The following is a 262,269-nucleotide window of genomic DNA, read 5'->3' as shown; positions in this document are numbered from 1 at the left end:
GCATAGGAGGCAATACTACTCTCAAAGTAAAGATGATTTACAACGTATACTGCACCAATTTAATATAACCGCCAGAAAATTTAATATGTAAATCGGAGCTGGAAGGTCGGATAATTTCAAATTAACAAATTTTCATAGATTTCCAGAAAGCATATGATTCCATAAAAAGAAGCAAATTGTGGATAGCAATGTTAGAAATGGGATACCAAGAAAATTAGTTGAATTAACGCAAATGTGCGTGACAGACATGTTAAAACAGAAAAACATGTTAAATTTTGCTTTGGAATATGCAATAAGTAAAATATCTGAGCTGACAGGAGGATTTGCTGATCAAGGATCAAAACTGTTGCTGGCCTTTGCTGACGATATAGATGTAGTCACATTATTTTACAAGAAACGTGAGAGAGGTGTTTTCACAGCTCGAGGAGGAAACAGGTAGTCTGGGTCTCCGAATAAATGAAAAGACGAAATACATGCTAGTAACAAAAAATCCAAAACCAAGAGTTAGGCAGAACATCAGTATTATTGATCACAACTTCGAAGTAGTAAAGGAGTTTAAATAAATACCTGGGGGCGATAATCACAGCGGATAACCACATAGAAAAAGAGGTCTCAGCAAGGATAGCTGTGGGAAATAGAGCATTATACTCCCTTTCAACATTATTAAGGTCGAAGCTGCTAAAAAGAAAATCTAAATTAACACTGTACAAGTCGATTATTCGCCCAATTATTACATATGGCAGTAAAACATGGACTCTCAACCAGCGGGAAATCAATAAGCTTCTAGTTTTTGAAAGAAAGATTCTCAGAATAATATTTGGCCCTCAAAGAGATGAATTCACAGGGGATTGGAGAAGACGCCGTAATGCTGAATTGCTGACTCTGTATGGAACTGAAAACATAGTTAGCAAAACAAACCGAATAAGATGGGAGGTCACGTGGTACGATCAGAGGATGACAGAGTGTTAAAGACAGTGTTTTTTGAAAGACTAGATGGTAGAAAATCAGTAGGCCGACCGAGAAAAAGATGGAAGGATGATATTGAAGCCGATTTATCTAGAATTGGTGTACAACTATGTACACCCCGAGTTGTAAAGCCAGTGAAGAAGAAGGTCGGATAATAGAACAAGTGATTAGTCGGCACTAATCCACCAATAAATTAATGTGTAATAACGCTAAAAATATGAATTAAATAAAACTATAAGACACTATACTATTTCTAATTTGTAGCACCCTTTGCAACACTTGCGGCGATTGCTGAAAGCTGAATTAGATGTTGAAAAGTTGGCACACAATCGATGCATTGCATTTCCACTAATTCAGCCCTCCATAGTAGGAACTGCTTGCATAATTAATACAATATTTTCCAGAACAGCATGCGGTAATTGTTATTAAAACATCTTTAGAACAAAATGCAGGAGTAATGCACAGGTTCTCAAAATATTATAGGGAATTACTGAAAGCATTTAATATATACTACTTCAATATCAGTAATTTTGACTTGGTTTAGTCATACACGTATCGATGACATAATAGAAATATTCATTACATGAAGTAAGCATTAGCTAAAATGAAAACTTTATTAAATGAAATAGTATTTACTCCCTAAAATATTTACACCTGTTGTTATGCAACCGATAATGACAGACAGTAATTAATGACAGTTGTTCAAATTTCTTAAATTCAAATTCTCCTAAACTGCTTAAACTGTCAAAAATGATCTCACCAAAATTTTAACTGTCATTTTTGTAAAATGTATAATAGTGCAATATTTATACCATATTCACCATAAGTAAATTTAGTAATTAACTAAGCTATACTTGCCAAATTTTGACTCCGGCTAGAATATACTATACAACTAAAGCATACTTTAATTTCAGTTTATCAACAAAATAAATCTACGTCAATTAAAACAATAAAAAATTATTTTAATGTTTGTTTTTGAGATATTATAGTCGTTTATAGATTACTATTTACGAATAGAAAAATTTTTCTGAATGAAAATTAATAAATCTACATTTCCATTGTTTTCTACTTAAGCTTATTTGAGCTAATATTAACGAATTATAGGAATTTAGGTAAAACAGCCTAAGGTATGTTCTATCAGAAGAGTTCTTGGTGCTAGTGGTTAGGAATTAGGCTAGAGAACAACCTTTGTTAAGGTCATTATTGTATTTAGTTTTTATTGTTTAATATTACATTTTATTTTATTTCGCACGCCTATGGTGCGTTATAGCGCAGATTGAAAGTACCTGGCCCACCACGCGGAATCAAAAAGGAGCGTGAAAAAAAATGTCGGAAGGTACGCAACAGGTCAGATTCGTACTTCCAATTTGTCAATAAATGCTATTAATAATAAATATTTCAAGATCAAGAAGTGTTATTTTTTAGTAGTAATAAGTACAGCTAAAAGTCTTTACAGTCCACTTTTTTCAAGTGCATGCAATACACACATAACCAACCTTTTCCTGTAAAAAGTTATATATTACGGAACCTCAGGAACTATTAAATGGACAAAACTTACGACGATTCTGCAAACGAGAAATGGAATTGAGATTAGGAACATGGAATACTCGAACTGTACTGACATAGCACATCTTTACTAGACATAGCGAACATGTACAAAGTAGTTTTTTTGGTGCTGCAGGAAATGCCATGGAACTCTAGCACTCTTGACAACAGAACCCATTCCATACATTATATCTGCAATGAAGGTCGGCACATAGATGCCACTAATGAGTCAGAAATGACACTAAGATAGTGCTAGGTGACATGAATGAAGAATAGGGTAAAAGCGAGTTTTGATCCCCACTATAAGAAGCCATAGCCTACACCACGTCAGTAGTGATAATGGTTACGGCTGATACACTTAACAGCAGCACAAAACAAGCAAATCGCTAACATCCATTTTGAATACAAGAATATACACAAATAAATCTGTACCAACCCTGATGGAAGAACAACCAGTAAGATTGGTCACATTTTAATGGACTTAAGACATGGAACAGACGTAATGGATTGCAGAAGTTATGGAGGTTCAAACATAGACCCAGATCATTGCTTATTGATCTCAAGACTGAGGGCTAGAATTTCAAACGCTATACTAAATATAAAATGGCTAGATAAAAAAGGAATTCAGGTATCAAATATCCAAAAATCTTTTCAAGCCAAAATAATGAAATTCCTGTCGAGCAACGACAGTGAAATTTGTACTTGATAAAGATGTGTTGAATGTTGTGTAAATATACTCCTCAAATGGGTCTGGGTGAGAATGAAAGAAGTGATCAATTAGGAGATATACTGAGTGTATATGTCACCAGTATACTGAAATATTTCACCAAAGAAGAGAGTCACAATAGAAGGTTATTTTAAATGCACTTGTGGCTTGTGACAATCCAAGAAAAGATATGAAACAATATATGGAGGATTGGGCTTTGGAGCTAGTAATTCCTTCTTCTTCTCATATTTTTTTGCTCTCTCAGGCGTCGGATTTGGTTTCCGGTTTTTCTTTTAAACATTTTTTCCATGAATTTTTATTTTTGGCCATCCTCTTCAATAGTTTTCCCTTTATTTCTTCGATCTGATCGATTCGTTTCCTTCTGGGTCTTCCTCTTATGTTTTACCTTCTACTTGCCAATTCTAATATTTGCCCTGTAATTCTTTTTGGTTTCATTCTATTAATATGTCAGAACCAAACTATTCGCTTCTGCTTAAACTCATCACAAGAGTGCCAGAATATTGATGCATTTGAGGTGCGATTTTGGAGAAGACTGTACCGAATACCCTGGACTACTCATCGCATAAACGCTTTTATTTTAAACAAGACTATCTATAACCTGTCTGCAGCAAATTCTTCTGTGCTTTGGGTATGTAGACCGCAGGGACGAAAAAAAAAATCACAGTCGCCGACTCGGTGAACTGACCAAATCCGGCATTCCACAGGTCTTTCATTCTGCGAAATACCTTGGGCCACCTGAAGACAGATACTAATAGAAGCGTATAGTTGACTATATTATAAGAAATCACGATTTTCAGTAATGGGGTAACGACAATAAAGCGAGTGATACAGCTGACGAGAATATAATCTACTTGATTTCTAACGATTTTGTCGTTCCTCTCAGCTGGTTATCTCCATGTCTACAGTATACGTTTAGGAAAACTAAAAAATGTATTTGCCATCAAAGGTTCCCCATTGGTACAGATTTCAACAATCCTATCGCCGTGTTTATCGCTCTCACCCACTCCGTACATATATCAACTTCTTCTTAGTTAGCTTTAGCGTTAAAACCATTCAATATATTTATCTCGTGTCTAGTTAGTTTTAAAACATTACCAACTAGTTCATGGAAGGCATCTTTCGTGTTAGTAAGGTTTATATAGAAATCAAGTGAATATACACATTAAATTTGCCATTATGCCTTTTTAAGAAATAAATAAATAAATTAATTACTATTTAACTAGGAATAAGCCACAATTAAAGGTTAAAATACGTTTATTGACGTTTCAATTTCCACTTCGGAAATCGTTCTCAAAATACAAACATTAGTAAATTAAACAAATTTTGTTTTTGTTACTTAGTGAAAAATTCTTCTAATAATTTAATTTTATCTGACTCATCTATATTGACAATTCAGACATACAGTATACATTTTAAAGTAGACGACTTTAAAATGATATTGCCAATATTGTTGAGTTGCGTTCCTGGGACGACTTTACTTATAAGATAGTTCATTCGATTACATGAAATCAACTTTAACTTGAGAATATCCGTCAGAAAAGATCATAACATGTAATTCGTCTTTAAAAAGACAAATACATGCCATGATGACAGTAAAATTCTCCTGTTAGTGATTCCATAGTAAATTATGAGGGAAAAACCAGGAAAAAAACCTCATAATACTATCCCGACATGGTAAGTATTTGATCTTGCATTTAGTTTACCTTCAATAAATACCAAATTCCGATTTTATATGTTTGTTATTTAAAAAATATATAAATGATGTATTCTCTATATGTTATTGACTTACCAATACTGGTATTTTCTTTTTAATAACTTCCTCTTTCAATATGGGTAACCAGATCCTACTACATTCTGCCGAGGAATTCGCGACACAATTGGTCTCATTTAGCATAATTAGAGCCGCTTCTTTGATTTTTCTCTTTTTACCATCCGTTTCTTTTAGGACTATATTTGAATCATTCCATTGAACCCTATGTTCATTATCCCATGCATGTTTACATATTTGAGATCTATCAAATTCTCTATTTTTAATATAGGATTGATGTTCACTTATTCTAACATTTAATGGCCTTGATGTTTCACCTAAATAAAACTGATCGCATTCACAAGGTATTTTATAAATGCAATTCTTTGTCCTTTCTTGTTCATTGTTAGGTTTGGTTTTGGACAAAATAGATCTCAACGTGTTTGTTGTTTTGAATGTTGTTGAAATGTTGAATTTATTTCCTATCCTTTTAAGCTTTTCCGATAATCCTTTTATATATGGTATTGTTATTTTCCTCGTATTATCCCTTGTATATGCTGTAGGATCTCGTTCTAAGTTGTTTTGTTCTATTCGATCTATTGTTGAAAATTCCTTATTTATAAACGATAAAGGATAATCATTTTTTAATAAAACAGATGTTAACAAATGTTTCTCCTTCAAGAACGAATTTTCGTTAGAACAAGTAATTTTGGCTCTATCGTATAAGGATTTAATGATTCCCTTTTTAATATTAATATTGTGATTTGATTTGAAATTTAAATATCTGTTGGTGTGTGTTGGTTTTCTATACACCTGAGTTTCGTATCCAGTATCGTTCTTAGAGATTAAAACATCCAGAAAAGGTAATGTGTTATTATATTCCTTTTCCATGGTAAATGTTATTGTCTCTTCTTTATCGTTTATATCATTTAGAAATGTGTCCAACAACTCTGATCCATGAGGCCATATTGAGAACACATCATCTACATATCTCCACCATACTGAGGGTTTTAAATTTTGTTTAGAAATAATATTTGTTTCAAAATCTTCCATAAATATATCGGCTAATAATGGAGATAAACTAGAGCCCATTGCTAGTCCAAAACTTTGTTTGTAGAATTCATTATTTAGTTGAAAATATGTATTATCAGTACATACTGTTATTAACTCCATTATAGCTGATATATTTAGTCTTGTTCTAGTTGCCAATGTATCATCACTCTCTAATTTTGTCTTGACTATATTTAAAGTCTTATCTAATGGCACATTCGTAAATAAACTATTTATGTCAAAACTTACTAAAGTATTATTTGAATTAAATTCAATATTTGATAATTTATTTAAAAAATGTTGTGTATTTTTTATAAATGAGTCATTTTTATTTGCAATTGGTTTTAAAATATTTAATAAAAATTTTGATAGTTCACTACAAGGAGAATTCATGGTACTACAAATGGGTCTAAGTGGTATATTCGTTTTATGAACTTTCGGTACTCCATAAAAATGAGGGGTCTTACTGTAATGAGGTGTAATTAATCTTCTCTGATAACTGGGTAAACAATCTTTAAACTTGAATAAAGTTCTATATATTTTGTTTTCCAAAGGTTTTGTTGGATCCTTTGTTAATTTTGTGTAAGGTCCGTTTATTATTAGATCTTTAATTTTGTTTTCATATTGAATTCTATCCATTACCACAGTTGCATTCCCCTTGTCTGCTGGTAGGATGATTATGAATATTATATATTATCCTACCAGCAGACAAGGGGAATGCAACTGTGGTAATGGATAGAATTCAATATGAAAACAAAATTAAAGATCTAATAATAAACGGACCTTACACAAAATTAACAAAGGATCCAACAAAACCTTTGGAAAACAAAATATATAGAACTTTATTCAAGTTTAAAGATTGTTTACCCAGTTATCAGAGAAGATTAATTACACCTCATTACAGTAAGACCCCTCATTTTTATGGAGTACCGAAAGTTCAAAAAACGAATATACCACTTAGACCCATTTGTAGTACCATGAATTCTCCTTGTAGTGAACTATCAAAATTTTTATTAAATATTTTAAAACCAATTGCAAATAAAAATGACTCATTTATAAAAAATACACAACATTTTTTAAATAAATTATCAAATATTGAATTTAATTCAAATAATACTTTAGTAAGTTTTGACATAAATAGTTTATTTACGAATGTGCCATTAGATAAGACTTTAAATATAGTCAAGACAAAATTAGAGAGTGATGATACATTGGCAACTAGAACAAGACTAAATATATCAGCTATAATGGAGTTAATAACAGTATGTACTGATAATACATATTTTCAACTAAATAATGAATTCTACAAACAAAGTTTTGGACTAGCAATGGGCTCTAGTTTATCTCCATTATTAGCCGATATATTTATGGAAGATTTTGAAACAAATATTATTTCTAAACAAAATTTAAAACCCTCAGTATGGTGGAGATATGTAGATGATGTGTTCTCAATATGGCCTCATGGATCAGAGTTGTTGGACACATTCCTAAATGATATAAACGATAAAGAAGAGACAATAACATTTACCATGGAAAAGGAATATAATAACACATTACCTTTTCTGGATGTTTTAATCTCTAAGAACGATACTGGATACGAAACTCAGGTGTATAGAAAACCAACACACACCAACAGATATTTAAATTTCAAATCAAATCACAATATTAATATTAAAAAGGGAATCATTAAATCCTTATACGATAGAGCCAAAATTACTTGTTCTAACGAAAATTCGTTCTTGAAGGAGAAACATTTGTTAACATCTGTTTTATTAAAAAATGATTATCCTTTATCGTTTATAAATAAGGAATTTTCAACAATAGATCGAATAGAACAAAACAACTTAGTACGAGATCCTACAGCATATACAAGGGATAATACGAGGAAAATAACAATACCATATATAAAAGGATTATCGGAAAAGCTTAAAAGGATAGGAAATAAATTCAACATTTCAACAACATTCAAAACAACAAACACGTTGAGATCTATTTTGTCCAAAACCAAACCTAACAATGAACAAGAAAGGACAAAGAATTGCATTTATAAAATACCTTGTGAATGCGATCAGTTTTATTTAGGTGAAACATCAAGGCCATTAAATGTTAGAATAAGTGAACATCAATCCTATATTAAAAATAGAGAATTTGATAGATCTCAAATATGTAAACATGCATGGGATAATGAACATAGGGTTCAATGGAATGATTCAAATATAGTCCTAAAAGAAACGGATGGTAAAAAGAGAAAAATCAAAGAAGCGGCTCTAATTATGCTAAATGAGACCAATTGTGTCGCGAATTCCTCGGCAGAATGTAGTAGGATCTGGTTACCCATATTGAAAGAGGAAGTTATTAAAAAGAAAATACCAGTATTGGTAAGTCAATAACATATAGAGAATACATCATTTATATATTTTTTAAATAACAAACATATAAAATCGGAATTTGGTATTTATTGAAGGTAAACTAAATGCAAGATCAAATACTTACCATGTCGGGATAGTATTATGAGGTTTTTTTCCTGGTTTTTCCCTCATAATTTACTATGGAATCACTAACAGGAGAATTTTACTGTCATCATGGCATGTATTTGTCTTTTTAAAGACGAATTACATGTTATGATCTTTTCTGACGGATATTCTCAAGTTAAAGTTGATTTCATGTAATCGAATGAACTATCTTATAAGTAAAGTCGTCCCAGGAACGCAACTCAACAATATTGGCAATATCATTTTAAAGTCGTCTACTTTAAAATGTATACTGTATGTCTGAATTGTCAATATAGATGAGTCAGATAAAATTAAATTATTAGAAGAATTTTTCACTAAGTAACAAAAACAAAATTTGTTTAATTTACTAATGTTTGTATTTTGAGAACGATTTCCGAAGTGGAAATTGAAACGTCAATAAACGTATTTTAACCTTTAATTGTGGCTTATTCCCAGTTAAATAGTAATTAATTTAAAATGCCACAAGAAAATAGCTTCAGAACAAAAATAAATAAATAAATAAATAAAACACAGCTTGATAACAATATTTTTATTAAAAGACAACATAAGTATGTATAGAAAATCTTATCACAATTAATCACAGATTTTCAATAGAATGTAAAATGATTTGTGCACATAATATAAAATTTGTTATCTACTAACTCTTTCGCCGTGAAAAGCACACATGGAGAGCAGATTTAGACGAGTTACTTGCGTTGTTTCTGAAGGTACATAGAGAGCAATGTGTACATTAAGAGTACACAAGAGAGCATAAAAATGTATCCAAAGAAATAGTAAGTGTTCTAACTAAAACCAAAATATGATCTGATTATATAATATAAAGATAATCTAACAATAACTGGAATGCCGTTTGGCGAAGTTATTTTTTATCGTACAGAAAATATTCAACAGATAGTACCATTAATAAACACTTACGTAAATTTTTGAAGCCACAGTTAAGTTTTAAATTGAAATTTTCATTTTCCTTGTGAAGATGCGCAAGCTGCGCTGTCCACATATTACAATAAAATATTTCATGATATGCAGATAGCACGCAAGGGCGTCTTAAACAAAATCTTAAAATATGGCCAAATTAGCGAAAAGAGTATAATGCTGTTCTTATTTAAATAAAAAAATGCAATTTTGACCCAGTGTCCTATTTATAGGACGGTTCTAAATTCAAAAATGCAAAGACATAAAACATTTCTTCTTAATCCCATATAAACATATTAAATTTAATGAATATTTCCATATTTAGAACAATATTACTAATAATTATGTGTAAGTTAAATTTTAAAATTTGAAAAAGGTGTTGCACTCGGGTGAGTGCCGATAAAAGTGAAAACTTCTTAAATTGTGTTGAAATTATAAGTATGATGATAATTTAATTAAAATTATGAGTAAAATAAATAATAAATTAAGTTCATTTAAGTGCTAACCCTAAAGAAGTTTTCCCTTCAAATAATAATATATGACACACTCAACGCCTACAGACAGATTTTTGCGATCGTCACAGCTACGGTGAAAATATTATGTATGTGTACATTCAAAAACGCACATTTTCAATGTAAAAAGACATGTTTATAAATTGGGTTAGAAATATTCAATTTGTAACATAGACATATAATACAAGATAGACTGATCGTTGCAATACCAGCCCGTTCTCCCAGTGTGACAGAGAGAACTGACGCAACTGCATCTCTTTCTAATTTGCCAGGTAATTGTGCTCTTTCTAATCCACCACGGGATCTAAATGACCAATAAGAACGTCACGTGGTCGATAAACCCAATGAGATGCAGGGACTGCTTTGCGTCAGTTATCTCAGTCGCACTGGGGGAACGCGACTGTATTGCAGCAGTCAGTCTATCTTGTATTATATGTCTATATATTGGAAAACTATTTCCGGTTAATTGGTTAATTTTCTACGGCGAAAGAATTAAATAATATTAAGTGGAAAAATAGACAGTTTACATAACACTGCAAAATTTTTATATATACCTACTTAAAAATTTGATTAGATTTTTGACAATGTTTTGAATTTTAAAATTGGCAAGTGAAGAATTAAACTCTTACTTACTTACTTGTATGTAGGTTTAATTCTTCATTAATTATGAGAAATAAGGGTGAACCAAAACCAGATCGACTAGCACAGTGAAAAACTGCTAGATACAAACTTCTTAAGTGCAGTATAAGCAGCACAGAGTATAGAAAGATGGAGAACCATCGTCAACAGTAAAAAGAACCCTTGAAACATTAACTTTCGTGTTCACTATATATTTATGATATACAATAGACGAAGATGAATCAAATAAATAAATTCAATGCATATTTTGAATAATTTGTACTGTATTTATTTATATATGGTCATGTATTATGTCTGGGTTGTATCCTCCATATGGAATCTCCCAACATTCCTATGTTTTCTTTACCTCTCTTAGCATCACTGTTGTGTCGATGTGAACGTTCCAGTATAGTTCATTTGTCTTGTTCTTGTTATCACTCTTAAAATGCTAATCACTGAACATGTTTTTTGGTCAAACATGTGTTTAAAGCTGACAATAAATACACAAACGTCATACGTCAACATAATCCAGAAGTCCGAATAAGTCAATCGGAAACTTGCGCAACATACACTGATGTTAATGGGAGAACAGTCACATTCCTGTGAGGAAAAAACCTAAACCTTTCTCATACAAAGTGATAGTCCAGCAAGAATTAAAAAATACTGATCAAGTCAGAGAGTGTAACATTGAGAATGATTCAATAATTTTATTCAATAAAATAGAATCAATGATTTTAATGAAACATGTTTCACCAGTGAGGGTTACATTTATCCAGATAAGCGTACTCGCAAAGATCTCTTATGTAGATCCATTATGTGTTCATGAGGAATCTCTTCATTCTGTGAAAAATGGAGTTTGCATTGAAATTTATAAACTTCGGATGATGATTTATATATCACAGAAAGAAAATCCTAAGGTTAATTTACAAGGCGAATCTCTAGCGAGGGCAGCATTCAGAAGGCATTTTATTATGTAATATGCCATTTGGCTGTTTGTATATCTTCTATTTATTTATGATACGCATTCCAGAATTCTGAAACTCTATACTAGCTTATAAAGATCTTATTCTTCTTCCTCTTTATGAGCAATTCTGCTTGTTCATTGACGGATTAATACCTTTATGGAAGGTTGTCACTTTATCTTTTGCGCGTTCATCCGATACTTCTTCTTCTATAAAAATATAATGGTTAATTAAAATAGTGTGGAATCACTTCTTCTTCTTCTTTTTTAGAGTGCCGTCTTAAAGAAGAAGCAGACCAGAACGAGATTCCTTGATAACATCGATGTGATGGAAAGGGACGACTGTAGAGAAATTCTTGAGGAGGATAGGACCCACACCCAGAATGATGATGGTAATATGAATGACAACTATGGAAGACGAGTAATGGAGGGATTCTCTACTATGACCTGTCTAACGTGCCAACATACATTCGCGATCAATAGTTTTCTCTGAGAGATCACAGGCTGCTGATCGTTGGGAATCATTATTGCTAACGAGCCACCTTCATTTGGAAACGGAATCCTGGGGATATTTGTTCTGCATAGAATGGGATAGTCATCGTGTCAGTATCTGCCCTTTCCATAACAGTCGATTGTGACATAGCCTAGTGCTAGTACTTCCCACAATTTTACTATGTGAGGGGATCATGTAAACAATCCATTTCATGTTTACACGGTTTCTAGAGTCAAACTCCGACTGTTAGAAGCATGTTGCAGTTTTGCTTACAGAGCAGAAGAACGCATGCTGTTCTATATATCTATTTAATCAGCCAAAGACATTTATCTTTGGACATAGACTTCAGTTTTGCAGAGTTCTCTGTCTTTCCCCGTTTGCATCTCGGTACAGCATGTTGTTTTATGTCATCTGGAGTTCTGGTCTTCTTCTTTGGCGTTTACCATTCCAAGATCTCGAACATATAATTATTTTGTTCCATGGTTATTCTTCTGTCTTAGGGTATGTCCAGAAAATTTCCATTTAAGTCTTTTACTTTGATTCTACTAGAAATACACTTGTTTGTTTTCCTGACAGATTAATGTTTAGTATATGCCTTTCCATAGATCCATGTCTCTTTCCTTGGATAGTGTTTGAAATTCTCACAAAATTAGTCATTAAATATTTATGTATTCAAAAGATTATTTTTATCCTTGTACTTTCCTAAACGGGATCGGGTATAATAAACGGGAAAAGTCTAACATCTGCTGAGGTCAGGCAGGCCTTTTCTCAAAACACATACAAAATACAAAAAATTGCAAGCTATACAAAGATTACACTCCCAAGCACACAATTTGTTGAGCCATGAGCCAAGGACCACATCGTGTTTAAAGTTCAAAGATGCGTTTTAGTAGGTTTTTAGAAGTTACACACATATACAGCCGATCATGTGATATTTATGAACAATTTTTGAAAAACTTGATCCTTTTTAATCTGTAAAACTGTGAATTGTGTTAGAATTAAGAATGTTTTTCTTAATTTTTCTAAAAATAAAACAAAATAAGGGTTTTATTAAACTATTAGATATTATTAGAAATATCTTTAGTATGTTAAGGACCCATTTTGTTTCTAAATTTTGCAAGGCATATGTAAACTCTTATATCGAGAAGATATGAGTGAAATCAGGTAGCTGCAAAGTCATTTTTACAGAAAAATAACGTTGAAGCTTATTGTAAACCGTTAATATCGTCACTATGAACCTCTAAAAGTTATTTAAAACCGAGAGATGATTAACACATGAGAAATATATTGAACATTTATTAATTACGTGATTTCACTTATATGGGTATATAATTTTTGCAATCATTTTAACAGCTTTTGCAGTGTGATACAAACATACATACCGCTTAGGAATACTCCAATAGACCTTAAAAACAAACAAAACCAGCACTAAGTACTTTTCTACAGCCTTTAAAAAATTTCTATATAAAAAAACTAACGGTAATAACTAAAAAGGCAGTAAAATATACCCACCACCGCCACTTTGGCAATATTTCTATTAGTTTTTAACCTAGATATTTGCAAACACGATAACTTTTTTGCTTTAATAATTTTTTACAAAAAAATAATAAAATGAACAATGAGAAAAATAATAAAACAATATCCGATGACTTCCTAGATAAAGGCACCTATGATGGATCATTTACGAAAATAATTACATACAAAGTAGTCTGTAAAAACGGTGTGATGTATGATGTCGTGTGTTATACGTAAAATGATGTTGACATTTCTTTTAGTATGCAGCCACAGGTCAAAATTACATAAAATGTAATTTACAGTTCTGTCCCATAATGTAGATCTGTTATAATTTACGCTCTGTTGGTTTTATTTTGCCAGTCAGAAACATTTTATTGGTTTTTAAAAAGTCAAACATCCAGTTCAATTGTTTTCTTGTCGTTTTTTTTTCTAATGTAAGCCGTATCAACAAAATATAGCAAAACATTGAGAAAACCAACGAAAAGACAAGTGGTTGAAAATAACATAACCTAGCTAAGAACTAAAACCGGCATGTAATTTTTGATAGGTTAAAAATTAAGTTTAATTTACATAAACGTGTTTTTTTTTTTATTTAATTAATGGTTTGGATAACTTTATCCATTCAGCTATGATAATCATAAATGTATTAAAATTGTAGTTTACACCATGTAATTATTTTATATAGACAATACATCATAGGGGTCAATGTTTTTAGTAGGTACATAGAGGAAGGGGGATAAAGGGGTAGAATGCGAATACATGGGGTTGCTTCCAGTTTACTCCACTTAGCCTCTTCTACTCAAATCCGACTCTTACCTTCACGCTGGGGCCACCTGTTAAACCGAGCAACCCAACTGGAGATCCGGTATCCAACCCGGGTGGAAAGTTGGGTCGGAAACTGACGAGAGCGGGTGAATTGGTCCTCCAGGTTGGAGGTTGGGCGTAGGGTTAACACCCCGACACCGTAAAAAACAACAGGTTACGAGAAATCAAGGTAAAGTTTCCGGACTGAAATCTAGACGACGACTTGGCGAGAAAAAGGACCAAGAATTACAATTAAGTACGTGGAATGTGAGATCCTTATACAGAACTGGAGCAATGCGGGAACTCCTTGACATCCTGGATAAATATAACATAGATATTTTAGCGCTTCAAGTTAGGTGGTTGGGAAAAAATATACGAGAAAAAGAAATATACAATGTACTATAGCTGCCACCCAACAGAGCATAAACTTGGAACAGGATTCATAGTCAGTAGCAGAGTGAAGCACCTAGTAATAGACTAAGCCATAAGCGACAGAATATGCAAAATAAGAATTAGGGGAACATTTTTCAAATATTCAGTAGTTAATGCCCATGCACCCACAGAAGATAAGCTAGACGAAGAAATGGATGAATTTTACGAAAAACTGGAAGAAATAATACATAACTGCTCTAGAAATGATATAAAAATAGTACATGGAGATCTAAACGCCAAAATAGGAAAAGAAAACGATTATCTACCCACCATTGGAAAATATAGCCTCCATAACGAGTCGAACAACAATGGAACACGCTTAATACACCTTGCGGCCTTAATGAATATGGTGATAGCCAGCACATGCTTTGAGCGTAAAAATATACACAAAGGCTCTTGGGTTAGCCCAGACGGTAACACAATCACTCAAATTGACCATGTTGTTGTGGACGCAAGACATTACAGCGATGTTATGAATGTACGTACCAGACGTGGAGCAACCATTGACTCCGATCACTACCTGGTCCAGGCTAAACTAAGGGCACGAATCTCTAACGCAAAAAAGGTAAAGGAAGCAAAGAAGATAAATTTGAGGTGGACAGACTACGAAACCCTGAGATAGTTAGAAAATTTGAACACAAACTTACAGAAAAACTATAAGACCAAATGAGTAGTACTGTTGAAAACAAAGATAATTACTGGAATGAGTGTGAAAATATTCTGAAAGAAGTAGCAACAACAGTTTAAGGAAAGAAGAAACAAGAAAGGTAGGGGACAGAATGGTATGATGCGGAATGCGCACAGGCAACTCAAAAAAAGAATTAGGCTTATGGGAAACTCCAAAACAGAAGGACAAGACAAAATCAAGAGGAGTACAAACAGATGAGACAAGCAGAGAAAAAGATACTAAAACAAAAGAAAAAAACGACATTTAGAAAACCAGCTACAGGAACTAGAAAGACTCAATTCACAAAGCGAAGCGCGAAAATTTTATAAAAATGTGAACCACAACGGAAAAGAATTTAAACCTAGAATAACCATAATAAAAAGTAAGGAATCGAAATTATCAATGAGCCGGATCAAATAGTGGAGAGATGGGCGGAGAATTTTGCTGAGAAATTAAATATAGACAACCGAGAAGTGACTGACATAAATGACCACAGTGGAGACGTAGACGATGAGAGAGAGGAAAATAATATACCAACAAAATAAGAACTTGCCAAGGCAATAAAAAGGTTAAAAAACAACAAATCACCTGGGGAAGATGGTATACCCCTGAGCTGTTCAAGTATGGAGCAAACGCGCAAAAAAATACATAATAAAACTTGTTTCGTCCATTTGGAGAGAAGGAAAACTCCCAGACAGTTAGAATATAGGTATTATAATACCTATTCACAAGAAAGGGGATCCACTAATATGTGACAACTATCGAGACATTACCCTCTTAAATACGGTTATAAGGTACGGTTAAAAGTACTGGCTTATATACTTTAGGATCGTTTACTAGTATATACTGAGGAAAAAATAGGCAAATACCAATGTGGATTCCGAAAAGAAAGGTCAACAATTGATCAGATTTTCCTTCTCAGACAAACCTTAGAAAAGACATGAATATGGAATCGATACCCACCACCTCTTCATAGATTTTAAAAGCACTTATGACAGTGTAGACAGAAGCGTACTTTATAATGCCATGGCAGAACTAGATATTCCGTCGCATCTAATAACATTGGTAAAGGCAACTCTTTCGAAAGTTGAGTGCAAAGTCAAGGTACAAAACAGTGTCACGGTCTTTTCAAACACATACTGGATTACGCCAGAGAGACAGTATATCGTGCCTATTGTTTAACATCGCGCTAGAAAGAGCCATAGAGAAATCGGGCATAACAACCAGAGGTACGATCATCAATAGAAGTGTACAGATATTGGCCTACGCAGATGACATTGACATAGTAACACGGACAAAAAGAGACCTGATACAGGCTTTTGAAACATTAGAAAAAGCCGCGAAGACAATGGGACTGCAGGTCAACGTATCCAAAACAAAATACATGAAGGTTACGAACAGTACACAAATAGCGGCACCACAAGATCTGGTGACAGAAGCACACACATTCGAAGGGGTCTCAGAGCTTATATATCTTGGTACACAACTAAATAACAGCAGTCTAGTAAGCGTAGAAATTAAGAGAAGACTATACCTGGCGAACAGAGCTTACTTTGGACTAAAGCAGCTCTTAGAAGAACTATTAGGACGCTTTGAAAGAAGAATACTTAGGCACATATACGGACGAGTACAAGAAAGCGGAATATGGCGCAGGCGCTACAATTTTGAATTGTATCAACGATATGAAAAATGCAACATCGTCCGATCTATTAAAATTAATAGACTAAGGTGGCTAGGACACCTTGAAAGAATGGACACTGGAGACCCCCAAAGACAGATATTATATCAAGAGCCAGTAGAAACCAGGAAGATAGGCAGGCCAAGATCTAGATTTAAAACTTAAGTCGAAAATGACTTGAGGAATCTAGGGGTCAGAAATTGGAAAGCCAGGCCAATTGAAATTGAACAGGCCAAGACCCACACAGGGTTGTAGAGCCAAAGATGATGATGATGACATAAAGGAAACACTGCATTAAGAAGGGCAGACAAAATGTTAAGTTAACGAAACTCCTTTGGTGGGATTCAGAGCTGTTTGCAGCAAAAAAAAAACTATCGGTGGTAGTTTATCGGTAACTAAAGACTATCGGTGGTAAAATTCTAATTGAGCATGTAACAATGAAAATATGAGAAGCCAAATGAGGTCAACGGAAACTATTTTAATTATTGAATATAGAGATCAGATGACTAAAGTTGTTTGGCTATATATTAATAATGTCAAAAATGGAAACAAACAAATATTAGGTAAACTTAAGTAACCTTCCAAAGTTAAGCTTCTGGGTATCATATAAATAAAAAGTATTTTAAGTATATTAGTAAATAAGTAGTCTATATTGTAAAACAACTAGTAGTTTTGTACTAAAAATAAGTAATAAAGCCTTACTAAGCATTCTCTGATAACAATTACTATAAACCTAATGCATAACAAACTCCGATAAACATTAAAAACAACTTGTAATAATAAAACTAACCAAAATCATAATCAAACATACTCGTTTTAGAAAAGAGCACTCATTTTGGAGTTTCAGTTTGGTGTTTTTGTTAATGTTAATTTATAAATATATATATATACATATATATATATATATATATATATATATATATATATATATATATATATATATATACATAAAGTAACGAGAAGTCGGGAGACCTCGACTATGGCGAGGGCAATATAGCGTTATGGAGTTTGGAACCATACTATATTTAATACAAAATCTTGGGTTTAGGTTCAATATATATATATATATATATATATATATATATATATATATATATATATATATATATATATATATATATATATATATATATATATATATATATATATATATATATATATATATATATATATATATATATATCTTTAGTCTTTGGGAAATGTTTGTCTTATAAAAGTGATTCAATACTCATCGACCAGATTAAAGGAGAACTAGTTTTAATGTTTATTGGACATGTACCGTCATAAGTATTTGAAGAACTAACTAAAGCTCCAAATTCTAAAGTATCCTCATCTGTAACAAAAGATTATATCAGTATATTTATTCGGCATATACAGAAAAAATAAACAACTTTTTTAAACCAATAAAGAGAATATTAACCCATTTAGTGCCAAATACGAATTACCTCGTAATTAACAATTTTGATAACTTGTAGAAAAGCTGATACGTTACATTTTGTTCTAAATTTAGTTTGTTTTATTAAATTTTGTAAAACACCCAGTAGAGCAGTGTAATTCTTACCTAAATATTCTCTGCTTTATCATAATTAATATTTAAATGAGAATAAGCCACAATTAACGGTTAAAGTACGTTTATTGACGTTTCAATTTCCACTTCGGAAATCGTTCTCAAAATACAAACATTAGGCTTATTCCCATTTAAATATTAATTACTTTAAAATGCCACAAGAAAATTTTCTTTATCAGTTTATCCCTGACCATCTCAATAATCTCTTTTGCATAAGCCGCTATTTATTTATTTTTAAATATTCTAAATAATCTCTTTTAAAGAATGGCGTTAAGGGTCATACGAGTATTCTAAATATTACGGAAACAGTATGTGAACTCGATTCTACGTGTGTAAGAGACCCCTTTGCTCAAGATGAATGTATTCATCTAATATCCATACGGTACCTACCAGTTCCTTATTTTCAAAATTCATTGTTGACTGTTGTAAAATAATTAAAATTCGAGAAAATATCAAAACAATTTTACTTAAAACTGAATTGTCAATTTGTGACACATACCTTCATAGCAATGAAAATATCAATTCTTTATTTAGTTTTATAATTTTTTTGTGTGGCCACGATACCATAATGGCATTACAGCAAATTATAAAAGAAATATGGACACAGAGATCCCTCAATGATTGGAATATTGGAATACTTTGCACCATACATAAAAAAGGAGATATCTTTGAATGCTCTAACCACAGAGGAATTACGCTTCTAAATGCAGCGTATAAAATATCTTCCACAGTACTATGTCACCGTATGGCGCCATATGCAGAACTGATAGTAGGAAAATACCTGGCTGGTTTCAGAGATGGTAAATCGACAATTCATCAGATTGCAACCTTGAGACAAATTTTAGAAGAAACACTGGAATATGGCATAAATACTCATCACATATTTATAGACAAAGCAGCCTACGACACTGTGAATAAAAAGAAAAAGTTCAAAGCAATGAAAGAGCTAGGAATACCAAATAAGTTGGTAAATTTAACAAAACTCTTGAAAAAGTTGAATGTAGAGTACGAATTCAGGGGGAACTGTCTGAACCTTTTAAAACAAATAACGGGCTGCGCCAGGGAGACCCTCTCTCCTGTATACTGTTTAATCTGGTTCTGGAAAAAGTAATACGTATGTCACAAATCACAACCATTGGTTCAATCTATAATAAATCAGTGCAAATCCTTGCCTATGCTGATGATATCAATATTGTTGGGAGAACGCAAAACGCTGGATTTAATAATAAACACCAACAAAAAGAAGTATATGAAAATAAGCACGCAACCACAAATCCTGCGACACTTGTTATAGAAAACGACGTCATCGAAGCAGTGAACGAATTTGTATACCTAGGAGCGCTTCTTAACACTGAAAATAATACTACCGCAGAGATAAACCGCAGAATTTGCACGTCCAACAGATGCTATATTGGGCTATTGTGGATTTCACAATTATATCGAGAAATACAAAAATAAAACTGTACAAAACAATAATACGCCCAGTCCTAACATCTGGGTCAGAGACCTGGACTATAACAAAAAGTAATGGAAACATGTTAGGATGTTTCGAAAGAAAAGTACTAAGGCGAATCTATGGAGCAGTAAATAACAATGGAGTGTGGAGAAGACGATACAACTTCGAACTTTATAGAATATACCCCGAACCAGATATCGAAAAATATATTAAGATAGGACGTCTGAGGTGAATAGGGCATGTAATGCGGATGGAACAAAATGAACCAGCTAGATAAATGCTCATTGATAGACCCATTGGTCAGAGAAGAAGAGAATGACCCAGAACAAAGTTCCTTGATAACATCGATGAAGACATGAGAAATATGGGAATACTGTACACGGATTCTACTGTTGCCGATCGCTAAGCCCCTCCTTTGACGGCGTAGTAAACAGACCTACCACGTGTCGCTCGAAATAGATTTTAGACTCAGGACTCAGTGCTTGTTTCCTCTTTAACTAAGAAACATAATAACGAGTGCCGGATTAAATGCTATTAAAGATGGATTTTAAAATCACTTTAAAAATGAATAAGTTTAATAGGCAAACTCGGGAAGTCATTTCGAATGTGTTTGAATTTATGAAGGAAGAAAAATCCTTAGGAGCGCCGCAAATTCCGTTCGACCGGCTGTATGAACGCGTTGTTGCTGCTACAGGTGTATCGGAACGAAGTATTAGAAATATCGTAAAAGAAAAAAGTAAAATAAATGCTGGTGAAAGTTCGTCATTCCAGTCTCCGAAAAAACGTAGAAACAAAAAAAAACCTAAAACTGACCTCGACGATGCCGATAAAGCTTTATTAAGAAGAATTATAATAAATACATATACCACAGATAAAATTGTGCCCACGATGCCAAATATTTGGAGTAAATTTAAAGAAACCGGTTACTCAGGAGGTATGGATTCTTTACGACAAGTCGTCAAATCTATTGGTTTTCGATGGAGAAAAACAAAAACAAACAGAAAGCTTTTGATGAAAAAACAAGATATTCGTCACTTAAGACCGTCATATTTACGTGCCATTAAAAGCTGTAGAAAGGAAAATAGGCCGATAGTGTATATGGACGAAACATACATCCACGCTTCCCACAGAGTTGATACTGGCTGGAATGATGACTCAAATGAAGGACTTAAGAGGCCAATATCAAAAGGACAACGTTTAATAATAGTACATGCCGGTGGAGAAAATGAATTCATAAAAAATGCACAACTAATTTTTAAATCAAATTCATTAACGGGAGATTAACATCATCATCATCAGTTGGCACTACAGCCCTTCGTGAGCCTTGGCCTGCTTCAAAACATTCTTCCATCCTTCCCTATCGAGTGTCTGTCTTCTCCAGCCCCTCGCTCCAATCTCCCTCAGATCTTCCTGTACATCGTCCAGATATCTGAGTTTAGGTCGCCCCCTTCTTCTTCTTCCGACCGGCCTGTTTAGCATAGTTATTTTAGTGGGATCACTCTCATCCATCCGCATAACGTGGCCCACCCACCTTAGGCGGTTTATTTTGATGGTCTTCACAATATCTGCATCACCAAAAAGTCTATAGAGTTCAAAGTTATATCGCCTTCTTCACAGACCCTGTTCGTTTACTCCGCCATTAGATTAACATCACGATTTGAAAATTACAAAAAATGGTTAGTGGAAAAACTAATTCTCAATTTACCCACGAATTCTGTGCTTGTAATTGATAACGCCTCTTACCACAATGTGCAAAAAGACAAACCACCCAATTCGAATACCAGAAAGAGTGAAATAGATGATCTTTTAAGTCAGCATAGTCATAGTATTCTACGTTTGCCTCCGTATCACCCTGATCTAAACCCCATCGAATTGGTATGGTCTTCTCTGAAACAACATCTTGCATAAAAGAACCTATCATTTAATATAAAAGCTGTGCAACAATTTTGTGAAGACTTTTTTTCTGAATTTTCAGTCGAAGAATGGAGGAAACGATGCGATCATGCAAAAAAATGCGAAGAAGAGTTTTTAAAAGTAGAACCTCAATTTGAAGAAGTTGTCGATAATTTAATTATAAATGTAGGTGAGATTTCGGACTCTGAAACTGAAAATGGAGAAGAGGAAGAGGAAAGTGATTTGGAGTAAAAGTTTAGTTTGTGTGTGTGTGTGTGTGTGTGTGCGTGCGTGTACTGTAATCATAAAACCACAGGTTAGGCTAAGCAAGAAAAAACAAGTAGAAAGAACGTTTCTTCTTCTTCTTTAGGTACCGTCTTCTCTAAGGAGGTTGGTAATCATCACAGCTATTTTCACTTTTGAGATTGCAGCTCTGAACAAGTCGACGTAACTGCAATTATACCACTTTCTCAGATTGTTGAGCCAGGAGATGCGTCTTCTTCCAATACTTTCGTTATCAATAGATCCGTTTTCCCTGTATTTTTCCCTGCATTATGGTTTGTAGCAACACATATTTATCCCCTCTCATAACGTGGCCGAGATACTGTAACGTTCTTATCTTAATCGTATTCATGATTTCCATTTCCTTTGTCATCTTTCGGAGGACCTCAACATTTGTTATTCGGTCTACCCCACTTATTTTTAATATTCTTCGGTAGGTCCACATCTCGAATGCTTCAAGTCGATCGCTTACCTCTTTTTTTAAGGTCCAGGCCTCTATCCCATACAGCAGCACCGAAAACACATATGAACGTAATATTCTTATTTTGAGTTGCAAACTAAGGTTTCTACTGCATAATACTTTTTTCATCTTATTAAATGTTGCTCTAGCTTGTCCAATTCTCATTTTTATTTCTTCTGTATACTCGTTATTTTCATTAATAATTGTACCAATATATCTGTATTTTTTTACTTTTTCTATTGGAACCCCTCTTATGTTTAAAATGTTTTGTTGTCGTATTTTGGAAATTGTCATAAATTTTGTTTTATTAGCATTAAGCGTTAGTCCGCTTTCCTCACTAGCATTTACTACATTATCTAAAAGTGTCTGTAGATCTTGTATATTCTCTGCAATTAGTATAGTATCATCGGCATAACTGATATTGTTAATGGGTCTGCCGTTGACTTTTATTCCAATTGTTACATTTTCTAGTGATTTTTTAATTATTTCTTCCGAATATAGATTGAACAATAAGGGGGAGAGTATGCAACCTTGCCTTACGCCTCTTTTTATCTCTACTTCCTCCGAAAGTTCTTTGCCTACTCTGAGTTTTGCTGTTTGGTTAAAGTAGAGATGAGTTATTATTCTTAAGTCTTTTTTGTCAATGTGTTTATCTTTAAGTAACTGTATAAGACGGTTGTGTCGGACCTTATCGAACGCCTTATTGTAATCAATAAAACAAACATAGAGTGGTTGGTTTAGATCCATACATCTTTGTATGAGGACGTTAAATCCACATAATGCCTCTCGTGTACCCATGGCATTCCTAAATCCAAATTGGGTTTCAGTGATGTCTTCTTCCACTTTTCTGAAAATTCTTAAATGGATAATTTTTAAGAATATTTTTAGTGTGTGACTCATTAGACTAATTATACGGTGGTCATTACATTCCCTTGCATTATGATTTTTTGGTAATGTAATAAATGTTAATTTGAGCCAATCTCTCGGAATAATAGCCGTATTATATATAGTATTATATAAGTCTACTAATACATTGATCTGATCTTCTGATATTAATTTAATTATTTCAGTTGGAATTGTGTCAGGTCCCGTAGTTTTATTAGATTTTACCAGATTTATTGCATGTATTATTTCATCCTTAGTTATATTTGGACCTATATCATGTTCCTCGCAATCGTTCATGATATCTTGTTGTGTCCTGTCGTCCTCAAACAATTCTTGGACGTATTCTATCCATCTGTTTAGTTTGCCTTTCATATAAGATATTATTTTACCATTTGTATCAACCAGGGTGTTACTATCGTTGGACCGTCTTATACCTGCTAATTCTTTAATTTTTTTGTGCAATTCAAAACTGTCATGATTTCTCTAGAGTTCTTCTATCTCTAAACATTTGTCGTTGTACCACTTCTCTTTAGCTGCCCGTATTTTTATCCTGATCTCCTTGTGTGTGGCTTTGTATTCGTTTACGTTTTTGTTTTTGTATGATCTTCTTTTGTCCATTAGTTGCCGGATCTCATCTGTCATCCATGGAGTCTTAGCTTCATCGATGTTGTGACTACTCAGTGTATCTTTAATTGGCATCATTAATGTGTTCTTAAATGTTTCCCATTTTTCGTTTCTGATAATTTTTTCTTTGCTATCCTTAGGTGATTTCCATGTATATAATCTACGTGGAGGTAACTGAAAGAATGTATTTGTCGCTATCATTTCAAACTCCTGACAAAATTCTGTCAGTCTTTCCCCTCTTTCGTTCCTTATTCCTAGTTCGAATTCACCAATAATTTCTTGGAATTTACCTTTTCCTAATTTGGCATTAAAATCCCCCATTGTTATTGTTATATCTCTACTATTGGTGCTGTCTAGTGCTTTTTTAATGTAATTGTAGAACTCTTCTGTTTCATTTTTATCTTTATCTGCAGTGGGGGAGTACACCTGTAAGATATTAAGAGTTCTATGCGCTGTTTGGCCTGTGATCATTTACTGAAAGAATGAAGGCTGAAAGAACGTTTACGATCCTATAAAATTTGTGCTGGTCAAGTGTGTTTGTATCAGTATCTCAAGAACAGTTCAACTGATTATCAGATATGTCTACTAATAGCCTATTTTTTATTAAAGAAAATATTTTTTTTGACTAATTATAAATTATAACACAAAAAAGTATTTAGAAATTTTTTTTATTTAAAAATAAATTGCCAGCTTTTTTGGATTTTTAAAATAACTGTAACCTATCCTTTCGTCACATGTTAATTTAAAGCATTTTTAATTTTTTTCTTGTTGTTTACATTACATAGAGTTTAATATTGATTTCGATAAAAGGAAATAATTAATCATTTTATACAATACAACAAATTATGCCTTAATGGGCTTAATCCGTCCTTCATTTCAAAGCGAAGTTCGCGCGTACAATCTTTTATCTCTTTATTTCGAATACTTTCGCTGTCGCACTACGATCTTTTACCTGTACGTGCTTGGCGGAGGAAGGCGATGGATAGAAACGACTGGACAGAAATTCTTAAGAAGACTAGGACCCACGAAGGGTTGTAAAGCCAGAATGATGATGATGATTTTTTGTGTTTTGCTTTAAGATATTTGTAAATAAAAATAATAAGTTGAATTCATGAAATACACGATAGCCTTTTCCCTCCTAATCATCTCTTTCCCTCGATCTTTCCTTTCAACATTAGTTGAGCATATTGGTACTTATTATTTGTCAGTATGTGGCCTAGATATGATGTTTTTCTAACTTTCACTGTTAGGCTTTGAACTTGTTACGATTTTCATTGAAATTTGGTTATAACTTTTTAAATACCCTGTTAATAATGCTGTTAAAGCTATATAAAACAAAACAACTTTTTATACAGGAATATCCTGTGTATTAAAAGTAAATATTTTAAAATGTAAAAATTACAGCTACCTCCTATTTTTGTAAACAATTAGTTTGGTACCTCCTATAATAATAATTTACCACAAAAGTATATGTCAAGAGTTATATTGGCATGCGAAAAAAACACAAAAATGGAACCAGCACGTTACATGAACAATACAAGAAGTCAAATGTCCAATATAGTCCAAGTAAATGCCTAATGAAAAAATATTAACTGCTTAATACCAAAGATAATACTGATGAGATAATTGCATTAACAAAAAATAACAATTTTTAATAAATATTACCTACAATAATACTTACTTAAATTCCATTTGAGTCCCGATGTGGTTACAATGCTGGGGGCACCTACAGGCAAAAGCGCACACCAACTTCCACTTTTTATCAAATTCTGTGGTAGGATTATTTCGTGTGAACCTTTATCTAACAACCAACTAACCGAAGAGGAAGCTACTAAAAATATATCAATATCGCTCATAATGTTTGTCACTTTATATAGGGTGTTAATGTTTGCCATCACTTGGTCTAACCGGCCGGATGTATCAGCAAGAACATAAATGGTGTCCAACTAAAAATAACACGTAAATTATGTAATGTATATAAGATTTATTTAATATATGGTAATAATGCTGTGAAAGCATGTCCCGGAGCAGACGTGGCGTCAGATCGCAACCCACTTATTACCAGGATTACACTCAAACTTAAAAACATTAGAACATTTTAAAACAAGCCCTCATCCAAAACGGTTACCGCGGAAATCACATCAATAGGAGCATCCACAGACATCAATCTCCCACTCAATCTGTCACTGCCAAAATTCTTAAATCAAGAGGAATAAAAACAATATTTACCACCAACAAAAACTTTTATCTCTCGTCCGATCAATCAAAGACAACATTCCAAATGAACAATATGGAGTTTATGATGACAGTCCATGAATTCGAAGATGGTATCATACATACTTTTTAATGACTGGAAACCGAATTGGATGGAAGAAAGTAAATTGTGTTTTTGTAAGAAAGTCATCATTCGGATTTTTACCAATTTTTCTGCAACCTTTGAAAGCGACGGTAACAAAGAGATATGACGATAATTAGCAGGTAAATCATGGTCACCATATTTATACAGAGGAATAACGTTAACAAATTTTAAACAACCTCTAAGGTGACGTGTTGAAAAGACGTGTTAATTGCCTCCGCTAAAACTCTCAGAACATTATCAGGAAGATGGGATAACACTTTAGATGGGATATAATCCCAGTCTGCAGCCATAGGATTTTTAATGCTTTGTATAATATTTTTTATTTCAGCCGAGTTAGTAGGAAGAAAGTAAAACTAATTAATTTTTCCAGCGAATTCTGGACCTACCGAGCAGTAATTATTTATTTAGCTCACTAATGTCTAAGACTATATCAGTAGTTTGGGGAACTTTAGCTCTAAGAATATTAACTATACGCCAAGAGTCCTTTTGTTTGCTATTGGCATTTTCCATCCTAGATTTAAAAGATATACATTTAGCTAATTTAGTAACCTTCCTATAGATGGGCCTATATTTAGAGAAACACATCAAAAATTCATTACTGCATATTAAGTATACCGTAGAATGGGGTGACTTTGATTCTATAAGGTGACTTTGATAAAACATGAATATTTTGTTTCAAGAGAGTATACAACCCAAATGTTTCGTCCGTTATGGTGGTTGTCTGAACTTGATTTCAGTGCACATGTTGATTCACTATAGCAGAAGGTGTTTGTGGCCAATATCAAAAGTATACGGTTGTAAATTCACCATTGAAGTTTTTGTTTGAATTTGAAGATTTTATATTGTGTTACTAAATTTAAACATACAGCTCTTACAATAGAATTGCAGGTAATTTTGTGTATGTTGCCTTAATGTAGGTCTAGTTATCACTATTTTAAAATATTTAACCTAACTTATTTCCGTAACTACTCCATGAAATTGAATGATTTCTTATCCGGGGTCACTTTGATACATTTTTCGGGGTGACTTTGATACTTTATTTCTTTTTATAGTTTGCTTAATAAAACTTCAAACCGTTAATTATTTTCAGGATTTCGTCATTATCTGCATGAAAAGAAAAAATGCCGCGAGTTTATAAACGAAAGTTGGGATCAAGAAGCTACAAGAACTTCTCTGACGAAACTCTTGAACATGCTCTGCTTCAAATAGTAAACGGAAACTTGTCTGTTAAAGCCGCTTCAGAAAGATTTAAAATTCCGTATGGTACTTTATATAATAAATACACAGGGAAGCATGTGAAGAAGCCAGGGGGCCAAACTGCGTTGACGGAGCTGGAGGAAAAATCAATCGTGTCCTGCATTGTCAAATGTGCAGATTGGGGATTTCCATTATCGACGCTAGATGTACAACTTTTCACTAAGAGTTATTTAGAAAGAACTGGAAGAATTATCTCTAAATTTAAAAACGGGGTAAGTCCTGGTAACGACTGGGTAAAACTTTTTTTAGAGAGACATAGTCAGCAAATCTCTGAACGACTTGCGTCTAACATTACTAGAGCTCGGGCAGGTGTCACCAAAGAAACGATAGAATCATATTTCAATAATTTAAGAACAACTCTCTCAAATTGCCCTCCATCACACGTTTTCAATTACGATGAAACCAACGTTAGTGATGATCCGGGGAAAAGAAGATTGCTTTATAGAAGAGGGACCAAATATCCAGAACAAATCACCAATCATAGTAAAGCCGCATCAATAATGATGAGCGGTGCTGCTGATGGTACACTACTCCCTCCTTATATAATATATCGCAGCGAAGATATGTGGGATGCATGGACATTAGGAGGTCCACAGGGCTCTCCTTGTTGTAGTAGTGGATGTTGCGCAAGAGGAGCTAGATATAACCGAACAAAAAATGGGTGGATGGAGGTAACTTGTTTTACAGACTGGTTTGAGACCATATTATTACCCAACGCAAGACGGCTGGAAGGTAAAAAAGTTATGATCGGCGACAACTTGGCGTCTCACTTTTCAGATCATGTTTTAGAATTGTGTGAATTGCACAATATTGAATTTGCGTGCCTTCCCAGTAATTCAACACACATATGCCAGCCTTTGGATGTGTCTTTTTTTAAACCCATGAAAGTCTCTTGGCGAAAAGTTTTGACGGAATTTAAATTGCGACACCCAAAAATTACTGGTGTACCTAAAGATCAATTTCCGTCGTTATTAAAAAAATGCTTGGAATTAATGGATCAGACAATTGCAAAAACTGAGTACAAATGTGGAGATTGTGAAAAAAGTGCAATTAAGAGAGTTTTGAAGAATGGGTTCGAGGCTTGTGGCATGGTCCCTTTCGATCCAAATAAAGTCTTGAGTAAGATTACACCAATCAACCATGATGTTGATTATGTAGAACCTCTGATTAACGACAGCCTCACAGACTATCTGATGAATAAGAAGTCCGAGATAGAAGTTACTAAACGGCAAAGTAAAAAGAAACTTCATATCCAACCTGGTAAAAGTGTAAGTCGACATATAACGGCAGATGACAGCTCCTCCGATAGCGAGTTAAACAGCTATAATAGTGAAAGCGAAAATGAAATTGAAAATGAAGATTCTGTGGAGGACCAATCATATGAAGATGAGATGAATACAAAACCCTCCCTTGCTGAATTGAATGTTGGAACTTACGCTTGTAAAAATTATGTCAGGTAAACAAAAATGTAAAAATTACGTATATGCCGGAAGGATACAAGAGAAATTACCTTTTGACGAATACGAACTCATTGGACTTAAATCACTGGATGAGACCCATAAACATTTTAAAGTTGTGGAGACCGACGTTTTTAACGCTCCTTTCGATGATATCTTAGCAATTCTGAAGACCCCATCGGTTGAAACAAATGAAACAGCAACTACATGTACATTTCCTGGCAGAGTTGATGTTAAAGAAAAATAACTTTGATTTTGTTTCCGTTCAAAATACATTCTTTTGGCTTTTTTTACTATTTTATACTGTTTTACTAATTTGCTAAAATGTTTTTTACCTGAATAAAGTATTAGCTACCTGTAAAATTATTTATTATATACTAATTATTGTGCCTATAGCAGCTGTCAAAGTCACCCCAAAAATTAAAATTGAAATATCTAAAAATTGGCTTGATCGATTTAAAAATGGGTTGACATTGACACCATTACAGCTTTTATGCATCGTCCAAGCTATTTTAAAATAGGGTATCAAAGTGACCCCACATCAATGGGTGATTTTGATATACCATTACTTATTTTTTTTGAGAAAATCCTCAATTTAAAGATATATATATATACTAACAGTATAAATTACATAAACATAAGATGTATCCCAATGGACATTTTTCCACATTTTTGGGATCACCCATTCAAAAGTTACGTAAGAAAATATAAAAAAAATTAACAAAGTCACCCCGTTCTACGGTATGTTTTTTTTAATGTAGTGTAACGATTGTAAGTTTTTGTCGGAAATTCTAGTTCCTTTAAGCAGTAACTCAATTTTTTTTATTTTTCGATTTAAAAATTCTTTTTTGAAATGACAAATTGAAAATCCTCATGAGAGAGTGATGAAATCGATGGACCAAATTAGGAGAGTAAAAAATATTATGCCAATTTTCCTGAGTACATAATTTGATAAACCTGTCAAAATTACATTTGCTGAAAATCCTACCCCATCTGGCTGTGTAAGGTGGATTCTTAGGGGGAAATTCACATAGAACGGGATGACGATCCGATGAAAAATAAGGAATCCTTCTGCACACCGCCAGATCCGGATGAAGATTAGTACAAATATAATCCAATATGCTGTTATCTCTGGTTGGTTCAGTAACCAGCATTCTCATATTAAAACTATTAAGTAAATTTATAATGGTAATAACATGGCTGTGTGATGAATCCAGATAATCATTATTAAAGTCACCTGTCAAGATAATAAAAGCATTTTGTGGAATTTTTTTAAGCGAGGATTCTAATCTGTGAATGAATAACTGAATAATAGACTTAGTCGGTCTGTACACAACAATGAGAAAAGTATTAAGCTTCTTATTGAAAGTAATAAAAGAATTTAAATTCAGATTCAAATCAGAAGTGGTTAAACTTTATTGTAGTCAACAAAATTGATTTTATACTGAAACGTCGTAATAATTAGATTAAATGTTCCTCCATGGATGCTTTCAGATCTGCAAAATTTAGATATTAAGGAGTAATTGTTAATATGAAGTGATTCTAGAGGATATAACCAATGCTCAGTTAAAAGCACAAGATCTGACCAATCATATTTTGTATAAAATAATAGAAAATTTATTACTGATATTAGATTTAGATATACTGGTATCCACTTTATCACCTACCACACTGACGACAATATTATTTATGTTATTTTTGTGCCCTATATTGTGAAAGATTATATTTGATATTGGTTGAGAGATACTAATTCCTTTCTTATCTGGGAAGGCCTTCCAAAATCCTTATTGTTATGTTGATAGTAGTGGAATTTTTTGAAGTCGAAACGTTTGAAACCAATTCCATTCGGCCAAGTAGATTGTTGGTAGATTTGATCTTTATATTTTTCGCTAATCTCAAACATAAAAAACTTATTACGGTTTTCCTCTTACAATAACATTAGCGTCAGAGAATTGTTCTTGATTTTTTACGAAATCGTGGATATTTCCAAATGATACATGCCGCTTAATTCTATAAAGGTATAACCAAACTTTACGGTCGGCACCAAAATCACCAGACTGTTTTTCCTCTGTTCTTATAATGCACTGTTGTAAAATCACTCAAATCCTGCACTTGTTGGGCACCAGGAAATTTAGAGTCCTGTCCCATAGGAGATAATTATTTCGTCCATTTTATTGTTTCGATACTCATGTTGCAGCTTAGGTGTCTTTGTTGATAAATTATTTGTTTTATATAAAAAATTATCTACATCTGATTGAATTGGATGTTTATATTTATTTTCGATGATTTTATTTTCTGGGTCATTAAGTTTAATTGGTATTTAATTTTTATCTTTAATATAATAAATAGTTTTTTAACTCAGCCTTCAATAAATCGACTTTTCTTGCAGCAAATAGTTATTAAGTAATTTTTAAAGGTCATTGTTATTAAACAGTAATTTGTACTTATCTTCTTTTTCCTCCAAAAAGTGTCTAAGCATTTTATTTTCTAACTGCATAAGGTTCATGGGTTCAGTTACATTAGATTGCTTATCGTAGCAGACTATGCATGTGTCATATATCTTAGTACATTTTAACTTGCTTTTAATGGCACAGGAAATATGATAACTTGTTTCGTACACTACACATACTTTAGTTTAATTTGGCTTAGTATTGCAACATTTAAATGTTTTATCATCAAATGTCAAATCATCAAATATCATCGTATCATATCATCAAAAACATAACTTTTTCCACACACCACACATACTATCGTTTTATTTGGCTTAGCATTACATTTAAATATCATTGTATCATATCATCAGGAAATTAAAATCAAGATAGAAAAGGCTAGGGCAAAATTCAACAAAGTGAGAAGAGTGCTTTGCACAAGATGCCAATGAAATGACTGCAAATAACTCACTTACCTTTATATTATTTGAGCTACAATGATTTTGCAGTTCAATTAAGGATTTAAAAAAATCAGTCTCGTTTTGATCAGGGGTGCTAATTATAGTTGTTGCTGATATTCCTTTATAGTGGTCCAAAATATCTTGCCGGATAGAATCCATGTCTCCCGTGATTAAATCAGGATGTGGTATGTTCTTAAATTCTGATTCATTCGTTTTTAACCATGTTAGCCATCGTTCTGTACCCCCATCTACCGTTACTCTAACCTTAGCTATAATTATATATGTAGAAATTAGTTTAATATTTACATATTATTATATAAGTTTGGGGTCAGAATACAATTTTAAAAATTAGAATATAATATCAAGATAAGCCAATGCTTATGTCTAAGTCGACCATCATTTATACAAACAATAAAGTTATAATAATGGACGATTGGTACTTAATGCAAATATTAAAAAATTTACATAAATCTGGCTCCAACAATGTTTAATCTGGCACTTAAGTATGTCATAAAACAGCTGAATGTTGGAAGAGCCAATCTACTAACAAAGAAATCAGTACAATTTGTTGCTTAAAGAGAAGAGCGAAGATCTATATAACACCTGTACCTAGGCTATAATTGGTAACCTCTCACTGTTCATTTGTTTCATGTTTCCCTAATAAGAAAGTTGTTTTTTCTCTATGGTAGTTATTTATGTTTTATGGATTCTCTCGGTTGTTACATCATTATGTAGTGTGAGCCTGCAGTATATTCGCTAAAAATTGTTTTCTACTGCATTAATTTTGATTAACATGCTCTTACTTATTGTCTAGCTATTACCAAAGTCCAAAGATCAATTTGGCGGTAACACAAAAAAAAAGAAAATTTTAAAATATTTGATATTTTTTAAACTTAATTTAATATCTGCCACAAGAGGTTGAATAACTGATCCAATATCAGCTTCTAGAAAAATAAAGACTCCACTGAACATTCATTTACAGGTATGTAATCTACTTTTAAAGAAACGGTAAGAAAGAAAAAAAAATGCCAACACAGTTTAAGAAAGAAAGTTAACAATGTCATTTAAATATAATAAATAAAATATATATTTTTTAAAACTGTAACTGAGAAGTAGAAAATCTAAATTTAATGTTACAGATAATGTATAAAAGGTATCACCTACCATACAAAGGTATGGTAGATATAATTTTGAGCTACAGAAGAAATAGCTGAAGACAAAGATAAAATTATTGCAATAAAAATCAGACACCTGCAAAATACAGAATTCTTAAGAAGCATAATGCGAAAGAGTGCTCAGAATACTGGACAATTGCACTGATTAGCCATGTGCAAGTGAAGTCATTACCATGTTCTTTAAGTGTCTCTTAAACCTATTAAACTATGGTCCACCTCATCCAACATACTTAGTTTATCTTTCTATTACCAAATTTATCTTTCAGTTCATTAGAACTTTTCTGTCATACAACACAAAACCTTTCCATTCCACTAATCCTGATGTACCTTTAACAAATCTTCTTATATTTCCTAATTATTATCTAACATTTGTTCCTCAAAAACAATGAAAGCCAGATGTGTATTTTAGTTCTTACCATCTCATAAAAATTGGTTTTATTTATAGCAACTTCTTTTAGTCTGGAATAATCAAACTCTGCTACATTCTATAATGGTTATAAAAGGTTATTTTTTTTTGCAAATCTTGTGTTTTCTGTGGTCTATACCTTATATAATTAAGTATGACAGTAAAAGAGATACATTTTTTTTTATTCTTTTTGTTTTTGGAAACAGCAATTGTTTTGTTCTTCCTCATTTTATAGTTATGATCACCTATTCTCAGAATATTGAAATAAGTGAACATCAATGTACTAATTTTTTGTGTTAAATTTCAAACAATTTATTACATGTTATTTCAATATTTATGTAAAAAATTAACCTAAACAATAAAAATAATAAGTAAAACATATTATTACCTTGCTTCCACAGTCCTACAATTAAAGCAGGATTAAACCTAGAATCAATTGGCGTATTTAGGATAACTATGGCATATTTATTTTCCTTAACTTTTGATAAAAGGTTCTTACAAGGATTCCAAACTCTGGCTGCCTTATGTAAACTCATGACTGAAACCTTTGCTGAAACTGTATCGATTAATTTTAAATGAAATTAATTCAATTTATATATGATATAAGTAAAGAAACTAACCAATGAACTTTTTAAACTTTAGCCCGATAACAAGTGTTTAAGTATCAGTTAACCTCTATTCAATCAATTTATCTGGAATGTCATGTTTGAATTTTTTCAATTTTTATACTTAAGCTTAACCTAATTAAAAATTATTGTTATTTTGAATTAAAACAATGAGAAGATTAAATGAAGAAAACAGAAAAAAACATAACAAAAAATATAAATTTACTGTCAACGGTCAAAATTTAAATATATGAGATAAGAAACGTTGACGTTTAATAAAGCCAGTGGCGTAAGCAGAAGAATCCATGAAGAATCTACTATGGGGACATTAGAACAAAATATAAATATAAGTTTTTTTATAAATTGATGTTTTAACGTCTATTATAGCAATCCTTCTTAAGATTGTCGGTTTCGAGAACAACCTTTTCACTTGGTTTCTGTTAATTTGGGATATATCATCCACTGCCAAAAAAAAAACAAAACAAAACTGCTTATCTTTTTTCTGTTTGGGCGAAGGAATTTTTTGGTGCGCAATGAGCATCTCTTCTATCTCATGAACTAATCCAACAAATTATTTGTTGCCCTTTTTAGTGGAATATTCCACTTTAAAAATTCATGGGTTTATTAGGCTGGCTTTCATCAGAAGATGAAGAATTTGACTCCTCATATCCATCTAGCTCTTCTAGCATCTAGCATCTAGCAATTCTTATGAGCCACTTAACAATTGGATGAATCAGGTGATGTCAAATCTTCTATGGAAACACTTTGTCCAGATGCAACAGGCACTTTTTTCTTTTTTTGTCACGGTTGGCTTGCAAGCATTTATTCCTGAATTCAACAAATCCACAACAGATGGTGCCTAGTTTAGGGACACATTTTCGCCATCATTTGGTTTTGGAAGTCGTTTCAATACTTGATTCCTATCCGGTGGAATAGTACCAGTTCCAGAAAAACCTTTTTTAATATTTTCTTGTAAGGTTTTCATCTCATTAAGCGCTTTTTTCAGTAAGGCTGCAAAATACTATTTTAAGATAGGTCCTTTGTATTTGTTCTTACAGTCTTGAAGCACCTTTCCTAAGTTTTTTTAAGTTGACCAAAAACTGCCACATCTAGTGGCTGAGTCAAGTGAGTGGATGAGGGGGGCAGGAATACAATTTTTTTGAAATATTTCTCACACAGTTCGATTACTTTGTAAGAGAGACAAGTTTGACTGCACAAGTTGTCACCTATCAGAACTTTTGGTGCTTGATGTTTGATTAAATAAGGAAAAGCAACACTTTGAAACCAGTTCTCAAAAATAGGCTGGCCAAACCAACCACTCGAGTTTCTGCCATACTGTGGAGAGGAGAGCCAAATGCTTCTCCTCATTTTGTGTGAAAAGGGTTTATCCCCCTTGTTTCTTCATTGATCTATGTCTCTGTAAAGTTGACTTAGGAATTTTATATATTTCCTTAGCCTCTCAAAGACTTATTGGTCCCCACTTCATTTTCCGATCATAATTTTGGTATACTTTGGTCGCTGGCTTTCTTTGATAATTCCGAACTATTGTCCCGATTCGCTCTAGAAAAGCATTTTTTTTAATTTAAAAAAAATGTGTAAAAAAAACCTGACAACTTTTTTCCTATTTTTGTTAACTTATCATGTATAGAACACTTTAGCCAATAATATATAATAAAAACAATCGACTAACTAAATTTTCCATACGGTTTACAGTTGAAGTTTTTCTGCCTTTCAAAATCTCATGAAAATTCTATAGCCGTGTTCACGGAGCACATCCTGGACTAAACCAGAGGTAGAACGTCTACGCATTACAAATTTGCGCATTCGAGGAGATCAAAATTTTCCCTCGGATCAAACACCCTTCGGATGTAAAGTTCTGTGTTCGCGCTGTACAGATAAAAGATCCTGAACATGTTTGGGATTCCCTCACGTTCGAGGATTTTAGCTGTATTCGCTGAGCATACAAGGCGCAGGCGTCAACGTAAACTTGTCCCGGACATGTTTAGGATTTTATGCACCGCGTACAGTCTTCGGATTCAGAATGTAATGCCGGGTTGTCTAAAACAAGGTTATACATGGAAGCCTTTTCTTATTTTGAAATTGAAATTATTGTCGGCGAAGGATGTAATATACTCGTTGTACATTGAAATCGTTAATGTCAACAAATGCAACAAAGTATGTCAACAATAGAAAGAACCAAGAGAATAGCAGGCAGGGATCAGCTTTTCTTAGAAAGTTAAAAATTTAATTAGCGTCTTTTATTTGGACAATGTAATTTGTTATTTCCACGCCAAAATTCTTTTTTACTGCTCAAAATTTAGTACTACACATCATAATTGGTCTCACGGTAGTCTTATAGAACTGTTCTATTAATAACTTTCTATCACACAGCATTCTGCTCGTCTCTTTATTTCATCCATCCTTATCTAATTTTACTACTTGCATTTTGTATAATTTTGTAAGAATTTTTTAAATAATAATTATTGATCTTGAGGAGGCATATTATGACAGAGTTTCCAGGGACCTACTGTGGTAAACATTAAGTAAGACTAGTGGTTGAATATGTGAAAGCAGTTCAATTACCGGTACAATGTGTACAATTACCCTATTCCGACACTGTTACTCACAAATTTTAAGGACTCAAAATGGAGGTAGCATCACAAAAAAAAATTCGGTGCCCAACCAAAAACCCACCTCCCCAGAGGAAAATTCTAGGTGCGCTACTGTACCGGTAGTACATAATTATTGGTTGTAAATTTTGTCTTTAAGCAAATAGGTAGCGTTCCTTTAAGAGTATAATATAATTTTGTAATATTTCAAAAAATGTGTTAGCTTACTATCTTTTCTACCAGTCTTTATTGTCCGGTAAAATTTTTTATCATCTCTTTTTTCTGGTTTTTGTCTATTTATTTTTAATAAAAAAATGTGGGAGAAATATGAGAGTTTTCATAAATAAAAAGTTTTCTTTAGATCACAATAAACAGATCATCACTTTTGTCATAACTATCAGTATTACTTATGTATCACTGGATACATAAGAAGGCATAGCCATAAACTTTGTTATAAGCTCGTCTTGTGCAAACCAGAAAGTTATATGATATAGGGATACATTTTGTAGTGATAATGATTACAATACTGCTATAATGGGCAATTATCAAAAATGGAATGAAAGTAATTATAAGATAATAATACTTACCTACTAGAATACTTAGAAATAAACTTATCTAAATGGAAGACATTCACTAAAACAATTAAAAAAAGTTTTTGAGATAAAAAATATAAAAAAAAGTCAATAAATAAAGTACCTCATTCCAATACTAAAATAGATAATTATCAAAAGAAAATTTGTTATATAATAATATTGTTACTATTCATTATAATATTGGTGTCATTTACTGCTGTCCTCAAAACTTTCATTAATGTTCTAATGATTTGATAATGATAAAACATATAATGAAACAATGACAGTCTGGATTAAAACCCTTTTAGACACATTTGATTAAATTCAGACATGATAAGATGCAAGGAAACAGGGTTAACATTATACTGAAGATGAATGAAGATGAATATTGATGGATAAAACTCTGTTATTGGTGTTTCCTCAAATTCACATACAGGAAATACTTCAATATACATTTATAAACAATATAAATATAAAGAAATTATTAAAACAGAAAACAACAAAACAGAAAAAGTAACTATAACTATAAAGTGTGACAAGTTAATCGGCCCATAAACATGGTAACTCTAACTTCATATGAAAAACTTTTAGTCGATTTGAAGCAGGAGTTAGGGAGAAAAGTCTTGTGGAACTGCACTACAGACAATTCTGTTTAACAATCGGTGTTGTTTTCTTGGACTACAAAAAAGCCCGTTGGACTGTTGTTATTTAAATTTAAAAAATACATCCTATTGTTGACGCCGAGATGTAAAAAATTTTGATCATTGGCATATTTTTGTATTTCACAATTATTTAAAAAAAACTGGCTTTAAGGTTATGGACGCTAGAAGTTAAAAGCCTCTGGTAAGAGGCTTTGAATTTGCAATTCACCTAATTTGCTATCAGAGAGTGGTCTCTGGACTTCTTGTTACTTCGTAGATGTCGCTGCTAGCGTACCTGGCTGTTATTTTGGTTATAATGACCAAATATTAGACTGCATTTCATTTCAGTTGAACTTCCACAAGTGTTCCTGATGATGAGTTAAATAACTCGAAACACGTGTAGAGCAATGGTGGAGTTCCGATTGAAATGAAATGCAATCTTTTACTTTCATTTAAACGTCTTTTTCTACGTAAAGAGCGAAAAAGATAGTATTTTTCAAAGGTAAATCGTAGATGCATATCGAAGTAAAAGGATACTTCTAGCGTTGTTAAAAGCCTCAAGTAAGAGGCTTTGAATTTGCGGTTCACCTAATTTGCTATCGGAGAGAGGTCTCTGGACTTCTTGTTACTTCGTAGATAACTCGAAACACGTGTAGAGCAATGGTGGAGTTCCGATTGAAAGCAATCTTTTACTTTCATATATATATATATATATATATATATATATATATATATATATATATATATATATATATATATATATATATATATATATATATATATATATATATATATATATATATATATATTGTTATGATGTGTTTTTTGTTTGAATGATGAGCAATGAGTATTTTTAATAATATATATATAGGGTTTTTATCGCGGTTCTCAAAGAATTAGCTTGTAAGTACTTTTTTAAATTATCTTTATTATAACTATTATGAAACACACATATATATCTAACCTAGTCAATGTAAATTTAAAATAAACTATCTTTAAACTGATATCCTTATAAAACTAATTAAATTCTATAGACAATCTAAAATTTAAACAAACTATCTTCAAAATTGTAATTGTTATGACACTAACTAAATTATATTAACAAAATTTTGTACCTTTCTTTCACTGAATGCCTAAATGAACTGTTTTCCACTAAGTATATAGATTCTAATCACCACTGAATGTCTTCGTACTTCAGTTATCCTTGTTTTTGTGAAATTACTTTTTTTCAATTATCAGCTTCTACCAATTTAAGATATATTTTTCTTCACCAGCATCTATACACCACCAACCAAACCAGCAAACAGCATTTATATTTATTCTTCTTTTCAATATACCAATATCCAATTATTATAAGTTGATTTATACTAATCTCCAACCATAATATAATTTAATTTCTTCCAATATACCTTTTTTTTATCTTCAATAATTGTTTGTGTATAATTATAAATGTGCATTAAATTATATGCATAATTTTTAATCTTCATTTAACTCACTATATTAAACATTTTGACTATTTGTACTTGATTCACTGACTCCAACTAACTTTCATAATAAACTGCTTGACTTCTGACTAAAAACTTCCAAAAACTTCTGAACAATTGACTTCACTAAGTAAATGTATCTATCTTCTAACTAACTTTCATGATAAAACTGCTAAAAACTGCCAAAAACTGCCTAAAAACTGCCATCTTGAATCCAAATCACGGGTATTTATATGTTTTTGGATTTTCTAGAACTATCTCGTAAGATATCATGTTCCAATTTGTTCTATTAACTACTTGTCTGAATTTTCTGGAACAAACCATTTCGCAAACATGGCCATCTCCGGAGATCCAGAGAATTCCATTCTTTTCTATTAATAATTTTGTTTACATTTAGGCTTTTCAGATCAGAATATATAATTAAATTAGTAACTTAACATTCTAATTTAATAAAATACACATTTCAAACAATATATTATTATAATAACCCCACTTATATTCGTATTATGATTCTTAATTTGACACTTGGAGTATGTATAGTTGGTTGCCTAGGCACATGGCTCACTTAAATCTATTATTTTACAACCTATCATATTTTTCTATTATATCTTTACAACTATTATATGCTAATTTCTTAAAATGCCCTCACATAAATATATTTTTATAAAATTCTCTAGTATATAACTTATTTAAAATAATCAAATACTTTTTAATATCTAATATTATGTAGTATATAACTTATAAATTATTTTCTATAAACCCTAATCGTCACAATACCCCAAAAATAATATTTAAAATAAATAATTTACTTATTATTTTTTTAAATATTAATTTTCTCATACCTTATTAAATTTAATAAATTAATAATTCAATTTTTTTTTATTATTTAAAGTGTGTTAAATACATCCCTGTTCGCTGTCTATGTCAAAACAGAGAACAACGGAGCACAGTTCGGCTATTCCATGGTCAAACTGTCATGTCAAATGGAACAATGGATGCGATATCAGAGAATAAAATATAACCTTAATTAAAAATATAATCTATATTGTGTTCTGTTTATTTATAGACAAAATCTAGGAATTATTTCCATTCAAAATAACTTTCATCAATATAAATTGGTAAGTTTTACACTTTTTATAAAGACATTTACACAATCAATTCTGTATCTAACCCCAAATTATGATTTTTAGGGTACCAAACAATTTACATATGTACAAAATTCAACAAGTATGATGTCAAATTTATTCACAACAAAGAAATCTACCATCTATCTATGAAATGGATCTATCAGTAAGTTTTTTTTTTTTTTTTTTTTGAAATTCTTTTCTTTGTTTAGTTGACATATTGGGCATTGGGTAGTAATTTCTTTTGCTATACTTATGTCATTCTTTGCAAAATAATTGTCCCTAAATAGCATCCATAGCTTTCTTGAACCAATATGCATATAATTGTTATGTAAATTTTTCAATATTTTCTTTGCTAAAGTTCTAGTTATTACATATACTTCTATGCCATTTATTATTTTATAATATACCCCATCTTTCCTAAGGACTTTTGTTTTTCACTCAAATTGATCTGATCTCTTATAATTTCTTCTTTAGAATATAATCCAGTATTTTCTACTAATTGATTTTAATCCAATTTTTATTGTTCGCTGCCCTTTTTGTGGTGTATTTTCTAACCTTGATAAAGCATCTGCCACTATATTGGATTTTCCAGAAATGTATTTGATTTCAAAGCAGTATTCACTAAGTATTAGACTCCACCGATGTATTCTACTGTTTCCATATTTGTTATTTAATATAGACGTTAAAGCTTGGTGATCTGTTTCTATAGTAAATTCATTACCCAATAAATAAAATCTTAATTTTGTGACACAGTGTATTATACTTGCTAGTTCTAATTCTGAAACTGAGTAACCCTTTTCATGTGGCTTTGTTATTCTTGAAATGAATTGTATTGGGTATTCGACCCCATCATGTATTTGTAATAATACCCCTGATAATCTCTCTATTGATGCATCTGTTCTTAATATGAATGGCTGTGTATAGTCAGGATAGTATATTTTCAAATTTGACAGAAAAATGTTTTTAATTTCTTGGAATGCTAGTTCTCTTCTCTGATCCCATCTCCATTTTACACCTTTTCTCAGTAGTTCAAGTAATGGAATTTCTTTTATACTTAGATCTGGTATCATCCTTTTATAATAATTAATTATTCCAATAAATCCTCTTAAAGTTCTTAAATTGTGTGGTGTTTTATATTCCTGAATGACTTGTGTCCGTTCTGGATCCATTTCGATTCCCTTAGTGTTAAGTTTATAACCTAGATATATGACTTCTTTTTGAAAAAATGTACATTTTTCTTGATTTATTTTTAGTCCAACTTTGTCTAATCTATTTATTATAATTTTTAGGTGTTTCTCATGATCTTCAGCCGTTTTAGAAAAAATTAATATATCATCAATGTAGTGAATTACAAAATGTTCATATTGATCCAAAATATCATGAAGACATCTACATAGAGCACTGCAAGATGATTGAAGTCCAAATGGTACTACTTTGAATTGATATACTACTCCATCTATCTGAAATCCTGTATACTGTCTACTTTTTCTTTCTAGAGGTATTAACCAGAAACTATGCTGTAAATCGATTTTAGTGAAAAATGACATTCCTGTAATTCTTCCTAATATTCCATCTATACTCATTGGTGCTTCAAATTGCTTTTCAGTAATCTTGTTAATATTCCTTGCATCCAAACATAACCTGATTTCCCCTGATCTTTTTCGTACTACTACTATGGGGTTAATAAAACGTGTGTCTGCCTTCTCAATGATCCCATCTTCTAACATATTATTAATTGTTTTGTTTACTTCTTCTCTGTATTTATATGGTATTGGGTATGATTTTGTTTTAAAATCTTTTTGCTCCTTAACTCTTATACTATGGATATAATTCTGTGCAATTCTATTTTCTTTATTGACAAGTCCCTTGTGTTGCTGCAATATGGAAATGACTATTGATTTATATTCTTCAGGGCAATTTAAAACTTTCATCATATCTTCTTCTTTACAAATAACATTATTCTTCATTATGTACTCATTATTCCTTGCTTCCAATTTTACGCACTCCGCCTCGTAGGCATCCATCTGCTTAAAATTTCCATTCCTTAAATATTCACTACAATAATTATTCTTTACATTCTTTTGGGACATTTCCCTATCATCAAAATACATTTCTTCTTCATAAACATCATTATTTTCTTTTAATAATATCCTATCAACTCTTATTCCTTCTTCTACCTCATCTTTCTGCATAAATTTAATTATTTGCCCTTCCAAAGTTACCATTCTTTCTTCAAAATCTATCTTTACTTTCTTCTTTTCCAATTCATCATTTCCCATTAATATATCAACACATAAATCCTTGACAATAAATCCTTGCATATTAATTTCTTTATTAAGAATATTAATTTTAAAATTGGCTAGTTTATCAATTTCACCCAACTTCTTATTATTTGCACCAATAATTTTAATTTTTGGAATCTTTATTATATCTGATAGTTTTAATGTATTAAAAATAAAATTCTCCGAGACTAATGTACTTTCTGAACCAGTATCTATCATAATTTTAATCATTTTATTTTTGGCCAAAGCATTTATATAAATTAAATTAATAGAGTCAATAATTTTATCCTCATCTAAAGAAATAAATTCAGAAGGTTTTTCATAATAGCAATGGCCTAACTTGTAATTCAGAAAGTTTACTGCACAAAATTTTGATTATTAGAATTGTCAGATTGTATCTGACCACTTGGATCTGATGTCCTATGTCTTTCCCTACTATGACTTCTACTCACATTTTCCTGCCTTGTACTACTTCGTTCCCTGTCTTCGCAGCTTCTATTCCTTCCAACACAATTTACCTGTCTGTTATAGTTAGGTCGCTCTGTATTTCTTCTATTGTTAAAATCTTGTCTATTATTATTAGTACTGTTATTAAAATGTTGTCTATTATAACTAGTATTGTTATTACAATTTTGTCTAATTTGATTACTGTTATTATTATTAAAATTTTGTAAATTATTACCATACCTAGTATTATTGTTATATGATTGTCTATATTGTTGATTATCATTTTTTTTATATTGAAAGTTATTATTGTTTTTTCTGTTGTTAGTATTACTTGTCATATTGCCTCTTTGTATTCTTTGAATAAAATTAATGAAACTATCTATTGTTTGAATATTTTGTACAGTTACGGTTTGCACAACATCAGCATCAAAATGTCTAGATACATTTAAGACTGTTTCATCCTCTCTAAGTGGTGGTTCTAAATATTTTGCAACTGTTATCAGTTTTAATGCATAATCTACCATATTTGATTTTAAATTGTGATTATACTTTCCAAAATATAGAATTTCTCTAAACTTTGCTTGCTCTAATTCACCCCAATAATAATTTAAAAATTTATTTTCAAATGTTTGAAAGTTATCTAAATCATTTTCAATACTAGCAAACCAAGTTGCTGCATTGTCATTTAATGTCACTCTAATATAATCTTTAATATCATTAATATTATTCACAAATCTTAATTTATGTTTTAAACTATTTATGTATACTCTAGGATGCAAATTTTTTATATTACCAGAGAATTTAATCCCAGTCTCATTTGTTAAATTTAAGTAAGGTCTCCCTATGTCTCTCATTTGTGAAATATCATCTATTCTCTGTTCCACATTTCTTATTTGATTACAATTTATTTGGATATTTTGTTGTATATCGTCTAATTTTTCTTCTGTGTTTCTCCTGTCTTCGTTAATTTTTACTTCTAAGTTACATTTCTGTAACTCTATTTTCTGTTCTATATCTATCTTATTATCTTGAATAATCCTCTTTACTTCTGTCCTCTCATTGTCTATCCTTTTCTTGTAGTCATTCCGTATACTTTTTATTTCATTTGCTACTTTTTTCTCTGCAGCTTCAAGTTTTTTATCCATTTGTTTTACAATTTTATTATTATTATCTTCTATTTTCTTTTCTAATTTTCTATAATTCTCTTCCAATTTCTGTTCCATTTTTTTCATGTCTTCTTTGACTTCTTTTGAATTCTCTTCCAATTTTTTTATGTCTTCTTTGATTTCTTTTGAATTCTCTTCCATTTTCTGTTCCATTTTTTTCATGTCTTCTTTGACTTCTTGTGAATTCTGTTCCATTTTGTGTTCTATTTTTTTCGTATTCTCTTCCATTGTCTTGTTCATCTGCATCAATAATGACATCAAAGCTGCCATATTGACATTTTCCTCTCTTTCTGGATTCATTTCTGCAGTATCTTGTGGAGCTTGAACTAAACTCTCCTCTTGTATAGGTTGTGTTTCTACTTCCACATCTTCTTCATTCTTTTTGCTTCTTGTACCTTTCTTTCCTTGAGACATTTTGAGACTTTACTTGTTCAAATATAATTAAAAATAAAATCTATAATTTTTTCTTTCTACTGATAATTAATTTAATTATATGAGAGCACTTATCTTCCCAAACTAATTCTTTTAAATAGAGAGCCACTGCGTTGGGTGCCAAAATTGTTATGATGTGTTTTTTGTTTGAATGATGAGCAATGAGTATTTTTAATAATATATATATAGGGTTTTTATCGCGGTTCTCAAAGAATTAGCTTGTAAGTACTTTTTTAAATTATCTTTATTATAACTATTATGAAACACACATATATATCTAACCTAGTCAATGTAAATTTAAAATAAACTATCTTTAAACTGATATCCTTATAAAACTAATTAAATTCTATAGACAATCTAAAATTTAAACAAACTATCTTCAAAATTGTAATTGTTATGACACTAACTAAATTATATTAACAAAATTTTGTACCTTTCTTTCACTGAATGCCTAAATGAACTGTTTTCCACTAAGTATATAGATTCTAATCACCACTGAATGTCTTCGTACTTCAGTTATCCTTGTTTTTGTGAAATTACTTTTTTTCAATTATCAGCTTCTACCAATTTAAGATATATTTTTCTTCACCAGCATCTATACACCACCAACCAAACCAGCAAACAGCATTTATATTTATTCTTCTTTTCAATATACCAATATCCAATTATTATAAGTTGATTTATACTAATCTCCAACCATAATATAATTTAATTTCTTCCAATATACCTTTTTTTTATCTTCAATAATTGTTTGTGTATAATTATAAATGTGCATTAAATTATATGCATAATTTTTAATCTTCATTTAACTCACTATATTAAACATTTTGACTATTTGTACTTGATTCACTGACTCCAACTAACTTTCATAATAAACTGCTTGACTTCTGACTAAAAACTTCCAAAAACTTCTGAACAATTGACTTCACTAAGTAAATGTATCTATCTTCTAACTAACTTTCATGATAAAACTGCTAAAAACTGCCAAAAACTGCCTAAAAACTGCCATCTTGAATCCAAATCACGGGTATTTATATGTTTTTGGATTTTCTAGAACTATCTCGTAAGATATCATGTTCCAATTTGTTCTATTAACTACTTGTCTGAATTTTCTGGAACAAACCATTTCGCAAACATGGCCATCTCCGGAGATCCAGAGAATTCCATTCTTTTCTATTAATAATTTTGTTTACATTTAGGCTTTTCAGATCAGAATATATAATTAAATTAGTAACTTAACATTCTAATTTAATAAAATACACATTTCAAACAATATATTATTATAATAACCCCACTTATATTCGTATTATGATTCTTAATTTGACACTTGGAGTATGTATAGTTGGTTGCCTAGGCACATGGCTCACTTAAATCTATTATTTTACAACCTATCATATTTTTCTATTATATCTTTACAACTATTATATGCTAATTTCTTAAAATGCCCTCACATAAATATATTTTTATAAAATTCTCTAGTATATAACTTATTTAAAATAATCAAATACTTTTTAATATCTAATATTATGTAGTATATAACTTATAAATTATTTTCTATAAACCCTAATCGTCACAATATATATATATATATATATATTACATATTAGCCTCGAATATCGGCTATCAATGCGGCTCTTGTTCAGTGCTTCTATAACACTATCGAGTTCTACTGAGTCGAATGCTTTGTGGAAGTCTACGAATGTTACAGCTAAGGGCTTGTTATATTCTATAGATTTTTCGATGAGTTGTTTTATTGTTTGGAGGTGATCGTTGGTTCCAAAGTTTGCTCTGAATCCAACTTGTTCTCTACTTTGATATAGGTCTAATTTCTTGTCTAATCTTGTGGTGATTACTCTCGTGAAAAGTTTATAAAGATGGTCTAACAGACTGATTGGTCAGTAATTTTCCTGATCAGTTTTTTTCTCCTTTTTTGTGTAGAAGAATTGTTTTGGCTCTATTTCATTCAGATGGTATGGATTTCTTTGTCAAACATAGATTAAAGAGATCTTTTATTTTCCTCATTAGAGGTTCACCGCCATTCTTAACAGCCTCGATCACAATTCCATCGTCTCCTGGTGATTTATTGGATTTAATTTTATTCATCGCTTGTCAAATTTCACTGAGAGTTATTTCTGGCATGAGCTCAAAGCCTTGATTTAATATTGTTTTGCTTATTGCATCTTTTAGCTGTGTTTCGTTCATCCGTCTGCTTTTATAAAGTTCTCCATAGAAGTCTTCTACTATTGTTAAAAGCTCCTCTCTATTTGTTGTTATTTCGTCAGTTTTGTTTTTTATTTTAACGATCTGACTTTTTCCATTATTTAGTTTTCTTCGTAGACTTTTTAGGCCTTTATTATTTTCTATGGTTTGTTCGATCTTTAGTGTATTGTACTTTCTTAAGTCTTTTCTTATTGCTTTCTTGACTTCTCTGTTTATCTTTCTCTTTTGCTCTCCATTTGGATCATTTCTTTCTGTAATAAGATTTCTTTGCTTCATCAAATTCCTGGTGTCAGTACTAAGTTTTTCTTCATTCTTATTTCTGGGACAGTGTTTTCTCATGCTTTCTCCAATGGCTTGCGTAATATGTTGGTTTAGTGCATCTATGTTGTCGTTGGTTTCGACGGTTTCGTTATATATATTGTCATACTTCTTCTTTCCCAACCAAAGAAAAAAATAAATAAAAAGATCCATCGGAATAAAATTTTAAGATATCATTATAAACAAAATGTATATAGTAATTTAAGATAAGATTTAGTGTAGATAAGAATAGAAATTTGTTTGGCAAACGACCTTTTTCCGTTTCCAACAAAATTATCAAAAAACCCCTTTGTGTAGCATTAGAAGTCATTTTACCTGTAAGTTAATCTTGTCATTGTTTATGTATTAAATGACCATATTCTAATCTTTGGAAACAGGTATAGATTGTGTATTAACAGACTGAGGATAGAAAAATCAATTTTTATTTATTCTTTCTATGAAACAGTAATTTGGTTTTCCCAAAGATACACAGAATTTTTAGAACAAACATTAACAGAAGTAAACAAGATTTGAGCTTTTGATTGGATAGTCGTTTTTGAATGGTAATGGGGTTAGCCTGATTAGGAGACGGGGAGAGGCAGTTGTAATTTGGTCATCGAAGGAAACAGTCGTTTTGTGAGAAGATAGGATTTGGTTCGTGAGTTTGGATACTGGCATTGTGAAAAGAAGTGAATAATTTTGCAGAAGGAGATAACAAGTAGATTAAAAGAGGTCCTTGTATCTACCGTGGGCATTTTGTGAAGGCAGTATATGTGAAAGTAGTTTTACGGCATCAAGTTGACAAAAGGAGGTCCTTGTGGCATAAATAAGTAGCTGAGTTTTTGGAGAAGTGAATCAGGTGTTTTTGTGTAGTCTGCAGGAGGTTTGCAGAGACGTTAGGAAGGAGCCGAGGTGCCAAAGAGGAGAGATCATATCGTTGAGGAGACTGGATTTTTCTGGGTATGTGCCAACATACAATGCAATAAAAAAAACTGTAAGTGTTTTGTACAATTAAAATTGGTATCTGTAAAGGATCTGTGTTGACATCATTGTCATTATCATTAAAATTTAAAGAATTGAGTTTTGTTTGACTAATCAAAAGTTAAAGTTTTGCTGTTTTTTGTTTCAAGTAAAGGAAAGTTTAAGAAAAATTAGTTTTCACTTATTATAAATTTTATGTAGATTTAAAATTTTATTATTATAAAAATATCATTTATTTTCTTGTATGCTGATTGATAAGATAACGGCAGAAGTTGAAAATTGTTTTATTCCTTTTTTATATAAAATAAAGAATACTTAATTTTTGTAATATACTATTTTCTTTTATTATTATCTTTTTTCTCTATCTCGATAAAGGACAACTAGAAAATCTTTGAATCCATCGAACACAGGCAATATAAGGAGTCTTATTTTATATTTGATAACAATTAAATTATAATTTTTTTATTGGCTCAATAAATTAAAATCAAAGTCAAAATAAACAATCATAACAATATATATATATATATATATATATATATATATATATATATATATATATATATATATATATATATATATATTGTTATGATATGTAAAATCGAGAAAAATATTGGTTTGTTTAAAATATTTCAAAATTCAATAACATTAAAATAATTCAGATAAGTAGGATAATATCCAACAAACATTTCGAAGAAGGAGAGTTATTAATTTCTTGAATTACCTGTACTAAACAAAATGTAAGCTTTGCATAAATTATTTCTTTGTTATACTTGAGTGACCCGCATAATTTTAAGTGAAAACAAAAAGACAATTGAACGGGGTTTTCCAAAATACATTAATGCAGTGATTAGAGACAAATAGAAGAGATTTTAGAAAGAGGTTTTTGTTAGTTTTTAAGAATTATAGAAAATATTATTTGTAAATAAGTTTTAGGAAATTTTATAATTATAGGTAAAAATTTGTTTGTTATCGAAATGAAAAAATGGGGGAATTGTGACGAGTTTTGATTGGCGGAGATTGAAAAAGGTGGGATAAGTATGTAGGAAAAAGTTTAGCGAGATTGAGGAGAGAGAAAAGATCAGTTGGTTTCCAAGTCTGGGAGAGGAACGGTGATTGTTCTCTGGCGGTTCCTGAAATGTAGCAAGCAGTAGTGAAATGTTAGTGAGTTTTTGTGGAGTTAGTGTATCTGACAGAAGCTGAAGCAGCAAAATATTGTAAGTCATATTTCTCTACTTATATTCCAAGAGTCACTGTTCAGGCCAACGAGAGATTCAGTTTATCGTAAAGAGAAGATATTCCAAGAGTCATTTTTCACTCGGGCCAACGAGAGATTCAGTTTATCGAGAGGAGAAAGGCTATCATAATTTGAATGATTTGTGCTTTTGAAGGAGATCATTAAGGACGATATACTTGCAACAATCTGTGTAAGATTGCTGTTTACATAGGGAGCGGTTGAGAGGAGATAATATAGTCTACAAGGAACAAGGATTTGGACCACTCATCATCAGAGAGAGATATTTTTGTTTCTGCAGTTTTTTTCTTTTATTGATAACAAAATTTTACACGTAATTGAGAAAGGATATAAATATTTTGATTAGGAGAGTTAGAATAGTTTGGGATTTTGAGTTTTCAATTAATATTGTTTGTACCATAAATTTTGATTGTTCACGTACGGAGAACAAAATTTTGAGAATCCTTATATGAGATTTGTTTATTGGAAACTTTTGAGTGTGAATTATTTCATTATTTTTATTTCAATATATAGTGTTAGATCATATGTGTTTTTTATTATTCCGGTATTCTCTGGACCTTACCTTTCACATGTAATAGCATAGATATTGAAGCACGAATTTAACCCTGAGATAAAAGAATTAAAAATTGTGATAGAGTCATAATCATATCATTTAAATAATTTTAATTAATCAAAAAAATTAATTAGCTAATTATTGCTTGGCGCACCAAGACTTTAAATATCACAATAACTGGCTTCCAAAACGTGGGGCTTGAAAATATCGCAGCTTTACATTTGAAGGAAGGGAAAGAGATCTGGAATAAGTACAGGTGATCCAGAGATAAAAACATATAACATTGAGGGAATTTGAATTTGAAAGTATTTTGACAATTTTTCCAGGGAATATAAATTGGATTTATTGATTGATCGTAGTTAGTGGATATTTACTGCTATTGAATTATTTGATTTTATTTTCTTTACCAATCGTACATTTGATATTTATTTTGAATTATTTGAATTTTATTGATTGCATATTTGATATTTGTCGTGAAAATTTAATACATTTGGGGAGAAATATTGTCGTGTTCTGAAACATATAGAGTGTTGTAAAATTTCACATTTGGCGGGGACAAAAACATTAACGAAAAGAAACAACATGTCGACCACAAGGAGTCAAAGCAAAATGCAAGAAAGGAAGGAGGATAACAGAGAAGAGGAAACAATTGTTGAAGAAGGATCGGATAATGAAGGAAATGTTACAATAGTTGAGGAGAAAAAAGAATTATCAGGAATAGAGAAAATATTACAACTAATGCAAATACAGACACAAACAATAGAGAAAAACCAAAATGAAACATCAAAGAAAATGGATAAAATGGATAGAAATCAACAAGAAACATCACTAAAAATGGAAGAAAACCAACGGGAAACAAAACAAACAATGAGCAATATAGAGCAGCGTCTGGAAAACTATGAACAGGAAATTAGAGGATGTGTTGAGGGGATAAAGAAAGAACTGATACAACAAATAGAAGAGATTAATGAAATTAAAAATGATATGAAAGAACAAGAAATGAGAATTAAAGATAATTTGGAGGAATTAGAAAGCAAACTTGAAAATGTAATGAAAGAAGACAAGAAAGAAATAGAAAAACAAATTGAGGATATCAGAAAACAACGAGAGACGAGAGACAGGAAAGAAGTTATCATCCATGGAACAAGCGAGGCGAAAATACAATTTGGCGGGGATATTCGGAAAACACACCCAGTACCGTTTGTCAAAAATTTGAAAACCAAATTACAACATATTAGATATTTTGACGATTGCAAAGAAACAATTAGAAACCATTTGAAAGAAGGAGCAGCGTTATGGTATGAAAGCAAGGAAGATGAGTTTGAAAATTGGACAGATTTTGAAAATAAATTTCTCAACTATTTCTGGGGGAAAAATAAACAGAGAGAAATCAACCAAGAGCTACAGAATGGAAAATATCACGAAAAAATGGGAATATCTGAAGAAAGATATGCTTTGCAGATATATAACAATTCAAAATATCTAGAATACAAATATTCTACCGAACAGCTGGTAGAAATGATCAGCAGACATTTTGAGGAAACGTTGGAAGATCACGTGATTTTGAGAAACTATCAAGATATTGATAGTTTGTGCCAATTCCTTCAATTAAAAGAAGCGAAAAGAAAAGAAATGAGAAATAGAAGACAACATGACCAATATAATGGAGCGGAAAGAAGGTATTCATCAAATTATGACCAGAGAAACCGACATCCCAGATCAACAAACGAATATATAGAACGAATATATAGAATATATAAACGAATATAATAGGCCGAGAAATTACAATAATTACAATAGACAACAAAATTACGATAACAGGAATGACACACAACAGAGAACATATGAAAATCACAACAGGAATAGAGATGCACAAAATCCTCCGAATAGGAATACTAACGAACAAAGGGACGATAGAAATAACCAGAGCTTCCAACAACAAAATAGAAGGGAGATGAATCATGTAGCAATAGGAAACGACAGACAAATTTCTAATTCTAATCTAATATTTTTAGATGCATTTATAAAACATAAAGCGATTAAAATTGTGATTGATTCTGGATCGGAGATATCGCTAATCAATAAAAAACTAGTAAAAGAATTAAATTTGGACAGATTTGTGTATAAGATTCCTAGGGTTGATTTAGTGGGTGCAAACAATAAAAATTTGACGACAGTAAACGAAGGCTTGGGAGTACAGATAAGAGTGGGAAACAAATTCCATATTATGAAATGTGTGGTGATTGAAGATTTAAATCATGATATGATAGCGGGAATTGATGAATTGAGGAAAAAAGATATCACCATAAATTTTTCGGAAAATAAACTGGAAATCAGAGCAGAACCAGACAACACAGGAGAAGAAAAGCAAACAGATAGGAAAACAAATTCTGGAAGGATCAATGCACAGGAAAAACGCAAAGAAATCGATATGACTGTAGAGGATAAACCGAAAGTACAAGAACAAGATCTAACAGAAAAGAAAAAGAGAAGGAAGAAAAAGAAGAAGAGTTCGAAAAGAAAGCAGGAAAATAAGATGGAGACCAGAGAAAAACAGGAAATAGAAGGTACAGAAGAATTGTTGACAACCGACGATAAAACAGAATGGAAGCAGGAAGAAAAAGAAGGTATCATCAGAGAAGTGAAAGGAATAGAAACATGGTGCTCGGAATACCAAAGGGAATTAGAGGATAAAAAGAAAACAGAAGAAAAAATGGCACTGATGGACGAGAATCCAGAATTTTGTGAAGAAGTATTATGGACAGTGAACACATGTGAACAAAAGGTGGATGAAAGAAAAATAAATTGTGGAAAAAACATGGAGAAGGAAATAGAGAAGATTTTAGGAAACCATGGAGATTTTGTTAATAAAGTAAATCAAGTGGTTAAAAATTATGAACTTTCTTTTAAGGGAAAATACTTGGAAAAATTTAAAACGAAAATATATCCAATCCCGTATAAAGACAGGCAATATACGGGGTATTTTAACATTCACGACATTTGTCAGTATCATAAGTAGATTTTAATAACATAGTGAAATAATTTGATCCTAGAAAACTTTTGTCATTTTTAAAATTTAACAAAGAGTTTTCGGCAGATCAAATGGCGGGGATTTGTTATGATATGTAAAATCGAGAAAAATATTGGTTTGTTTAAAATATTTCAAAATTCAATAACATTAAAATAATTCAGATAAGTAGGATAATATCCAACAAACATTTCGAAGAAGGAGAGTTATTAATTTCTTGAATTACCTGTACTAAACAAAATGTAAGCTTTGCATAAATTATTTCTTTGTTATACTTGAGTGACCCGCATAATTTTAAGTGAAAACAAAAAGACAATTGAACGGGGTTTTCCAAAATACATTAATGCAGTGATTAGAGACAAATAGAAGAGATTTTAGAAAGAGGTTTTTGTTAGTTTTTAAGAATTATAGAAAATATTATTTGTAAATAAGTTTTAGGAAATTTTATAATTATAGGTAAAAATTTGTTTGTTATCGAAATGAAAAAATGGGGGAATTGTGACGAGTTTTGATTGGCGGAGATTGAAAAAGGTGGGATAAGTATGTAGGAAAAAGTTTAGCGAGATTGAGGAGAGAGAAAAGATCAGTTGGTTTCCAAGTCTGGGAGAGGAACGGTGATTGTTCTCTGGCGGTTCCTGAAATGTAGCAAGCAGTAGTGAAATGTTAGTGAGTTTTTGTGGAGTTAGTGTATCTGACAGAAGCTGAAGCAGCAAAATATTGTAAGTCATATTTCTCTACTTATATTCCAAGAGTCACTGTTCAGGCCAACGAGAGATTCAGTTTATCGTAAAGAGAAGATATTCCAAGAGTCATTTTTCACTCGGGCCAACGAGAGATTCAGTTTATCGAGAGGAGAAAGGCTATCATAATTTGAATGATTTGTGCTTTTGAAGGAGATCATTAAGGACGATATACTTGCAACAATCTGTGTAAGATTGCTGTTTACATAGGGAGCGGTTGAGAGGAGATAATATAGTCTACAAGGAACAAGGATTTGGACCACTCATCATCAGAGAGAGATATTTTTGTTTCTGCAGTTTTTTTCTTTTATTGATAACAAAATTTTACACGTAATTGAGAAAGGATATAAATATTTTGATTAGGAGAGTTAGAATAGTTTGGGATTTTGAGTTTTCAATTAATATTGTTTGTACCATAAATTTTGATTGTTCACGTACGGAGAACAAAATTTTGAGAATCCTTATATGAGATTTGTTTATTGGAAACTTTTGAGTGTGAATTATTTCATTATTTTTATTTCAATATATAGTGTTAGATCATATGTGTTTTTTATTATTCCGGTATTCTCTGGACCTTACCTTTCACATGTAATAGCATAGATATTGAAGCACGAATTTAACCCTGAGATAAAAGAATTAAAAATTGTGATAGAGTCATAATCATATCATTTAAATAATTTTAATTAATCAAAAAAATTAATTAGCTAATTATTGCTTGGCGCACCAAGACTTTAAATATCACAATAATATATATATATATATATATATATATATATATATATATATATATATATATATATATATATATATATATATATATATATATTAATTAGGTATATGACAAATGCATACATTGCAAAAAAACGGTTATTGTTGGAAGTATTTACCGATTATTAGGTAGATAGCAAAATTATACTTTTGAAACGATGTTTAGTTTCTAGTACTAATTATTTATTTTTTTGCCTTAGTCATGCACCTTAAGTACTCAGTATAATTATTTTTATCATATGTCTACTATTATAGAAATTATATTTTAAAACAAAGAAATGATAATAATTGATGAATTTTGTTATCGCTCTAGTAAATTAGCAATAACAACAATTATATTACAGCTGGTTGTACGTTTTGATGTCAATAAAACTTTTGAAAAAAGAACATTAAGTATCTTACGAGTACTGGAAAAAATAAAAAAATCATTTTTTTAAGTGTTATATCTTCCTAGAATGTCGATATTTGATTGCAAGATTTTCATTTTATCTGCTACTTATCGGTATAGTGATTTGGTAATGGTAAATGATAGGTAATTACATACTTATTAAAACTTTTTCGCCCAAAAGAAATTTGCTTATAGCTTTTTCTGTGCCTCCATGACCTTTAAATTTTTGATGGAATCTTTCATTCTCCTCATCACTTCCTAAACCAAGATTTTTTGAAAACCAGCAAGGTGGCTATGTAAAAAATGTAGTTTGTTGCTCATATTACATCCAAGCAATCAAAAACACTCTAAAAGTTGGTGGACAATTTCAGCATTATTCTGTGTTTGTATATTACCAAGAAAGCCTTTAACAATTTTTTTAAAAGCCAACTAATCATTATTTTTAATTTATGGTATTCATGGGCCTTTATTTTTTCAAGGAAATGCCAAAATGATGAACAGTCTCCTTTAATAGACTCGGTATGAATGAATTTTTTAATGAGACCCAATTTTATATGTAAAGGTGGAAATTATAATCCCTGTTTGATGCCTCTACGCAATGCGATCTTTCTGGTGACCCTACTACCGGCGGTCACGTTCATACGGCAGTTCAAGTACGAGTCCATCACCTACAGCTTAACTGTAGCGTCTGCCCCGTAGTGATTCAGTGTCCGCTCAATTGATCGCTGAGAGTCTGTGTTAAGAACTTTTTGAAGATCTGTCGATATGATGTTGAATAAACGAATGCCTCTTCTCCTCTCTTTGATGACCATTTGAAGCATCACATTATGCAACAGAACGCCATCTACCTGGCTAAATCCTCAGTCAGGGCCATTGGGTCATTAAACCCTTTCATGGCGTCTATTTTCAACATCTGAGGTATTTATTAAAGGTTTTGACTTATTCCCCAACGTTTTTCTTTTGTCGCTTCCCAGCACTTACAGAGATAAATCCCGCGGTGGTATACTCATTCAGTATACCACCGCGGGATTTATCATCTGATTTGAGTATATCTAAAAGGCTCTATCTCTTTATCTGACCATCCGTTCTTATTTGTGTAATATTCGTCGACGTAAGAAGTAATTGCCACACAGTCTCTCACCGGAACGGGCTCATCAACTTCAGGGATCAGCACATCATCAGACGCATGTTCACCGTGCTGACCCGCGTTGTTGAGCAGAGGCGTGGGGAGGGTGTCCGATTCACCCTGAGCTAGTGCTCTCACTAACGAGGTTTCTCCCTCCGAAGAGGCATAAGTCGCGAAAGTATCGGTGTTAGAAGGTCCCTGGACCCAGTGGTCGATTCCGACGTCGCTCTTCCTCCCTGAAGGAATTTCTTGTATTCCGGTTTTTCGCAAGCATGCCGGATTTGATCCTTGGTATTATCTGAGAATATCTCCATCGAATACTTCAGAATAAATCGGTCTTCGTACTGGAATTCCTCCTGCCCCATTCGAATGAGAATCTCGTCAGTGAATCTCACTAGCCTACCAAGATTCTCGTACTTCAGCTGGAACTCACTGTTCAGCGTGGGCGCGGAGCATGCGTTCACATATACCGTAGGCGTTGTCATCATCTTGCCGTGGTCCTCGCCAGCGTAGCCTTTGTATGTGAGTAGCCATACCGGCTTGCGTGGCGAGTTAGTTATACACACGCAGATGACCATCTCGTTCGATGAAATGAAGTTAGCTGGATGAGTAGGAAGAAATAACTTACTCAACGCTTAGATATATTTGAAATCTACGCTAACTCGAAATCCTAAGCTTCCAGGAAACTGGTAGGGTATACAGTCTTAGGAAGTTCTAAAACCTGAAAGGATAGTAACTGTGCGGACTCAAGGCTCTCAAGGGAACTAGTCAAGCTTGTTTAGTTCCTACTAGTATCTAGTATATCCATCTAGTCTACTAGTCTAGGTCATATAGTCTACTAGTCAAGCTTGACTAGAAGACTAGATGGTGCACACTCCTAATCAGGCACACCCTGTACAATTAGCGTTCGTCATTCGGTAAATCAGACTCCTTGATTTGAAATGTGCTCGTATTTCTGATCCAGCGAATATAGAACCCCAACTCTATCGGGAGGTTTGTACTAGGACGGTTTTACTGGTAAGGTGAACACGACGTTCACCAAGAAGCAAATATAACGGAAAAAGTAACCAGCGGTTTGGATAATGCAAGTTGTCGCTAATTTTGGCCAATCCCACATTTAAAGCAAGGGCGTGTCCAAGTCACACCCGCGACTTAGACACGCCAGACAGGAATTACTCATGAACGACAGAGAAGCTTACTCTGTGCTCTATGAGCTGGATTAATGGGAATGTATGATTCAATTCACACAGGCACTAAAACACTAATTTTGGTTTAGTTTCGCTTTTTTACTTCGATGTCCAGTTCAGGAAACATATGTTGTTAGCTCACAGTCTCACTATTACCTAACAGACCTGAAATTCACGTATATCTTCCCTTCTTGACATGAAATAATCTATTTGGGATATTTGGGAGTGATAGTCTACTAGACTTTCTCTTTTTTTGAAAGCATGTGTTAACAATCGTCTTATTTAATGCTGTTACTAATTCAAGCATATCATCTCTAACTGCATTTCTAGTTCCAAAGCCTAGTCCTCTCTGTATTGCTTCATATCTTATTTTAAATTGTCCCACATGTGCATTAAAATTACCTCCTATTATAACTCTATGGTGAAATTTTTAGCAACATCTAGCACTTGTTTATCAAGTATAAATTTCACTGTAAATATTCTATTACTTCTTATTCTTACAACTCCTAATTATTTCTATCAGCAACTGTACCAACTTGGACTGTTATCTATAAAAATTTCCTAACTTTATTAAATAAAGTATCAGAACCTTTTCAAATACTTTTTGACCCCGACTGTGCTTTACCTATGTGATTATAGTAAGTTTTTGTGCCTATTTACCTACATTTTCATTATATGTAGTTATTAAAAACCATGTGAAAGTTCCCTGTATTATTGTAAGCATTTTCAGTTACTTTTACTACATTCACAAGTAGGCCATGACATCGCATTATTCCTTAATTTCAACTAAGAACACGCAATCACAAGGAAGTTGCAAAAAGTAAATAAATGTTTATATCCTTCCATTTGATAAATTTATACGACATATTTTTTGTATATTGATTTATTAGTTTTTAATTAAAGTTTTCTAATTATCTTAAAAGTAAAAGTATCTGTAGTCCAGGTTGTGGGGCCGCTCTCGTAGGAAAAATATTTCTGATTCGGTTTCTTTACAGATTTCTGTTCAAAATTGTCCCCTTTAAACAAACAAGAAAGATGCCGGGCAAAATTTTTTTACAGGAACTGTTTAAACAATTTTTTTTAAACAAATTCCAAAAATTACCTTTTTTGCTCCAAAAAACATTTTTTGGGGTTTCTGGGCCATTATTAACAAAAAAATAACTGTTGTCATTTTTCTCTTAAGTTAATAGCTTTCGAGTTATAAGCGATTTAAAATCTGAAAATGCGAAAATACGCATTTTCGAGGCTTAAAAACATATCTTCGTAAAAATTTGATTGAATTTTGACAATGTGCCAGTTTCTTGTATAGAATTTCCAATCTCCGAAAATTTTGAATAACGCTGGGCCCATAACGGTTTCTTAATATTGTTCTGAAGCTATTTTCTTGTGGCATTTTAAATTAATTTATATTTAAATGGGAATAAGCAACAATTAAAGGTTAAAATACGTTTATTAACGTTTCAATTTCCACTTCGGAAATTGAAAAAAAAAAAAAAAAAAATTAAAAACCCATATTTAAATAATTTTTTTAAGTAGCCAAGTGATTAAATTAAAGTTTAAACATTCAATTTTAAGATTTTGTTTAAGATAATTATTTGACTGTTCAAGTGCACAGATGTATTGAGATCTCCGCTAGTTAATCAGTGGCAATTAAGTAGTAATTAAGATTTCTGTAAGCTATCACGATAAATTCAAGTAGCCGTAGGTAACGAAATATTTAAATATTTATAATGTTTCCTATTCATACCGAAACGGACGCACTAGATGCTACTAGTCCAACAAAATAATGCGATGATCTCAGAGAATACACAATGTTCACAAAATGAGCAGTGGCACAGCTGGAAAAAACCGAACAACATAAGGGTTAACTGCAATTGCTGATGATTCACAAAAGAAATTAAAATAAGATAAACTTGAAGACTGCACCGATAAAGAAAATTAAGCGTATGAAACGGGTAGGATAAGAAACGAAAATAGGAAAACTAACAAAAAATGTAAAATGGATACCTCATTATCTCTTCCCTCTCCGCAAAAATAAAGTGCAGAAACAGAAATTGAAAAATCAATCAAAAAACTAAAACCACCACCTCCGGTTGTAGTAAAAGGTTTCCAAAGTGCTGTTGACCTGAGCAAGCTTCTCACTGAGGCTGGTAGGGTAGTACTGAGGAGTACTATGAAAATCAGAAACAGTGAAGTTGACCTACAAAAACTACAATAAAGCCACTAAAGCTGACAAAAAATTCAAAAGTAAAACTAAAAAACAACTAGATATGTTCATCCTAACATTTAGATAGGATGAAGATCTTAAGGAGTTCCAAATTAGGCCTACAATGTAAAAGATACCAGACATACGGACACACGTGGAAATACTGTAAAAATGAGCCAAGATGTGCAAAATGTATTGGTGAACACCTTACTAAAGATTGCCAAAAACCACCGGAAGATAAACCAAAATGTGTTCATTATGGCGAAAGCCATCCTGCAAACCACCGCGGATGTTATGTAGCTAAAAAATTACAAACACTGAGAAACCAGAAAACAAACAAAGACAATGTTATAAAAGCGCCCGATTCTTCTTCTTCATGTGCCTTGTCCGTTCCGAACGTTGGCAATCAACATGGCTATTCTGACTTTGTTTACGGCAGATCTGAATAGTTCAGCAGATGACAATCCGAACCATTGCCGCAAGTTTTGGAGCCACGAGTGTCTTCTCCTCCCTGGACCCCTTCTGCTGTCTATTTTCCCTTGAACGGTCAGTTGTAGTAGTCTATATTTATTATGTCTCATAACGTGACCCAAGTATTCCAACTTTCTTTTCTTTATACTTATTCCTACCTCTCTCTCTTTACCTATCCGGCGTAGTACCTCTTCGTTGGTCACGTGCTCAGTCCAGGATATACGTAATATACGTCGGTAAGCCCACATTTCGAAGGCCTCTACTTTTTTCATCAATGTTGCGGTCATTATCCACGCCTCCATTCCATATAACAAAATCGGGAATACATAACATTTCAGAAGTCGAATTTTGAGAGGTAGGGTGAGGCTTTTAGAGGTGAAAATTTGCTTCATGCTAGTGAACGATGCTCTTGCCTTTTCTACTCTTATACGTATTTCCTTCGCTTGATTCCAATTTGAGTTAACTGTTGTTCCCAAGTAGATGTACGAATCCACGTGTTCAATTCTTTCATTGTCTAATATCAGTTGCTGTGGTGGTTGTTGGGTTTTGCTTACTAACATCCATTTGGTTTTTGTGATATTTAGTCTGAGTCCGTATTGTGCACTTGTTTTTTGTATCTTACTCATTAGGTAACTCAGTTCCTCCATGCTACTTGCTAGAATCACAGTGTCATCAGCATACCTTATGTTATTAATTATTTCTCCATTTATCTTTATGCCTTCTGTGCTTTCCTCCAGCGCTGTCTTAAATACTTCTTCTGAGTATATATTAAAGAGAATAGGAGAGAAGATACAGCCCTGTCGTACCCCTTTCTTGATCTCAATTTTATTGGTCAATGTAGATCCTACTTTCACTTTAGCTGTTTGGCCCCAATAGAGACTCGCTATTGTTCGAATGTCTCTGTAGTCGACTCCGATCTTATGGAGAACTACAATTATCTTTTCGTGCTTTACGTCATCGAATGCTTTTGCGTAGTCTATAAAGCATATGTACACGTCTTTGTTCATATCTCTGCAGCGCTGGATGAGTACCTGTAGACTAAAAAGTGCTTCTCTTGTCCCAAGAGAATTCCGAAACCCAAACTGCGAATCTCCAATGTTATCCGCTCTCCAAAGCGCCCGATAGGGTTATTGAAAGCAAAAAACTTAAAACGGTAGAGGTCTGTGAAAATAGAAGTTTCAGCGATGTAACAAAGATTGCAAGGAGACATGCACCATCGCAACAAGAAAAAAAACTGATATTACATTAAAAATGATATTGGAAAAGCTCACCAAAATTGATGACAAAATTACTCAAATCGATATCAGAGTTACCCGACTAGATCATAGTGCTAAAGGAGCTTTTCCAAAAATCAGAAATGGCTAAGGACCTGCGAATAATGGCGTGAAACGCAAGTGGACTGTTAGCACATCAGATCGAGTTGCAAGCAGTACTAGACATTGAAAAATTTATCTGTGTCTCGTGTTTAAAACACATTTCACTAAACAGTCATATATAAAATTTAGCGGGTATATAGTAGGTATATTCTACTGTACACCCAGATAATGCAACTAAAGGAGGAAGCGCTATCATAATTAAAGATAACATCTTGCATCATGAGGAATTAAAATATGCAACTGTGCACATACAAGCTACAACAGTATGTGTGAAGATGAAAATCCATACCATAAATATAAGTTCAATATATCGTCCTCTTAGACACTCCATTAAAAGAGAACAATATAAAGAGTTTATGAACACTTTAGAAAAAAGATACATCATCGGTGGCGACTTAATGTAAAGAATATCCACTGAGGTTCTAGACTAACTACAACTAAAGGAAAAAAACTCTTGTCAGCTATTAAAGAACAAAAGGATAAAGTAATATCTACTGGTAGACCAACATAGTGGCCTACCGATAGGAACAAAATTCCAGCCTTGATAGATTTCTTTATTTACAAAAATACCTCAGCTGACTATCTGGATATTAATGACGGCTTGATCATGAACTCTGATCACTCATCGATAATTTTAACTATGAAGGATACAGTAATCAAAAAAAAAGTTCAATCTAATATCGACTAATAAAAAAACTGACTTCAAAAGTCAGTTTTTTGTTCCTATACAAAAAAAAAACAAGCGGCTTAATCAAATAAAGACATCGATTTGACAAAGAAAGATGATTAATTCACACGCTGGCATTAATGAATTTCCCGTTTTGACTATTTTGTTTGGCAACGTGTTTATTTACAATAAAGGAATTTGAGAATACGTATTTAAAAAGCAGCTTATGAAGCACTAGGGGAAAAAATAACAAGCAGAAAAGATTATAAGATTGAAATTAACAAGTGAAAATGATGTACTTAAAAATAAACGGGTATTTCACTTGTTCATCTTCACGTGTCGTCTCCGTTTTGAAGTTGCTATTTGGTTCTTAGATACAGCTGCACGGAACAGTTGAATGAAGCAGTAACCAAAATCTTAAATTTCGCAGCCAAGACATCTTTTTTCTTCCTATATTTCTTCCTACAATTTTTCCCTGGATTATGTTTCGTAAAAGTTAATATTTATCTCCCCGCATAATATGTCCAAAATATTGAAGTTTTCTACTTATGATGGTCAACAGTAATTCTTTTCTCATTGTTCCGCTCAGTACCACTACAGTGATATTTTATCAGTCCTGGTTATTTTCAATATTCTTCTATAATTACATAGCTCGAATGCTTCTATTTTCTTGCAGCAATACTTATTTCTGGTTTACGTCTCCATTCCATATAGAAGGATAGACTGAATATAACATTTACCAGATGAATTTTTAGTTCTAAGCTAAGAAACGACTGGTCAAAATGATTTTATAACTCTAATTTTCTATCTTCTTCGTCTTCTTCTTCTTCAGCCTTAAGTAATCCAACTTTGGACATAGGCCTCCCCCAAATCAATCCAGTGTTTTCTATTTGCGCCACTTGCTTCTAGTTGTGTCCTCCGAACTTCTTAATGTCATCAGCCCATCTCATTTGTGGTCTTCCTCTGCCTCTCTTTCCTAACCATGGTCTCCATTGTTGTATTCGTGGTTCCATCTTTTATCCTTCAGTCGGGCATTGTGTCCCGCGAAGCTCTATTTTAATTTGGCAGCATGTTCTCCTGCGTCTTTTACTTTGGTTTTGCTTCTAATCCATTTCTTTGTTTTTTTGTCTAAAAGTCTCACCTCGAGCATTGATTTTTCTATCGCTCTTTGTGTCTTTACTATTTTATCCATATTAGACTTGGTGAGTGTCCACGTCTGTGAACCATACGTGAGTATACGGAGGATACACTGATCGTAAATTCTGGTTTTCAAATATTGTTCTATTTTAGTGCTTTTCCAAGATCCAACTCAGTTTTCCAAATCCTGCCCACGCTAACCTTATTCCTCTGGTAATTTCAGCAGTTTGATTTTCTTTGTTAACTTTCAATATCTGTCCCAGGTAGATGTATTCACTTACTGTTTCTATGTATTTTCTATGTAAATCGGAATATCTTGTATAAAATTCGTAGAGTCCTCGCTCTGAGCACGGCCTTTTTAAAAGTTGAAAGCTAGAGCCGTTTCTTCTCAAACCCTGACTGTTTTTATTGCTTGGTTTACCGCTTACCAAAATGATGCATAAGTCAAGGCACTATACTTGTGAATGTACCTTAGTTCTAGTGTATCTTTTATTTTATCACAGTTGTGGTGACGTCAATGTTCCAATTGGATATCTCAAAAAATATTAACTGCCATGTCTTGTTATTATTGTTTATCATACTAAACGTCTTGAGATTGTTTACTTTTTAATTTTTTACCGATTAAAAACTAGGAACTAGTCTAGGAAGTACTAAAAAACAAGGTTATCAAATAGATAAATACTAAAGGCCACATGTACTGAAAGTCCTCGCACCATTTTAATGAAAAAGCAGCTACAGAGCTAAAAATTGTCAAGATTTTTTGAATAAAAGAAATTTTTTTTATGAATTATTATAACAAAAGAGGTATAAAAGGAGTAGCGATGCACAATATCACTCGGTATCCAGCTAGCATAATATATCCTTTCGTACTCAATTCTGACCCATTGTCGGGGAGAGACCGACAGAGCAGACGAAAGAAATAAAATTGCTATTTTATAGTCTAGGGGGTTAGACTGGAAGGTTAACTACTTCCTCGCAGAAAATATTTGTGAATGTTCAAGAAAAACACCCCAATGTTTAAACGATGACGGTGATTTAATGTTCTTCTTCTTTTTATGTACACATGACTCTGCCCGTTTTTCAATGGGCCTCCTGTAAGTTGTCGTTCCATCGTTTTCGTGGTTTTCCTACTGATCGTCTTCCTATTGGGGAACCGTCTCTTGCCGTCTTTACTACTCTATTTGTTGTCATTCGGCTGATATGATCGTTCCATTCTACTCTTCTATTTCTTACCCAGTCCTTGATGTTCTGCACCTTGCATCTACGTCGTATATCTGTACTTCTAGCTCTATCCCATAGTGTTTTACCATCAAGTTTTCTAAGTGTTTTCATCTCTGCTGCTTCTAACATTCTTTTTGTCCTCTCTTTTTTGTAAATTCTGCATTTCATTTCTTTCCTGATATTTTTATTTCTCCATATTATTTCATTCGGGCAACCTGTCTATTTGCTCTATTCAATTGATCATCCACTTCTGTTTCGAGCTTTCCATAGCTAGATAATGTAATGCCTAGATATTTAAACTCCATCACTTGTTCTATTATCTTACATTTCAGCTTCAATTTACGTCATAGTAAATTTGCTGTTATAACCATGCATTTTGTCTTTTTTGGGGAAATTAACATGTTAAATTTTCTGGCGATTATACTAAATTGGTGCAGCATACGTTGTAAATTATCTTTACTTTGAGAGAGTAGTATATCCTTTTTACTTCTTACCTTTTTTATTATTACTTATTTCATCCATAATCAGGTTGAATAATAGAGGACTCAGAGAATCCCCCTGAGTCCCTTTAATGATTGAGACATGGAATATCAGAACCTTGTCTAGACAGGGTTAACACATAGACTGATATCAACCGTAGGGAAGACGTTAAACATAGAATAACAGAGGACATCAGAATCAACCAACTAAGATGGTACGGGTACGTACAAAGAATGGATGACACTAGAATCCCAAAAAATGTTTTAACTGGACATCGCAGGGAAGACGAAAGAAGGACAGATCGAAATTAAGTTGGAGAGAAGGAGTCGACAAGGATATAAAAGATCCATGGAGTTTTGTACAAGCGTATTCAAGCAGAAAGCTGCTTCACGTGTACCTATCATAATGGGCAATTTTAATGCCTAAGTCGGTAGGGGTAAATGTGGTAATGCGGTCGGTGATTTCGGTCTGGGTAACAAAAATGAGCGAGGAGAGTTACTAATTGAATTTTGTAATGACCACGATTTCGTCATATCTAATACGTGGTATCAACTCCCTCCAAGAGGATTTTATACGTGGCGAGCACCAGGAGATCGTCGAGGTCATATGATACGAAATCAAATTGATTACATCTTAATAAACAAAAGATTCCGCAAAAGGGCCGCTTACCCTGGTGCGGACATTTCGTCTGACCTCAACCCCCTAATCGTGAATGTAAGGCTTCGATTGGCAAAGGTTAAAAAGCCATCTAATAAAAAAAACATAAACACTGGAGAATTAATAAGAGATGAAGAGCTTAGATCTACATACAGTAAGCACATCAACGAGAACTTGAGAAACATACAAGGAAATTGCATAGAAGAAACCTGTGAGAAAATAAAAATAGCTATAGTCGAGGCTGATGAAGTAGTCGCAAGTAAAATAAAAGAAGTCACAAAAACGAGTGGATGACGGAAGAGATACTTGATCTAATGGAGCAATGCAGAAAGTACAAAATACATCAGAATCAACAGGAATACAAGTGAATCCAACGTACGATAATGGCAAGAATTAAAAACACAAAGGAAAGCTGGATGAAAGAACGTTGTGAAGAATCGGAATCACTACAAGAAAAGGGAGACAGCTTTGGACTACCTAAAAAGGTAAAAGAAATTTCGAGTATATACAAGAAACACCATGAGACTCGCCTGAAGAATGATCAAGGAAACTACGTTCATACCCAGAAAGAACTAACTAAAATCTGTGAAAGCTATGCTTCGTCCCTCTTTGCGGATAATAGACCGAATCTGCCAACTACTAACTTACCCACGGAAAATTTATCCGGCCCTTCCATTATTCGCGCCGAGGTGGAGTACGCTATAAAAGTAGCAAAACTAGGCAAGGCCCGGGACCGGGTGGAATTACTACGGAAGCCATAAAACTGTTGGAAGATGATAATATCGACATGCTGGTAACAATTTTCAATGCTATATATAATACCGGCCACATTCCAACGGATTGGCTTTTTTCAACCTTTATAATGATCCCTAAATCACAAAGAGTGACAAAATGCAAAGACCACAGACAGATAAGTTTAATGAGCCATTTGCTTAAGGTGTTTCTTCGCATCCTTCACACAAGAATGTTCAGAAAGCTGGAAGATCTAAGCGATGAGACACAATTTGGTTTCAAGAGCGGACTGAGTACACGTGAAGCAGCAGTAGATCCTTTACTGGATATATATTTAAACTTTGTGGGTCTGAAATATCGTGGCAAAAGTTCAAAACAAAATGCGGTAGCTTTATCTGGCTCCGTCGCAGAATATTTAAGGGGTTATTTTTCTTATGGGTTTGATAAGTGATTTAATTGAAAAAACTGAATGTATTACTTTATTTAACGATAATCAAAGTGCATTAAACTTATCAACAAATTTAATTTATCATAAAAGAAGTAAGCATACTGATGAAAGATATCATTTTTTGAGAGACCTAACACCTGGCACAATCATTAATGTAAAATATATGCCTACTGATGTTATGCCAGCTGATGTGTTGATTAAATCTCTAGTTGCTGATAAGCTGCATAGATTATTGTTAGGTATAGGTAACTTATAAATTTTGTTTTATTGATAAGTTGGGGTGTTAAAATATTGATATTAACTAAACAAAATTTAAATATTAGCACCATATGTCATTTATGGAAATTATGGTTGGTAGAATGTAAACTGTAAATAATTGTATTCACTTTCGAAACAAAATAAAGTTAGTCTTAATACTCAACTGGTTCGTTTCGTTTACAAGTTTTAACACAGGGAACCCTTTAAAGTCGATTAAATCATGTAGAGAAATACAAAATAGCCATAAAGACCATACAACAAATCAGATGGACTCAGAAGAGTATGGTTAGTAAAAGAAATTGTCCGACTTTTTACAGCTACGATTAAAAAAAGGGTATTTTATAGCAGTTAGTCCTATAGAATGCGCATACTGAGATTTAAAGGACGTTTCTTCAACTATAGTCTACTTAATTTACATTCTCCCATGGAGAAAAGAGTCTGAGAAGTCTGTATATCGATTATAAAAAATATATAAATGTTAAACCGTTTTTCAAAATATAGGTAATACGTCTTTCCGTTCCTAATCGTCACTCTTTTGTATTTTGGCAGTCTTCATCTCTAAAATTTGTTATGGATTTATCGTTGAATCCTGAAGATATCCTAAACCAACCATGGTACTAACCAGGACGTTTCATTAAGAATGCAAAAAGGAAGAGTTGTTAACCACAATATAAACAGGAAAAAACGAATCCCTCGGTCCCATCTAAAGGAACAACGAAAGATATGGGTTGCTGCAATTAATTCTACACGAAAAAGTAAAAGGAAAACGAGGACCAGAAAGACAAAGGATTTTCTGGCTGAAAAATTTACATACGTGAAGATATGTGCAGGATTGGAAGCATTCGAGAAGTAGCTATATCGAAGAATATTTAAGATCGTGTGGACTAACTGAGTCATAAATGAGAAGGTTCTCAGAAGAATAAGGAGAACCGAGAAGTACTAACCACCATCAAATCTCGAAAGTTACAATATTTCGGACACATTACACAAAATAAATCCAGATATGGCATCCTGCAAGGAAAAATATGAACGTGCATTGAAACGTAGAGTTAGGGGTAGTTGGGCCAGACAGACACGTGATGTCGATAAGCATTTGATCTACATTACCGAGCTAGCAGTCCCCACTTAGTCAAGATCCTAACTCCACCAGGGGGGCGCAATCTATCAATCTGTTGTCAACGTGAAAATTGCGTCAATTCTTCTTCTTTTCGGTCTGTCATCTGTCAACATCGATCTTCTTCTTTTTCATTTGGCATCTCTCAAACTTGAAGATGGCGTCAATTCTTCTTAAAGGTGACATTAAGTTTATAGTGTCTTAACAAAGCAAGGTAGAAAATTCGTCTTCTTTCATCGAGCCTATAAAAACATTCACTGTTCTACATAGCTCCGTTCACTGCTATACATAGGCTCCACAACAGGATATTGAAAAACATGGCGACACTATACAAGATAATTGTATTGAGCAGAAGAAGGCCTCTGACAAAGTATAAAATAATTTAAACGTAGACCAACGTCTAAACGGCTCAGCGTACAACAATGTGCAAGGTATCGATGGAAAGGGGAGGTGGTAACTAATATGCTAAGACAAAAAGCAAACGCAAAGACAATGCCAACACGGCACTACAGCATATCTCCGTTGTTATTGGTCAGATCGTGACGTGTGAGGTATCGCCGGAAAGGTGAGGGGGTAATGAACGAAAAATATGAATACGCAATCAGAACAATGTTGTCTACAAATCTTAGATGGCTGAAGTATTCTCCATCAATGAATAGGCCTTTTTTAGCCCAGAAACAAAGAAAAAAGGCCAATGTAGCAAAGACAAAGGAGGTTTTATACATATTTGTATTAAAGTAGAGAAAGACAAGAGAGCACAAGCAAGGGCATTAATATAATAAAGACTTAAAGATTAAAGAAAAGCTTAAAAGATGCTAACAAATTAATGAGAGAATTATTAGAGTATTTATTGCGTGAAAATGGTAAGATCTTGGAACCATAGAAATATATGCGCCATCAGAAAGAGCATCAAAAACAAATAAACAAATATTCTACGAAACCTTACCAAAACTCATAAAAAATATAAATAGCCGTAAAGAAATTGTACTGTTAAGACATTTTAATGCTTGGACAGGAAAAAAAAACAAATGACAAAGTCGTAGGTAAATACGGAGATTCAAAAATAAATGAAAATTATTCCACTATCATAAAAATATACATATAAGTATACCTGGGTCCAACTAACTAAAAACACAAAGTCAATTTATAGATTATGTTATCACAAAACAAGAAACACACATACAAGTAGAACACGTACACATAGACGTACATAGAAATGACAACTAACCAGTACAATCAAAACCACTAGCCAAAAATAGACAAACCTGATCTACTCTTCAGCCCAGAATACCTACCAAGAGATCATAAATAAAGTCAATGAAACAGCTTATGAAGCACTCGGCACGATTCAAAAGAACAAAAAGGATACTCCGTTTGTTGGTGGACAAATGACATTGCTAATGCAGTACACAACAAGAAACAAGCATATCAGAAGTGGCTGCAAACAAATTACCCAGGTGATAGACGAATACACGCAAGATCAAACAGAGAAGTAAAAAATCTAATAACTAAATCAAAAAATGAGGTTTACTCAAGCACCAGCAAGGAGCGTTACTACCTTACTTGACAAAAATAAACAAAAATCATGATTGAAAGTAAAAACTTTATTGATGGCGAAAAAACTCTATGTTAAAGGAAAAGCTTTAGAGGAAGTACCTACATACAATTACCTAGGCTGTGAGCCTAATGAAGTTGTAAGAAACCAAATCGACTATATAATGATTAAAGAGAGATATCGTAACACCATCAAATCAGTTAAAACATATCCAGGAGCAGATGTCGCATCAGATCATAACCCACTAATCGCTAATGTCACGCTTAAGCTTAAACGTATTAGAAAACCACAAATAACTCCAAAATTAGATGTTAGAAAACTGAAAGAAGTTGATATAAAAATCAAACTTTAACAGAAAATATACGAAAATTTTGATAACTTAGATACTAACACTTACGAGATAAACGAACAATGGGAAACACTAAAAAACTGCCTCCTCGTCCCATGCAAAGAGATATTAAAAGAACCGACACGAAAGAAAGACAATTGGATGACCGACGAGATACTCGACATAATGGAACAACGAAGACAAACCAAGAACAAAGACAGTCACAATTACAAAATCATTAACAACGAAATCAGAAAAAAGATAAGAGAGACAAAACAAACTTACTATGAGGAAAAATGTAAAGAGATAGAGGATCTTCAGAACAAATACGACCTATTCAACATACATAAAAAGGTTAAAGAAATGAGGAAAAGACTGACGAAAAACTAAAACGATGGGAAGAGTATATGGAAGAGCTCTTCGACGACGATAGAGGAAACCCACAAGACCTGTCTTTTGAAGACAGAGAAACAAGTGTAGAAATTACAAAGGAAGGAATACTGTATGCACTAAAGAATACCAGAAACGGAAAAAGCCCGGGGCCAGATCAACTGCCTATTGATATCCTTAAAATAATAGAAAATGAGTACATTGATGTCCTCTTAAAGCTTTTTAATAAAATTTATCAGTCGGGTGACATACCCAAGGAATGGTTGACCTCAACATTCATTTGTCTCCCAAAAAAGAAAAATGCTAGAGAATGCACCGACCACCGTACCATAAGCCTGATGTCTCACACACTTAAATTGTTTTTAAATATCATTCATAAACGCATTTACAAAACACTTGATATAGATATTGAAGAAACTCAATTTGGATTCCATAATCGCGTAGGTACCCGTGAAGCTCTATTTGCATTCAACGTACTAATCCAGAGATTCTTAGATGTGAACCAAGATATGTACGTTTGTTTCATAGACTACAACAAAGCTTTCGACAAAGTCCGCCACAAAGAGCTAATGGACATCCTCAAAGCAAAACAACTACAACACAATGACCTTCGATTTATAACAAATCTATATTATAAACAGCAGGCACACGTACGCATTAATGAACACACATCAGAAGAGTTCGAAGTTAAAAGAGGAGTGCGACAGGGGTGTGTATTGTCACCACTACTATTCAATGCATACTCTGAAGAAATTATGAAAAGAGCTCTTGAGGGAGAAACAGCAGGAATCAAGGTCAATGGAACACCAATTAACAACATTAGATATGCGGACGATACTATCATAATAACAGACAACCTCCAAGACCTCCAAAAGCTAATGAACAAGATAGTTCAGTATGGAGAAGAATATGGATTATCAATAAACACCAAGAAAACCAAATTTATGAGGATATCACAAACCCAAAATAATGGTGAAAGCCTGACAATTAACGGTAGTGCTTTAGAACAAGTTGAAAACTACCACTATCTCGGCGCAATAATTAATTACACAAACGATTACTCCAAAGAAATCAAAGTTCGAATAGAGAAAGCACGTACAAACTTCAATAAAATGAGAAAGGTACATTGTGCAAGAGAACTAAAATTGGACTTGAGATTTAGGCTGGCAAGGTGTTATATTTTCTCGACTCTGCTTTATGGGATAGAAGCATGGACACTTAACGTGTCGACTGCTAAAAAGTTGGAAGCATTTGAAATGTGGGTGTATAGAAGAATCCTGAAGATATCATGGACCGAGCATGTAACAAACAACGAAGTCATGAAAAGAATCAACAAAAGAATGGAAGTATTGAAAACCATCAAAACACGAAAGCTGCAATACCTGGGGCATGTTATGCGTAATGAGAGTTACAATCTACTTCAATTGATTATACAAGGGAAAATCCAGGGCAAGAGAAGTGTAGGAAGAAGAAGAATTTCATCGTTGCGTAACTTGAGGGAATGGTACGGATGCACATCAATTGAACTATTCAGAGCAGCAGCATCTAAGATCAGAATAGCCATGATGATTGCCAACCTCCGTCGCGGAGATGGCACGTGAAGAAGAAGAACCTAATGAACAATAGGACCGTCGTCTTGAAGTAAAACGACACATTAAGATGACCAGAAATCATTTCATTGAAAGCAGTATTATGCAATGAAAAATTAGAAATAGAAATTAGAACTAGATGCTACATATTACAATAAAAATAAAACGTGGGATAAGGCAAGGAGATACATTGTCACTGAAATTATTCATAACGGTATTAGAGTATGCCTCTAAGATGGTCAATTGAGACCACAGAGGAGTAAAAATAGACGGCGAAAAACTTAACCATCTCCGTTTCGCAGATGATATTGTCCTTATCACAGATAATTTAGGAGAAGCCACAGACATGTTAAATGAATTGGACTTTGCATGTTCGAAGGTGGGCCTCAGAATGAACTTGACCAAAACTAATTTTATGACAAATATGGTCCGCAATAACCATTTAACTATTCAAAACAAAGTCGTACTGGTGGAGAAATATACGTATTTGGGTCACAAAATAAGAATCAGCAGAGATAACCAAACATGCGAAATATAAAGACGAATTACTTTAGCGTGGGCAGCCTTTGCAAAACTGTGAGACACACTTAAGGCCAACGTACCAATTAGCCTCAAAAGAAAAGTATTTGACCAATGCGTATTACCGGTTATGACCTATAAGGCGGAAACTATGACTCTAACCAAGACTGCGACTTCGAAATTGAGAGTGGTACAGATACGAATGGAACGGTCTATGCTGGGAGTGACTTTGCGGGACCGAATAAGAAACGACGATCTGCGAAGAAGGACGAGTATTGCTGATGTTGTGGAACACATAGCGGAACTAAAATGGAATTGGGCAGGCCATGTAGCTAGAATGCATGGCTCACGATGGACGAGCAAAATTACACATTGGAGGCCAAGAGCAGACAAACGTAGTAGAGGAAGATCATCTACACGTTGGCTGACGGCATCAGGCGTGTCACCAAAAATTGGCAACAAAGAGCACAAAGAATGGAGGAGTTTAAGGTAGGCCGATGTCCAGCAGTGGATGTGATAGATGAAGGCTAGATGATGATGATGCTACATTACAAATATAACTGAAAAATACTTGTTAGCTTTGAGATGTTGTGTTACTGAAGAATGAATACTAAGAAGAAGAAGAAGAAATCACACCTATCTGACCAATAGATGTCTGAAATATGTTAGAAAAGAATAAAAATAAATAAAAATAAATTTTGACAAAAATTTTATTATTAATGTAAATTATTAGGTACTAATAAATATAATTTATGTATATATATATATATATATATATATATATATATATATATATATATATATATATATATCAATTAAATCCAATTTCTTTCAATAAAAGCTAGGACTGTGTTTCTTATTTGTCGTCGATGACTCGGTCCAAGTAAATCTTTTCTGGTCCAATCAGAGTCCACAAAATTTTGGGGGCTATTTTGTACGATCCCCCGTTCGGTACAAATCGGTTTCAACATAACCAATATGTGGTAAACTTCGTTTTGTCCAGCTTTTTCAAACTCCTCTTTAAAACCATCCCAGGAAAATAATTCCACGTCTAGATCAAAATCTTTTAAAGTATCCATAAAATTGTCGTAATAAATTTTAAGAAAATTGTCAAAATTTTTCTCCAAATCTTCTTTTATAACACTGGTGAAAAGGAAAAATACCAAGTCACAAAGAGCAGAGTTGTACGTTAGGAGTTGTAGATCTAAAATTTTACTTTGTACGTATTTTCCCTCAGAATTTTTAAGCATCATGGAATTACTTGTCCAGAAATCACTGTGTGATATAGTGCTCCATGGTTCCGAAGGTACAGGTCTGACAAAATTTGGATCAGTAAAACGATTGCATACATTTTTGATTCTGTCTAGATATGGTTCTAGCTCAGGACAATCTTTAGCTCCGTCAATGATAGACATATGAAAAACTTCTGCTATTTCTTTCACTTGTTCCAAACCTTTATTTCGAACTAAACATGGCTTAATTTTGTCTTGAAAAACTTTTGGTTTTAGCAATTTTAAGGCAATCGGTGTAGCATGAAATCGGGCTAAATCTTTTAAGATAATTTTAACTGCTTCTGTATCGTATCCTTTCAATCTATCTTGAGTATAAAAGCCTTGAGTTTTCAAATTTTCAAAAATTAAAACACCGGTATCATCAACTTGATCACTGCTTTCAGTTACACTTAACCGTGCACCAAAACACTGGGGAAATAAATTACTGTAACATTTCAAAGCTGGTATTTGGTACTCTTCTTGGAAAGCAACTAGAGTAGGAACAGCTACGGTATATGCAAAAACTTCTTTTTTAAATGTCACTAACACGTCAAACACTTTTCTTAGCATTTCATTCGCAGGTAGCAGTTTAGCAACAAGATTAATAGTTTTTTCTTCGTGACCGTTGTTTGTTGATTTCACTTTTAAGTCAACACTTATTATGACGGATCCATAATGTTCTCCTGGGGCTGTAAGCGCGCCAATTTTTTCATCGATTATTTCATATTCTTTAAGTTTAGTAGAAAGCAACTGGTATAGGTCAACTATTTTATGTTTCATTTTGATAATAAAGCGCGAATGTATTTACCTTATCGTTAGATGTCAAGCAACTAGTAAACTACTGAATGCAGTAATGAAATGCAACAATAAAATGCAACATAGAAAGGGAGGGATATTGTTATTTTATTTCGCGTTGTCTCCATAGTTAAGGAATATAATTAGAATATTAAACTTAAAAGTCGGAAGCTTTTTAACCATTGCCGTAGTTAAGAAAGGACATTTCTAATATAAATTATTTAAATAAATTACATAAATAACGTCTTCTTATTTTTATTAAACCTATGATAATATTTTCTAAATGTAAAAAAAATACTAATTAAGAAAAAAGAATAATGATAGGTATCAGATGAACAATAAGGATTCAGATCCGGACGATCCTACGTAGACGGCGTATGTGTACAGAAGACAAATCACAGAAAAGACCATCCAGTACAATAAACCAGCATATCTATGTTTTATAACCTTAACAAAGGCTTTCGATCGCATCCAAATCGAAGACGTCTTACACCTACTGTATAAAAGAAACATACTAATCAATATTATACAAACCATCGAAAACATCTACTTCCATAATCGAATAAAGGCAAAGATAAATGGAAAATTAACACAGTGTATATCACTACAAAGCGGAGTCAGACAAGGTGACTCGTTAAGCCCACTTCTCTTTAATATAATAATGGACGAAATAATACAAGCAGTACGTAAAAGTCATGGTTACAGAATGGGGAACAAAGAAATTCAAATATTATGTTATACAGACGACGCCGCATTAATCGCCGAGACATAAGGAGCTCCAAAAATATACCACATATTCAACACAATAGCCAAGAAATACAATATGATAATATCAGCAGAAAAAACCAAATGTATGACAACATCTAAATATACCCACTACGATGTAAAATCAAAATTGATGGGAAAATAATAAAGCAGGAAGCAATGTTTAGATATCTGGGAATGGATATAACTAGTTACGGAGATGTTGAAGAAGAAGTATCTATACTATCTATATAAGAAGAAGAGCATGCAATATAGAAGACATAAATGGATGGGTGATGAAACGGAAATAGGAGTGGAACGAAAACATTAGTAGAACGGCAGAGGATAGGATAGTAAGAATAGCACGAGATAAGTCACCAAATTGACGAAGGAGTATTGCCAGACCAATAAAAAGATGGTGCGATAATTTAAACAATTTAGGAGGCTAATATTGAAGCAGATATATATATATATATATATATATATATATATATATATATATATATATATATATATATATGTATATATATATATATATATATATATACATATATATATATATATATATATATATATATATATATATATATATATATATATATATATATATATATATATATATATATATATATATAGTCCTCTCTCTCTATAACGAGATTCAAGGGACCGGGAATTTTCATCGTTATAAGGAGAGATCGTTATACAGAGAGAGGGACAAAATTCGGTACTGTAATATTAATAATACTGTACTAAATAACCTATTTTAATTTAAAAAAATTATCAAAACGAATATAAATGAATTAAGCAATAAAGTATAAAAAATGACTGTACAATTAAAACATGTGTACTGTACAATAAAAAATCACATTATCTAAAAAATCTTTCACCTTGGTCTGTCTTCTTTTCCCTTTTCACAGAAATGACCTGACCTTGTCCAGAAAACGCATCGAATCTTCCACAGAACTCATATCGTCTTCCTAGTGGATGAAGAATCGATGCAGTACTTTTGCCGCATCCAATGCCTGCTGAGGGGTCGGAGCTGGTTCTGGCTCTGCTTACACTTCCGAGTCACTGTTTTCTTCTTCTTCTACACGAACTGCTTGCAGGATGTCCTCGTCAGAAAGTGCAGATGTTGTAGCTACATTTTTATCAACTTCTTCAAAATCTGTTAGCTCTTCCGGTCCGTAGGTGATAGTAAGTTCAAACTGTCTGGCCCAAACATCTAATGGCAGGTCATCTTCATCATCAGTCAATCCTTGATCTTCCAGCCATCCTGCGTGTTTGAAGGAATGTTTTATTGTATTGTTCGTCACCTCGTCCTAGGAGTTACTAATCATTAGGATGGCGTCAAGAATGTTTAGTTTAAGATCTCCATTATTCTCAACCAATTGCATCAAAAGACTTTTCCTGTAATGGCTTTTCAAACTCTTGATGACACTTTGGTCCATAAGCTGAAGGACACTCGTTGTGTTTGCTGGCATGAAAACAGAGTTCTATGTTTTGAAGGTCGCGCAATACAGGATGAGCAGGACAATTGTCTATAAGCAAAAGAATTTTTTTCGCTTTAAGCTCGATATTCCACTTTCTTATCGCTTCTTCAAAAATTTTCTTTATAGGTCACCGGTAGATTTTTTATGTTTTAAAAGCAACGCGGGTTTTTCGACTTCCCTATCACTAACAATTTTCGCTTCACCGAACCTGTCATGTTAGCGGCCAGTAAAACTGTAATGCATTCCTTAGAGAGCTTTCCACCAACGCACTCTAGGCCATACGTTTTCTAGCCAATCATCCGTTACGTTTTTGTTAACATCGCGAGCCTCTCCGTTGATTTGCCCGTAGTTGATCTTGTGCCGCAGCTTCCACTTGCTTAGATAACCCTCAGATGTCTTGAAATTCTCAATTCCAAGTTTAGTTGCGAAAAACTCAGCTTTTGTCTTGATTATAGGCCCAGAAAGTGGAATATGGTTCATACGCTGCTGCTGGAACCACTGAAGCATAGCGCGATCTAAATCTTCGTGCTCAGGTTTCCGCAACTTCTTCCTGCTACCGCCCTCCATCTCCGCTTTAAGCCACTTTTTTCTGTCCTTCCATATCGTAGCCACAGTTGACTGAGACAGCCCCGTCCGGCGAACGTCATCCGATTGGTTTTCACCTTTCTCGTCTATATTCTTTGGTATAACTCCATTCGCGTAGCTGAGGCATATTTTGACAGATTCATTGTTGGAAACCTACAACATAACAATTCCTACTTCTCAGTATTAATAGCTCAAGTATCCTATTATTGCAGACTTCTTTCCTTAAAAAAAAGAAGAATTATTCTAAATAGTGGAAGTGTATACTAAACCCATCAAATTTTGGGTAGTATATATTTAAAAAATATATTTTAGTTGTTATAATTTAACAAAACTATTTATTATATGGTGCAGATAAGTAAATATTGATTGTCGGTAATTCGCAAAGTTCTATTTTATTTACTATTTAGTTTGTTTACTATTAATATTGGCTATGAGTACGTGTGCTTGGTTGTATAGTAATTTCCAGCCACTTTTAGTCTGTCAAAAAGTAACTACCTTCGCAAAAAAATAATTACTATATTCACTAGACAGTTCGGACTGGGAATAGCGAACCGAGCTCTCTTTCCTTGTCTAAGGAGTATACCGTCCTATTTTCCTGTGACAAGCTATGACGAGCCGCATGACAGTGCTTATGACAAAATCATATGACAAATCACACCATAGATAAAATTACACCTACATGTCCATCTAATTTACTTACCGTTGCACGTCATTATCATTGACAGAGATCGAAGTTGACATAGTTGCCAAAGTATAAAAAAATCCTGAATCCATTTTAAATCAAATAGGTCACATAATTATTGCAAAAGTGGATTGTACAACAAAACAAATTAATATTTAATGTATATAAATAGAAACAAAATAAGAGTTAAAAAATAATCTTGTTAAAAACAATTTGAGCCGCTTGTTTAAAAAACAACGTAGTTTAATTAATAGTAAATAATAAAAACAAAACCAAAGTGTCAACACCGCAACTGTCAAATAAGTGTTACCAATTTATGCCAAAATATCACCTTCGTTCGATTACAGTTACAGTGTGTTCCGAACAAATATTCTTCATAAAAACGCTTTATAATGCATTTATACAAATTAAATGAAACATATGATTGTGTATTTCTTTAAGTTAACATTATTACAAATCTTTAAATATTATTTCTACGCGTATATAATAAAATATGTCTAGTGGCTGTAATGCCAGTGTACTCGGCAAAGTGATTCTAAAAAAGAACACACCTACCGCCTAAAGATTTCGTGTTGGTATCATGTGTCCTCACGGGCTATGACGCGGATGACGTGCAACGGTATGTAAATTAGATGAAGTATAAATTGGTAACAGGGATAGCCAAGGTCAAATCACGTCTGCTCGTCTCGTTCCTACGCGGAGGGAGTGTGCTGTGGTCAATTCAAAGTTGAGTTTAAACAAATACGGCGCCATATTTGTATTTGTTTTTTTTTATAATTTATTTTAAAATTTTTTATATAAGTAGTGCAAAAAGGTACAATCTTAGACGATTTTTTATTATGGCATCGAACACATTATATGGAATACCAATGGAAAAACGAAGAAATGAACAAAGAAGAAAATGTTGTGTTCCAGATTGCATGGATACTACTAGCAAGCATTACCGTTTTCCAAGTCCACGAAATTATATGGATATGTTTGATAAATTGTGCTGCCACCCATTCTACTCTTTCTTATCAGAGAATTAAGTGACTCACGTTTATTGTTCGGGCTGCGTACCTAACTGTTATCACACAGATGTTGTCATCTATTGACGACTTTTCATTTCCAGTTTGAGTTGTGTCTTAATGTGTCAACAGTCAACATGTTTTCGAAAAAGCGTAAAGTGCTCTCGGTGGAGGAAAAGTTATCGATAACTCGAGCAATAGAGAAAGGTGAAAAGCAATCGGATGACGTCCGCCGGACGGGGCTGTCTCAGTCAACTGTGGCTACGATATGGAAGGACAGAAAAAAGTGGCTTAATGCGGAGATGGAAGACGGTAGCAGGAAGAAGTTGCGGAAACCTCAGCACGAAGATTTAGATCGCGCTATGCTTCAGTGGTTCCAGCAGCAGCGTATGAACCAGTGATTCCAATTTCTGGGCCTATGGTCAGGACAAAAGCTGAGTTTTTTGCAACTGAACTTGGAATTGAGAATTTCAAGACATCTGAAGGTTATCTAAGCAAGTGGAAGCTGCGGCACAAGATCAATTACGGGCAAATCAGCGGAGAAGCTCGCGATGTTAACAAAAACGTAACGGATGATTGGCTAGAAAACGTATGGCCTGGAGTGCGTTGGTGGAAAGCTCTCTAAGGAACGCATTACAGTTTTACTGGCCGCTAACATGACAGGTTCGGTGAAGCGAAAATTGTTAGTGATAGGGAAATCGAAAAACCCGCGTTGCTTTAAAAACATAAAAAATCTACCGGTGACTTCGGCTGATAATCGGTAGGTTATAGTAATGTGTATATTTTTTATTTTACTAAATTTCGTTATAACTCATCTAAAATACTATATTGAATTGTACAACAGATTTTTTTTTATTGTAATCTATTTTGTTTTTATTTCAGTAAAATTGCTTGGAAGTGAATGACAGTAAATCAGATTAAGCAAATCTATTACTATTTGCCTATTCACACTATTTCCTCTGCAGAAAATTTTTAAATTTCAACGGATTTGTATACAAAAAGAGTGCTTATATTATTAGTACCTATATGTATGAAAACAAAAATAAATATTTCGCCTGAATCCCTAGGAAAAGTAAAGGTTTTACGCTACTGAAAATATATTTTTTATTCAATTATAACCAATACAAAAGATTTAAAAAAAATAGATCATTTTTTGACCATAATTTCAAAATTAATATGTAAGTTAAGCCACAGTATATTGCTTATAAAGAATTCTTTATAAGCAATATACTGTGGTTAAGCTGTAATAATGGGTTCGAGGTGGTTCGAGCGGTCTTGACTACGTCACACTACTGGGCCAGCTGTCAAATGTCATGCGCAATATCATACAATTTTGTAGAAGCGAAGCGTCTATATTCTTTGGTTAAACTGTGCCCTCTGCTCTGTGCATTGTGTTCTTGTGTATTCAATTTTTTATTGTATTTACCATACCATGAGTACAATGGCATCATTGGGTATACAATTATCCCCTTTGAACTTGAAATTCTAAGTATAAAACACTGTATGGTGTTGGTGTTGATCTGATACTGTTTTTATACCCAAAACCAAATATTTGATTACCATTGGTTATAATAAAAATAGCCTTTATATATACCTAGTGTTTATCACCCAGTACTTGTTTTAACACACTTGTTAGTTATGGAATTTAAAAATGAAATTAAGGAAGAGGTTGTTGAATATGACCAAGGACCTATAGAGAGACGGCCTTCCACATCAACAGATCTTGGTGATTTGAAGAGTGAACCAGAAGTTAACTTTAGTAAGACAATAACAATTAGTACCAAACAATGTGATATAATTCATATTTTTTATTAGCTATGGTAGTAAAAGCTGAAATTAAGGAAGATTTTGTTGAAGATGACCCTAAATATCTAGAGAGTCAGTTGTCCACTGTCCTTGACCTAGGAGATGTGAAGAATGAAGCAGATGAGTATAACTCAGGTGAGATAATTGGTAAAATATGTATGATAAACTTTTGTTATAGTTTTCTTTTATCCTATTACACAAATATAGTTTTCTCTATGAAAAATTTGAATATTTAATTCTTACTAGGTAGTTTTTAGCTACATTTAACACAACTTTTTATGCTTCTAATACACATGGACTGTTATACCTACTCAGTTCACTGACTCTAGTCCTACCTGTCTAGTAAATTTAGTAATCATTTTTTGCTATATTGCATTGATTAAATTTTTATTTAAAGAAAACATTTTCAAATGCAGTTTATTAACAAAATAAAACTGCATTAATTAAACAAAAGTCTATTTTTGAAATTTTATAGTTTAGAGATTAGTATGTACATAATATGGAAAGCTTTTAATGAAAATGAATGAATATATAGGTAGGTACACCTATTAGTTATGATTATTCTTTTTTTTAATGAAAGAAGTCGCTGCTAGTATAAGCAAAGAATATAGACACATATGCATTTATTTTATTTTATTTATTTAATACACGGGATGGACGATTTTCACATTTGGTCCCATTGAAGATAGCTACAAAGGAGCTGTGAATTAAATTCACAAAACAAATTTTTGACGTTTGACTGTGTTGTCATGTCTTTATAATGTATATGTTGTAGGCGTCAATTACAAATAGAGAAGCTTTCAAAAATACATTTTTATTATATTATTATATGAATTATGCACGTTTTTTATTTTTTTATATACAACACGAACAAATAAATACTCGTTTCTTCTCATATAAATTGCAGTTAATTATTACAACATTTTTTTGGCATTTGCCTTTGATAATAAGCTAATAGATTTGGCAATCCTCAAACCACTAGTTGCCAGATTGTTACAGATGGTCACCAGATATCTGTGGAAAGTACCTGAATACTATTCTTATTATTTTTTGAACGAATTTCTTTTTTACTGTTAGTTTGTTAACGTTCTATTGGATTTTTATTAATCATAAATCACATGCTATTTTCCGATTTATTAAACAAACATGGCAACACAGTCAAGAACCAACATTTCGTTCTATGAACTTTAATTGACAGCTCAATTATAGCTATCTTCAATGGGACCAAATGTGAAAATCGTCCACACGGGATAATTAACAGTTTAAATTACAATATACAATATCACAGTTAGGATTCAAAACTTGACATTACTTATAATATAAAATCAATATTAAAAAGTTTCAAAAAAAAAATGAGACTAAAAATCTTACATACTAAAAAAACAAAGTATAACAAGAACAAAATTCAACAATTCCAATAGACATATCACAAAGCAAGAGATCTTTTTAACCGAGTTAAAGTTATATTGAAAATATCAAACTTGCGATCATTTAATAGCCCCATGTATCTATCCAATGGGTTGTGAATGCCATAGGTTGTTCTGTGGAAAGGAGTATTGAATACATTGTGGTACCATAGCGCTTGATGGGGAACATTAAAGTTAATCTGGCTCAACAGGTTTGGACAATCAATAAATCCATGTATGATCTTATATATATATATATATATATATATATATATATATATATATATATATATATATATATATATATATAAATATAGCTCCTGACATATCACAACGGTTCTTGAGTGAGGGTAAAGATAATTGTTGTTTGATACGAAAATAATCATGATTTTCAATGCATCTATATTCTTTGGTATAAGTGTGTCATGTATGTATAGCAGGTTGCTGATTTTTCTGCCTCCTATATTGATTCCTCCATCCTATTTGTCTAGTAAATTAATTACTATTTAAATGGGAATAAGCCACAATTAAAGGTTAAAATACATTTATTGACATTTCAATTTCCACTTCGGAAATCGTTCTCAAAATACAAACATTAGTAATACGCTAAAATACACTATAAATGATAAAGTCCAAACAAAACAAAATGGTCTTGTTCAAACTTAGAAATATTTATACATATAGAATATGTTACAATTAACTAACCTGTATTTTCATAAGGAACTATATTTTGTGTATCGTTTACAATTTATACCCCCAGTAATCTGTAAAGTATATAAAATCGTCATTGCTTGTCATTTCATAGTAATAACTGTGAACGTATAGATGTTCTGACAATTGGAGAGGTTTACTTTTTTTGTAGTGATCATATCTTTTACTTCAGTTATTTCTACTTATTGTATTGCTCAAAGTTACGCCAAATTCAATTCGCATTTATTGGGCCCAGTCTTTTTGCGAGAGTTTTCCTCTCTACTATTATATTGGTCTGTTTTTATCTGTGTTAAAGAGCAACAAAGTTTTATACACATACATTAGTCCTTGAAGTTTTAGGGTACTGTATATCATCGTTAATTTTACTGTTAGATATTAGCTTCAAATATGTTTGATTAGTCCTTAATCACCTGTAGAATTTATTGTTAGCATGCTAAACGGACGTTATTAAAAAATATAGGTGGGTACGTATATGTTCCTATGATAATAATTTCAATCAGGATTTTTGGTCTTTTATCATCAGGAAAAAAAGATAGAATTAGGAAGTAAATTCAAAAAGATATATACTGGTTGATGGGACAAAATTGCGCCCTCTCTACTTACAACAAATTGTTATTGCGTAAGCAAGTTCCTAAACCAATATGGACATTTGGGATACATTTATGGGGCTGTGCAAAAGAAAGTAACATTTAAATTATACAACGTTATCAGAATGAAGTATTAAGTAGCATCATCAGAGCTTCCTGGTACATCAGAAACTGTCGTCCAGATGGTTACGGGTAGCCAAACAATAAGTAAGTTTACGAAGAGCCATGAACAGCGGCTCTTTAGACATGCGAATGTCAAATCAAACTCCTAGACAACGCCAATCAGATAAGAAGATTTACGAGAACGAATGCGTTCGAGAATGTGATAAGTAAAAAAGCAGAGCAAGATGTGACTCAAGTGTACACATTAGTTAGTAGTGTTATTATGCATTGGAGCCTAAGGATTATTCGTGAATATGACCTTTAGATGAGTCTCCTCAATTATCAATCAGATAGAACTAACTTGTGTATTTATTTTAGTAATCATGAGATAACTAACCATAAGAATCCTGGTGGAGTTTTACTGATAAAAAATGTGTCTTGGAACAAAAGTTAACATTTAATGAATAGCCAAAAACTACTTTCTAAAGAAAAGCAGAGCGTTTGAACATTTTTATTTGAAGTGTTTGGTTTTTTGTATGCAATGATGATTTGGATAAATTATCAATGTAAAGCGTCCAGTGTAGCATAATATTTTTAATAAAATTAATTGTATACAACTTGTATGAAGGAATTGTAAACAACTGTCCGAGTTTTGTTCTGAAGCAATTTTCTTGTGGCATCTTAACGTAAGTACTATTTTAATAGGAATAAGCCACAATTGAAGTTTAAAATAAGTTTATTGACGTTTTAATTGCCACTTCGGAAATCTTAAAAAAATATATTATTGTTTTTAATTTGTGAACGATTTCCGAAATGGAATTTTTTATACGTCAATAAACTTATTTTAAACTTCAATTGTGGTTTATTCACATTAAAATAGTAACTTTCCGAGTTTAATTTCAAATAAGGAAATACAAACAAAAGACGCCGAATATTGACGCGTTTGAATGAACAGTTTAAATTTTTCGCCAAAAAAAATTGCCATAAAATAAATTTTATCCCAACAAAACCGCAATTTTCTGTAGGTATAATTTAGTACAAAGAGAAGGTACTATAAACAATATGTCTAAAGTAGCGTACACTATAAAGACTAAAAACCCTTCACATAGTTTAGATACTAATTTTCTTTATATCTACCTTGTGTAACTAAGAAACATTATAGTGCAGTACTTAATGGAAAAACAAAATTCAGAGTATTGAAACTTTTTATTAATCTGTGCTTTATTATAGTTTAGTTGAGCCTTTCTATCGTCGTCATTTTCTTCTCAATCAATATTTTGGAAATCATAAAATTTAAATTGTTCCACATTTAGCGCACTTCCGTCAATTGAATCTGAATTTTTAAAATTGTCTGTTCTGTTGCACTTCAGTTTTTCGTAACCTAAAAAATATATATTTCAGTTTTTATTTTAGGCCTTTTTGAGGAGGAGAACACATCGAAAATTATGAAAACAATACTTGCTGGATCATGTAATAAAAAACACATAGACAGACCTCTTGAAGAAGAAGCATTGAAATGTGAAATTTGTTTTAAGCAACTTGCCCATATTAGTACATTAAAGATACACATGAGAGTTCACACTGGCGAAAAACCTTACAAGTGTGAAATTTGTTTTAAACAGTTTTCTCAAATAGGTTATTTAAATCAACATAAGAAAGTTCACACGGGAGAAAAACCTTACCAGTGTGAATTTTGCTCTAAGCAGTTTTCGCATATAAGTAAATTATATCGACATACGAAAGCTCACGGAGAAAAACTTTACCAGTGTGAACTTTGCTCTAAGCAGTTTGTGCATAAAAGTTATTTATATCAACATACGAAAGTTCACACTGGAGAAAAACCTTACCAGTGTGAACTTTGCTCTAAGCAGTTTACGTCTAAAAGTTCTTTAAATCAGCATACGAAAGTTCACACGGGAGAAAAACCTTACCAGTGTGAACTTTGCTCTAAGCAGTTTAGGCATAAAAGTTCTTTATATCAACATACGAAAGTTCACACGGGAGAAAAACCTTACCAGTGTGACCTTTGCTCTAAGCAGTTTAGGCATAAAAGTTCTTTATATCAACATACGAAAGTTCACACTGTAGAAGAACCTTACCAGTGCGAACTTTGCTCTAAGCAGTTTACGTATAAAAGTTCTTTATATGAACATACGAAAGTTCACACTGGAGAAAAAGCTTACCAGTGTGAAATTTGCTCTAAGCAGTTTACGCATAAAAATTCTTTATATCGACATACGAAAGTTCACACGGGAGAAAAACGTTACCAGTGTGAACTTTGCTCTAAGCAGTTTAGGCATAAAAGTTCTTTATATCAACATACGAAAGTTCACAGTGGAGAAAAACCTTAAAAGTGCGAAGTTTGTTTTCATCGGTTTATTCGTAAAAGGTCTTTAAATTAACATATAAAAGTTCACACTGGAGAAGAACTACAAATGTGATATTTCTTTTAAGCAGTTTAATAGACCAACTAATTTGAAACAACATATGAAATCGCATCCTTAACAAAAATCTTAATGGGTGGACAATGTGCCAAATCATTTCTTGAATCACTGCCTGGGATTGACTGTTTTTCTGAAGAATTATGTTTGTTCGTTATAAAAAAGTGGCATCAAACTTTAGGCCGAATTTTTAGGTGAAAAAGTGATGGGAAAACTAAATAAAACTTTCAATTATTAGAAAAACAATAAATTTATTTAACGATAAATGTATTTGATTATATTAATAATTACGTACCAAAACCTGTGAATTATTAAAATTCTCAAGGAATTCTAATGTTTGCACTGAACTATTTGAAGTATGAGTAACTACAAGAATTTTGTTGCAATTTTTAGTGATATAGTTGGTTCGTTATTCCCAGTCCGAACTGTCTAGTGAATTTAGTAATTATTTTTTTGCGAAGTTAGTTACTTTTTGACAGACTATAAGTGGCTGGAAATTACTATATATCCAAGCACACGTACTTGTAGCCAATATTATTAGTAAACAAACTAAATAGTATATAACCTAGAACTTTACGAATTACCGAAAACCAATATTTATTTATTTGCATCATATAATAAATAGTTATGTTAAATTATAACAACTGGAATATATTTTTTAAATATATACTACCCAAAATATTAAAGGTTTAGTATACACTTCCACTCTTTAGAATAATTCTTCTTTTTTCAATGAAAGAAGTCTGTAATAAAAGTTTATTTAAGCTGTTAATACTGTGAGCTAGGAACTTTTGTTCCAGCTATGAATATGTCAAAATATGCCCGAGTTGAGCGAATAGACCTTAATACTGCGTATTAATATCCAATAAATTTTGTAAATTTTTATTTGTTTACCCACTCACAAAAAGTATGCCACAATAAAATAGGTTCAGAATATAAATGCCTTATATTCCTTGGTAGCGCAAATTTGATAATGCTTAAACATTTACAATACTTGATTTTGCTCTACCGTAAAAGACAAAAGTATACATTTTATACAAAACAATTGCTATCAAATAAATATTGTAGCAACAAATCAGTCATTTTTTGTTAAATGTATAGATAATAAATTATGTTTAATTATATCCATATAATTTTTTCTAAGGTCTTGTTGAAACTAAGTGATTTTTATATACATAGAATATGTTCTTCAATTAACTAACCTGTATTTTCTTAAGGAACTATATTTTGTGTAACGTTTACAATTTATAGCCCCTAGTAATCTGTAAAGTATATAAAATCGTTGTCATTGCTTGTCATTTCATAGTAATCACTGTGAACATATAGATGTTCTGACCTATGGAGGGATTTATTTTTTTGTAGTGATCATATCTTTTACTTCAGCTATTTCTACTTATTGTATTGCTCAAAGTTACGCCAAATTCATTTCGCATTTATTGGACCCAGTTTTTTTTGTGAAAATTTTTCTCTTTACTATTATTTTAGTCTGTTTTTATCTGTGTTAAAAAGCACCAAAGTTTTATATACCTACATTAGTCCTTGAAGTTTTAGGATACTGTATATCATCGTTGGTTTTACTGTTAGAGGGTAGCTTCAAATATGTTTGGTTAGCCCTTAATCACGTCTAGAATTTATTGTTAGCATGCCTAATGGACGTTATTAAAAAATATAGGTGGGTACGTATATGTTCCTATGATAATAATTTCAATCAGGATTTATGGTCTTTTCTTGGTACTTTTTTATGAAGGTTTCACCTTATGTTCTAAAAATCTTTTATGTCAATTTTACTAAGAAATTAAAAACAACATATTTCAGTCAGTATAAACAGGAACTAAATATCTTATTCAAACATGGCAACATATTTGGATGTGACGTTAGATTCCATGAATATGCTGGAAAGGGCATATTAAGAGAAAAAAAAGATATAATTAGGAAATAAATTCAGAAAGATATAGACTGGTTGATGGGAAAAAATTCCGCCCTGTCTACTTACAACAAATTGTTATTGCATGAGCAAATTCCTAAACCAATATGGACATTTAGGATACATTTATGGAGCTGTGCAAAAGAAACTAACATTTAAATTATACAACGTTATCAGAATGAAGTGTTAGTAGTATCATCAGGGCTCCCTGGTACATCAGAAACTGTCGTCCAGATGGTTACGGGTAGCCAAACAATAAGTAAGTTTGCCAAGAGCCATGAACATCGGCTCTTTAGACATGCCAATGTCAAATCAAACTCCTAGACAACGCTAATCAGATAAGAAGATTTACTAGAACGAATGCGTTCGAGAATGTGAAGCAGACCAAGATGCGACTGAAGTGTACACATTAGTTAGTAGTGTTATTATGCATTGGAGCCTAAGGATTATTGGTGAATATGACCTTTAGATAAGTCTCCTCAATTATCAATCAGATAGAACCAACCTCTTTATTTATCTTAGTAATCATTAATCATGAGATAGCAATAACCATAAGAATCCTGGTGGAGTTTTACTGATAAAAAATGTGTCTTGGGACAAAAGCTAATATTTAATGAACAGCCAAAAATTACTGTCTAAAAAAAGCAGGGCATTTGAACATTTTGATTTGAAGTGTTTGGTTTTTTGTATGCAATGATGATTTGGATAAATAATCAATGTAAAGCGTCCAGTGTAGCATAATATTTTTAATAAAATTACTTGTATACAACTTGTATGAAGGAATTGTAAACAACTATCCGAGTTTTGTTCTGAAGCTATTTTCTTGCGGCATCTTAACGTAAGTACTATTTTAATAAGAATAAGCCACAATTGAAGTTTAAAATAAGTTTATTGACGTTTTAATTGCCACTTCGGAAATTAAAAAAAAATATATTATTGTTTGTATTTTGTGAACGATTTCCGAAGTGGAAATTTAAATAAACTTATATCTCCAATAAACTTATTTTAAACTTCAATTGTGGTTCATTCACATTAAAATAGTAACTGTCCGAGTTTAATTTCAAATAAGGAAATACAAACAAAAGACGCCGAATATTGACGCGTTTGTAGTTTAAATTTTTCACAAAAAAAATTGCCATAAAATAAATTTTATCTCAACAAAATCGTAATTTTCTGTAGGTATAATTTAGTATAAAGAGAAGGTACTATAAAAAATATGAAAAACAAAATTCAGAGTATTGAAACTTTTTATTAGTCTGTGTTTTATTATAGTTTAGTTGAGCCTTTCTATCGTCGTCATTTTCTTCTCAATCAATATTTTGGAAATCATAAAATTTAAATTGTACTAAATTTAGCGTACTTCCGTCAATTGAATCTGAATTTTTAAAATTGTCTGTTCTGTTGCACTACAGTTTTTCTTAAACTAAAAAAATATGTATTTTAGTTTTTATTTTAGGCCTTTTGGAGGAGGAGAACACATCGAAAATTATGAAAACAATACTTGCTGGATCATGTAATAAAAAACACATAGACAGACCTCTTGAAGAAGAAGCATTGAAATGTGAAATTTGTTTTAAGCAACTTGCCCATATTAGTACATTAAAGATACACATGAGAGTTCACACTGGCGAAAAACCTTACAAGTGTGAAATTTGTTTTAAACAGTTTTCTCAAATAGGTTATTTAAATCAACATAAGAAAGTTCACACGGGAGAAAAACCTTACCAGTGTGAATTTTGCTCTAAGCAGTTTTCGCATATAAGTAAATTATATCGACATACGAAAGCTCACGGAGAAAAACTTTACCAGTGTGAACTTTGCTCTAAGCAGTTTGTGCATAAAAGTTATTTATATCAACATACGAAAGTTCACACTGGAGAAAAACCTTACCAGTGTGAACTTTGCTCTAAGCAGTTTACGTCTAAAAGTTCTTTAAATCAGCATACGAAAGTTCACACGGGAGAAAAACCTTACCAGTGTGAAATTTGCTCTAAGCAGTTTAGGCATAAAAGTTCTTTATATCAACATACGAAAGTTCACACGGGAGAAAAACCTTACCAGTGTGAACTTTGCTCTAAGCAGTTTAAGCATAAAATTTCTTTATATCAACATACGAAAGTTCACACTGGAGAAAAACCTTAAAAGTGCGAAGTTTGTTTTCATCGGTTTATTCGTAAAAGGTCTTTAAATTAACATATAAAAGTTCACACAGGAGAAGAACTTTACAAATGTGATATTTCTTTTAAGCAGTTTAATAAACCAACTAATTTGAAACAACATATGAAAACGCATCCTAAACAAAAATCTTAATGGGTGGACAATGTGACAAATCATTTCTTGAATCACTGCCTGGGATTGGCTGTTTTTCTGAAGAATTATATTTGTTCGTTATAAAAAAGTGTCATCAAACTTTAGGCCGAATTTTCAGAATTTTTATGTGAAAAAGTGATGGGAAAACTAAATAAAACTCACAATTATTAGAAAAGCAATAAATTTATTTAACAATAAATGTATTTGATTATATTAATAATTACGTACCAAAACCTGTGAATTATTAAAATTCCCAAGGAATTCTAATGTTTGCATTGAACTATTTGAAGTATGACTAACTACAAGAATTGTGTTGCAATTTTTAGTGATATAGTCGGTTCGCTATTCCCAGTCCGAACTATTTAGTGAATTTAGTAATTATTTTTTTGCGAAGTTAGTTACTTTTTGACAGACTATAAGTGGCTGGAAATTACTATATAACCAAGCACACGTACTTATACCCAATATTATTAGTAAACAAACTAAATAGTATATAACCTAGAACTTTACGAATTACCGAAAATCAATATTTATTTATTTGCATCATATAATAAATAATTATGGTAAATTATAACAACTGAAATATATTTTTTAAATATATACTACCCAAAATATTAAAGGTTTAGTATACACTTCCACTCTTTAGAATAATTCTTCTTTTTTCAATGAAAGAAGTCTGTAATAAAAGTTTATTTAAGCTGTTAATACTGTGAGCTAGGAACTTTTGTTCCAGCTATGAATATGTCAAAATATGCCCGAGTTGAGCGAATGGACCTTAATACTGCTTATTAATATCCAATAAATTTTGTAAATTTTGATTTGTTTACCAACTCACAAAAAGTATGCCACAATAAAATAGGTTCAGAATATAAATGCCTTATATTCCTTGGTAGCGCAAATTTGATAATGCTTAAACATTTACAATACTTGATTTTGCTCTACCGTAAAAGACAAAAGTATACATTTTATACAAAACAATTGCTATCAAATAAATATTGTAGCAACAAATCAGTCATTTTTTGTTAAATGTATAGATAATAAATTATGTTTAATTATATCCATATAATTTTTTCTAAGGTCTTGTTGAAACTAAGTGATTTTTATATACATAGAATATGTTCTTCAATTAACTAACCTGTATTTTCTTAAGGAACTATATTTTGTGTAACGTTTACAATTTATAGCCCCTAGTAATCTGTAAAGTATATAAAATCGTTGTCATTACTTGTCATTTCATAGGAATCACTGTGAAAATATAGTTGTTCTGACCTTTGGAGGGATTTATTTTTTTGTAGTGATCATATCTTTTACTTCGGCTATTTCTACTTATTGTATTGCTCAAAGTTATGCCAAATTCCTTTCGCATTTATTGGACCCAGTTTTTTTTTGCGAAAATTTTTCTCTCTACTATTATTTTAGTCTGTTTTTATCTGTGTTAAAAAGCACCAAAGTTTTATACACATACATTGGTCCTTGAAGTTTAAGGATACTGTTATCATCGTTGGTTTTACTGTTAGATGGTAGCTTCAAATATGTTTGATTAGTCCTTAATCACCTCTAGAATTTATTGTTAGTATGCTAAATGGACTTTATGAAAAAATATAAGTGGGTACGTATATGTTCCTATGATAATAATTTCAATCAGGATTTTTGGTCTTTTCTTGGTACTTTTTTATGAAGGTTTCGCCTTATGTTTTAAAAATCTGTTCATGTCAATTTTACTAAGAGATTGAAAACAACATAGTTCAGTCAGTATAAACAGGAACTAAATACCTTATGCAAACATGGCAACATATTTGGATATGACGTTAGATTCCATGCTATGCTGGAAAGGGCATATTAAGAGAAAAAAAGATTTAATTAGGAAATACATTCAGAAAGATATAGACTGGTTGATGGGAAAAAATTCCGCCCTGTCTACTTACAACAAATTGTTATTGCATGAGCAAATTCCTAAACCAATATGGACATTTAGGATACATTTATGGGGCTGTGCAAAAGAAAGTAACATCGAAATTATACAACGTTATCAGAATGAAGTGTTAAGTAGCATTAAAGACGCCGAATATTGACACGTTTGTATTTTAAATTTTTCACAAAAAAAATTGCCATAAAATAAATTTTATCCCAAAAAAACCGTAATTTTCTGTAGGTATAATTTAGTATTAAGAAAAGGTACTATAAAAAATATGTCTAAAGTAGCATACACTAGAAAGACTTCACATAGTTTAGATACCAATTTTCTTTATATCTACCTTGTGTAACTAAGAAAGAAACATGGTGCAGTACTTAATGGAAAAACAAAATTCTGAGTATTGAAACTTTTTATTAGTCTGTGTTTTATTATAGTTTAGTTGAGCCTTTCTATCGTCGTCTTTTTCTTCTCAATCAATATTTTGGAAATCATAAAATTTAAATTGTACTAAATTTAGCGTAGTTCAGGTAATTGACTCTGAATTTTTAAAATTGTCTGTTCTGTTGCACTACAGTTTTTCTTAAACTAAAAAAATATGTATTTTAGTTTTTATTTTAGGCCTTTTGGAGGAGGAGAACACATCGAAAATTATGAAAACAATACTTGCAGGATCATGTAATAAAAAACACTTAGACCAATCTCTTGAAGAAAAAGCATTGAAATGTGAAATTTGTTTTAAGCAACTTGCCCATATACGTTCATTAAAGGTACACATGAGAGTTCACACTGGAGAAAAACCTTACAAGTGTGAAATTTGTTTTAAACAGTTTTCTCAAAAATGTTCTTTAAATAAACATAAGAAAGTTCACACGGGAGAAAAACCTTACCAGTGTGAAATTTGCTCTAAGCAGTTTACACATAGAAGTTCTTTATATCAACATACGAAAGTTCACACCGGAGAAAAACGTTACCAGTGTCAACTTTGCTCTAAGCAGTTTAGACATAAAAGTTCTTTATATCGACATACGAAAATTCACACGGGAGAAAAACCTTACCAGTGTGAACTTTGCTCTAAGCAGTTTACGCATAAAAGTTATTTATATCAACATACGAAAGTTCACACGGGAGAAAAACGGTACCAGTGTGAACTTTGCTCTAAGCAGTTTGTGCATAAAAGTAATTTATATCGACATACGAAAATTCACACGGGGAAAAAACCTTACCAGTGTGAACTTTGCTCTAAGCAGTTTACGCGTAAAAGTTCTTTATATCAACATACGAAAGTTCACACTGGAGAAAAACCTTAAAAGTGCGAAGTTTGTTTTCATCGGTTTATTCGTAAAAGGTCTTTAAATTAACATATAAAAGTTCACACTGGAGAAGAACTTTACAAATGTGATATTTCTTTTAAGCAGTTTAATAGACCAACTAATTTGAAACAACATTATGAAATCGCATCCTTAACAAAAATCTTAATGGGTGGACAATGTGACAAATCATTTCTTGAATCAGTAACTGGGATTGACTGTTTTTATGAAGAATTATATTTGTTCGTTATAAAAAAAGTGTCATCAAAGTGATGGGAAAACTAAATAAAACTCACAATTATTAGAAAAACAATAAATTTATTTAAACGATAAGTGTATTTCATTATATTAATAATTACCTACCAAAACCTGTGAATTATTAAAATTCCCGAGGAATTCTAATGTTTGCATTGAACTATTTGAAGTATGACTAACTTTACAATCATTTTGTTCCAATTTTTAGTGATAATACTGCGTATTAATATCCAAGAAATTTTGTAAATTTTGATTTGTTTACCCACTCACAAAAAGCATGCCACAATAAAATAGTTTCAGAATATAAATGCCTTATATTCCTTGGTAGCGCAAATTTGATGATGCTTAAACATTTACAATACTTGATTTTGCACTACCGTAAAAGACAAAAGTATAAATTTTACACAAAAAAATTGCTGTAAAATAAATGTTGTAGCAACAAATCAGTCATTTTTTGTTAAATGTGTAGATATTAAATTATGTTTAATTAGATCCATATAATTTTTTCTATGGTCTTGTTGAAACTTATTAATTTTTATGTAGATAGAATATGTTATTCAATTTACTAACCTGTATTTTCATAAGGAACTATATTTTGTGTAACGTTTACAATTTTTAGCCACTAGTAATCTGTAAAGTATATAAAATCGTTGTCATTGCTTGTCATTTCATAGGAATCACTGTGAAAATATAGTTGTTCTGACCTTTGGAGGGATTTATTTTTTTTGTAGTGATCATATCTTTTACTTCGGCTATTTCTACTTATTGTATTGCTTAAAGTTATGCCAAATTCATTTCGCATTTATTGGACCCAGTTTTTTTTTGCGAAAATTTTTCTCTCTACTATTATTTTAGTCTGTTTTTATCTGTGTTAAAAAGCACCAAAATTTTATATACCTACATTAGTCCTTGAAGTTTTAGGATACTGTATATCATCGTTGGTTTTACTGTTAGATGGTAGCTTCAAATATGTTTGGTTAGTCCTTAATCACCTCTAGAATTTATTGTTAGCAGGCTAAATGGACTTTATTAAAAAATATAGGTGGGTACGTATATGTTCCTATGATAATAATTTCAATCAGGATTTTTGGTCTTTCCTTGGTACTTTTTTATGAAGGTTTCGCCTTATGTTTTAAAAATCTGTTCATGTCAATTTTACTAAGAAATTAAAAACAACATATTTCAGTCAGTATAAACAGGAACTAAATACCTTATGCAAACATGGCAACATATTTGGATATGACGTTAGATTCCATGAATATGCTGGAAAGGGCATATTAAGAGAAAAATAGATATAATTAGGAAATATATTCAGAAAGATACAGACTGGTTGATGGGAAAAAATTCCGCCCTGTCTACTTACAACAATTTGTTATTGCATAAGCAAGTCCCTAAACCAATATGGACATTTGGGATACAGTTATGGGGCTGTGCAAAAGAAAGTAACATCGAAATTATACAACGTTATCAGAATGAAGTGTTAAGTAGCCTTAAAGACGCCGAATATTGACGCGTTTGTAGTTTAAATTTTTCACAAAAAAATTTCCATAAAATAAATTTTACCCCAACAAAACCGTAATTTTCTGTAGGTATAATTTAGTATAAAGAGAAGGTACTATAAAAAATATGTCTAAAGTAGCATACACTAGAAAGACTTCACATAGTTTAGATACTAATTTTCTTTATATCTACCTTGTGTAACTAAGAAAGAAACATTATAGTGCAATACTTAATGGAAAAACAAAATTCTGAGTATTGAAACTTTTTATTAGTTTGTGTTTTATTATAGTTTAGTTGAGCCTTTCTATCGTCTTTTTCTTCTCAATCAATATTTTGGAAATCATAAAATTTAAATTGTACTAAATTTAGCGTACTTCCGTCAATTGAATCTGAATTTTTAAAATTGTCTGATCTGTTACACTACAGTTTTTCTTAAACTAAAAAAATATGTATTTTAGTTTTTATTTTAGGCCTTTTGGAGGAGGAGAACACATCGAAAATTATGAAAACAATACTTGCAGGATCATGTAATAAAAAACACTTAGACCGACCTCTTGAAGAAAAAGCATTGAAATGTGAAATTTGTTTTAAGCAACTTGCCCATATACGTTCATTAAAGGTACACATGAGAGTTCACACTGGAGAAAAACCTTACAAGTGTGAAATTTGTTTTAAACAGTTTTCTCAAAAATGTTCTTTAAATAAACATAAGAAAGTTCACACGGGAGAAAAACCTTACCAGTGTAAATTTTGCTCTAAGCAGTTTTCGCATATAAGTAATTTATATCGACATACGAAAGCTCACGGAGAAAAAACTTACCAGTGTGAACTTTGCTTTAAGCAGTTTGTGCATAAAAGTAATTTATATCGACATACGAAAGTTCACACGGGAGAAAAACCTTACCAGTGTGAACTTTGCTCTAAGCAGTTTACGCATAAAAGTTCTTTATATCAACATACGAAAGTTCACACTGTAGAAGAACCTTACCAGTGTGAACTTTGCTCTAAGCAGTTTACGCATAAAAGTTCTTTATACCAACATACGAAAGTTCACACGGGAGAAAAACCTTACCAGTGTGAACTTTGCTCTAAGCAGTTTACGCATAAAAGTTATTTATATCAACATACGAAAGTTCACACTGGAGAAAAACCTTACCAGTGTAAACTTTGCTCTAAGCAGTTTACGCACAAAAGTTCTTTATATCAACATACGAAAATTCACACGGGAGAAAAACCTTACCAGTGTAAACTTTGCTCTAAGCAGTTTAGGCATAAAAGTTCTTTATATCAACATACGAAAGTTCACACTGGAGAAAAACCTTAAAAGTGCGAAGTTTGTTTTAATAGGTTTATTCGTAAAAGGTCTTTAAATTAACGTATAAAAGTTCACACTCGAGAAGAACTTTACAAATGTGATATTTCTTTTAAACAGTTTAATAGACCAACTAATTTGAAACAACATATGAAATCGCACCCTAAACAAAAATCTTAATGGGTGGACAGTGACAAATCATTTCTTGAATCACTGCCTGGGATTGACTGTTTTTCTGAAGAATTATATTTGTTCGTTATAAAAAAGTGGCATCAAACTTTAGGCCGAATTTTTAGGTGAAGAAGTGATGGGAAAACTAAATAAAACTTTCAATTATTAGAGAAACAATAAATTCATTTAAACGATAAACGTATTTCATTATATTAAAAGTTACGTACCAAAACCTGTGAATTATTAAAATTCCCGAGAAATCATAAAGTGTCTTCTTCTTTAAGTTCCACCTTTTAGCGAAGGTTGAAAATCATCATGGCTAAAAGGACTCTGGTTTACTGCCGCTCTAAAAAGTTCTGCACTACTGCATTCAAACCATTCCCCTAAGTTCTTAAGCCAGAATATTCTTCGTCTTCCCACATTTCGCTTTCCTCGGATCTATTTGGAGTATGACAATAAGTTTTTTACAATAATTTTGTTGCAATTTTTAGTGATAATACCGCGCATTAATTCCCAAGAAATTTTGTAAATTTTGATTTGTTTATCCATTCACAAAAAGTATTCCACAATAAAATAGTTTCAGAATATAAATGCCTTATATTTCTTGTTAGCGCAAATTCGTATCTAAACCTAAATATAGAATATGTATACTAACCTATATTTTCATAATTAACTATATTTTGTGCAACTTTTAGAATTTATAGCCCCTAGTAATCTGTAAAGGTATATAAAATCATTGTCATTGGTTGTCATTTCATAGTAATCACTGTACTTATTGTATTGCTCAAAGTTTTGCCAAATTCATTTCGCATTTATTGGACCCAGTTTTTTTTTAAGAACTTTTCTCTCTACTATTATTAGTCTGTTTTTATCTGTGTTAAAGAGCAATAAAGTTTTATACACATACATTAGACCTTGAAATTTTAAGGTACTATGTATCAACTTTGGTTTTACTGGTAGATATCAGCTTTAAAGATGTTTGATTAGTCGTTAATCACTTCTAGAATTTATTGTTAGCAGGCCTAATGGACGTTGTTAAAAAATATAAGTAGGTGTAGATTACTATGATAATAATTTGAACCAGGGTTTTTGGTATTTTCTTGTAATTCACTTTTGGTACTTTTCTATGAAGGTTTAATCTTCTATGTTTCTTCTTCATTGTGTGTCAAGGTTATCCAAGGTATTTGAATCGTTATTCGCTATTCCACATCTCAAACGAATACTTTAGTTAGACAAATAAAAAATGAACACTGGCAGAGTTTCTCAAAGATGGAACACGACTTATACGGAACAAAAAAAGAAATATGGAGAATGATCAGAGGACAAAAAAAAAGAGATGAACGAACTAATAAAAATGAAACACATTCAGAAGGAAACATGGGTAGACTACTTTTGATCCCTCTTTGCTAAAGGTGACGATAATGAACCACCAACACCAGAGGTAAAGACAAACGAAGAAATAAATATTGAGGAGGAAGAGGTAAAGGAAGCATTAAGGAAATTAAAAAATAGCAAATCACCAGGAGAGAACAGAATACCGAACGAATTCCTAAAGTACGGAGGACCAGATCTGACCAAACAACTATTAAAACTAATCCAAAAAATAACAGAACAAAATAGAATCCCTCATGAATGGAGATCAAGCATTCTAATACCTCTCTTCAAAAAGGGAGACAAATCGGACCCGAAAAATTACAGAGGAATTAATTTATTAAACACAACACTAAAATTAATAACCAAAGTGATAACAAATAATCTGAATGAAATTATAACACTAGCAGCAGAATAACAAGGTTTTAGGTCGAGAAGATCAGGCACCCACGCTATATTTATAATAAGGCAAGTGCAAGAGAAATTATTAGAATATAACAAACCGGCATATCTATGTTTCATGGACCTTAAGAAGGCATTTAACTAGGTCAAATTAAAAGACGCTATCCACTTACTGTACGCAAGAGAGATACCTCTAAGAATAATCAAAACGATCGATAATATCTACCAAAACAACACAATAAAAGTAAAAGTAGAAGAAGAACTAACCGACTCTATTGAAGCTGGCAATGGGATAAGACAGGAAGATTCCCTGAGTCCCCTATTGTTTTACCTGATTATGAATGAAATAATAAAAAAACGAGTGTGGCAGTCCAGTGGGACTGCCGGTAGAAGTTATACTTCTATACACGCTTTCGCCGTTAAAAATTTATATAATAGTCAATCTGTACAATCATTACATATGTAATGCTATAGGTAAGAGAGAGCATAGAGAGAAAAAGAATTAGTTATATAGGTATATGGTGCATCGTTTGCTGTATATAAACATTTGACCTGTAATAGGAGTATAGTAAATGAAGGATTGTATCAATAATTTAATGAAAATATATATTTTTATTTTTATATACGTATAAAGGAGTTGAATGCAAAAAAAAATTACACATACTCTGCAGTAAAATTCATTGTTTATTTTGTTATTAATATAAAAATTACAATACAATAAATACACTGCAACATAATTCAATATAATAATACAATAAATTAAAATGTAATATTCATTAGTATTTAAAACTGCCAATATACATACAACTTACTTTACGAAGATAAAAATAAAAAAACAACAACTCGGATTATGTTGTAAATTTTCATTTTATTTTAAAATTTATGTTTTTTGCATATATTACATATATTTAATAAGATTAACTTGAGGTCTTTAAATATTTCAAAAATAAAAAAGGAAATTCATAATTGGGATTCGAACTCACAACCACCAGCGTATGAACCAAACACGTAAAGGATTTGCCAATTAGACATGACACTAACGGATTTCAAAATTGACAGTTCTCGGTAAAACAGTGATTATTTTTAAATACAAAAACCTAAAATAATTATAAACGTTTACATATACATATATACCCGGTATTTTAGGCGTCACGCCCTCCCGGTAGGAATCTATGGAGGAGTATCACCGAGCCGCAAGCCCTTATCTCTTGCCGTACTGCTCCACCATAGGCCGATCAGACACCAGCATATTCTAGTCTAAGCCGCAGATTCATCTAGAATTTTAAACTGCTGCGTTAGACTTTTTGTTTTTCTGTACACCGAGCTGGGGACCGAACCCACGTCCACTGAACCACTCGCAGTGAAGCGAATGAGAAGCCGGCCGCCCAGCCCGCTTGGCTATCTGACCGACATTTATAAACGTTTAATTTTAAATAATACAAAACATATCACATAAATAATAATATCAATACATATTATATTATATATAATATTATATATCTGTCTCTCTCTTACTCATTATCTTACATATGTAATGGTTTCACAGTTTCACTCTCATGCAAATTTCCAACGCCGACCGTGCGTATAGAAGTATAACTTCAAAAAGTAAGAAGAAAAAATGTCGTCAAAACACTGCACAAATCTCTCCAATACTTTCATACTTTCTCCAAGACTGAGCCATCTCTCGTTATTGAACATTAATAGTTCATTTTAGGATCATGCAGAGAAAATTATCGTTTGTGAAGTAACCAGGCAGCTATAAATATTTCTCTTCTATTTAATTTTGTTACAGCTAACATATCCGTTAGTTCCGAAAATCCAGATGTGACACACAACACTTCCTGTTATTGTACTTGTTTAGTTATTCTTCTATCTTAATTTTTTAAGTGTTCTTTGGCTTATTATATATCATTATTTGATGTATAAGCACAAAATTCACACTGAGAGTGCAGTACGGTTAAGATAGGAATGCGCATTTACAGAATTTTCGCCATGTGCTTGGCAGCACAAACAGGTCCAAGTAGTAGTCACGTACAGAACCGTACAAAGATCTTTACGGCGGGGCTCTATTACGAACTCCCCGTTGTAATTTTAATTTAGAAAGCAAATTAGAATGAAACACAGATACATTAAATATTTATTATCAAATGCATATATTTACAAATAATTATATTGAAGTAGTCAAATAAGAGGCATGGATTTTAATAAAAATACTTAATAATTGTGGTATGGAGCATTATCCACCGCAATGAATGATGGCTCTTCTAAATTGGGAACTGATTGTTCATTGTCCATTTAGTGAAAATTTCATTGTTCATTTCCCCTTGATAATCAGCTACTTTAGATTTCTAGCAAAATAATAAATCTTACTTAGTAAAAATTTCTTTCGAAGAACCAGCATTATCAATTATAAAACGTTTACCCTCATCATTTACGTACACTTTTAACACTGTTGTCTTGCCAAGAAATTTTTTTATTTCGCTTTGAATAAATCCACGTTTCGTCAAAAAAAAAACAAGTGTATGGGATGCATACTATTAAAATTTTCCATGTAGTTACGAAGGAACTAGGTTCTTAAAACAGCAATACTGGTACGCTCAATTAATGCTCTTCGGCTATTTTCGTATTTAAGTCCCAATGCTTTTAACAAAAGGCTAACAGATGCTTTGCCAATAAATACAACTTCTTTATCCCTTAATTCACTTCTTGTACTGTGCAGATTAACATGTTAAAAAAAAAAACAGATAAATACAGAATAAATCACATTGTTCCAACTAGTTCAATGTAAAGGCAATAAATACTTTGTTTCTATACATTGTAACGAATATTTTTGCCTGCCACATAGGGCAAAGCATCCCAAACTTATTGGTACTGTGACGCCCTTGGGACTTTGCTATTTTTTTGCGACGCCCACTCAACCTAACACCCAATAATACTTAACCATTTTAGTCCTAGCCTAGTAACAGGTTGTAGTTATAACAAAAACACTATTTGAACATTTATATATTTTTTATTAGAAATTAAGAACGAAATCAAAACATAGGCACAAAAATGAAAAGGGATATTTATTTATGTAACTGGCTGGTTAATTTGAGGGATGTGCTTGCTTTTTTGAACACAGCTTATGAAACCGAGGCTCCAGTTCATAAATTGCCACTCTCATTTCTTTTTCTAAGTTAATGTTGTAACCGTTTCAAAAGATTTAAAAGAAAATCATTATAAATTTCGATTATATTTTTTTTTAAATAAAACTAATAACCCCATCTATCTGTCAAGTACCTACCTGTAGCCGACTCAAGGATTCTTCTGTAATTCCCAAATATATCCGGTAGATTAGCATATTCATCAACTTGCCACTCACGCCCAATTTCCAGAGAGCGCAAGAATAGCGTCTCGCTCTTTCCTGTTAAGAACGTCCAACCGTTAAGACGTGTTTCCAAAGTGGGTCTCTTTGAGAGATATTTATTTTTTTAGACCCTTATTGGAGAGGCTATAATGCTGATATTTTTCTGATACATTGTCGCAAGATAATATTGGTATGGAGTTATTCCAGATCATGGCCCAGTAGCGGTATCTTTTTATGGAATACCTAACCCCTTTTATCTAGGATGGTGGTGGATTGATATAAGACGTAGCCGAATCAATGGTTTATTTGGTGACTGATTAAATAAGGAAAGAAACAGAGCAGATTAAGGATGTACCAATTTTTATTATACCTACTTTCAAGACAACGGAAATGATTATGAACTCAAAAAGAAATGAAAATATAGTGAAGTGTTCTAATTTTGTTTAAAGGTTTATTTTCTTCATTATTTCTAGTTGATTAATAACTATATTATTTTCAATGTAAACAAATTTCGAAATTTGGGGTTAATATATATATATATATATATATATATATATATATATATATATATATATATATATATATATATATATATATATATACATTCATTTTTTTATAACTAATTCTTAATTTAATACGATACAAAGTTTTTTTGTTTATGATAATGTAAACATAAAATAATAATTTGGTATCCCTTTGGGATGACGTAACTTTTAATGTTTTCTTTTTGTTCAATACTAAGAAATAATACAGAATAGTTTTCTTGTAAACTTTCAATAAATCTTAATTTTTTTTGCTCTTCCCCTTCGAGGATAAATCAGGAGTGGCGTCCAATAATAAATTATAATTTCATATTATCTAATTTTGATCTTGGATTTAAAATACGATATAATTTCTATATGTTTATGAAAACCCCGCCCAACACTCTTCGACAACGAGCGATTCTGGCCTTGTATATATCATTGTAATACGCAGTGTTACAATGTTTGACCTGTACTTGTTTTTAATTACTGCTGTTTGGAAAAGTGTTAAGACTCATTTAAATATTTTATTTTTAATATTCAGAATATGACTTTATTTAGTTTCAAATCTTTTATTTAATCATAGTATATTAGCTAAGTATAATATGGCTTTAGTTCATCCTTTAAATTCTCGAACTCAAATTGGCTGATTAATTATTGTCAAGTTCTGAGAATTCACTTGTCTGAAAACAACATGTTTTTGGGAAACATTTATCAACCCAAACACTTCAGAGTTCTTAAGGAAACGTACCCATTCTTTGTGTAGAAAGTTTAAAATGCCACTTTAAGCTTAATTTACGGCTATTCACGGAGGTCCTAAGAACAGAAGAACCACCCCAATGGATTCGCGTACATACATATTTTGTTTCGTATGATCGGCCACTCTACACTAACCTCTCGTCAAGAACAGAAGCAAGCAAACCAGCATCGGGTGTGCATCCCATTTTTACCCTTAGACTCCGAGCGAGGCCCAACCACAGACAAAAGGTAAGTGAATCTCATATAGAATTGACAATAAAATATTTAAATGAGTCTTAACACTTTTCCAAACAACTGCAATTGCAGAAAAACCCGTTTTGCACAAGTACGAAGTCGCAAATGGTACTAAAACCTTTAATGCAGCAGTGTTGATGGCATGATATTCATGAGAAAGTGAGCCCCAAAATTCAAACAGTTTGTCCTTGTCGTATTGAAGCTTTAGGCTGGAATCACAGGACAATTCTGTCAGTTGTTCTTTTTCCTCTGTTGAAAGTGTCGATAGCGTGATTGACAGGAAAGGCTTTCTGATCCAGTCATATTGCTCCATATCTTCGGGAAAATATTTCTCAAAGTGTTCGCTCAATGATAACATGTGTTGTGTAAATATATTTTTTAAATAGGTATCAAGGATTTCTATCGATTTTTCTTGTAGAATACCTTGTAAAGCAGGGAAACAGTCAATTTCTTATTTTCACTTCCGTAAGAGCAACTTCTTCTGAAACCCAGTAATTTTGTCTGCCAATTGCAGGATATGAGTATTGCTTCTCTCTCTCTCTCTCTCTCTCTCTCTCTCTCTCTCTCTCTCTCTCTTTGAATTAATAAAGTTTTGCGCATCATCATGTGACTCTGTATATAGACACGTGTAAAATTAATTTTTTAATTTGTATACACGTGCGAGTACGTTGAATTTGGACAGCCAACGAGAGTTGCAATAATAAATTAAAGAGGTGTGCTCGGCCCCCATTTCTTCACAAATTTTATGGAAAAGTATAGATTTCACGGGTCGTGTTTTAATGTAGTTCATCACTTTAATAATGCTATCCATCACAACACTTAATTCAGGTGTAACGTTCTTTGCTGCTAAGGTCTCTCTATGTATGACACAATTTTCACATATTTTTCTGCAAAATAACAAATCCTCACATATATTTTTTTCTTGTATGTACCGTACATAACATATCAATTGAGCATCATCATTACTATCAGACGCCTCGTCCAGTTGAATGGCAAATAAACCTGAAATTTGCTCATTAATATCTTCTGCCATATCGTGAATACGGCGACTAACCGTATTGTTTGAAAGAGGTACATTTTTTATTTCTTTAGCTGCCGATTCTCCAATCATCACTGTTATCATATCAACCGCTGCAGGTAAGATCAGTTCCTCAGCGATCGTATGTGGTTTCTTACATTTGGCAATACGGTAAGCTACCATGTAAGAGACCAGCAATGATTTGGTAGGAATTGATGCTCTTGAAACCAAAGCCGTGGTCTAATGTTTTAGCTCGCAATTTTTTTACAAAAAAGTCTTGGCTTACCTTGTAAATGACTTTGAGTTGATTCCAAATGCCGTTTTAGTTTAATGGGAAGCATTCTTCTTTTTACTTAACACATTTAGCGCCATGTGCCCACCGGTGGGCATTTTCATTATTTCCATTAAGACCGAGTGCCCACCGGTGAGCATTTGATGTCGGTTGCTTCAAGTCACCGTGGTCACCCGTGGACACGATTTATATTAGTTTGACGTATGTTGATGTATTCAGTGGTCCCAGGAAACAACAGAATTTTACATGGACCGAGCAGAATGAATGTATCAGTTGTGATTTTGAGCCGTGCAAAAAACTGATACAATTTTGTATTTTTAGATAGTATATTACAAAAATAAATGGAATTTTATCCTAATATTAATACAAACAAACGAACAAAGTGAGCAAAACATTAAAAAACCAGCAATGTTAACGTAATACAACAAAATTAAACTTTTGGAAATGAGATAGTTGCCAGATGTTTTTGAAAACATTCGAGGCACATTGGCAGGTTACATGTATCGCAATATGTATTTATTTTTTTCGCATTTTTACGAGCATAAGCTGGATTTTGTCGCTGAGACATAGTCTTGTAGCATGCACTGCACCTTTTTCTGGTAACCCTCTTTTGTCCCTCGTATTCTTTCAGGAAATGTTTTATCTTGGAAGTGGAAGGCCTTGATAGAATTGGATTTAAATCTTGATAAACCAAAGCCTCGATGATATTTTCTTTGAATTCTATTATGCCCATTTTGTTATTATTAATTTTGTTATATAGATGCAGAGCATTTACCATAGCTTTTGCAGTAACAAAATGAAAAGCGAGTCGCTTATACCACTTGACGGTTCTTCTCACGTATGGCGCATAAGATGCCATCTGGTCAGACTGGTCGACAAAATCTTTTCCTTTGTTGTAATCTACAACTATCGCTGGTTTATTAACTTTTTGTCCTCCTCTGCGAGTTACTGTCACCATAGAGTCGTCATGTTTGGTACTGAGCATAAGAACATCTCTTTTATCTTTCCATTTGCAGACAACTGTTTTATTTTCGTTTTGTTGGGCCACGACTTCACCCTTTCTCAGTTTAGTTTTTACCACATCTGGGGGATTATATTTTCTGCTTGTCCTTAGGGTTCCTACTAAATGTGTTTGCCGTTGAATGAGACTATTAGACAGCGAAACACTAGTGTACCAGTTATCGGTATATAAAGTTCTACCTGTATCAAAAAGTCCCTCCATCAGTGTCGTGACAATTTTTTCGGCAACTGATACATCGTCTGCTCTTTCTTTGCCTGTGTAGACTTTAAACGACCATGTATAGCCTCCAGAAACACAGAGTTTGAAAACCTTTATCCCATACTTATGCCTTTTATTAGGAATGTACTGTCGGAAATAAATACGTCCTCGAAATGGTACGTTGCTTTCGTCAATACAAACTTCTTCTTCGGGATTATACGATTCTTTGAATTTCTTTTCTAGTAAGTTCAAAAAATTTGAGATTTTGTGAAGCCTGTCTTCTGGATTAATTGGCTGCTCATTATTTGATAGATGAAACATCGAAAGTAACATCTCAAATCTATTGCGGCTCATTATTTTTGGAATTCCATTTTCATAAATTCTTTTTGTGCTCCAGTAATCCCTCAATTTTGGCAAATGCATAAGTCCCATCCATACAACGATACCCAAAAACTTGCGCATCTCTATAGGATCAGTGTCAACCCATTTATTAAGTCTTGGAGTTTGGCTTCCTGCTGGGAGCATCACAGCATCATTCGCAGTATTTCTTTGCGCAGCAAATCTATTGGTTTCTTCCACTAACAATGAGATAATCTCATCGTCTATGAAGTGTTCAAAATAAGTTATAGGAGATGCACCACGAAGTTTCTGGATTATATTTTCGTGTACACCGGTGTGGGCAGCAAGAAAATTAAATTTCAATCTGTCTCCTGCCACAGGCTCCCACTTGGTCTCGGGTATAATATCGGCCAGAGGAACAACTTCAGCAGCTTCGTCCTCGACATCAGATACAGCTAATTCATCCTCACTTGAATAGGAGCTTCCTTCATATGAGTAATTCCGATCTGCAGTGGAGTCGTCGTCGGAATAGTCTTCTGCTTCAACATCAGACAAAATTTCTAACTCCCGAAGCAATTCTTCTTCTGTAAGACCTCTTCTTGCCATTATTGTTTAAAATCTGCAACAAAAGAAACAATAAAATGCATGACCACTGGTGGACATTTGGTCCCACACTGTAAAATTACATCCTGGGACCACGTGACCACTGGTGGGCATTAAAAAAAATCACAAAAAACAAAGTTGGAAAAAGAAAGTATGGTTTAAAATATAATAATTATCAGTTACAAAATAGATTTATAGAAAAAAAGGCATTTCATATGTTTGGTCCCAGGGAGTGAATAACCAATTACAGCGTGGCGCTAAATGTGTTAAATTAACATTACTGCTCTCGCCTGATTCTTCACTTTATTTTCTATTCTTTTGAATATAAGTATCCATTGTTGATAGCAAAAAACACTTTTAGATTGACTAAATGACATAACGCGCGCGACAGTAGGGAATACGAGACAGGGGAGCCGACCGGCGAAACACAATGCTTCCGGCGCACACTCGACTCCAGTGTTGCCAATGTCCGGATAATCATCCGAATTTCGGATAATTTCGTGGACCATGGGATAATTTTCGGATTGAACAATTTTTTGAATAATTTCGGATAATTCAAGGGTTTATAGACTTGATGTTATATTTTTTATTTGATTTATTTATTAATACATATATTTTAATATTGTTCTGAAGCTATTTTCTTGTGGCATTTTAAAGTAATTACTATTTAAATGGGAATAAGCCACAATTAAAGGTTAAAGTACGTTTATTGACGTTTCAATTTCCACTTCGGAAATCGTTCTCAATGTATTTTGAGAACGATTTCCGACGTGGATATTGAAACGTCAATAAACGTACTTTAACCTTTAATTGTGGCTTATTCCCATTTAAATAGTAATTACATATATTTTATACTCAATTTAAAATCAAATAAATATATTTTCTGTACTTAAAGTCCGCGCTGACACGCGACACCCCTTGGACAACTAAGCGACGCCCCAGGGCGTCGCCACGCACAGTTTGGGAAGCTCTGACATAGGGTATTATTATGGGGGGTTGAAACTTGAGGACAGAAATTACGGGGCTAGAGATAGGTCAAGCAAAATAAACGAAACTTATGCGAACGGCGCTCAGGGTTTATTTGGAGAAACTGGGCCGTGGATAAGTGAATGGCAAGGGGGTTGGATTGGAGCAACTACAAAAATGAACCAAAAAAAAGGGTACTTACATGAATTTCATGGTCAAATGGCCAAACAAAACACAAGCAGGTCCTCTAGCTATTTAAAATGGGACGCCGCTTTGAGGAAACTTCCTGCTGAATGAAAGAAAAAGGCTCTTCCTTTCTAAAAAACACAAGAAAAAGGGTTAGAATCTTTTTTAAAATAAATAGACAAAATGGTTTAGGAAAAAAAATTACATTTATTACTGTCTCACCACAAACAGTTACAAATATAAATGGTAATACAAGAAAAATAATAATAATAATAGTAATACTCCTCCACCCCCCAGTGGCGGCTCGTGGCTTTAGAGACAAGGTCAGCAAGGTATTTTTTTTGTCTCCTCAGATAGGTATACCGTCTAATAAAAACTTTAATCATTATAGGAAATTTTTTTTTCCTATAGATTTACACATTTATTTAGGCCACATTACCAGAGGTGCGAAATATGAGATATTAAGGCTCATAATGCAAGGTAAAATCAAGGGTAAAAGATCCACAAGAAGACGAAGAATTTCCTGGCTGAGAAACCTAAGAGAGTGGTATAGTTGCAGCTCAGTAGATCTTTTAAGAGCAGCCGCCAATAAAGTACGGATAGCTGTGATGATAGCCAACCTCCGATAGGAGAAGGAACTACAAGAAGAAGAAGAATAAATTTACAACCTAAACATGTTTATAAATTAACTCTAGTCTTCGTTGTTTGGAAGTAGCAAAATGAGTTATAACGTCATCGTAAAATTTATTAGAGTTTTGGAGAGATTTTTAAAGTTTTTTTTCCATTGCCATTTGAGACAAGTTTGACATTCTCTCTTGTTTCATGATGTTTCGACAATACGTTTTGATTCTTTTGAGTCAAGAGAAATCTCGTTCATTTGAGGCAGACGTTGGTGGTAATGAGAGAATTAATGAAAATAATTTATTAATTTCGGTAACAGTTTGTTGTAATGAATTGCAGTATATAAACTTATACATATCTTGTAACTTATCCCACCTTACGAAAATATTTGGATCAGCATATAAAACTTTTAATTCATTTTCTAATTTTATTTTGTTAAAGAATGATGGATAATTTTTAATTAACCTGAAAGAAGTCAAAAATTTTCAAATCTTCACAATTCGAAAAACGAGTATCTATTTGCATAATAATAGTATCCAAAATTTCAAAATATACTCGTTTCTCGAGATCTGTTTCTGTGTCATGCCTTTGTCTTTTTTTTGGGGGGTTCGGAAATACCAACCGAGTCCAAAACGTCACTGCGTATATACTGGAAATTACTATCATTTCGAAAATCTCTGAGATTTTGCACCAGTTTTGTTATTCTATTTTTGGAATGAATAATGTGAGTTAACCGATTTTGAACAACATTGAATATTAAATCTGGGTAAACACTTTGTTAAAAAAATTTAAAAGTATGTTAAAAGAGTAATTATTTAATAAAGTTTTCAAACCGATTGCTTCACGGATCGATATATCATCACTTTCAAAATCGTAGCATTCACTAATAAAATCAAAAACTTCCAAAAGCTGTTCACGAAAATCTGCTACAGTGAAAACTAACCGAGATTTAAAATTCCGTCGCGTCTGACAAACTGTTGGCATTTTTTTCGAAACAAACCGTTCTAAAACATTAGTCTGTTTAGGCGAGCTTGAGAAAAATGAAGCAAATATTTAAATTGGCAAAAAAATACGACAGTCTTTAATTTTTTTACATGTATCCTGCAAAACTAAATTCATTATATGCGCATGACAGTGAGTAAATAAAGCTTGCCGTGCAATAGTTTTAACTTTTGCTGGAGACCATTCAATTCACCAGACATCACGGCAGCGCCGTCATAAGTTTGCCCTACCAATTTATTTTTGATATGAAAAAATTTTAATCTGTCCTTTAAACCAACAAAAAATATATTCTGCCTTATGGCTTTTACTCACGTCTGTAAAACCTAAAAACCTTTCATAAATATTACCACGTAACGCGTATCGAACAACAATTGATAATTGTGAATGACATGATATGTCGGTAGTTTCATCTACTTCTAGTGAAAAGCAAATGGTTTCCTGAATCTCAGATTCAATAACGTTACTCAAAATGTAACTAATTGATTCTATTAATTCATTTTGAATTGTTTTAGATACACCGCTAAATGTCTTCGAATCAGAAAGTAAATTAGAAAATTCCAAATCGTATTTCTTAAACATTTTTATTAGTTCTCTATAATTACCTTGATTTAAGGAATTCCTCGATTCATCGTGTCCCCTAAATGATAATTCCTGACAACTTGGTATGTATGATCTTTCGGAATATCATGTTTATGAAAAGCCCTAAATAATTCCTTTAAATGACCGTAACCAGATTCACACCACGGATTTTGATGTTTGCCCCTATTTGTCGAAAATAAAATGCAAGGCCAACAGAAAAGTTAGTTTTTTATTATACTCCTTGTAAGCCATGAGTACTTGCTGTACCAATTATCTGAAAATGATCTATTACTTCCCTTACCCCCCGCACTAGTATTTATAAGCCGGGACATTTTAGACAAAGGACGCCCCTTATTTTTAATAACAACTTGTTCTTCGTATGGCATAGATGAAAACCAATTTTGCAAAATATAATTTACAATATCAGATTTATCAATACTTACAGTTTCACCCATAGCTTGCATTTTTTAGGTTAATTTACCTGAATTTGTTTACACTTTAATTAAAAAAAACTTCTAATATATCAAAAAACCCTTTAACCTTTAACTATTGTTGTGAATTTATTAAAAGGTTCAATATTTATAACACTTATGGATTTAATTTATTTTTTATTTATATTAACTTATCTGACAATAATTTATATCTATCCGTACGTACCAATCAAATTCGCGAGCGCGTCTTCTGAATTAACTGTTTTCTATTCTCCAAAAAGTCCTGTTATATATTCACTACTGTTAGACTAGAAACGTCTAAAACCTTCGGCGGCGAAACGGTAAAGGCAAACTGGATTTCCCGCATCGGTTCGACCTTGTTCTGGAAATTCCATTCAGGTAAATATACGCCTCTCGTAAAATCTAAAACATAAGCATGTGAATAAAAACATGTTTACAGGTTAAAACTATGACTCATATTTTTACGTAACATTGCCCCCCTCTCAAAAGATGGCTCCTCCTGGAACCTTGTCGGGACTAGAACTGGAGCGGTATGCTGGTATCGGCAACTGGACCCTCTTTTACAACTTCCAGTTGTATAAAAATGACAAGGGACGGTTTTTTCTCCGCACCAGTAACTATGCGGATTGCAACAGACTAACACCTGGACTTCGGTGTCTTTAAAGATCTCCTCCACCATATTTCGGATAACCCTAAAATCTAATTGGCGGCACTCCAACTTTGGCATGGCTAACTTTTGCACGTCGGACTCTAGTACGTGCTCTCTCAATTGAAGTAAGGCTTCCCATACATCTCGGTAGGTAGGTTGGTCACGGGCAGTGTCTTTTGTTACCAGGTAGAAAAGGTAACGTGATGCATCTTGGAGTTTCAAGGTTTTACCGAGAGCTGGTACTTGGCATTGAAGTTCTGCAACTCGACCAAACTTCCTTCGAAAGACGGATGCCAACCCTGGTGCGTCTTTGATACTGGCCGGGATGGTAAGGGCCAGCGAGTAGTCATCGGGGAGCGCGAGTAGATCTTGCTTTTCTTCAGTGGTAACACCATGTCTCGCTTTACCGGTACCCCCATAGGCACCCATGAATTCCTCAAACGTGAGGTCAGACACATCGTGGACTTTGTTTACTTCCACTTCTCCATCTACGTCGTGGTCACCTTCGAAAGATGCCAACCGGTTATGGTGTACTATCATCGGCTTTCCCCTCGGAATCTTGCTTATTCGGTAGATGACATCGTTGATCTTCTCCATGATGAGGTATGGACCTTCCCAAAACTGCTGCAATTTGGGAGAACAACCTTTTCGCTTCTTGGGATTATACAGCCATACTTTGTCGTTCTTCTTAAAGCAACCCTTTTCGGCTTGTGTATCGTACCGTTTCTTCATTCGGTCGCTAGCGATCTGAAGGTGGGAACGGACCAACTCATGTACATCGTCCATTCTTCTTCGTAATTCGATCACATAATCTTCACCTGCTACATCTTCTCCAGGTCGACATCCAAACTCGAGATCACAAGGTAGTCGCATTTCGCGTCCGAATAGGACTTTGGCTGGTGTCTGGCCTGTTGATTCGTTAACAGCAGATCTGTAGGCCATTGTGAAGAACGGAAGGTATTGGTCCCAGTCTCGCTGATGATCGGACACCATCTTTGTCAAATACTTGCCAACTGTCCTATTCATTCGTTCTACCATACCATCCGATTGCGGATGATACGCGGTAGTTGTTGTTTTCTTCATGCCTAGTCTATCACATATTCCTTGGAATAGATCGCTTTCGAAGTTCCTGCCTTGGTCACTATGTATCTCCAAAGGCACTCCAAATCGGCTGATATATTCTTGGATCAACTTATCTGCAACGGTGGCGGCCTTCTGGTCTGGAAGTGCGTAAATCTCGACCCACTTAGTGAAGTAATCCATTACTACCAACATGTACTTGCCCCCATTTTCACTTTCTGGAAATGGCCCTGCAATGTCCAAAGCTATTCTTTCAAACGGGCTTCCAACATTATATTGTTTCATAGGAGCTCTCCTTTTTCGGTGAGGCCCGTTACTCGTAGCACATTTCTTACACCAGTCTTTTACGTCGTCGGAACTGTTCATCCAATAAAACCGTTCCCGAATTCGCTGAAGGGTTTTCCTTACACGAAAATGCCCTCCCGATGGACTGTCGTGTAACTGACGAAGTACTTCGGCTATTCTGCTCTTTGGGATCACCAACTGTCTTCTCTTCTCTGAACCGTCATCATTTTCCAGGACTCGTTCGAGCAAGCCATCTTCGATGATAAATGAGTCCCACTGGGCCCAATACGTCTTAACTACTGAGCATAGGTTTGATATTTCCTGCCAAGGTGGTCGACGGTTTTCCTCTTTCCATTTTCGGATTTTCTGTATAACTGGATCTCTCTCTTGTTCTTCCCTTATCTTAGTAGGCGTCCAGTCGTCGTTGACAATCGTCGTTCTTAGCACTGCTGCTTCCTTGGATTCCGTTTTGTTGCAGTGGGAACACTCTGCTGGGCATGTCCTTCTGGAAAGAGAATCAGCGTTTCTGTGGCTAACTCCGGCCCGGTGCTCAATCTTAAAATCGTATTCTTGGAGTCGTTCGATCCACCTGGCTATCTGACCCTCTGGATTCTTAAACTGCATCAACCACTTAAGGGCGGCATGGTCGGTTCGGATTAGAAACTTTCTGCCATAGAGGTATTGATAGAAGTGCTCTACTGATTTAACTACTGCTAGAAGTTCTCTTCTCGTGACGCAATAATTCCGCTCAGGTTTTGAAAGAACTTTACTAAAATATCCGAGGACTCGTTCCTGTCCTCCTTGAATCTGAGACAGCACTCCTCCAATTCCCACATTACTTGCATCCGTATCTAAGATGAACTCTCCTTCTGGCAGTGGATACCCTAAAATTGGTGCTGTTATTAGATGTTTTTTAAGGTCTCAAAGGCGTTTTGGCAGTCTGTATCCCAGCGGTATTCTCTTGCTTCCTCTGTAAGTCGCGTTAATGGCTTAGCGATATCTGCAAACTTCTTAATAAACCTCCGGTAGTAAGTACATAGTCCAAGAAAACTTCTCACTTGATGTTTGTCAGTTGGTTTTGGCCATTCCTTAATGGAATCGATTTTTCCCTTATCCACGGCCACTCCTTCTTTACTGACTATATGACCCAGATAATTGACTTTACCTTGAAATAGCTGGCACTTCTTGGGGTTTAGCATCGATTGGGCAGCTTTAAGTCGATTAAAAACGTTTTCTAAATTCCTCAAATGATCTTCGAATGTCTCCCCCAAGACGATTATGTCATCTGAATAAACCAGGCATGTTTTCCAAGATAACCCTCTCAACACATTTTCCATAAGCCTCTCAAATGTCGCAGGAGCATTACAGAGTCCAAATGGCATAACGTTGAATTGCCACAATCCAGATCCTGTGGTGAAGGCTGTCTTTTCTTTATCTACTGGGTCCATTTCTACCTGCTAGTATCCAGACTTCAAATCCAAAGTAGAAAACAATTTACTTCCAGCCAATGTGTCCAATGTGTCATCGATCCGAGGCAGAGGATAACTATCTTTCTTGGTAACGTTGTTCAGCAAACGGTAATCCACACAGAACCTCGTCGTTCCGTCTTTCTTCTTAATCAGGACCACCGGAGAGACCCATGGGTTCGTAGAAGGTTCTATCACCCCGTCTTTCTTCATTTCCTGAACAATCGTTTCAGCTTCCTCTCTTTTCGCCTGTGGTAATCATCGAGCTGTTTGACGAATTGGCTTAGCATTACCAGTATCAATTTTATGCTTAACAACGGTAGTTCTTCCCGTCTTTCCTCCTTTCGGTACGAAAATATCACGATACTGCCGAAGAAATTCCCTTAATTTCCTTTTCTCCATCTGATTTAGAGACTGTCCTGCAACTGCAATCATTTGGTCGAATTTGTCGTTGGAATTATCAGATGTTGTCGCCTGACGGATTATGGATGTCACAGGTACACAAGTTCTTACCTTTGTCTCTTTCTTGATGGTCACTGGGTAGTCATTGACATTGATAAGCCTCACAGGAATTTCCTTAGCCAAAGTCACCAATTCCTTTCCAATTATGATTCCACGGCCAACCTCATCGTCGTGGTTCCAAGGCTCCATCATAACAGGTCTCCCTTCGTCCACAATTCCCTGTAGCCGCGCTACTATGATCGTTTCGCTTCTCGCAGGCACGACTGTATCTTCTTTAATGGCTGCTTGCACAGTGTTGTCATTATGTGGATGGAGAAATACCTCCTCATTGCCAACTTTGATTACCTTATTCTTAAAATCCAATTGGAATCCATGCATATTCATTACGTCCATTCCTAATATAACATCCTCTTCGATGTCAGCAACTATAACAGTATGGACAAACTTTTCTGCTCCAATTCCCAATTGTACCTGGATTTCTCCATGAATGTTGGCATTTTCACCTGTAGCGGTCCGAAGTCGCAACCTCGTTGGTAACAGTTTCTTACGGCTGTTTATAACTGTTGGGAGTATAATGGTTCTGGTCGCTCCGGTATCCACCAACAACGTATGTTTTTTACCATTTATTTCTCCATCTACATATACACTATCTTCACGACATTTCAAAGAAGCTATTAGTATGAGAGGGTCTTTGGAAAAGTTCCGGGTCGAAGCTGCTCCCCTAAAGCCGACTCGTTCTGGTTTTCCTGATGGTGAGTTTCTTGATTTTATGGTCTTCGTTTTCTTGCATGTAATAATTTTCATCATATTAACGAGCTGGTGAAGTTTATCTTCATCTCCTTCCTCTTTTACAGTCCTAACTTTACTGTATCCTCCAGAGGCCTGCGTAGCTGACTCGTATTCGAGGGCGGCGGATAAGACATCAACCAGCGTCTTGTGACGAGCTAATCGCAGTGTTCTCTGCATTTCATGATCACGAAGACCATCAATAAACGTTTGAACGGCCAATTTTTCCATCATGTCTTCGGGAGCTGTTGGATAAGCGTATCGTACTAATCTGGCAATATCTACCTCGTATTCTTAAAGATCCTCATCTTTCTTCTGTCTACGATTTTTAAGCTGTGACTGATATACATGCTCCAAATGTTCGTGGCCATATCGCATATTTAGCCTCTTCTTGAGTTGTTCGAAATCATCGGTCTCCTCTACGGCTATGGTCTGCAGCACATCTAAGGCATCTCTTCGAAGAGCGATAGTCAGGTTTACAGCCTTTTCTTTTTCAGACCATCCATTTGCTCTTGCAGCTGATTCAAACTGTTTCATGTAGTTGTTCCATGATGATTTTCCGTCGAAAGTTGGGACTTTAACATGAATAGAACCTCCACTTCCTTCAAATTTCGGCCGTATCTCCAACTTACATTTTGTTTCGTCTTCTTTTGTCTCTGCTGTAATTGGATTGTTTCCTCTCTCTGCTGTCCCTGTTTCCTCCAGCTTCTTTTCCATCTCTTTCATCTTTTCTTCGAAGGCCGACATATCGGCAGCAACTTGGTTTTTTAACGAAGATATTCTATCGTCGAGGGCAGACATCTCAGAAGTTACTTTAGAGATTTCCAAAGAGATATTAGCAGAGACTTTGCTTTCCAGCGAAGAAATCTCGTTAGAAACTTTGTCTTCCAAAGAAGCGATGTCGCCGGAAACTTTGCTCTCTAATTTCGAAATCGACGAGATGACAGCATCTTCAAATATATAAGTCTCTGGATCTAGTCCTTCTTCTAGCAAAGCGTTCTTTAGTCGTTGGACTAACTCAGCCTTTTTTCCGGTAGAAGCTAATTCCCTGTCTTCAAGATGTCTTCTTAAATTAGTCACTGTCAGCTCATAAATCGTCGTCATTTTCACAATTTACAAATATTCACTTGTATTATTATTATAAGTCTAATTTATGTTCGATCTCACTTCTGCCACCATTTGTTGTGAATTTATTAAAAGGTTCAATATTTATAACACTTATAGATTTAATTTATTTTTTATTTATATTAACTTATCTGACAATAATTTATATCTATCCGTACGTAACAATCAAATTCACGAGCGCGTCTTCTGAATTAACTGTTTTCTATTCTCCAAAAAGTCCTGTTATATATTCACTACTGTTAGACTAGAAACGTCTAAAACCTTCGGCGGCGAAACGGTAAAGGCAAACTGGATTTCCCGCATGGGTTCGACCTTGTTCTGGAAATTCCATTCAGGTAAATAGACGCCTCTCGTAAAATCTAAAACATAAGCATGTGAATAAAAACATGTTTACAGGTTAAAACTATGACTCATATTTTTACGTAACACTATTTACGGCAGACGTAACGTATCACAGTATTACTTTAGAAAATAAAAATAAATCACAGAAAGAAAAGTTAATTCGTGCACTCAATATGTTCATTTCACTACTTAAGTACTTAAGTACTTATCCACCCCGAAATACCATTTCATCCCGCGCTCACAAGGTACAGTTCGCGACCAATCACCAATACAAATGAAGCATCGGCAAATTTAAATTTTCCGTACTTGGTAGTTAAATTCATATGGAAGGAAATGTATTTTTGGTTGCTCATCAACTAATATTCCGTTGCTTTTTAAAAGTAAATCGTCAAGCTTGGGATCGGCTTGCCGAATCCCCGAAACGTGTCTTTTTAAGAATTCACATGCGGATGGCTGTCTCCTATTTCAGATCATTAATTTGAAAAGTGTTTTACGCAGGGATCATTTAACGTTCAAATTGGACGAATTCTTTTAAAAACCATGAATAAAATTTAGTCTTTATTATCTCACAGATATTTTTTTTATTTCACAAAAACAAATGACGTCAACTGATTAACTACCACAATTAATTATTGAAATACTGATTAAATTAAATATTAAAAAAAATCTATAATATCTATAAAGATGTGGGTCGACACTGCCGACCCTGACCGGCCGCCACTGCTTTCTGAGGAAAACCCGTAGAATTCGCCTCCATTTAAAATTAATCACTTCAATCACTCAACTCTTCTTTTTAAACTAACTTAAACTATGATATCGTAGCGTTTTGATCGTTAGCGACTGTAAAATATTTCCGTATACTTCGAAATACAAATGACGACTGTGCACCTGGATTTGATCACATCATTGGAGAAGTGTTAAAGTAATTTCCAAGGAAAGTTATAATAAAACTGACACATCTTATAAATGCTTCCTTTAGACTGTGGTATGTACCAAATATGTGGAAGACGAGAAAAATCATAATGATACTAAGACCAGGAAAACTTTTCACTACTGCCAATAAAACTTCATCTATTAAAACAAAACCTCCACAAGAGGTTTATTCATAAAGGAATATTTCACTATTGCCTGAATGTCTAAATTATATAAAAAATTACTCGTAAAAAGACTAAAACGGATTATAGGGAAAAGATCTAATGCCTAATCATCAGTTTGGGTTTTTATTGTCGAGAAAGTCACTCAACGATAGATCAGGCGCCTAGAATAACAGATAATAGAAAAAACTCAAGAAGAGAGAAAACTTTGTTTTGCAATTTTTCTCGATATGTGAACTTTGTTTTACACAGTTGTCTCAGGCACATAATTAAAAAAAAAACATAAAAGAACGCACACTGGAGACAAGCCTTATAAGTGTGAAATCTGTTTTAAGCAGTTTCGTGTTAAAAGTTCTTTATATTGACATACCAAAGTTCATACTGGAGAAAAACCTTATAAGTGTGATATTTGTTTTCAACTATTCTTCCATACAGCTAATTTGAACAACATATTATAAGATCGCATACTAAATAAAAATCTTAAAGGGTGGACAATACTTTTATAAGTGTGCTCAAAGCACTTTATTTCTTGGCAGAGTATCTGGGATTGCTTGTTTTTTTCTTAAAACATGTTTTCTACTTTTCGCCCAATTATCAGAATTTTAAGGTGAAAAAGTGCTGCAAAAATAAATTAAACTCAGTCAGTGTATTACAGATACAGTCAATTCATCTAAACAATAAACATATTTCATTATATTAATCAAAAGTTTCGTACCAAAACCTGTGAATTATTAAAATACCATAGAAATCAAGATGGTGTTGATCTGTTGAAGTATGACTAACTTAACGAATGAAGTATAACACACGAGTTACATGGTACGAAAGTCCGGACCTGGCAGAATCGCAACCAACACCTGCGGCTTACTCTGCAGTTTCCCCAGAAGTTATCGTATTGTTTCGTTGTTATTTACATTGTAAAATTCATTATTATTCTTGGTCTTGTTCAGTTTAGATGCATTAAAATTGTAGATTAGAAATAAAAAATATTTTTTTTTAAAAACAAATTTCATTTTTTGAAATTTAAATTTGGCGCAGTCAGTAGGATCTGTGCGAGTCGCGAAACTGTGAATTTCGTATCTATCGGAAAGCAGACTTTTTCGGGACTTTGGTGTTTCAACGCCTTAAGTGCAAATCCAAAGAACATTCCGTTTAGTGGAAAGCAGCCCCCATTGGAAAGCAGCCCTTCAGTGACAGCAGTCCTTTATTTGGGTGGACGAATTTGGAGAAGTAGTTGGCAAAAACTATCGAGGTGAGTGCCAAGTTCCTTCTTGCCTTCCTTATTTATTTTTCATAAATTTGGAAGATAGCTTGTTAAGACATTGTTTATTAGACGATATTTTCATTTTATGATTGACGCTGATTCCTTGGTAGAATCTCTTAAGAATCTAAAGATTAACTTTAAAGGTAGGAAGAATAAAGATAATAAAAATATTAAAATGGCAACTAACCAAACTGTTCAAGCTAATCGTCCCATTAATTGGGAACTATTTAAGTCAAAAATTTCAAATATTAGACCTTATGATGGAGATACTAATACTTTAAATAAATTTATTTATCTTTGCGATAACTTAATTACTACATATAGAGCATATAATGACCAAGAATTAAATGATCACATTTTTGAATGTATTCAAGGAAAACTTATAGGAAAAGCTGAGCTTATGGTAGGAAATAGGGTAGAATTAAATAATTGGGCACTTTTAAAAGCCGCGCTTATACAATGTTTTTCTGATAAACGTAATTTACAATCCTTAACACAAGAACTTACTAGAACTAGGCCACAAAGAAATGAAAATTTAATAGAATTTGGAAATAGATTACAATTGTTAGTAAGTAATATAGTACAAAGAATTAACAATGATACTAATCTTGATGTAAATCAAAAAGCTGTTTTCATACAATTTTGCGAAAATACAGCACTAAATACTTTTATTACTGGTTGTACCGGCACATTAAAAAATAATATGCACTTAAAAGCACCAGCTTCTTTAGAACACGCCATAGCTTATGTAAATGAATTTGAGAATTTCGAGAAATTTTATTCAAGTAATAATGACAATAAATCGCACCAAAATAAAGGTAATTTCAGAAATCAGAATTTCCCTAATCCAAACAGGCAATTTTATAATCCCATGAATAATCAATATTTTCAAACAAATTCTTCTATTCCCCAAAATCCAAATTTTAGTACAAATAATAATTATCCTCAAAATTTCCAATGGCCTCGCCAACCTATTAATGTACAGCCTCAACAGCTACCCCCTAAAAGACTCCCAACTAACTCTGAAGTCTTTGGACCTTCCCGAAATACGAATGTTTTCAGACCAAATCGAACTCCCCAACATCGCGCCCCAAAGCCGGAACCGATGAATATTTCCACAAATTCTAGATTCCCTTCAACGTTCAACAGAAGAACAAATAATGTTAATAGAAACTATTTTCAAAATAATGGGCAAAAGCCGAATATTATAGTTGAAGAATTATATAATAATGATTGCGATAGACAAGAATGCGGACAGACGCATAGCGACGTCGACGCAGATATCTATTCCGGTGAGCAAGTAGATTTAGATTATTTTCCTCAGAATTTTCAGGAAACCACCTCAGAAAACCAAATAACTTAATCGAATTAAATTTAACCTCTAATAACCCTTTACCTTACATCACTATTTCTAATCCCCCATTAAAATTATTAATTGATACTGGTAGTACGAAATCAATCTTAAAACCCAGTATTGCTGAACAATTTTATTCAGATTGCATATTTCTTCAAACGTTTCAATTTCTATGTCTCTTGGCACGAAAAATATCAAATACCAAGCAGCCATACCGGCGTTCCAAGAATTTAATCGAAACAACATACTGCACTACATATTATATGATTTTCATGAGTTTTATGATGGCTTGGTCGGTGTTAATGACCTATTATCCATGAAGTTTAACATTGATTTTAATAATAAATGTTTCGTTAGCCGAGACACAATAATCCCTATTAAATTTAGAAAACCATCAGACATAAAGTTTGAAATATCTGTTGGCCCTTATGAGAAGATTAGAAAAGAAGTCCCTGTGACCGTACCGAACGGTGAAATATTAATTGATAAGATAATTTTAGGTGATATGTATGTACCAGAAATGCTAACTGTAGCAAATGATGGTTTAGCTTTAGTAGAATTTGTCAATGAAACTAATAAAAATTTATCTATAACTTTATTAAAACCCATAAACGCTTATCCATACGATTCTAACGTTTATCAATGTTATAAATTTGAATTTTCTAATAGACAAAATAATTATAAAATAGATAAAATGCAAATCCAAAATCTTATTAGAACGGATCATATGAACGCGGAAGAAAAATCCGAAATTATTAAATTATGTTCGAGATATAAAGATATATTTTTGAAACCCGGTGACCCACTTACATTTACGTCAAAAGTAAAACATGTTATTAAAACAACCGACGAGGAACCTGTACATGTAAAGTCGTACAGATACCCTTATGTTCACAAGGAAGAAATTAAAAAGCAAATTGACAAAATGTTAGACGACGGAATTATTAGAGCCAGTAATAGTCCCTGGGGCTCCCCACTTTGGATAGTAAAGAAGAAACTCGATTCTTCCAATCAACAAAAATTTCGCTGTGTTATAGATTATAGGAAACTTAATGATAAAACCATTAATGATCGATATCCGATACCCAATATTACCGAAATATTGGACAAATTAGGACGAGCACAATATTTCACTACTCTTGACTTAGCTAGCGGTTTTCATCAAATCGAGATGAGCCCCTGCTCCATAGAAAAAACAGCATTTAGTGTTAATAATGGACACTACGAATTTTTAAGAATGCCTTTTGGCTTAAAAAACGCACCATCCACCTTCCAAAGGGTAATGGATGAAATATTAAAGGATTTACAAAACAAAATCTGTATGGTATATATGGACGATATAATTATTTTTAGCACAAGCCTCCAAGAGCACATTCAAAACTTAAAATTAGTGTTTGCAAAATTAAAAGATGCACAATTAAAAATACAAATTGATAAATGCGAATTCCTTAGAAAGGAAGTTGAATTTTTAGGGCATATAGTGACCCCAGAGTTAAGCCCAATCCAAAAAAGATTAGAGCGATTAAAAATTTTCCTACCCCTCGTACGCAGAAAGAAATAAAGTCATTCTTAGGTTTGTTAGGATACTATAGAAAATTCATTAAAAACTTTGCAGCTATAACTAAACCTATGACCATGTGTTTAAAAAAGGATCAGAAAGTTATCCACAACAAAGAATTCTTAGACTGTTTTAATATTTGTAAAAATCTTTTGACTTCAGAACCTATTTTAGCTTATCCTGACTTTAACAAAAATTTTCAATTAATAACTGATGCTTCTAATTATGCAGTTGGCGCTGTTCTCATGCAAAATAACCATCCTATATGTTACGCCTCACGTACGTTAAATTCAGCCGAAATTAATTATTCAACCATAGAGAAAGAGTTACTAGCGATTGTATACGGTTGCAAATATTTTCGACCCTACCTCTTCGGTCGCAGATTCCAAATTTTAACTGATCATAAACCCCTTCAGTGGTTATTTTCTCTTAAAGAACCAAACTCTCGCTTAGTACGGTGGAGACTTAAGCTCGAAGAATTTGATTATGATATCCAATATTTAAAAGGGAAAAATAATAAAGTAGCCGACGCGCTTTCTAGAATTAAAATAGATTCCGATTTAAATGCTCTCGAAACGGAATCGATGGACGTTAATTTAGGCGACATAAATGAAATAATAGATAATGAACTACGCAACTTTGACGACTTACCGCAACTTTCAGAAGGAGACCTTGACTCCTTACTAAATGATGGATCAACTAGTAAAATAAATATTATTTCGGACATACAAGTTCGACCCCCTCTCGAAAATCCCGAAAGAGATGACTCTGACTTAGAAACCTGTCATACCTCTTTAGAAAATCCCATTCTAGGTATACCCATAACCGAAAAAGCCCTAAATACTTATAAAAATCAGATTATATTAACAGGTGGAGAAATAAATAAAATAAAATGCAAAAATGAAAAAATATTCGATAATAATAGATTTTATGTTACTTTACCCCAAAGAAATATTGAAGAAAGTATTTTTAAATTTGTAAAAGAATATATAGATCCCAAAAAGATTTATGCGTTGTACTTTAAAGAAAATATTTTACCAGAAACATTTGTAGTAATAGTTCAGAATTATTTTAAAAATTCCGCTTTTAAATTTGTACATTCCACAAAATTTTTAACTGACATAATAGATAGTCAGGAACAGAAAGAAAAATTAGAGTATTATCACATACACAAAAAAGGACATCGCGGCATGAATGAAATAAAAATGTCCCTAGGATCACGTTACTATTGGCCAAAAATGGCAGAAGATATCGAACGATTTATAAATAATTGTGAAACTTGTCTTAAAAACAAATACGATAGAAATCCTCCAATTATAAAATTTAGTCTAACTCCCACTGCATCAAAACCCTTTGAACATATTCATGTAGATGTCTTTAAAATTTCTAACCAATCATATTTAACGATTATAGATTCATTTTCGAGATATGCCCAAGCATATCCTTTACCTAGTGTCAATGGCACCTCCGTAGTGGAAAATTTACTTCTCTTCGTAAGCCACCACGGTTTACCTTATAAAATTACTGCCGACTGTGGAACAGAATTCAAAAATAATGACCTTAACGATTTTTGTAAACTTCACCATATAGAACTACATTTCACAACTTCTAAAAATAGTAATTCCAACTCCCCCGTAGAAAGGTTTCATTCTACACTAATAGAATGCTTTCGCTGTCTTAGAGAAGAAAATAAAGAATTAACTCCTAACCAATTGATAAAACATGCTATTCTAAGCTATAATAATTCAATTCATTCCATCACTAAGTTTACCCCATTTGAAATAATAAAAGGACACATTAATAGTCCAGATCCTTTTGACTTGGACGATAACCTTATTTTATCATACTATGTACAAAACCATAAAAAAGCAAGTAAACATTTATACGAAATAATAAAAAGTAGAAACGAAGAAACAAAAGAAAAAATAATTAATAAATTAAATGAAAATCGAAATGACCCTCCAGATTTCTCTAACCAGGACGTTGCATACGTCAAAACAAAATTGCGCGATAAAAAGGCACCAAAATTTAAAAAGGCTGAAGTAGTCCAAGATTCAGGCCTTATCTTACAAACTAATAAAGGAAATTACCATAAAAATATAATCAGAAAACCCAAAGTAAAACAAAAAATATCTTTTCAGGAAAATGAAAATCCGGACAACGTGTTTGCTCCTGATATTCCTGGCACTTCAACGGAGATGTGAAGGAGAAGATGTAAAAATTACTCCTATAACGAATCCTTTGTTACCCATACTATTAGGACCCTGTAAAATTATTTATACTAAGCATACCTTTATACACTATCTAGATTTAAGAGAAGTAACTAAACAGATAACTAGTTTAACTAACCATTTTTATAGCCTTAAGAATAGTCTAATAGTAAGTAATGCTTCTAACCCTATATCTTTTCATAACTTAGCTGAACAAATGACAAAAAGAACCGAATTCTTAATAAAAATTCTAGAAAGAAAATTTGAAAATTTACATCCACATATTCGCTCTAAAAGAGGTTTAATAGATGGAATAGGCAAAATTAATAAATGGGCTTTTGGAACTTTAGATGCTGACGATGGAGAACGATACGATAAAGCAATTAATATTTTACAATTAAATCAGAAAAATGTAATTCATGAACTTAACCTTCAGTCAACTTTGTACAAAAAGCTTGTTAATCATTATAATCAATCTTTATCAACCTTGTGGCAAAATCAACAAAAATTACAAGACAATATAGAAAAATTTAAATATTCATTAGAAACCAAAATAATCACTTTGAATAATTACATAACTTATCAAAGTATTCTTTACCAGATTAATCTTGATTGCCAAAATTTAATAACATTTATTGACAATATTGAAAATTCGATCGTTTTCTCTAAATTAAATACTCTTCATAATTCAATAATATCTACCCAAGAAATCTCAGAAATGATGTCATATTTATCACATATATACAAAAAAGAACAAATCGCAAAATTTAACAATGTGCTAACATACTATCTGTTTCTCAGTACCCAAGTAACCTTTTACGAATCCAAGCTTATATTCGCTATCCATGTTCCTATATTCAAATCAGAAAATTACGATTTTTTCCATGTTTACCCCGTAATACAAAATCATCAAACATATATTCCTTTATATCCCTACTTGGCAAAAGGAGAAAAATCACTATCGATAAAAGAAGAATGTCCCATCCTCGAAACCAGATACTACTGCCAACAGGACTACACCCAAATAGATACCTGCACCTATAAATTAATTGATGGACGTAACCCAGAGAAATGCTACGCCACTGAAGTAAATCTACAAGAACCCATTATCGAGCACGTCATGGAGAACCAGATCTTAATAATCCCATCCAGTACTGTCAAATTAATCTCAAAATGTGAGTCCAATTTGTTTTTGGAAATAAAAGAACCTTCGTTAATAGAAATCCCGCCAAAATGTGAAATAGAAGTTGGAACCTTAAAATTTTCAAACAATCCACGAATCCAATCTGGAAAAATCATAATATTACCAAAACTAGAAAATTTCTCGACTGAAAAGGTAAATTATCAGGTAACCAATTTGAGCAAAATCGATATGGAAGGACTATACGAAATTAACAGAATTACCAGAAATCTTTCACCAGTAAAAGAAATTGGCTTTCCAACTACACCCATTATCAGCACCGGTTCAGTCATCTTATCTATATTAATACTAATCGTTATAATTTACATCATCACCAGATACCGGAAGTATTGCAAAAATAAGAGGGTTCCTGACGAAATTCCATTGGAAGAAAGATGTCCCCAAAATTTGGAATCCAAAAATACCTCCGTTATTTTTTCCTCTTAAGGACGGAGGAGTTACATGGTACGAAAGTCCGGACCTGGCAGAATCACAACCAACACCTGCGGCTTACTCTGCAGTTTCCCCAGAAGTTATCGTATTGTTTCGTTGTTATTTACATTGTAAAATTCATTATTATTCTTGGTCTTGTTCAGTTTAGATGCATTAAAATTGTAGATTAGAAATAAAAAATATTTTTTTTTAAAAACAAATTTCATTTTTTGAAATTTAAATTTCACGAATTGTTTTTTGTGAATTATTATGAAGTGAATATAGAATTATGATCCATAAGTTAAGCCACGTGTTTTTTCTATAAAAAAAACAATCATTTAATTTGTGATAATTATTAGTCATTTTTGAGTATAGTTAAGTTGAATCTTTCTATCGTCATTATTTACTTAGCGTACTTTTGTCTATAGAAAGTGCATTTTTAAAATTGCCTGTTCTGTTGCACTAAATTTTTTCTTAATCTGAAAAAATGTAAATTTTAGTTTTTATTTTAGGCCCCTTTGAAGTGGAGAATACATCGGCAATCATGAAAACAATACAAGTAGGTTTATGTAATAAAGAACAACTAATGGATCGATCCGCTAAAGAAAAAACATTGAAATGTAAAATTTGTTTGAAGCAGCTTGTCAATATAAGTACATTAAAGGAACACATGAGAGTTCACACAGGGGAAAAACCTTACAAGTGTGATATTTGTTTTAAACAGTTTACTCAGAAAAGTGGTTTTTATCGTCATAAAAAAATTCACACTGGAGTAAAACCTTACGAGTGCGAAGTTTGTCATAAACAATTTGGTGTAGCAGGTAATTTGAAACAACATATGAGAACACACACTAGAGAAAAACCTTACGATTGTGAAATTTGTTTCACGCGGTTTTCTCAGATAAGTAATTTAAATCGACATAAAAGATCGCACACTGTAGAAAAGCCTTATAAGTGCGAAATTTGTTTTAAGCAGTTTAGTCAGAAAATTTCTTTAAATCAACATACGAAAATTCACACTGGGATAAAACCTTACAAGTGCGAAATTTGTCATAAACAGTTTGGTGTAGCACGTAATTTGAAACCACATATGAGAACGCACACTGGAGAAAAACCTTACGAGTGTGAAATTTGTTTGAAGCAGTTTTCTCAGGCAGGTAATTTAAAACAACATAAAAGAACGCATACTGTAGAAAAGCCTTAAAGTGCGAAATTTGTTTTAAGTAGTTTACTACACCAACTTATTTGAAACAACATATGAGATCGCATACTGAGCTGTTATCTAGTTTGGGCCCAAGTATCAGAATTCTAAGGCGAAAAAGTGCTGCGAAAAATAAATAATACTCAGACAATGTATTTAGAGTAACAATAAATTCAATTAAGCGATACATGCATTTCATTATATTAATCAAAAGTTACATATTACAAATTATAAAGTTTGTGTTTATCTATTGAAGTATGACTAACCTTACAAGAATTCCGTTACAATTTTTAGTGATAATATTGCATAATAATGCGTATAGTAATAAGTAATAAGCAGATAAGAGCTGTAGAATTGGTTGCCTCGGTACAATGAAGGGATTAGAAGCTAAGGAGTATAAGTGATGAAATGGTTTATTTGAGAAACACGAACTGTAAGATACTTTTAGATAATAAATTCTACAGCGAATTAATCATTTATAGACTTGCTTATCTAACCGTAAAAGCTTTTTTAAAATTGGTGTCTATTTTCATAAAAAATATTAGCCTTTGTACCCCTTTGCTTCAAATTGTGCATTTATTTCTGTTTGCCAATTAAGTACTTTACGAATTTCTTAAAGTAAAATAAAAGAAAAATTACGTCAAACACTTTTATTCTTGTGAATAAGTTATTATGGAATACAACAAACCAGCATATATGTGTCTGATAGATTTGAAGAAAGCGTTTGATAGAGTGAGAATTCTGGACGCTTTATATTTATTATAATATAAAAAGGGCATATCACTGGATTTAGTAAAAACCATTGAGAATATATATATATATATATATATATATATATATATATATATAATATATATATATATATATATATATATATATATATATATATATATATATATATATATATATATATATATATATAAGATAACATAGCTGTGGTAAAGGAAAACAATCGCATCCTATCAAATATGAAACTGGCATTATACTAGGAGATTAGCTGAGCCCATTAATATTTAATCTGATAATGGATAAAATCATAAAGGAAGTTCAAAAAGAAGAGGATATAGAATGGGAGAAAAGGAAATAAGGATAATATGCTACGCCGACGACACCATAATAACAGCCGAAAATGAAAATGACCTACAAGAATAATTAAAGAATTCGAAGATACGGCGCTCATATACAACATGGAGATCTCAACAGAGAAAACTAAAGCGATAGTGATATCAGCGAAACCGAGACGATGTAAACTAGTCGTAAATAACAAAATAATAGAACAAGTGATGGAAACTGAATACTTGGGAATAAAACTGTCAAGCTACGGAAAAGTGGAAGAAGAAGTACAAAAACAAGTGAACATGGCAAACAGAGCAGCAGGATGTCTCAACAATACAATCTGGAGAAACAAATACCTCACAACGGAAACGAAAACCAGGATATATAAATCAACAATAAGACCGATAATGACGTACACAGCGGAAACAAGAGCAGAAACGGCGAAAACACAAAGACTACTGGAAGCAATAGAAATGAAAGTCTTACGAAAAATAACAAACCAAACTCTAAGAGACAGAGTAAGAAGTGAGGAAATACGAGCGAGATGTGGTATAGAGGAAATAAACTCGTGGGCCAAAAGAAGAAAAATGGAATGGAATCAACACATCGAAAGAATGGCAGAAAATAGAATAGTACGAATAGCAAGAGACAAATCGTCAAGTGGAAGAATATCATTGGGACGACTGAGGAAAAGTTGGTCAGACAACGTCAATTGAGGCTTAAAACCGAAGTAAAACAGGCATTAAGCCTATATATAAAGTAGGAAGAAGAAGAAGACTTTTATTGTCAAAAAAAATGCATAATCTGATACCAGATTTAGTTGAGTGTTTTCTTCATTTTCCAATGGATTTTTTTTTATGTTCGAAGATTCGTTACTCTACAACCACTCGTACAAAGTTTTAGCGTATTTGTCTTCTTAGGCTTCTTTAATATCTTCAAGATCTTTTTTTGTGCTTGAATATTTTTTCTCGGGACAACCTTTGGAAAGTGTCGTACAATTTCGAGTGTTATTGGGGTTGATGTAGATGGAACAATTTCAATTTCAATTTCATGTGCTACTGGGGTTGATGTAGGTAGAACATCTTCTGTTGAGTTATGTGATAATTTCCTGGTGGTGACCGGTCAGTGATAATAGCACAGTCAAAACCGTCATCCGAAAATACAAGACGGTTCAGGGCCAAGTGCCCGCTTTTCTTAAACCTTCAACTATATTCTTCATGATAAATGAAATTGATTTAAACGACGAATAAACCGCTACATCTAGCGGTTGAAGGCGATGTGAAGTGTGGGGTGGAAAAGTAACCAATACTATACCATTTTCACGTACAAACATTATGGATTCAAGAGAACAATGAGTTTCGTGATTGTCCATCAATATTAAAATTGGGGAGTCAGAAGAACACTGTGTATAACGTTTAATGTGTTTAAGAACCTTTAGAAACAGTTCCTTGGTCATCCATCCAGAACTTGCCGAATTAGCCAAACCCAGGCTTCCCAAGGGAGCTCCACTCAACATTGTATCAAGAAAATTGGCTGTTCTTGGAAATTAAAGTTTGTATTCACTTGACCAGTACAACACAAACTTAAATAATTCGACAGATCATTATAAACTACACCATTTTGTTCTGTCCTTTCTGTTTTCTGTTTCCTTTTTATTCTATAAAATAGTGTCGTATGTTAAATTCCATACTTTGTAGCAGCCGTGCGAAGTTTCATGCCACTCTCCACTACTTGTATGGCATTTTGAATATCATCTTCACTTGGAGGCACTTCTGCACGTTTTCTTTTATATGTACGTATCATCTCAGTTCCTAAAAATCCACATTTAACAGAAACAGTAACAAATACAGTATACCATAATTGTAGGATACCGATTCTTCTTCTTGATGTGCTTATCCGTTACGCATGTTGGCGATCATCATGGCAATCTTTATCTTATCTGCAGCAGCGCGAAAAAGCTGCACAGATGTTGTATTGAACCAGATTCTGAGGTTCTTTAACCAAGATGTTCTTCTTTTTCCTGGACCTTGATTTCCAAATATTTTTTCTTGCAGGATGGCTTGAAGGAGAGCGTATCTGGATTCATTTCGCATAATATGTCCGAAAAACTGTAACTTTCGAGATTTGATGGTGGTCAGTATTTCTCGATTCTTATTCATTCTTCTGAGGACCTCCTCATTTGTGACTCGATCAGTCCACGGGATCTTAAGCATTCTCCGATATAGCCAAATCTTAAATGCTTCCTGTTTTCTGCACATATCTTCGTTCAAGGTCCACGATTCAACATCATAAAAAAGTACAGAGAAGACGTAGCATCGCAGCATTCTTAATTTGTATCAAGAGAGAGGTTGTGACTCTTGAAGAAGGCCCCCATCCGATTGAAGGTGGATCTAGCTTTTCCGATGCGTGCTCTAATCTCCTGGTTGGTGGTCCATTCTTCATTTATTATGGTGCCGAGGTAGTTGTAGTGCGTCACTCTTTCTACAGGGATTGGTTGACGTAGAGTTGACCTTCTGTTATTCTTTTCTTGCTAATTAACATAAGCTTGTGCTAATACGTGATTTTGTTCATAAGAACTTAGGTAGGTCTTCTAAGTTGTCCACGCACATACTATGGTGTCATCTGCATATCTGATGTTGTTTAGCCGGTAACCATTTAGTAGAATACCTTTTTCAGTTTCGTGCAAAGCTTCGATAAATATTCTTTCAGAGTACAGATTGAAGATTAGAGGAGACAAAATACAGCCTTGCCTCACTCCACGCATGATTTTCACATAGTCAGTGTGTTCACCTTTAACTCTGAGATTTGCTGTCTGATTACAGTAGAGACTTCTAATTACTTCTGTACTTGATCAAACGCTTTCTCGTAATCAACCAGACATGCGTATACGTTGTAGTTGACGTCTCTGCATCTCTGGAATAAGACTTGTAATTGAGAACAAAGCCTCTCTAGTACTACCAGCATTTGTGAACCCGAACTGGTTGGAGAAAATTTGACTTTCACACAGCTTGTAGACTCTCCTATGAATTATCTTTAGGAACAAATTTAAGAGATGACTCATGAGGCTTATAGTACGGTAATCTTCGCATTTTTTTGGCTCCTGGTTTTTTTGGAAGCGCAGTAAACTCAGATTTTAGCTATTCTGTTGGCATTTCTCCAGAGTTGTATATGTTGTTGAATATCTTTGTTCCGTTGTCCATTAGTTTGAGTCCTGGTTTGAAGATTCCGATAACAGCTTTAATTTCATTCAAAGTCGTTGGTTTTTTCCTGTAATCAGAAACTTCGTTATTTGTTATTTTGCGTATAAAAAAAATTTCTATTATGTACAATGCGAGTTAACATAACTTCGCTTATTAGTTTTAACCAGCATTCTAATGGTGTTTTTAAAATTCTTGGCATAGAGCTCCACCACAGGGATATGGGTTATTATATTTTCTTGCCTAGTGCGAACGTTTTTACGAGAACATTCTTTTTTCCATTTCGTGTTATCTTTCCCAGGAAAACAAAATGAAAAACTCTCACCTGGTTGGCTGTCTTTATTTTCTACATGTGCTTCAATGTCTTCTTCTGAGTCTGTGTTATGATCGCTGACTTCAAAATAATCACGATCTGTCACCTAGTCATTATCATCGTTTATATCTTCTAAATTTGTGGATACCTCCTCATATAGCTTTTGTAGTTTCTGTACTTCTTTCTAGTAATTATCCATTTTAACCTAACTGTTAATAAAAAATTATAAACCTCACCTTTAGTAATTTTATATTAATAAAATCAACAAAACGGCAATTATTTTCTTCGACACAAGAACGTTCTAAAACGTAAATACGTGGTACTCTATTCGTCAAACAAGTAACGCGAATGAATATGTTAGGCCTGTCAGGCCCACAGCACCCCCTATTCGAACTGTAAGTAACTAACAATTTTCACTGATACAGAAATCTATACTGCTTACATAGTTAGGAAGGTACACTGAACATAAAAATTGTAGATATAAACTGGTGCATTTTATCACCAAAAATAAAACGTCATAGGCCTGATAGGCCCAACGTATGCTCTGTAGGGTTAAAAACAAAATCTGGATTTTATTTCATTTTGTCGTGCTTCTGCCATTTTAAATTATAAAAATGCACTAATATCACAATGTCTTATTGTGATAACATAACATCAAATTTTAAATAACTCTGACATTATTCAAAGTTTGTACCAAGTGAAGAAATAGGCCAATATAAAAGGGAGATCATACAATTATTCGTGTACAAAAATGTAAATTTTTTTTTATTGTTAATTGTTATTAATTTGCCATGTTAATTTAATCATGTTCATTTAAAGAATATGGGAAGAGAGTATGAAGATGCAGTGCAATTTAAGCATTTTTTCTTACCTTCAATGTCATCATCATTAACATTACTTCCAAAAGAAAAAAATCTGTATAAGTTTTTTTTCAGCGTTTTTTCCTTTACAGGCCTAATTAGCTGCTCTGGCTCTTGCGTTGTATGTCTAAAATTATCTGTAATATTTCATTTTAATAAAAAAGAAAAAAGTTGTTTTTTCTTTTGTTACTATAAGTCAAATAAGTGTTTAATTTAAATGTTTATTCATAAAATAACTTACAACATAAAAAAATTACTAGATATTAAAAACAATTTACGAAACTAAATAATAAATACATTACTATTATTAAATTAATTAAACTATTAAATTCATTAAATCTTATAAAAAAAATTGATACGGGAATATTCATGGAAAAATATTTACCTGTTTTATTTTATTTTTCCGTTGTACAATAATAACTTTATCTGTTATCATTGATTTCGTTGATAAATAATATATAATAATATTGAGTTACTTCTTATCTTTAATAGTTAGTATTATATATTAAAAGAATATGGAATTAAAAACAACATACAAATTAAAAACAACATTGAAGAAGCAGCAACAGAAGCTCTAGGAAAACGCAAAGTCATACTGAACAAAAGAAACAACAACAATACACCATAGTTCAGAAAATAAATAAAAGAGAAATGTGAAGAGAAACGAGAGGCCTACACGAAGTACAAAACATCAAATACTCCAGAATCCCGAGACACATATAGAAGAATACGAAATGAAACAAAGCAGTTGGTAAGAAGAACAAAAAATGAACACTGGGAACAGTTTACAAAAAGAACGGAAAGCGACTTCTACGGTACACTAAAACAAATATGGAGATTCATAAGAAACCAACCGAAAGAAATGGCAGAATTGAAGAAATACAATACTATACCAGCAAACAAATGAGAAAAATACCTGACGGAACTGTTGAAAGAAAAGAAAAATAATAATAATAATCAACATAATAACGTATCTGAATTCATACACAAAATAGAAATCAGTTTTCGGGAGGTAGAGATACCCCGAAGATTAAGCAGCTCATAAACCTCATTAAAAGTATACATTATTTTTGTATTAATTTAGCTACGTTGGAGAATCAAGCAAACAGTTATGAACAAAATCCATGTTTACATATTTATGCTTTTTATTGATAAAGACCTAAGACTTCATCTCACAAAACAGACTACGAAGCAATGATATCAGTAGAAATACCAGAGAAACTGATACGATTAGTTAAAATGACGCCAATACAGTCAATAAACCCATGATAGAAGGAAATTTTTCAAATCGGTTTAACGGATTTAGACATAGGGAGAAAAGCCTAGATGTGGCTACCCCTACAGTTAGGTGGCATAACCACATTCACTAAAAACCGAGGATGTCCTATTACCCAGGGCATCTTAAGTAAATCTCAGATCATAAGCCTCCTGACGTAAGTCACACGATGAGGAGGGGTGGTGGAAAAGCCTGGGGGTCAGATAGGTACCACTTCGACTAGCGAAGTGTGACCGGTATGATCTTCGGACATGTGGATCCCATTCTTACATTGGTATATACATGTTCCTAGGGGCAGGGTTGATCACTGCGTGTGTTTGTGTGTGATCGGTTTAACGTGCATAGAGAATTAAAACAGGGAGACCCCTTGTCTGCAGATTTATTCAACCTTCTTCTTCTTCTTATTGTACCGTTTTCTAACGAAAGTTGGCGATCACTTCTTTAAACGTTTCTCTATCTTTTACAACGTGAAATATCTGTTTAACACTGAGGTTAGTCCAATCTCTGATATTCCTCAGCCAAGATTTCTTCTCTTTTCCCATCCCTTTTCTTCCCTTACTCTTAGTAGCATGATGACCTGCAGAAGAGAGTATGTATTGTTTCAAAGTATGTGGCCCAGATACGATGTTTTTCTTATTTTAATTGTGTTCATAAGCTTTCTGCCATGTCCAATTCGTCTTAACACTTCTTCGTTTTAGACTTTTGCAGTCCAAAAAAGTTTAAGGCTACGCCTATATAGCCACATTTCGAATGCCTTTAACTTTTAATATTATTTATATTATTCAACCTAGTACTAGAAAAATAATTAGAGGACGATTCTGAACAAATGTTCACAAAATTTGAAGATATGGCCTGATTATAAATCAAGAAAAGACCAAGTACATGGAAAATGAGAGGGGAAAATGCAAAAGAAAATAAATGGATCACTCTTTAGGCGAATGAGGGAGAGTATAAGTTTGAGAAGGTAACAGAATTTAAGTATTTTGGAGTAACAGTTATGAATAGAGAAGGCTAAGAGACAGAAATAGATAAACGATTGGAGAAAGGTAGCAAAGCATTAGGATTATTAAACACACCGTTGAAGGTAAAAAACGTGTCCAGAGCCGCCAAGATTTGAACTTATTTAATAAGAGTGAGACCAACGGCGTTGCTGTATGCATGTGAAACTTAGATAATGAATCAGAACGAAGAAAAAAAGTTAGCGATTTGGAAGCGGAAAATCTTAAGAAAATATTTTGATTGTATAAACGGGGCTAACGGGGAATGGCGAATAAAAACAAGCCAGGAGCTAATGTAGATGTAAAAAAAACCTAAAACAATACAGAAAATCAGGGCACAGATAGTTATATTGTTGGAACATGTTTTACGATTGCCAAAAGAAAGAAACGTCCTAAGAGTTCTGCAAGCAGAAGAACAAGGGAAGAGCAGAAGAGGGAGACCACGAAGGAAGTGGTTTGATGCTGTTATTTTATTAAATATGATTTTAACCTGTCTATGTATTTTTTATCTTTTTCTACTAGATCCCTTCTTCAGTGGCTTTGAAATTATCATAAATTCCGTCTTGTTAATGTTAATTGTTTGTCCACTTTTCTCGATAACATCTACTACACGATCCAGGAACGCCTACAAGCAAGCCTTTGGCGGTATTCTTTCAAGTGGTTTTTTGAGATTTTTTCTGAATACTATTTAAGAAATAACGGGGAAAGTATGCAACCTTGTCTTATACCTTTTTGATTTTTATTTCCTTAGTTTATTTCGCAATCTTATATTGGCAGTTTGATTGTTAATGCACTAACAGGGAATGGCGCATAAAAACAGACCAGGAGCTAATGTAGATGTATAAGAGATCCAAAATAACACACGAAATCAGGACACAGAGAGTTATGGTACATGTTTTACGAATGCCAAAAGAAAGAAACGTCTGTTTGTCTAAAAAAGTTCTACAAGCAGGAGAACGAGGGAAGAACAGAAAGGGAGAACACAAAGGAAGTGGTTTGATGCTGTCTGGACTGACATGAAGAATGAGTTTAACAACTTCTGGATTAATGCATACTTCCTGCTTTCAGAAGACCTTATGTTTACAATAAATATATCTCTATGATAACCCGTTCAAGCTATAACATTTATAAAATTTTTAAAAAATATTATGAAACCCTTTGTTTATCATTATTTTTATTATCTTTGATGTATTGGTCCAACCAAGCTTCAATGACAGGTAAGTTTTCGTTACTCCACTTCGTCTCTTCTTTAATATTTCGTATCGCTCTCTCTATTACAAAGTCGGCTGTGCCGAATTCGCTTTGCCGTTCCACATAAAGTTCTGATACCATGTCCAGACCCTTTTGAGTTTTGAAAACGGTGGTTGCTGAAGTTATGAGACTATTCCAAAGTTGTGGTTTGTCCTCGAATCTGAAAAAAGTCAGGTTAAGTCAAATCGATACAAAAAGAAAATGGGTGGAAATAAAAAGTGCGTAAAAGTAGGAACTGGCCAGTTTCTTATCATTATATGATTTTAATAAGCTAAATGCTAAATCTATATTTCTTCTTTTATCTTACCATGGAATCCAATCAAGGTCTCTACTGCATAGCACTTTCCTTATTTTATTAAGTATTACTGTAGCCAGTTCTACTGGCACCAATCTCTCATAGTTTTGCAATTATCATAAATTTCGTCTTGGTAATGTATGATGTTAGTCCTCTTTTCTTGCTAACATCTACTACACGATCAGGCAATGTTTGCAATCCTTTGTACAGCTTGTCAAATTTAAGGCGATACTTGACAAATTTGTCCACTTGCGTAGAAAATTAAGCGAGAACGCATTCGGAGGAAAAGAGATACATAATGCGCTCGGTCTCTTCGCCTCGTTGGTACACTCCATACTACAAGTTTACAGAGAGTGACCTTATTTATTATTGGAACTTCTATGATATGTCTATATTGTATGTTATTTTGACGTTTCAATTTTTCCTTTGGAAATTTTTCTCAAAATACAAAATATTTTGTTTTTGTTACTTGGTAAAAAAATTCTTCTAATAATTATATTTTATTTGACTCATTAATATTGACCATTCAGTCATGTTGAAGCGGCAGTTTTTCGAACATTTCTATAAACGTCTCGTTCTGTAATTTTATAAGAGGAATATTGGCAGAGATGAAAGCTTTACATTTGCGTTACAGTAAACTGTTTAAGAATAAAAGAACAGTAGTTAATCTTATACCTGGAACATACTGACGAAACATTTATTTGCCCTTTGGACACTGGCTTGTGCAAACCTTCGGTGGTATTGTCTCCCCAGTATCTGTCATGGGTATGAGAGGAATGAATATAAGTTTCATCCATGTAAATTATGGGCCGATTTTCTTCCCTATCTTGTTTAATATTTCTGAGAAACTTCCTCCGGAGCACTTGTATATAGGGTTTTTCCATTAGGATTTTGCTGTTATTCTTCGCTTTCTTCCATCAAAATCCCATATCTCTCATCACTTTTCTCAAAGTTTCATGCTACCCTGTATAAATATTGTCTTCATTATTTTTTTTTTGTTATATTTCGCAATGTAGGAACTCGTTTTTCCGTGACATAATAATTTATTATTATACGCCGAAGTAAACCTTTGTCAAAATCGCCCAAGTTGGATTTTGGGGCAGATCTCATTCTTTTGTTAGGCGTCGAAAATGATGTAGAAGCACCTTCTTCTATATTTTTCATTTCACGAGAGATCCGTTTTATAGTGGCTATACTTACTCCCGTTGCTAAGAAAGCACGCTCTTGAACTTTTTTAAAATCTTTAACATTCGGATTTTGCATCGCTTCTCTCTGCATAAAAATAATTACATTTGCTATTACCTCCCTCGTTTGTCCAGACAAGACTTTGCCTTCTAATTTTGAATGAAAATCCATGTTTATAATTTAAAATACTTAACAATAATTATTTAAAAAGTCAAATCTATTGTAATACGATATTTCTTCAACACACAGTAACTTTAAACATAAGTAAAATAAAAAAAACTTTGTCGCAGACTATACAAGTACCTTGCACTTCGAAGGGTCAAGAAATAATAAGGACAAATTGTGTTGTGGTCGAATGCGCATCGTGGGTGGAGCCTAATTTCAAATCGGCCAAGTATCACGTTAAATTTGACAAGCAATAAATGTCATCAGCCGGACAAGGTTTCATGGTACTTCTGATGGTTTGATAGTATTTCTTCAACTGATTTTTTAACGATTTCGTCCGAATACAAATTAGACAATAATGGGAAAAGTATGTAACCTTGTCTTAAACCTTTTTGATCTTTATTTCTTTAGTAAGCTCGTTTCGCACTCTGTGATATTGACAGTTTTATTATTGATGATTCCCTTTATAATATGTGTATCTTATTATAAAGGGAAAGGAGGTCGCAAACTAGTCTTTGTCAAATCTCCTAGTTCCTATCCTCTCTACAGTAGTTGTGGAAGAGAAATTGTCATAAGGGCTCTTTAAAAGCGGATCAATATATGTATAAATAGTCAAGCGGCTGTGGTTGCTTTATGGAGCTCTAAGAAGTTTCTAAGGTAGTATGAGAATCTCATACTACCAGTAGACAGACTACCAGAATTTAAAAATGTCACACCGGTATGATTGTCACATCATCATTGAAAAATACGCCAATAAAAGAGCATCATCAACGTTTAATATATACATCAAGGAATATCTTCTTGGAACTCTCTTCTTATCGAACCTAACACCAATGAAAGTAAACTGAAATATGTATTCTTACCTTATTTTAATTAAGTCCCATTTTTTCTTTAAGAAGTTAAATAGAGTAGTATAACCATTAGCTCCTCCAGTCAGCATACTAAATATTAAATAAATGTCATTATCTGTAAAGTTTCCATTTTGTTCTAGAACTGTAATTGTCAGCAGCTTTTCAATTTTTTGTGCATCATTTGGACAGCCAGCCAAAGTCTTTAACAGATACGTTCGTTCGCTTGGTATTCTGGTTGTTGGGAATTTAATGACTCGATCAAGACCGAATTCCCATTCTTTCATTGTACCCCATTTGAAGACTGGGCAAATGTATTGATTTGCTACACTGTAAAAAATAATATTTTTTTGTTTTATACGAACAAAACTAAATATTGAATCACAGGTTAATATTGTTCTATATATAATTTTATAAATATATAAAATTATCTATTTCTATCGATTTCTATCAACCTATCGAGCAGGCTGGATTCAGAAAACATTTTAGTACCATAGACCACTTGCACACCGTAAGAACACTGATAGAAAAATGCACCGAGTATAATGTTCGAATTCATATGGCGTTCGTCAATTTCCATGAATCATTTGGTTCCATCGAATTATGGACAGTGCTTGAATCTTTAGAAAATGCACGTATAGATTCAAGATACACTAACATAATTAAAAACATATATGAAAATGCCACCATACAGATAAAGCTGGACGAAAGCACAAAAACTAATCCCATAAGACTACAACGGGGAGTAAGACAAGGAGACACCATCTCTCCCAAACTATTTACCCTTACTCTAGAAGACATTTTTAAGAAACTAAAATGGAATAACAAGGGTATCAACGTCGACGGATCATACTTAAACCACTTGAGATTCGCAGATGACATAGTTTTAAGAGCCGAGACCAGACAAATATAACAATACAAAATCATACCATAGAAAATGTTGAACATTATGTATATCTAGGTCATGTCATCAAACTAGGAAAACCAAATCAAGATGCTGAAATTAAAAGAAGAAAACACAATTGGCATGGGGCGCTTTCGGCAAACTAGCATATATCTTGAAAAACACCTCCATTCCTGTAAACTTAAAGGAAAAAGATGTATAATACATGCATACTACCAGTTTGTACCTACGGCTTGGAGACAGTAGCCCTTACCAAAAAATCTGCTAAAAAATTAGAAACAACGCAAAGAGCAATGGAACGAATCATGCTTGGAATATCACTGAGAGACAAGATTAGAAACACCAGGATAAGACGTAGAACGAAGATTAGGGATATTGTGAAAGAAATTACAAAAATGAAATGAAATGCCTGTGCTGGGCAGGTCACGTAGCCCGATATAATGACAACAGATGGACACGGAGAATTCTAGAATGGAGACCAAGGACGACAACAAAAAGCATGGGAAGACCTCAAAAAGATGGGTAGATGACATAAGAGCAGTGTCAGGCAAACAGTGGATTAGATTGGCGCAAGATAGAGAAAGATGGAAGCAATTGGGAGAGACCTAAATTCAGGAGTGGATGGAAAATGGTTGACAAAGAGAACTAATTTGCTTAAGCTTTTGTGGAGTGAAGCAATGATATGTTCAACTTATGAATTGAACAGGAATCTTACAACAGCTGTTGGTGGTAAAACGTGTTCTTAATATGGCTATAACGCATTATTTTTCATAAAAAATAACATCTGTAGATGTAATTCTACAGATTTTATAGATGTTAATCTATATCCTGAATTAGAATAACCTACCATTATTGTTGTTGTTGTTCTATTATCAAATTTATTCGGCTTAAGAAGTATTACACTCCATGCTTTAGAACCAAAACCTCAAGATTATTACCTTCTTAAGTGGACAGAAGCAAAATTATAAATGCAATTGTAGATGGCCAAATAATTCTGCACTAGCGGACATATACGTCAAGAGTACCAATTTCTATGTCAGCGCGTATATATCCGATATAAACATTGAAAATAGTAAATAAATGGACAATGCGTAATATATAGTATAACTGACGATGTTAAAATGATAATAGTAAAAATCAAACAATTTAGATCCAAAATGAAGGAAGTTCTGAAGGCACTAACGGTGGAAGCAAGATAAATGAAAGCTTAGATGAAAACAAAAAAATAATTAGAACTAAAATAGAAAGGAATGAAGGGGACCTCATATATACTAGAAGAGGAAGGGAAGTAAAATTACTAGAACTTTTAAGTGAATATGAATTGTATTCAGCTTATTGCTTATTATCATTGAATGGTGAACCAGACACGTTTGACGAAATGAGGAAAAATAAAGTGTGGAATAACGCAATTAATAGAGAACTGAAGTGATTAGAAAACCTAAACACATGGACACCATTTAATTTACATAGTAACAAAAATCTTGAAATCGTAGGCTTCCACGGCCAGAGTCAGAATTATAGTTTATTCGTCTTCCGGGTTTGGACCGTGTCATTTGTGAGTGACCCAAAAGTGGGTTCATCTCGACGTTTCGCTACAATTGTATGTAGCTTCTTCAGGAGAACAAAAAAGAAAAAGAAAACAAAAGACAGGAAGATGGGTAGTTAGCAACGGTAACTCAGTTACTCAACGCAACCAGAGGCGAATACTAACTACCAAGATGGGCATTTGGTCACAGAAACTTAACTACTTAACGCAGCCAGAGGTGAAAACCAAATGCCAGGACAGGGATTCACGTCCAACAGCTCAAAACACTAACGCGTCGAGAGGCGGGGAGTGAATCCGACGATTACTCCGCTACCGCTCTATTTATAGTCGCGGTGACCGGACGGCGGCTCTAGACTGAGATTCCAGATGGGAGACAAGTAGTATCCTTCCTCTCGATTGATATTATGTGAATTTTTTCGGATCTCTAGAGATTTTATGACATTTTATGGCAATGACAGGGGAAAATGTCAGCAATTCCCCTGTCATTGCTGACATTTTCATGGAAGCCTTTGAGTCTTTAGCCCTAGAATCTTACCCCTTAAAACCAAAAGTCTGGTTCCGCTACGTTGATGATACATTTATCATTTGGCCCCATGGTCAACATACCCTTTCTCCCTTCCTAGATCATCTTAACTCACAACATCCGAGTATAAAATTCACAATGGAAGTAGAAAATAATCGGTCCCTTCCCTTTCTCGATGTGTTAGTCACCTCCAAGCCCAATGGCCGATTGGGTCACTCTGTTTATAGAAAAAAGACTCACACGAATCGTTACCTACATGCTTCATCACACCACCATCCTGCCCAAAAGAATTCTGTGATCAACTCTCTCATCCATCGGGCCATTTCGATTTCTGAACCTGACAACCTTAGAGAAGAACTTGGCCATCTGCAAAAAACCCTTGTCGCCAACGGTTACTCCAAGTCCACAATTCAAAATATTACACACCGACATCTACATCCCCCTTTACACCCTAGGACGACAAATTCAGAATCTTCGGGTAATACTCCTGTGGCTTTTCTTCCGTATATTCGAAGTGTCACTGATAGGATTGGCAAAATTCTTCGCAAAGAAGGTATCAGGACTACTTTTCGACCACCCAAGAAAATCTCACAATATCTACCCTCTCCTAAGGACCCATTACCGCCCCTATCTTCCTGTGGTGTCTATTCTATTCCTTGTTCATGTGGACAAGTGTATATTGGCGAAACTGGTCGTTCCGTCAAAACTCGGATTCAAGAGCATCAAAGATGCATTCGATCAGGTCTTTTCTCCCATTCTGCAGTTGCATAACACTGCCAAGAAACCGGTCATTCCATCTTGTTCGAAAAAACCCATATTATTTCTAAGAGCCCCTTCTTTTATTCCAGGAAAATCCGCGAATCTCTAGAGATCCGAAAAAATCCACATAATATCAATCGAGAGGAAGGATACTACTTGTCTCCCATCTGGAATCTCAGTCTAGAGCCGCCGTCCGGTCCCGCTACCACGATGCAGCCACATGATTGGCCAGCGCGCGCTTCTTGACGTTCGCGCCACGGAGTGTGCCGATACGTCCCGACACGACAGGTCACCGCGACTATAAATAGAGCGCTAGCGGAGTAATCGTCGGATTCACTCCCCGCCTCTCGACGCGTTAGTGTTCTGAGCTGTTGGACGTGAATCCCTGTCCTGGCATTTGGTTTTCACCTCTGGCTGCGTTAAGTAGTTGAGTTACTGTGACCAAATGGCCATCTTGGTAGTTAGTGTTCGCCTCTGGTTGCGTTGAGTAACTGAGTTACCGTTGCTAACTACCCATCTTCCTGTCTTTTGTTTTCTTTTTTGTTCTCCTGAAGAAGCTACATACAATTGTAGCGAAACGTCGAGATGAACCCACTTTTGGGTCACTCACAAATGACACGGTCCAAACCCGGAAGACGAATAAACTATAAAACAAAAATCTTAAAGATACAAAATGGGTTTTTAAAATTAAGGATGATGGAAGCCATAAGCAAGGTTGGTTGCAAAGGGGTTTCAAGTACAGAAGGAGAATCTACTAAAATCAATCTATGCACCTGTGACAAGAATGAGCGCAATAAAAAAATGGACCAAGAATGATTGAAATATCAAACTTATGACAGATATGGAACCCAGAAGGAATGTTATGTTTAAATTTCGCACAGCTTGTGCGAAGTGACTGGAGTATTGTGAAATCGCCGAATGCCCTATCGACTCAGTCAAAAGTATACAAAACCGTTGTCCACCAGTTTCCCTCTATGGAACAGAATGTTAGCCAGAAATAGCAAAACAAGAACAGGCTATGCATGCCATGGAAATAAGAATGCTACGATAGGTATTGAACATATCCCACTTTGATCACGACAAAAATAAATATATCAGGAAAAGAGTGGAAGTTGCGCCAATTATGGACAAAATGCGGGAAAATCGACTAAGGTGGTATGGACATGTAATGCGTAGTGACTGGAACGGATCGACAGGGCCAATCAAAGCAGTGGACCCTGCAATTGTGCGGGACTACCGTTAGAAAGATGTTGAATTCCAGCCACTATCTTGATAAATTTTGACTTTCCTGGCCTACAAATATAATAAAAATTTTCTAATGTTAACTTACAGGTTAGGTCGATAAATGTATTTTTTTTATATATTTGAGGTTACTTTTTACCTTAAGTGATTATTTATATCTAGCACGATTCAACATTATATCACATAAACCAACTTACGGATTTCCTTCATCAGGGTCCGTGGATTCCATCCATTTTTTAAACGCTGCCTGCGCTTCTTCGATAAGGGGTTTATAACCGGCTTGACACAAAAATATTTTAGAGGAACTTCTTAGATGTGCTCTACCGTCACTTTCGCCTTCTTGGGGTTCGCTTCCCAACTCTTCATAAAGAGGTGTTAACAGTAGTCTAACGTAGGTCTGTAAAACATGAATGGCTATGTCATTTAAAAGTAATAGGATTGAAAATTATAAGAGTTTATTAATAATATACACTATCAATCATTCTACCTTTCCTTGTCCACTTCTGGACAAGTGATCATATTATGTCCTTATAAATTTCTATCTGTTTAGAGTTTATGCCTCTTGCATCCAGTTTTTTAGCAACGTTTAGATCGTCAGTCCATCATGTTGGTGGACGATCTCTACTTCAATAGCTATCATCTCTTGGTCTCCATTCCAGTATCCGCTTTATCCATCCTTTATCGGTTATTCGAGCTACGTGACCTGCCCAGTTTCATTTCAGTGTTGTTATTCTCTCTATAGCATCAGTCACTCCTGATGTTTGTCGTAGCTGGCGGTTTAAGCGCCCTTTAAGCTCCACGAATCGTGTGCAGTGTTCTCCTTGTCATAATCAAAGTTTTCGCTTTGTAAGACAATACCGGCAACACACATTGATTAAAGGTTTTTCTTTTAAGGCATTTTGGGAAGTTTGTTAATTTGACAGCGTGGTTCAACTTTTCGAAGGCTGCGAAAGTCAGTCTTATACGACAGAAAAGCCCAACGGTTTGATTATCTTTTTCTATGCGAATTTTGTGACCTAGGTATTTATGGGCTATTATCTGGTCCATTGATCTTGTTCCCAGGCATCTATATTCACTGACAATAAGATTTAATCGTTAATAGTGAGAATGATTACAGATAATTAAATTAAAGAAATTAAATGGAAGTAGAAACTAAACACCGAAGAGATGAAGAATAATAACCTTAATTTTAAAATTAACAATTTTTACCTAATACTAAATGTTATCTATTTAACTGAGAAAGAGAAAAGATTTAATGAAGAGGATTTGATTTTGACTGACTGGCTAATGCTTACCTGGAACTTTGTATGTACTGCTGAGCTGTCGATATGTCTTCCAATGTGATCAATCAATGTAAAAACAGGATCCCAAGCCAAATATTCCCTTTCATGTTTTAGGAATAGAGTCATGTTTAACGCAGTGCCAAAACTGAGATCTCCAGCGTAAGCTAAATTCCAAGCGTCGTGTAAAAGTTTTGCTCTAGTATACACAGGAATTGTTTGTCGTTTCTCAGAACAAAGATATTGGGCCAACATGTTCCAGTTTTTCACATCGTAGTTTACTGGGAAAGGACCTAAAAATTCATAATTTGTTATAACTGTTATAATTTTTAACAGATTCAAGCCATGCTCAAAAAAAGTTTCATTTTTTGAATTATACAAAGAAAAATAATTGCACAGTCTGACAACGTTAGGAGTTAATATATAATTATTGATTAACAAAGGGCTTATGACATTATTGAGTACGTCAATGATATATAAGATATTCAGAGAATCAGTTCTAGCAGACTGCTAGTTAATTATTCTACTTAGAATGACAATTCAAAACGTAAAGATGAAAGTAAGATACTGTAAAAGAACACATGAAGATTTAGAATTGGAAAGTCTCAACTCTCAATAGATCTATTGAGTCTGCTCTTGCAATGATTAATTAGCTCTAGGTCAACACCATCTTCATACAGGTTACAAAATTGATTTTGAAAACTCCAGAACCATAGCTCTCATCCGCTTCTATAAACCAAGAATTATCCCAGAAGCCATAGAAATTGAAAAAATGTCAAATTGTCTCAATAAAAGAAATGACGGCATACGGTTACCTTAGACTTGGAGAACTCATATAAAGAAAATATCGTCCACTCCACCCGTCAATCAAAATCCTACTGTCAGAAATGTTTGCGCCAACCCTCGGGCCAATCCCTGGTCAATCCCCACCAAAACCTTCATGAGAACCTCCTCCCAAACCACGTCACCATCGACCGTATAAATGAACTGTCCTCTGTTCCCAGTACCAGTAATGCATTGGTTAGTGATCAGTGTAGTAGTGTTTGGGGGCTCGAGAAACTGAGATCTCGAAAGCCCTGAAGAAGACATCGAAGAGGATGTCGAAAGTTGGCGGTTCAACCCGGAAGACTGTTAAGTCTAATATAAATTCATGTAATAGTATTAACCTTAGTTCTAGGTTTAATATATATATATATATATATATATATATATATATATATATATATATATATATATATATATATCTAGCGGAGATAACCAGTACTAATGAGGAAAAAGAAGATAGGATAAAATAGATAATAAGGGCGGCTATGGGCGGATGGAAGCTGAGCCTTTTGGCTTAGTGGAATGTAGGATTCTTTGGATTTTTTTTTTTTGAAAAGAGGTGGGACGCTTCCTACACGTGTGCATCTATTTACATGAGGGTGGTGAATGTCCAAAGATGCCATTAATTTGAATGGAACAGAAATTATAACCTTATAATACGTACCTATTTCCTCTGGATTTATAATGATAAACGAATCTTTGTCGGGCATGTCATTTAAAATAAGATCCCGCTCTCGGCGCATCCAAGTAAACGGAGTTGAATTGGCAAAATTTAAATGATCTTCTCTAATGAGGACTACTGGAATCCACCATAAAAATTTTTCTTGATCTGGCACATCATGGGGACGTTCTCTTAAGTATACTCTCTAGAATTAAAAAAAAATGTGTTACAAAATTTAAAAGGGAGTTAAAAAAAGTAGTGATAAGCCCCATCTAATTATTAAGGTGGAATTAAATGTACAATCGAACACTCGTTCTGGCTTTTGTAGATTTCCATAGTCTTTGGTAGACCAAATCCTGGAAGCACTACAACTATGCCGCTTTGACTACCGATATACAAGGTTAATTTACAATACATACAATAACGTAACTATGTCGGTGAAACTACATAAAAACACGGATCATACCCCAATCGGCAGAAGAGTCCGATGGGGTGATACCTTATCGCCTATAGCCAAATGACTTCTGACTGAAAAGGGTTAAATAAACTTCGTTTTGAAATATGGATGTATTGAACGCATAATCTGGGTGGTATAATTTTGCTCATGTCTTGGGGTCTTGGTCACAGAAGAATATCATGGCTTCGTAACTTACGTAACTGATTTAATCAGTCTTCGTTACCCTTCTTCAGAGATGTGTATCAGTCAATCAATCAATAATGTACTATTAGAATTATAAAGTTATTCTATTTGTTTATTAGACAAAATACACCACTTTTTTTAATGGCTTATTTAAAGATATTTTTTGTATAAGCAATTTAATTTTTTCACTTTTATTTGTAGTTTTAATATTCAAGAACCCATTGGGTAAATAACAGCAGAAGTATGCTGTAGGCAGCAGTGAGTGTTTAAACTTTTAATGTCTGGGATAAATATTTAACAATAGTTAACAATAACTCGTTAACTAACAAACCCATCTGTTTGGCATTCTGCACGCTTATATAGACACATAATAACTTTATTATCAAGGTGTTACATGTTACTTATGAACATTATTGAAAAAGATATTAACATTTATTAAATTATGCCAAAAAATAGTTTCTTGCCATTATATCCGCAAATTATTGATGGATTTGTACTTGTAAAATTTTACTGTATATGCGGCACACATACAGTGTGTAAAAGCCAAATGGAATAAATTCATTATTTAGGTTACTGTACATATTTATAAAAAATCCCGAAACACGTCAAATTTAAATTATAACTTGACATTCTTTAACGTGAAAATGCAACCCCTACCTTCAACCCCCTTAGAATGACAGGTACAACCCCCAATTTTTAAAATAGGAAGTATAGGCTTGTGATAAATCGTTTGAAAGGTCTTTTCATTCTCCATTCAAAAATGTTGACGCTTTCAAGTTTATTAAGATTAATTAAGACAAAATAAATTAAAATCATGTGGTTACCGAAATTCGCTACAATACAATCAAAAACTAAAATGTAATGCAAAACGTAATAAAATGTAGAACACGAAAAAGAACTATGAATGTTAATGAATAACATTATTTAACATAACAGGCGTGATCGACCTAATCGCAAGCGTTATTCGTTCTTTTAAGTCATTTAAATCAGAAGGTTTAGCTTTGTACACATGGCTCTTCACATATCCCCATAAAAAGAAATCTAATAATGTAAGATCAGGTGATCGCGCTGGCCATTCAATCGATCCTCGCCTCCCTATCCACCGATTGGGAAATATTGTATCGAGGTACTGCCGGACATTAAGTTGGTAATGTGGTGGTGCTTCATCCTGCTGAAACCATATCGTATTCGCTGGAACTTGAGGGTTTTCTGGATCAGGATATAAATCTACCAACGTTGGAATGACATCATTTTGAAGTAGTGCCAAATAATTGTTGCCATTCAAGTTGCCCTCAATGAAAAAGGGACCAATGATATTGTTTCCTACAATCCCTACCTAAACATTTTTGGAGGGTATTGAGTGTGTTCTTCCCTCATCCAGTGAGGATTTTCCATGGCCCAGTAGCGGCAATTTTGCCGATTAGCATGACCGTTAAGTGAAAAAGTACACTCATCAGAAAACATAACGTCTTCTAATTGGATAATATTGTTATCCAACATGTCCATCATTTGCTCACAAAAAAAAGTTCTCCTATCAAAATCGTCTTCCATGAGCTCCTGAGTAGGTATCATCTTATAGGGATGCAGTTTATTTTCTTTTAATATGTTTACTATCGATGTATGGCTAGCATTGAATGTAGTGGATGCCTGTCTACTCGATGTATGTGGATTTTCCTGAAACTCAAGCAACACATCTAATTTGAGTTCATCACTCAGTGCATTGGCAGCTGCTGTTTTTATCTGCCTGACATGACCAAACTCGCGAAACTGCTTCTCTATTTTACTTATTGTTCCTTGGGATATAGGCGGTAAATTAGGAAATTTCTCATGAAATAGGCGAGTTACTTCCTGTTGTGTTCGGGTGTTATCTCCGTAATCAATCATTTGTAAAACTGTTATTTTATGCATTTCCTTTAATCTAACCATTTTTCAGAATTGAATTGAACGAACTTTTAACTTAAATTAAAATACTGACAACTTAAATAAAACAATTTACTAATGCGTGTTAAAATAACGTTGCCACGGAAATTCTTTACAGTTTTTTAATGGTTACCATCTAAAAACCACATTGCTATGGTTTTTGTTCACTTTCTCATTATCAAGACCTAAACGGGAAATAAAAAAAGACGGGAAAAGACCTTTCAAACGATATATCACAAGCCTATACTTCCTATTTTAAAAATTGGGGGTTGTACCTGTCATTCTAAGGGAGTTGAAAGTAGGGGTTGCATTTTTACGTTAAAGAATGTCAAGTTATAATTTAAATTTGACGTGTTTCGGGATTTTTTATAAATATGTACAGTAACCTAAATAATGAATTTATTCCATTTGGCTTTTACAGACTGTATGTCTATACTGCTGGTACAATTCTAATTAATCGCTTTCAAAATCCGCCTTTTTTCAGCGACGATGTATTGAAATAGAATGCTGGTGGTAGTTCTGAAGAATAATTAAGCGGTGGTGAAGTTATACTGACCAAATGGTATGGTAATAAAGTTGTTGTGATGGCTTGAAATGTTGTAATTATTGGAATAAAGATTTGTGCAAAAGGTGGAGCAGAATTAATAACAAATATATAAAAATTTTAAGTCCTGATGTAATTCGGCTTTACAAGTTACACATGGAATGAGTCGATAAATTAGACATTCTGATTACTATAGAACATTCATTCGCTTAAAGAAGTGCACCCTCAGAATGTTTACACACGCTATATACTTGGACTTTGTAAACGCCTGGTTATAGTACAAAAATAGAGCTATTCAATTGGGTTATTTAAAAAAAGCAATCATGGGCTTACTGCACTTTCGTACTAATATTACTGAAGCTTTAATTTTGGCTGAAAAATTGAAAAAATTGAGGCTATTACTGAAGTGCGTCTGGATGAAATGGACCATTTACCGGATCATGATGGAAAAGACTTCGCTTCTCGATGTATATTTCCGGGTTGTAAAGGATTGTCGCGAATAAAATGTTACACATGTTTAAATAAAAACAACAATTGTTACTCATGGCGTAGACAAATGTCTATATAATGGTTTTATACCGTTGACCTAGAATGTATAATATTGTCGACAAATATTTTAGTTCAAATATTTCGAAGAGGACACTGTGTAAAATTCTAGTTGGAGCCAAAAATTTTTAAAAAATGATACTATATACATTCACAAGCAGAAAATTGTAATCTAACATATTTATAATTTCTGACTGAAAGGTTTAGGCTTAACTGTACTTATAATTCGGTCAATTTAGACGTAAAAATAATGGTCAACTAACAAAAATTCCCGGAGAGCCAAATATTGGTGGAGAACTGGGGTTTGCCATTACAAATAAAGTTTTAAAAATACCCATCGATTGTATGTGTGCTACAAAAGTTATTCGAGGTCAAGAGTCAAAATTTGAGGTTTTTTGGAGTTTTCTCGAAAACGGTAAGTTTTATCAAAAAAACCTTAAAATAAAACTTGTAGACCTTGAAATTCTCTACAAAAATTGTTATTATGATTTTTTTCCCAAGAGTTATCCTTCTTGAGATATCGCGATTCTAAGAGTCACATTATACATGATATGCACATATTTATAAGCCACGTATTATACACATCAGGCACTTAAGACAAGTATAAATACCTATTTGTGTCCTTTTTATATATATTATACTATTCTGAAAACATCTGGCTATTCTATTGTGCGTACATCTCGTTTCTTTTAGTGCTAAAGATCCAGTTCAAATGAATATACGTATACTTATACAAGTGTCTACTATTTAGGTTATTTGTCCTATTTTATAGCTCTAAAAAATGTCTCAGTTTTGCTTTATTTGCAATAAACTTTTAAGTGAAAATAAAATAGTTGTGGTTGATTGTGGAATGCAAAATTTAATCAAGGCTAGTGTCGCGAGAAAAAACAATGGAAAGGAAGACTTGAAGAGGCTTATGTTCAGATGTGGACGTGAATGGCTAGACGAAGAAGAAGAAGAAGAAGTGTCGCGAGAGGTGATGAGTTTACTGAGTATTTAAGAACTTAAAAATCCGTTACAATACACGTGCATTGCAAAAAATCATACACCCGGAAAACTTCAATCGCAGCACTGAAAAGACAACGTGAGGAGGAACAGGCTCGTACTTCAAAAGTAAGTCCACCTCGTACTAGAACGTGAGTAAGTAAATCACATTTTTGTTTTAAAAATTACTGTTTATTTTGTGGCTATGAAGAGGGTTATTGTGATCTCTAGCGTAAACCAATTGCCAAGGTCAGTCTTGCTCAAATTTCCAGGTGAGTACAATAGATGAAGATTCCTGTGATTTTAATGAAGAGACCACATTTTAACAATTTATAAACATCTAGCAAGAATAAGAAGAAGATGAAATCGAAGACGACTTTCAAGAGTATGAATCTGATTAAAATATCTAAAGAATTTAAAACAATAGTTAACCCAATAATCAATAGCAATATCAGGTAATCAATATCAATAATAAGGTAATATCTAGAACAGGTATTGTTCCCTTAAATTATCCTAAAATTGTCATGGCACTTAGTGGAGTAGGCCTACAGGGGAAACCACGGTAAAAAACGCACTGAGTACCTACACTACCTTACAGGTGGCGTGACATGTGTGCATATCATGTCTAATTTGGCTCTTAGAATCGCGATATCTCAGGAATGGACTCTCTTCGGAAAAAAATCATACCGACCATTTTTGTAGAGAATTTTAAGGTCTACAACTTTGGTTTAAGGTTTTTTTTTTGATAAAATTTACCGTTTTCGAGAAAAATCCGAAAAACCTTAAATTTTGACCTTTGACCTAGAATAACTTTTGTGGCACAAATACACTCGCGATCATAAAATCCGGGTCACCTTGAAAATCACCGATATTTCATTTTTAACGAGCTTTATCGTAAATAATAATAACACAAATACAAATTAATGCATGTTTCTGAGAATTGTTGCGATTTCCTTTGTAACAAAGAATTCCAATAGTGCCGATTTCGCGGTAAAATGCACATATCCCAAAACGAACGCTACTTATAACTCCGCTTGTTTTAAATGTCTCGTTTGTACTTCGACTTTCTGTTCAAGTGCAACGGACAAACGTTTATTATTGCCACCGTTAGTGTTTATTAGTGCCATTATTAGTGTTTATTTTTTGACAAAAATGCCTTTGACTGTTGTTGAAACGGCACAAATTGTTGCACTTGTGGAAGACGGTCACACTCAACGGCAAATCGCAAGAACTGTTGGCGTAAGCCTTTTTACGGTTCAACGAGTGCTTCAACGCTTTCAGGAGGCAAGTTTGCTAACCAGGCGACCTGGCTCTGGACGAAGAAGAACGACCAAGGCACTAGATGACCGTTTCCTTGCGTTTCAGGCTTTACGAAACCGGACCTCAACTGCGGTTATGCATCAAAATCGTCTAGAGGAAGTACGAAATCAATTTTAGTGTTGCAACAGTCAGAAGAATACTTCGTTCCTCTTGACTATCTTCTTGGGTAATGGCTAGAGGACCGCCACTTCGCCGGGTGCCTCGAGTTGCACGACTAGCTTTTGCTCGACAATATGCGCATTGGGGAATTAACGATTGTAGCAAAGTGTTATTCTCAGATGAATCCCGTTTCTGCCTAACTGGATCCGATGGACGTGTAAGAGTTTGGAGGAGAACCGGTGAACGATTTTCACAATCTTGCATTGCTCCAAGAATGCCATTTGGTGGAGGCTCGGTCATGGCTTGGGGAGGTATATCTTCCGACTTCCACACAGAATTACCCTTCATCGAAAATGGGTCCCTAACTGCACGAGGGTACATTACGGAGATTCCGGAAGAACATGTTATGCCCAACATGGCAGGGCTTGGAGAAAACGCCGTTTTTATGCAGGACAACGTGCGACCGCACGTTGCCAGGATCAGTATGTAATACTTGGACGAAGTTGGAATTACGAGGGTAGCCTGGCCAGCTAGGTCTCCGGACCTGAATCCCATCCAACATCTCTGGGACGATTTAAAACAACGTATTCAAACCCATACACCTCCTCCACAGGAGCTTAAGGATCTGTTAGTCAGAGAGTGGAATAACATACCACAACATGTAATCCGGAGAAAAATTGAGAGTATGCCCCGTCGTCTGCAAGAGGTTATTAAAGCAAAGGGAGGCAATACACGATATTGGTCATTGAAATTTCACTGATTTTTTACCACGTTCTGTATTTTCTATTTTTTTTTCGTATTTCTGTTTTATCAACAATTTGATTTGTTTTCTGTTTTTTTTTTCAATAAAAACAATAAAAGACCCTGATGACCTGGATTTTATGATCGCGAGTGTACCATCGACGGGGTTTTTTAAAACTTTATTTTAATAGTAAACTCCAGCTCTCTTACGCCAGGTAAGATTATCTTACCTGTGACTCACCTGTACTGATAAGAATTGACGGCGTAGTTTCTAAAGTTGTCAATACATACTGTAGTATTGTTTTATTTATGATTCGTATTGGGTCAAAAGACCCATTAAAAATCTGCCATCGGCTTGCAGTTTATAACGATTATTACCGCAAGGTGACAAATAACATATTAAAATAGTTGTACTATTTATTACTTTTTGATAACACTCAGTTCTTTTATGACCGAATAGTATGTAATATTGTATGTAAAAAACTTGTCGGCATAACTTCAGAAGATAAAAGCGACTTTACACAGAAAAATTCTTGTATAGATAACTTGTTTATATTAAACATTTCATGACATATTCAAAATAAAACCGCAATGAATATAAACTTATATGTGTGTTAGTAAAAATCAAACTGTCATAAGTCCTTCGTAAATGAATGTGAGATAATACACCTTTTATGTTTTCAATAAGACCTGATAATTTGCAAATGCTTTCTCTATTTGTACTATCAGTGGCGTCGCGTGGACTAATACAGACGTGATTACCATCAAATCAAACCTATGCCATACTCAGGGCCGCCGAGAGGGATGAGTGGGTTCCGGTAAGAAGTGAAGATCGGACTCCCGGCAAAAAGTGAAGAACAAAAAAATTGTCTAATTGTTATAGAAATAAAATTATCAATAATAAATAATAATTAACATTTGAAATATAAAATTTATTAAATTTTGATTAGACTTATAGTTGTCAAAATATCTATAAATATAGGTGCTTTTAGAGATTTCTGATTACCAAAATGTCTAATATTTTCGAAAAATCGCTTGATTTTACCAAATCATGCTCAATGTACAAAGTCGCTAGGCCAGTTAACTGATCCAGCTTCATTGTAGATCTCAGCATTTTTTATGCGAGGCAGACAACTAAATGATCTTTCCGCTTTTACGACTGTCACCGACAATGCACAAAATATTCTTGATGCAATAACGATGTTAGGAAATAGTGATTCCAATTTCTATCTATCTATCTATACAAGGATTTTTACAGCTGTCGCTGCCTTCTTTCTTTCAGCCAACGTCTCCAGTTCTTTCTGTTCTGCCATTCTCCATCTCTAAGGTCTCGTCTTTCCATGGCCTCGTCCACTTCATCCCTCCATGATCTTCGGGGTCTACCTCTTTTCCTCCTTCCTATTGGGCTCCAATCCGAAATCCTTGCTATACACCTTGTATGATCTGTTCTTCTCACATGTCCATACCAAATTAAACGTTTTTCTTCGATGTAGCTGAGTATGTCTTGTTCTACTGCCATTCTTCGTTTTATCTCCTCATTTCTGATGCGATCCATTTTTGTCACTCTGCAGCTTCTTCTCATGAACTCCATTTCAGTTGCTGTGATTTTGGACCTGTTTCGTTTATTTATTACCCGATTCTCTGCTCCATAGGTCATTATACTGCGTACCAAGGTGTTATAAACTCTCTTCTTTTTATTTCTGGTAATCTGTCTATCCTACAGTACCCCGTTCATTTGTTTAATACATGTTCTTGTCTGTGCTAATCTGCTGGTTATCTCTTGCTCGGTGGTTCCATTTTTTGAGAGTATGAATCCTAAATATTTGAATTTGTCAGTGCCGTTAATTTCCCTATTATCGTCCATTTCCAAGTTTCTCACTGGTTCTTGCTCTGTTGTTAAATACTTGGTCTTTTCTAGATTTATTTCCAGTCCATTTTTTGTGTATTCCTTTTCTAATTTTCGGAGCATATAGCACAGATCTTCATCTTGAGCCGTTACCACTTGGTCATCTGCAAAGCTTAATGTGTACAAGAAGTTGTCCCGGATTGGTATTCCCATCCCTTCACATTTCCTTTTCCATGGTTTTAATATTTGTTAGAGGAATATCTTGAACAGTGTCGGAGATGTAGAGCATCCCAGCAATAAACCTTTTGTGGTCTTAAATTCGTTGGAGTAATTTATTGCCGGTTTTAACTCTTACCTTGTTGTTGGTGTAAAGGTGTTTTACGGCTTCTATTAACCTCTGAGTTATTCCGATTTCCTTCATCGTGTTCCATAGTTGTTTTCTGGGGACCGTGTCATATGTCTTTTTTAAATCTATCAATGCCATGTGTACTGGTCTATTTTTTGCCATTTTTTTTTTCAATTAATTGTTGGAGTGTATAAATGTGGTCTATGCAAGATATTCCTGCCGTGAACCCCGCCTGATCTTCTCCGATTTTGTTTGAGATAGATTTTTCCAGTTTTTCTTTCAGTATTTTTCCATATAACCTGCACATACATGCTATCACACTGATGCTTCTGTAGTTCCCGCATTTCTTCTTATCTCCCTTTTTATGTATCGAGGTTATATATGCTTTGGACCATTCTTATGGTATTTCGTTCAGGTTTATAGCGTTACTGAACATTTCGTGTATAATTCTGTGTAGTTTGTCCGTTCCGTACTTAATTAGTTCATTAAAGATTCCTCCTGGCCCCCCTGATTTTTTGTTTTTTAAAGTCTTTATGGCATTCTTTACTTCGATTAATGTTATCTCAATCTGTTCTTCATTCTGATTTTGTTGTTGTTCCTGTTCTGTGTCTGTCACTATGAAATCTGGGTGATTTTCTATGAGTAGTTCTTTATAGTAGTCTTCCCACTCTTTTTCCGATATGTATTGTATTTGGATCTTTTCGTTGTTATTCTTCCTTAAAGATTTCAGTATTTTACAGGATTCCGAATTCCTTGTTCCTCCTATGTATTGTTCAATTTGTGCACATGTTTCTTCCCATTCTTCATTCTTTTCTTTTGCCCTTCTTCGTTTTACTTCTCTGTTTTTCTCTTTGTACTTCTGTGTGTCTTCTGAGGATTGGGTGCTCATACTTTTCATATATAGAATTTTCTTCTCCTCAATACATTTTTTGGTTTCTTTGTTTATTTTTACTTTGTGTTAGGTATTTCTTTTCTCAAGTTTCCCCAAAGCTTCTAATGCCGCCTTTTTTATGCTGTGTTTGACGTGCTCGTACGTTTCTTTGACGTTTCTGAAACCGAAATCCTGTAACTTCTGGTCCAGTCTTCTCTGGTATAGGTCCCTTATGGATTCCTCTTGAAGTTAATTTATGTTGAACTTCATTTCTTCTTCTTTCTGTTCATTTTCTTCTTGGTCTTCTTCGTGTTCTTTCCTTCTAGTTTGGGTGTTCAACGTCTAGGGAAACCTCATTTGTGAAATTATTAATCGGTGGTCAGTGCCACATTCGGCTGATTCCAATTTGAGATGTTTAATTTTATTAAGTAAATCCTTTGGAGAAAGTTGATATTCACCAATATTATCTTTGTATATCGCTTTTAAAACAAAAATTTCATCTATCAATTCTTCACTGACGTCTTTATTATAAGACTCGCGCAATAAATCAATTTTTTAAAATAATATTGTCGACATCTTCATCTCGGAATGTTCATAAAATGTTAAATAGCAAATGAATTTTATTCGCCGCATTAAATCTTCTGGTTAAATTTCCTCTTGTAAATATTAAACGTTTCACAGCGAAATATTGCATCGGGCTTAAAATTATCATTCGCGTCACTACAAGGGCCAGGCAAATGATCAAAAAATCTCGCAGGATTTTGTCGCTCTGTGATCCATTTGTGACTCCCCGCCCGCTGTCCTCGGCCTTGCTGAGTCCACGCTCGTTCACACTGTATACTAAGCCATAGACCAACTTCTTGCATCCCGACAATTCAACCTCTCTCAAAGTCACTTAGCTTCAAAAAAGGCTACTCAATAACCTACACGAAATTTTAACCAACACCGTAAATTCACGCAAATTGATTACGCAAACTAAATGCTTCTTTATCACCAAACAATTCACGCAGGCAAAAAAAACTTAACAGATAAACCTGAGAATTGTATCACTATTTGTTCATCAGGATAAGTCAATAAGTAAAAAATTAATGACATCTAATAAAGATGCGTAGGTGTATACCTTTTTTTGCCACTCAGTATATTTAAACTGTTTACCTGGCTTAAATTTGCTGTTTTCTCCTCGTAGTTCCTTATGACTGTTACCACTGGAAGTCTATCTTTAGTGATCCACGAGGCTGCTATTTCATTTATAGTTATAGGTTGCGGCAATTTTTTATCAAATCTCGCTTGTTCTGTTAAACTGAGCCAGATATCATCACCAAAGAATGTTTTGTATTGCCTGAAATATAACAAAAAGAAAGTTATACATAAGTTGTATTTTTAAATGATTTTCATCATCGCTGGCGTAGGTATATCAATCCTTTATCACACTATAGCAGGATACAAAAATTGTACAAACACATAATACCTATGCCTGGTTTTCTGAAATCTTATAAATAAAAATACGAGGCGTGTTTTTTAAGTTAGTACCATTTTGGAATTAAAAAAAGACGTGCAAAGATATGGCAATAATTTTATTTTTACATGAAAGCCTGTACCTTAATCTACTTTTCTACATAATTTTCGTGAATATTGAGGCACTTGTCATAACGTGGCACCAGTTTTTGAATACCCTCCTGATAAAATTCTGCCGCCTGACTTGTTAACCACTGCATCACAAATGTTTTGACTTCGTTATCGTCTTGAAGACGCTGACCGCTCAGGTATTTCTTCAAGTGCTGGAACAAATGGTAGTTGCTGGGCGCCAGATCAGGGCTAGATGGAGGATGATCTAGAGTTTCCCATTTAAATGATTTGATGAGATCTTTGGTCTGATTAGCCACATGTGGACGGGCATTGTCATGCAGCAAAACGATACCCTTACTCAACTTGCCACGTCTTTTGTTCTGGATTGCACGACGCAGATTTTTCAATGTCTCACAATAAGACGCTGCATTGATTGTCTCATTACGAGGCAGAAACTCCACTAGCAATACTCCTTTTCTGTCCCAAAAAACTGTGCACATGATTTTCCGGGCAGAAATTGTTTGCTTAAACTTCACTCTTTTGGTGGATTCTGGTGTGACGTAGGCCACCAACGTTTCGTCACCAGTAACAATTTGGTCTAAAAAATCTTCACCTTCACTGTGGTACCGCTCAAGGAAAGTCAATGCACTGCCTAAACGTTGGGTTTTGTGCAAATCCGTCAACATTTTTGGAACCCAACGTGAACACAATTTCCGGTAATTCAAGTTCTCGGTAACAATGCGATACAAAACAGTACGAGAATACTGAGGAAAGCAGTCGGACAATGATGAAATTGTAAAGCGTCTGTTTTCTCTCACCTTTTCGTCCACTTTCTGCACCAAATTTTCATTAACGACCGAAGGACGCCCACTCCGTTCTTCATCATGCACATTTGTGCGGCCATCTTTAAATGCTCTTACCCATTTCCTTACCATTCCATCACTCATAATGTTTTGTCCGTAAACTTCAACGATCTCACGATGAATATCGATCGGTTTTACGCCTTTAGCACTAAGAAATCGTATAACAGCTGGTACTTCACAATCAGCGTGACTCACGATTGTTGGAGGCATCTTAAAAACTGGAGTAAACAAGTATACAATGAAGAATCAGACTGTAATGGCGTCAGTGCGTAGACAAGAGATGTAGGTAACCAGCGCTCATGCGCGGAACGCCGACCGTAGCGCTGCGGCGGCGGAATTGCAACACGGTACTTACTTAAAAAACATGCCTCGTATTTAAATACAAAAAGAAAAATACACAAATACACAATTGGGCCGCTAAAATTAATTTTACAAAAGTTATGTACTGGGATCGACTAAGACATATATCGCATTTACTATAAATTCTGTTGTGAATAATCTGCATAAATATTTCTGCAGCGTGACTTATTAGGCGTATCATTTTATTGTTCTCAAATTTTCTTTTTATACTTCTTTTGGAGAGGGCTGTGTATGTACCTAGTAGTTAGAAAGTTCTGTGGGACTGCTCATATTTCGTGCATGTTATTAAAGAAGCACGTTAATTTGTTAACTGCTGTTTCGCTGAGCTGTTGAAGTGTTCTCCTATTGCAGAGCCTTATCTAGGAGTTTTGTTGCACTTTTTTCTTTTATAGCGCATATAACTTCTGCTGTCAATATTAGGAGATTACCTCCTTTTTCTATTGGTTGGCTGTTATTGGTTATCTGGTCTGCAAATATCTAGGAGATGTCTTTACCAAATTTATTTTTGCCCAAGACTCACGTAGAGAAGAATAATGGGTCTGGTGGTAAGAAAATAATAAATTATACCAATAGTTTGCAAAAAAAAACTAACAAACACCGTATAAATTTGAATATAATATAATTCGAATTTCATTTCGAATGTCCTATGCCCGAACTTCTCGATCGACGATGTGAATTAATTCGAAGTCGTGTAGTAAATAGTTTATTGTAAGCTAATAAATAAATACACCCAACGTAACTTCAAACTAACTTACGTACTTTACTAAGTTAAATATTCTGTTAAACTACAAACTCGAAAGACTGCAACCCCAATTAATAAGCTCACAAATAAAATAACAATTCTTCAAAAAGGCCATTGCCTTGTACCTTGACCGATCTATGCTTACAACATAATTGTCACTATGAAATTATTGACACACAATTTCGCAATTGATCTAATTTGTACCGGAAAGTACAAAATAATTTCTGTATTAAATTAAATTATATATTTATATCACAATTCTATAAGTGAAATTAGGAAGTTAAGATTAATGTGATTACAAATTAAGGGGTTTAAGTTGCGACTGAACAAACACATATTTTTATACAAAATATATAGCGATAATCAAAATATTCACTTTAAAATACATGCAATATATTATTAGGGTTTCTAAAATTAGAGGTTTAATCGTGGGTTAATAGTAAAGGTAAGTAACAGTTATTGTCAAAGTCAGAAACAAATGTTGCTCTGAAACGGTTCATTGAAAACTGTAAACCTTTTATTACTGTTAGTTGTGTTATTTTTAACTCTTCATCAAGCTAATATGATCTTAACTATTTTCTTATACTCCAGTCGTCAAAGGCGAAAATGCCAATGAACTTCTAAAAATCGTACGAACAAGCTGAATTTTGCCGAGAATATTAATTTTGGGACACCAAAAAATATGCAAAACAGTTTGCCACATTTACTTTCGGGCTTTCTCTTAAAAGCCCCCTTATTTGTACGCCATAGAAAAAAATATTTCCAATAAAAAATGTAGCTCAGGTAATTTTAATAAAAATGTTTCTTAGCCCTTTTTGTGTAAAACAAACCGTTTTCTCAGAAACAACGCTTGAAGCGATCGACGATTTTGAATGTCAGTTACGCACGCAAAATCAATTTTCATTAAAATTTGTATCATCTCGACGGTAAAAATTCGATATCTTTGATCCGAGTATCGGCAAAAATCAAGATGCGTTTTTTGTATTTTGCCGCATAAAACTAAGTTTTATAAAGGCTTTAAAAAAATAAACGCGTCGCGATTTTTGCCAATTTTTATGATTTTTGTGAGATCAATACAATTTATCTGACATATCTATCAACTGACATTCGAAATCGCCGGTCGCTTCAAGCGTCATTTCTGCGAGAACAGTTCATTTTACACAAAAAGCGCTAATTAACCTTTTTGGTTAAAAATCATCTCAGCTCAGCTACATTTTTTATTTGAAACATTTTTTTTCCCTTTTAGGGGGAAACCCTGGGGTAAACCTGGTAAACTTTTTTGCATTGTTTATGGGGTCCCAAAATTGATATTCTTGGCAAAATTCAGCTTGTTCGTTATCAATTTTAGTGATCAAATCTCTGACGCCTAGACTAATATTCGAGTGGTGTTTTTAATTGTCACATTACCTATCCAACATAAATCGTTGCATGCCGTGTACAAATGTGCTTTCTCCTAACGTGTAGTTTAGCATTCTAAATACCAGTTCCGTTTTGGCTGAAGATGAATCTTGCTTGATTGCTGTGCTTTTACCATGAGGATACCTTTTGCTAAATTCGTAATAATTGGAGTACAGTATTGTCATCGGCCAATTATTATACGAATCACAATCGTGCATCTGAAACATAATAGAAGGTTAGTGTTTTAGATTATATAAAGGTCAATGGGAATGTTAATTTGTTTTCTTTATTGGCGCTTTTTATTACTACTCCTACTCATCCTAACCTAGAGTGAAAAATAATTCGAGAAATTGTAACGTTTCGTCACGTTAATAAATTAATAAAATGTTTGTTGCGATAAGAATCCCCAATAAGAATCCGTACTCTCAATATTACAATTATTCAGAGATTGGCAATTCATATCACCTACCGAATAGGCAAATAAATATTCTTAAGTTGGTATACTCCAGCAAAGAAATAATGAAATGAGTCATAGTGATATCGTAAGTAACCGTAAAGTAACGTAAGTTATCGTATAATTATAATAAGCTGTCCTTATGGGTTTTGCGAAGAAGCGTATCAGTAGCGGAAAATTTATTTTTTATTTAGCGTATGGCACATTAAGAACACATAATTAAAAGCAATATTTTTATAAAAAACGTTAAATGGAGTATTACAAACGAACATCTAATATATCAATATAATCTAAAACATACTCGGTCTCATTCAGGAATTCCATCTTCTTAGTTTTTCTTGCTCTTCTTTCAATATATTACTCTCCTTATCTCTTTACTTCTTTCTTTAAACAGCTTCAAAACCAAATAAGAAATAAAATTAGGGAAGCTAAAGAAACCTACTTCTCTGAAAAATGTAAAGAAATAGAAGAACTGCAAAGCAGATATGACAACTTTAATCTACATAAAAAAGTCAAAGAACTAGCCGGAGTAGAAAGTAGAAGAACCTCGAATATATTGCTCGACAAAAATGGAAATATTATATTGAAGATAGAACAAAAACTACGACGATGGAAAGAGTACATCGAGGAATTATTTCATGACCAGAGAGAAGCTAGTACATCTGTAGATAGCCAAACAGGAGATGTAGGCCCAGAGATAACGAAATCAGAGGTTAGTCAGACATTAAACTCAATGAAAACCAATAAATCTGCTGGTCCAGATGAATTACCAAGCGAGCTATTAAAGTTGGTCAACGAGAAAAACCTGGACATAATAGTAGAACTGTTCAACGTTATCTATACTACGGGAATCATCCCTAGAGAAATATTAACATCAGCATTTGTGTGTTTGTCAAAGAAAGTGAATGCCAAAGAGTGCAGTGACTATCGAACCAAAAGCTTAATGTCACATACCTTGAAAATTCTGTTGAAAATTATCCACGCCAGAATTTACTCTAAACTGGAGTTGGATATTAGTGACACACAATATGGGTTCCGCAATGGTATGGGTACCAGAGAGGCATTATTCTCCTTCAACGTATTGATGCAGAGATGTTTGACGTCTGTTTTATAGACTACAATAAAGCGTCTGATAAAGTAAAACATGACCGACTCAAGGAAATTCTAAAAAATAAAAACCTAGATGAAAGACATTTAACAAACCTTTATTACAATCAGCGAGCAATAGTACGAATTGGAAAAGAGACATCTGAAGAAATGGAAATAAAGAGAGGAGTCAGACAAGGCTGCATACTATCACCTCTATTATTTAATGCTTATTCTGAAGAGGTAATTCAAGAAACTCTGGAAGATGAAATAGTCGGCATAAGAGTAAATGGAGTCTTAGTTAACAACATCAGATATGCAGATGATACAGTAATAATAGCCGATAGTTTACAAAACCTGGAAGTACTCATTAGTAAAATAGTAATGTGTAGTAGGGAGTACGGACTCTCGCTCAATACCAAAAAGACGAAGTTTATGAAAATTTGTAAAAACAACCATAATACTAACGAAAAAATCTTGATAGTAGAGGGCCAGCCGATCGAAAGAGTAAAAATGTACACTTACCTAGGAACACTTATAACAGAAAATAATTCCTGTTCCATACCATACAAGTTAAACGTTTACTTTATATTCCAGTTCTTCCTTTGACGGAATGTTTAGTTTTTATAGACGCTTATAAAATGAAAGTATTTTCTTCTTTGTGTAGTTGCGGCAATATGCTGATTCAGCTGTTGATTCAACTGTTGTGTCTTTATTTTGCTGTGTAAACACCTTTCGACATAATGTCAGGACATTGATTAATTTCGTTATTCAATAGGCTTCTCGGTTATTTGTCAAGAGAATTAAATTTTTCTCAGACATAAACTTTGAATCTCGATAATTGCGTTTCGTTCTGTATACTGCCGTAAACGCAATACGTAGAATTAATTGCGGGGAGTATTGTATTTGTAACAATATGATTTATGTCATGCTTGACTCGATCTATAACTTCTTCCAAATAAACACGTTTTGGCATGTTTTTAAAAGACATACATGGACATACAAAATAAACAAATATCTGCGGTTGCTAGCACCCGTTCTATTGACAGAATAAATAATTAAACATCGTTTTGAAATTAAAAGAATATACTAATTTGAGTATTTTACATCTTTAGGTATAAGTCGACTTCTTCACATTATTAATGCGAATAAAAACTTATTTTATAAACTAGATCTAATGTATTATTTTTATTATTATATGCAGAAATATAATATTATATTGTTACAATGTAAAGTGACCAGCAAGGAAACGCATATTTGCTTACGCACCGCCAATTATCGAATTTAAAATTTCCGAGGATGCATGATAGACACGTGATTTCAGCTACTTCTGAACACTTGTGACGCGTGATTTGTGATTTATGGTTTCATTTAATATTTGTTGGACTGTAGTCCTTGTCAAGAGTATGGCTTTGTGTTCACCTGGTGTAGACGCTGCTTGGGAGATTTGACGTACACGTATTAGGAGCGATACTTCTGAAGGAACGTTCAACCTGAGAAGGTGGCGCGTTAATTTATCTACACAATTTAGTTTTATTAAGAACATGTTTTAAGTTAAAAAAAAATGGTTAAGTTAGAGGAAATGTTATTTTGTTTTGTTAAAAACATGAAAAAAATATTATTTTGGTTGTTTCGTTGGTAATTGATCCATAAGTGCCCGGTAAGTCTAAATTTAAAATTCATAATATGCAGCCATTTTGTAATATTCGTTGTAAAATCTTTAAAATGTTTTTATTGTGTCATATTTTTTTAACGTTTCACTGATAATACATTACATTTACATCACAAATGAACTGTTTGGATACAAAGTTCGAATAGCCTTCACGATATTCAATCTCCAATAGAAGAGGAATGGAAAGAAGAAGAAACGTCACATTTTTATTGTTGCAGTCATTTCTTAAGTTGGGTAGGTATAACATAAATTTATCTATAACACCTAAATGATGACATCGAGCTAGTTTGGTCTATTTAAAACAACGAAGTTCATTTTATTTTCAGAAAAACATAAAATCTAAAAAAAAAAATTAAATACTACCATACGATCAGCCGTATTACAAAATCGCCACAAACCAAAATTTGTATAAATCGTGCCCGTCGTTTCCGAGACAATTGAGGCGTTCCAAACTTAAAACGCACTCTGTGTAACTTACCTTTAATGTAGTGTACGCTGTGACGTATCTTACTAATGCATTGTTAATATGGGCATCGCTCCACCAAAATGGAGTCGCCAAAGCACCCAACCATTGGTACACCAGCTCATGGATTATATGACAGGAATCATGGCTAACTAGTTCGCTTTCTCTAAACAAAACGTTTAGTTAGTTAAATTATAATGGTAACTAAAATATCAATTTAAAATAAATAAGCAGCAAAAATATATCTTTGGTCTCTCCTGTAAACTTGTACTATCAACTAAACTATCACTGCATAAAACTTGTAACGTAATAATTGTAGGAAATCCATCGCAATATGGACTACAAACATCTTCTTCTTTATGTGTCATCTCCTCTAAGAAGGTTGGCAACCATCATGGCAATTTGCACTTTAGATACCGCTGCTCTAAAGAGGTCAGCAGAAGTGCAGTTAAACCAAGCTCTCAAATTGTTTGACCAGAAGATGCGTTTTCTTCCGCGACTCCTTCTACCCTGTAATCTTCCTTGCATTATTATTTGCAACAAGTTATAACGCTCGCCCCTCATGACATGTCCCAGATATTGCAATTTTCTGACTTTAATTGTATTTAAAAAAACCTCTTAATCTTTTTTCATTCCTCCCAACACCTCGACATTCGTGACTCTATCCACCCAACTTATTCTTAATATCCTTCTGTAGGCCCATAACACGAAGGCTTCTAATCTCTCCGAAACATCTTTCGTTAATGTCCAGGTCTCCAACCCATAAAATAATACGGAGAACACGTAGCATCTCAGAAGTCTTATCTTTAAAGAAATTAAAATGTCCCTGCTGCAGAGTACTTTTTTCAGTTTGTTGAAAGAATTTCTCAAAGGTCAACAATTGACCAGATTTTTGTGCTACGTCAAATCTTAGAAAAAACCAATGAATTTAATATTGACACGTTCCATCTCTTTGTGGACTTTAAGTCAGCGTATGATAGCGTCCTAAGAGGTAAATTATACGAAGCCATGAATGAACTTAACATTCCCCATAAATTAATAAGGCTCGTAAAAACAACTATGAGTAAAGTGATCTGCAGAGTGCAAATACAAGGCGATATGTCACAAGCGTTTGAAACATATGCAGGATTAAGGCAGGGAGACGCGCTGGCGTGCCTTCTCTTTAATATAGCGTTAGAAAAGACTATAAGAGATGCCGAGTTACACAATAGGGGAAAAATCTTTAATAAATCAACGCAGATTATGGCTTACGCTGACGATCTGGATTTGATCGCACGTACTACACGAGGACTTAAAGAGATGACTTCCACCTTCTTGACAGCCGCACAAAATATGGGCCTTAAAATAAACGAGGAAAAAACCAAAATGTTAGCATCTATTCCAAATAACAGAGATAGAGCTAGAAACGCCGAAGAAAACTTCAGTATAGACCAATATAATTTTGAGGTAGTAAATAAGTTTACATATTTGGGTTCTCTCATAACAAACGATAATGACACATCTGAAGAAGTAAAACGGAGGGTACTGCTAGCAAACAAATGTTATTTTGGACTAAGCAAGCAGCTAAAAAACAGAAATTTAAGCCAGAAAACCAAACTAATAATATATAGAACACTCATCCTACCAGTGCTGACATATGGGTCAGAAACATGGACCATCTCCAAAACAGACGCAAATCTTCTGCTCGTCTTCGAAAGGAAGATACTAAGAAGAATAATGGGCGCATTCTGTGAGAATGGTATTTGGAGAAGGCGATATAATTTCGAATTGTACGAGAAGTATAAAAATATAATAAATGGTAGAGATGTAATATCCTTCATAAAAATAGGTAGGCTTAGATGGGCTGGACATGTGTCAAGAGCAAATGAAAATTACCCACCCAGACGAACTCTATTATCGGTCCCAGTGGGAAATAGGAGTAGAGGCAGACCACGACTGAGATGGAGGGACGGTGTGGACGAGGACGCAAGGAAAATCGGCGCGGCAAATTGGCAACGGTTGGCGATGAACAGAAACGACTGGCGAAATAGACTGGGGAAGGTCAAGGCTCAACTAGAGCTGTAGCACCACTGATGATGATGATGATGAAAGAATTTCTTGCCTGTCCTATCTTGCCTTAATCTCTTCTGTGTACTCATTATTTTCGTTAATTATTATACCCAGATATTTATACTTTTCAACTTTTTTAATTTGTTCTCCATGTATTGTTATGTTTTCTTGGCGCTATTGGGCTTTTGTAATTACCATAAATTGTGTCTTTTTTGTATTTAGGGACAGTCGGTTTTCTTCACTGACTTCTACCACACTACTACATACATAGAACGCTTTATTATTTATATACAACATGATATTCTATAAAAAAAGCAAGCAGCCAATAATATTTAGAGTGTGTCACCATGACAAAGGTTCAAGGAATGAGAAGGAAATATTTTATATCCATGATCTTTTACAACTTACTTAAAAAGTAGAACACCCCAGCTGTCTGCTGGTCTGGTAGCTTGGTATGTCGGTAAAGCGAATATATCTAACTTCGGCAATGGAAACGGGATCTTCCAAAATTCTTCTAGTACAACCAGGGACTCTTGTACCTTTTGGGAAACATTAGTTAGAGCATTTATAAAATCTGGTCTAGCCCAAACGGTAACTGCAATATCTGAAAAATGTAGAATTTGAATAAGTACGTCATCACAGAACTCCTCAAAAGTAAATTATAAAATATTAATAAGAATGTGTACTTCTATAGACAGATTCATATTTTTTAAATGTTATGACAGTTTGAACTATACTTTTTTTTGCTTTAGATAAAAACAATGATAAGGTAGACTAATGATCACGGTCAATAACGTACTCGATCTACTGAAATGCAAAATCTAACAACTACGTGAGATTTATTTCATCATCATCAGTGGTATCACAGAACAATCCTCCATTCGCCACTGTCCTTGGCAACTATCCTCCATACCTAACTACAACAGCCCATCGTTGTCGACAGTTGTCCCATCGGCCCTTTTCAGTCAAGAACTTTTCTGACTGATTCATCTTCCTCTCGCCTGCTCACATATTCTATCCATCTAAGAAGTGCCAGTGTAATGAATTTTCCAACGTCAAATATCCCAAAACTTCTATATAACTCAAAGTTGTAATATCTGCACCACAAACCTTTAAACGTTTAAGTATTTCTTGGCCATTCTGTGTAAGTGACCATGTTTCTGTTCCATAGCAGTAATCTTATTAGTGTTTTATAGATGGTCAGTATAGTTTTCAGGTTATCTGTCTACTCAGGCTATAGTATCTCTTATTGGCAAGAACTATTTTTCTTTTAATTTATTCGATGACAGTCAACAGCCAGCCTAGGTATATTAAGGTGTCCAGATTTTTTACTTCTAAATCGTCAATTATTATTCTTCTAGATGTCTGGTTGATTGACCTTGTAGAACACATATATTTGAAATCCACAAGTAAACTAAACTACGAAGTCTCCTGTAGCTGTCTGTATACCATGTATCACAAAAAATTTGTTAAAATCCGTTATAAAAGGTATATAAATTAATGATGGAATATGGATTCCAAAAACGTTTTGTCTTCAATTTATATACCTTTTATAAAGGATTTTAACAATTTTTTTTTACATATAATTGGTCTTTTGGGTGTTTATATTTAGTACCATTATCAGTTTTGTGACTTTTTAATTTCTTTAATTTTAAAACATTTGACGAAACTGTATTATCACGTTAACCCTTTGTCTAATAAACTAATTTTGTGTCGCTACAAATACGTCAAGTGTGTGTACTTAAAAGTTCCCCTTTTCTTTATAAATTATGTTTGGGTTAAAATTTCTTTCTTAAGTAAAAAAAAATTCCGTAAAAAGTTCTTTCTTAAAGTACTTCTTTAAGTTAATTATTATTTTAGTGGTGATTAAGAACTATGATGTGTTATATCATTCTTTGTTTTTTAAATCCCCATAATAGTCCCATCCATGTGGTTTCTTTATTGATGTTTATAAAAATATTGTCATTAATTCTATGATCTTTCTTGATAATCTAGTTCTTCTAGGGCACTTAACCTGTTTCATAAGTCAGGCTACTGATGTTTTTATATTGCTTTCTTTACGTATTTACTGACCCTTTCTTTCTTATACTTTCTAGACTAATATAATTTGGTTCTTTTTTTATATCAGTTGATTTTTATATTTATAAAATAGATTAGATTTGAAAACCAAAATCTTTCTTAAAGTTAAAATAATTTTATGTCAGAACAATATTTTGTTCCTCGTATTAAATAAACTAAATATATTGGAATGAAATAATAATATTTTTTTATGATATAGGAATTTAAGTAACAAAATACACACCTTTTTCTGGAGACAGGCTGCTTGTAATATTGCTGAATTCTGAGATCACAATTCCAATGGAAAAAGTGGCCATTACGGGAGTCCTTTTGAAAGTATCCCAGTACCAGTCTTTTATTACCTCACTACAATAAATTATTAAATAATCAATTTAAACAAATACAATTTAAATAGGTAATATTTCTGTAGATTATTAAAAAATCAATTTAAACAAATAAAATTTCAATAGGTGATATTTCTATAGATAAAAACATTCTAATATAGACAGGCACCAAGAAATACCGCTATAACGTATGCTATCGGCCAAGAGAGAGAAAAAAGAATAATTCAATTATTATGCATTATATATATATATATATATATATATATATATATATATATATATACATATATATATATATATATATATATATATATATATATATATATATATATATATATATATATATATATATATATATATATCATCGTCATCATCATCATCATCATTTTCAGCATATTCTACCGATTATGGTGTAGCCCCCTTACATATTCATTCTTCATATCTGCCCACGCTTTTCTTTGCCATGTTGTACCGGCTTGTTTCCTGATGTCAAAGTCCCATTGGACGTCTTCTTGGGTCTTTTGACGCCTCTTGGATACCACAGTGGTATTCTAGTGGACCACCTATTGTCAGTTCTTCTCGCTAAATGTCCCACCCACTGCCATTTTAAAGATTTAATTCTATGGATTACATCAGTAACCTTGGTTTTCTGTCTGATCTATTCTATTCTTTTTCGATCTCTCTCTGTTATACCTAGCATGCATCGCTCCATTAACCTTTGAGTGACTGAATTTCGATATTATCTCTTTTTTTAGTGTCCAAGTTTCGCAGCCGTATGTCATGGTTGGTAGTATACACTGATCGAATGCTTTTTTCTTCAGGTGGATTGGCATCTTCGATTTGAATATAACTGCATTTCTACCAAAAGATGTCCAAGCCAGTTTCATTCTTCTGTCGATTTGTAGGAATAAGAAACCAGATTTATGTATTATTTGTCGCAGGTTATACTCGTCTACTGTCCTAAGTACAGTGTTGTTTATTATTACATCTTGGACATCCACTAGTTCGTTGTACATGGTTTTTGTTTTTGTCAACTTCATTGCTAGCTGCATTTAGGTCGCTTATAAGTTCTTGTAGTTCTGCAAGATTACTAGCAATCAAAACGATGTCGTCTGCAGATCTTAGATGGCTGAGCTATTCTCCATCAATAGTTCGGCCTTTGTTCTGCCAGTTTATTATGCTTAAAATATTTTCTAGAGTTCAACTGAAGAGCTTTGGTGATTTTGCGCCTTCTTGTCAGATGCCTCTGGTAGTGGGAAATTTTGGAGTGTTATCATAAATGTTTACCTTAGCTTTTGTTTGTCTATATATATTTGCTAAAGTCTCTGTGTATAGTTGGTCAATATCTTGGTTGGTCAGAGCTTCTATTACTGCCTTGGGATAGAATGGAAAGCCTTCTCGAAATAGATGAAGGTTAATGTTAAAAGTATCTTATATTTTTCGGCTTTACTCATTAGTTCTCAAAGCGTGTGGATATGATCCAGAGTACTGAATTCACTTCTAAAGCCAGCGTACTCTCTGGGCTGTGCAGCATCTAATGCATTTATTAATCTGTTGTTGATGATTTTTGTGAATATCTTATCTGGTGCATAATACAATGAAATTTAAAAATTTTTTTTCTTAAAAATATTTTAAGTAGCGTTCTAAATTATTTAATCCGACTGACTGTAAAAGGCGATCTATCCATACAAACGACCCCTAGTTCGACCACTTCACTTTGTTATCTTCAATATCATTTTTTACTTGGTACAAGATGTCCTGTAATGTTGAAGGCCTTCTTCTTCATGTACCATATCCGTTCAAAACGTCGGTGACCATCATAGCTATCTCAATTTTATTTACTGCCACCCTAAATAGCATGCTTGTATAAAACCATATCAGTCTCACAAATTCTTTAAGCACGAAGTCTTTCTTCGTCCTGGACTACGTTTGCCCGCTATTTTCATTTGCATACTATTTTGTCACAACATAAATTTGTTGTTGTTGAAGATAAATCATTAGAATACAACAAACAGGCATATCTATGTTTCGTGGACCTTAAGAAGGCATTTGACCACGTCAAATAAAGTTATTAATAGTTGTTTATTACTTATTGTACGCAAGTGAGATACCTCTAGGAATAATCAACACGATCGAAAATAGCTACTAAAACAACACAATAAAAGTAAAAGTAGAAGAACAACTAACCGACCCGATTGGAGCTGGCAGTGGTATAAGACAGGGAGATTTCCTGAGTACTCTATTGTCCAACCTGATTATGGATGATGAAAAAACTGAAAAAAATTGATGATAAAACACTATGGGGCAGAGTTAGAAGTACAGATATACGGCGTAGATGCAAGGTGGAGGACATCAAGGACTGGGTAAGAAATAGAAGAGTAGAATGGAACGATCGTATAATTCAAATGACAACAAAAAGAGTAGTAAAGACGACAAGAGCCGGTTCCTTAATAGGAAGACCACGAATACGATGGTTTGACAACTTACTGGAGGCACATTGAAAAACGGATAGAGTCATGACTACATATAAGTAAAAACAAGAAGAAGAACATATATTTGAGACCTCCCATTACATGTCCGAAGTACACCAGCTTTCCCTTCTTAATGCTTTTATAATCCTAGTAGTCTTGCTGAGACGTTTTAGTATTGTTGAGTTTCGAATCTTCTCCACCCAAGAAACTTTTAAAATTTGTCTATAGCACCACATGTCGAAAGCTTTAAGTCGATTTAGATTATTTTTGTTCACAGTCCAAGACTCAATACCATAAAGTAAGACCAACGTAGCAGCGAAGTAAGCGGATCCGCAATGCCAATTTTAGGTCTCTGTTACATAATACCTTGGGAATTCTTCTAAAAGTGGTTCTGGCTTACTCACAATTTAACAGATATCCAACGTAAATAATTTTATTAGAAATGTTGAAAACCAATTGGGACAAATCTAATAGCTCCCCCACAACATCGAAACTATCTGTCACGAAATTCACGAATCATACAAATATGCTCAACTGCGCATTATCTGCGGTGTCACAGTTTTCATCCAAAGCCAGTGAAATATATTTGCAGTCTTGCAGTCCGGCGATTATTTGTCTTTCAACATCCTGGAATATATCATAAATTTGGCACATGACGGTATTTCTGAACAAAGCGACATGTTAAAGAATTATTTAGTAAACCATGTTGAATTATCTATTCATTGTTGCTTTCATTTCATCACTTTTGTGGCGTGACCCGACAGGATAAGAATTATTGTTAAATGAATTTGTTGGTTGTGTTTTCTCACTTAGTTTTAAATTCACGAATCACGATATCGTCCTCATATTTATGTTTTAAACTCTACGCAAGAGTGTAACTGATGCTTTACAGCCCGAAACATTGGTGTATACCAATTCGACAAAAAAATTATTATTTTTTATTTTTTTGAGTAAGTTCTCGAGTGTCACTTCTACTACTCCGCCGTGCCACTTCGTAGCATGAAAAAACAAATACTATTTTTAGCCATGTGAAGAACTATATATTTGTCCACATTAAAGGGCAATATCCAGGTAGAACAACTATTTCGATACGAATTCAGTTCATCTTGTAGTTGGATATAAGTAAATATCCAACTACAAGATATTTATCAGGATATATTTGGACATTTATCAGGAATAGAAGCCTTCTAGGCATCGTGCATCTGAACTTAATAAAAAAATTGGAGATCACTGGAGATGATGGGGACTATGAATAAAAGTAGAAAAAGTAGACAAAACTGATCCTTAAGGTGATGTGTAAGAAGATTAAAAGAATGGAAAAGAAAATAATTTTAAGTTATCGATACGAATGTTCGTAAAAATTATTTGTAATAGTAGTTTTAATTTTGTTGTTTTTAATTTATTATTTGTAGTCATATCTGCTAAAAAATCTACCAAGAAAAGCTATCGTAAAATTAACAAATTTAATAAATGCTGCCTTTAGACTACAATATGTTCCAGATTTATGGAAGATAGCTGAGGTGATCATGATACCAAAGCCTGGGAAACCCCCCAATGAGATGACATCATATAGACCAATATCACTCCTACCTGTGATGTCCAAGGTGTTTGAAAAACTCCTCCTGCGAAAAATCCTACCAATAATTGAAGAAAAGAAAATAATTCCAGATCATCAATTTGGATTTAGAAATAAGCATTCGACAATTGACCAGGTGCATAGAATAACTGCTATAATTGAAAAATCATTAGAGAAAAGAAAAGTCTGTTCTGCAACCTTCCTAGATGTGGCACAGGCGTTTGATAAAGTCTGGCATTCATGCCTAAACAATATTCAAATATATTACAATCATATCTAGCGAACAGAAATTTTAGAGTTAAACAAGAAGATGCATACACTGATCTCAAGGATATTGAAGCAGGTGTTCCACAAGGGAGTGTATTGGGTCCAGTCCTATATCTAATATACACGTGTGATATACCTGAACTAGAAGACGACACCACTACCTTCGCAGATGACACTGCTGTCTTAGCGGTAAGTGACACCGTCGAAGAAGCTACAGAAAAACTACAAAATTCAATAAATAAAATCCATGAATGGACCAAAAAATGGAAAATTAAACTGAATGAGAATAAATCAGTCCATATAAATTTTACCAATAAGAGAATTAATAATATTCCTATTGGAATAAATGATGTCCAAGTGCCTATTGCAACATCAGCAAAGTACTTGGGGATCACTCTTGATGCGAAACTTCGCTGGAAAGCTCACGTGAAGAAGAAAAGAGAAGAACTAGGCATCCGCTACAAGAAAATTTATTGGTTAATGGGAAGACATTCCTCTCTATCCATAAATAATAAACTCCTAATCTATAAGCAAATACTGAGACCAGTATGAACCTATGGCTGCCAACTCTGGGGTTGTGCCAAGCCTAGTAACATTAAAGTAATCCAGATATTCCAGAATAAAGTACTGAGGAACATCGTAGATGCGCCTTGATACGTTAGGAACAACGACCTTCACCTCGACCTCAAGATGGAAGACGTCAATCAGATAATCAAGAAATTTGCAGGGAGCCATGAACAACGACTCCATCATCATGTAAACGTCGAGGCTATCTAGCTCCTCGACAATACGAACCTAGAAAGAAGGCTCAAAAGAACAAAGCCTTTTGAACTGGTATAATGAGTGAGTGAAAAGCAGAGTAAAGTGTTGTGCGAGTATGCATGCTAAATTTAATGCTAGTTATTAGAAATAATAGGAAAGATACTAATGAGTAGACACCTAATTTTAAGATTTCATTAGTAATTTAAGTTAGAAACAAATTGATAATTGGTCTTACTGACCAGATTTTAATGTAAGTACACTTCTGTGTCTTTAGTAAAAAAAAAAATTTGTAGTCATATAAAAACTTATGGTTTACAGTCTATCAAGGTCAACTGTATATACTTACTGTGGAGTTGTGTAGTCCAATGGCATATTGGATATAGCCGTCATATTTTTGTGTCTGGCTACCGAAATTACAAATGGAACTTTAAATGCTGGTTCATCGTAGCATGGAAAAACACTTCTTGCCATATTTGGCCTCATATGAGTAGCTACAAACCTGTTCAAAATGAAAAAAAAATAGAATTAAGTATATATATATATATATATATATATATATATATATATATATATATATATGTGTATATATAATTAATAATATACTTATATACATACCACTTAGTTTCTTTAGTCATCGGATCTACATAGTTGCCCCTGAAAAGTCCTTCTGTTGAATCGTTAAAAATTTTTCCAGTAAAGTGAAGGTATACTTCCAACAACGCTCCCGAGTTAATTGGACTTTGTAAAACAATATTGTACAACGGTTTACTTCTAACCTTTTCTGCTGATTCTATAACCACTGGTACTGGAGGAAATTCTCGTTCAATAGGATCTGATAGATTTCTGGAAAAGAAGTAACAAATATGTGTGTGGTAAAAATTATTTCAGTAACATCTAAAGTATAAGATAATGATGTTAGAAAGAGTAAATAATTTGTTTTTGCTTAGCTAATCTAACTCGTTTATTTTTGAACGATTATAAGTTCTGGCAAAAACGTAAATTTCGCATAGCATATAATATATTGTATACTCCAAACTATACTCAATTATTTCTGAATAATTTTTTTTTATTGAACCTAATCAAATCTTTGTAAGAAGATGCATTGAAAAACGAATTCATGTTTTTTAATTGACTGACGATGAAAACAAAATATCTCAGCTACTGATCTGCACTGACTCAGGTTTTAGCATAAAAAATATCAATACTTTTGTGCCAAATCTTTATCATGTTTTGTATATGGATGATTTGCTTAAACAAATACAACAGATATATTTGCAGTATTTTGGGCACATTGCTAGAAGAACAGGTACGATGGAAAAACTGATAGTCGAGGGTAGAGTTGAAGGAAAGAGACCTAGGGGAAGATCTCCAAGCCGCTGGGTAGATCAAACAAAACACTACTTAACCAAGGGTTACATGAAGCCGAACAACTAGCCCAGGACAGAGAAGGATGGAGAGAAATCGTGAAAAAATTGTAAAGGCCTGATGGTGTCACCACATCCCAAAAGGGATTAGGACTGAGGAGGAGAAGGATTTGAAATGAATGGCTTCCACTCGAAACCACCTAGAGCACATGTTAAAAACTGTAGAAACTTTCTCGAATGATATCAATATTACTTTGGACTAGATAACTGTCGTATTCCAAATATAGTCAAAGCAAAGGTTGGGGTAAACCTTCGATTCGATATGCTAAATTTTCTGCTTTCTTCTTCTTAGCCTTCTTTCTTCCATTTTTGGACATAGGCCTCTCCGAACTAGATCTCTATCCTGAGCAACATACTTCCAATTTGTTCCGGCTATTCTTTTGATGTCGTCTATCCGTCTCATCTGTGATCTTTCTCTTGGTCGTTTACCTTTGTAAGGTCTCTAATGTATTGGGGCGTTCCAACGTTTGTCTTTTTGTCTAGCAGTATGACCTGCGAAGCTCCATTTGAGTTTGGCAATTTTCGTTGTGATATGCTCAATATTTTTCCGAAGCCATTTTCTTGTGGCATTTTAAAGTAATTACTATTTTAATGGGAATTTGCCACAACTGAAGGTTAAAATAAGTTTATTGACGTTTCAATCTCCACTTCGGAAATCGTTCTCAAAATTTAAATAGTAATAAATTAGACACATTTTGTTTTTTGTTACTTGGTGAAAAATTCTTCTATTAATTTAATTTTTTCTGATTCATTTATATTGACAATTCAGACATATATTGTACATTTTAAAGTAGACGACTTTAAAATGATATTGCCAATATTGCGTTTCTGAAACGACTTTATTGTAAGGTAGTTCATTTTATCAACTTTAACTTATAACTTGGTAAAAAAAATTTTTTACCATACCAAATGCTTAATGCCCAATGGGCAGATTGTTGTACTCAATGGAGTAAAATTTTGGTTATGTATTGAGAGGAGAGACACAGGTCAAAGGGAAAGACATCTAAAGGAAGACGAATAATCTCGTCATTAAGATACCACCGTGAATGCTGTGGCTGCGCCTCCATTAAGTTTTCTAAGGTGGCAGCTCCAGAGAAAAGGATAGTTAATATTACGAATCTCCGCCGGGGAAAAGAAGAAATTATCTTTGATTTAGATGCTTTAATAAACTATACTTATACAATTGGTGTATATTACATAGTCATTCTTAATGGAAATAATCCCACCTGACCAGGAATCTATAAATAATATATAAATAAATATACTTACGCTCTTTTTAATTCTTCATCAGAAGGAACCAATTGTGTTATGTTACAGTGCAGTATCATTAAATCTGGATGTGCATGCAACACAATTTCATGCGTTTTATGTTGAATGGTCACGTTTATTTTCACCCCTCCTTCGAAATAACCATCTTTTGGAAATGGTTGTAAGAATAGATGGTATCCCGATGGAGAGGTGTCGTGAGGTAACCTTTCTTGCGATATCAACCCATGGGCTGCTATTAAATCTATACTTCTTTTTTCTAATCCACTAACCTATAAGTATAAAGATCGTATTAATCACTTTAAAATATTTATTTTTTATTAAAATAGCGACAATTGAATAAAGTGGTTTTTTTATAACATATATTCAGCAATCTATTAGTTATAAACATTCTAATAATAAGCGTATTTGGGGTTCGTAAGGTGGTTTACCTGGTTTATTGATCATTATTATATCAGCAATTTTTCATTCAGTTGGTACAGTTTTGAGCCTTATTGAGGTATTGAGAAGTTGTGCTATCATAACTATTTATGTATTTTTCTGGTAACTCCTTTAAGATAGTTTCTATAATAAGGCCATACCTGGCTCTTGGATTGTTGTTAGACTTCCGTAAATAGATTCATCTTCTTCAGTACTTACAGAGGGTAGAGGTTAAAAAACTTCTTCAATATATTTTTCAAATGTTTCTGCTTTTTCTTGATCCGTTCTCGCCCACAAGCCATCTGGGTTTCTTAACGCTGGGATGTATTTACTGGCTTGTTTTAATTTCCTGGTGTCCTTTCAAAGTAAATAATACGTATCTGCTGTTGGTGTTAAATTTAGCAGATAATTTTCAACCCAGAAGTTTTTGTGCTGTACTTTTGTATTTTTCAGCTGTCTTGCAGATCTATTATAGTTTTTTTTCTTGCAACTGCCTCGTGTTCTGACATATCTTTTTAGTCGCCTCTTCTTTTTAATTTGGTTTCCAATATTAATGGAACAGTTTCTTTTATTCTGTATAGCTTTACATTTTGGAGTAGTATTTCAGGCAGCTACTTGGAGTAGTGTAGTAAATTCGTATACTGCCATTTCAAGTTCATCTTTTGTTTTTAGGGAAATATTAAGGTTTATTTTTTGATGTATTTCTTCCCTATACAGATTTCAGTCGATCTTGTAATTGTTTCGCTGGACGTTCCTTTTTTACGATCCAGAAACTATTTAACCTATGTGTACATAAACCATAAATCCCTGAAAAATGGAATATGGCCATGATGGTCATCTTACACAAACAGGGAGATCCAACTGACTTTGAAAACTACCGACCAATTAGCCTGTTAAACCATCTATAATTTATATACATGGATACTGCATGTTTCAGTTCCTCCCTTAGTTCTCTGATTTTTTGTGTAAGTTCATTTAAACAGTTTACAGTATTAAATAGAGTAATATAAAAAAATCATTACACATTGTTAACATTAGATTGGCGAGTTGGTAACTCCTCATTCGGGACCCTAACCAACTCAACTGGATTTAAAAATAAGGTGTTGCCTTTATAGTCAATATTTTCTCTCACACTAGGCTTCCATTCATAGCAAAAGATAGTTATAATACATGTTATTAATTTTTTACTATTGAAATTGTAATTAAGCGTTTGGATGTAGATGAAGAATAAGAAGAAAGGGGAAAACCGGAAATGTAATAACTCGATTCTTAAATATTACCATCATTATATCTTATCAAATAATTACTTACTATTGTTATATATCCTAAGATTAAGGGAAGGTACCACCTCCGCATTTTGTATAAATCTAGAAATAAGAAATAAAAATTAGTACACAATAATCCTATAGCTGTATCTCAAAAGAATCCGAATATTATTCACAGTTTCAACATGCACCAGAAAAAATGTATCAACAAAAATATAAAGGCAAGACTAAAAAGAAATTCTGGATATAACAATAGACGAACTACAACACTCCTAGAAAGTTAAAAAATGGTAAAGCATCAAAGGAAAATCAAGTAACAAGAGAAGCAATAGAGAATTGAGGCAAAGAACTAATAAATAAATACAGAAACTATTTAACCTATGTGTACATAAACCAGAAATCCCTGAAAAATGGAATACGGCCATGATGGTCATCTTACACAAACAGGGAAATCCAACTGACTTTGAAAACTACCGACCAATTAGCTTGTTAAATCATCTATAATTTATATATACGGATACTCACCAACAGTATGCAAGGAAAACTCGATTTCTATAAACCTCGAGAACAGACTAGTTTTCGCTCGTGGCTAGCACACACATTTACCAGCAATGCCTAAAGAATTAAAAAAAATGAAATGAGCCAGACACCCAGTGCTGATTGTTATAGCATTCGCCAGTCTTCCATCATAACAGTAATGTAGAATAGATTATCGCTACTCCAACTATTATTAGACATATATATGAAAATGTAATAGCTACTATAAATTTACATGTGACCACCAAATATGATGACTTTAAAGAAGCTCCCAGAAAAAGTGGAATTGAAAACTAATAAAACAAATATCACTAAGCTGGGCGGCTATGGCAAATTATGATGTATTTTTAAATTGGTGGTGCCCATCAACATTACAAGAAGAGCGTTCAATTTCTTCATATACGGACAAAACCCTTATCCTTACTAAAAAAAACAGCCAGACAGTTAAAAAGTAACCCAAAGGAAAATAAAACGCTAAATCAGTTGCCTAATACTGAGAGACAGGTAGGAAACGAGAAGATAGGTAAAAAGTCAAAGGTAGATGATGTTCTCGAACGCATTACAAGGCTTCACTGGAGATGGACGCTACATATAGTACGATTGTAGAATGGGAGATGGACAAAGAAGATTTTGAAATAAAGGCCAAGGAGTAATATATGCAGAAAAGGGAGACCTCCCACCCGATGCCCAAATTACATTAAGAAAATATCGATGAATTGGGCACGGTAGTGAAAAAGCCTTAAGGAGGCCTATGTCCAACTGTGGACGCAAACAGAGACCGTTTGATGATAATAATGATTTTTTTACATGTCATTCTTTTACACGAATATTGCTTTGCCCATTCTCTTTGACAATCTAGTTAATTCATATATTTCTGAACGCAAAATTCTGGTAAAGATCAGAAGTCAATCATCAATACCCTTGACTCCTACGGAGTGCCACAAGGTTCCGTCTCGGCACCAATACTATACACAATATACAATAGTGACTTTACTAACCCCAGAAACACAAACACACTGACACTTATTTACGCAGAAGACATTGCTCTCGTAACAAAAGTACGAGATGCAGATGTCATCGAAATCTCCTTATCCCAATAAAATAAACTCATACTCTTTAGAAGGCCCAACGTTAGCGGCCACCGCACACATATACCAAAGAAAGAATTGACCTAAGGCTATGGTTCCGACAGGGATAAAAGTAAAGATACCTAACTTAGATTAGCGATACATGGTTTTAATTTAAAGTTGAATAAAAAAAGTATTATCAAATTTGGTGGCTATCATTGAAACAATAATAGTTATTTATTGTCATCATCATCATCATATAACGGGGGTCCTACGGCGATTGCCGCTTCCCGCATTTCAGCCTCCATCTTTTCCTATCTCTCCAATCTCCCTCTTCTAAGCCTCTAGCTTGCATTGTTTTTGTAATTTCTCTTCTCCAGGAATTTGGTGGTCTTCCCCTTTTCCTTCTTTCTGGCGGAACATACATTAAGGCTTTCTTTGGCCACCGCTCCTCCTCCATTCTCATCACGTGACCATACCATTGTAATTGCCTTCCTTGTATTCTATCTGAAAGAGTATCTCTAATTCCTGTACGGTTTCGTATTTCCTCATTCCTGATTCTTTCCATTCTCGATACTCGACATGACCTTCTAAGATAATCCATTTCCACAACGTCTACTTTATCTCGTTCATTCTTTGTCATCGTCCAACATTCGGCACCATATGTGGTAATTGGTTCTACAATTGCTCTGTATACGCGAAGTTTGGTATGCATCTTTATTTTATTAGACCACAGTAATGAATTCAGTATTCGGATGCATTTTTTCCCTTGGGTTATTCGGTTTTGTACATCTATCTTAACTCTGCCATCTGCTGATATGATGCTTCCTAGATATTTATACTGGTTGCAGCCTTTTATGACTGCGTTTTCAAGCCTCAGATCTGTGGTATTTCAGATTATTATTGTACAAGACGATAACATTGTACTTTATCTTCGAGAGCTACAATATTTTTTTTCTATAGCAAGACTTCAAGTTCAGGTGAAAAATAGAATTTCAAAGAAAATTGTAATTTTTAGCACAAAAATCGCAATTGTGTTGCTCCGTTGCTAGGGATATGAATTACTCTGTCAACAAATGTCAAACAAATGTTACGTTTTGGTTTTTGCGGAGAATATTGTTGCGTTTTGTGTACAAAGTGAATAAATACGAAATGGACGGAAAAGAATTGACACAAGAAAAGGAAAACCTGCCATCAGATGTAGAAAATGCAGCGTTGGAAGCAGAAAAATTATTGTTGCCACAAAAATCTAGGATGATGTATGAGAAAGAATACCAGTCTTTTAAAAAGTGGAAAAGAATTAAGAATATCAATGGCGTGAGTGAAAAAATACTTTTGGCGTATTTTTCTGAAAAGTCAAAGAAAGCGATGCCATCGTCATTATGGTCGTATTATTCAATGCTGAAGCGTACGTTGTTGGTGAATGAAAATTGTGACATTTCTAAATTCAGCAAGTTAACCACCTTACTAAAAAACCTGAGTGGAGGATACAAAGCTAAAAAGTCCAAAATCCTGAAGTCAGATGACATTATTAAATTTCCGACAGAAGCTCCTGATGACGTCTATTTGTTGATGAAGGTTATTGCTATTTTTGGTGTGCATGGAGCGACTAGGTCCGATGAATTGTACAAGTTAGAAGTGTTTAACGTGGACGACAGAAAATCGGTGATAATTGTTTCATTATCTGATACTAAAACCAAGCAGGAAAGGTCGTTTTGTATTACTGACAAGAAAAGTGGACTGAGTTTCTTGGAAATTGTGAGAAAGTATATTGCCTTGCGCCCCAAAAACGTACCTCACAGTAAGTTTTTTGTAAATTACCGACAGCAAAAGTGCACTACTCAACCGGTGGGGATTAACACTATATATAATATCCCCAAGAAGATTGCAGATTTTTTGAAACTTGCAAATTCAGAAATGTACACGGGGCATTGTTTCCGTCGTTCTTCAGCTACTATGTTCGCAAATTCTGGAGCTGATCTAGTAAAAGTTAAACGTTCAGGTGGATGGAAATCGTCATCTGTTGCATAATCTTACATTGCAGAGTCAATCAGCAATAAGATTGCTGTATCCAAGTGTATACTTGGCTGACCAGAAAATCAATCCAGTACCTCGAATCAAGTGTTTAAGCAAACGAGTACAAGTTGTGATGCTCCAAAAATAGATATTTCTAATAATGTTAATTGTAAAATTTCAGTTGTTTTTAATCCTTAATGTGTTTGAATTTGTAAATTTGATTGAAGAAAAAAAAGTTAAAACATTTTATCTACTCTTGCTGTTAAAGTGTCACTTTATCTACCCTTGCGGTTAAAGTGATACTTTATCTACTCAAAACAGTTGTTATAGCAACACTTTAACATTAGCTATGGAAAAAAACTATTTATTTGCATGCATTGAAATATTTCTGATATGTATTAAAATAATACAGAAAATTATAATAAGCAATCAAAATCAGGTTTGATTCAGAAGACTAATAATAGGCGAAAACGTTTATTAGCCTTGCTAAAAATTTTGTTTGCAATCTTTTCATGTATTTCATGTAGTTACATAATTATAAAACAAAGTCTAACTTGATAATTAACAACATGACAGCGGAAAATGTCAGATTTCATACTTTTAATTAATGTACCATATGCTTGCTAATAAACAATATGAATATGTACAATTTTTTGTATCAATTCCAATCAAATTTAACTGGATATGTTCTATTAGTGATTACTCTTCAAGCCACGCATTTTACCTAATGGTCTGTTAATGTAAAATTATCTGTATTATCAATTGAGTAAATAAAAAGTGCCAAAGATAAAGGGATGAGTCGTTAATAGAGATGCATTATTAAAATTACAAAGTATGATGATAGGTACCTACAATTCTGAAATTAAGTGTTTTTTGTTTATTTATCAATACAGCTTCGTAGAAAACTACATTTTAACAAAAATTTAGCACAATGTTAACCGTACCTAGTATGGAGCAGATAATACATTATATTATCTGTATTTTGAAATCGGTTAACCCACTTGAATTAGGTTATTATTTATTATTATAAGTCAGATTATTAGTGAGCTTCCAATAAACTATGGGTACTATCCACGCAGTAGGAGTGTAATCTAGAATATTTCTTAAGTTTTATGAGTTAAAGATAGATTAACACTTTAACTCCTGGGCCTATTTATCCACATAAGTTGTCACAGCTTGGCCACTTTTTTTTCATGTTCTATAATAAAATGCTCTATATGTATGTGTTAATTCATATAATGACATTTTTTTATTTAAAAAGAGCTTTGTAGGGAATGTTTATTTTTGATACACGCAGTTCATCTAGACGACATTTTATAATGTCATTACCCATAGCCTATATGTATTGAAATTGAAACACATTATTTATGAAGTAAAATGGATATGACGCACAGTAGTAAGCAGGCTTGGAATATGATCAAAGAACTTAATGGTGATCCCACAGAGATGAAAGAGCTATGTGCAATAACGCCAAATCAGATAGCCCACCAACTGCTTCTGAATGGCAAAACAAACAATCATTGCAAAACGCCAAATATTATAAGAACTCAAGACCAGGAAACAACTCTCTTGTGAAACCCATTTACCATCGAAGAGCTCAAAAATGGTATTGACTGTATGAAAAATGAAAAATCACCTGGAGTGGACGAAATCCTAACAGAGCAGATAAAACACCTCGGACAAAAAGCTAGACAATGGGTGCTCGATCTATTTAACATCTGTCGCTCTACCTACCAGATTCCAAAACGGTGGCGCAAATTAAAAGTAGTAGCTCTTCTGAAACCTGGGAAAGACCCTGAACTACCGAGTAGTTACCGTCCGATATCCCTGCTATGCCATTTGTATAAATTGTATGAACGTCTCATTTTAAACCGCATCCGAAAAAAAATAGATGCAAAACTAATCCCACAACAAGCAGGCTTCAGGCCAGGTAAATCATGCACAGGCCAAGTGCTGAACCTAACAGAATACATAGAGGAGGGATTTGAGCAGAAAGAGATAGTGGGAGTAGCCTTGATAGACCTCACAGCTGCCTATGATACCATAAACCACAGAACCCTGCTAACTAAGATCTATAACACTGTGCTTGACACGACCTGGTAAATATCATTAGATCACTGTTGTGTAATAGACGTTTCTACGTTTTGCTAAATGGAAAGAAGAGCAGATGGAGAACCCAAAAAAATGGCCTACCTCAAGGAAGCGTTCTGGCGCCGTCCTTATTTAACATCTACACCAACCACCAACCAATGCACCCTCATACTGAGAGTTTTGTCTACGCTGATGACCTTGGTATAGCCGTAAAGGGGAAAACACTCACACAAGTAGAGTCGACAATGGAAGAGGCTTTAAACATGATGTCAACTTCATCATCATCAGTGGCGTTACAGCTCTTTATGAGCCAAAGCCTTCTTCAGAACAATCCTCCATTCGCCCCTGTCTCTGGCAACTCTTTTCCATGCTCTAATTCCGATAAACTTCAAATCATTTTCTAGGTTGTCTTGGTACCTAAGTCTCGGTCTTCCTCTTCTTCGTTGTCCGATCGATGATGTCAACTTACTACAAACAAAACTAATTAATGCCAAACCCTACTAAAACCCAAGTATGTGCATTCCATCTCAACAACCAACTGGCGCATGTAAAGCTGAATGTTTCTTGGGAGGGACAACGCTTGAAACATACTGATAGGCCCAATAAATTCCACTGTCAAAGTACAAGACAAAAGGTTTCTACGAGAAACAACCTTCTCCGGAAACTTGTAGGGAGCAAGTGGGGTGCAAACCCCCAGGTCTTGAAGACAACAGCTGAGGCCTTATGTTTCTCAACAGGGGAATAGGCTTGTCCCGTCTGGGGTAGATCTAGTCACGCCCAACAAGTCATCACGGCGTTAAATGAAACATGCAGAATAATTACCGGTTGTATGAAGCCTACCCCCTACCCCTACTATACCGGTAGCTGGATTCTCATCACCAGATGACCGTAGATGCGCCTCACAATATGTGGAGAAGTTCAGGCAAACTTTCGATAAAAGGCACAAATTATACGGGTTTGACGAACCGCCAGGAATCAGCCGACTTAAATCAAGGAAAAGGTTTATGAGAAATGTCAGTGTCGAACCACCCGAACTGTTCCCCCTACATCCAGAACGACCTAATGGAATGAACCTGGACTGGAAAACCTGGCGGACACTGAATGGCATACGCACAGGTGTTGCCCCTGTAAAACAGAACCTCATTAAATCTCATCAAGACAGACAGCGACGCACTTTGTGAATGTGGGGAAATACAGAACGTGGAGCACCTGAGAGTATGCAGACTTTGCCCATCACAGTACACCCTCGATGATTTATGGCTCGCAAATACAAAGGGTGAAGACGTAGCCCGATATTGGACAGAAAAACTGTAGTCGGATCCAGACACGAAAAAGTAAAGTATGAAACTTTATCATAAGTAAACATCTAAACAAATTATTGTAAATATTCATTATGTGTTTTAAAAAAACAAATGTTACAAATAAATTTTTTTTTCTCTACATTTAGTACCAGTATACCTAGTGTTGCACTGTTTGGAATTCTTAGATGCATGTGCGCGACCAAAAGATTTTGTCAGTGTGCTGTAATATATAACACATCGTCCTTTTTTGTCATATTCTTCCAGCCTATGATGTTTTTGTTGAGGTTTTGTAACATTATTGTCTTTGCAAATGGCAGTCACTAATTCTTCGCGAAATTGTGTTACATCCATTTTTTTGTTCAAAGCTTTGTTGTACAGAATTAAAGCATTTACTACGGCTGTATTTGTCAATAACTCTATTCCCACTTTCCGATACAATTTTATAGAATGTCTGATGGGATTACTGTAAGAAGCTTTTTGATCAAAGACGTCAGCGTAAGATTTAGCAGAATTATATTCTACTATTGTAGACGGTTTTCTTTTTATTCCTGATTTTGTATGAACGTCGACCATTTCTGGACAAGATTTTGTAGTCAAAAATGTTACCTCTCTTTTGTCGATCCATTTTCCTACAATAACTCTTGTGTGGGTCTGTAGCGACATCATATCTCCTTTATTTAGCTTTGCTTCAAAAACCGACTTAGGATTGTATTTCCTATTTTTACGAAGTGTTCCAATTAGATGAATATTGTTATCATTTAGTTAGCGTGCCAAACTGACACTAGTGTAAAAATTGTGCCCTAACCAAAGTTCTTCCTGGTGTAGAAAAGGTTGCATGAATTCCTTGACCACTAGGGATGCTAGTGATTGTTCCTTTGACATTTTTTGCTTTCCGCCATAAATTTTTGCGTGCTATGTGTAGTCGCCTTTTTCGCAGAGTTTGAAAACTTTTACGCCATATTTATTACGTTTGCCAGGTATGTACTTTAAAAATGATAAACGTACTCTAAAGGGAATCATCGATTCATCAATACAAACATATTTGCCTGGTACCAAAGTAGATCGAAAGCTTCTATTGAACGCCTGCAACAATGGTCCAACTTTGAACAATCTGCTTCCTTCAGGACAAGCTTTATTATCTGAAAAATAGAAGCAAGCAAGAAGAGCCCCAAATCTATACCTCGACATGTTTGTCGTCTTGTATATTGAGCAATGATGGATAAAATTAGTGCTCCATTAATCTCGTAGTCGTGGTTTTGTATTCAAACCCATCCATATCAAAATTCCCAAAAATTTTAATATTTCTTCTCTGTTAGTATCATTCTAGTTAGTGAGATATGAATTTGTCTTAACGTTTTCACGATTTATAGCATTAATTTTTTGTTCGGCATATCAGACGACGCAATACTACTATCTCAAATTTAATATAACCGCCAGAAAATTTAACATATTAATTTCCCCAAAAAAGACAAAATGCATAGTAATGACATCAAATTGACTAAGATGTAAATTGGAGCTGAAAGGTCAGATAATAGAACAAGTGATGGAGTTTATATATCTAGGCATCACATTATCTAGCTACGGAAAGCTCGAAACTGAAGTGAAAGATCAAGTGAATAAGGCAAACAGAGCCTGAGTGAAACAATATGAAGAAATAAAAATATCGGGAAAGAAACGAAAGGCAGAATTTACAAAACAGTCATCAGACCAATAATGACATATGCGGCAGAAACACGACCTTACACAAAGAGGGCAAAAAGGATGTTAGAAACAGCAGAGATGAAAACACTTAAAAAAATTGACGGTAAGACACTATGGGACACAGTTAGTAGTACAGATATACGACGTAGATGCAAGGTGGAGAACATCAAGGACTGGTTAAGAAATATAAGAGTATAGAATAAAAGAATAACAACAAATAGAGTAGTAAAGACGGCAAGGGACGGTTCACCAATAGGAAGACGATTGGTAGGAAGACCACGGAAACGATGGAACGACAACTTACTGGAGCCACATTGAAAAACAGACAGACCAAGTCATGTCTACATAAAAAGAAGAACAAGATAAACAAAAAAATCCTAATAAAAAGCCGATCAAAGACAACTTAGATAGACAACAAGAAAAAGTAGATAGCTTTAGTTATTAAGAAAAAATATCACAAAAGACAACATTAACGATGCAGAGCTTAGCAGGAGAATCACCCTAGCCAATATGGCATACTTTTCTAATAGCCTGATATTTAAATCACGAGACGTACATCAAAGGACTAAGAAACGAATCTACAAGACCATAATCCGACCGATAGTGAGCTATGAATGTGAAACTTGGATATTGACTCAAAACTCTGTAAACCGCATAGACTTCTTAAAAGAAACGTACTGAGACAAATCTTCTTCTTCAGTGCCTTATCCGGTCCGGATATTGGCGATCATCAAGGCTATCACGGTTTTGTTGACTGCTCTGCAAAACAGCTCCGCAGAGATCATCCCAAACCAATGTCGGAGACGGCTTCCCGGTCCTCTTCTGCCAAATACTTTACCCTGCATAACGAGTTGAAGAATTCGATATTTTTCTTCGTTTTCTGTAAGACCTCAACGTTGGTGACATGATCCACATACGATATTTTTAGTATCCTCATGTAGATCCAAATCTCGAAGGCTTCAATCCGTTTTTCTGTGGCTTGCGTCAGTGTCGAGGCTTCAATTTCATATAATAACGCAGATACAGAGACAAATACTAGACTATAAATAAAAACAATCAGATACAATTATGTGAAATGTCCAATATATAAAACAGTATGTCCGTTTACAGGTCTTCAACGAGCAAGCCATGAATTTAGGGTGGAAGAAAACAGGCTTCCAAAAAGTGTTAAATATAAGAATGCAGGGCAAGACACCTATTGGAAGACTGAGAAAGCGATGGGAGGTTGATGTGAATGAAGAATCTACTAATAAATCTACTTAGCAGTCGATCGTGGAAGAAGAAATCTGTACACCATATAAAAAAATGTTTCAAGTAACAAATGTAGCTGAGATAATTATGAACAAAAATATTTATTAGCTTTTTTGTGTAGAATGAACCGTTTTCTTAGAAACCACACTTAAAGCGATCGGCGACTTTAATTTCAGTTACGCGCGAGGAAAATAAATACTAAATAAAGTTTATATCAATACGACGGTAAAAATTCAATATCTTTTGATTTCCTAACGACAAACTCAAAATGCAATTTATAGGTGGTGAAGAGTGCAGCTTTCGCAAGAAAGCCTTAGGCTGTAAATTTTTTCATTTTGCCGCAAATAAAGTCATCTTGTATAAAGCTGTTACTAAAGCTGTTAATAAAATTTATCACATCCATTAGCCGGTGACTATGGAATTTTCATTGTTAGAACCTAATATTTAAAAAATATAACATAAAATTTCGACTTTCATACTGATGTTTTGGCAACAAATATGAGGCATTTGAGATATGCCTAAAAACGCTGAATTTAAACGTTCACATTACAAACGATCTAAAACGCTTAAAACTGCTTCTTTTCGATTGCACAAGTACGTTTTTCGAAACAACCTTAGCTACAAATTTCACCTAATCCCGTCTTCGTGAAAACAGTTTTTTTTATTTAAACACAAAACCACATCAACCGCGCAGGGTTATTAGTGGATATAATAAATACATGAAATATTACATTAAATTGAATAACTTGATGTTTTTTAAATAGCTTAACACTGTCGAAATTTTTTTGGTGAGAACTGTCTTGAGATCATCATCTGTGAATCGGTGGGATCTTCTTTTTTCCTTGAATTGAGGACAATCAAGCAGGATGTGTTTCACAGTCAGTGGGTTAGAGCATGAAGATAGCTACTCCGCCACTGGCCTGTTGTGCTACTCTGTTTTTTTGGAAAACATTGATAATTTCGAAGATTTATATTAACTTGTTTAAAATGAGTTTCTTGAAGATATAAGATCTTTGGGCATAATTCATTTATTAATAGTTTTAACTGTTCCAAATGGATATAAAACCCATTAAGATTCCACTGTAAAATAAAGGAATTGGACATGTTAGAATTCTGCCTGAGATAATTGTTCATCTGTTTCTTCTATGGAAGAGATATTATTGGGCTTTAGTTTCTTTTTTAATCTAGTTATATTATTTTTTAACTTTGAATTGTGGATATAAAGGTGAACAAAATTAAGGATCTCAATTAGCTCGGTAGTTTCATTCGAGTAATCTTTTGAAATTATTTCAGGGTGTTTGGCATATATTGTATTCTCTAGAAAGTCACATATTTAATTACAATTTAGGATAAACGGTGGTGATCTGTTTTCTATTTTGTCTTTAATTGACTCTAGTGAAAGTAAAAGTTCTTCGCGGGAATTTCTGGTTGACTTTTTTGACTTTTTTGACTTTTTTTTTTGGTTTGCTTACTACAGGAGAAGTAAATATCTGTGAATCGGTCTGTGGGGTATTTTCGTTAGTGTTTGGAGAAGATGAGATGAACCTTTTTAGTTGATTAGGGACGTTTGTATTAATTAGATTTGGTGTTATTTCTACTGGAGTAGGATTTCTGATGTTGTTTGAGGTTGATGATGTTGGAGTTTTTAAGGAAGATGTTTGACTTCTATTACTTATGGCTCCTGTCAGGTTATTGTCAGTTTCCATAATTTGTTCTGTTTGCACTAGCAGTGGATGAATTAGCTTTGTCAGAACTTTGTGGTTCTGTTTGGTTATTAGATGTATTTACTGTAGGTAATATGTTTTGAGAAGTTTCTGAGTATACATTAGAAGTAGTGGGGTTTGCTTGGTTAGAGCATTCAGCTTCCTGATGACCAATAGTCTTGCATTTTGTACAGTTAAATCCTTCTATAGAAAGGTATAAACGATAATTGGTATTATTATAAGAGATAATGAAAGAATCAGGAATAGATATATTGTCTAAAGGTGTAATAAATATTTGCCTTCTAAAACTCAAGACATGATTGTATTCGCTTTCAGGCATACCTACTCTTAGAAAAGTCATTTTTGAGACGGAGTTTATACCCATAACGAGTTTGGAACAGTAGGACAAGCATTTGATATGACTAGTCTTTGAGCTGGAGAGATAAGTCTTCTTATTTCTACTTGAGTTTCTTTTATATTAACATATTTGTGGGAATGTAGTAGTAAATCGACTGCATTTTAGATGATAGATATAGACTATTGTTGGCAATTCTGGAAGCGAAGGATACGTTACGTGGACCAACTAGTGAACCAACGGCTATGATATAGTCATGAACTTTAATTCCTTCAATACTGGAAAGTATTATAGCTTGTTCTTTTGTTGGATCTTTAAATGTGTTGACAACACTGGAATATGAGACGTGAGATAAAGTGTGAGTAGTATTCATAGTTTTATTCGAAGTCATGGTTGATTAATTATAAGTCCGGCCCTATCACCGGTTCGAAAACCGGTGTGGATTTTGACCCAAAACTGGATTTGTTTCTATTTCTTCGGAACGTTATAGGTTATATTAATATTAATATAAATACTATGAAGTGATTTTTGGTACTCACGTAACGTTTACTCGGTTGACTTGAAGGTAGCACTATAAAGATTTTCTCCAATAAGTTTACTACCTTTTTACTGCCGAAGTTCACACACTACTTAGTTTTTAACCAGTTTTACTAAATGAAACTGTGAAAAATACTTTAATATTAATTAATATTGAGTATTTGACCATGTAAAAGTTTAAATTCAGCAGTTTATGCATATTTTAAATGCCTGATATTTGTTACCAAAACACAAAATCTAAATTTCGTGTTATATTATATATAAAATTTTTACCGTCGAGTTGATACAAATGCTATTTAAATTTGATTTCGCGCGCGAACTGACATTCAAAATCACCGGTTGCTTCAAGCATCGTTTCTAAAAAGACGGTTCATTCTACACAAAAAGTGCTAAAATCTCAGCTATATTTGTATATTTCGTGCTTAAAACATTTTTTTCTACGACGTACAGACTCTTAGTAAATCGATGTTTTCCGTTTTCCCCCTAAAAACGGGTGAATACCCCGTTTTAGGGCGAAGCCCGGGGGAAGAGTGGCAAACCTTTGTGAATCTGTTTTGGGGTCCCAAAATTGACATTCTCAGTAAAATGCAGCTTGTTCATATGATTTTTAGACGTTCAGGGGCATTTTCATCTCTGACGACTGGAGTAATTAGGCCATGGTCAATTTGGTTGATTGTATTCCCATTCGGCAACTTCCATGTCCCCATGTGGATATCATCACGTTGAAAATGTCTGTTTTTAATTAGAACTTTATTTTCTTTTACAAAATCTATCAAAAGTCGTCCATTTTCGTTTGATTCGAGGTGAAAACATTATTTTCCAATTATTGGACTAAAATTGGAAAAAATTTCCTACTTACCGACTCACTGTATTCACATGACCTATTTTAGTGACAATTTTTAATTGCTTTATTTAGAATACTGTAAAGTAAATTATACCGAAACTATAATTATTTTGAGTGCATAACTTTAATACAACAGAATGACAGACCAGACAGGTTCCTTTTACTGATAAGTTGCATTCATTTTTATAATAATGAGCAGTGTAATAAAGATGATAGGCTCTATAAGTTAGGTGAAGTTTTAAAAGTATTGAACAAAAATTTTCAAGCTGCAGTAACTCTAGGACGGATTTTGGTAGTCGTTGAAAGTATAGTACATTATCAAGGACGACTGCAAACAAAGCAATATCTACCAAATAAAACACTCCCGTATGGAATTAAATTATAAATAAGTTATGTACAGTGGATGGATATACTAACAACATAATCGTTTATCGTGGTAAAAATACGACTACTAATGCAAATATTTCTCAGAGTGAGCAGATAGTGTATGATTTCCTTGAACATGAAAATGGATATTATCGCTCCTTGTATGCTGATAATTATTACTCGAGTTTACCTTTAGCCAATTCATTATTCAAAAAACAAATAACTCATTGTGGAACCCTGAGGTCCAACAGAAGAGGTATTCCCAAAACGGTACCTAAAAAAATGAAAAAGGGAGAAATTTGGGGGACTTAGAACAACTCCTTATGTGTTAAAAAATGGATGGAAAAACGGCCAGTTCTGATGTTAAGTACTGATCCAACCCATGCCACTACCTAGGAACCAACAGAAAAGCGAAACTGGTAACATGAACTTGTATTGAAACCAAAGGCAATTATTGATTACAATTAGGCAAAAAAGGAGTAGACTTTAGTGATCAGATGAGTTGTTATCATTCCGTTTTAGGAAAAAGTTTAAAATGGTACCGTAAACTAGCCTTTGAATTTTGGCTTGGAACAGCTATTGTAAATGACTGAATTGTTTATACTAAGATTAGCTGTTCCACAAAATTATCTACATTGAAATTTAGAAGAAGATTAGCACGTGAGTTACTTGTTACTTCAGTTGCACATGAAAACACCACTACTCCCAAAAGAGTTCTACATACTTTTGTTAAACCGTCAGGATCTGGAAAGAAAAAGAGAAGGCAGTGCCAGGGATGCTATCATAAATTAAGAGAAACACATTTAAGCAAACAGGCAAGTAATATGGTGACCAAAGTAACAAGTAATTGCAATGAATGCCCTGGACAACCAAGTATGCGTTTATCGTGCTTTAATAGCATTCATAAAAAATAATTTATTTTTTTGAAATTTTATTGTTTTTTGTTTAATATCTAAGAACATATTTAGTTTAAACATTTTTTTGTTTTCAAATAACATTTATACTAATAAAGTATTAGGAACTCTTCTGTCATTTGATCTTTTAATCTAACTCTGTAAAAAATAATAGCCTGTCTTGACACTTTAAAACATTCTTAACGGGAAACTTGATCAAAAAACGGATGACAATTGTGTTTACTTTTAATAACTGATCTTAAAACTCGTACAGTTTATATTATAGAACTGTAAAGATATAAAAACTAATTACGTCATTACCGGTCGCCGACGGTAGGTAACGCATCATTTTCGCGCCAAGCTACTGGTCGAGGGGGACCGGTAATGCAAAGTTCCGTAGTTTACATATTGTGGAAATTCAGTCAACCTGTTAATGTTTCGATTTCCATTTTGGAAATCTTACTCAAAATACAAATTAAATAAATAATTTTGTTTAAATATTATGTTTATAGCTTTAGTTTATAGTTTAAAATTTTGTATATAAAGCCACAATTATTGGTTGCAAGGAAAAATTACATTTTTAACTAACTAATGTTTGACGTTTCAACTTCCACTCCGGAAATCGTTTTCAAAAAAGGTATTTATTATTAGGTTATGTCGTTTCAAAATTGCCATACTTGGCCTCGATCTTGTAGGCACCATCATGTAAATGACTGAAAAAATCAGAGCGTGGTGTTTTTACTCTAGGAATATCAAAATCTGATTGTTTTGTATGTTTTTGTGTTATATCTTTGTGTAAATTATATCGTAATTGTGATTGTGTAACATAAAATTTTGTAAACTTAGATTTGTGTTTTGTGTCTTGTGTGTTGCCTATGTATTGTGTGTAAGATTGTAAGTGATTTTTATGACCTCCTGTAACTTCGCTATTTCTGGTAGATTCTTGTTGTTAAGTTTTCCTTTTGGTATTGGCAACCAAAGCCTGCTGATGGGTTTGCTACACATTTTTCTTCGTTAAGTAGGATGAAGGCAGCTTGTTTGACTGTTCTCTTTTTAATGTCTATGTCTTTCATGATTATTGATGCATCTTTCCATTGTGGTCTATGTTTGTTGTCCCAGAGATGTTTGCATATCTGGTATTTCTTGAAGTCTCTTGTCTGATACATGTTTCATGATCGTTCATCTTTAAATTGTTGCATTCACAATGTATTTTATAAATGCAGTTTTTTATTTTTCTTGTTTATTGTTAAATTTGGTTTTGGACAGGATAAATCTCAGTGCGTTGGTTGCTTTGAATGTTGCTGTGATGTTGTGTTCGTTTGTTATCATATTGAAGTCCATTCTTGTGAATGCCTCTGGATTGCTTGTGGAGTTTTGTTGTTTTCTTTCTTGAATCTTGTGAAATTCCTTTTTTATAAATGACAATAGGTAGTCATTTTTATTCAAAACCTTTATTAGTGGGATTTTTTCTTCCTAAAATGGATTTTCAGTGGAGCAGGTATTTCGAGCTCTATCGTACAGGGATTTAATAGTTTCTTTTTTGATGATTACGTTGTGGTTGGAGTGATAATTTAAATATCTGTTGGTCTGTGTTGGTTTTCTGTAGACCTTGGTTGCATATCCTGTGTCTTATTGTGTGATTAGCACGTTCAAAAAAGGAAGTAAATTATTGTTTTCTTGTTTCATAGTGAATTTGATTGATTCTTATTTATTCTTGATGTTCATTAGAAATTTATTCAAGTCAGTGAGACCAAATAAAGAACAAATCATCTACATGTCTCCACCATACTGTGGGTTGTATATTTTGAATGAAGTCTTCATTTATAAATATGTTGTTATCTTTTAATATCTTCCTTATTTCATAATTTCTGATTTTATTGTTTCGTTTTTGAGCTTCACCGTTACAGGCGGTTCCTCGAGTTTTGCTGGCGTCTAATTCTATATATTTCTATTATACATATCTTCATCTCCATTATTTTTTATGTTTATTGTATTACTTGGTAGTCTAGTGCTAGCATGTCCTCCTACGAAGCCATAGGTTGCGGGCTAGATTCCCACATAAGGAAATTTTTTATTTAATAATTGTTATTAATTTTTAAATTAATTTGGATTAAAAAATGGCGAATTACTGGCAATGACCGGTGGAGTATAAGCAGAACTACAAAAATAATTTGTAAATTAATTTAGATGAATAATAGTTGAACTATTACGTCATCGGTTCCATCCCTACGTAAGTAAGGTTCTAATCCATATGTGTCCGCCGGTACTGCAGATCCAATGCTTACCGACATTGGCGCCATGTCTATCTGGTGCAAGTGCCGTATACGTCTAATTCAATTGCAAGTGTCAACTAAGAATGCTCAGAACTCATCTAACGATTGTTCTGGCGAATCACGTAGTGAAATCTTTTTTGGAAGTTATCAGGATATCAGATTCATAGGGCATCTATGTTAAAATCAGAAAACCAAAATAAAATAATAGATAATAAACTATGAGAACAGATAAAAATATTAAGAGAAGGTAAAAAGGTCATGTATTGTCTCCCATATTGTTTAATGTATACCTTAAGGTCATATTTCCGAAAGATATATTTGAGACCAAGGTGATCATAATAGATAGATAGATAGATAGATGGTTTATTGGTAATACATCAATACAAAAGTATTTTTTACAAGTCAAAGATAAAATATGTCAATATAGTTAATAAACACATAAATATAAACACAAAACATAAATACAGTGTTTTAAAATATACTTACAACAATTACAACAAATTAAAATTGGAGGTGAAATACTCCTCATACGTAAAAAAGGCATTCACTATAAGGTAACTCTTAATTTTCGCCTTAAACTGATGAAAATTAAGAGCTTTTATTCTAGCTGGCACTAAGTTATAGTATTTTATGGCTAAATACCTTGAACCATTTCTGGATCTCTCAAGACGGCTAAATTCTGGTATAAGATTATTATTAAATCTGGTGGGATACTTGTGAAAATCTACATGCGCATTGTATTGACTAAGATTTTGTTTAATGTGCAACAGACACTGCATAATATATACACAAGGTAAAGTCAAAATTTGTAAAGCTCTAAAGGAGTTTCTACAATCTGCTCTATAACAGAGCCCAGAGATAATACGAGCTTTTATTCTAGCTGGCACTAAGTTATAGAATTTTATGGCTAAATACCTTGAACCATTTCTGGATCTCTCAAGACGGCTAAATTCTGGTATAAGATTATTATTAAATCTGGTGGGATACTTGTGAAAATCTACATGCGCATTGTATTGACTAAGATTTTGTTTAATGTGCAACAGACACTGCATAATATATACACAAGGTAAAGTCAAAATGTGTAAAGCTCTAAAGGAGTTTCTACAATCTGCTCTATAACAGAGCCCAGAGATAATACGAACACACTTTCTTTGTTGTGCAAACACTTTATCAATGTGACAAGAGTGACCCCAGGAGAGAATAGCATATGTCAGATGAGAATGAAAATTACTATGATAGGCTGTTAAAATAGTTTCCCTGGAAGTCACCTGTACAAGGTTCCTAAAGAGGAAAAGTTGTCGGGAAAGCTTTTTCGATAGAATAACTATATGTTGTTCCCAGGTTAATCCTGCATTCAAATATATCCGCAGAAACTTCGCTCTGGTTACACATTGTGGTAGAGCAGCGTTTTCAACGCAAGTGTTATTTCTTAGAGTAAAATTAACACTTTGTGATTTAAAGTTGTTCAAAGAAAGACGGTTAGTTAAAAACCAATTGAATAAGTTTTTTTCAGATATTTGGTAATCAAGGATGTGTTATTTCTTAGAGTAAAATTAACACTTTGTGATTTAAAGTTGTTCAAAGAAAGACGGTTAGTCAAAAACCAATTGAATAAGTTTTTTTCAGATATTTGGTAATCAAGGATGTCGAATTCAGAAGGGTGATAGCTTGTATAGAAAGTAGTGTCATCAGCAAATAAAACAGTGTTAACTGTTTCATTTTGAGAGTAAACTAGATCATTAATATAGATAAGAAATAATACTGGACCCAAAACCGAGCCTTGAGGGACACCAAACAACAGAGATTGTTTTTGAGAATCAAACTGGTTGAAGTGAACATATTGATCACGATTTGATAGATATGAATCAATTAGTTGAATAGCATCACTATGAAAATTATAATAAGGAAGTTTCCTAAGCAAAATACTATGTGTGACACAATCGAAAGCCTTAGTAAGATCTAAAAACGATGCAAGAGTATCAAGATATTTTTCAAATCCTTCCAAAACATTACTAGTGAAATGATCAATAGCTAAAGTTGTTGTTTTATTTTTTCGGAATCCGTACTGGTTTATGGCAAACAGTTTATTAGATTCAAAATGTAGAATAATTTGATTTTTTAAAATTCGTTCATAAACTTTTGATAAAATGGGCAACAAAGAATAGAGAATATATCAATAATTTGCCCCACACTGATGATACGATTAAAATTGCACATAATTAAGATAATTTACAGAAAATGAATTGAATTTAACGAAGTCTTAACCGTCTCTATGCACATGGTTAACGAAAGACGCAAAGCAAGCAAAAGCTAAAAAAGTTTGCTAAAAGGCAAGCAAACAACACGATCTGAATGCGATGCATTCTCCACATTATTGTATGGCGTTGAAGCATGGATGTTGAAAAAATTAGACCTCCATCAAAAGTGTTCGAAAGGTTGTGCTACCATATAAAATAATTTTGAGTTTAACATGTTATAATTATAACAAATAAGTAGTAAGTTACAACTTAAACCACATCTGTACTAGGTGCAAAGTCAATTCAGGAAAAAGTGATCAACATTAAATAATTTAATATCTTTGGAATCCAAAATTTACAGCACTCATGTACAATTAAGAACATTTAGCGATATTCTTTCATGTAAAAATGGATTTTGAAACAGTATGGCCACAGAATAATAAACAATCAGAATGCCCACTCTGCTTGTCAAGATAAGTACGCGCATCTCGTTCGCATCAGCCATATTTTAAACGGAGCCAGTGCTGTTCAGTGAAATTTTATCTGTTGTGCATAGAAAAATTAACCCGGTATAAGTTATTTACGGCAATCATAGACATAATATGCACTATTTTATTCCTACTTTCAGTTGAAGAATAGATTAAATTATTTCAAATGTACTAAATTATTAATCTCTAAAAATTTAAATTACAGTTCTGTCGTACCTTGTCACAAATTTCTTAATTTGAGTCTATGTTTCCGTTTAAAATATGGCGATCGAAAATACCGGATACTCTCTGTCTGAGGAAGCACACACCGCGCCCAGGAGAGAGAAGAATGGATAGCAACCATTCGTCAAATACCATAACGTCACCACATCCTTAGGAAGGATAAAGGATAGAGGAGAATAAAATCTAACCCTAAAAATCTAGCTTTATATCACGCTATGGTTGAAAGAGAACCCTAAAGAACCTACTGCCTGGCTCTCTGAAACAAAAATTGCAATTAAATCGCTAAAGAGAAATAAATCCCCAGGAATTGACCAATATTAGGAGAAATGTTGTAGTCACTAGGTGACAAAGGATTACATATTAACCATTCTATCTTTGTTGCTGTTTGGAATTCGGAAAAATGGCCATTTGATTGGTGTATCTCAATTACCAGTCAATAATCTCCATTACCAGATATGAAAACTACCGTAAATTGTCACTAATAACCAGTTAAATCTTGTTGCATATTATCATAAACAGATGAAAAGCTTACCTTCACTATTAAAGACCACAGGAACCAGCAAGATTTGTGAAGGGAAAAAGGTATACGTGAGCAAATCCTGAACTTAAGACAACTCATCGAAAAGTCGAAAGAATTTCAAGTACATATGATAATATGCTTTGTTGACTATCAGAAGACATTCGATTGTGTAAGCTGGATAAATCTTTGGTCCATTTTAATGGAGATGGGTATACTGATACACCTGGTAACACTTATTAGAAATGTGTACCAGTCCAATATGGCAACAGTACGACTAGATCCGAAGTTCTCAAGGTATTTTAAATCAAAGAGAGGAATTAGACAAGGATACGGTTTGTCACCTAACTTGTTCAATATTTATGGTGAATATCCCATGAGGAAGATGTAAGAAGTGTAAGTGGAGTAACGGTGGTTGGTAGAAATATTTCCAATTTAAGATTTGCTGAAGATACTACACTTATAGCAGTAAATAAAGACAAGACGAAAATAATGGTAATGGACAGATTCAACACTATTCAGCTGAGTAACCACTTGGAGGATTACCAGATAGTACACAGCTTCAAGTATCTCGGATCTAGAGTTAACTAACGATGGCAACTGCGAAGCAGAGGTTCGAAAACGCATTTGTATGGCAAAAAATGGGATAAATCGTCTAACCAAAGTTTAAAAAGATAGATCTTTGTCAAAAAAATCAACATGAGATTGGTGAATGCACTTATATTCTCAATATTTCTATACGGGCTAGAAACTTGGACCTTTTGCACACAATGACGCCAAAAATTGTTGCCTTTGAGATGCGGTGTTAAAGAAGAATGCTGTGCATACTTTGGTTATCTCATCGAACAAACGTTTCCATTCCTAATCAACTTTACACAACTCTGCACAGCGAATTCTACAGTTTTTTGGTCACTTGGTGCGCAGAGGTGACGATAATTGGAGAAGACCAAGAGAACGGTCACCAACCAGATGGTTCGACCAAATTCAGAATTCAGCGGGCCACTCATTCTGCGAAACCCTTGAAGCAGCTGAATATAGATACCAATGAAGAAATTTATTCGGAGTATTGGAGGAAATCACCATCTTAAGTAATAGGAAAATGACAAAAGAAAGAGAGATGGTTAAAAGATTGCACGAGTGTATACTAAAAAATGAATAGAGTTTCCGCATCTTCTACGAACTAACGGATTTTTTAGAGTCTAAAATGGAACTTCCCTCAATTAACACTACCTGTAAAGAATATTTATTTTTTATCCATCAAGGAAAATATTGTAATTCATCTATCGCTGTTTTGGGGAAAGAAATTGTATATCGTTGCAGTGAGAAGGGTGTGTTGGTAGGAAAATAGCGTGATAATCGCGATCCAATGTGACATTTCATACCATTAAGTTCGCAAATGAAATGTTCAATTATAGAGACAAATTGAATCGAGAAAAAGAATAGCCCAAGCCCATATATCAGTGTATTAAGTTCATGGGCGGAGTCGATTAACAATATCCGCTAGTGGTATAATACTTTCATAAAAAAGAAGATATAAAAAAATGGAAGATGGTATAAGAAACTTGACTTACATACTCTGGAAACCTTTTTGTTAAATTATTATTTATTATCAGAAATATACAAAAAGTAAAATGTCATTATATGATTTAAGAAAATTTAAAAAAATAATCCTTTAGAGAATATGACGATACAGTCGTATCAGTTCATTCATTAAGAACAGTCGACACTTTGTTCCTCTACTCTTTCTTTCTTTTCTATTGTATATATTCGTATAACATTTGCTGATATAGCGATTAATGCTGCTAAATGAATAAGCTAGTAGGTACTAGTAGGTAGTTAGTAGGTACTAGGAAGATGGAAAGAATATATAGAGGAATTATTCCAAGACCAGAGACAGGAAAATATATATGAAGATAGTCAGAGTAAAGACGAGGGACCCGAATTAACAAAGTCAGAAATTATGCATGCAGTAAAGTCCATGAAAAATAATAAAGCTGCTGGTCCAGATGAAATATCAAGTGAATTCCTAAAACTGGTCAATGAAAAAAACATAGATCTTTTAGTAAAACTACTGAACACAATCTATTCCACAGGAATCATTCCTGTTGGAATGATTCCTGTGGAAAAAATTTCACGATTTTGATTTTCCTTTTTTTTTAATGCAGACTCACTGCCTCAGCTTCCAACCAGGAGGACCAGGTAATTTCTAATAATGGTTTTCTTTCTGTATCCTTTGACGATTAACCCCCAGATTAGCAATTTTTTGTATTAGGTAAGTAACCAAATCATTTTAACCTATGGTCTCTCACATTGGCAAATAACTGGTGCAACCCCTAGACTCCCCCTAATATACTCATTCCTAATTTTATCCTTTTTTGTGACTCCACTCATCCATCTAAGCATTTTCATTTCCGCTACATGCATTCGTGCTTCCTCTTTTTTTTAACTGCCCATCATTCAGTTTCGTACATCGGCTGGTTTTAAGGCTGTTTTAAGACTTTCCTTCAGATTTATTGTAATTTTTCTGTCACACAACACACCACTCGCTTCCTTCTACTTCATCCATCCAACTTTAAGTCTACTACATGCATCTCCATCTATTTGCCCATTACTCTGTAACACCGATCCTAGGTACTTAAAACTATTACTTTTTACAATAATTTTACGATCCAAAGATATCATTCTAATTGTACTAACTACTACTACTATCGGTTTACAGCGTTCTCCGACGCCTTCCGACTCCTAACCGCCATTCTTCTCTATTCAGCCATAGGCCTGGAGGGATTTCTCTTTTCTCTAGTTCTTTTTCAATTCCCTCTCTCCAGCTTTTTCTCGGCCTTCCTCTTTTCCTTCTCCCTTGTGGTGTCCACGTCAAAATCTGTTTTGGAATCCTGTCATCTGGCATTCTCTGTACATGGCCGTACCATATTAACTGTTTTGTTTTTATGTCATCAACTATTGTATGCTTGACTCCCATCATTTCACGTATTCTCTCATTTGGTATCCGATCTCTTCTTGATTTTCCTGCTGCTCTTCTCCAGAAGTCCATTTCTGTTGCTAGTAACAGTTTCTCTGTTCTTTGTTTCATTGGCCAAACTTCGCTGCCATATGTGATTACACTTTTAAGTATGGTGTTGTATATGAGTTGTTTGTTCGCTTTAGATATTGTTTGGTCCCACAGAATTCCGTTCATCATGGATATGGCTTTTCTACCCTGTATGCTTCTGTCTTTTATAGCAGCATCGAGTGTTCCATCTTGAGTTATCTTCATACCCAGGTACTTGTATTCATCACAGTTTCTAATTTCTACCCCATCGTCTAATATAGTGGACTGTTTTGTCCCTCCAATACACATGGCTTCAGTTTTCTTAATGTTGACTTCGAGACCCCATTTGTTATATTCTTCTATTAGCTTCCGAGTCATGTAACTCAAGTCGTCATGATCCTGAGCAATCAGTATTTGGTCATCAGCGAAACATAAGATGTACAGTGTAGTCTCGTCATTGAGAGGAATTCCCATGCCATTACATTTTCTTTTCCACAGCTTGAGTGCTTGTTCCAGATAAATTTTGAAAAGGGTAGGCGAAATACAGCAACCCTGCTTTAGTCCTTTCGTGACCTTAAATCCTTCAGATATCCTTGATCCAGTTTTAATTTTTGCAGTCGTTCCATTATACAGACTTTGGACTGCTTTGATAAGACCATGCTTAATGTTGGTTTGCTGTAGGGTTGACCATAGTTTACTTAGGGGTACACTGTCATATGCTTTTTGTAAGTCTACGTACATCAGGTGAACTTCTTTATTAATCAATAAAGAAGTAATCTTTATTATCTTTATTAATCAATAAAATTATCAATAAAGAAGATTGTACTAACTCCATCTTTAAATGAACATTTTAAATACTGTGTTTTTGTCCTTCTTCTTCTTCTTCCATTTGCTTTCAGTTGTGTCCTCCGATCTTCTTAATGTCATCAGCCCATCTCATTTGAGGTCTTTCTCTGCTTCTCTTTTCTAACCATGGCCTCCACTGTTGTATTTCGTGGTTCCATCTCTTATCCTTCAGTCAGACATTGTGTCCTGCGAAGCTCCATTTTAATCTGGCAGCATGTTCTCCTGCGTCTTTTACTTTCGTTTTGCTTCTAATCCATTTGTTTGTTTTTTGTCTATAAGCCTCACCCCGAGCATTGATCTTTCCATCGCTCTTTGTGCTTTTACTATTTTATCCATATTGGACTTGGTGTGTCCACGTCTGTGAACTATACGTGAGTATAGGGAGGATACACTGATCGTAAATTCTGGTTTTCAATTACTGTTCTATTTTAGTGCTTTTCAAGATCCAACTCAGTTTTCCAAATCCTGCCCACGCTAACCTTATTCTTCTGGTAATTTCGGCAGTTTGATTTTCTTTGTTAATTTTCATTATCTGTCCCAGGTAGATGTATTCGCTTACTGTTTCTAAATTTATGTCGTCCAATGTTATTTCTGGAATGTTCTGTGTATTTGTCATTATTTTTGTTTTTTCCAAGTTCATCTTAAGACCTACTTTTTCCGAAGCTTGAAATAGTTGCGTCATCATGGTCTGTAGTTCTTCGAAACTTGTAGCGAATATTACAATGCCAATATTTTTGTCCTACTAAGTTTTAAACCTTTTTCCTCAAGAGCTTATCTATACTTTTACAGTTTTTGTTATAAGTCGCTTTTACTATTTCCTACTAGAACTACATCATCAGAATATATTAAGCACCAAGGAATGTTACCCTATAGTTACACCTGTATATGATCCAGAACTAATGAGAATAAATAAGGAGTCAGTAGTGAGCCTTGGTGTAATCTTATTTTCACATGAAATTTATCAATCTCGTCCACACCTATCCCAACTATTGTTAGTTGTTACTCCCTCGTACATATCTCTCACATTATTTACATATTCACCCCTTTCTTCTTGAGTGCCGACCACAGAATCTCTCGAGGACCTCTATCATATGCTTTATCAAGATCAATGAATACCATATGAGCGCTTGTTTCTTTATTTCTGTATTTTTCCATCAACTGCCTTATAATGAAAATTGTATCTGTTGTCGATCTGCTTTGCATAAAGCCAAACTGATTATCGGATATTTCGATTTTTTCACGTATCCATCTATCAATTACTCTCACATATTTTTATGGTGTGACCAAGTAGTTTTATGGCCCTGTAATTTTACATTGCTGTACATCTGCCTTGTTTTTGTAAACATGTACTAATATACTGTTTCTCCTATGATTTGGCATTTGTATAACTTCCATAATTCTATTAAATATACTTGTTAACCAACTTATCCCTGTCTACACTTCCCCAGGAATATCATTTGGTCCAACTGCTTTTCCTTTCTTTATTTTTTAAACTGATTGTACCACTTATTTTGGTCAGTATTGCTGTTACTCTCTCCCTCAACTTAACTGGTTGTCTGTCAAATTCTTTATTTAATAACCTGTGAAAGTACTTTTTTCATCTCTTTTTGACATCTTTTGCGTGAATTATTATTTTACTATTTTCATCTCCGATACATCTAATCTGATTAAAATATCTTGCTCTATGTTTGACTATCTTATATATACTTGCTTCTCCTTCCCTGGTATCAAGTTAACTACTAACATTTACCAACTCCACACTCTTGAAAAAGGTCTTTTCATTATTATGGCCTGAAAAGATTTACGGACGTTTTGGACGAAAAAGGCTTGAATGCCTTTTCTATCAGTATGGACAGTGGAAGTGTGACGTCACAACTGTCAATTACTTTCCAAACAAAAGTTGAAATGCCCAATCTCAAGACTTTTTAATTTTTATAAAGTTAACATTTTGCTTCCTCTGCTGCTTTTTTTTAAGTATAGTGTTTTTTACAATAATACCATCATAATTTAGTGTTCTATTTATATGAAATATAGTTCAAAAGTTTAAATTAAAGACATTCTAACCTTACTTTATTGATACATGCATTTTATTGTTATTTTTATAAAACAACATGCTTTATTATTTACACAACCTTGTAAAATTATTGTAGTAACTATTAGAATAGTTAGATATTGCAAAAAAGCGGAAAGATTTTGTAAAAAAAATGAAAAAATAACGAAAAATACAAATTATCCACACTAAACAAGGTTTGTTTGAAAACTGAAACTGACAGATGTCAATAAAATCTACGTCATCACTTCCACGGTCCATTATATATACTGCACGATTTAGCCAGCACACCACCAATGCATGTAAAAAAATTACATGTAATAATTATTGTAAAAATTTAAAGCCTTGAAAAGAATGTTATGTAAATAAGTAAAAAATGTAAAGGTAGCAAAATAAAATTAACTAAATAAATTAAACGTTATTACATTCATAAATTCTTAAATTATTTAAACTCAAAATGAAACGTTGTAGTTTAGGTTTTCGGGTATGTGTCTGCATGAATCAGAAGATGATGAACTCCAATTTAACTTTTAGGAAGAAAATGAATAGAAAACAATCCCTGGTGCAAATACAAAAAAAAAACAGCACCGTAATGCATCAATAGACGAAATAGGTTAGGTTATATAATTAAAAATGAAAATAAAATATAACAATTTATTCCAAGAATATACAATTACACTTACGGAGTTATATTTACTCAGTATAAAACAATTTTTACTATTATTTGAGATATGTACACTTAATTAATTAGATGCTGAAATTCTGCTGCCGGCGCAATCGTACCCATAGCTTAAAGCAGTGTTTCCCAAAGTGGGGGTCGCGACCCCCTGGGGGGTCGCCATGAGGTACTAGGGGGGTCGCCGAACATTTCCAAAATAAGACAAAAGCACCACTTTGTTACATCATGTATTTTTATTTTAACAACGCCGTAAATAGAAATTAACAATTAATTATCAGACGAAATAAAAACTAAATATTAAAGTCCGTAAAAATAAAAGAGTAAAACAAAGTCAAATATATCTTAATGAGAGCTATGCGCCTGTTTCTGTGAAACTAATCTTTCAAATCTAGGCTGTGTATTTGAGACACACACAACTATATCATTTTCAAGTACGAGACGATTTCTAACTCTTGTTTTATGACAGTCATAGACGAGAAACTTAACTCACAAATATGATGTTACAAATGGAACCAAACATTTTACAGCTTCACTCGCCAACTGGGGGTATTCCTGCATCTTTTCGGTCCAAAATTGGTCCGAGTTCTGGGAAAAAAATTGGAGCTTCAACATTCCATCACTTGATATTTCAATAAGTTTTTCTTTCATGTTTATTGGTATTTCAACATGCTAAAAGGAATCGGCTAAAAACGGATTTAGTATCCATCTGCAACTGTCGTAACTGTTTTGAATTTCTTCGGGGAAATAATCACAGAGCTGTTGTTTTAAATTGAGCAAAGTAACATGCATGTCAGCAAAAACTTGTTCAAAATTTGTAGCACTGTAATTGGATACATTTTTCATAATTTCCTGAAGGCACTGGAATGAATCGAGTTGTTTTTTGCCAAGTGAGGTCGACCATAAATCGATTTTTCTTAGAAACGCCTTAATTTTATCTGTGGCTGTAATTATATTAATGTCGCGACCTTGTAAATTACTGTTTAAAATATTTAATTGCTCGAAAATATCAGCAAGGAAACCTAGTTTCAGAAGCCAAATAGGATCGGAAAATTGATTTTCATATGGGGACTTCTCATCTTTCAAATACATTAAAAGCTCTGCTCTTAAGTGAAATACTCTTTTTAAGACGTTGCCCCTTGAAAGCCACTTTACTTCGGTGTGATAGAGAAGATTTTCAAATAAAGCACCCATGTCTTCGCAAATTTTTCTAAAAATACGGGTCTGCAAAGCTTTTCTTTTAATGGAATTTACAACTTTAATGATGGTTTTCATAACACAGTCCATTTCAGTAGCTAAAGCTTTGGACGCAAGAGCTTCTCGATGTAAAAAACAATGTCTCCATTTGACGTTAGGCATTATTTCTTGTAATTTGACGACAAGACCAGATTTATGTCCTGTCATAGCTTTAGCGCCATCTGTGCATATAGCAATACATTTACCCCAGTCAATATCATATTTACTTGTACGTCTCACAAAAGTGTCGAGTAAACATTTTCCAGTGGTATTGGTCTCCAATGAGGAACAAAATAAAATATCTTCTTGAATGCCATTATTTGTATCATATCTTACAAACGTAATGAATTGGGCACAGTTAGATATATCTGTGGATTCGTCCATTTGAAGAGAGAAGTACGTGCATTTATTAAGATTTTCCACAACTTGCGCTTGAATATCTTCTGCCATATCACTAATTCTTCTTTGGATAGTATTATTTGACAGAGGTATTGTATTTAATTTTGCAGCCTCTCTTTCCCCATACATTATACGTACCATTTCAACAGCTGCTGGAAAAATCAGATTTTCGGCAATTGTGTGCGGATTACTAGTTTTGGCAACACGATAAGCAACTTTATAACTTGCTAATAATGCTTTTTGATTAGTAGTGGTTGCCAAGGGAAAACTGTCTTGCTGTTTGTGAAGGACGTTCAGCTTTCTTTCAAAGAATTCTACGGGCTTGTCTTTTTTATCTGAATGTTTGCTATTTAAATGTCGAAGTAACTTTGATGGCTTCATGCTTTCTTTTGACAAGACTTGTCCACAAATAACACATTGTGGTTTATTGGAAATAACGGTAAAACCATATTTAAGATATTCATCAATGTAGAATCTGTTTTTCTTTTTATTGCTGCTACTGCCACTTTCAGACGTAGATGGTTCTGCAGTTCTTTTTAAAAAATTATCCATAATTTATAATTTATTGTAGACGTAAATACGTAAACGGGAATACGTAAGTCGTAAAATATTTACTCATTAGTCAACACCGCGTTCGCCACCATAGGCTGTTTGGATTCGAACTGAGGTTTCGTTGCGCATCGCCGCTTATATAAAGCCAAAACGAGCCTACGAGAACGTTCCAGAGTGTCATCTAGTAGCGAGCGCTTTCGCGATTATCATGGAAGAGTTTTGCGATGTAGACACAAGCTAATATGTCGCGGTGTACAATGTGTAGTCGACTTCTTATTATTTATTTTTATTGTAAATGCTATTCTGGCAGAAGTACCTACTACTAATTACTAGAGGGACAGATCTCAATCAATAAAATAATTGTATTAAAATAAAATAATTGTTTTTGATTTAAACTTAAACAGTAAAGTAAAATTAAATTTGAGAAACCATCAGATAATTGCAAATTAGGCACGCTATTTCTGTCAAATATTATTGAATAAATGAGTGGGGGGAAATTGGGGGGTCGCGAACAAATTTTTTAGCAAAAAGGGGTCGCGGTTTAGATAAGTTTGGGAAACTCTGGCTTAAAGGACCCTATATCGAGACCGCATTATGGCAGGTACCATCGGCGCAATCGCCCCCTACCCGTATGAACAGTACAAATATCTTAGGGAACTTTATATTGCAAAAAATTTTAAGAATTTTATGTAAAAAGAATTTTCACCTATTCGTGTAAAATTTGTTGCCAGAAAATGATTTTCAGAGAGAGTATAAAATAATCGAATGTTGAAAAGAATGAAAAAAAAAATGGACAACATTTAAGCGAATAAAAGCAGCTTATCATGGCCATGGATTAAGAAACGATAATACCACAGGAATAATTTTTGGAATTTTGAATTTGAACATATAGGTAATACATATAATCATATAATCAATAAACGGCTAAAGAACTTTCTACTTCCGGAGATAGCCGAAGGACAATTCGGATTCGTACCAGGAAAAGGAAAGCGGAAGTAGATACTGAACACCAGACAGATAATAGAAAAAGCGAGAGATCACAACATACCAGTGCTGCTCTGTTTCGTAGATTACATAAGTAAATCTTTACACATAGTACAAAATCTTTTACAATTACACAAGTAAACGAAAGTTTTATCACAAAAGCTTTCGATTCAATAAAATGGAATCCCATCTGAAGTATAATATGGAAGTACCTAACTACTTAGTTAATACAATAAGAAATCTGTATGATAAAAACTCAGCCAAAGTTAAAATTCACGTAATATATTTAGATGCGTTCAACACAAAGATTGGAACTAGACAGAGCTGCATATTATCACCATTATGATACAACATATTCTGAATATATAATATGAAAAGTACTAGACGAATGGGATGGTAGAATCATTATAGGATGCAGAAATATCGAAATATCAGCAATCTGTGAAACGCAGATGGCACACTTATACTAGCAGGTATGAAGTCGAAATGATTACCATCACTAAATGGCTAAGCCGGATAAGCGAAGAATTCGGACTTCAAATCAACACCGGAAAAACAAAAATAATGATTGTAGACAGAGTAAATAATAATCTACCGCTCATACACCAAGTGGTGAATTTAGAAGTGGTAAACAGATTTGTATACTTGGACTCCCTGATAACCAACAATGGCAGCTGCTCCTCAGAAATTAAGGTCATTTTCTGAGTGTTAAGTGAGTAATAATGTCATCAGGAAAGTGTAAAAATAGTCCTTAATAGCTATTTGTTACATGTGTGGTGATTTAACGATAGCAAAGTATCAACTATATGTAACAGAATTTATCAAGAAAGATTATCATGCTTACTTTGGTGTAAAGCTTGGTGATTAGGACAAATGTTAAGCTCCACACAAAATGTGCGTTCAGTGTTTCGAGCAACTGAGAAAATGGACAAAAGGTACACGTAGCTGGCATTCCTATGGTATGGAGGGTACCAAAAAACCATAAGATGACTGTTATATTTGTTTCTGCGATGTCGAGGGTTTTAATTCGAAAAATAAACATACAATTCAGTATCCTGATTTACCCTCTGCTAAACGACCTGTATCTTACAGACCAGGAATCCCTATTCCTCCAACTTTTCTTCATATTATCCAACAACAATTGTTTGGGAAACAATGTAGTATTTAATTACTATTTAAATGGGAATAAGCCACATTTAAAGGTTAAAATACGTTTATTGACGTTTCAATTTCCACTTTGGAAATCATTCTTAAAATTTAAATTCCCATTTAAATAGTAATTAATTTAAAATGCCACAAGAAAATAGCTTCAGAACAATGTAGTATTTATTTTCATATTTTTACCTTTAATATTTTTCTTTTACTGTACTATAATGTGATCTAATTCAATGGCATATTCTAACGGCTTTGATTTAAAATTTATTGTTTCCTGTTATTTAGTAAAATCGCATTGTTAAACTGGCTAGCTCATTTATTCTGTTTAAAGTTCGGAGAATTTGACTTTCTCTTTTGTTATTTTGTGTCGCCAATACACACAAAACGTGTAAAGTATCGTATTACCGTGACAATTAACTTAAATTATCGCCGTTCAAAATCGAAAAACAATAGAGTGATTTATTGGTATATCCTCTTCCTACGGACCACCTCGACGCGTGGCTAAAAGGTTTCTAACCATCTCAAAACGACACTTCCACTTCCTATTGAGAGAGCGTACTGAAAACATCGAGTGTATCGGCTACGTCCTATCGAGCCTCGGCGTCCCGACGTGGTACCAACGCTACTCCACGGGCTACGAATACATCAATATTTCAAAAGGTATGTCGATTCTTTGTACAGACAACAGTAATAAGTAAAGCGACGTAAATCATTTAACCAGCGACGTCTAAGTTTTATCCAAAACAACAATGAATGCTTCTTTTTCAAGAGATAATATTGTTTATAAACGTGATTTTAATAGCACTCTCAATATTAATTATTGTAATCAATTGCTCTCTAGGGAATCTTGGTGCTTGGTTCTAGACTCACATCTATCTTCGGATAACAAGTTTTGCACATTTTATGAAAAAATTATGGAACTATTCGATAAAGCATTGCCTTTGCAAACGGTGGATACTAGACGATTTTCTAAACGGTCTAAACATAAGGGCTGGTTGACTTCGAATTTAATAAATGAGGGAGATTTTATTAGAGACATTTTCAGATCTATAAAATATTCGGAAAGTCATGAGCTCAGAATACGGTATAACATTCTAAAAAAAAAATCATGAATACAAAGTTAAGTTAGCCAAGCAAACTTATTTTAATAATAAAATAATTGCGCAGAATAGTACGGCTGAGGCTTGGCGCATCATAAATCGAAACACTGTCGAAGGTAAAAATCGAAACTCTTCTAAATACCCAAGTAAATTTAAAAATAATTTGGGAATTTCTGTGGATGACCCTCATGACATAGCAGAATCTTTCAGTCAACTTTTTTCGAATTCCGTAAAAAAATTTATTAGTCAAACTTCACCTGAATATAATCCTAAGAATTTTTCTTCGCCTATACACTCCCTTTTCCTTTATCCTGTTAGTGATGAAGAAATAAAAAGTATAATTAAAAATACATAAAAAAGGCGACAAATCAAAATTTGATAACTATCGATGCCTATCACTTTTATCTGTGTTTTCAAAAATATATAAGAAGGCATTTCATACACGTCTCCTCTCATATATTAACAAGAACAACATTATAGAAAAGTCTCAATTTGGTTTCCGTGAAGGTATAAGTGTGCAAGATGCACTACTAGCACTGTGCAATCATATTTTATCGAACTTTGATAAGGGTAATAAAGTTATTGACTTAGCACGAGCTTTTGAAACTGTAAATCATCCAATACTGCTGGAAAAACTTTATCATAGTGGTGTTAGAGGAACTGCGTTAAAGTGGATCCACATCTTTTTATCGAAAAGGTTTAAAAAAATTAAGGTCAATATAAATGGGAATATAATATTTTCTTGAGAAAAAAGTGTCCTCTCCTTCAAGTTCCACAGGGAAGTATCATTGGCCCTCTTTTATTTTTGATTTTTGTCAGTGATTATAATCAACTGTATTGTGAAGTATTGGGAATATAATCACGACGTGCATCAGATTTTTATAGACTTCAAACAGGCTTATGATTCAATTAATCGTGCAACATTATGGAAGGCAATGATCGAGCTCAGCGTACCCAAGAAACTAGCTGCGGTAACACAAATGTGTGTAAGTAACTCTTTTGCACAAGTTAGATTAGGGGGAAAATATCAAATGCTTTCTGCGTAAATTCTGGACTGAGGCAGGGAGATCCGTTTTCCCCATTGTTGTTTAACCTGGCCTTAGAATATGTCATGCGAAAAATATATACAAAAATCAAACCAGACATAACTGCTCGGGGAGCAAAAAATCATACTCCGCCTTTGCCGATGACGTAGACGCAGTAGCACAATCAACATTAGAAATTAAGGATATTTTCTCGAGCTTTGAAGAAGCTGCATTAAACATCGGTCTAAAAATAAATGAAGACAAAACAAAATACATGGTCGTCTCAAAACAAGAAGTGGTTAAAGAATTTAAATATCTAGAAGCAACAATCACAAATGACAAATTAGAGCGAGAAGTTGAAACGAGAATAATGGCAAGAAACAGATCTTGCTTTGCAATGCTACATCTAATGAAGTCAAAACTTCTTTCACGAGATACAAAAATCCGGATATATAAGACCATAATACGACCAGCAGTCGCGTATGGAAGCGAAACATGGGCGCTAACAAAAAGGGAAATAAATAAATTGCTGGTGTGGGAACGTAAAATTCTTCGAATGATATATGGCAGAGACAGCGTGACAAACGAATGGAGGGGCAGATACAATAACGAGCTAGAGTCTCTATTCGGAAAAGAAAATCTAGTCAGATATATAAAGGCCAATAGACTCAGATGGACTGAAAAACATGGAAGGCAATAGTAAACGCGGCAAAGACTCACGAAGAGTTGTAGCGCCATTGATGATGTTAGCTCAACATGTTTGGTTCGGAACCCATTAGATAATTTTTCTGATGCAAGTGTTCGAGCAGAAGACATGGAGCAACAATCAGGCTGTTACGTCACTCAATTTGCTGACGATACCACAGTTGCACTAAATTCCAATAATTTTTTTCATGTAGTACAAAAAGCAAACCGTCTTGTAAAAAGTATGACTCATTACTGTTTAAATAATGCCCTAATCTTAAATGGATCAAAGATCAATATGGTAACATTTTCACCTTCTACTATACAGATGAGTCCATTAGTAAAACTTGACAATGGGCCAGTGGTAAATAGTCACTCCACTAAGTTGTTAGGTGTTTACCTGGATTCTAATTTGTCTTGGAGCTCTCACGTTGATTATGCAGTGGGAAGATTGTCTGTGCACTGTTATGTTCTATGGCAACTTAGAAATTTTGTCTCCCTAGATATCTTAAAACTTTACTATTTTGCTCATTTACAGTCAATTTTGCAATATTGCTTAGTTTGTTGGGGAAATTGCTCGCGAATTAATGAGGTGCTTGTTCTTAAAAAAAAAAAAAAATTCGTATCATAACGTTTAGAAGGCGCTTGGATTCCTGTAGACCAGTTTTTAAATAATTAAATATTTTAACTGTAATTTCGCTGTATATTTTCAGTTGTGTTGTTTATGTAAAGTCACATAGATACAATTTTATTTGCAGAAATGATGTTTCCTTAATGAGTGGTTACAATTTTCGTTACAGGAATGATTTGGTGACCCCTGTTCGTCACTTATCGCCGTATCCTAAAAATACCATGGACAGCGAAAATCACAAATATAGATGTCCTTAAAAGAATAAACCAAGAACGCCAACTTTCAAGAAAAGGAAAACGGCATATCTAGGTCACATCATGCGAAATGAAAAATACCAGTTCCTCCAACTTATAATCAAGAGTAAAATTGAAGGCAAGAGAGAAATGGGACGCAAGAAAATGTCCTGGCTCCGAAACATAAGCCAATTGACAGGGATTAACGACATACGATATCTGATACATATTGCAAGAAATAGAGAATTAATGGAAAATGTGATCGCTAACATCCATTGTAGGGTTGTAGGGAAGGGTCCTTACCCAACATGCGTTCGTTTGTATAATAAATTACCTAATTATGTTAAAGAGTCAAATATTTATATATTTAAGAGAACAGTTAAGGATTTACTTCTGGTAAACACTTTCTATTCGATAGAGGAATACTTATGTGTTTTTTTACTTATATGTTTTTATGTTAACTGTTTTTATGTACTTATAGTTTTTACTGATTATAGATTGTATTTGAGTCGTTTCAATACTTGTAAAAGTCAGATGAAATAAAGAATATTGATTGATTGATTGATTGACAATCATCGGATGATAGTAGAAACGAAAAAACGATCAGACTCAAGACATAAAGAAGATGGAGAGACGTGATCAAGAAAGATAGGATATTAGAGTGATAGCTGATCACTGCTGGGCCTTGAACAGACACTCGCTCACCAAAAGTAAACAATAAACGCAATTTTCACGAAAAAAGAGAACAATTTTATTCAAAAAAACCAACGATTGTCTAACGTAGTTTATACTGCATTGTTTTTTTAACAACTCAATGTTGCAGTGTAATTTTCTATTAAAATTAGTTTCAATAAATATTTTTTTTAGTATTTTTGGCAGTTTATGTAAAAAATTTCAAACACACTTTCCTTCAAAACCTGACGTGCTGGAAAAAACTAAGCACAGATTCATGATCAACACACTCCATTTACTATAAGACACCTATTAAACTTAAAACACTTTTTCATAAATGATTTTCTGCAGTTAATCGTTGAAGGAAAAATCGAATGAAGAGAGAGAAAGAAGTTCTCTTTTAACTTTTTACAACGACTACAAAACAAATTCTATAAATATTATAATAATTTTAAATAAACAATATTGGAATACTTCAAGCGTGCCACATGTTTGCATTTCATACATACATATAGGATTTTTCAGTTAAAATATACAAGACCTTTTATCTTTAGCGTACGCCTCTGCGCATAAAAATATATATATCGAAAATAATATCTGATAGAATCACGCTCTTTGATATCTCACCTAACCTTTTTCCATCTCTAATATGTTGTGTAATTAACAAATTTTAATGTACACACAAAATCCTTAATTGAACTGTATAAACAAATGATTGTTAAATGTTTGTTGTTAGAGAGGTAGTTGTAGAGATGTCGTTTTGGCGAGAACTCCATTGTGAGTGCGAGCAATTATCATTAGTAAAAACCAGTGCCTTTTTTATTATTTTGTTCCTTCAAAATGGATATTGTAATAAAGACGAATACCAGGTAAGGTTAAAGATAAAACTTTTTATTTTATGTAACGCGGGTGTGTAAACAATGACTCATTTTATTGTGCTGATTTAGTAGTTTTCGCGTTAAAGATTCTACGTGTTTATATTATGCAAATATTAACATATTACAATTAGATACTTAATGCAGTACCTACAATAATTACGTGGTTTTAAAAGTTTAGTATGATAATATATTTTGTGTTAAATGCTGCCTTACATTTCACCGTATTTTTAATTTACTTCTTCGCTTACGATTCTTCAAAACATGCTTTCCTGCGATGTAGAGAGTCTACTATAAATAATTCTTTATTAGGAAAATAATTCAGACGGACGAGGAATAATCTAAACAGTCTTCTTTTAATTTCAGATTAATTCAGATTATAAGTTAAAACAGTAAATTTCTCTCTATCTCTATATTTTAAATAATGAATGGGTTTACATGCCTGTCTAGTCTCTTACATTCTTCAGCCACTAGCTTTTTATTCTTCCTTGACATATTTTCTCCTTTTCCCTCCAATGTAAGTCATAGGAGGTTGTATTTTTTTCCTCTATAAATATCTTCTTCTTCTTCTCCTTTTTTGTAAGCAGTTCTGCTTGTTAATTGACAGATTGATACTTCTATGGAATGTTGTCACTTCATCTTTTGCGCGATCGTCCGATACTTCTTCTATCGATTGGTGATTTATCTCTTGCTTTTTTCACTACACGTGTCTCGTCCATTCTGCTCATATTGTTATTTCATTCTTTTTTCTCTTTAATGTCTATTCGTTTATACACTGTACGTTAGATTTTTTTCTAATGACTTCACTCCTCTTCCGATCTCTCAGCGCATTTCCTGTAATTCTTCTCAGTACTCTCATCTCTGCCGTTTCCAGTAGTCTTTGTGTTGCGACTTTGTCTGGTCTTGTTTCTGAAGCATATGTCATTATTGGTCTTACACTCGCTTTATAAATTCTTGACTTCATCTTAGTGTTAATGTGTCAGTTTCGACATAGAGAGTTATTAAGGTATCCTGACAGTCTACTTGCTTTTTGTACTTGATTTCTCACTTATTTGTCCAGGTCTCCATAGCTGGACAGTGTAATTTCCAGGTATTTTATTTCCATTATTTTGTTTATCTTCATAAATATAAATATCTTCATCTTGGGCTATCAATATTGCATCGTCTGCGTAACAAAGTATTTATACTTCTTTGTTTCACATTCTATACCTTCTTCGTTTGTTAATACTTTTAATTATTTTGTAATATAGTTGAACAGCATATGGCTCAATGAGTCCATAGTCCATATCCATAGGTTCTAAAAAGTTGTCAATCTATTTTGACTTTCATTTTGTTGTTTTCGCAGATGTTTTCAATAGCTTTTATTATAATTAGGGGAGTTTCTATATTATACAGATATTATATTTCTTTCACCAGGAACTTTCTTGGCTGAGGCTAAGATATTAGACTTAATTTTTGTCCAGCTTTGTTTGACTCCATCACTTTCTGTGATATATATGTTTCTGCTTTTTCTGTTATTTTTTTTTGGAAAAGGTATCTTGTGGAATGATCCTGTAAGCGCTCGACTTTGTTCTTTGTGGTGTATTCTAATGTTTTGTTATCACATATATGTGTTTTCATTCGGATTTTGCACATTATGATCGCTTCCTATTTCTGCTGATGTTAGTGCCCTTACATCCAAAATTTGAGAAGGATGTATCTCTCTATTTGACAGAATATACTCTATCATAAATCATTGTTTTCAAAAATGTATTAATAATTCATTAATACATAATATTTCGTTTATGCTGCAGAGGTCCGTCAGAAGGTCTCCGTTTTTATTTCTGATATTTTCATTATATCGCTGTTTTATTCCTAGAACAATAGTACTGCCAGCACGGTCATTAAAATCACCCTTATGGATTATATATTCATCATGTGAGGTCTCGTTTATTACAGTCTGAAGTTGTTCGTAGAAATTAATTTTCTCTTGTAGTGGTAGGTATCTCTGTTGTTCTCAGGTGCATATATTGATATATATGTATATATATATATATATATATATATATATATATATATATATATATATATATATATAATATATATATATATATATATATATATATATATATATATATATATATATATATATATATATATATATATATATATATATATATATATATATATATATATATATATATATATATATATATATTTAGAGGTTTGACATCCAGTTTGACTTTTACATAAACTATTCTTTCAGAGATATATTATCGTTATTGTAAATTCCAAAATTTGTGCTTGATTTCTGGGTAGCACTTTCCCTCTGTGGACCTGGACTATAATTTTAATGATTTTTTAGATAAGCTTGTCTATATTTTCAATAAGGCATTTCCTTTAATTACAATTAAGTCAAAACATCACAAACCCTGGACTAGCATAGGTATCCGCATTTCAGCCAAGAATATGCGTTCACTACTGTACATCAAGAAATTTACTACCAATGTCTTTGTCATTGAATATATCTCCAAGAACAGAGGAACCTATCTAAACTTATCAAAACAGCTAAAAAAATGTACTATGGGAATCATCTGGGAAGCTCTAAAAATGTTGCAAAGGAAACGATCTTCGAAATAAAACTAACATAACTCAAACATTTTCTCTTCCAAACCTTGAAAATCTAAATGAGGTACTTCGTTAATGTGAGTAAAAATATAACATCAGCTATTTTGCCACAACAAGATCCTATTTTTTATCTGCCCAAATCAAAAAAAGTATTAAATTCATTCTTTATAAGACCAGTTGATAAATCTGAACTGATCCAAACAATCAGTAGTGTCAAAAGCAAATCTTCCTGTAGTACTGATGGACTATCCATAAAAAATCTCCCAAATAATGTGTTGGAAGTCCTGGTCTCACTAATTAACGATTCCTTTGATAAAGTTATATTTCCAGAGTGCCTTAAGACAGCCATTATTATTCCTCTTTATAAGAGTGGTAAAAAATCTAATGTCTGCAACTATAGACCCATTGTCTTACTATCGGCTCTATCCAAAATTATTGAGAGACTTATAAAAGCTCGACTTATGTCCTTTCTCGTTGAAAACAACATCTTGTCAGTTCGGCTTTTTATCTAATAAATGTACCAGCGATGCTATGTTTTCTATACTACATGAGGTCTATCAAGCACTAAACAATAATCTTTATACTGCCACTGCTTTTTGTGACTATGCCAAAGCTTTTGATTGTGTTAATAACGACATTTTGATAAAAAAACTAAATTTCTATAGAATTCGAGGTATTTCTTTGAACTGGTTCCCATCTTACTTGAGGAATAGAAAAAAACTAGTTAGAGCAAATGATACTGACTCTAGTTACAAAAGCATTGTATATGAAGTACCATAAGGTTCCGTACTGGGTCTTCTACTTTTCCTTATCTTTATAAATGACATCACTAACTTAAAAATCGATGGAAAAATGTTTCTTTTTGCTGATGATACCAGTATTACCTGGAGGAACTCTAATATTGCTACTCCTCATGCAATTATAACTTTTGATCTACTTAAAAGAAAAACCTGGTCCAACTCTAATTTACTCTCTTTTAACGTGGATAAGGCAGTAGCATTATCCTATAAAAGAGCTCTTCAACCCTTGCTTCTTAATAACAGCCAGATCAGTATCGTTGATTCTGTAAAATTTCTTGGTATTTTTATAGACAGCAACCTTAAATGGTTCCTTCATATCGATTTGTTAAGTAAAAAACTAGCCTCAGCCTGGTATGCAATAAGATCTGTTTTGAAGGAAATCAATTTAGCATCTTCCAAAATAACATACTTTTCTTTGTTCGAGTCTCATCTTCGATATGGCCTTCCTTTTTGAGGTTCTAGTACAGCTGGCCAATCTGATTAAGTTATTTTTAAGTTACAAAAAAGAGCAATATGGTATCTTTTTGGCCTCAGTAAAATAACACATTTCAGAAGCTACTTTAAAAATCACGGGATTTTAACTCTTCCTTCTGTATATGTATATTCTACAAACTGTTTGCTTAATTCGTAAACACCTACATGTTTTTTCAGCAAGACCTAATCATGACTACTCCACCAGAAATTCAAGCTTTGATGTGTATTGACCGATCCCGTCCACTGAGTTGATAAAGAAATCTATATTATATTCGGCAAAAAAATTATACAACCATCTCCCTTTGCAACTTAAATCTACAACTTCTTTTCTTAAGTTCCGTAAATTGACAAAAGCCTATCTATCTGAAAGACCATATTATTCAGTGGAAGAGTTTTTTAACGAATAACTAAGAAATTACAGTACGTTTAGGTACAAGTATTTTTATGTATATTTGTGTATCACATCCAGCAGCTTAAACTTATTCGTAAACTAGGAAGATTTTGAAATCGTAGACTTCCACGGCCAGAGTCAGAATTATAGTTTATTCGTCTTCCGGGTTTGGACCGTGTCATTTGTGAGTGACCCAAAAGTGGGTTCATCTCGACGTTTCGCTACAATTGTATGTAGCTTCTTCTTCTTGAAGAAGAAGCTACATACATCTTGAAGAAGCTACATACAATTGTAGCGAAACGTCGAGATGAACCCACTTTTGGGTCACTCACAAATGACACGGTCCAAACCCGGAAGACGAATAAACTAGGAAGATTTTATTATGCAGTTTGCAATTTAGTGAAATTTTGCAATGGATTGTATATTTTATTATATTTTATTTTATGATATTGACGATTTATGTAATTTATGTTATTTTTTGGACTTTTTGTAAGCTTTGTCCATAAAATTGTACATTTTTTAGTGACAATAAAGCATATTTCTATTCTTTTATATTCTGAAAGAGATCTGAAGAAGATCTGTTGGCCGAAGGCAGAACTCATGGTTGAAGAATCTACGTGATTGGTATTAATGCGGATCGATTGATTTGTTTAGAGCAGCAAGTTCAAAAATAAAAAGAGCCATTATGATTACCAACCTCCGTAGGGAGACGGTACTCTAAGAAGAATATGTCATCTATCAGTCTTATGATATCCTTGGTTGTCTGTTGATTGATCTTTTCTATAATTTATGAAACATTTGTCAATTGTTTGCTTAATTACAAACACCTCATCTTTATTCTCCGCTTCTGCATTATTGTTGTTCGTGGTATATTACGAATATTTGGCAAACAAATACTTCTGGTAGATCCAATTGTTTTATTATATCAACTAATATTAGAAAAAGTTTGCTACATAGAACAACTGTTTACATTTTAGAAGATAAATAAACAATCATAAGAAACAATGTATGCACAAGGTATTCGAAATATTACACTAAAATATTGACTTTTTAAAGCAATAAATCAAATTATATCTTCGAACCTTGGAGGTTTATTTATATCTTGATATTTAACTGTTTAATACTACTTAAATATAGTACGAAATATTCTTCTTTTAATTTATTTGCTGACGTTGTTATTTACAGTCATTTACAATCCTAGATTTAGGAAGTGGTACAAACCAAAATGTTTTGACATGGACTGTGTCGATATCATCGGAATTATAATAATGTATGGTCGCCATATAATAATGTTGTATATTCTTATAATGTTTATGGGATTGTTTTCATCAAGAGTTCCATATAGTAGAACTCTAGAGGTAGTTTACCCCTTGCTTGGGATTTATTAACTCGAACTCACTGGATACTCATAATTACTTTATTGGTTCTCTAAGTACAATAATAGAGAGAGTACCCAGTTGACGGATGACAACACTAGCTTCTACTGTTCGCTCTTAATTCGTAATAATTAATGATCTACTCTCGTTATTTTCCAGCTATTTAACTCACGTTGGCGATCTTTTCTCTCCCGAAGAATCTCTTTATCGTTCGGAGAATTCTCTCTTTTTCGGTTAATGTATCTGCTTTGCCTAGGAAATTTACCGACTGAATGTTTTCTGCGAAAAAAATATTCACTCACCTTTATGCCGTTCGGCCACATCTGTAGTTGAAAATGAATATCCCTCAATTCTGCATCTGTCATAATTCTGGAGGAATTGGAACCAGTTACCTTGTTCTCGTATAAAGTGCACAAGAACTCATTTTCTTACAATAAAGTTGCTTATACCTACTTTGCGGCATTATTTACATATCTTCTTTTATTTCTAGCCATGATAGTGAGATATGCTATGAGGCTAGATATACTGGAATATCTCCTGAAAATTTTCGTAAACCTCTAGACGTCGAGAGTAGTACAGTTTTCTACATAGTCTTATAAAGATGTTCACTCAGAACCAACTATTTTATCTTTTTTGTGAGGTTTTTCAGGATAACACTCGTAGTAATCATCATCATTGGTCCTACAGCCCTATAAAAGAGCCTCGACCTTCCCAAGTCTATTACGCCAGTCAGTTTTATCCATTGCCAACTGTTGCCAGTTTGCTGCGCCTATTTGTCTACCATCCTCATCTACACCATCCCTCCATCTGAGTTTTGGCCTACCCCTACTTCTACTTCCCACAGGTTGTGACATAAGGATTCTTCTAGGAGGATTGTTCTGCTGTGATCTTGCCAGATGTCCTGCCCATCTTAGTCTTCCTATTTTTATAAAAGATACTACGTCTTTACCACCAAATATATGTTTATATCTGTGATATATCTCGTAGTTGTACCTCCTTCTCCAAACACCATTTTCGCAGATGCCACCGAATAATCTTCTTAGGATCCTTCGTTCAAATCCTTCGTAGTAAAGACCTTAGTAGTAAGGTCCTTTTAACTCTCCATTGTCTCATTATTTAAATTTCCAGATTCGTACTTGAAGTCCTTGAATTACTCGGCATTAGATTGAGAAGATCTCTCTAAAGGATCTGGACGAACTTCGATCGATGTAACTCTGTCCGATAAATTAGAAATCAAAGTAATTGCTTTATCCAGTTTATTGTCAAAGAACAATATTTGTTACGTATGATTTTGCTCTAGCCTCCTATTCAACAATATCAAAACATTGAAGGTGAATCAGTAAATTACATAACATAAATAAAGCACATTTTTGTTGTCAACAATAAAGAACTTCTGACAATTCGGACAATTTTTATTAACTCCCTTTACTTAGACTGGCCTAAAACGTTATTGATAAACTACAGCCAATATTCTAGTTTGACGAGGTATACAAGAACCATTAATAACAAATTGATGTTGACTTTTTTGATACCAATTGTTTCTTAAATAGTTAAAAAACTACTATAATTAATGTTGAGATGAACTCACCTTTCACTGAATTAGACGTTATTTTATCACCAATCACATTTTTGAAAATTTAAAATAACGGAAAACCACTCTTTTGCTTAAAATAAAACAACACATCGATAAAAACACTTCAAATAGCTATTCGGTTTGATTGCTGTTATTTATTTGTTGGTAGAATTTTTGCGAACCTTTACTACTGTCATGATTGGGTCGATTAGGGCATTTATTCCTGTTATTTTTTCCTTCTGAACTAATCCTTTATGGACCTGACCTCATTACTTTTAGCCCTATCAGGTTTTAAAATACTTTGAGCCGCTGTGTGTATTATACTCTGGTCACTAGGGCTATTCACCTCTAATTTTGTCGGACTGAACCGATTCTAAAGAAAGATCTATGGTAGACTATATTCTGTCGAATAGAGAGTTACAGCTCTCTCAAATCTTGGATGTAAGAGCACTAACATCAGCAGAAATAGGAAGCAATCATAAATTGGTATTGTGTAAAATCCGAATGAAAAACATATATGTGATAACAAAACACCAGAAGACATCACAAAGATAAAAGTCGAAACATATCAAAAGCTTACAGGATGACTCCACAACATATCTATTCCAAAAAAAGAATAAACGAAAAAAGCAGAAACACATATATCACATAAAGTGATAGAGACGAAGAAAGCTGGTCAAAAATTAACTCTAATATCTTAGCCTCGGCGAAAAAAGTTTTTGGTGAAAGACATATAAACAAAAATACATCGTTCCCAAGACGAAGAACTCCATGGTTTTGTACAAAAGTTTAGGCAAAAAGAAAAGAAAGAAAAAAGCTTCCTGAAATACATGTCAACCAAAACAGAAGAGTCATACCATAATTACAAGACAATTAGAAACAAAACACATGTACTTGTAAGAAAAATAAAAAAAAATGAGTGGAAACGCTTTTTGAAAGAAATGAAACATGATTTTTCTCTCTCTCTCTCTTTATCAACCATTTTCCATCCACTCCTGAATATAGGTCTCTCCCAATTGCTTCCATCTTTCTCTATCTTGCGCTAATCTAATCCATTGTTTGCCTGCTACTGTTCTTATGTCATCTACCCATCTTTTTTGAGGTCTTCCAATGCTTCTTGTTGTCGTCCTTGGTCCCCATTCTATAATTCTCTGTGTCCACCTGTTATCATTATATCGGACTACGTGACCTGCCCAGCGCCATTTCATTTTTGTAATTTCTTCCACAATATCCTAATCTTTGTTCTACGTTTTATCTCGGTGTTTCTAATCTTGTCTCTCAGTGATATTCCAAGCATGATTCGTTCCATTGCTTTTTGCGTTGTTTCTAATTTTTTAGCAGATTTTTTGGTAAGAGCTACTGTGTCCAAGCCGTAGGTAGAAACTGGTAGTATGCATGTGTTATACACCTTTTTCTTTAAGTTTACAGGAAGTGTTTTCCAAGATATATGCTAGTTTGTCGAAAGCGCCCCATGCCAGTTGTGTTCTTCTTTTAATTTCAGCATCTTGATTTGGTTTTCCCAGTTTGATGACATGATCTAGATATACATAATGTTCAACATTTTATATGGTATGATTTTGTATTGTTATATTTGTCTGGTCTCGACTCAGTATTTTTGTTTTGTTGTAGTTCATTTTTAAGCCTACCGCTCCTAAAACTGCATTCAATTGTTGTAATATATCATTTAGTTCCTGGATATTGTCGGCTTTAAAACTATGTCATCTGCGAATCTCAAATGGTTTAAGTATGATCCGTCGACGTTGATACCCTTGTTGTTTCATTATAGTTTTTTAAAAATGTCTTCTAGAGCAAGGGTAAATAGTTTGGGAGATATGGTGTCTCCTTGTCTTACTCCCAATTGTAGTCTTATGGGATTAGTTTTTGTGCTTTCGTCCAGCTTTATCTGCATGGTGGCATTTTCATATGTTTTTAATTATGTTAGTGTATCTTGAATCTATATGTGCATTTTGTAGAGATTTAAGCACTGCCCATAATTCGATGGAATCGAATGCTTTATGGAAATCGACGAACGGCGTATGAATTGGAACATTATACAAAGAACGAAGGTAAAGGAACTAATAGAACCAAAACACATAGAAAAGCATACGTGGATTGACTACCTAAAACAGCTTTATGCAGAGGAAGAACAAACGACGCTAGAACCGGAAACACCAGAAATTACCACAAATGAGGAACTTAATATAAATGTACAGTAAGTTTGGAAATACCTGAAAACCTGAAGAACAGAAAGGCAGGTAAAGACGGGATACCAAACGAATTACTAAAATATTGTGAAGCAGCGATGACAGAACAATTAACAACATTCATTAATAACATTATAAAACACAATAAAATACCGGAAGAATGGAGAAGGAGCGAACTAATTCTACTATTCAAAAAGGAGATAAAAAACAGCCAGAAAACTACAGAAGTATAAACTTGTTAAATACTGCGATAAAACTTACGACTAAAATTTTGCAAGTGCTAATAAATCAGAGGATAAGTTTAGTAGATGAACAACAGGCTTTTCGTAGTGGAAGATCATGTACAGATGCAATATTCGTTATAAAGCAAATTACTAAGAAATCACTAGAGTATAATAGATCAGCATTTCGTAATCTGATTGACCTGAAGAAAGCGTCTGACAGAGTAAGACTCAAAGATGTAATCCATCTTCTGTATAATAGAAAAGTTTCACTAAATATTATAAAAACCATCGAAAACATTTACCAAAACAACAAAATCATGGATGAAATCATCAAAAGCGTTAACAAAGGAAGAGGATACAGAATGAGAAACAAAGAAATAAAAATACTCTGTTACGCAGACGACGCAATATTGATAGCCCAAGATGAAAATAGTCTGCAAAGACTGGTCCACAGATTTAACATAAGAGCAAAAGAATTTAATATGACAATCTTATCTCAGAAAACTAAAACAATAGTAGCCAGAAAAGAACCAACCAGATGTAAAATAGAAATTGATGGCATCAATATTGAACAAGTAATGGAACTCAAATACCTGGGAATTACACTGTCTAGGTATGGACACCTGGACAAAGAAGTGAGAGATCAAGTACAAAAAGCAAATAGACTGTCAGGATGTCTTAATAACACTATAGGGCGAAACAGACACATTAACACTGAGATGAAATCAAGAATTTATAAAGCCAGTGTAATACCAATAATGACATATATGAAATATATCACTGTGTTAAAGTAATTACTATTTAAATGGGAATAAGCCACAATTAAAGGTTAAAGTAAGTTTATTGGCTTTTCAATTTCCACCTCGAAAATTGAAATCCGTTCTCAAAATACAAACATTAGTATTATATTAGTAAACATACTAATGTTTGTATTTTGAGAACGGATTTCAATTTTCGAGGTGGAAATTGAAAAGCCAATAAACTTACTTTAACCTTTAATTGTGGCTTATTCCCATTTAAATAGTAATTATTTTAACACAGTGATATACAGTAGAGCCTTAATAAGTTAAAGTCCAAGGGAAAACCAAATATTTTAAGTTATAGAGGTTTTAAGTTATCAAGGGTCTATGTTGTGATGGATTAATATAGGTCAGAAGTTCAATAAAATATAGGCATTTATTATACACATATTATACATTACTACATACACTACATTCATTTATTATACACGTTACAAAAAGTTAAAGCAATAATTAAAGGTATAGTCTACTAAAAAAAGTCTGTGATTTTCTTTTGTTTTAAACAATTCATCGATTCTAAATCGATTTGATTTTTAATGACAAATAGAGAAGAGAATACGTTATCTTTTATGTTGCTACACTGCTCTATAAATGATCGTACAGTCGATCGTAAATTCATCGTCTTTATCACTTTCAATACAGTTGTTAACTGATTCCAATATTTCTTCCTCTGTTAACGTCCCTGCTGTGACTACTTTATCACCACAAGTAACGAAGTCGTCAAAAGTAATTTTTAACGCAGACATGTGGTTATGCCATTCTTCAGGTACATTATTATCTTCCTCTTCAATGATTACTTGAGGGTCAATGATTTTTTGAGGTTCTGAAGAAAAACCACAGGTTCTAAAGCAGTTTTTCACTGTGAGGAGTGTTACGTTTCGCCATGCTTTGTAAACCATCCTCATTGCTTGAAGAACATTGATAAAAGAAATCGTATTTTGCTCCATATCAGCTATCACTCTTCTAACAACTTCTTTATGTTTTAAAATTTTTAATTATACCCTGATCCAAAGGTTGAAGTTGCGATGTTGTGTTTGGTGGAAGAAATTGTACTTTGATTGCGTTTAATGGTGGTATGTCCCCGTGTGCTGTGCAGTTGTCGATGAACAGAATAATTTTTCTATTTGAAGTTACCATTTGCTTATCTATATTAATCAACCATTTTTTAAAAAGTTCTGCTGTCATCCATGCTTTTTTATTGGCTCCATAATCCATGGGCAGTGATTTAAAACCTGCAAAACACCGAGGTTTCTTTGACTTACCTATAATTAAAGGTTTCAGTTTTTCTGTGCCCGTAGAATTTGCACAAAGCAGAATCGTAAGTCGTTCCTTGCTGTGTTTTCCTCCATGACGTTTTTCATTTTTGAATGTTAAAGTTTTTTCGGGAAGACATTTGAAAAACGGACCAGTTTCGTCAGCATTAAAACATCATTAGGATCATAATTATTCACTAAATTATGCAATTCAGATTTCCATTTTTGGCAGACTGATTTGATTACGCTCGCAATTTCGCCGCACATTTTTTTGAAGGCTAAATCATGTCGTTTCTTGAAATTATCTAACCAGCCATTGCTGGCATCGACACTGTTTTAACCACGTAAACAAACACTGTTCCAAATTTTTCGTTTCTCACATTGAAGATTGTCTCCAGATTCTTGTTTTTTTAATAATTTAGCTTCTTTTTTCATGATGATTGATAATGTACTCTCGTGTATTCCAAACTGAGCCGCAACTTCTTTTCTTTTGAATCCATTTTTCACTGCTTCTATAGCTTTTAATTTATCAGCATATGTTAGCGTTGTTAATTTTCTTTTTGAACTCATTTTAAGCATGTTATCACACAGTAAGTAAAGCGGTGTTTCTAGGACAGTGATCAAAAACTTATGATACAGTAAGCTGTTCAGCTGTTGTCCTAATCCTAACCGCCGCAAATACAGCTTTGAAGAGAATCAATAGAAGAAAACAATAAGACATTATGTAGTTTACATTAAGTGAACACATTGCAAGCAATAAATATGACCGAAAGCACGTTCTTTCAAAATGACTCATTGGTAAACAATTTTATGTTATAGAGATTGTGGAAACATTTCTTTAAGTTACTGAGGGCCAATACTGATATTATTTATTTAAGTTATCGAGGTTGTGTATTTTAAGTTGTAGGGGTTTTGGGCTCCGATGGGAAGGGAACATATAATTTTTTGAAGTTATAGAGATTTTTAAGTTATTGAGGTTTGACTTATCGAGGTTCTGTTGTATTTGGATCGCTAGATTATTTTTTAATTACCTCGATCAATATACTTAATAGGGAAAAATATTAGAGGTGCAATAAAAAAAATTACAATTTGAAAATAAAAAAAGACCTGACATTGGGTTTTTTCCAACTCGATCAGAAACAATATTATGGATTTTGTGCATTACTTTTGGGACATAGTGTATAATTAATGTCTATAAAATGTAATATTTTAATTGTTATTTTTTATTTTTAGGCATGCAGATATGAAGAATCTACTGTAGGTAACACATCGCAAAAGGCGTTTTGGTATTCAAGTGGAATTCAGAATGAAATAATCCTATCTACTCCACCATGTATCCATCAGAATGGGACTTTGATTACAAGAGTATGTAAAAATGGTAAATGGATACCAGATCTTGCCAAAACAGTTTGTCCAAAAGCAACAGGAAAAAAACGAACTTGTCCTCCAAAATTCGAAGAAACTCCTACCAGTTGCCTATTTATAGCTCCCGCTCAACCATGGGCGCATATTTGCAATTCGCAAACTTTAAATATGGAACCTGATAACACTTCTTTAAAAAACGAACTTATATGGTTACCTTACAAGAGATTAACAGAATATGGTCGGTTTGAATCGGTTGCTTTTGGTGACAAATTTGGCACTCCATTTGATAATCCCATAAGTGCTTCGTTGACTGATCCCAATTTTTTTGACAAGAACTGTTTGGTTGCCGATAGTACATCAAAAAAATATTATCCGGAGTTTTGTAATAATACACATCGATATATTTGTGAATTTTCTAAGGAGCTGACAAACTCTAAATGTCCGAAAAACTGTATTAGTGCTGATTATATATCGGGTTCTTGTTACTGCAAATATGAACGCGATTGTCCAGATCTTGCCAGGGTTGACAATATTTACGATCTTACAGTTCTTCAAGATATTATACGTGATGATAACCGTGACGATGTTTGTTACGTTGGGAAAAATAATGATCCAGATGAATCGTTTGTAGGATTAATGCAGTCAATAAGCGTTCACCGTTGGAGCTATACAAATGAACGTTTAAACTGCAGAATGTGTCTTACTACTAGGTATAAATCTTCAACTAAGTATGATGCAGAGATGGCTTTAGCCTTTGATGAAAATAGTTCCAGTTTGTGTCTTACGATCTATCATCCTGAAAGTTTATTTAACGAAGGTCTTGATCAGACAATATATTGTTATACTGACGCAGATGCGTATGAGTTGAAAAAAAGAAAAAAAGTGTCATTCTTATTTTCAAATAAAGATACTGCCGAACCATACAATATATATGAAGTGGAATTAGAAGAATATATTGGAGTTTATTGGTGTGAAGGTTATACAGATATGGACGATAATGATGAAAATAAGGTTAATTCAAACCATGTTTTGGCTTATAAAACTAAGACAGGTAGTGAATTTGCTGCAAGACTAGTAATCAGAAGTATTTGTATCTTATTTCCTTGTGACATAAGTTATAATATTGACTTTGAAACTATAATTAAAAAGACTCTTACAGATTTTAGACAAGAGGTTCGGGTTATGGAGATTTACAGTTTTGACTTTGAAACAATAGATATTTTACTCCATGTAACCACTAAAGGCACGGATAATGTTATGGAAAATTACAAGTATGTTTGTGACCAAATAAAACAAAAGGAGGAGAAAAACGAGCTAACTATTAATTACATCAGAAGTTCTGAATATTGCTTACCGGAAAAATCCGTTGGATTAGACTGGCCTCTTACGCCTATGGGTCAAGGAGCAGTACCAGATCAATTATGCCTGCAATATAACTCGCTTCCAGTAGTGCGGTATTGCGGTGGAACTTTTTCAACTGGTGCAATCTGGAAAGATGTGGTAGGAAGTTGTGCTTCCAACACTGCGATTCCCGATAGCACTAAGTATTTATATGGTGCTTTAAACAAAAGTGTCAGCGACGAAACTATTACTAACATTACTAATCTGATTAGAAATGATCCACATCTACCAGTTATATCAATTTATTACGCTGCAAAGTTTTTGAATAAGATATATTCACAGACAAACACAACAATTAGTAACTCTATCAATAGTACCATAGATCTAACAGATAGTATACTTGAAGTACAAAAAGAAACGTTGGTTTATTCACAAGAACTGTTAAACGTTACAGATGATTTAATTGATTTAGTTGAAAATATTCTTGCAAGTACTACTATTGAAGATGATCATTTATGTTTACAAAGAAACAATGTTATTATACATGTAACTAACCCAGTGTTAAGCGGAGTTGGTGGCGTGGTTGTTTATCAACAAAGTGGGGAAGCTCCGTATGTTGAGGATCTTCCTAGAAACAGTACCTTTCGTGAGGTTAGACCAAATGCATTGATTGCTTTACTTATACCAGAAGAAATTATACATTATAAAAACGGTTCAAATCTAACAGTAATAACGACAGTTTATTTTAAGGATGCTTTTTTTGAAAGCAACTATACTAAAAAGCCTTCAGGTCCAGTAATAAGTGTAACTATACCTGAATTTGGAGGTTATCTTCCGACACCTATACCGATTTTGTTTGATGTAACAAATTTTACGGATACACCAGAATGCGTCTTCTGGGACTATGGCAAAAAGACCTTAAGAAAAAAGGGACATTGGTCGAAAGTTGGAGGAACGTACGTTGGACAACTAAGTAATATAAGTACTTATCATATTTGTATGTATTCCCATTTAACGCACTTTTCTCTTTTAAGAGAATCATTGGGCGCTGATATAACTGAAACCGATTATATTATTCTTGACATCATAACAATAATTGGTGATATTATGTCAGCACTTGGTGTAAGTGGAATCTTTGTTACAGCAATGATGTTTAAGAAATGGCGTAAAAAACCAGGAACAACTATTTTGTTACATTTGTCTGTTTCTATATTTCTGGAAACCATTTTAATGCAGTTGACTGATTTAAATATGTTTTCATTGCCGGACGCTTGCTCAGTTTTTGGTATTTTTATACACTATATGGTCATTAGTAAATTTTGTTGGATGCTGGTCTATTCGTTCTTGCAGTATATGAGATTTGTAAAGGTACTATCTATCTTGCCTGAAAATATAGTACTTAAATCGACTATTTTTGGATGGGGATTTGCTATCTTGCCAGTGAGCATTACAAACATTTATTCAGCCACGTACAAAATGAGAAAACACAACTACTGCTATCCTGAAGGAATCTATCTTTATTTAGGTATAGGTTTACCAGTTTTATTAATTATATCAATAAACACATTCGTATTTTTCACTGTAATGAGAGAAGTCACTTCCAACACGGTGGAATCTCACGGAAGTAAGGAAAATGTTCAAAAATTACAAATACAACTTGGTTTTCTCTTATTTTTTGTATTGGGCATACCTTGGATATTTTGGGTTTTTGCAAGTTTAATATATATTCAGTGGATAAAGATAACTTTAATCTATATATTCTCCATTACTTCGAATGTGCAAGGATTTATATTGTTTTTGTTTTATGTTGTTTTTAATAGTGAAACTAGGCTAGCTTGGCAGAAATATTTTATACATACTAGGCCTAAATCTTTCTCGATTAGTACCAAAACTAGCAGTAGATCTTAAGTAATTTTTTTCTAAACGTATAAACATATTTTAATCTCAAATTTTTGTAAATCATTATTTATATCATTCATTACTATTAAAATGACAAGTTTTAAAATGCCGTTTTATTAATATATCTAAAAAATACTAGGTAAAGGCTGAAATAAACTTTTGATGTAGAAAGTCTGAGACATGAAGAATAAAGTAGAAGATGTGAATATGCTAAAAATAAATAATTACAGAACCATTTATAAGGTACGATAATTAAATAAATGATGAAGACCTGCTCCGAAAAGTAAAAAAATACTTTGCCCTCTATTATATATATTAACGATACATCTCAAGAAATATGGGAATATGAAAAAAATATATTGTAATAATACCAATGAATGCTGCAAAGACAAATAATTAGATAAAGAGAATGGTATAGATCACCAACTAAATAACCAAGAACCAACTAGTAATCAATGCATCGAGGACATAAATCCAGCCATTATAAAATCCTGCCTAGCTCGGACTACTCCACCTGGAAGAAATCGAAAAGACAGTTACACACTAGATGAACAGCAGAAAAAATTAAACACACAACAAATATCTACATACAGATTATCCAAACTTTCAAATAGATAAACCACAAAAAGAACTCCCAGATAAAGATGAGGTAAAAAGTGATGGTGAATGGGAATCAGTCCACCACAAGAAACGTCAACGCAACGATAATAGTCCTTAATTAGAGAATACCAAACAATCTACACTCAAAAATTATTGGTTGATCAAAAGTGTTTATATATCTAACAGATACGAGGTACTTGAAAATGATAAACATCGTGAAGAGGTTGAACTGCTGGAAGATCAAAAAGTTGAACAGCCACCACCTATATGTATGTATACAAAATATCGAGAATATCAAACCATTACAGGAATTACTAAAGCAGATAACTCCAGGTAAATATCCTTTAAAATGTCTTGCTAACAACCAAATTAAAGTTCGAGATGACTCAACCAAAAACTATTCATTAATCGTAAAATCTTTAGCAGAAAACCATACTCAGAACCATACGTACTTATTAAACATAACCGTGGATGTTGAGCTGTTATACGTAATTTACACCCTTCAACAGATCCAGGCGACATTAAAAAGCATTGCTAGTGCACGGACATACAAAATATTTAACGAAAATTCTGAACTTATCGCAAAGGCTGACTTGATAAATGGTATGTACAAATTTAATATTATGGTTAATAAAGATTTTGAAAATTGTTTATTTGTCAATGACGAAACGTGGCATATAAGGTTTGGAAATATCAACAGCATTTACAGAAATGTAAATTTCAGTAAGCACATGTCACATTCAGATGGACTGAATTGGGAAAATTGATATTAAAAAACTAAACTGTATAGTTTGTTCTGAGTGCAAACAAACACGATAACTGATGCCAATAGTGTATTAGAGATGGATTGATATTGGACACTGATGTATGTGGACCTATGGAGAACAGATCATTAGTTGGCTCCAAATATTGTGTTACCGTCCAAGACGATTTTAGTAAAATGGTCTTCATTTATTTTATTAAAACAAAAAGTGAAGTTTTTAATTGTTTTACGAATTTTAAAAGTATGGCTGAATACTAGAAGGGTGTTCATGTAAAAACTCTGCGAAGTGACAATGATGGCGAATTTTATTTAAAAGAATTTGAAAGATATTTAAGTGTTAATGGTATTATACATCAAAAAACCAATTCCTACACTCCTGAACAAAATGGAGTATCCAAACGTTTGAATCGGACCATTGTAGAAAAGGCAAACTGCCTTTTGTTTGATGCCAATCTTAAGAAATTTTTTTCCCTGAAGCTGTAAACACAACTTTTTTTTGAATAGATATTTGGCTTCTGTTTTAAACAAATCACCGTTTGAAATGTGAACAGATAGTAAAATTGATGTTAGTGGCCTTCGAATATTTGGCAACAATGTGATGGTACACATTCCAAAAGAAAACATGAAAAGAAAAAAGGCTATTTTATACATTTTAGTAAGGAATGATGAAAATACAAAAGGATACAGGGTGTAAAATCTAACCACCAAAGAAATTATAGTCAGCAGAGATGTACAAATTATGCAAGACACAAAAAAGTTTAAAGGGATTCATTTTGATTTAAAAGATTAACATGAGGCAAATAAACTCTAGATGCAGTGTAAAAAAATAGTAAATAAAACGAGTAAAAAAATAGTGAATATGTAACATATATGTGTATGGAGACAAGTGATATAGATGGTGTTCCGTTAACAGTCTGGGAAGCCATGATGGATGAAATCCAATCTTTTCTTGACAACAATGCATGGTATTTGGAAGATGTGCCAGAAAACGGTAGTGTAATTAATAATAGGTAGGTGTTCACTGAAGAACTTCTAAAGACTAGCTTAGAAGTAGCACCAGCAAAATCAGACAAAAAATCAAAACTAAATGCCATATCTTTAGACATGCTACAACAACGGAGAAGCCTACTACAAGAAAATAAAAGAAATACAACTGAATACAAAACCTTTAATACAGAAATAAGAAGACATATAAAACAAGATCTCAAACGACATCAAGAAGAACGAATCGAGAAGATTATAGAAGAAAACAGAAACTTAAGATCTATCAAGCCCCACCTAGGAAAAAATAAAATCATAGAGATGGAAAATGAACAAGGTGTAATAGAAAAAAGCAGAACCCAAATATCTAAGATAACAAGGAAATATTATAGTGACATCTACAGCTCTAAAAACAGTCCACCTGATACAACTGAACACCTGAAACAAAACCTGAAAAAGAAAATAATGAATGTAAACTCTGAAATATTACCCCCCATAACCGGAGAAGAAATAGAAAAAGCAATTAGAGATATGAAAAGAAATAAGGCTCCGGGAGACGATGAAATTCTAATTGAAATGTTAAAAGAAGGAGGGGAAGAGATAAAAGACTACCTAAAGATACTTTTCAATAAATTTTTGTTTGAAGGACAAATACCGCAAGAGTGGAACAAGGCAAATACAATTCTGATATATAAGAAAGGAAATAGATCAAAATTAGCTAACTATAGACCAATATCTCTCTTGTCACAAATCTATAAAACTTTCACTAAGGTGATCACAACTAGACTAAACAACAAATTTGATGCATAGCAACCAGTTGAACCAGCAGGATTTAGAAAGGGGTACAGCACAACTGACCACCTTCACACCCTTAAAATATTGATAGAAAAGACCAATGAATACAACCTTCCAATATACCTAGCGTTTGTTGACTATGAAAAAGCGTTTGACAGCATAGAACTATGGGCAGTGGAAGAAGCGCTAGTTAATTGCGGAATAGATTCACGGTACAGAATGTTAATCCACAATATATATCAAAACGCCACTATGAGAATTTAGCTAGACAGAGATTTACAAACTCCATTAATTAGAATTTGTAGAGGTGTCAGACAAGGGGATACAATCTCACCCAAACTATTTACTCTGGCGTTGGAAGACATTTTTAAATCTATAGACTGGGACAATAAAGGGATTTATATAAACGGGAAATATTTAAATCATCTAAGATTCGCCGATGATGTACTCCTGATAGCAACAACTATGAAACAACTACGAATAATGATTACAGACCTAGAAAAAACATCTCTTGAGAAAGGACTAAAAATGAATCTAAAGATAACTAAAATAATGACTAATACAGAAAACAGATCAGTAATTACCATAGGCGGAATAATGGTAATATTTACTTAGGACAAGCTATCAGAGCAGACAAAAGTAACCAGACTAAAGAAATAACCAGAAGAATAAGAATGGGGTGGGCTGCATTCGGAAAACTCTCATATACTATCAAAAACCAAAAAAACGAAGGTATTTAATGCATGCGTCCTGCCTGTTCTGACATATGGTGCCCAGACGTGGACGTATACCAAGAGCAACTTAGATAGAATAAAGAAAACTCAAAGAGCTATGAAAAGACAAATGTTGGGAATATCGTTGAGAGATAAAAAGAGGAACGAGTGGATAAGATGCAAAACCGAAACAACAGACGCTGTCGAACATGCATTGAAATTAAAATGGAAATGGGCTGGGCATAACGAAAGATATCAGGATGGAAGATGGAATAAAGAAATTGGCCGCTGGAGACCATATACTGCAAAAAGATCAAGAGGTTGACCGCAAATTAGATGGAAAGATGACATTGAGCAAAGCGCAGGTCCAATGTGGAAAAGACAAACAGAAGACAGAGACAAATGGGAGAGGCCTATATTCAACACATGAATAGATTTTGGGCTATAGATAGATAGATAGATAGATATATAGGTGTTTAAGTTAAAGTGTAATAACGTAATACCGAAAATAAAATTAGAATTTAGAAATACAATAGATTAGTACTTTTGCACAAGTAATAAAACATTCTTCTCTAAATATGGGGTTGTTTTTTTCACTTCTATAAAATTAGGTTTGGATATTACTCATTTAGATGTGAAAACAGCATTTCTAAATGGTCATTTGAAAGAGAAAATATAAATAAAATCACCAGAGGATTTTGATTTAGCAGGTAGCAAATGTTTAAAATTAAATAAGGCTATTTATGGGCTTAAACAGTCTTCTAGGGCCTGGAATTATGAAGTAAATAATGTTTTGGAAAATAGTAATTATAAGAAATCAAAACATGAACCTTGTATCTATATAAAAAGAGAAAATAATAAAATTACGGCCGTAGTAGTATATGTAGATGATTTTTTTGGGTTTTCAAATGATGAAAGTGAAACAAGTAGACTAAAAAAATGAGCAAAAGTAAATTTGTTATTAAAGATTTGGGTAGAATTAAGGAATGTTTAGGTATGCAAATAGACTTTATAAGAAGAAAAATTAGAAAAACTATATTATTCAGTTGTTAAAGAGATTTAACATGAGTGGTGCCAAAGTAGTTAAAATTCCAATTGAACCAAAGTTATCTTTAGCAATTGATTATAGTAACAATTATTGTAATAAAGATAAATTTCCTTATCAAAGCTAAGGAAGATACTCACTAAATGGTGGTTTGATGTATTTATTTATTTTGATCCAGACATAGAAATAAAACGTAGAATAGCAATGACTAAAACTACTTTTATGAAAATGAAGTCATTTCTTTGCAATAATCATATCAGTTTAGAACTAAGACAAAGAATGGTTAAGTGCTATGTTTGGTCCGTACTTTTGTATAGTGCAGAAGTGTAGACGCTAAAAGTATCGATCACGAACAAAATTGAAGCATTGGAAATGTGGGTTCATAGACGAATGCTAAAGATACCTTGGACAGCAAGGAAAACTAATGAAGAAGTACTAAGGAGCGTCAACAATGACAGAGAACTGCTAAAGACTGTTAAACATCAAAAAATGTCTTATCTGGGAAATATAGTAATGGGAAGTCGATATAAAATATTACAACTGATCCTTAAAGGCAAAATAGAGGGCCGTAGAGATGTAGGAAGAGAACAAGTTTCTTGGTTAAAAAACATTCGTGAATGGACACAGATATCAAATGCAGGACAATTATTCCATATTGCAGAAGATCGAGAAGCCTTCACAATGGTGATCGCCAACGTCGGATAACTCTGATATGGGACGCGAAGAAGAAGAAGAAGAATCTATTTTGACCAGACCAGATATATCATTTACAGTCGGTTTCTTCAGCCAATTTAACAATGTATATAATGAGTCTCATTAATAGACACTATTAATTATTCTCTGATTTACTCAAAAGATGATTCAGATTTGCAAGGTTTTGTAGATGCCGATTGATATCTTGGCAAAGTGCAAAACAAAAAACGGTAGCTTTATCTAGCTGTGAGGCAGAATATATGGCTTTATCAGAGGCTGCTAAAGAGGCTGCTTTTCTTAGGGGTTTGCTAAGTGATTTAATTGAAAATACTGAATGTATTACTTTATTTATTGATAATCAAAGTCTATTAAACTTATCACCAAATCCAATTTATCATAAAAGAAGTAAACATATTGATGTAAGATCATATTTTTGAGGGACCTAATATCTGACACAATCATTAATGTAAAATATATGCCTACTGATATTATGCCAGCTGATGTGTTGACTAGAGGTCTAGTTGCTGAAAAGCTGCACAGATTATTGAAACTTTTAGGTAAGTATAGATAATCTATAACTTTTGTTTGATTGATAAGCGGGGGTGTTAAAATATTAATATCAACTAAACAAAATTTAAATATTAGCGCAATATATCATTTACAGAAAGTTAAGATGTTTGAAGTTTAAATGAAGATTCAGACGTAAGAAGTTAACTGTCAATTGTATTCACTTTTGGAACAAAATAAAGTTAGTCTTAACCGTATACTCAACTGGTTCGTTTCATTTGTAAGTTTTAACATATTAGACAGAACAGTAGGATGCATTAAAGAAAAATACGGAGAAACAAACACCTGAAACTGAGCTTAAAGAAACCTGGAACTAGCACCATAAGAAGAGACTAAGACATAAATAAAATGAAAATTCTAAGGAGAATAAAGACAACATTTATGAACAAAACAAAGAGTAATGAGATTAGAAGCATTTGCAGTATACAGTTTAGTGGACCTCAGATGCCAGAATCAGTTCGAGAAGTAGTGATTGAAAATGAAGCAGATAATGAATGTGATATTATTGAAAGTGAAAGGGACGAAGATGATGAATGTGATGACATCAATGAGAGTGAGAAAAATGACGAAATTTTTAAAGTTTTTCTAATTTTTTTTTCTTATCGGAAAAATCATTTGAAAATTTTTGGAATAAAATCATGGTATAACTTACAGAAAATCGAAAGGATTCTACAAATTAGATTTTACCTCAGAAAATTACAAAAATTTTCATTTACGGAAATTTTTTTAAAAAGTTTTGAAGAAAACTCTACTTGACGCTTTTCAGAATAGTAACAGAAGTGAGCATGCAAATTTCAAATCAATCGGTATAAAAATATCATAATAAAATCAGTTTGAAAATTGTTACCGAGACCTAAAATGCGCAGGCAAGTGGTACAATTGACCCCGTTTTATGGCTCTCTGTACCAACCCAGCTGTCCGCCCTTTTGGATTTAGAGTTTTTAGGGGCTAAATAATGAGCCATGAAAATGGCGGACATATTACTTATCGGTAATTTTTCCCCAAAAAATTGTAACTTCACCCCTGTCCGCCACCCCTTATGTATCCACTCTCGCGTCCGCCCTTTGGGATTTCGTCTAGTTATACCAAGATCTTACTCTGGGCAAATTTTCAGCCATATTATCGATCGTTAATTTTTCCGAAAAAAATGACAACTTCATCCCTGTATAGCCACCCCCTATACCACGAGGGGCGTCCGCCTGTAAGGCAAAGTCTTAACCCAGTTACAATGAATATATTCCAACAGAGAAATGTCATATTACTGATCAGTTCAAAATTTCGGCTCTATCTCTTGGACTATAAGGAAGCGATATGTGGTTTGATAGCATAATAACTGCTTGTTTAGTCTAGTTTTCACAGTGATTCTAGGCAATCTATTTGGGTGGAGTTTTGACTTGCTCTTGAATGAGTTCAGAATCCAGCAGCCCGCTGAAGTATTGGATTTTTATAATATAATAATTATTTGACAACCTTTTGTTGGCCAACCACCTAGAGCGGAGTTGAGCCGAAATACATTGATTTCGTATGTTCCGTTTTAAATTCGTTCAATTCTTCAATATAACAAAAATTAGTGGTTTTTAGATAGAATAAAAAGTGAAACAGGCATAATAATAGAAAGGCAGCAAGCAGAGTAGTTAAAATACAAAGCATTAATCAGAAGAAGCACAGTTCGACCTAGAAAGATATGGAATGAGTTTAAGAGCTCAATAATCAGCTTTTAAGAAAAATCTGCAATACGCCTAAATAAAATGAATAAAAATAATAAAATAGTACATATTATATGCTATACAGTCCACACTCTAATATAATACCAACTAATATTGACATATTAGAGAGGCATATTAGAGACATAACTTTAAAGAGATAAAAGAGGTTGACATATGTAGGTATATACCGTTTGTTTGGCGTAGCGACGTGCATACTTAGAGTTCAAACAAACAAAAAATTTAAAATCTTAAAGTCTGAATCAAACATTAAAAATTATATTGTATATATGGTCTGATATGAGAAAATTTTGTCAAATATGTGTAATTGAGAAAAGTAATTCCTAAATTACAATAAAAAGAGGGAAAACAAGGAAAGAAGCTTTTTTTATTTAGATATGAAAGAAACTAACTAGTATCTTTTTTCTTTCAATGTAAAAGAGCACATAAATTTAATATATATTGCTAATTTATAAATATATAAACTAATTTTCTTCTAAATGGAAACGATGTAAAGTATCTGTTTATATTATGTTAAAATACATTTCTATATTTTATAATTTTTATAATTATAAAATTTATAGTAATAAATTTTTTTTAATAGTATACTAAAAAGTTAATTAATATTATTTGCATAAATTATTACTAGATTGTAAAAGTACTTACATGAAATGAGTTTCTAATAAAACCTAAGAAAGTTCACTTAACCTTGTCTCATATTATAAACCAACAAATGCACTAAACACTTGTAGATCTTCGCAACCTACTCTTAAATTAGGGTTTGTTCGCGTATTCAAATCACTCTTTTGTTGCTGCTGGTTATCCTATAGTTAGACATAATTGCATTAGGGTGATCCTAAATTCCTCTGAATGATCTATATTCCATAATAGAACTGTTCTAAACAAGGTTTCAAGCAACTTTAAAAATTATATGTAACATAATTTTTCCTTACTTAGCTAAATGATTGGGATATATACAATTCGGCGATAAACTAGCTTTATGATTATTTATTCGCTTCTTTAAACTTTTATCTGTCTGACCTATATATACTTTTGAACGTGTATACAAGCGATTCACCTGCACATTAGTTTCATATATATTTTTATTGTTTTTCTATATTTTTACCAAGAAAGTTTTTGTTTCTGAATCGCACTGACGAAGAGTCCATGTATTGTTCATTGCAAGATATTTCGGATTTAATCTTCTAGGTATAGTTGTCTACAGGGTCGGACTTAAATACTGATACATTTTATCAAAATTATGGCAATCTCACAAAGTAATAGAAAAATACATATAAGTAATACTCTTATATTAAAATATATATTTAACATAGTGAAAAAATACAAAAAAAAATTAAACTTAACTATCGTCTACATTTAAATCGGTATCACTATCATCGCTATCGTTTAAATCTATAACTACTCTATTTATAACGTTTTGGAACTGTAAGTATTTTTCTTCTAGTTTTTTGACATGCTCTATACATCTTTTCCAATTATCTGCTGTAATATTATTACATTCGGTCTTAATTAAATCTACAACAGTCGAAAATGATTTAGGAGAATTATTATTTTTCCTCACATTACTTTTTAATTGAGGCCACAACAATTCTATTGGATTCAGTACACAATATTACTAGTACTACAATAGGTAGTAATTGCTGCTCAAACCACTTTTCAAACAAAGTACTGTCCATATATTGATGATAATCTAAGCGACAATCACTTACACCTTTAGCAGAGAGTAATAAAGCATCTTCTATCCATCCTGATTCGCCCCCACAATGTAAAATACAAATTCTCTTCCCTCTAGAGGGAGGAACATTGGTGACGCAATTTTTACTACCACCGGTCCAACATATTTTAACTATATTGTGGGTGTCCAATCAAGTTTCATCCAATTATACAAGTTCTTCCCTTCACTCCTAAAAGACCTTAGACTCTCCAAATAATCGAACCACCACTTTATTAAACGCCTTGATTCCATAATTGCCTGCCGTTTATTCACTGTTTTAAACATAAAACCATTGGATTTTAAAAACCTCCAAAAAGTAGTTTTATGACACTCGGCGATTATTTCTTATTCTATATTGTTTCCCGTATAGCTGATAAATGAAAATTCGGTAATACTCGAGGGGCACCAGAATTCTTTCTTTTTTTTCGCAACACTGGACCGTCTTTATAAGTGCGTACCTAAAGAGAAAGAAGACGTAAGAAAAAATATGTAATTTTACATTTTAAGGAATTCTGCTCGGAATTCTGTGTTTTTTATGAATTAATTAATCGGTAACAATGATTAACCTTTCTAATACCGGGTGGGGCGAATTCTCGCCCTAGGTCTAACGTTTTTATTAATATCTGTAATCAAGTTTAATCAATCGGTTTGACGGTTTAGAACATTGGTAGTTGATGTATTAAGAGCACAAAGAAGTAGTAAAACCCAAAATACCGCGAACAGAAAATTAAATATTCTTGTCGGATTTCGTGGAAATGTATGTGGGGCGAGAATTCGGCCTTCTATCTTCTCTTAACCGATGAGTCTTTTCTCTTTCTACAATATAGAGCCTATATACAACACAGTTGACCAATCTCATTTTTAGGGTGTATGGAATTTGGCGGTCTTTTCATATTTTGTTCATCTAAAATCACATCTACGTTTTATCCTTCTCTAGTGTCTTTGTGCTTGTGATCAATGGTATCAGATACAAGTGTGAGAATGCAATAATCAAGTCGGTCAATCTTGGTTATGTGTAGATGACTGTGCTGCGTATCCACTATCATGATTTTTGTCTTCAATATATTAACTTTCATTTTTCACTAGCCGTATGAGATATATCAACTCTTTTTGCCTGTTCACAAGAAGAACTGTGTTGTCCTCAAAGCATAGATTATTTATTTTATGTCCATTTATTCAGATGTTTTTTCCTATTTTTTCAGTGCACTTCTTAGGATATGATCAGAAGGATATGATCTTGACCCAAATCTAAATAGGTATGCCTACAAGATCTAAATCAAGGTATGTCGAGCATGTCAATTTTGAAACGACATAACCAATAACAAAAACTTTGGTAATACGATACCTAACAACTAAATGTTCGGACAAACGAAAATTTATTGAAAACGTTCAGCTTCACGATCTTTCTTATTAAACCAAAGAACGAGATCAATAGTACATTAAAATAGACAACTAAATGTTCGGACAATTCAAGAATTTCTTCTTCTTCTTGTACAGGCCAAATTGAGCCTTATTCTCCATTATTTTTCGCCTCCATCTTTGCTTGTCTGTGGCTGATCTTCTCCATACACGGACTCCTAAAAGGGCTTGTACGTCGCTGGTTACTGTGTTTTCCCAGCGCTTTCTTGGATTTTTCCAGCTCTTTTTTTATTTCTACATATCTTGTCTGCTTTCTGTCTTACGACTTCAAATGATGTTCGTCTTTCCCGTGTTCTTCTTGCTATATACATTTTGTGTGATTCATTTATTTCCTCTATTGCTTGTCTGCACTTGTCATCGAACCATGCTCCTCTTCTCGCCATTTACTTCTTTCCCAGGGTGGACGCTGCTGCTGTCAGTACTGCGGTTTTGATATTATTCCATTTTTTTGCCCTCTACGGAGTGCAGTTCTAGCGTCCTTAACTCATTTGCGACTTCTTTTTCGAACTTCTCTTTGCATTCCTGAATCTTCAATTTTTCCTGGTTCAGCTTGTTTGTTCTTTGTTGTCTTTCGTTTATTTCTTTGTTAACACTGCATCTAAATTTAGTTTGGAGTAAAAAATTGTCTAATCCACAGCATGCTCCTCGTTGTGTTCTCACATCTGAGATACTACTGGCTGCTCTTTTGTTTATCAGCACATGGTGGATTTGATTGGTTGTGGTTCCATCTGGTGAAATCCATGTCATTTTGTGTATGTCTATGTGAGAAGCACGTGGAACTTATAACCGTGTTTTTACTGGTGGCAAAATTTATCAAAAACACCCCATTCTCGCTTGTTTAATTGTGCAGTCCATTTTAGCATTCATATCACCTATTTTATCTTGATGACATTTTTGGGCGCATTGTCATATACTATCTCTAGCTGTTGGTAGAAGCTTTCATTTGTATGTTGTTGTTGTTCTTCTGTTGGGCAGTGAATGTTTATCATTGCCAGGTTAAAAAAGTGGGTGCAAATTCTTAACTTACACATCCTTTTACTGATTGCCTGGAAGTCTATGATTTTTGACTTAAAATCATCCACCACAAATGAAACTCTACATTCTTTGCTTCCTTGTTCCTTCTTACTATCTAGAATTGTGTACGTTTTAGTATCCCTGACACCTTTCCCCGCCATTTTGTCTCCTGAAGAGCAGTAATCATGAACTTATATCTTTTTAGTTCTTGCAGAAGTACGGTTTGAGCCTCTGGTTTATTTAGTGTCCTCACAATCCAGTTTCCAAATATATAGTCCATATTTCGTAGCTTGAGTCATTTCCGAAAGTTCCGTCCTGTATTCCGAGGTAAATGTTCAGGTTTCGTTAAGCTACGGTTTGTTAGAACAGTGCGTAGCGCACAGCATACACGTACAGCAAAATCTGTTGTACTCGACTCACGGCAGTTTTGGTTGAGACGGTTTGTTAGATTAATTCGCATAAATATTCTGTCGCTCTGAAAACAAGTTTAGAAATTAGTTTTAGGTTTATTCTCTCAAACGTTATACGTTTAAAAAAATTAATTCTCGCAAACTTAACGCAATAATTTTATTACTCCAAGAAGACTAGGAAGAAGAAGAGTTGATAACGTTAAATCTAAATAAAAGAAATAAAAACGTAAACGAAATGTTTTCATTTCTTAATACAGAAGGTGCTTTTAAATTAAGTCGAAGAAAGATTGTTTTAAAACGAGGAAAAATTTCGAGAATATTTTAGACTTTCCAGTGATTTATTTGGAACTATCTTACAATTTGTACTAGATCCACTAGTCTTTTATCTTCCTCGGGAGAAAATTTAGTAGGCATCACTTAATTATTACAATAATAATAACTATCTAAAAATACAATTATAATTTCGGTATAGATGTGTACGCTGTGAACTCAGCTGAATGTTTGCGTCCAAATCAAATCGCAGTTGATTTCAGCGCACACCGTCGACGTACACGGCTATCGCTCTGCTGTGAGCGCAGCTCAGCAGAACGGAACAAACCGTTATCATAGAAAACCATTTCTTTGATTTTGACGAACGTACGCGGCGTTCGACTGACTGTGAGTTATACGTCGCTCACTGTTCTAACAAACCATAGCTTTACAGTGTGTTTTTTCCGGAAGTGGGTTGTCAGCCCACTACCCAACCTTTCTCCTTTACCCGGGCTTATGACCGGCAGTGTTAATTCCGGAGCTACTCGATCCACCTATTTGCCACCACAGGCGGAGATAATTAAAAAAAATACTACTTTAATATGGGATTACATATGCCTGTCTGGCATTGTTCGTACTAAGGATTTACACAAGTGTGAGCCAAAACTATCCCATAATTTATCTAATTTACTCTTCTATTTCGAATCCCTCTATATTTGGAAGTACCTCTGATCACATGTTTTTTTTTTATTTTTCTTTTGAAGTTTCTTTTGTTGATTTATTAGGCTGGCTTTGCGAGCTGTAAAACTAAGGTTTTGTAAAAATCTGCGACTATCTTTGTTATTTTATATTTGTCCGTCTCTTCCTTATTATTGGTGTCTTTAATTTTGATGATTTTTTGGACACCAAGTATTGGTTTTAGACATTTTAGGTCTCTGTTATTTTCAATGACTTATTCCATTAAGTTTTCATTCCTTTTTTTATGTCGCCTTTTATTTCTTTTTAATTGTTTTATTAAGTTCTACATATGCTTGAATGTGGCGTTTGTTTTCCTCTAGTAGTTGTCTTTTTGACGTGACAACGTCTTAAATTAGGTTGTGGCTCGGAGTCACTCATGAAAAAGTGTAACGCCCGCTCACGTCTGTTACGATGAGTCACCGAACGAGAGAGAGGCCCGCCGGACCGGCGAATGCCTTGCGTCTCTCTCCCACTCAAACATGATCGGTCCGCTGCGCGCGCAGCACTAGAGAATTAGGCGCGTTGGAAATTAGTTAAGTTTAAGTTTACATGTACAATGTTTTAGTAAACAAAATATATTTCTATAGTTAAAATTTGTGCAATTCTTATTTTCATTCAATTCCTTGTTCCTATTGTGCAATTTAATAATATTCATATCAATAAATATTCTACCGAGAAAAAGACGTTGTCACGTAAAATCTTCGCCCGTAAAACCGACTTACAGGCAACCGATTTTTTTATTTCCTTCATTAGTTATTTGCGACCTGTAATCCGGCTTCGAGAAAGTTTTTATTTATATTTTTGTTAATGTCCCCAATTTGGTCTTGATTATGTGAAGGATCTGATTCGAACTTACCTGCTAAGACTTTTCGTACAATCTAAAAATGCAATAACTTCCGGTATAACCGGAAGTGGCAAGTCTGTCAAAATATTTTTTTCATAACGTATATATATATATATATATATATATATATATATATATATATATATATATATATATATATATATATATATATATATATAGTATATCTTTGCTAAAGTTTGGTTCTGTCGAATTTAGAAGCGTCTTTTCTTCTTGCGTCTGAGGGGGACCATTATTCAGTTAAATTCAACAAGAAGATTGGTATTAACTATTAAATTAGGTGCTACCGGTTTTTAAGTGATTACATTCAAATCTATATATGCACGTTTTGATTCATATGAAGAGTGACAAATGGGGCTGATAAATTGATTTGTTTTTTAAGCTTTATTTGTCACACATTTATTTCGATATTGTCTATGTATATCAGTAAATCTTTTGTGTTTTACAGAAAAGTGTTCTGATAAAATTCTGTTCTTGTTCTTGCAGTATAACAAAATATTTGTTTATGTAAAAATAGTTAAGATAATAAATTACATGTATTACTATCGGCGTTTTTACAATACGCTCATCACTATGAGTCGTAATACAAGCTATTCTTTCCTGGTTGAGCCCCGAAATTTTCTGTCTGTTTTGTCAGTTGTTTCTATCTATTACCAACCAGTCCCAATCTATCTCGCCAATCTCCCACATATTAATGTTTACAGCATTCCTCCACCTGAGTCTTGGCTTGTCCCTGTTTCACTAGGCAGCAATAATAGATTTTAACTGGGAGAATAGTTTTCATTTGCTTTTATCAGGCATTCGGTCCATTTTAGCCTATCTTTTTTGCACATGGGGAGAAAGATATTAAATTTTGCCACAGAATACGTCTTTATATTTCTTATAGAAGTGGTTGGGTTTGTGAGGACGGGATGTCTACGTGGTTTAAAAAATTGGAAGCAATGCTTACGGGAGTACCCAGAAGATTTTTTTGTGAAAGAATGGATGGAGTAAGATGGAGAGGTAGACCAAGGTCGCGATTAATAAATGACGTGAAGATTTAGACAAGAGATTTAGCACGAGGAAAGGAGACAGGAGGCGAATTGTGGAAGAAGCTAAAACCCACTAAGTGCTATGATAGTAGGCCTAAAGTTGTATTCCTATCTCCAGATATTATGTTCTTAGCTTGCACCAAAGTCTCATTTAACCCATGAAGGACGAAGTTTTCGAAAATCTTTATTTTACATAAATAATACAAATAACTCTTATGAATGGACAAAACTTACTTAGAAAAAGACAAAAATAATTATTAAATATATTAAAACCTAAAAATATTGCCTGTTGCCAAATGGAAACGCTAGGTTCCTATGGCTACATTAACCAAATGAAATAAAAATAAAAAATATTCTATGAAATTGAGAGATAATCGGCAAAAAACTTTCTATAGCTGTGTATGAAATTTAACATTACACTTTGTGCATAAACCTACTTCACATTTGGCGCATCTTGTTCTCATGATCGACCTGCATTCTTCACCTGCACACCTAATTTTCTTTTTATTTGGTACTGGTTCCAGTAAATGCCCAACTCCATCGTATCTAATATCATCAGATACTCTATGAAAGGAACGACTTGAGAGTGAACTAGACGGTCGGCCACCTTGTTTTGCAGGCACTCCGTATTTGGTCAGATAGGCTTGCACAATTTCACGCCTAAACTCTAACTGTGTCAACTTGTTGCCGGATTTTTTATGTAGCACCCACGTATTTTGTATAGTCGCATCTAGCATCCAGGTAATCAAGCTCCAGTACCATTTTTTTGCCCTCATTCCTATTCTAAAGCGGTTTATATTTTCGTCCATTAGGTCGGTGCCCCCCATTGCATTATTATATTTACCAATCAGGCATGGACTTTGAACCTGGATGATTTTCTTTTCAGCTTGTGAATATCTTTTCACGAGCGATTGTGGTTCCACCCCATAACATGTTGACGCTACACTTACGACGCTGTTATCCAACCATCTTACAACTATAATACCAGTTTCTCTCTCGAGAATCGACTCTACATCACCCCTTTTGCGTTTCTGCATATTAGCTTTCGATTCTATAGGGCAGTTTTTGGAAATGCGATTTTCCCGTATTGTTCCCGTAAGGCTATAGCCACGATCCTTTATATGTTTCAAAAGGTGGAGGCTCGTAAATAAATTGTCGCAGAAAAATTTGTAGGGTAATCTTGATTTATCATTGGGCAGTTCATCGAGCATTGTGACGAATGGAGCCGCACATGCTCCAAAAACTTTATAATAACGATTATTTGCTTTGGGATCGGTTCCTTGGTACATGTTGAAGCTTACAAGATACCCACTTTTAGTGTTGAGGCACCAAACTTTGTATCCGAAACGAATCGGCTTTCCTTTTATGAACTGTTTACATGAGTGGCGTCCAAAGTATTTCACCATAGATTTGTCGTAATTTAATTCGCCTTCAGGGACGTAATATTCTTTATATTTTTTCTGTAAATAGTCAGCTAAGGGTCTGATCTTGTAATATTTGTCCCTTTCATCGATGGCTTCATTATTTGCAAGGTGGAAAAAACGCCAAATTGTAAGGAACCGATCTCTTCGCATAGCGTTCATGACCATTGCATTACCCATATCGCCTTTCGTATCCCAGTAAAATTTTTTTCCCGGGAGCCAATTATACCCCGATAGAATCAAAATGGCAAAGAAACACCTCATTTCTCCTGCGGAAATTTTGGGGTCGGGAAAGTTCTTCTGTAGTGCATAACTCGTGCATTGGTTGAGAATGTAACTAATTATATCCTCGTCGAAAAATAATTCGAACATCTCGACAGGTGTCAACGTATTGAATGGTTCGTAGCTATATTCTGGGAAACTAGCGGCATTGTCGACCAAATCACCCGTTATCCAATTTAGGGACTCGTATTCAATTTTCTTCACTTGAGAGGTAGTTTGTGGGATGAAACTTCCGCTGCTTTCCTAGGAAATATCCATCGCTTGAATTGCATCTTCTTCGATATCGTCATCCTCCTTGTCTGCTTCTTTGCCATACATTTGTACCTCAACATTTGCTTCCAGCTGTTTTCTAGACAGATTGTCGATGAATCCTCCCCCATCCTCCTCGCCAGAATCTTCATCAGTGAGGTCTCCAATATTTGGGGGCTCAACATAAATATTTCTAACGTTGACGTCATCTTCGTAAACCATGTTCAAAGCTAGCGTTGCCATATGGCAACGCGATGAATAAAAACAAAATATTGTAAAAGATCGCTTTTTTTCAAGGGTTGTCAAATATTCACAGAGGGAAAATGACCTTTCTATTAGAGCATAATTGTTGCTTTAGCCACTTAGATGTAATAGTTATTCAGAAGTAATTGACAAATTGAGCTACTTACACAAATCTTATCCATTTTTACAACTATCAAAAACGGTGACTATAAAATCTCACAAACACCAACGAATTAAGTTTTTGTTAGGTGTATATCTTCAAATCACTTATTTTCTGCAGACCGGCACGTTCTTGGAAACAAAACAAACTAACATAACCTCAAAATAATAAGATTCGTACGTCAATACCAGTGTTGCCATATGGCAACTCCAGTCCTTCATGGGTTAAGATCCTTGTGTTGAAGATGCGTAGCTTATTTCAAACTCAGCTCTTCTGTTTTTCAATTCTTTGTCTAAAAATTATAATGTTGGAACATCTCGTATGCGTAGAATTATTTCTATGCGCTTTGCAAGCGCATGAAGAAAGTGATTTAGAGCATATTTCTGAATCTAGCGACGATAAATGTAGATACTCCTGTTTTAAAAGTGTCGAATATGGAAAATCTTGGAGAAGATGATGTAGTTGAAACCGTTACAAAACCCGGAAGAAAGAAGTTAAGAAATGAAAGTAGATGGGAAAACATGTAAGAAAAACAAAACAAGATGCCGGTGAAGAGTACAAAAATATTAGGGGTAATGTGTCATCCAAAATGTTTATCGCCAGTGAGTGTGATTGCCACTTAAAATGTAATGAGAAGGTACCTTAAAGAATAATTCGTAAGATTTTATGGGTTAAAATCCTGGAATGCTCTACTAACAGCTTGGTCGTGCAGCACTGTAAAAATAATAGTACCAAAAAGACCACGTAAACGATCTAGGTATCAACCAGCTGGTCGCAAAACCACCATTAGATATTAGACAATTTGTGTTAAATAACCAAAAGGTTTGTAGGAGTTTTTTCTGCGAGTATTGCAAATAAGCACTGTTAAAAATCGCGATGATAGTACTTACTCTTCCATCTCCGGATCAAAGAGGAAAGAAAGTTCCAGGAAATAAACTCTCAGAGAAGAAATTAGAATAGATAAGGGAACATATTAGAAGTTTTCCTAGATACAAAAGGTAGGATTTAAAGTCGATTGTATTTAGAATCTACATAGACTGTAACAATGATATATACTTTATTTAAAAATAAATTCGAGGCTGAAGGAAAACTGATATTGAATAAAGTTTATACCAAAAAATTTTTAGAACAGAACTTACATGCATTTTAACATAGCTTTAAATTCTGAAAATGATGAGGCAAAATGTATAGAAATTACAGAAGAAAAGAAAGAGCACACTGACATCGCTGCAAAAGCAAGAAAAAGCTTAAATGATTTTAAAATAGAATGCTTACAGCTAATAAGTACGAGTGTATTAGTTACTTTCGATTTAGAATGGACACTTGCATTGCCCCACCTAAATACAGGGGAGATGTACTATTTAAGATAACTGCACGTCCTTAACTTTGGAATATATTCCTATCAACATAATGGAGAAAAAGTATCTACGAGTTTGTGGGCGCTAGAGGGTCCCAGGAAGTAACTAGTTGTTTGAACCAGTATTTTAAAATCGGTTGCCTGTAAAGTCGGTTTTACGGGCGAAGATTTTACGTGACAACGTCTTTTTCTCGGTAGAATATTTATTGATATGAATATTATTAAATTGCACAATAGGAACAAGGAATTGAATGAAAATAAGAATTGCATTACCGATTTATTAGGTATTTTATATATTATTTATATTTTATATATTGTATTTTTATATATTATTTTATATATTATTTATTTTATATTATATTATTGATCTTATTATTTTCTACAAAATTTATTTGAAAATTTTTTCGATATATCAATTAGTTGCGGAGATATCGATCATTGAAGTTATTGTTTGCTACCAGTATTTTATATATTTATTTTTTTCAGTTATAAAAAATTACTATTTCCAATTGTGTCTACCAAGTATGGTCACATGTATTTGCCTACATATTAAATAATAATAAGTACAGATAATGTTATGTGACGTTCACTTCTGATTATATATATTTTAATATTTTTAATTTTAAAGAATCAATTTGAAAATCAAAACACTTATTCAGATCGAAGGTTCAAATTTTTGCTAAATAAATTTGAAATTAATTAAAATTTGTAAATGTAAATGGTAAAGTTGAAAATTAAAACATTTACTAAAATTGGAATTTGAAATTCTTGCTAAACACAGTTAAATTCTAACTCCGCGCGTGGTGATTGGTCGGTTTAGTTCGTTTGTTTGGTCGCCCTGTTTTGACAGGTTAGAAGTTATAATTTGTTATTTTAAATGTTTGACTAGCAATACGCGCTGTTTCTTCTCAATCGACTGAATTACGATTGATTGCAGAGTGATTTAAACTAATAATTTACTTAACACTATCAACATTTGTCAATAGTATGACATAACCTATAAACTCAGTTTCTCAACTTTTGTGTCAATCTAACAATTAATCAATCAATCATAGTTTACGATAATGAAATATTAGTGTACAATTATTTACCTTTATTGTTGTAGTTGTTGTAAATGACGAATCTAAGCACTCCACATTTTCACTACAGACACAGCTGACGATACTTTCAACGATTTTCAACTTTAGCGATTCAACGCGCCTAATTCTCTAGTGCCGCGCGCAGCGGACCGATCATGTTTGAGTGGGAGAGAGACGCAAGGCATTCGCCGGTCCGGCGGGCCTCTCTCTCGTTCGGCGACTCACTGTAACAGACGTGAGCGGGCGTTACACTTTTTCTTAAATGACTCCGAGCCACAACCTAATTTAAGACGTTGTCACGTCAAAAACAATGTTCCCATGTCTGCTACGAAATTAATACTATTCAGTGACTGTTGCGGTGCGGTGGTTAAAATCGCATCTAGATTATGGTCTTTTTTATGATGTACATTTTAAATGTGCTGCCGAATATGCAAGAAATTTATGCCTATTATCTCATTACGTATTTACCCAATGATTGTGACTTTTATTTTATCAGTCGTGCTCAAAAGAAACGAAGTAATATCTACACACCAGACGAATGGATTGATTTAATTGGAAACTGCAGAAAACATAGCCCGTTCTAGGTAAATGATATGGTTGGAACATTTGTGTCTTTTGAACACTTAAACGGAGTGTTTCAAGACTATCAAAGTTTAATTCGAGTGGGTGCTATAATATCTAAAATGCGTAAAATAAAATTTACACGAGGATGTCACTTATGGAGTAAAACGATGATTATAGTGATATCTACAATCGATCTAAATAAAAATGCTTAGTTAGAACCACTAAGGAGTTTCTCACCAGCGCCTGCAACGGAAACAGAAGTTCTGTCTTTCAATAAAATGAAAGACAAAAAAAATGCTTCAATATGTACCACCAATTCATCATCCCTTTTACAGGTCTCTACCCCACCACAAGAGGAGAGGTGAGGTAGAAAACAACTTGTATGTGCTACCAGCATTTCGAGGTGTTCAACTAAATGAAGATTAAAAAAAAAAATTATAATAAAATAATCTTCAATGAAAATTTTTATTTATTATTTGATATTGATTTTTACAACCTTTAGAAAAAGAAATGTGTAATATTTTACACTTTATTTCAAATGTTAAGTAGAGGGTAAATTCAGAAAAGTTTGTCGCCTTTTCTCCGATATTACTTTTTGCTACATAAACCATTCTCGTTCCAAGCTGGCAATATACTCTTCGTGTGCAAAGAATTTCAAGACATTTTAATTGTAAAGAATGAGATATTAACGTTGAAAAGTTTGTCTCTATCTGTAAAAATGTTTGAAAAAAGATGAATAACCCAATAAATTAAATTTTTGGGTATCTCATACACATTTTATCTATAATTTTATGCAGAATCTTAAAATGCAATAATAAGGCTGTTCTATTTAAAATAAAAAAGTTGCTGTTCACTTCTGGTATAACTGGAAGTGGCATATCTGTCAAAATCTCTTTAAGTTCGTCATAGCTCGTAATCCCCACAAATCAATTTTCATAAATATCATGTAGTCAGTCATTAACCCTGCTGTACCGTTCGAATCAACTATGTAAATGTACTGTTCGGGTCAATATGACCCAACTATGGTTTACGGTCCTTAATCAAAATAAAATAAGCTAATGGTGCTAAACAAAACTTTATTAACAAAAAATTATTATGTTGCTAATGTTAATTAAACCTTATTAACAAAAATGTAAGACAATTTTTTCTTTCCCAGAAAAGCCTAAGAACAAATATCTACAAAATTTAATTTTAATTTACAACTGGGACAGTAATAAAAAGAATGGGTTTTACAAATATGTTTGTGACATCCACAACATAAAATATTAGTCTTGTTATCGTTTTTAGAGCAAAATTTACAGCGTGCTCGTTTAGCAGGCGGAGTTGGATTGTTCATAGACGATTCACTAGAATTTCCATCTTATCTACTCGCTTCTGTTCGTGTTCTTTTTACCAGTTCTTGTGAGTCTTTAGTTCTTGGTAAATTTTTTCTGGAAAAGTGGTTTCATCAGTGTTTTTCCCAATTCCTCAAGAAACATTCGCCGTTTTGTAAGTTTGTTGGTGTTCCAACAATCAATAAGCTGATCTAGAGTAACCACTGCTCCCTTACTGGAATTGTAATCTAAAATAATTTGGGGCTTTTTTTCATTTCTGTCAGTAATAGCCTTATCATAATGCAAAGTACTCATACGAATAACATTTTTATTCTTTTTAGGAATATAGTTAACAGTGGTATCTTGCGTGAAGTAAAAAGACGAACTATGAACTTCTTTATTCGCAATTTGTGCTGGAAGCTCTGGCTTATTTTTTCTTATAGTCCCTAGCATTGTATTTTTTCTTTTTAGAAGAAGTTGTCCTAAATTCTATGATGTAAAAAAGTTATCACAAGTAATATTGTGGCCTTTCAAATCACTACACAAGTCGCACACCACACACATTCCCTGATTCCGTTCTGGCGCAGCACCTGCTTCCTTTCCTGTATAGATCTGCAATTTTAGAGCATACGAACTTTTACTGTCACATAAAGCTCAAATTTTTATGCCATATTTCGCTGGTTTCCTTGGACTGTACTGTTGGAAGGGACAGCGGCCTCTAAAGGCAACTAATTGCTCGTCGACGGTAACATTTTCATCAGGGTTAAAAAATTTTGGTAATTTTCTACCCATTATTCCCAAATTTCACGTAATGCAGCAAGTTTATCAGTACGTCTCCTATCCTGTCTAGTAGTCTTGTTGTCAAAACGTATTACTTGCGAAATTTTTGTAAATACTTCCAGGAACATTGTGGCTCGAAATACACTACGACCCATTTCTTTATTCCACAAACTTTTAGTTGATTCGCCATGGGACTCCAGCTAACAATAAAAGACCAATGTATGCTTGAAAACCAATTTCATCCAAGTCTTTCCAGTTGGTTTCAAAAAACGCTGTCCTTCCAGGTTGGTCATATTTACAATTTGGTTTGCAACTATGTCAGAAAAGAGTGCGTCAAATGAATTTCTGATGCGCTCATCACTCTCTGACACGTTTGCGAGTTCGCGAAGCTCATCTTCGCGTTAGCGTTCTTCGATGCGACATTATCAACATGCAAACATAGAGTGAAATTTAAAATGTAAAATGTAAATAAATGCGCTTGGCATATCAGTGTCCTACCAGCCTGACAAACTGTTAGAAAATATATACAATACTGCCAACTAAACATACGTACACAGGTAATTTTTAACGGTTTAAATACGTGGGCCATATTGACCCGAACGTACTATAGGTAACAATTTAATTTTTATCAAAAAATCAGGAAGTTGATTTTTTATCTCGTATGCAATTGAAAGACCTCATAATAGGTAATAAAGTCACGAAACACCAAAACGTTGCGCCGCGAAATAATTTGCAAAATTAGAAATAATTAGTAGTTTCCGATATATAGATAGTGTAAGCTCATTGTGGCACACTCTGTATATATATATATATATATATATATATATATATATATATATATATATATATATATATATATATATATAGTCATATTTAGGACATATATAATGTCCCAAAGTGTCACAAAAATATTATGCATTGGATATGTGCATGATATTTTTGTGGATGTGGATTATAATAGCAATTTATTAATATAAAGGAAGGTAAATGAGAAAAGGAACAGTTAGAACAAGAAATCGTCTCTTAGAAACATAACCAAATGGACAAAAAAGACAAAAAAAAAATGAACAAAAGAAAATTTGCACTAAGAAAGAGGGTAATTTCATATGTAAAGCCTATGGCATCTAAGATGAGGAATAAATGGAATCATTTCATAATCTAGTTTACAAAAATTCGCTTTCTCCTTATGTGTATGTGTTTTACCCTCCTTGTTGTCTAAAACCTATACTTTTAATTTTGAATAAAAGAAAATTACGCATATTATTGCATAAACTACACGGTTTCTGTTTATTGTGTTGTCTAACCGATAGAATACTAAGAATGATTCCAATATATTTTCATTGAAAAAAAAATATATTTAAAATTTATGTTAACAATTTATTAATTTTGTTTTTAATTACAGAGAAGATGGCAATATGGAACCTTATTCTATTGACCTTATTTAAAATTTATAACTTTCTGTAGATCGATAAAAATTAAACCTCAAGCAGTTTCACGGTTGACTAATTAATTGAATGAGAAAATTACCATTCTAAGGATTGAATCACAAATAAATACAAAATTCGGAATGAAGTGCAATTTTCGCTGAGCCACAAAAGTGTTGATAATATGAACCCCCAGAAAGTTAATCGACATTATAAAAAAAGATATACCTACATTCATATTTATTGATGGATAAAACCATTGATGGCTATTAATCTAGTTTGATATTGAACGATTGATTAAAGAGTTTTGCGATATCATAAGCACTATGTCATAACATCTAGAGTCTCTTGAAACGGAATCATATTCGACTCTTAATGTTATTTCGTCCCCTTAAGCGTTCTTATGCAGCATGAACCCAAATAGAGGTGACTCTTTTTCTTTCTTGTATTTTGGAAAATATTTAATTTTTAGGTTCTGAAGCTATTTTCTTGTGGCGATTAAAAGTAATTACTATTTTAATAGGAATAAGCTACAATTAAAGGTTAAAGTACGTTTATTGATGTTTTAATTTTCACTTCGGAAATCGTTTTTGAAATACAAACATTAATATTAAATTAATTATTAAATATTAAATTAACGTTTGTATCTTGAGAACGATCACATTAAAGTGGAAATTGAAACGTCAATAAACTTATTTTAAACTTCAGTTGTGGCTTATTCCTATTAAAATAGTAATTAATTTTTAGGCTTATTAATGATTACGAAAGTTAAGTTTGAGAGAAATTTTGCTAAAAATACGATTTTTTTTTTCAAAAAAGGGTGCTTTTTAAACACTCGATGGCATAATCAATGGCCATGACTAAAACAAATTAAAAGTGCCAAAAATTAAAAAAGATTTTTATTTCTAAATTAGGAAGATGGAATACTCGAACCCTGTACCGAACTGGAGCACTCACTCCTTTACTAGACATAGTGAACACATACAATGTAGATGCTTTAGAACTGCAGGAAATGCGTTGGACGGGAACTGGTACTCTTGACAAGAAAACCCATTCCATGTATTATAGCAGCATGAAAGCCAACACATAGAGGGGGTGGGATTTATTGTAAACCGAAGAACAAAAGGCCTAATTAGTAACTTTAAAGCCTACAGTCAATGAATGTGCTATTTGTGCTTAAAATGGAAATTCTTTACTTACAGTTGGATCAATGCACATGCCCCAACTGATGATAAACCAGAGGAGATAAAAGAACTATGAGATGTCCCAGAAATGATATTAAGGTGAAATGAATGCAAGAATAGGACGAGATCGAGTTTTCATGTCCACGATAGGAAAGCATACACTACACAACATTAGAAGATATAATGGATTACGACTGATAAACTTAGCAGCAGCACTCAATGTAGTTCTCTGTAGTCTACAAGATCATGAGTAGTATCCGGCAGTTTTTCACAGTATATATCTCGCCTAGGAACGCTCATATATCAACTATATAATGAAATTTACCTTCACAGTTATGTAAATTGGCATACATTTTTAAAAATTCAACAAGCATCATCAAAAAAATAGGAAGAAAAATCTACTGGGGAAATTAGCTTTTTTATATCTTCTATTATAGTATAACTTAAAATTTTGTTATCTACTTATATCTCTTTTGGTCCATCAATATTTTCTACGACATTATCTTAGTCTTCTAATTATTGTACACTTTCGACCATCACTTCAAATTATCCCACTTCTGACACTACTCGTAACAATTTTTCTAGAAATTGCTTCCAGAAAAATCATTGCGTGGATAAACAGTTGTTAATCAATACAGAAATTTGGTATCCATATTGAAACTATACAGCTCTCACTACGTCTTAAACATATACGGTATCAAACAATTTTCTGATGCATCTGGACTTCGCGAGCAGTACCTATTCTTCTTCTTTGTGTGCCGTGCTTGTATTCAAGCGTTGGCTATCGTCATATTGACAAGCTGATAAAATGATTCTCGGTCGGCAGCTAGATGAAACAGTTCCTCGACCGTTCGACTTGTCCATTGTCTAATGTTAGGCAGCCAGGACAGTTGTTTTCTTCCGACCCAACGTTTTCCTTCGATTTTGCCCTGAATGATTAACCGGAGTAAGCGATATTTAGGTCCTCTCATTATATGACCGAAGTATCTGCAGTCAATCCAGCTACCCAGATATCTAAAGTGTTCCACCATTTCCAGGATTTTGTTATCTAATCTTAGTACTGAGTCTTTGATATTAATTTTTCCGACCACCATCCATTTTGTTTTTTTTTGCGTTGATTGTTAAGCCCTTTTCAGTGCATTCGTTGTTTACAGCATTCAAAAGGGTTTGAAGATCTTCTAGACTCTCTGCCATTATTGCGTTGTCATTGGCGTATCTGATGTTGTTAATAATTTCACCACCGATCTTAACACCTTCGCGGCGATTATTTAACGCTATTTCAAAAACTGGTTCAGTGTAGACATTAAACAACATCGGTGACATAACATATCCCTGAGTCTAACTGAGTCTAAGCATTGAAATAATAATGTATGTGGTACTCTATCAAAGGCTTTTTCGAAATCTATAAAACATACGTAAATATTGTTCCCAAACTCAATGCTCTTTTGTAAGAGTATTTGCATGCAAAAACGAGCTTCTCGAGTACCCATACCGTTTCGGAAACCAAACTGCTCATCACCAGTTATCCCCTCACAGAGTTTGCAAAAAGTAATAGTACCTATTGCTTTTTGCATAATCTGATAGATATATATCTAAAATTCACAACTCGCCCTATATATGATTAAACTCTAGTAGTAGATACTTTTAATGGGCATTTGATATTCCTAATAGGTAGGAGTATGACATTCTGCATAAGCCTTAGCTTCTTCTTGTAGTGCCTATCCGTTTCGGATGTTGGCGACCATTATTTTGTTGTGTTTAACAACTCTTTTCTTTTTTGCATCGTGGTCGATATAGGATATCTTCAGGATTCGACGATAAAGCCACATTTAGAAAGCCTCAATTTTCTTGCAGGTAGAGTCTGTGAGAGTCCAAGACTCAACTCCGTACAACAGTATGGGAAAGATATAACATCGTAGTAATCTGATTTTTATGGATACTGATAAATCATGGCATTTTAATATCTTAGCCATTTTTTGAAATGCAAATCTTGCTTTATCTATCGTACATTTTATTTCTAAGGAATGGTCCAAATTTTCATTGACGTTCGTACCAAGGTAGGTGTATGTTTTTACTTTTTCTATTGGTTGACCATTCACACTGAATATTTCAATTTGCTGTTTTTTCTTAGAGATCATTAAACATTTTGTTTTTGTAATGTTTAGTGAAAGTCCATATCTCTGACTTACTTCTGTGATTCTATTTATTAACTCCTGGAGGCTTCATAACTGTCAGCGAATACCACTGTGTCATCCGCGTATCTGATGTTATTGATACATGCTTCGTTAATTCGAATTCCGGGTTCAATATCCTCTACTGTTTCTTGAAACATTTCCTCAGAATATATGTTAAACAGCAAGGGTGATAGTATACGTCCCTGTTGGACCCCACGTTTGATTTTGATATCATCGGATTCTTCTGTCTCTATACGGATAGACGATGTTTGATTCCAGTAAATATTGCTAATAATTCTTAGTTTCCAAAACTAAAACTTTAGTATTTTCAAAGACACCAATAAACGTACAGGTGTATGCCAAAGGTCAAATAATAGAACAGGTAAATTCCATAAAATATTTGGGAGCAAATATAAATAGTCAGTGTAATCCAAAAAAAAGAAATTCTACCAAGAATCGAACAAGCAAGGAAAACATACATGAGCATGAAAACATTTTTTACAAGATCAGACCTTAGTCTACAGCTTAGAATTCAAATGATCAGATGTTACGTTTTTTCTGTCTTACTGTATGGCTGTGAAAGTTGGATAATGGACTCTGAAATAGAAAAAAAGAATAGATGCCTTTGAGATGTATATATACAGACGAATGTTGAGGATTCCATGGGTACAAAGAGTTACTAATGTTGAGGTACTTCGTCGCATGTGTAAACAAAAAGAATTATTAATCAGCTTGTCGTGTTTTACAGTATCAAACACTTTGTGATAATCAATGAAGCATGCATAAATATCGCAATTCACATCTCTACATAGTTGAAATAGCACTTGTATGCTAAAGAGTTCCCACTGAGTTCCGAAAACCAAACTGTGTACGGTTGATTTTTTCTTCGCATAGTCTAATATCCTTTGATGTATGGTTTTTAAAAATAACTTTAAGTTGATGATCCGGAAATCATTGCAGGATACAGATTTTGTTTTCTTTGGTAGAGCAATAAACGTTGACTTCAGCCATGATCTTGGTATTAATCCATTTAAATATATGTCATTGAATATTTTTGTTAGTCGTTGAGTACCGTCGGTGTTAAATAACTTTATGAGTTCAGCATTATACATTGTCAGGTCCAGGAGCTTTGCCATCTTTTAGTTGTGATATTGCTTTTTCCACTTCATCTGATCTGATTGGCAAGTGGTCATTACATATGTAGGACAGAGGTTGTTCGGACCTATTAAGCCTCATACTTTTAAAAATATACTGCTATTTGTTTCCTGAATGAGTCTGAGGTATCTGAGGTATTCTTAGTAATTTTTGGGTGTAAGTCAAGCTTTAAAATTTCATTCTGGTTTTTAAATAGATCATTTTTTTTTTCTTTAAGCGCAGTCTTCAGTGTTGTACAAAGATTTGCAATTATCAAGGTCACACTAATGATCGAAACCGATGATTTAGTGACGTTGATTCATTTCCACAAATTTTTCACAACATGTTGCCTTCTCTTTCCTGTTGATCTTCTTCTAATGATTTAATTAGGGAAACCAGTTTTATCACCTGTAATATTGCAGTCTACACATTAATTTTAATCAATAAAATTTCGTTTTTAATGATACAATATACAATAGAAGGAATTCCCAAGCGCGTTCATCAACAAGGTCGATATTTATGCTGTTCATCCGATTTAGTCACATGTCTTTCAAATTTTTTGAATATAAATTGTACGGTTACATAACAAGAATTATTATTCGGAATTACAGTAAGTATTTTACTATAACTATTTGTTAAACAATATAGTGTTTAATAATTTTATAAAGTGTCATTTAACTATGTGTGTATTATTACCCTCATATTAAAAAGATTCTGTTATAAAAATACAGAAAGAAACGCTACCAAACAAAACAGAAAGTCGAAAACCTTGGATGACTCAAGAAATACTGAAAATCATGGAACAAAGAAGCAAATATAAAAACAAAAACCCAAATAAGTACAGAGACAAACATAAATTAATAAGGAACAAAATAAAAGAGGCTAAGGAAAAGTAGATGATGGAAACATGCATCGAAGTGGAAGAATTGCAGAAATAGCACGATCATTATAATTTACATAAAAAAGTGAAAGAATTATCTGGAAAATCACGAACAAATACACCTAACCGATTAATTGACAAAAACAATAAACCTATTAATAACCCAATTGAAACAAAACAAGTATGGACTAAATATATTGAAGAGAAGATCTTTATATGGACACAAGGACGGAATCAACACAAATTGATAACGAGGAAGCTCCAAAAATATCAAAATCTGAAGTCCAACATGATAAGTACGAGTAAAATCGAAGGAAAAGGGGTCCTGGTAGACGACAAATATCCTGGCTGAAAAACATTTGCAACTGGACCGGGTTAAACACACAGACGCTCTTAAGAAAAGCAGAAGATAGAGACGAATTTGCAATGATTATAGCCAACCTTTATTAGTGGAGATGGCACTAGAAGAAGATAGCAGATCTGTTTCCTTTGTTATCATGGATCCTGTTTATCTACATAAGTTACTTTCACATAACTGTTCCAAGTTCGTCGTCCTTCTTCTACACCTGATACTGGTTTGACTTGGTTGTCAATTTATATTACAGTAACCGTATTGCCACTCATTATTATGTTAGCTGTTCGTTCTTAGGTATTCCAATAAATCTAAAAT

At 33.5% G+C, this 262,269-nt stretch overlaps 5 protein-coding genes across 7 annotated transcripts; 1 reads left to right on the top strand and 4 right to left on the bottom strand.

The window, feature by feature from the left end:
* Positions 1–18,294: 18,294 nt before the first annotated feature.
* LOC140443303 (thiamine pyrophosphokinase 1) lies at positions 18,295–34,675 on the bottom strand. 2 transcript variants are annotated; one of them, XM_072534487.1, is made up of 5 exons: positions 34,472–34,675; positions 34,240–34,407; positions 32,286–32,539; positions 25,989–26,253; positions 18,295–18,473 (listed from the first exon to the last, which is right to left on the bottom strand). In XM_072534487.1, exons 2-5 carry the CDS (start codon positions 34,385–34,387, stop codon positions 18,349–18,351), a joined length of 792 nt encoding a protein of 263 aa, XP_072390588.1. In that variant the 5' UTR covers positions 34,388–34,407; positions 34,472–34,675; the 3' UTR covers positions 18,295–18,348. The 2 variants fall into 2 exon arrangements, with proteins under 2 accessions (XP_072390588.1, XP_072390589.1); XM_072534488.1 differs by having other exon boundaries at positions 34,240–34,401.
* Positions 34,676–47,325: 12,650 nt separating this feature from the next.
* Positions 47,326–47,775, bottom strand: LOC140444259 (uncharacterized). The gene has a single exon (XM_072536004.1). It carries the CDS (start codon positions 47,773–47,775, stop codon positions 47,326–47,328), a length of 450 nt encoding a protein of 149 aa, XP_072392105.1.
* Positions 47,776–73,719: 25,944 nt separating this feature from the next.
* LOC140444258 (uncharacterized) lies at positions 73,720–75,008 on the bottom strand. The gene has a single exon (XM_072536003.1). It carries the CDS (start codon positions 74,953–74,955, stop codon positions 73,720–73,722), a length of 1,236 nt encoding a protein of 411 aa, XP_072392104.1. The 5' UTR covers positions 74,956–75,008.
* A 5,810-nt stretch (positions 75,009–80,818) lies between these two features.
* On the top strand, positions 80,819–232,137 carry LOC140443301 (uncharacterized). 2 transcript variants are annotated; one of them, XM_072534484.1, is made up of 3 exons: positions 80,819–81,237; positions 81,294–81,419; positions 228,666–232,137. In XM_072534484.1, the coding sequence occupies exons 2-3, from the start codon at positions 81,396–81,398 to the stop codon at positions 232,044–232,046; spliced, it is 3,405 nt and encodes a 1,134-aa protein (XP_072390585.1). In that variant the 5' UTR covers positions 80,819–81,237; positions 81,294–81,395; the 3' UTR covers positions 232,047–232,137. The 2 variants fall into 2 exon arrangements, with proteins under 2 accessions (XP_072390585.1, XP_072390584.1); XM_072534483.1 differs by lacking the exons at positions 80,819–81,237; positions 81,294–81,419 and adding an exon at positions 215,486–215,724.
* On the bottom strand, positions 133,929–240,706 carry LOC140443302 (aminopeptidase N). The gene is made up of 15 exons (XM_072534486.1): positions 240,564–240,706; positions 179,214–179,269; positions 177,486–177,754; positions 175,408–175,635; positions 175,139–175,291; positions 169,617–169,738; positions 167,723–167,918; positions 165,281–165,431; positions 161,600–161,808; positions 157,817–158,000; positions 146,808–147,009; positions 145,334–145,611; positions 144,236–144,435; positions 139,080–139,394; positions 133,929–136,731 (listed from the first exon to the last, which is right to left on the bottom strand). Exons 2-15 carry the CDS (start codon positions 179,256–179,258, stop codon positions 136,467–136,469), a joined length of 2,817 nt encoding a protein of 938 aa, XP_072390587.1. The 5' UTR covers positions 179,259–179,269; positions 240,564–240,706; the 3' UTR covers positions 133,929–136,466.
* Between the last annotated feature and the right edge of the window lie 21,563 nt (positions 240,707–262,269).

This window comes from Diabrotica undecimpunctata, chromosome 6 (genome assembly GCF_040954645.1).
Source record: "Diabrotica undecimpunctata isolate CICGRU chromosome 6, icDiaUnde3, whole genome shotgun sequence".
Lineage (NCBI taxonomy): Eukaryota > Metazoa > Arthropoda > Insecta > Coleoptera > Chrysomelidae > Diabrotica > Diabrotica undecimpunctata.
The sequence above is the reverse complement of the archived record's forward strand: the minus strand, read 5'-3'. Positions and strand labels throughout refer to the sequence as shown.

Bases quoted from the DNA above. Each gene is read 5' to 3' on its own strand.
- LOC140444258 (XM_072536003.1), bottom strand. From the start codon at position 74,955: ATGAAACATAAAATAGTTGACCTATACCAGTTGCTTTCTACTAAACTT.
- LOC140443303 (XM_072534487.1), bottom strand. From the start codon at position 34,387: ATGAGTTTACATAAGGCAGCCAGAGTTTGGAATCCTTGTAAGAACCTT. The intron at 32,540-34,239 runs GTAATAATATGT...ATATAATTATAG, and splicing joins TGTAGGACTGTGGAAGCAAG to CTAAGGTTAGAGTAACGGTA. The intron at 18,474-25,988 runs GTAAGTATTATT...CTTTTGTTACAG, and splicing joins GGGACTCAAATGGAATTTAA to ATGAGGATACTTTAGAATTT.
- LOC140444259 (XM_072536004.1), bottom strand. From the start codon at position 47,775: ATGAGAAAACACTGTCCCAGAAATAAGAATGAAGAAAAACTTAGTACT.
- LOC140443301 (XM_072534483.1), top strand. From the start codon at position 215,578: ATGTTTGTTGTTAGAGAGGTAGTTGTAGAGATGTCGTTTTGGCGAGAA. The intron at 215,725-228,665 runs GTAAGGTTAAAG...TTTTATTTTTAG, and splicing joins GTAATAAAGACGAATACCAG to GCATGCAGATATGAAGAATC.
- LOC140443302 (XM_072534486.1), bottom strand. From the start codon at position 179,258: ATGCGGAGGTGGTACCTTCCCTTAATCTTAGGATATATAACAATA. The intron at 169,739-175,138 runs GTAAGTATATAC...AATTTATTGTAG, and splicing joins TTGGACTACACAACTCCACA to TGAGGTAATAAAAGACTGGT. The intron at 145,612-146,807 runs GTACGTATTATA...ATGAATTTTTAG, and splicing joins TATAAATCCAGAGGAAATAG to GTCCTTTCCCAGTAAACTAC.